This window comes from Mesoplodon densirostris, chromosome X (genome assembly GCF_025265405.1).
Source record: "Mesoplodon densirostris isolate mMesDen1 chromosome X, mMesDen1 primary haplotype, whole genome shotgun sequence".
Lineage (NCBI taxonomy): Eukaryota > Metazoa > Chordata > Mammalia > Artiodactyla > Ziphiidae > Mesoplodon > Mesoplodon densirostris.
The window spans coordinates 121,601,554-121,889,911 of NC_082681.1; the positions used below are offsets into that span (position 1 = coordinate 121,601,554).

Here is a 288,358-nt window from a genome sequence, read left to right on the forward strand (position 1 = left end):
ATGTCGTGACAGGGCTACAGATGCCCTAGAAGATACAAAAGAGGGAGAGAATTGCAGGACAATTATTTGTACTTTGAATTTAGATAGAATTAAGAATGCCACCTGTCCTTGTGTAAGCAAATCTTATTCAAAAGGAAAACTTTAAAATGTCTGTCACATATTTGTTCTAAGCTAGTTCCCCAATGTGGAAAGTTTTCCCAAGACTTCTGTTTGATCTGAGATTGTAGCATTCTGATAGTTGTCTCTGTGATAAATGAATTTCTTTTTAATTTAGATGAAACTGTGTTGCTTCTTTGACTTCTCATTCTTGGTGAAAGTGTACTTCCCAAGGTTATGTCTGCATTATGCCAAAATTCCTAGATAACTCCCTTAGTTTAAAAAATTAAAGGGAAGAAGTCAGATGAATTATTTCTGTCATCATGTAAGTTCTTTAAAACTTAGTGAAGATATGGGCTTCCCTGGTGGCGCAGTGGTTGAGAGTCCACCTGCCAATGCAGGGGACACGGGTTCGTGCCCCGGTCCAGGAAGATCCCACATGCCGCGGAGCCGCTGGGCCCATGAGCCATGGCTGCTGGGCCTGCGCGTCCGGAGCCTGTGCTCCGCAACGGGAGAGGCCACAGCAGTGAGAGGCCCGCCTAAGCAAAAAAAAAAAAAAAAAAAAACCTTAGTGAAGATAAAGGAATTAGAGAGTCTGAAATTTTAACCTAGTTGCTTTTTATGACAGTATAGACAAACGATTGACTATGATAGAAGAATGTCATATAAAAACATATTTTAGTCCTCCAAATATGCTAAAAACTGAGCATGGGCTTAATGCTATTTAAAGGTGGTGTTTATGCTTTACAAAGGATTACAATTTGACTGTGAGTCATGATTATTCCATTGAAAAAAGATACTGTTTTACTTGAGTATTGTTTGACAATATAAAAAATTTTAAACAGATCCTTTTTTTCCAAAACATCTCTGAAACTAATCATATTTATTAATATCTGCTTCCCGCAAAACAGTTTTTACTCAACAGAGTTTATAAATAGTTCACCTGTGGTTAAATTATCAAATAACAAGGCTTTTCCACCTATGCTGAAAGAAAGAAAATAAGCCTTTACATTGTAATCCTTGGTTATCATTGGGCTGAAGTTCCCTCTGATTTGGGGGGATATGTAATGAAATGATGTAATTTCTGAGACTTAAAGCCCTAAAATCTTTGCTGATGAAGTTCAGAAACATATACAGATCAGTTCAGCGTTTGAAACCAAATTTTTGTCTAATGTCCACGTGTTAGAGCTTGTGAAATTGAGTGGTTTCCTGTTTTGCGTATGATAGATTCATAGTCGTATTGTTCAAGTTGTTCATCGTCATTTTCTCCTTTCGTGTCCCACCAAGGTTCCACCTGCCCAAGTCCACAGCTGTGCTTCTGCATCAATTATTTCGTGAAACATTTTTGTTTCTTTTTCCCAGGCATCTAGTGAAATTATTATTTCATCCCGTACATCATGACACCATGCGCTGATTATTTTTGCTGCGAGAGTGACGCCCAGAGACGTGCCTCGGAGTACATGCAGCCCAACTGGGACACCATCCTGGGTCCACTGTGTGTGCCCCTGGTGGACAGCTTTACTAGCCGCCTCAAGGACATCCATGTGACCTCATGGTAATTCCCATCAACCGTCAACAACGCTGGGAGCTTTGCCAAAATTTCCCTTTCACATCCATGGAGGTGACGTAACTTCAAGAGACCTTAGTGCCCAGAGAGTGGGGAACCCAGACCAATTATTTTGAAGTCATCCTGGAATCCAGTGTTCCTTACTGGCTCACTGAGTTGGGCCGTTGAGGTGTAACCGAAAGAGAATAAAACTGGAGTTGAGGTCAGGGTTGAGCTTGTGTTTGGCTCCAACTCCCTGTGTGACCTTGACAAATAACTTTTCTGTAGCTGTTTTCTCATCTAGAAAATAAGGAACTTAAGTCACTGATTTTCTTTCATGCTCTTTCAACTCTGAGATTCTGTGTTTCAAGGTCATTTCTGAACGTGATTTCCTCCCTACTACCAATCAGCTGTTAAGGTTGTTAAAATGCGTCAGCAAAGTCATTCCAACCATAAGTCCTTGTGCTGTAAAAGTCGGGATGTACTTAGTCAAGCTGAAGGCATCCTGACCTCGGCGTGTCCTGTGACGTGTTCTTGGTAGATTTATGTCGGAGAAGGTGTGGAGTAGTGATTCAAGAGTTGACAGGTTTGGGTTTGAATCCTAGATCAGGCGATTCTTCACAGTGTAGCCTTGGAACAGTTAGCTCACCTCTTTCAGCCTCAGTGCTCAAGAAACCAGTCCTTAAAACATCCCTGTTCTAAAACTTGAAGGCAGAAAAATTCTTCTTCTTAACCAAAGGATCCAGTTTTGGGGTTTCTTTCTTGCCTGTGGCCAATTTAAAGAATTTATTCCTGAAAGTTACGTCTCTAGAAGGATTTGTCCTTCCAAAACAAATGAAAATCCGAAGCACTGGCAGAACTGACTTAAAATGAGATGTAAGGGACCACACGTCCCTGTGGCTTGCACTGTGACTCCCCGAACTGTGGAGCGTTACTACTGTAGGGTTGGTGTGAGGTGCACACTTGTTAACAGTCTGTTCTCTTTTTCTGTCCTGTCACCTCTTCTCTGGACACAGAGTTTCTGCTACAGATTGTAATGGGAAAAGAAGACTGGAAACCCAGACATATGTGACCACATGCCAACATAGAAAGCAAATGGGAGACCTTTTGCAGCACATCCCTGGAAAGCCTCTTTCAGTCCCTCCTTGCTAACTATTGTCTTATTGCACAGTGAACGTTTTAGTGAAGCTCAGGGAGAGAACTCTCTCAGTATCATCTTTTCAGGTCTGACAAGCAAGTAGGCTAGCTTGAGTCTGCTAGATGAGCAAGGTCTTTGCAAGAAGTAGATTCAAGTTTGTTTCTCATTCACTTCATGTATGTTTCAGTAGGAAAACAACTCGTTTGATTTGGTTTAATTTCAGAGAACTTGAAATACCTGTTAGTTGATTCCACTCCTTGAACTACCGGATACCTGGCAAGGGTTAATGAGAGGGTAAATGGGGCTTATGGTTTAAAACATCTGTAACAGGGATGGCAGATAAATTTTCAGCTCAAGTGCCAACTTTGATAGATTGATGAAGGCTACCCAGAGCCCTGTGCGGAAAAGGGGTTTGAAGCTATTTCTCTTTTTTTTAAATCTTTTTAAAAATTTATTTATTTATTTATTTTCGGCTGCATTGGGTCTTTGTTGCTGTGCACGGGCTTTCTCTTGTCACGGCGAGAGGGGGCTACTCTTCATTGTGGTGTGCGGGCTTCTCATTGCAGTGGCTTCTCTTGTTGTGGAGCACGGGCTCTAGGCACACAGGCTTCAGTAGTTGTGGTGCGTGGGCTCAGTAGTTGTGGCGGGCAGGCTTAGTTGCTCCGCGGCGTGTGGGATCTTCCAAGACCAGGGCTCGAACCCGTGTCGCCTGCATTGGCAGGTGGATTCTTAACCACTGCGCCACCAGGGAAGTCCCTGAAGCCATTTCTGAGTCCACATTGATTAGCAACATCTTCCCTGGTTACCAGAGGCAGAAATGGCTGCATGTTTATTACATACATGATGTCTCCAAGCCGTAATTAATTCAGTGTTTTGTTCATTTACTTACAAGTTACCATTCTTATTAGGTTTCTTAGTTTATTAAAACTATTTTTCAGAATTACCCTTGAAAACAAGTCTAAACTAAAGTATAAATTTTTTACTTGTCAGGCTGAACTAATAATACTTTAATAACTTTGATGCCTTTATAGTCCAACAAATGGACAATGGCTGTCACCCAACTTAATGACTCATTTGATTAATCATAGAATTTTAAACATTAGTAGAATCTGCTAATTTGCTCATCATTGTGGTAATAAGCAATAGACAAACAAGGAAATAAAAATTAAAGCAATGCACTGATAATTTTATCAGAGCACTTTCTGTGGGACATCACTTAATTCCTGAAATGTTCATTGAGATCTTATTATAAGCATTGGACCAGGCTGTGTACAGTAAACACTTTTTTTGACATAGTTTTATAACTATTAAAAGTGACATTTGTTATTCTTAGGTGTTGTTTTTCATTCTCTGAAGAGTTTACTTACTGAACCTATTCTTTTTAATAAACAACCTAATTTTACTGTCTACAGTTAAAACATTTGAGTTGCTTAATGGGTTGACAGTATTACAGCTTGGCAATGCCCAGTCTCCATAAAAAAAAAATTACTTGGAGAGTAGACAACATATTTAAGTCAATCTATGGTCATTGTAAGTTGGCCTCTGTATACCAAATTTGGTCATTTTTAAAGATTTTAAACCAAATACCAGATACTAGCATTGGTTCTTTGAGGGGCTATGGTGAGACATTCCAGTGTGGATTTAAACTGCTCGAAATGTTGTCATACATCCCTATTATTATCTAGACGTCCACATGAAGGAAGTTTTACGTCTTATATTTGCTTACAGAAAAGCACTCTGGGGCTTCCCTGGTGGCGCAGTGGTTGAGAGTCCACCTGCCGATGCAGGGGACACGGGTTCGTGTCCCGGTCCGGGAGGATCCCACATGCCGCGGAGCGGCTGGCCCGTGAGCCATGGCTGCTGAGCCTGCGCGTCCGGAGCCTGTGCTCCGCGGCGGGAGAGGCCACAACAGTGAGAGGCTCACACACGGCAAAAAAAAAAAAAAAAAGAAAGAAAAGAAAAGCACTCTGGCTGTCAAAAATGACAAGGGGAGTATGGGGTAAAAGGCCGAGGTTGCCCATAAGCATCCAGGCACAGCTTCTTGGATTGCTCGTGGACACATTCAGGTTCTGGCTCTCGACCAGCTGCAGAAAGATTTGTGATTACTAGCTTGGGACACCTGATAGATACATTTTAAAGAAGTTCTCATTTTACTCTGTTTCATGGCTTTGGAGTTTTGTTCAGCTTTGTGAAAATCTCTTAATCATGGGGGAAATTACTATTCAAATAAGGTACTTTCTTGTCTTTGTGTTTGAAAATATCAGAGAGAGGGGGATGGGCTGGGGTGGGTAGCAAGTCTTGTGGGTCATCCAGATACATATGGGGTCAAGTTTGAAAATATTTTCAAGGTCATAATGAACTGATATTTCTTTGTTACTGTTTAGTGGTGAGTTTTTGCAGAATGTCACTCACAAGTAGGACGTGTCTCCTGTTTGCTGATGCAGGGAGTCTGAGGTCTGGGCGAGGCCCCCACGTGTTAGCCTAAGTCCTGTCAACGAGAACCAAGTTTGTTTGAGCTGCTAAGGGCAACACAGTCCTGGATGCACATGGATGCGACTGGAGGTTTTCTTGTTTTCCTCTCCAGTGCTTATTACAAAGAAACCTTGTTAAATGACATCCGGAGAGCCAGAGGGAAATACCAGGGTGATGCACTGGCGAAGGAGCTGGCTCGCATGAAGCTCCGCACGGACAGTACCGACGTTCCGATCTCAGACATCGTCATTAATTTACTGCTGTCCTGTCGTGATATCCAGGTACGAAATATGCTTGTCTGAGGCTATCACACTTCTTCCTTGACACGAGGAATTTCTCATATGAAGCACTCTTACACTAGGTGTACGGTTAGGTAACTGTTTTACAGACAAAATAGGGATGTGGCTAGGTCATAGGTCACCTCGCATATCTGTTGTGGTGGAAGTATGAAGAAGGTTTCGTCATATCAGAAGGCCACTCCAGCAAAATCTCAGAAACAGTACTGCTTAATAAAAGGAATTAGAACTAAACAGTTTATATGCACTTAGTGTTAGGCGTTGTTCCAAGCCCTTTGCAAGTCCTAATTCACTTAATTCTCTTCATAAGCCTATGGGGTGTACACTTGGATTATCTCCATTTTACAAATGAGGAACATGAGGTACAGAGAAGTTAAGTAACTTGCTTAAGGTCACACAGCAGTTGGCAAAGTCACGATTCAAACTGAGGCAACCGGCTCTGTCCTCTTTGCTGTTAACTCCTCTGCTACTTCCTTTAGGCCTTTGTCACTTCCTTCTTTGTTTACCACTACCTATTAGTGAAAGGGAGAGCAGGAGTAGCAGAGGCAAGTCCAGGACCCAGGGAATGCAGGGGTTTATTCTAAGACAAGTGACAGAGGCTTCTGGAGAGTTCTTGAGACAGGGTTTGTAGAATATGGTACCGTGGAGGAAATCAGTCGTTTCCTCCCTCCAAGTTTAATGCTGTGGAGCCATTTCTAAGGATGTCTTGTCTTACTTTCCTTTGGAGGAACACAGGGCAATGTACATAACCTGCAGAATTCTACAAAGCCATATTGGAGGTTGTTGGCCACGGGTCTTTAAATCTGAACGAGAGAGTGTTTATGACCTGAACCAAGAACGGAGTCAACCACTTAAGGAACTCATGCCCCCTGGTGATAAACAGATGCATCTAATTGATTTTAATAGCAGGTGCTATTAGGAATTACGATGATGAAATTAAGCCCCATGGAACAAGAGAATGGGAGTGACCTTTTTTGAAGTTTTTCTTCTGTTGAGCTGCTGGCTTCTTTCTGCCCTTGCTTTCACGCATCTCTCCTCTTTATAACCTTCCATTGGTGGGACTCTTCGGGCTCAAGGGTGAGCCGGAAGCTTCTTGCAATACTCTGCCTTCCCTATCCCTGGGTAGCAGCACTGAGGTGTAAAGCCACAAAACAGACCTGAGATTTCAGTGGGAAGTCCTCATCTGCTAACTGTGGCTGGCTGTCAGCGAGTTGGCCCAAAAGGATTGTAAGCCCGGCTGAAAGGGTAGCAGATGGTCCTGCTCGGAGGGGACACAGCTCAGACAAACACGGTAGCAATTTCTCCCTGGGTAATTATGCAGTTTAGAGCTGTGCTTCTCAAGCGGGGGACATGTGGCAGTATCTGGAGACATACTTGGTTGTCACAGCTCGAGGAGGGAGGGGGAAGTGCTCCTGGCATCTAGTGGGTCAAGGCCACGGATGCCGCTTAACATCCCGCGATACACAGCACAGCCCCCACCGTAAAGAATGATCCAGCCCCCAAATGTCAGGAGTACCAAGGTTGAGAAATTCTGGTTTAGATGAATGTGATTGTTTCTGACAAAAAAGGAAGGATTGGCATGTTTCCCCCCCTTTACGTGGCAAATAACTCTAAGATTTCCTCCATGTTTATGTCCTGTTCATTTTAACCCACAGCCCTGCTGGTGTTAACTCTCCTACCCTCAAAACGTGGTAGCTTTTCCTGGCTGCTGGGCTCATTTGTTTTCTTTTATCGTCTTTGAATCTAACTTCCTTTCCCTGGTCCTTTTGTGACCTCTGATAGCAGGGATTCTTTCTCTGTCTTCTCTCTCATCCACCTTATTTTTAATCTCATTGCTATTCTTTTAAGGGCTTTAACGTCACTAAATGCTGCCTGTAGGGAAAGGCTTCTGTTTAAATGCTGAGGCGGTCTCAGGTTCGTAACTGTTCAAAAAAACCTGCAAAGAGCTGTGTTTCCTGTCTTTCTCACCTTGGGACCTCTTGCCAACAGGACTATGATGCAATGGTGAAGCTGGTAGAAACACTGGAAATGCTGCCGACGTGTGATTTGGCTGACCAGCATAACATTAAATTCCACTATGTGTTTGCACTGAATAGGTAAGAGTGATAATGTGCGTATAGAGTTTTGAAACATGCCAGCTGTTAAATTGTTTCCTTCTTTCATTCAGCCCTCATTGAGGATGAGCCAGATCATGAGCTGAATGCTAAAGTTAAGAAAATGGACATGGCATGATCTTAACCTCCAGGGACTTTGTCTTTGGAACATATATTCTAGCTCCGAGATCACACATGTAACTAAATACTTACAGCTCAGAATTATAAATATCTTAATGAATATCAAAGCATAGTAGAGGGAGGAAGGCACTTTGCTTTGGGGTTTTAAAGAAGCTTCTCCGGGTCTTTGGGGCTGCGTTTTTTTTTTTTCCCCAACATCTTTATTGGAGTATAATTGCTCTACAGTGGTGTGTTAGCTTCTGCTGTATAACAAAGTGAATCAGCCATAGTTACACACATATCCCTATATCCCCTCCCTCTTGCGTCTCCCTCCCACCCTCCCTATCCCACCCCTCTAGGTGGTCACAAAGCACCGAGCTGATCTCCCTGTGCTATGCGGCTGCTTCCCACTAGCTATCTATTTTACGTTTGGTAGTGTATATATGTCCATGCCACTCTCTCACTTCGTCCCAGCTTACCCTTCCCCTCCCCGTGTCCTCAGGTCCAGCCTCCACATCTGCGTCTTTATTCATGTCCTGCCCCTAGGTTCTTCAGAACCTTTTTTTTTTTTAGATTCCATATATATGTGATAGCATACGGTATTTGTTTTTCTCTTTCTGACTTACTTCACTCTGTATGACAGACTCTAGGTCCATCCACCTCACTACAAATAAGTCAATTTCGTTTCCTTTTATGGCTGAGTAATATTCCATTGTATATATGTGCCACATCTTCTTGATCCATTCATCTGTCGATGGACACTTAGGTTGCTTCCATGTCCTGGCTATTGTAAATAGAGCTACAGTGAACATTGTGGTACATGACTCTTTTTGAATTATGCTTTTCTCAGGGTATATGCCCAGTAGTGGGATTGCTGGGTCGTATGGTAGTTCTATTTTTAGTTTTTTAAGGAACCTCCATACTGTTCTCCATAGTGGCTGTATCAGTTTACATCCCACCAACAGTGCAAGAGGGTTCCCTTTTCTCCACACCCTCTCCAGCATTTATTGTTTGTAGACTTTTTGATAATGGCCATTCTGACCCGTGTGAGGTGATACCTTATTGTAGTTTTGATTTGCATTTCTCTAATGATCAGTGATGTTGAACATCCTTTCATGTGCTTGTTGGCAATCTGTATATCTTCTCTGGAGAAATGTCTGTTTAGGTCTTCTGTCCATTTTGGGATTGGGTGGTTTGTTTTTTTGATATTGAGCTGCATGAGCTGCTTGTATGTTTCGGAGATTAATCCTTTGTCTGTTGCTTCATTTGCAACAATTTTCTCCCATTCTGAGGGCTGTCTTTTTGTCTTGTTTCTGGTGTCCTATGCTGTGCAAAAGCTTTGAAGTTTCATTAGTTCCCATTTGTTTATTTTTGTTTTTATTTCCCTTTCTCTAGGAGGTGGGTCAAAAAGGGTCTTGCTGTGATTTATGTCATAGAGTGTTCTGCCTATGTTTTCCTCTAAGAGTTTTATAGTGTCCAGTCTTACATTTAGGTGTTTAATCCGTTTTTTGTTGTTTGTTTTTTGTTTTGTGGTACGCGGGCCTCTCACTGTTGTGGCCTCTCCTGTTGCGGAGCACAGGCTCCGGACGCACAGGCCCAGCGGCCATGGCTCACCGGCCCACTCGTTCCGCGGCATGTGGGATCTTCCCGGACCGGGGCATGAACCCGCATCCCCTGCATGGGCAGGCGGACTCTCAACCACTGCGCCACCAGGGAAGCCCCCTTTAATCCGTTTTGAGTTTATTTTTGTGGATGGTGTTAGTAAGTGTTCTAATTTCATTCTTTTACATGTAACTGTCCAGTTTTCCCAACACCACTTAATGAAGACGCTGTCTTTTCTCCATTGTATATTCTTGCCTCCTTTGTCAAAGATAAGGTGACCATATGTGCGTGGGTTTATCTCTGGGCTTTCTGTCCTCTTCCATTGACCTATATTTCTGTTTTTGTGCCAGTATCATACTGTCTTGATTACTGTAGCTTTGTAGTATAGTATATAGTATAGTATATTCCTCCAGCTCCAGTTTTCCTTCTCAACATTGCTTTGGCTATTCGGGGTCTTACGTGTTTCCATACAAATTGTGAAATTTTTTGTTCTAGTTCTGTGAAAAATGCCATTGGTAGTTTGATAGGGATTGCATTGAATCTGTAGATTGCTTTGGGTAGTAAAGTCATTTTCACAATGTTGGTAATTCCAATCCAAGAACATGGTATATCTCTCCATCTGTTTATATCATCTTTAATTTCTTTCATCATTGTCTTATAATTTTCTCCCTATAGGTCTTTTGTCTCCTTACATAGGTTTATTCCTAGGTATTTTATTTTTTGCAATGGTAAATGGGAGTGTTTCCTTAATTTCTGTTTCAGATTTTTCATCATTAGTGTATAGAATGCAAGAAATTTCTGTGCATTAATTTTTTTCCTGCTAGTCTACCAAATTCATTGATTAGCTCTGGTAGTTTTCTGGTAGCATCTTTAGGATTCTCTATGTATCATCATGTCATCTGCAAAGAGTGACAGTTTTACTTCTTCTTTTCCGATTTGGATTCCTTTTATTTCTTTTTCTTCTCTGATTGCTGTGGCCAAAACTTCCAAAACTATGTTGAATAAGAGTGGTGAGAGTGGGCAACCTTGTCTTGTTCCTGATCTCAGTGGAAATGGTTTCAGTTTTTCACCATTGAGAACGATGTTGGCTGTGGGTTTGTCATATATGGCCTTTATTATGTTGAAGTAATTTCCCTCTGTGCCTACTTTCTGGAGTGCCTTATCATATGTGGGTGTTGAATTTTGTCAAAAGCTTTTTCTGCATCTATTGAGGTGATCATATGGTTTTTCTCCTCCAGTTTGTTAACATCGTTTATCACATTGATGGATTTGCATATATTGAAGAATCCTTGCATTCCTGGGATAAACCCCACTTGATTATGGTGTATGATCCTTTTAATGTGCTGTTGGAATCTTGGTTGTAGGTTTTTCCCTTTCATCACTTTAAGAATGTTCTGCCACTCCCTTATGGCTTTCAGAGTTTCTGCTGAAAGATCAGCTGTTAACATTATGGGGATTCCCTTGTATGTTATTTGTTGCTTTTCCCTTGCTGCTTTTTTTTCTTGCAGTATGCGGGCCTCTCACTGTTGTGGCCTCTCCCGTTGCGGAGCACAGGCTCCGGACACGCAGGCTCAGCAGCCATGGCTCACGGGCCCAGCCACTCCATGGCATGTGGGATTTTCCCGGACTGGGGCATGAACCCGTGTCCCCTGCATCAGCAGGCGGACTCTCAACCACTGTGCCACCAGGGAAGCCCCTCCCTTGCTGCTTTTAATATTTTTTCTTTTTATTTAATTATTATTATTATTATTATTATTTAAAATTTATTTTTGGCTGCGTTGGGTCTTCATTACTGCATGCAGGCTTTCTCTAGTTGTGGTGAGTGGGGGCTACACTTCGTTGCTGTGCACAGGTTTCTGATTGTTGTGGCTTCTCTTGTTCTGGAGCGTGGGCTCTAAGCACGCGGGCTTCAGTAGTTGCAGCACACTGGCTCAGTAGTTGTGGCTCACGGGGTCTAGAGCACAGGCTCAGTAGTTGTGGCACACGGGGGTTAGTTGCTCCACGGCATGTGTGATCTTCCTGGACCAGTGCTTGAACCCGTGTCCCCTGCATTGGCAGGCAGATTCTTAACCACTACACCACCAGGGAAGTCCTATATTTAATTTTTGATAGTTGATTAATGTGTGTCTTGGCGTGTTTCTCCTTGAATTTATCCTGTATGGGACTCTCTGTGCTTCCTGGACTTGATTGACTGTTTCCTTTCCCATATTAAGGAAGTTTTCAAGTATAATCTCTTCAAATATTTTCTCAGACCCTTTCTTTTTCTTTTCTTTTCCTGGGACCCCTATAATTCGAATGTTGGTGAGTTTCATGTTGTCCCAGAGGTCTCTGAGACTGTCCTCAATTCTTTTCATTCTTTTCTCTTTATTCTGCTCTGCAGTAGGTATGTCCACTATTTTATCTTCCAGGTCACTTATCCGTTCTTCTGCCTTAGTTATTCTGCTATTGATCCCTTCTAGAGAATTTTTAATTTCATTTATTGTGTTGTTCATCATTGTTTGTTTGCTCTTTAGTTCTTCTAGATTCTTGTTAAATGTTTCTTGGATTTTTTCCATTCTCTTTCCAAGATTTTGGATCATCTTTACTGTCATTACTGTGAATTCTTTTTCAGATAGACTACCTATTTCCTTTTCATTTGTTAGGTCTGGTGGGTTTTTACCTTGCTCCTTCATCTGCTGTGTATTTCTCTGTCTTCTTGTTCTGTGTAACTTACTGTGTTTGGGGTCTCCTTTTCGCAGGCTGCAGATTAGTAGTTCCCGTTGTTTTTGGTGTCTGCCCCCAGTGGGTAAGGTTGGTTCAGTGGGTTGTGTAGGCTTCCTGGTGGAGGGGACTAGTGCCTGTGTTCTGGTGGATGAGGTTGGATCTTGTCTTTCTGGTGGGCATGACTACATCCGGTGGTGTGTTTTGGGGTGTCTGTGAACTTATTATGATTTTAGGCAGCCTCTCTGCTAATGGGTGGGGTTGTGTTCCTGTCTTGCTAGTTGTTTGGCATGGGGTGTCCAGCACTGGAGCTTGCTGGTCATTGAGTGGAGCTGGGTCTTAGGGTTGAGACGGAGATCTCTGAGAGAGCTCTTGCCAATTGATATTACACGGGGCCAGGAGGTCTCTGGTGGTCCAGTGTCCTGAACTCGGCTGTCCCACCTCAGCGGCTCAGGCCTGCCAGCCGGCTGAAGCACCGAGACCCTGTCGGCCACACGGCTGGAGAACATGGGCTCTGAGTTGGGTGTCAGCCACTGCCCTGTTGTAGCTCTGTCTCAGCTGTCTCCAGAGGTCACCCAGATACACTGGGTTATTCCAGCGTTCCTCAGAGCTTGCACATGCTGGTCTGGGACTTGTAGATGTCCTCCTGATACTCTTCATTGAAATACCTTGCATTCATGGTGGTGAGAGATATGCTAATAGTGTTGGTTCTCTTCAGTTCAGGGACTGGGACAGTCTGGGCCTTCATGTGGCCACGTCAGGAGCAGCTGGCCAACGGTCCCAGTGTGATAACATGTCAGATTCCAAGAAGGCTTTCTGCAGTGCCCGAGCAGTAGTCCCAAGCATCTGCTTTGCTCAGCTGCAGCACTCTGACCAGGGAACTCGTTGGGACCCTCAAACAATGATTTCTGCTGGCCCTAGAGCCTGACTTGCCCACCCAGGCAAGGAGCTGAGGAGAGCATCTCCCAGCCCCATCTCACCAGAGGAGCGGACACCTGGGTGGGGCTGGGTTGGGGTTTTTTTAAATTAATTAATTTATTTGATTTTTTTAATTTTTGGCTGTGCTGGGTCTTCGTTGCTGTGCGCGGGCTTTCTCTAGTTGCAGTGAACGGGGGCCACTCTTGGCTTCTCCTGTTGCAGAGCACAGGCTCGGGGCGCACGGGCTTCAGTAGTTGTGGCTTGTGGGCTCTAGGCGCACATGCTCAGTAGTTGTGGCACACAGGCTTAGTTGCTCCGCGGCATGTGGGATCTTCCCGGGCCAGGGATCGAACCCGTGTCCCCTGCATAGGCAGGCGGACTCTTAACCACTGTGCCACCAGGGAAGCCCTGGGGCTGGGTTTTTATGATTTAGTAAAAAATTGCCTCATGGGCGGGATAGAGTGTGGGATGTGAGTGGTGAAAAGGCCATTCCACTTGGCCAGAAGTGTGAGCAGATAGTTCTTCATGTGCATTTTGCCTTCTGGGAACATCCAGAACATGAGATGTAGGTGAAGTAAATGTCTGCAGTGAGCAGAGTGTGGAGGGTGGGACTGTGTCGTGAAAGGACCTTGTGTACACAAATAAGGAGCTGAGAGTGTCTTGTAGGCTGGGTGGGTGGGGGCAGGTTTAACAACAGGATTAACGTTGTATGATGGGGAAAGAGGGTGCTGTCTTTATGTAGTAGTATAATCTGAACTTCGGAGTACAAATTACTGGGCTAGGTAGAGTATGTGAGACTTGGAAATTCCTGCCTGGAGACCATGAGCCTCAAAAGCTTATTGCTAGGGGTGTCAGCTGAGATGCTGTAGTAAAGAGCCCCCAAATGCAGTGATTTAAATCAGATTGAAATTTCTCTTTTACATAGCAGTCTAGAGGTGAGTGGGCCAGGCTAGTGGCATAGTACTGCCCCAGGAGTTGTTCAGGGACCTAGCTTCTGACCATTTTGTAGCTCTTTCATTCCCAGGAGTGTTGTCCTCTTCTAGTTGAAGCTAGGTCACTGCTACTCTGTGTTCCAGCCTAATGAAAGGGGCAAAGAGTGGAAGCCCAGGGCAAGCAGTTTCCTTTAAAGCAAGTAAAATTTGCACATGCCACTTCCACTGACATTCTATCGGTGAGAACATAGTCACATGATCCCTATCTAGGTGTAAGGGAAGCTGGGAAATGTAGTCGCTAGCTGGGTGGCCATGTGCCCATTCAGACTCAGCTACTGTGGATTTGGAGGATAGCTAGGAGTCTGACACATCCAATTTCACAAAATCCGAGCTGCCTAAATGTCTTAGTCCTACAGTCACTCTTCCTCCCCAGTAAGATACAGGAAGAGGGGTGGCATTAGGTGAACATGGTGAGAACCACGCCCAAATGCACTTCCCACTGGGCCTGTCCTCTGCTGGGGCCAGGAATTGGTCGTGTTTGAATCACATGGCAAAAAACTCTGCGAGGATATTCAAACATGGCTTGAGAACCAAAGAGTTCTGACATCTTATCAACCTTCCATGGCCAACATCTTCCTCAGGGAATGAATATAGTGAGGGTCGATGGTAACCCGAGTTAGAGGACTTTTGGGTCTGATTTCTCAGAGGCTTTTCTTTGCTTCAGCAGCTGGGTTAAGCTATAGATTGTGGACCTGCCACTGACAGCACCTGCCTGACAGCAGCAACAGGGAAACCCATGGCTTCAGGATTCTTGTAATGCATATGAGGCTACATCTCTCTTTTATATTAAAGTATGTAAAATGCACAGGCAGTGAAATGCGTAGATCTTTATACAAATTGATGAGTTTTAACAGATACACACATGTAAACAACACCCCTATCAAAATATACAACGTTTCCACCACCCCCCAGAAAGTACCTTTGTGCCCCTTTGCAGGTAGTCCCCACCCCTCCATAGGCAGCCATTATTCATATATTGTAACCTCTGTCTCCATAGATGAGTTTTTCCTGTCCTTCAACTTCGTATAAATGGAATCACACAGTACGTACTCTTTTGTGTCTGGCTTCCTTCACTCAGCATTGTGTTTGTGAGATTCGTCCATGCTGTTGGATGTGTCACTAGTTCATTCTTTCTCCTTGCTGTGGAATATTTCGTTGTGTGGATATGCCACAAGTGATTTATCCATTTTACTGCTGATAGACCTGTAGGTTGTTTCCAGTTTGGGGATACTAGGAACAGTCCTGCTGTGAGCATTCTTGTGCATGATTTTTGCACACATATGGACACATTTCTGTTGGGTACATAGCACGTGCTTGTGTCCTGCTGTACTAGATACCGGCAAATAGTGGTAGTCGGGATTTGGATTCCTTTTGGCAGAGGGGCTTCATGGTCTCTATGAAAATGTGCCTTCTCTCTCCCCAGCAGTCTTTAAACTCAGCATCCCAAGGCGGGGAACATTGGGAAGGGCATCTACCTTAAGCCTGAAAAAAAAAAAAGTTTTGTACCTCTCTTCCCCCAGAGTAGTGGGTTCTGCTTTTATTTATACTTAAATTATACTTGATCGATCCTTGACTGAACAAGAATTAATGACTTATCACTGGTGAAGTTTCTGGAAGAATGCCTGGCACACTTTAAGTGCTATTTTAAAAAATGGTTCATTAAATTAAAACTAAGAGGGCCTTTTAAAGTGCTCACCACCAAGTCTTTTCCAGGACCAAGCAGAGGTAATGGTTGTCAAGCAGAATGAAATAATCTGATTACCATCCACTCAAAGTAATGAAAGAATAAAACATGTTTTGAAATGGAAAATCAGTATCTAAGAGAACCGGGTGTGGCAGGATGAAGTGATTCCTGGAGGATATATGTTTCCCATTTGGAAGCAGAATGGCTGGGATTGCTTGCCAGACAGCCACCTTTCTGATGACGGGTCTTTTCCTTCTAGTCTGATGGCTCCCAATTAGACAGTGGTTCTCTTCACTGCCAGGAGAACAGTCACCACAAATATGTATATTGAAGCTGGCCTCCTCAGTGCCAGGAACTTCATTTTTCCAGCCAACGAGGGATTTTCTGTAGAATTGCAATATTTGCTTCATTTATACATGCAATCTGATCCCGAATTTCACATCTTTGCTTTAGGTATAATTTGGCCAGCTGTCAGCAGAGTTACAGTAGGATTTCGCATTAGGTACAGTTTTGAGAAAGTTTATGGAGATACCGTGTTTCTGTAAAGGGGAATATAGTGATGGGCAAATAATGAATTTTCCTGCATTACAGTTGACCATTAACTCTTAGGAAGTGGAACAAATGACGGCCATCAGTGTTACTAAAAGTTGACAGGAATGAATGATTTGACCCTTCCTGTATTAGGCAAGGGCTCCCTGTATTAGGAAAGCTGCCTTGAGTCGGCATCTTTGCCCGATAGCTTCCCTTTCACTGCCTTAGAAGCCCATTCAAAGCTACTTCAAGTTTCCACTGAGCCGTTAAATTGCTTGCCTCCCAATGGCGTGGAACCTTTATGAACAGTTTTTATTTGCTGTTACTTTTACAGACAGGATATTATTAGATATGCTAATGCAGCCAGAAGATCCTGACCAGGGATCCAGGCAGCAGGCAGAGGCATGGCCTAGAAGAAGAATAACAGAATCAAAGTCCTGGGTTTAAAAACAACAAAACTCACCTGTCTCAAAGCAGGACTGTACTCATATTCTCCTCCCTGCATCTTTGGGTCCAGACTGCCAGCCCTGGCAAAATTGAACTCATTGAATTACTCAGCAAGTGGAAGGGAAAGTGAATGTGTGACACGTTTATTGGAATATGATGTGTCTCTCTGTAAGTGAGTTAAGGGGAGTGATGGAGAGAGGAAGATACTCTGTGGGCCCTAGAAACGTGTGTGGGCGGGAATATTAGATGAAAGTTACTGAATCCAGCCCACACCAAAGGGTCTGCAGGCTTGTTACAGAACCTACAGCAGTCAGCTCATCCTTGGCCTCTGGGCTGCCCAGCCAGGTCATTGCTCAGGTGGAGGGACGGTGAGAGCTTGTTGTCTCTGCAGTAACCGCCAGCCTCCTTTTTTTTGGTTTCTTTTGTTCATATTCACTGTGTGATCTCACCATATGTTTATCTAAATAGCCATTTTTTATTACATGTTTGTAAAGAGTAGGAAAATGATGACATCACCCTACTTTTTTTCTATTTTTTTTAAATTGAAATATAGTTGGTTTACAATGTTGTGTCAGTTTCAGGTGTACAGCAAAGTGATTTTATATATATATATATATATATACACACACACACATATATGTGTATATATATATATAAATATACATGTATATATGTATATGTATATACATATATATATTCTTTTTCAGATTCTTTTCCACTATGGGTTATTATAAAATATTGAGTATAGTTCCCTGTGCTATTCAGTAGGTCCTTGTTGTTTATCTGTTTTATATATAGTACTGTTAATCTGTTAATCCCAAACTCCTAATTTATCCCTCCCCACCTTTTCCCTGTGGTAACCATAAATTAGTTTTCTGTGTCTGTGGGTCTGTTTGTGTTTTGTAAATAAGTTCATTTGTATCACTTTTTTAGATTCCACATAGAAGCAGTATAATGTGATACTTGTCTTTGTCTGGTTTACATAGCCTTACTTTTTATAGTTCATTTCCCTTCAGCTACCTAAAACCATGTTGCAAAAGAAGGATACATATTTGTGGTGATTGTTTTCCTGGCAGTGAGGAGAACCACAAAATCTGTGAATTTACAAGGAATCATGTAGTCCAGCGGTCCCCACCCTTTTTGGCACCAGGGACCGGTTTCATGGAAGACAGTTTTTCCATGGACCAGGGAGGCGGTGGGGAAGGGGGATGGTTCAGGCGGTAATGCGAGCGATGGGGAGCGATGGGGAGCGGGAGATGAAGCTCCACGCACTCGTCCACCGCTCACCTCCTGCTGTGCGGCCCAGTTCCTAACAGGCCACGGACCGGTATCGGTCCACGGCCTGGGGGTTGGGGACCCCTGATGTAGTCTAAATCCTTTATTTTAGAGAGGGGGAAGAAAGAAAGGCAAAGGCCCAAAATAAAATAGCTGGTCATTAAGAGTTCTGGGACCAGAAGTCCCCAGTGTTAGCACAGTGCTGTACATACACTAATTTAATCATATCACGGCATAATCAATGAAACTCTTCCCAGAAAGCTTTAGCTTATATTTTGTTTGCCCGATGGGCAACTAAAATAAGCCATGGGCCTCTTGGCATTGTAGGGCCATTACTGTTATATGTCCTACTTTTTCATGTATGTTGAGAGCATCAGACAATAGCTGAATATTGAAGCCACTTTCATAATAAGTACTTTTTATACCAAAAGACCAGTTGCTTTTTTTTTTTAATGAGAAGTGGACCATCTTATTATCTTCTGAGCAGTGGCCTGGCCAATAATACATATTTTCCTTTTGAAACATATTTATCCAAAGAACTTACCACTTCCATCTGTCCTCCTTCCTCCCTGCTGGCCTCTTTGAGCCTATGTTATCTACCTTTTCTGTCCAATTCCTGCTTCAGTTCCCTTTCTTTTGTCCTTCCTTCATTTACTGACTTATTTGTGTGTCAGTGGAAGGGCTTTGTGCTAAAGCAGGAGAGAGTTCGTTAGGGGTGACTCAAGTTAACACATGATTTCAAAATGTAATCACGTGTGTATGTATTACATACTTGAACTTATACAGACAGGTGAACTTGTTCTCTTCATATTAATCATGCTGCAGTGCTTTGCCTTGGACAATGCTGCCGTTATTCAGAATATCATTGTATCATTGGGGGGGGATTTTTTTCCTTCAGAATTGCTTTAAGAGTCATCTAACACGGTATATAGGAAATCAGTGTCATTACTGTGGGCTTAAAAGGCAAACAGACTTGGGTTTGAATTCCAGCTCCTATACTTAAGTCTTATGGCCATGGTCAAGCCACTAAATCTCCTGAAGCCACCTTCCTCATATGTAAAATGGGATACTAACATCTACCTTGCAGTAAGCTTTCCAGGGAGTAATCCTGGCATGAAGCAGGTGTTTGGCTGTGACTAAGGCTGTGACTATTTCTGTGTAGCTTGGTTACCCGTATTTTTACCAAGTTTAAGAGAAAACTTTTGACCATTTCCAAATATCAAAACTACTAGGAAAATAGAGATTTGCCACCAAGGAAGATAGTTTAGAGGAAGTAATTTCATAAAGCAATGTTGATAAAAGTGCTGTTAGCATGAAAACATCGCTGGGATAAGTAATGGTCCTCTGAGGTGACGATTTTGAATGAGACAAGGTTTGTTTGAGTGTAGATATTTGTAGGAAAAAGAATAGTGTTTAGTAAAATTCAGAGTTGATTACTTTATAACAGGTTTTTCAACTTTGCACTAGTGCAACTAGAGCTGCGTAATTCTCTGTTTGGGAGCCCATCTTATATATTGTAGGAAGTTTAGCAACTTCCCAGTCTTTCCGCCCTAGGTGCCAGTAGCAACCCGACCCCAAGTTGTGACAACCAGAAGTGTCTACAGACACTGCCAGGTGTCCCCTAGGGACAAAATCAGCCTTGCATGAGACTACTGCTTTATAGGAAGTCATTCTGGTTGTGAAAAGAGCATATGCTTTGATGTTTGAATCACTTACCAGCAATATGATGTTGACAAGGTAATTAAACTCCTTAAGCCTGAGTTTGCTCATCTGTAAACCAGGTTGGAGATCCCTATGGTGTGGATTAAATGAGATACACCACATGCAGGTGGCCTGCACAGCCCCTGGCAGCTAGATGGCTGTTAACAAAAGTTCAGTTCCTTCTTCATTTATCCCCTCCTTTCACTTCTTAATTCAAATGGGGAGGTTACCTAGTGTGATATAAAAAGATTACAGAATCTCTATCAAAATTCTGTGCATTTTCCACAGAAATAGAAAAAAAATCCTAAAATTCGTGTAGAACCGCACAAGACCCCCAAATAGCCAAAGCAATCTTGAGAAAGAAGAACAAAGCTGTATCATACTTCCTGATTTCAAACTATATGTATTACAAAGCTATAGTAACCAAAATGATATGATACTGGCAAAATGATACAGACACATAGACCAGTGGTACAGAATAGAGAGCCCAGAGATAAGTCCACGTACGTACAGTAAACTAATCTTTGACAGGGCACCAGGAATACATAATGGAGAAAAGATAGTCTTTTCAATAAATGGTGTTGGCAAAACTGGATATTCACATGCAAAAGAATAAAATTGGACCCTGTCTTACACCATGTGCAAAAATTAACTTGAAATAGATTATAGACTTATATCTAAGACCTTAAACCATAAAACTTCTAGAAGAAAACATAGGGAAAAACTCACTGACATTGTCTTTGACACTGATTTTTTTTGGCTGTGACATCAAAAGCACAGGCAACAAAAGCAACATAAACAATAAAAGCAAAATAAACAGTTGGGACTACATCAGATTCAGATGCTTCTGTACAGCAAAAGAACCATCAACAAAATGAAAAGGCAGCCTACTGAGTGGGAGAAAATATTTGCAAATCAGATATGTGATAAGCAGTTCATATCCAAAATATATAAAGAACTCACAGAGTTAAGTGTTGGTGAGAGTGTGGAGAAAGGGGAACACTTGTACACTGTTTGTGGGAATGTAAATTGGTTCAACCATTATGAAAAACAGTGTGGAGGTTTTTCAAAAAATTAAAAATAGAACTACCATGTGGTCCAGCAACCCCACTTCTGGGTATATATCCAAAGGAAATGAAATCAGTATCTCGCAGAGATATCTGCACTCCCCTGTTCATTGCAGCATTATTCACAATAGCCAAGGTATGGAGACAGCCAAAGTGTCGGTCAACAGATGGCTAAAGAAAATGTGGCGTGTGTGTGTGTGTGTGTGTGTGCAATGAAATATTATTCAGCTGTAAAGAAGAAGGATATCCTGCCATTTGCAAAAACATGGATGTACCTGGAGGACATTATGCCAAGTAAAATAAGCCAGACACAGGAAGACATATATTGTATGATCTCATTTATATGCAGAATCTAAAATTTTCAAGCTTATAGAACCAGATTGTAGAATGGGAGTTGCCAGGGGCTGGTGGATAGGGAAAAATGGGGAGATGTTGGTCAAAGGGTACAAACTTTAGTTATAAGATGAATGAGTTCTGGGAATGTAATGTACAGCATGGTGACTATACAGTTGGTAATACTGTATTGTATACTTGAAATTTGCTAAGAGAGTAGATCTTAAGTGTTCCCACCACACAAAAAAGTAACCATGTGAGATGATGGATGTGTTAACTAACTTAATTGTGGTCATCATTTCACAATGCATACATATATCAGATCATCACATCGTAACCCCTGGAGTGGGGGAAGATTGCAGAGGAGTCAACATAGCAAATGTGAGGTGACTTACTGGCTTAGTCTGTAGAAATTATGGCTATTTAAAGTAAATAAGAAAAACTACTCATAATTTAGCCAAAAAGTTGCCCATAGATCTTTTTTCAAAATGCTATTGGAGTATAGTTGATGTACGACGTCGTGTTAGTTTCAGGTGTGCAGCACAGTGATTCCGTTATACATATACATACATTCATCCTTTTTCAGATTCTTATATAGGTTATCACAGAATATTGAGTAGAATTCCCTGTCCTATACAGTAGGTCCCTATTGGTTATCTATTTTATATATAGTAGTGTGTGTATGTTAATCGCAAACTCCTAATTTATCCCTCCCCCTGCATTTTGTTTTCGAAATCTGAGTCTGTTTTTGTTTTCTTTTTTGGCTGAGTAATATTCCATTGTGTATATGTTGCCCATAGCTCTTAGCTGACTAGGAGTTGGTTGTCTAGAGAGCACTTAACTTTGGAATGGTTTGAGAAATATTTCAAAACGATTCTGCTGTTTACAGCCCACAAAACCATGGACTGAACCACTGTGGAAGAAATGAGGTTAATGGGAATTAAGGAGATGGTTTTAAGAATTAAATAAGAGTATCGTAAGTAAAAAAAAAACTTATCACAGTTCCTGGGACATAGGAGATGCTGGATAAATGTTAATTGCCCTTCTGTTTCCCAGCAGAGAATCCCAGCCACTAGTGTTGTGTCATCTTCAGTGATGGTATTTGGGGAAGGCTTCTTGGGAAGAGCTAGGATCTGAAAAGCCATTTTGGTGTAACACGTGGAACTTAGTGACTGACTTCTCAGTTCTGCTGGGTAGAAGTCCCTTGACGGGGAAGCCTGGCCCTGCCTTGCCTCCCGTCCTGCTCCTCCTAGTTCACTGCCCTAGACCCATCCTCACCTGCCTTCCGCTCTTAAGAGCAGCAGACTGTTCTCCCCTGTGCGTGTTTGCACAAGCTGTTTCCTCGGTCTGGAATGCTCATTGTTACCTAACTGAGTCTGTGTATCCTTCAGGGTCTTGTTTGTTTGCTTATTGACCTTTATCTTTTATTTATTTTTTACATTTATTGTCTTCTTTCTAATTTTACAGGCAATACATGTGCATTGCAGACAACTAGAAATACATAAAAGCATAAAGAATAGCAATCGCCCGTAATCCCCACCCCCCAGAGATAACCTCCATTAGCATTTTGATGCGTTTCCACCCAGTGTCTACATGTTTTTTAAATTTAAGTATAACTGACCTACAACACTGTTAGTTTCAGGTGCACAACATAGTGATTCAATATTTCTATATGTTACAAAATGATCACCATGATAAATCTAGTTACCATCTGTCACCGTACAAAGATATTACATAGTTATTGACTCTTCCCCATGCTATACATTTCATCCCCATGACTCGTTTATTTTGGAACTGGAAGTTTGTACCTCTTAATCTCCCTCACCTATTTCACTCATCCCCTCCCCACTGGAAACCACCTGTTTGTTCTCTGTATCTGTGAGTCTATATCTGTTTGGTTATGTTTGTTGATTTGTTTTCTTAGATTCCACATACAAGTGAAATCATACAGTATTTGTCTTTCTCTGGCTTATTTTACTTATCATAATACCCTCTAGGTCTATCCATGTTGTCCCAAATGGTACTTCAAGGTCTAGTTTAAATGTCCCTTTCTGAGAGAGGTTGATATTGCAAAGAATACCAAATCTAAAAACGATGCTATTATTCATTCTCACAGCACTTGATCTTTTCCTTTGTAGCACTCACTTTTCTGTGTTTACATGTTTAATATTTACCATTCCCTCCCCCTAGATTGTAAGCCAGAGGGGAGCAGGGGCCATGGTATACTAGGCCATTGTCTACCCCATGCCACATAGTAGGTGCTCAATAAGTTTTATTGAGTGGTTGAAAGAATAAATGACTAAATGATCACAGCTGTGGCATGTAGTTGGAGGAGATCCATATAATGAGGTACCTGGGTGCTACAGTTAAGGGTTTGGTAGTAGAAAGCAGATCTACTGTATTTTTTCTCTGATGCGTAAAAACAAAGACAACTAAATCATACATATTCAGTGTATACAGATAAATATAAAAACACAATTACTGGTAATACCACCATTCAAAGATAACCATTGAAGTAAGGCAGGGCCAAAGCAGGGAATTCAGAAAACTGTAGGGCTGCATACCCTAGGTCAGCGTCAGTGGTGATGGAAGTCTTCCTAGTGGGGGATCCCAGGTGTCTGTTAAGCAAGTTTCGATGCAGACTCAGTGGGGAGTTGATCTTTCTCACTGAGGAAACCCGTGCCTTCTTAGTGTTGTTGACTTGGTATTAGTCAGGGTAGGGTAACTGCTATAACAAATGGCATCACAATTTCAGCGACTTAACATTAAGTTTTTTTTCCACTTATGCAGCGTTCCAAGGTGGGTGTATCCTCATTGGGCAGTCTCTTCTTTAGGTGACCGCTTGATAATCTAGTCTCTTTCCATCTTCACGTTCTTCCCTCTCTTAGTTCCTGAGATCTCCTTTCAGACAAACAACAAGAAAGACTGTGGTGAATTGCCAGGGGTGTTTTGTGTGTTTTGTAACAGCTTTATTGAGATATAATTCACATACCATACAATTCACCCATTTAAAGTGTACAAATGTACAAGTCAGTGGTTTTTAATATATTCTCAAAGTTGTATAACCATCACAATAATCAATTTTAGAGCATTTCCATCATCCCTGCCCCCAAAACCGTGAACCTATTACCAGCCACCCCTCCCCACCATTTTCTACTAACCTCTCTCCCCAGCCCTAAAAAGCCACTAATCTATTTTGGCAATCCATTAGCAGTGGCTCCCTATTCCCCCACCTCACTCCCTAGCCCTAGGAAACCACTCATCTATTTTCTGCCTCTGGGTTTGCCTATTTCGGACACTTCATATAAATGGAATCATATAATATGTGATCTGTTGTGACTGGCTTCTTTCACTTAGCAAAATGTTTTCAAGGTTCATCCATGTTGTAGCATGTGTCAGTACTTCTTCCCTTTTTATGGCTGACTAATATTCCATTGTCCCGATAGACCACATTTTATTTATTCATTCATCAGTTGATGGACATTTGGGTTGTTACCACTTTTTGACTGTACCAGGGAGATTTGTATGAGTCTGGTCAGGAAGTGATGTTTGTTACTCCTTAGCACATTTCATTGACCAAAATCCAGTCTCATGGCCCAACCTACCTGCAATGGAAGTTGGGAAATGTGCTCTGGCTGAGTGCCCAGGGGAAGGAAAAGTAGATGGGGTTCAGTGAACACATCCTAGTCTCTACTACAACTTGCAAATAAGGAATAGAGTTTAACTGGCTCCATCTTGTGGAGACCCCTGGGAGCGTATCAGAGAGCAGAACCAAAGTTCGGGCAGGAACACTCTTTGGCTCCTCTTGCCTTTGTGAGAATGGGAAAGCCAGCCTGAGAAATGCCCAGCTCCACATCAGGGCCTGCCAGCCCACACTGTAGAGCGTAATCTTCACAGATACCATTCTGTGGTCCCAGGAAACTGAGAAAGGTTGGGATCGTGGGAACAAGGGTGGGATGATTTAATAGTGGTTCTGCCCTGATACATAACTAGGTCCTATTTGTAGGGCATGAAAACAACCATTCTGGTTCATATGTTTCTCTGGCTCTGGGCATTGCTCACACTAAAACACAGATTGCCTCTAACCATTCCTTCTCCTTATGTAAATATGAGGCATCTGGCTGGAGTAGGGCACCTCCTTTCTTGCAGCAAGTGTGTATCTGTCAATATCCAATCAGGAAACAGAAACTACTCTAAGTATTTAAAATAGAGGAAATATAATACAGGAAACTGGTTACACAAGTGATGGAAGAGCTGTGAAGGCAAACAGGGAACTGAGGCGGCTCAGAAATTAGCATCAGCAGGAAGCAGCTACCATGAATCCCTTGGCTGGAGGGACACAGGAGAGAGGTGATCTTACCAGAACCCAGGGGCCAGGATCACCTGGAACTATTGCGAGTCAGCATGTTGGGAGCTAGGTGTAAAGAAGAGATGCAGCTGGTTGCTAAAACCACCATACAAAACACAAGAAGAGGGTGAAAGTGCCCTGGCTTCCTCCCCTCCTCCAGCTACTCGTCCACCAGTGCCTCCCACTGGCTGCTCATTGCTGGTAATCAGCTGACCTGGGAGCCTGGGAAGCAGCCTAGAGGAGTCAGCACCCCTGTGATGCAGAGCAGAGCCGGGGAAAGAGGAGTGTATCTCAGGGCAAACAGACCAGTGATCGGCCTGCAGGACACAACTTTCAGAAACACTACTCAATTTTTATGTATTTTTTAATACAAATTTATTTTTTTTTATTTATTTTTGGCTGCATTGGGTCTTTGTTGCTGCGCCTGTGCTTTCTGTAATTGCGGCGAGTGGGGGCCACTCTTCGCGCAGCGCGCAGACTTTGCAGGCTTCTCATTGCAGTGGTTTCTCTTGTTGTGGAGCACGGGCTCTAGGCGCACGGGCTTCAGTAGTTGTGGCTCATGGGCTCTAGAGCGCAGGCTCAGTAGTTGTGGCACTTGGGCTTAGTTGCTCCGCGGCATGTGGGATCTTCCCAGCCCAGGGCTTGAACCCATGTCCCCTGCATTGGCATGTGGACTCTCAACCACTGTGCCACCAGGGAAGGCCCTCTATGTATCTTTAAGTCAACTTTATTAAGGTATAACTTATTGATACATACAATAAAATGCACCCATTTGAAGTGCGCAATTTTATGACTTTGGCCAAATAGATACACCCAAGTTACGCCACCACAATCAAGATACAGAATGTTTTATCTCCAGAAGTTCTCTTTTGCCCTTTCTTAGTCACTTTCCCTCACCACCCAGCCCCATTTGGATAATTTCGATTGTCCTGTATTTCAGTTCACTGATCCTTTCTTTTGTAGTGTCCACATCTGATGTTATGCCCACTCAGTGATTTTTTTTTGTATTTTTGACTTTTTCCGTTCTAGGACTTCTTTTCATTTGTTTTTTGAGAGTTTCCATTTCTCTTACAAAATACACATACACATACGTTATATTTATAGAAACAATATATTTACAATAGTTTTAAAGTTCTTGTCTGCTAAATTCAGTAATAGTCATTTCTGAATCTGGTTCTTCTGATTGTTTTATATTGATCATGGGCCACATTTTCTTGCCTCTATGCATATCTCAAAATTTTACTGTATTCTGGACATTTTATCTACAAGAACAGTGGAGACTAAAGTACAATTTCAATTTGTTTTGTTTGTTATCCTGAATATCTGAGCCCTTTCTTAGGTCTGGCAATGAGCATGTATGACTGATTTTTTTCATATTTCTCCTGAAGGATAGATAGCTGGGTTGGGAATGGACCCTCCTTTTTTCTTTTTTTTAAACATCCTTATTGGAGTATAATTGCTTTACGGTGGTGTGTTAGTTTCTGCTTTATAACAAAGTGAATCAGTTATACATATATCATATGTCCCCATATCTCTTCCCTCTTGTGCCTCCCTCCCTCCCACCCTCCCTATCCCACCCCTCTCCAGCCCTCTTCATTTCATTTATTTGTTTTCATTTATTTCTGATCTGATCTTTATGGTTTCTTTCCTTCTGCTAACTTTGGGGTTTGAAGTGGGTCTCTTGTAGACAGCATATATACGGGTCTTGTTTTTGTATCCATTCAGCCAGTCTGTGTCTTTTGGTGGGAGCATTTAATCCATTTACATTTAAGGTAATTTTGATATGTATGTTCCTATTCCCATTTTCTTAATTGTTTTGGGTTTGTTATTATAGGTCTTTTCGTTCTCTTGTGTTTCTTGCCTAGAGAAGATCCTTTAGCATTTGTTGTAAAGCTGGTTTGGTGGTGCTGAACTCTCTCCACTTTTGCTTGTCTGTAAAGGTTTTAATTTCTCCATCAAATCTGAATGAGATAGATCCTTGCTGGGTAGAGTAATCTTGGTTGTAGGTTTTTCTCCTTCATCACTTTAAATATGTCCTGCCAGTCCCTTCTGGCTTGCAGAGTTTCTGCTGAAAGATCAGCTGTTAACCTGATGGGGATTCCCTTGTGTGTTATTTGTTGTTTTTCCCTTGGTGCTTTTAATATGTTTTCTTTGTATTTAATTTTTGACAGATTGATTAATATGTGTCTTGGCATGTTTCTCCTTGGATTTATCCTGTGTGGGACTCTGTGCTTCCTGGACTTGATTAACTATTTCCTTTCCCATATTAGGGAAGTTTTCAACTATATTCTCTTCAAATACTTTCTCAGTCCCTTTCTTTTTCTCTTCTTCTTCTGGAACCCCTATAATTCGAATGTTGGTGTGTTTAATGTTGTCCCAGAGGTCTCTGAGATGGTCTTCAATTCTTTTCATTCTTTTTTCTTTATTCTGTTCTGCAATAGTTATTTCCACTCTTTTATCTTCCAGGTCACTTATCCGTTCTTCTGCCTCAGTTATTCTGTTATTGATCCCTTCTAGAGAATTTTTAATTTCATTTATTGTGTTGTTCATCACTGTTTGTCTGCTGTTTAGATCTTCTAGGTCCTTGTTAAACGTTTCCTTTATTTTCTCCATTCTATTTCCAAGATTTTGAATCATCTTTACTATCATTATTCTGAATTCTTTTTCAGGTAAGCTGCCTATTTCCTCTTCATTTGTTAGGTCTGATGGGTTTTTGCCTTGCTCCTTCATCTGCCGTGTGTTTCTCTGTCTTCTCATTTTGCTTAATTTACTGTGTTTGGGGTCTCCTTTTTGCAGCCTTCAGGTTCATAGTTCCCGTTGTTTTTGGTGTCTGTCCCCAGTGGCTAAGGTTGGTTCAGTGGGTTGTGTAGGCTTCCTGGTGGAGGGGACTATTGCCTGTGTTCTGGTGGATGAGTCTGGATCTTGTCTTTCTGCTGGGTGGATCCACGTCTGGTGGTGTGTTTTGGGGTGTCTGTGGACTTATTATGATTTTTGGCAGCCTCTCTGCTAATAGATGGGGTTGTTTTCCTGTCTTGCTAGTTGTTTGGCATAGGGTGTCCAGCACTGTAGCTTGCTGGTCGTTGAGTGAAGCTGGGTGTTGGTGTTGAGATGGAGATCTCTGGGAGATTTTCGCCGTTTGATATCACGTGAAGCTGGGAGGTCTCTTGTGGACCCGTGTCCTGAAGTTGGCTCTCCCACCTCAGTGGCAGAGCCCTGACACTTGCCTGGAGCACCAAGAGCCTGTCCTCCACACGGCTCAGAATAAAAGGGAGAAAAAAAAGAAAGAAAGAAGAAGATAAAATAAAATAAAGTTATTAAAATAAAATATAATTATTAAGAAAAAAAGTTTAAGTGAAAAAAAAAGACAGAACCCTAGGACAAATGGTAAAAGCAAAGCTATACTGACAACATCACACACAGAAGCATACACATACACACTCACAAAAAGAGAAAAAGGGAAAAAATATATATATATCGTTGCTCCCAAAGTCCACCTCCTCAATTTGGGATGAATCGTTGTCTATTCAGGTATTCCACAGATGCAGGGTACATCAAGTTGATTATGGAGCTTTAATCCACTGCTCCTGAGGCTGCTGGGAGAGGTTTCCCTTTCTCTTCTTTGTTCGCACAGCTCCCTGGGTTCAGCTTTGGATTTGGACCCGCCTCTGCGTGTAGGTCGCCTGAGGGCGTCTGTTCTTCTTCGCTCAGACAGGACGGGCTTAAAGGAGCCGCTGATTTGGGGGCTCTGGCTCACTCAGGCCGGGGGGAGGGAGGGGTGCAGATGCAGGGCAAGCCTGCGGCTGCAGAGGGCAGCATGATGTTGCACCAGCCTGAGGCGCGCCGTGCGTTCTCCCGGGGAAGTTGTCCCTGGATCACGGGACCCTGGCAGTGGCGGGCTGCACGGGCTGCACAGGCTCCTGGGAGGGGAGGTGTGGACAGTGACCTGTGCTCGCACACAGGCTTCTTGGTGGCGGCAGCAGCAGCCTTAGCATCTCATGCCCGTCTCTGGGGCCCGCGCTCTTAGCTGCGGCTTGCGCCCGTCTCTGGAGCTCTTTTAAGCAGCGCTCTTAATCCCCTCTCCTCGTGCACCAGGAAACAAAGAGGGAAGAAAAAGTCTCTTGCCTCTTCGGAGCTCCAGACTTTTCCCGGACTCCCTCCCGGCCACCCGTGGCGCACTAGCCCCCCTGCAGGCTGTGTTCACGCCGCCAGCCCCAGTCCTCTCCCTGCGCTCCGACCGAAGCTCGAGCCTCAACTCCCAGCCCCACCCGCCCGCCCCAGTGGGTGAGCAGACGAGCCTCTTGGGCTGGTGAGTGCCGGTCGGCACCGATCCTCTGTGCGGGCATCTCTCCACTTTGCCCCCCACACCCCGGTGGCTGCGCTCTCCTCCGTGGCCCCGAAGCTTCCCCCCTCCGCCACCTGCAGTCTCCGCCCGCGAAGGGGCTTCCTAGTGTGTGGTAACCTTTCCTCCTTCACAGCTCCCTCCCACTGGTGCAGGTCCCGTCCCTATTCTTTTGTCTCTGTTTATTCTTTTTTCTTTTGCCCTACCCAGGTACGTGGGGAGTTTCTTGCCTTTTGGGAGGTCTGGGGTCTTCTGCCAGCGTTCAGTAGGTGTTCTGTAGGAGTTGTTCCACGTGTAGATGTATTTCTGGTGTATCTGTGGGGAGGAAGGTGACTCCGCAGTCTTGAAGGTCCTCCTGGGCCCTCCTTTTAGTTGGACTTAGTTTACTTGTGATTAGCCCAAACCCCAAACCTCTTGCCCCTCTGCTGCCTTTTTGATCCTGTCAGTGTTTGAGCAGAGAAGGTTTTTGCTGATATTTCTGAAATCTTTAGATTCAGTTTTTGCAAGGCCCCAAATCTGAGTTCTGTGACAATTTTTGTGGTGTCCTTCTACTTTTTTTTTTTTTTTTTTTTTGCTATACGCGGGCCTCTCACTGTTGTGGCCCCTCCCGTTGCAGAGCACAGGCTCCGTATGCGCAGGCTCAGCGGCCATGGCTCACGGGCCCAGCCGCTCTGCGGCATGTGGGATCTTCCCGGACCGGGGCACGAACCCTTGTCCCCTGCATCGGCAGGCGGACTCTCAACCACTGCGCCACCAGGGAAGCCCTATCCTTCTACTTTTGAGCCTTTCCTTCACTGTGGCTTCTTTGGCAAAATTCAGGGGGTGGGTGTGAGGCAAGAGAATTATTACACTAAGTGATCTGTGTTTGCTTGGGGACCCTTCCAGATCCCATTCTGTCCCATCAACCCATAATACTGTTCAAAACTTGGCTGATTTTCTCCTTGTCCTTGTGAAGTTTCTCTATGAAGGGCTCTCTCTTCCATTCATCAGTACCTAGACAAGGCACCCAAATATGGAAGCTATTGCGGCTCTCTGCTCACCTCTGAAAGGTTCATTTTTCTCTAGAATTCATTTAATCAAGGAAGTTCTTCCTTCCATTCAGTATAATTTTTGTATTGTCTGGATTTTTATTGTTACCAGAGGAGCTGAAGGCCTTTCACATTCTTCTACATCCTAATTGGAAGCGGAAGTCTCTTAAAAGGTTTTTGATGGGCAACCTAAGAAACAGTTTGTTCTAGGAAGGACACTGGTCTAATGAGACCTTTTGCTTGTTAATTCTTAGGGCTGGCTTAGAAGAAAGGTTTCTTTGGAACTCTGTCTCCCACCCTGTGAACTTTCTCTCGTAGACACACAGTATAGAAAAGGTGGATAGGCAGACAGGATGGTTAGTGACAAATCAGTGCTCTGGCAAACCTGTAGCTCACAGTAACCTTGTGAGGTAAGCAAAGTCAAACCTACGTTCCAAGTGAAGAACTGGGGCACAGAAAGGGCAAGTCACTTGCTCCAAATCCAGGTGGGTAGCACCTGTGTGAAAATAACCAGAACCTAGCCTTATGTGACTCCCAGTCCGGTATTCTGTTTTTACTCTGTGCATTTTATTGTGTAAATAATATATGAATGTTTATATATTCTTGTGAAAAATCGAAGAAAAAGACATTTGAAGTAGTTGTGCCTTGTAACTCTAATCTCTGATCCCACTCATATTCCAGAAATAACCTCTCTTGTCAGTTTGGTGTATGTCCTTTCAGACAATTTTGTATGTGTTTACATACTATTAAACTATGTCATACTGCAGGGTTTTTCAAATACAAGACCATACAGGATACGTTCTGTTATTTTCTTTGTTCACTTAGGAATCAGTGCTTGGATATCTTTCCATGTCAGTACATTTAGTCCTGCTCCGTTTGTCATTCATTTAATAGACTTTTTTTTTTTTTGAGCAGATCCGGTTCTAAGCACTGGGGCACAGCAGAAAACAGACCAAACAACAAAATCCTTCCATCTTGGAGCTTATATTCTCAAATGGGGAGAGAGAATTTAAAAATAAGTAAAATGATTAAAACAGGTTAGGGTGATAAGGAAGGCTAGTGGGACAGGGAGATTGCGATTATAAGTTGAATGCTCAGAGAAGACCTCACTTACTAGAGAGTAACTTGGAGAAAAAATCCAAAAGAGATGAGGGAAAATACCGTGTAAACATGTGGGCAAAGAGCATTCCAGGTAGAGGGATGAGCACGTGAAACATCAGAGTGGCTTGTGCAGCTGGAGCAGAGTAGCTGATGGTGGGGGGAGAGGGCGGGTGTTAAGAGGTGAGGTTGGAGAAATGACTGGAAACCGGATCTTGTAGAACCTTGAACCTTGTAGGGCATTATAAGAGAATTGGCATTTGCTCTGAGATGGGAGCCACTGGAGGGAATTTTTTTTGAGATGTAATTGGCATATAATATTTAATATTAGTTTCAGGTGTACAGCATAATGATTCATTATATGTATATATTGTAATTCTAGTTAGTATACATCACCTCACATAGTTGAAAAAATTTTTTCTTATGAGAACTTTTAAGATCTCTCAGCAATTTGCAAATATACAAATACAGTATTATTAATTATAATCATCGTGCTGTACATTACATCCCCAAGACTTATTTATTTTATAATTGGAAGTTTGTACTCTTGACCCACTTCACCCATATTGCCCACCTCCCACCCCCTCCCTCTGGCACACCAGTCTTTTCTTTATACCTGTGAATTCAGTTTTTTTGTTTTTAGCTTCCACATACAAGTGAGATTATACAGTGTTTTCCTTTCTCTATCTGGCTTACTTCACTTAGCATAATGCCCTCAACATGTCCATCCATGTTGTTGCAAATGACAAGATTCCTTTCTTTTTTATAGCTGAATAATAGTTCATTGTGAACATGTGTGTGTGTGTATACACACACACACACACACACACACACACTGCATTTTCTTTATCCAGTTTATCTGTCTATGGACACTTAGGTTTTTCCATGTCTTGGCTATTGTAAATAATGCTGCAGTGAACATGGGGGTGTGGATATCTTTTTGAATTAGTATTTTTGTTTCCTTTGGATAAATGCCCAGAAGTGGAATTGTTGGATCATAGAGTAGTTCTATTTTTAATTATGGGGGGAACCTCCATACTGTTTTCCATAATGGCTGTACCAATTTATATTCCCACCAACAGTGCACAAGATTTCCCTTTTCTCCACAACCTCATTAACACTTGTTATCTCTTATGTTTTTGATGATAGCCATTCTAACAGGTGTGAGGTAATATCTCATTGTTTTTGCATTTCCCTGATGACTCATGATGTTGAGCATCTTTTCACGTACCTGTTAGCTATCTGCATGCCTTCTTTGGAAAAATGTTAGATCCTCTGCCCATTTTTAAATCAGACTTTGAGGTTCTTTTTTTTTTTGCTATTGAGTTGTATGGGTTCTCTGTATATTTGGGATGTTAACCTCTTATCAGATATATGATTTGTATGGAGAGTTTTGAGAGACATGTTGTGACTTAGAGTTTAGCAGGATCACTTGGACTGCTGTGTTGAAAACAGATCATAGAAGGGCAAGGGTGGATGCAGAAAATGGTGGTGACTTGGACCAGGGTGGTCCTTGTGGATTTCATGAGGAACAGGCCAGTTTTGGATATGGTTTAAAATAAAAGCCAACACGTTTTGTTGATTGAACAAAGGGTGTTAGCGGAATGAAGCATGACTCCAAAGTTTTTGGCATGAATAATAGGAAGAATGGATTGGCCATTATTAATAAGATGGAAAAGACTGTGAGAAGAATAGGTTTGACGGGACAGTCAAGAGTTTCATTTTGGACATGTTAAGTTTGAGGTATTAGACATGCAAGCGAGATGCCAAGAAGGCAATGGATATGTAAGTCTGGAGTTTAGGGGAGCACTCTAGGCTGCAGATAGAAATGTGGGTGTCATCAGAATATAGATGGTTTGAAAAATCATGATACTTGGATGATATCACCAAGGGATCTGATGTAGTTTCTCATGAAGAGGAAAAGTCCAAGCATTGTGCCTAGGGACACTCCAATGTTGAAAGATCAGAGAGGTGACTAGGAACCAGAAAATTAGACTGAAGTAGAAGGAAAATCAGGAAAGTATGGTATCCTGCAAGCCGAATAAAGAAGGTGGTCCAAGGAGGATGGAGTGCCTAACTGTCGAATATGCTGTTGGTAGGTCAGAGAAGAGAAGGGCTGAGAATTGATCAGTGGTTTTAGCAGTGATGCAGACCTACTGAATCAGAATGTCCAGGATTAGACACTGATGCCTGAATCCCATCTCCAGAGATTAATTTAATTGGTCTGAGGTACAGCCTGGACACCCAAGGTTTTTGAAACTCCCCAGGTCATTCTAATACGCAGGCAAGGTTGAGACCCCACTGTCTTAGTTAACGTCCTCTCTTAAATTGTGAAATGCCCTTATTATCAGAAACGGATGTGACTGGAGTGATGACACACAGGACTATTTATCTATAGGCTTGTTCTTGGATACTTTGGGATCTGAAAATTATAAGCAGATTTGAAAACTGATTATTAACCACTAAAGGGATTAGCTGTTTAGCACCTGTCTCAAAATGGCTTTTAAGCTGAAAATCCCTTTGCTTTTCACTCTTTGCAAATGTTTGATTTTTTGTTTTGTTTATTCTCAGAAGACCTTTTATTTTGAGTAACAAGGGTACGTTTCAAGTTAATGAAAAAATTCAAGGGAAATCTTGATGTAATTGGTCTAAAGAAAACCAACCAAACAAACCTGAACTCAGATCAATAATTAAGCATTTAAAAGAGTTAAGTACATCCTTTCAGAATCCTGAATATTTCACACCTCAAAAGTTGGCTCATAACAGGTATAGAAATTTTGTACCTCATTAAAGTTTTAATCTTTTTCATTTTCTCGCCACAGACTCTAGAAATTATTTAAATGCTTTAGTAAATTTGAGTTGAGTTGGTAGCTGTTGGCTTTTAAAAATTAAAGAATATCATGGGTGAGCTGTTTATCAACAGGTCTTGTTCATAGGCTGGTAAGGTTGGATTCTGTGGCCAAAGAGCGGAAGGATCCAATGTATTAGAACAAGGCCAAGGTAGAAAATAGAAGAAGTCTGAGTTGAAATAGAGGCTTAATTATTGCAGGCTTCCAGAAGGATGCCAAGTGTCTGGATTAGCCCTTCTCAGCCCAGGTTGGGTTCTGCAAGAGAATTAAGCCTTAATGCCCTAAGGCCTTCATTGTATCAATTGAATGAGCTCTCTTATTCATCCTTAATGGGGCTGGCTGTGTACCATCCTTGGGAGAATGGAGAAAATAGTCACTCAAATAATCAAATAATTTTCTCTAGGGCTTAATTCTCTAGCAGGACCCCAGTTGAGAAAGGCTGTTTTAGGTACTAATCTGTCTTCTTGGATGACGTAGTAGTCTTTTCAGGTACAGGTCCTCAGGAAAGAAAGCAAAAAAGAGCCTGATGTAAAATTGCCAAGAAATTTAAAAGAATAATCCCTTTATTAGAATAGTTATTAGTAAAATAAACACAAGAACACCTTGTACAAATCTCAACAAAGATTTTTTGAACAATTTAATGTGTATCCTTCCAGACTTTTGTCTCTGCACATAAACTTATATGGAAATAGAGTTTAGTGCAAAGAGTGGGATCATGCTATTCATTTAGTTCAGCAGTTTTTTTTCCCATGAACTGTTATGGACGTTCTTCTATATAATTACATACAGATTTGCCTCTTTGCAAGGGTTGCATGATATTCCATAGTTTGGTTGTTACAAAATATATTTTACCACTCTTATGTTAATGGACATTTGGATCATCTCCAGTTTTTCAGTTATGAACAATGCCATGATAAACATTTGTTCAAAAATTCTTGAGTGTGTATGTGTGTGTGTCTGTGTGTATATAATTATTTCTATATTATAGATTCCAGAAGTAGAATTGAGCTGAGTCAGGATGAGTACCTTTTCCTTTTTTATTATATAAATTTCAAATACATTCAAAAGTAAGGAATAATATAACAAACCCCCGTTTATCCCATATCCACTTCAGTAATTATCATCACAAGCCAGTTTTGTTTCCTGCTCACTCGCACACACTCCCTCTACTGCAACACTGGGTTAATTATGAAACAAAGACATGCCATTTCAACTCTAGATATTTCAGTATGTGTCCCTAAAGGTTAAGGACTTTTATAAAACATAATCATGATTATGTTATCATACCTAAAAATTGACAATAATTCCTTAATATCAGTGTTCAAATTTTCCAAGTTGTGTCTGTCTCTCTCTTTTTTTTTTTTTTTTTTTACAGTGGGTTAGTTTGACATGATCCAGACAAAGTCTACACATTGCGTTGGTTGATATGACTCTTAAGTCATATCAACTCTTCTCCTTCTCTTATTTTTTTTTTTTGTTTTTGTTTTTGTTTTTGTTTTTGCGGTACGCGGGCCTCTCACTGTTGTGGCCTCTCCCGTTGCGGAGCACAGGCTCCGGACACACAGGCTCCGCGGCCATGGCTCGCGGGCCCAGCCGCTCCGCGGCATGTGGGATCCTCCGGGATCGGGGCACGAACCCGTGTCCCCTGCATCGGCAGGCGGACTCTCAACCACTGCGCCACCAGGGAGGCCCTCCTTCTCTTATTTTTTCTTTTCCTTATTATTTATTTGTTAGAGAAGCCATTTGTCCTGTAGAATTTCCAAATTTCTGGATTTTGCTGATCATATCCCTGTGGTGTAATTTAGTAAATCCCTTCCCCCACTAATCCCCATAAGTTGGTAGTTAAATCTGGAGGCTTATTTCAGATTCTGGTTTGATTTTTTTAATTTAATTTTTATTTTATATTGGAGTATAGTTGATTTACAATATTGTGTTAGTTTCAGGTGTACAGCAAAGTGATTCAGTTATACATACACATATATCCATTCTTTTTCAGATTCTTTTCCCATATAGGTTACTACAGAATATTGAGCAGAGTTCCCTGTGCTATACAGTAGGTCCTTGTTGGTTATCTATCTTATATATAGTAGTGTGTGTTTGTTAATCCCAAATGCTTATTTATCCCTCCCTGCCTCACGTTTCCCCTTTGGTAACCATAAGGTTGATTTCAAGATCTGTAAGTCTGTTTCTGTTTTGTAAATAAGTTCGTTTGTATCATTTTTTATAATTAGATTCCACATATGAGCAATATCATATATTTGTCTTTCTCTGTCTGACTTACTTCACTTAGTATGATAATCTCTAGGTCCATCCATGTTGCTGCAAATGGCATTATTTCTTTTTCTGGCTGAGTAATATTCCATCATATATATGTACTACATCTTCTTTATCCATTCCTCTGTCAGTGGACATTTAGGTAGCTTCCACATCTTGGCTATTGTAAATAGTGCTGCAATGAACATTGGGGTGCATGTATCTTTTTGAATTACGGCTTTCTCCGGATATATGCCCAGGAGTGGGATTCCAGGATCATAGGATAACTCTATTTTTAGTTTTTTAAGGAACCTTCATACTGTTCTCCATAGTGGCTGTACCAATTTACATTCCCACCAACAGTGTAAGAGGGTTCCCTTTTCTCCACACCCTCTTCAGCATTTATTGTTTGTAGACTTCTTGATGACGGCCATTCTGACGCGTGTGAGGTGATACGTCATTGTAGTTTTTATTTGCATTTGTCTAATAATTAGTGATGTTGAGCATCTTTTCATGTGCTTTTTGGCCATCCATATGTCTTTGGAGAAATATCTATTTAGATTGGTTTGATTTTTTTAAAAAAATACTTAATAGTTGATTGTGTACTTTATCTGTTTTTTCTCTTTTTGTGATGTTAGTGGCCCTTGCGATCATTGCCTAGATCCGTTATTTCATTAGGGGTTGTAAAATAGTGATATTTGAATTTTATAATTAATTCCTGAGTTATTAGCACAAATACTTTATAAAGAGAAATTTTTACTCATCAGTGACTTGGTTACCCTGGTGTACAGTTTGTATGGGAAAAGGAAGCTATATGCTTAATTTTACCTTGATCAGTTTTCAAAAACAATGAATTCGTTTGTTAGCATCCTCCAAGAGTGACTAGTGAGGTTTTATAAGATCATTATGAACTCATAATTCTAGTGATCGTTGATGTGTTTCAATGCTTTATAGTTATTGTTCTTCTTAACGCTCTAATTGTCCCCTCTTTGGCCAAAAACTGCTTCCGGTTGGCTCCTGAGTCTTTGATATGAGTTTAGTAGCTTCTTTGCTTCTTTGTGTGTTAAGATGTTCCAGGATCATCTTAGACATATCTGGAATCAATGATTCTTTCAAGGAGTCCTGGTTTCTTTAGTGAGAGATAATGTTTACAGACCCCAGTCAGGGCTTGGAGGTTCTCATTGCTACTGAGTTGGTCATTACTTTGGGCCTTTTTGGTAAACAGTGCTGGGGAAACCACCTCATGGATTCATACTGATATCCCAATTCAAATTGAGGACTATAGGATGTTTACTTCTGTGATTTTGTATTTGTATCTCTTATGCTGAAAAATCTGATTCCTCATGATATTAATTTAACATCATTGTTTGTTGTATTCTATACTGTAAATATAAATATTCAAAATACCAGTTTTCAAAATACCAGTATTAGTGTTTTCAAAATACCAGTATTAGTATTATCACTAACAGTATGATTACTGGAAACTTTTTAAGATTTCTTTGCATTTATATTTTTGTCCTTAGGTTATATCCTCTTAGGAAAATACAGTCGAATTGCTGTGTTTTTAAGCCATGTGATAAATTAGTTTCTCTCTTTTGTGGGTAAAGCCATCAACCGGATGCACAGGTTCATTTGTTTTGTTTTGTCCCAGCTGCAAATTCAGACGGTATGTTCATTGGCAAACAGTGTCTTTAGGCAACATTTTAAAAATTATTTCGTTTTCTTTTATAATTATGTAAAAATCTTATGTATCAATAGTTTCAAAGTCAAATTCCAAGAAGTGTGACCTCTATCTGTCCCTGTCCCCTTCATCATGTTTTTTCCCTCCACCTATCAGTAGCCATTTTTGTTACCTTTTGTTTTATCTTCCATTTTGAAAAAATGAAAGCAGATGCATATATTTATTCACATCCCCCCCTTTTCTTAATAAAAAGGTAGCATTCTCTGCACAGTGTTCAACATCTTGCTTTCTTGTCTTAACAGGATATTCTGGAGATCTCTCCACAGCAGTATTACATAGATGTTGTTTCATTTCTTTTTATAATGTTTAATATTTTATATTATAATATGAATATGAATATCATTAGCCATAGTTGATTTAATCAGTCCTCACTTCTGATGGACCTGTGCTTCCAAACCTTCACGGGAACACTGTTAATATTTCACAGCCGCAAACTCAAGTTATTTTGTGGCAAAAAATTATTTTAATAACTGTCTAAGGAATCCATTTCCTGTACATAAAATGAAAATTTTACCATATAATGGAATAATAAAGAAGACTGTGATTTATGAATATATAAATAATTTTTTATTCCGATGGGTATAACAGGAATTACTAAATTACTAGAGTCCATCCCTGTTTGAAGATGGCAAGGCATTTCAGGTCAAGAAATGCCAGGATACATTTCTAAATTCATCTTGTCTTTCTGAATTTGGGGACCTGCCGCTTTTCCAAAAGAACCTTGTGTCAAACTGTCTTATCCTCATGATTCAGGCTTAGCTTCTGAAATCCTTACTCTCCCATCCAACGACAGGAGGCCGCCATATTATTTTGTTTCTGTCTTTCCAAATACATTGATCTGCATATGCTTTCATCTACAGTCTAGGTCTAATTTAAAGAGGAAGGATCAGGTAGGACAGAGTATGATTGAATGAGACTTACTGGTGTGGATCTTAAGCAGTTCTTTCATTTGAATATGAAAAATGAAATATAATTTAGGTTTTTTTTCCTGCTAAAGCACCAGCCTTTCATAGAATGAATGCATATATACTCCCGTGTCTTGATTCAGACATTTGTCATCTTATCACACGAATCTTTCAGAAGAAACAGCACAGGCGATCATGAGAAGGCTCTGCAGGTCATGCTCCAGGTTCTGCAGAGCTGTGACCACCCGGCCCCCGACATGTTCTGCCTCTGCAGGAGGATGTACAAGGACATCTTCTTGGATTTGGACTGCAAAGATGATGCCAGCTGAGACAATGCCATTGAGTGGTAAACCCTCAGCCCTAGTCAGTAGCATGTGCATCTTTGCAAAGAATAGAATTGCACAGGCTAAGGATCCAGGTCTTTTCCCTACATATGTGTGTCTGCCTGTTTGCTGGCAGTGAAAAAAATGCCATAAATGTGGTCTGGGAATTTCCAGATCCCTTTTTCCAAAAGGAAACCGTTAGAAACAGGCTTTTCTACTGATGACATTCTTTCCACAAGTTAACTCATTTATAGGGGCGAGGAGGCTCAGCACACTCCTTCCCATCTACTCCTTCCAGAACCTTGTTCCACCATCGTCATAGCATTATCTTCTCAGTGAGCTGTTCATTACTTACTCATTCATTTATTCAACAAATGTTTATTGAGGGTTTACTGCATGCCAGAAACTTTCTAGATGGTGGGGATAAAGGTACAGCAGATACGAATCCATGCCCTCATGGACCTTGCATTGCTGGTAAAGAAAGTCAGACAAACAAATACAGTAAAATATATAGGATGTCAGCTGATGGTGAGGGGGAAAAGTTAATCAGGGACGAGGGAAAGGAGGATTGGGAGTTGTCTGCAGTTTTGTATAGGATGGTCAGTGACGGTGAATAAAGATGTAAAGGTGATGAGGGAATGAGCCTTGCAGATAACTGTGTTCCAGAAGGAGGGGATAACAAGGGCAAAGACCCTGAGGAGGAAGCATGCTGAGCATGCTCAAGGATGGTGAGGCAGGAGCAAGGGGGAGAGTGGCAGGAAATGGGAGAGAAGAAGACCCTTTTACTCTGAGTGAGATGATACAGTGCTGGAATATTCTGAGCAGAGGAGTGACAAGATCTGACATGCATTTTAACCAGAGTACCCTCACTGTTATGAATACATTTTAGGGGGTGTGTCAGCTATCATTTGCTGCATAACAAGCATCTTCTGGGAATTCCCTGGTGGTCCAGTGGTTAGGACTCTGCGCTCTCACTACCGAAGCCCTGGGTTCAATCCCTGGTCAGGGAACTAAGATCCTGCAAGCCGCACGGCTTGGCAAAAAAAACAAAAAAACAAACCAAAAAAACCCCCCAAGCATCTCCAAAACTTAGTGGCTTAAAACAATGATTTATGATTTCTCATGATTTTATGGATTGCCCAGGCAGTTCCTCTGGTGGTTCCACTCCTTAAGTGCTGAGCTTACTCCTAAAGTTGTAGTCATCTGGAGAATCAGCAGGGCTGGAAGGTCCAAAATGGCCTCATACACACTTGACAGCTGGTGCTGGCTATTGGTGGTGAGCCTCCATTCTCTAACGGGTAGTTCTAATCCTGGTAGACCAGCTCTCTTACATGGTGGGCAGCATTCTCAGAGAGTGGATGTGGAAGCCAGAAAGCCTCTTAAGGCTCAGGAACTCACACAAGGTCAGTTCTGCCACATGTTCTTGGTCAGAGCAAATCACGTGGTCAGCCCAGATTCAAAGGGGTGGAGAAATAGACTCCAACCTGTGGGTGGGAGACGTGGCAAAGGCGTGTGCATAGTGGGATGGGAGGGCTTTGTGGTTATTAAATAATCTATCACATGGGTGAGGGCAAAAGCAGGGAACAGTTAGGAGACTATTGCAGAAATTCAGAGAAGAGCTCATGGGGACTTGAACCAGGGTAGTAGCAATGAAAATGATGAGGTGTCAGAACCTGGACATATTTTAAAGGTAGAGCCAACAGCCTACACCATCCCTTTCCATCACAAGAGCTCTTGGTATCGCTGCTGCAGTCTCATTTAATTCTAACTGCTTCCTCTCCCCCTCTCCCGCCTCCTCTTTGTTTTCCTTCCATACACGTAGGACTTTGTCCTCTTCCCTCTTCTCTCCATCTACACTTTTCCCTGGTGATCCCAGTCACTCCCACACCTTGGAACCTTTAGTTGATCTCCATTCCACCCTCTGTCCTAAGCTTTGGCCCCACATCACCCCTCTCTTTGCCCACCTGTTCTACCTCAAGATGGTGCTGGTATTTAAGACTCAACATGTCTAAGGCTGAAGTCGTTTCCTCCTCTCCACAAGGGATGGCTTCCATTGTCTTGCTTTCTTACAACCATTCTTTAGCCTTCTAGGCCTGCACTTTTGGTTAATGTTTGATAACTTTCACTCACTTATCTCCCCATACAGTCAGTTCCCAATTCCAGTCCTTCTGTGAGTCTTCCCTCACTCCCTACCCATCCTTTCCCATCACCACCACTCCAAATCGGCGCCATTTTTTTTTTAACTCTCTTGCCAGGAATGTTCTAACGGTATCCCAAGTAGGCTCTCTGCTTGGTGTCTCTAAAATCTGTCCTTCATAGATTGACAGCTTACTCCTCCTAAAGCTCAAAGATCCAAAATGGCTCTCCACTCCTTATTATATAAAACTTCAAACCCTTAGATCACCATTCTAGGTGCTTTGCAGACTTTCTCCAACCTGCCCCTAGCCCTGTTTCCCACTATCTGATACATGTCCAAGTAAATTGAAGTTCCTTAGGAGCTGCCCAAACTCCCATCTCTTCTCCTGCCATTTTCTGTGCTGGGGGTTCCCTTTCTAAATCACTACTGTTACAATTCTATCCATCTTCATGCCACATCTCAAGCCTTTCTGTCTTCTGTGAGTCCCTCTAGACTTGGATTTGTGTGGTTTTAGGTTACCACACTCATGAAAAATTAGTATTTTGACTAATTGTGTGTAGATATTATCACTTCCATCATGGTATAGGTTCTTAGAGGGCGGGGACCTTGTTTTATTCTTAGTTAATCCCCAGTAGCACCTGTGCACTGTATGCTCAAGAGAAGTCACTCAGGGTGTTTAAGGGAAGGGAAAGGAAGGGAAATTAAAGTCTGGTACAGCCAAAATAGGGAACTGTGTTCCCACCATCGTGGCCAAGAATTCAACCTCCAGGTCAGGAAATTACTTCCAGTGGCTCCTTCAAGGAAGCCAGAGGAGCCTTCTGCATGCACTTGAGAAGGTCGTGGCAGTGGATACAGGAGCAAATAAAGCGTAGTCTTCTGGTCAGGGCATGATGGCTCCGGTGAGACCGTGAGGGTCACCTTGCTCTCAGATAGAGATGTGCAACACGCAGCTCAGAGAGGCAGGGGCTGGTCCAAGGTCGCAGGGCTGGTCAGACACAAACCTGGGACTGCAGTCCCGACTCTGAGTTCAAGACTTGTCTGTCCCCAAGCTGGGCCTGTTTCATTTGTGAATAAGAAGCACAGAGAAGTCACCCTCTCCGCCCTCTCCCTAGATAACTTTTCATAGTAAAAGAAAAATCAAATACAGTAGGATATGGAATTTAAAATCCCCAAGACATACCTGTGGTAGTGGGGGAGAGATTTCAATTTTATTGGAATTCTGTTGACTAGGGTTGGAATGACTTTCTTGATATCCTCTAGTCCGTCTGAGAGTACTTGTATCATGCCCCAAAGCTCATAAAATCAGATTTTAACTGATTTTATGATTTATGGTCAGATTTAACTGATAAGTTCTCCCTTCCACAATTTAATGTTTTGTTGGTGTTTGATCCTCCTGTTGTCACACGACTGATAAAATCAGACCTGGTGTACAAAAAGAAATTTTTATGTCATTACTTCATTGATCAAATTCTTTTTTTCCTGATCATGAGGTTCATACTTACTCATGGAAGAGAAAGAAAATTTTTATGCGCAGAAAAAAGAATAAATAAGAGAACTAAAAATGGCATGGTTAACCTTTTGGTATAAAAGTGGTATTCGCAGTTTTGGATCTTGTTCTTTATCCTAATGTAATAGATCCCTGCCCCTTCTCTCACTTAATTATTTTTTAAATAAATTTATTTATTTTATTTTTGGCTGCATTGGGTCTTCGTTGCACGTGGGCTTTCTCTAGTTGTGGCAAGCGGGGGCTACTCTTCGTTGCGGTGTGCGGGCTTCTCACTGCGGCGGCTTCTCTTGTTGCGGAGCATGGGTTCTAGGCATGTGGGCTTCAGTAGTTGTGGTGCGCGGGCTTCAGTAGTTGTGGCTCACGGCCTCTAGAGCACAGGCTCAGTAGTTGTGGCGCACGGGCTTAGTTGCTCCGTGGCATGTGGGATCTTCCCAGACCAGGGCTCGAACCTGTGTCCTCTGTATTGGCAGGTGGATTCTTAACCATTGCGGCACCAGGGAACCCCCCTGCTCTCACTTTATATGCCACTGCTCTTTGCGATCCAGGATTTTGGCAGTACTGCTTCATTACATGAAAAAATAATTCCATTTCATGATATAAGCAAACAGACTGCCTGCAGAGAAAAAGCCTATACCTGTTGTGATTTCCATGAAATAAAAAATGCTCAATGTGCAAATGGAGTATAACTTTAAAAATGATATGTGGACATCAAATTGTGTTCTACTTTTGGGAGTTGAATTATAATAGGTTTTAAATTTCTTTTGTACCCTTTAATATAGTTTCGTTACTTTATACAATGATCATGGCTTTTATTTTAAAACTCTAAACCCTCTGAAGAAAGATTTTAAAACTCTCTAGTGTTATTTACTGTGTTGCTATTATGACATTTTAAAAAATATTTATGTATGTATTTATTTACTTTGGCTGTGCTGTATCTTCGTTGTGGCACGCGGGATCTTTAGTTGTGGGATGCGGGCTTCTTAGTTGCAGCATGCGGGATCTAGTTCCCCAACCAAGGATCAAACCCGGGCCCCCTGCATTGGGAGCGCGGAGTCTTACCCACTAGACCACCAGGGAAGTCCCTATTATGACATTTTTAAGAAGCTATCTGACTGCTACATGTGGCTGTTAGTAAGCATGGGCGGCTGGAGGAGAGCTGTAAAACAATAAATTAGAGTAGTAAACATTTTCATGAGAAGATTGGTTTGTGCTAGTATTTGCACTTTTTCCCTCTACCATAATAAAATGATATAATAGGAATTTGGTGGTTCTTTAATTACAGGTATTGCGAAGGGTTTGAGCTCCAGCCATCTCTTTATTCAGGAATCAACCTTGCAGTTTTGCTGATAGTTGCTGGACAGCAATTTGAAACTTCCATGGAGCTAAGGAAAATAGGTAAAGCTGTTTATGACTGCAGATGTTGATATGCTTTGGTAACACAAGTTCAGCATTAAAAATTATGTCCAAATAACCGACATTATATTTCAAAAGGAACAGTTACTGTGTGATGGCACACCTCAGGCAGTAGCCTGAGTAAAATGCCCATTTTCTCCTCTAAAGGCTTTTACGTAATATGGTGGAAACTGGGAAGACTTTGCATAACTTTATCTAAAAGTCAAATTCTTAAGGTGTCCGGCTGAACAGTGTGTTGGGAAGAAAAGGGAGCTTGGAGAAAATGAACAATTACTGTGATGTGGGTCAGTTCTTCAACGTCAGCATGTTGGCCAGTGATGTTGGGAAAGCTGTCCAGGCAGCAGAGAAGTTGTTCAAACTGAAACCTCCAGTCTGGTGAGTCAGGTCTATGTGTTTTCATCACCCATGTCAATATTTGATCTTGTTCTGAAAGGTTTCCCCCAGGAGGAAAAGGTGTGAATGCCAAAAATAATAACAATTGCTATGTTTTTCCTTCTGACTTCTTCATTAGAGCAAAGTTAGGGCAGAAAGAGCAACTCTTGAGGCCTCGCTTGGTTTTATGTGACAGGAGGGAAAGACAGACAGACAGACAGACACCCACACACAGAATGTATCCCTACGTGCTATGTCTCCAAGACAAAACTCTCAGCCCTATTAATCTTTTCAGGCCACGTAGGTCCTCAAGAGCAGAACGTTCTTGGGTATCAGTACATATTGTGCATTTGTGAGAAAGCAGTTAGTAAAGCTAAAAGTACACCAAGAAAATGATTTGCATCACAAATGAAAACTGGAACTAAAACACCAATTATAGATATGGTCAAGAAAATGGTGGCCCAGCAGTGGCCCTGGGTCAGAACATTATACAGCCATTAAAATGTACAAGAAATAATACTTAGAGACATGGAAATGTGTTCATGGTTTATCATTGAATAAGAAAAGCCAGAGGCAGGGTATATTTTTCTATATCAGTGCTCAGACTTTGACATTATCAGAATCACCTGTGTTGATTAAAACACAGATTGCTGGGCCTAACCCTTCGGATTTCTGGTTCAAAGGGTCTAGGGTGGGGCCTGAGAATTTGCATTTAGAAATTACAAGCTGACACTAGTCTGGGGACCACACTTTGAGAACTACTGTTTTATATGGACTCATTTTAATTAAAAGCCTCTGTTTCATATGTGACTCAGAGGAGGGTCTGGGTGGGTTGGGCAATAGCTGACTTCCCAATAGACATTAAGCTCCACTAGAGTTGTGGTTATATTATTGATTGCTATAGTTTCATAATAGATTCTCAGTAGATATTTGTATAATGAAAAAAATGAGTCATGGATTTGCTCCAACGTCTTGATAGTGGCTGTGTCAGGGAGGAGGCAGATTAAGAAGTTTGTAATCTGCTTTTTTAACTCTATTTTCTGATTTGTCTAAAATGCATTTGGATTACTTACATAATTTAAAATTTTTTACTTTTAACGATCCATATTCGTCTGTCCCCTTCTATTTCTCAGCTCAGTGGGCCAGTCTGGACTGTCAGGGGTAGGAATCTCAGCGTTCATATCTAGTTTGACTATATTTCTTTCCCATCTGGAGGACTTTAATTTGACCCTGAAACCCTATTAACCTCTTGAAAGTTTTCTGAGGCTGAGAGAACAGAGGCAGGCTGAGCTTCCAGCCCTCCTGGAGTGGCTGCTGTTTGCAGAATTCTAATTTGAAGGTGCATTGTTGCATCTGAGCCAGACAGAGCTGACTCTGGAGAGGAGACCTGAGGCTTGAATACATTCCTACTACATCAGAACCTGCACTGACTTACAGTGTTGGTACCTATTGTTGTGGGTTCAAGACCACCCTGAGGTTCACAATTTGCCAGAAGAACTCACAGAACTCAGAAAAGCTATTCTACTCATGGTTATGGTTCATTGCAGTAAGAGTATATAGATTAAAAGCAGCAAAGGCAAAAGGCACATAGGGCAGAACTCAGGAGAGACCAGGCATAAGCTTCCAGTTGTCCTCTCCCAGTGGAGTCATGGACAGTGCTTAATTCTCCCAGCAATGATATGTGACAACATGTACAAATTATTGTCAACCAGGGAAGCTCACCAAGCCTTGGTGTCCAGGGTTCTTATTGGGGGTCAGTTATGTAGGCAGGAAGCACCCATGTAGCTGACCTTAGTCACTGAGTCCCCAGCCTCTCTGGAGATCACACTGATACAGCATGACCCAAGGTCCCCACCATGAATCATACTGTTAGCATAAACTAACTGGCCTGGCACAAGGCCCCAGGTAGACTCTTATCAGGCAGGATATCCCAAGGGCTTAGAAGTGATCTCTCAGAAGCCAGTCAAGGGCCAGACCTTTCTTTGGAATGTATACTTGGACAACCCAGTCCTGCTGAATTAATCCTTTACTACACAGTACCCAAGCAAGCCAGTCAGAGCCTAGCTGATCTGCCTTCCCAGGATAGCTCCAGACTTTATCCTTAAAGGGCAAAATAATACTCTGATACTATCAGCAGAAGCACCTCCCCACCAAACCCCATTCACTACCAGAGAGGATGTGACCACCACTGCCTGGCAACTATGTTTTCAAAGAGTTCAGTTTGCCTAAAGATAGTAAAGGTGTGGTGAGATTGAAGACCTTATAAATTCAAAATCTACCAGGTCAGATCTAATTTTTTTTTGAAAGAAAGTACATTGAGTTTAATATTAGTGATTGCCAGAGGTCAAAGAGGGGATGGGTATGGGAAGGAAGTTGGCATGGCTATAGAAGGGAAACATGAGGGATCCTTGTGGATGGAAATATTTTCTCTCTTGACTGTATCAATGTCAGTATCCTGATTGTGATATTATTCTAGAATTTTACATGATGTTACCATTGGGATAAACCAAGGGCGCATGGGATCTCTCTGTATTGTTTCTTATAACTATGTAAATCTATAATTACCTCAAAATAAAAAGGGTAGTTAGAAAAGAAGAAGACACTGAGTTTGAAATTTTTTCATTTTGCAGTGGCTTTGAACTTCCAACCACTTGCTCTTGTTAATTCAGATAGCAAATGCTTGCCAGTCTGTGCTTTGAACAGTGTACCAAAACTGAGGTTTAGCCCAGTGTTGGTAAAAGCCATGTTGTATGTTTCTTGGACAAGCTTATTTTGCCCCCTTTGGGTTTCTTTTAATTAAGTATGTGGCTGCCAAATTATTAAGAAGCACTTGCTACACACTACGAATTTAAGAAATAAGGCTTTTGGGAAACTTCTTTTAAAGGGAGGAGAATTGAATTCCGTTTCTTTGGGAATCTAATTTATTGGTGCTCATGATTTTTCCAGGTACCTGCGATCATTAGTTCAGAACTTGTTATTAATTCAGCGCTTCAAGAAACCCATTATTGAACATTGACCCAGGCAAGAACGGCTGAACTTCTGGTTAGATATAATTTTTGAGGCAACAACTGAAGTTACTACTAATGGACTCAGATTTCCAGTAAGAGATGCTAAATGCATTTTTTAAGATAAAAAAAAAGAAGAGAAACTGGGGTTGGTACTATCTAATTATTGAATACTCTGAAAGGAAGAAACCCTTAGAGTAATTGAAAAGGTTAAGAGATCCATCAATCTTATGTAGGATCAGCCAGCGAGAGATCAACTCACTAGAAAAAGCTGGTTATATCCTCTAAAATAGTGGTTCTCAACTAGGAGTGATTTTTGTCCCCCAGACGCCATTTGGCAACATCTGGAGACATTTTGGTTGTCACAACTGTGGGAAAGGTGTTGCTACTGGCACCTAGTGGGGTGGAGGCCAAGGATGCCACTAAACCTCCCACAATGCACAGGACAGTTTCCTGCCCCCAACACAGAATTATCCAGCCCAAAATGTCCATAGTGCTGAGGAGGAGAAACTTGGTTCCACAACAATGCAACACTAATAGTAAAATTTTCAAATTCACAGCTGTTTCCTGTTGAGCTTTGGTTTGCCTCCAATGCCACTGATTACTTTTTAAAACTTTATTGAAAAGCAAAATCGCTTTTAGCTTTTCATTGAGTTTTTGTTTCAATTTTATGATCATCTTATAAGGAGTCATGAATAAGACATCTAAGCATCCCAGAAACTGGGATAACTTCAGATAATTGTGTTTCGTGTTTATGTCATAAGATTTTGTGAACATTCAGTGTTCAGAATTTCATGAAACATCGAATAAAAGATTACGTTGTTTGAAATGATTATGATAATGATTTTGTGCCTGGGTAATACGTTTTTAAATCTTCTTTGAATTATGAAATATTTCAAACCTACTGAAAGGTACCAAAAACATAATGGAACGGACCCTCATGTAATCTCTACCCCAGTTTAGCAATAAACATGTTGCTTTATTTGCTTTGGAAATTCATTCTCTCTCTATCTCTCTCCCCCCTTTTTTTACCCCGTTCCTCTTCATCTCTCCATCCTTCTCTCCTTCCTTCCTTCCCTCCCTCTCCCCCAGCAAAATAAAATATGACTGATGGACTGTCACCTCACTCTTCATCCTCTTGCATGTTTTGCAGACTTGGGTACCTACCTGTGGATCCTCAAGTTTACTTCCTAATTTCTCTCAAAAACTGTAGCCTTCCTCTTTCTTCTCTGTGACTTCCTCAGGCAAGCCTTTCTTGGCCCCTCTGTCTAAAGAAGTGTCCTCCACCCCTTCCTCACCATTATTCTGCCTTATTTTCTTCAGAGGTCTGTATGTTATCTTATTGCATATCCTTATCTGTTAGTTACACTATCTGCCCCATCAGAGCATAGACTTCCCATAGGGAAGGGATTGTGGGCCGCCGTATCCACCAGTCCTAGAGCAGGGTTGCTGCATAGTAGGTACACGTAGAGGATCTGTGGAGTCCAGAGCTTCCCACTTCCTCACTGGGCAAGATAACCTATGTGGCATGTTCCCACACATTACAGAAATCTCTTCTTTTAGGTTCCGGTGATAGAACCAACCGAAGTCTACCAGCCTTCGTATGTCTCTATAAACAGTGAAGCTGAGGAGAGGACAGTTTCTCTGTGGCACGTCTCACCCATGGAAATGGTAAGAAAACAATCATAAACAGCTCTCTCTTTATTCTGTATTATTTAATGAAAAATTCAGTTTTCAAGTAGGAGAGTCAACTATATTGTAGTACTTGAAAGAACAGGCACCCATGCCTAACTTCTGAGTTACAGGAGTATATGAGGGAGTGTAATCACAGATGGAGGAAAGGAAGCAGGGTTTTCCAAATATATATATTTGTATTATATGTATAGCTATGTGTGTATATATACATGTGTGTGTATATATATGTATTTATATACGAATGAATATAAACTTGTGGGAAAAAATGAGTTAAACCATGAAGGAAGTGGATAAGGAATAAAGTGAAAGTCCCTCCAAATCCCCCAAACTTGGTATGTATTCCCATCACCAATGATTTGATGGATGTCCATCTATACCTTTCTCTAAGCTCAGTTATATATGTATAATGTGTGTATACATATATCCATTATATATATAATATACATATATATAGGGGGAAGAAGCATATGTGAGATCATATGGTGAGATTTGTTATTTTGCAACTTACTCTTTTTAAATGATCCATACATCATGGACAGTTTTTCATATAGCACACACTGATCCACCCGATTTTTAAAACGTGATATTCCCTATATTCCCATATCATGGTGGTGCATTTCCGGGTATGGATGAGCCATAATTTATTTCACCACTTTCCTGCTAATGCACATTTAGGTTTCAGTTTTGCATTCTAGCTGATGGTAAATACGCCAGGGCACATCCTGGTGGTTACACCATACCATGCGCGTGTAGATGTTTCAGGATGGGCTTCCCTGGTGGTGCAGTGGTTGGGGGTCCGCCTGCCAATGCAGGGGGCGCGGGTTCGTGCCCCAGTCTGGGAAGATCCCACATGCCGCGGCGCGGCTAGGCCCGTGAGCCACGGCCGCTGGGCCTGCGCGTCTGGAGCCTGTGCTCCGCGGCAGGAGGGGCCGCAGCGGTGGGAGGCCCACATACCGCAAAAAAATAAACAAACAAAAAGACTACATATGTTTAAAATTCGATAGCTATTGTCAGATTCGTACTATTCTGATTTATACTCACACCAGCAATATAGGAGTGGAAACATTTTCATTGCCCATTAAAGATATTACACAAATGCTGGGCCAGGCCTCATGTTTTGTGGTAACAGCTATATTTTCATCTGTATTTGTCTAAAGTACTTCATCAGATTTTTTCTTTAATAAAATATTTTGTAGTAATAAAAAGAGGTAGCACCTTTGACAAGTACATTAGACAGATCTATTTGCTATGTCTGTGTTTTCATGGAGTAGGGGGAGAATTCTGCCATCAACTTGGCAAAGAAGGATTTTTTCCACCTGGAAACAAGAGTGTGAGCAATTATGTCTTAATCAGGTAAAAATAAGCAATATCTTCAAAAATAAAATACAACATCAGAGAATAAGGAGAGGCTCAGAATCATATTGGAAACTCTTTATCAGAAATAGTCATGATACAACAACTTTCCATTGTTCAATGGGTATAAAGTTTCAGTTATGCTAGATAAATAAGTCATAGCTGCTGTACAGCACAGCGCCTATAGTTAACAATATGGGATTGTGCACTTCACATTTGTCAAGAGGGTAAATATCATATTTGTTCTTACCACACACACAAATAAAAACAAAACCCAAGGGACACAAGGACACTTTGGGAGGTGTTGGATATATCTATTACCTTGATTGTGGTGATGGTATCACAAATGTTGGCATATGTCCAAACTCATCAAATTATGCACATTAAATAGGTGCAGTTCTTTGTATATCAATTATACTTCAATAAAGGTACATATGAAAAATATATAGTCATGAATGATATTTCAAGTTGCCTTAGTCTGCTTGAGCTGCTGTAACAGAATACCACAGACTGGGTGGCTTAAACCAGTGGTCCCCAACGTTTTTGGCACCGGGGACCAGTTTTGTGGAAGACAGTTTTTCCACAGACCTGGGGGGTGGGGGTGATGATTCAGGCGATAATGTGAGCGATGGGGAGCAGCAGATGAAGCTTCGCTCGCTCACCCACCCGCCCGCCCTCCGCTCATCTCCTGCTGTGCAGCTAGATTCCTAACAGGCTGCAGACCGGTACTGGTCCGCAGACCGGTACTGGTCCGCAGCCCAGGGTTTGGGGACCCCTAGCTCAAACAACAGAAATTTATTTCTCACAGTTCTGGAGGCTGGAAAGTCTGAGATCAGGGTGCCAGCATGGTCAGGTTCTGGTGAGAACCCTCTTCCTGGTTTGCAGATGGTGGTCTTCTTGCCCTGTTCTCACATAATGGAAAGAGAGATAGAGAACACTCTCCTGTCTCTTCTTACATAGGGCACTAATCCCATCACAAGGGCTCCACCCTGGTGACCTAATCACCTCTCAAAGGCCACCATCTCCAAATACCATCACACTGGGGGTTAGGACTCCAACATATGAATTTGTGGAGACACAAACATTAAGTCTATAACACAAATGTAAGCTAGTAACCTTGTCTAGTATTTAACAGCGAAGCAACCTTCTCCTCATTGATAAGAGAGTCAGTAGCCATTAGTGAAAATGAGCTGCCATAATGTGCTGGGGTATTTTTCCTGCACTGTGTGCTTTAAATATTTGAGCAAAAGAGAAGGAGCTAGAATAAGATACATACATGGTGTTCATACAGATACATCTCATTTGAAGAATGCATGTATCTTCTGTTAAATTTGCCTCTTTGTTTTTTTTTAACCTTTTATTTAAGTATAACAGACACAGAAAAGTGCATAACTCATAAATGTACAATTTGATGCATGTTTTATTAAGTGAACACACCTAAGTAACCAGTGCAACCCAGGGAAGGGAACATTAGTAGGCCCCCACCCCCCAAAGCCCTACTTATGTTCCCCCCTACAGGTACCACTGCCATGAAGCACCCTGTCCTCACTGTTGGGATTCTTGTACTAGAGGCCAACCTTGCTTACATGCTTCGTGTCATTGATGCCACTGTGATGCAAGAGAATTTTCAAAATTCTGATCTGTAACCTCCCTATTCCATTGATAGAGGTAACAAAACACCTCATTTTTAATTTTTTTTTTAAATTGATCTATGTCATCTCATTTTTTTCATATTTCTTTTTTTATAAATTTATTTGGCTGTGTTGGGTCTTCGTTTCTGCGCAAGGGCTTTCTCTCGTTGCGGCGAGCCGGGGCCACTCCTCATTGCAGTGCATGGGCCTCTCACTATCTCGGCCTCTCTCGTTGCGGAGCACAGGCTCCAGACGCGCAGGCTCAGTAGTTGTGGCTCACAGGCCCAGTTGCTCCGCAGCATGTGGGATCTTCCCAGACCAGGGCTCGAACCTGTGTCCCCTGCATTGGCAGGCACAGTCTCAACCACTGCACCACCAGGGAAGCCCCATCATTTTTTAATTTTTATTGGGGTATAGTTGATTTACAGTGTTGTGTTAGTTTCAGGTGTACAGCAAAGTGAATCTGTTATACATATATCCACTCTTTTAGATTCTTTTCCATATAGGCTATTATAAAGTATTGAGTAGAGTTCCTTGTGCTATATAGTAGGTCCTTATTAGTTATCTACTTTATATATAGTAGTGGCTATATGTCAATCCCAATCTCCCAATTTATCCCTCCCCCCCCTTATCCCCCGGTAACCATAAGTTTATTTTTTACATCTGTAACTCTATTTCTGTTTTGTAGATAAGTTCATTTGTAGCCTTTTTTTTTTAGATTCCACATGAAGCAATATCATATGCTATTTGTCTTTCTGTGTCTGACCTACTGCACTCAATATGACAATCTCTAGGTCCATCCATGTGGCTGCAAATGGCATTATTTCATTCTTTTTTATGGTTGAGAAATATTGCATTGTATATATATATGTACCACATCTCCTTTATCTATTCATCTGTCGATGGGCATTTAGGTTGCTTCCATGTCCTGGCTATTGTAAATAGTGCTGCAATGAACATTGCGGTGCATGTGTCTTTTTGAATTATGGTTTTCTCTGGGTATATGCCCAGTAGTGGGATTTCTGGGTCGTATGGTAGTTCTATTTTTAGTTTTTTAAGGAACCTCCATACTGTTCTCCATAGTGGCTGTATCAATTTACATTCCCACCAACAGTGCAAGAGGGTTCCCTTTTCTCCACACCCTCTCCAGCATTTATTGCTTGTAGATTTTTTGATGATGGCCATTCTGACTGGTGTGAACACCTCATATTTTGACAAATAGTTGTGGAAAAAACTAATCCTATTAAAGTGACTCTTCATACTTTTAGAGCAAAATGGTTTTGTTCTCATGGAATTCTACAAACCTATAATGTTTGCAGGTCTTTAATGGGAATTTCCATCGGTACATATAGTATCTCACTAGTTGTAAATGTGTTACTTTGTTTGTATATAGTCTGTAATAAGAAATAGAAAGCACTATATAAGCAGCAAATGCTATCTTTCCTTGACTGAGGAAATGTTTTGCACAGTGCTTGGTAGTTGCCAGAGCAAATGTCTGAGAGAAATATAAATTGCCTTTTTTTCTTTGAGAGGAAGGCTTTGCTTTTGCCTTCATTTACATTTTTTAAATTGTGCAGGTTGTGGAAGCAAGCAGATTAGCCTGGAGTGAAATGATAACTTCTCTGCACAGACTTGCAGTTCTTCCCGGTGGGCTGTGGTGGTGGGAAGCAATCACACAGGCACACGTTCACCTGCAGACAGCACCGCTGTAACATTAGATTAAGGTCTGCTTCATCAGCCGGGGATTCAGAAACGTACGCTGGTCAGTGTTTAACCACCAGCTCTCCAGGGGATATGGGAGCAGAGGGCCGATTTGTAGTGTTTACTGATTTCTGTGGTGTCAATACTCCCGTCATGGCCAGTTTCACGCAGCCAACATCAGGTCACCGAGCACAGGGTTAGGAAGAGACGTGCACAACTGGCCTCCCAAGCTGGTGCGAGCTCGCCCAGCACAGCGATGCGGGGAGGCTGCACAGAGCAGGCGCAAATGCAGTGTTTCTCCCTCAGCTTCTCGTGGGTCCCAAAGTCACCAACAGGTGCACTGTGGCCACCATTGCTATCCATACGGGTAGGGCTGCTGGTTTTGGAAAGCTCTTTGGGAGGTGCCTTTTATGCTTATATTAGCGACTGGAACATCTCACACAAAAAGTCTGTGCTTTTAACAACAACCAAAAAAAAAAGTCTATGCTTTTAACACAAAAATCCCCCCTCCCTGAAAGTCCGCATCCTGGGGGTAGGAGGGCAGAGGCTGAGTCAGCACCTAGGGGATCCTGAAGGAGTCCCCTCCCTCTGAGTTCCCGGCCCATTTCTCCAGAGCCCACCCCGGCTCTGCTGCCAATGCACTGTTACTGGGGGCTCCTGGCACTGCGGAAAGCTAAAATCTTCAATCTGTTTCCTCATCATGATTTGGTGAAATATCCCCTCTCAGGAAAGATTAGAATGCTGCCTTACAGGAGGCTCGGGACAGGAGGAGAACAGTCATAGCTTTCCTGATTGACCCGCCAGGACACCACCAGATAGCTCATGAAAAACTCCCCTTGCAGGCACAAGAGAGCACGGACTTCACGGTTCCATTTGTGTAATATTCCAGAACAGGCAACACTCTCCACAGTGGGACAAGTCAGAATAGCAGTTGCCTTTGGGTCGACAGGAGTGACTGGGAACAGGGGATCTGAGGGAATCTTCTGGGCTGCTGCTAATGTTCTGTCTCTTGGTTTAGATGCTGGTTACAGTGGCTATTCATGTTGTGGAAATTTATTGAGATGATCACTGTACCCTTTTCTGAATGTATGCCGTATTTCAGCTTAAAAGTTTAGTAATAATTTAAAAAACACTTGTAGTGGCCCTGTTGATATTCCCCAATCGTTATTGGATCCTGTGACTTTCCAGATAAAACTCAGTCTTTTATTAAGTGTCAAGCCCCTACGTAACCCTGCCCTCCTTCTCCTCTCCCTCCCCGACCCTCAGCCCCAGCCAGACCTTCATCTGTCACCTCACAGTCCCCTGAGCTGGCCCTGCAGGAGTTTACACCTGCACTTCTGTTCTCATCCTTCCCCCTCCCTGGAATTCATTCTTCCAATTACCCAAGTCCTAACTTTGGCGAAGGTGTCTCTAACCACCCTTTCCCTCCTTCCGTCCTTCCACTGAACGTCTGTTGGCTACCCAGTTGTCTGTATCATGTGCAAAGTACATCCTATCGCTTATTTATCCATTTTCCAAAGTGTCTCCCCAACTGCTCTGCAAGCGCATGCACGACTTCTATATTTTTATATCTGTAGGACCTATGAAGCAGGAACCCCCCACCCAGTGCCTATTGATTATGATGTAAAGGGAAAGCGGAGGGGAGCTCCATGTGGTTTACTTCCTTTTTTTAAAATTTAATTTTATTAATTTTTTGGCCGCACCACGCAGCATGTAGGATCTTAGTTCCCTGACCAAGGGTCAAACCCGTGCCCCCTGCAGTGGAAGTGCAGAGTCTTAACCACTGGACCGCCAGGGGAGTCCTTCCGTGTGGTTTACTTCTTAACCAGTAAATCTTCCTCCCAAATCAAGAAGTTCCCTAAAGCTACCCTAGAGTAAACCTACCGTCCGGGAATACTTTGAAAACTTGTGTGGTTGAGCTTTCTACATACATACAGCCTCTTGCAGGCTCTCTCGAATCTGCCCTCATTCATATTTCTGTACCTGAATCCAAAGCAGACTCCCGTTCTCCACCACTGCCCTCTTTCAGTGACTTGGAACACATCCCTCCTCTGAAATACGCTCAGTCTTTCTGTAAAGATGGGTCTGATGTGATAGCTTTCATGTTTTCATCCACTTTCATCTTTCACAGCTCTCAGTGATCCTCACACAGGGGGGAGGCTTAAAGTCCTGATGATGGCCTCCAAAGGCCTGCATGATTTCCTTAACCTACTCTCGCACTCCCCCTTCACTCACTCCACTCCCATCTCACTCCCCTCCTTGCTGGTCCCCAAACATGCAAAGCACACTGCTGCCTCAGGGCCTTTGCACTTGCTGTTTCCTCTGCCTGGAACTGGTCCCCCAGTTATCTGCATGGCTCACTCCCTCACCCCCTTTAGCTTTCTGCTTGAAAACTCAAGACTTCCTGCCCCACCTTAATGCTCTTTGCTGTGTTATTTGTGTTCATAGCACTTTTCACCCTCCACCATACTCTTCACTTACTATTTGATTTATTACCTATCTCCCCTCACTCGATTGTAAGCCCCACGAGGGCAGGGGTTTTGTCATTTTCTGTCATGTCCCTGCTGGTACGTTGCCTAGTGCATAATAGGTGTTTCATCAACATGTCTGGATGGATCTTCTCCCACTGGGAACCATCCTCCCAGCTGTGCCTGTTGCCATTGCTCCAGGATGGCAGGAAACCTGTCACCCGATCGCTTGTGACTGTTCTCCTGAGCCATATGCTCAGTCATTTGGCTCTCACACTTCTCTGGGAGGCTTAGCTGGTCATTTATGGCATTCCTCAGGCTAACCTAATGTATTTGCTTATTTAAAATTATTCTCTGTTGTTGTAATGTATTGGTATTGTAGCCTATGGCCCTTCTAAAACTGGGAATTCAGACACTCCTTCTGAGGCTTAGCTTTGTTCATAGTTTAAGGGCAGGGGATGGTGGTGGAGGGAGAGGACAGAGTTATATATGTATTTTTTAAGTGCGTCTTGTACAGATTGAAATCCCAGTTAGTCTTTGTATTAGTCATGGTGGGCTAGATGCTAAAACAAACATCCCCCAAATATCAGTTTATCTATGATGATGAAAGTTCATCTATGCCTCATGTCATGTCCAGGTTGGCAGGGTCCAAACTCCATCTGGTAGTGGATGGGGAAAGAGAATGTAGAGGAGAGGATAGCTGTGGAGGTTTCTAATGAGCCAAGCCCACAGGTGGAGCACATCACTCTTGTTCACATCCCATTGGTCAGAACTCCATCAGCTGGCCCCAGCTAACTGCTCAGGAGGCTGGGAAATGTAGTCTAGTTATGTGCCCAGGAAGAAAAAGAAATAAACATTGGTGAACACTGACTGGTGTCTGGCCACATTCTTGCCTCTCTAAACGTTTTTGTGGGTCATTCAAGTTGGGTAGGCTGTTCCCAAACTCATCTTAGAGTTTTCCTGATATGTTGACAGAAGATGAAAGGCTGCTCACTGTGTATGTACTGTATGCCTATTGTTTCTATTTCAAATTTAGATCATTTGTTCTAAACTGGATTAGAGATACAAATGAATTTTTACAATAGATTAGAAGATGTTTCTGGTGTTCCAAGTTATGCAAAGTATCTTGCTTTAACTGCTAACTTCTACTGAAAGTAAAAAATAGCAGAAGCAATTGACCATAGAATGAAACCAAAAATGATTCTTTGCATGGAAAACATCAAACTACTTACTTCTGTCCTTGATTCCTGCAGAAACAAATTCATGAATGGAATTTTACAGCCTCTTCCATTAGAGGAATAAGGTAAGAACATAAGAGAAAATGTAATTATTGTTTTAGTACAAATAATGATGTTGTTTTTATCACTTTGTTTCTACTTACTTGTAATATGTGGTGTTCTCATTTTTAACAGAATCCAAAACAGACTATTTTCTCTCTTGTTGCCCTGCCCGAGCTTGTTCATCATGTGCTGCTAGTAAGGCTTCTTGGCTTTTTATAGCAGAGTAGTTGTTTTTGTATCCAACAGACGAAACTCTCGTCTCAAACTTTTTTTTTTTTGCGGTACGCGGGCCTCTCACTGTTGTGGCCTCTCCCATTGCGGAGCACAGGCTCCGGACACGCAGGCTCAGCGGCCATGGCTCACGGGCCCGGCCGCTCCGTGGCATGTGGGATCTTACCGGACCGGGGCACGAATCCGTGTCCCCTGCATTGGCAGGTGGACTCTCAACCACTGCGCCACCAGGGAAGCCCCCTCAAACTTTTTTAAAACAAGAAGTTATGTGTGTAGAAAGAGAAAATGTTTCTCCTTTGAGCCAATGATGTTCATGTGCTCAGGGACCCCCAGAACTGAAACTGGGAGTTACTTGGTAATGATACTTGGCTGGGATCTCCTGGGCAGAGTAATGGAGCCAAGGGCATTGTTCTTGGCAGGTGAGTAAGGTGGTGTATTCCCAGGAGAGGTCTGCCACTTGCTATTTGGTTTAGGAGCGCTGACCATTTGGGCCTGAATTGTGTGGCTGCTCTCTGAGTCCAATCCTGCCAGCACACCCAAGGGTGGGAGGAACTCTGCAGTAGATCTGAGTTCTAACCCCTCTTTTGCTGTTTGACCTTGAGCAAATCATTCAACCTCTCTAGGTCTCAGTATCTTCATAGTTTCCAACATATTAAGGGCTTGGACTAGAACTCTATGTCTTTTCTCTGATTCTCAGACCACAGGCCAATGAATGAATCCCTATTACCCCCAGATGCAGCATGATCCTTTTCTAGACACATCAGTGTTTGAATTGGAGTAATGTTTACATCACTTTTAAAGGGAGAGAAATTATTTAAGAACAGACTAGCATATTTGAATAATACTGCTCAAAAAATATAAGATAATTCAAAAGGTGTTAAACATTTTCAAACATGTACTACCCAGAAACTAAGTTGTATGATAACATGTAGTCAAGAACCTTCTGTTTGTACCTTCTCATAGAGATACCTCTTGCTGCCATTTTAGCCATCAACAGGGATGTGCAAAGGGCCTGGGGTGAATCAGACCCTGGAACCAATGTGACATGAAGAGCATGTGTTGAACATTCCCAAGGCTATCCAACTAACCGTGGTGGTTCCTTTAAAGATTGGTTTTGAAAAGTTACTCATGTATAAGCTAGTTTTAATTCATTTTAAATCACCCTGTACGGTTGCTGTTTCAACTCGTAATTTGTCATGTAATCCATAACATGTAAGGAATGGTCAAAGAAACTATAATCTCAGGAAGAGACGACTTAGAAAGGGCAAGGTAAAGTGGCTTCATTTGTTTGAAGGGCTAATCATAGAATTTAGCCTTTTGCATAGTGCCACGTGGCAAAATGAGGGCCATTGCGTAGGCTTTGGCACAGTGCAGGTAAAGAACTTTGTAGCAGTGAAATCCATCAGGAGATGGAATATGATGATTTTCTGTCACTGGATATTTCAGGCAAACTGAATATTGCCTGTTCAAGGAGCTGTAGAGTCAGATCCAGGCCTTTGGTGGGGATGGACCAGATAACATTTAAAGGCCTTTCTTCAGCTAAAATGCCATGTTTATTTCCACTTCCCTTGTGTGGCCACAAATACTGTGTCCTAATATTTTTCAAGTCTAGAAATTCCTTTGATATCACAATAAATTATTTCGCAAATACCTTTTTAATGACCTTATAAACTCTTGAAGACAGAAACCATATTTTATTCCCATTCCTGTTGCCCATATGCTTTGCTTAACATTGAATATATAGTAAGTTCTTGATACATATTAAAGTCTATTGATGAATACAAACTCAAACATCAGCAAGATAAATGCCCCTCCTATTTAAATTTCATAGAGAAATATAAGTCACTTTGGTGGGCAGGGGGGTATTTGTTAAAACATTAATGAAACTTTCAAATTTGTAAAATGGAAGAAAAGCTGTTCCTAGATTTTTCTCAAAAAAATTAAATTGATATCAAAATTTATATATAATAGGCATTCTTATGTTTTGAAATTTTGCAGCATATCCAAGTTTGATGAACGGTGTTGTTTTCTTTACGTCCATGATAATTCTGATGACTTTCAAATCTACTTTTCCACTGAAGACCAGTGCAGTAGGTGAGTTTTAATCTGATTCAGGTATTTTCAGTCTAATTATGGTGAATCACTTTTAAAGGGTCTTTGTTGTGAAAAATATTTATTTGCTATACTGCTTTTCCTGAAGTTTTAACTTATGGAAAATAATTTTTCCAGCTTTATTGAGATATATAACTCATACACCATGCAATTTGCTCATTTTAAAGTATAGAATTCAATCTTTTTGTTTTTAGTATATTCACAGTTTTGCAGCCATCACCACAATGTAATTTTAGATTATTTTCATCACTCCCAAAAGAAACACAGTATCCATTAACAGTCACTCCCCATTTTCTCTCAACCTAACCCCACCCCCAACAATCCCAGTCCTCTGCAACCACTGAATCTACTTTCTGTCTTTACGAATTTGCCTATTCTTGACATTTCATATATATAGAATCATACAATATATGGTCTTTTGTGACTCACTTCCTCCATTTATCATAATGTTTTCAAGTGTCATCCATGTTGTAACATGTATCAGAATTTCATTCCTTTTTGTGGCTGAATAATATTCCATTGTATGGATATATTGGATTTGTCCATCATTTGAAAGGCACTTGGTTTGTTTTCACTTTCTGGCTATTGTGAATAATGCTGCCATAAACATTCACATGCAAGTTTTTGTGTGAACTTATGTTTTAATTTCTCTTGGAGCCAAATTACTGGGTCTTATGATAGTTCTTTATTTAACTTTGAGGAACGGCCAGACTGTTTTCCCAATTTACATTCCCATCAGCAATGTATGAGGGTTCCAGTTTCTCCACGTCCTTGCAACACTTGTTACTGTCTATCCTTTTGATTGTAGTCATCCTAGTGGGTGTTAGGTGGAATCTCATTGTGGTTGTGTTTTGCATTTCCCTAATGACTAAAGATACTGAGGATCTTTTCATGATCTTATTGGCCATTTATGTATCTTCTTTGGAGAACCATCTACACAAATCCTTTGCCCAATTACAACATTTTTTTAACTTTTTATTTTGGAAAATATTCAGACCTACAAGAAAGTTCACCCAGAACTCCCTACTGTTAACCATTTACCACATTTGTTTTACATTCTCTCTATATGCAGATGATTATTTTGTTCTGAACTGTTGAAGAGTAAGTTGTAGACATAATGCTACGTTATCTCTCGGTACTTCATTACGTGTTTCCCTAAATACAAGAACATTCACTTATGCAATCACAGTACCGTTATCTAATCAGGAAACTAAGATTGATATGGTTCTATAATTTACAAACCTTAGCCAAATTTTAGTTATTGTCCCACTAATGTCCTTTACAGTGAAACAAAAGATATTTTTTCTCTGGTTCCTGATCTAAACCAGGATTACATATTAACATTTAGCTGTCACGTCTGTATAGCCCCCTTTTATCTGGAACATTTCTTCATCAGTCTTTGTCTTTCTTGACTTAATGCCTTCAAAGAGTACAGGCAGTTTATCTTGTATAATCCTTCAATTTGGGTTGGTTTGCTGTTCCCTCATGATTATATTAGTGTTATGCATTTGGGGTAGGAATACCACAGAAGTGATGCCCTGTCCTCAGTACATCACATTGGGAGATATAAAATATCTTTGTCCCATTACTGGTGATATTAACTTGGCTCACCTGGTGAAAGTGATGTTTGCCAAGTTTCTCCGAACTTTGCCCATTTTTAATTGGGTTATTGGTATTTGTGTTAATAAGTTTTAAGAGTTCTTTATATATTCTGGATACAAGGCCCTTGTCAGATGTGTGATTTGCAAGTGCTTCCTCCCATTCTGTGGGTTATCTTTTTACTCTGTTGATGGTATCATTTACAGCACGGAAGTTTTAAATTTTGTGGCGGTCCAGTTTATCTGTTTTTCCTTTTGTCACTTGTGCTTTTGAAGTCATATCTAAGAAGGCTTTGCCTAACCCAAGGTTTTCTCTGGTGTTATTTTCTTCAAAGAGTTTTATAGTTTTAGCTCTTATATTTAGGTCTCTGATCCATTTTGAGTTTTTTTTTTTTAATGGTCTGAGGTAGGGGGTCCAACTTCATTCTTCTGCATGTGGATATGTGGTTGTCTCAGCACCATTTGTTGAAAAGACTAGTTCTTCTCCCATTGAATGGTCTTGGCACTTTTTTAGAAAATCAGTTGACCATAAATGTAAGCATTTATTTCTGGACTTTCACTTCTATTCCGTTGATCTATATGTCTATCCTTTATGCTATTAACCACATTTTCTTGATAACTGTAGTATTGTACTAAGCTGTAAAATCAGGAAATGTGAGTCTTCCAACTTGGTTCTTGTTTTTCATAATTGTTTTGACTATTGCAGGTGCTTCCATGTCCATGTGAATCTTAGGATCAGCTAGTCAATTTCTTCAAAAAAGGCCGCTAGGGTTTTGGCAGGGATTGCTTTGTATATGCAGATCAATTTGAGAGGCTTTGCCATCCTAACCATATTAAGTCTTCCATCCCATGAGCATAGCATATCTTTCTATTTGTTTAGGTCTTCTTTAACGTCTTTCAACAATTTTTGGAGTTTCAGTGTACAAGTCTTATACTTTTTTGTTAAATATATATGTATTTTATTCTTTTTGGTGCTATTCTAAGTGGAGTTGTTTTCTTAATTTCATTTTCAGATGGTTCATTGCTGGTGTATAGAAATACACTCGATTTTTGTATATTGATCCTGCAAACTGGCACTCATTTATTAGTTCTAATTGTTTTTATTGAATGCCTTGGGATGTTCTGTATACAAGATCATGTCATCTGCAGATAGAGATAGTTATAGTTCTTCCTTTCCAAACTGGATGTCTTTCTTTCTTTTTCTTGCCTAATTTTCCTGACTAGACTGCAGTATAATGTTGAGTAGAAGTGGCGAGAGCAGACATCCTTGTCTTGTTCCTGATCTTAGGAGGAAAGCATCTAGTCTTACACCATTAAGCATGATGTTACTGGTAGGTTTTTCATAGATAACCTTTATCAGGTTGAGGAAGATTCCTTTATTCGTAGTTTGTTGAGAGAGTTTGTGTCATGTAATTTGAGAACATTTTAATTCAGTGCGTCTCAGACAATCATTATCACAATGTATTTAGAAATCAGACTAAATATCAGACCAGAGCACCCTTGGGTCACAATCTTCAATTTTAGAGTTGGAAAATGCTGCCAAATATCAAGCAGAACATCCCTTTACTACAAAGCTTACCTTCTGACTCTCGTTCTCTCCTCAGTGCCTTTTCTTGTCATACATTTAAATAATTGTTTAGTTGAGGTGTAATATACAGACAAGTGTGTTAAGTATATCAGCACCCCAGAAGGTGCCTTGTGCCCCTTCCCAGTCATTAAACCCGCTCCTAATGTAACTATTTTGATTTCTGTCACCAGTGGTTAGTTTTGCCTGTTCTTAAACTTCAAATAAATAGACTCATAAAGTATGTACTCTTTTATTTCTCACTTGTTTCTTTTAAAATAATATCTATGAGATTCAGCCATGTTGTATTAGTTCATTCTTTTTTTCACCGTGTAGTGTTCCATTGTGTGAATATATATGACAATTTATCTGTTCTATCAAACATTTGAATTGTTTCCAGTTTGGGGCCATTATGAATAAAACTGCTATGAACACTCTTGTGCATGCCTTTTGGTGAACATATTCATTGATTTCTGCACTGTATGTACCTAGGAATGGAGTTACTAGGTTATGGGATAGGTTTATATTCAGCTTTGGTTGATACCAAGGTAGATGTATCAATTTACACTTCCACCAGCAACATATGAGAGTTCCAGTTGCTCCACATTCTGAACAACAATTGATACTGTCTTTTAAATTTTAGTTATTCTGTTGCATGCATACCACATGTCTCCTAAGAAGCCTGACTGTTGTGTCCCAGCTTTCAAAAATTAGAAGAAGCAGAGGTGGGATGGGTTAGAGAAAAGAACATTCTAGTGTTTTTTGGAAATTATCTTAAAGTATGCAATATTCTTCCCTGCTACCTTAAGAGAGAATACTGAATACAAATCTTCTGAGTCAAGTCATTTGTATGCAAATAAACAACTACACAAGTCTAGGGAGTGGCTGATGTGGCCCAGCAGCATTTGTGAGAAAGATTTATGGGTTATAGTTGATATTAAGCTTAGTCTGTGTCAACAGAACGATGAGGTCGTCTTACACATTTCCTTCTCACCTCTCTCCTTATACAAGACCTTATTTCTCACTAAGAGCTAGAGTGCTGGCAACTTAGGAGGTGATGGTCCCACTATCCTTAGCACTAATTCAATCACCCCTGGAGCACTGGTCCTGGGACCAGACTTGAAGAATAATACAGGGACACCTTTGAAGAATTACAAGTTAGTGAAGTGACTCATAAACAAGTCCTGGGGGAAACGTTGAGGGAACAAGAAGGAAAGACCTATAGGGATATAATAAAATTATGTACATTTCTAATGGGCAGTTATGTAGAAAGGGACTAATTCTAAGCAGTCTACGGATGAGACCCACATAAAAGAAGTCTCAAGTTCAATATAAGTGAAGCATTTCTCATTGAGTTCACCAAAGAATGAGCTGCCTTGTGAGGTAATGAGTTCTCTGTCACTGGGGGTGTTCACGCATCAATTAGCCAGCCAGTTGGTGGTGATATTGTATAGAGGGGATTCAAGTATCATATGGGTATTTGAACTAGATTAGATAACCAGTACACTACCATGTCAAATCAAGGAGTGGAGTGATTGTTCCATAACTTGTAAAAGCTTGGTTTATTTAATCACAGTTTAATGTAGTCAGGCCAAGTTAGAGGAAAGGAATAGGAGTGATCATAATTAGCGGCAACTTTGTGACGTTTGGTATTCTAGGTTTTGCTCTTTGGTCAAAGAGATGATAACCAATGGAGTGGGCAGTACAGTGGAGCTGGAGGGAGAGGCCGATGGGGATACCTTAGAGGTGAGTCACAGAAGACCTAGAACATGGAAAAAGTTATTTATTGTGTCTTTGATGCTTAAAGAAAATGTCCCATTTTTTTGTGAAAGTTCTTTATGTGTATATTTTAAAATACTCATTAATGAACGAGCTAGCCATCAGTATTCATGACTGTCAGTGATTAAATTTAATGCATCTCTATAGAAAAACCTCATTACTTTGGCATCCTATCAACCATAATGTGTAAGAAAAATTTGACATGGACTAGACTAAGATTCCCTTTTGTGTACAACTGATGGAAAAGCTTTTTCTATGCTAATTAATGATGTTTGTGAAACTACAAGAGACATAGTTGGGCAAATAGAAGCAGACTTTTTCATTTATGCCTAAAATGACTTTAGTTAGATCTACTTGCATATAGTATATTAAATATGATAATATGAAGAAATTAATATTAATTTCTTAATATTAAGAAAGGGTCATCATAAGCTCTTTTGGACAGCACAGTGGTAGTCCACAGATAACTACACCACCACGCATGTGTTCAAATCTTGCACAGTTATTATGACTTGCCACTAATTCAGGTCCTTGTAGTTTAGTGAGATTTTACTATACTTTCAAGTGGGCTGAAATTAATTCTTTGAGATTTCTTACAGAAAATATCAAAGGGATTCATTTTAATAATTGAGTCAGGTGCTCGAATGCTTAGCTTAGAATCAAAGTTTGTTGTAGAAACAAACTGAGTGATGCACTTTGAAGGTAACAGAGAAAGGTGGGAGATAAAAGCCTGTTATGAAGCAGGTGGGTGTCTGGTTAAATCAGACAGTGATGAGACCCACTAGTAACCTTAATTGTCGTGAGCATCCCTAGAAGTGGATGGGAAGGGACACGTCCACATGCATATGTGTTCTGTGCACTTCTGTAAGCAGGTATAGGGGGCATAGAAAATAACAGGAAGAATCCCTTGCTGCCTCTGCTTTAAATAAATATTACTCAGTCTAGAGTTACATTTGTTTTAATCATTGAGAAGAACCAACTGGAATGCAGCTGTACAATTTTTGATGATAAGATTGGGGGAATAAAAGAGCAATACTCATTACAGGTGGAGTTTTGCAGTATGTGTTTAATGCTAGATCTGTACCTCTAAAAGCAGGAGCGGGGCAGCATGTGTACTTTCTATTAAGACAATTTGAGTTTTATTTACCTTCAGTTCTTTTCTGGGCTATAGAAAGTGGTTGCTTTCCTGGCAAGTTGATAAGGGATCATGTAAGAGGGCACCTATTTGGGGTACTTGACATGCTTAGAAGCAGTTTTAAATTGCAGCATCAAAGTGAGGGGAGTTCTCCAAAAGGTGAGCCCACTAAGTTACATATGAGCCGTATTTTTAAATTTCTTGCATTCTATTTCATAAAATCATGTTATGAATATATGAGTAACGGACAACTCTACCCCTTAAAAGCAATTATTTAATGAAAAGTATATAACCCAAGAAATGTGACCTGCCTGGTACTCAAATAATGTTATTTATAAATTTTTTTTAAATTGCAGGACAGGGCTTCCCTGGTGGCGCAGTGATTGAGAGTCCGCCTGCCGATGCAGGGGACACGGGTTTGTGCCCCGGTCTGGGAAGATCCCACATGCCGTGGAGTGGCTGGGCCCGTGAGCCATGGCCGCTGAGCCTGCGCGTCCGGAGCCTGTGCTCCGCAGCGGGAGAGGCCACAACAGTGAGAGGCCCGCGTACCGCAAAAAAAAAAAAAAAAAAAAAAAAAAAATTGCAGGACAATGTTTGGGCTTTTATGGGGTTTCTCCACCACAAGTTGTGTGCTTTTTTATCTTGTTGCTTTTCCTTAGTATGAGTATGACCACGATGCGGATGGTGAGAGAGTGGTGCTGGGGAAGGGCACGTGTGGGATCGTGTATGCCGGCAGAGATCTGAGCAATCAAGTGCGAATAGCCATCGAAGAAGTTCCAGAGAGAGACAGCAGGCAGGTCAGGGCGGGCCTCCGCCTTCTGCAGTTGCCACCTCCATAGCCCAACTCCCGTGCCCGCTGCTGATGGTGCGTAATGAAAGCATGATGTCATCAAAAAAATTTGTAATTCTCTTCTAATAAGGGTGCTCTGCATATTATAAATAGATGGAGAAAATGGAACAACTTCACTTAGAGGCATGTGGATTGCAGAGTCACATTTTAAAAGAAGACTGTAGTTTTATTTCCACCCGTCAGGAGGAAATAAAGTTCTACATTTTTACATAGGTATTTGTTTGCACATATTTTAAAATATGACTCAGTGCTTTAATTCGCATTGTAACAATTTGAAATGGCTATTATTTATTCAGATGTATCCTTACAGAAAATTAAATGTGGTTTAAAAAATTTTATTTTTTTGCTATACAGACTATTTTATTAATACCCTACCCTTCAACCTCACCCATAGATTTGGGACTATTGTTTTTTAAACCACAAGTACTACCAATTTATTTCTCCTACACTTCTTAAGAGTCTAACTAAAGGTTTATTCCTTTTTGAATTCATACCCCTCCTAATTCTAAACAAGAACGTGTTGACTGTCAAGTGTTTTTGTAGAGAAGCTACATATACAGTAATGGCCACAGTATAAGAAATAATAGCTCCGTGCTCCACCGGTGTGCTCAGACCACATCTGCAGCGTTGCCTTCAGTGCTGGACACTGATGGCTGTGTGCAAACAGCCCTCCATCCAGGTGGTCAGTGAATTATTAAGGATGGATTACAAGTGATTTGTAGCAGCTGTAAGACCCTTTGTCATTTATTCATTCATTCATTCGCTTGTTCATCTATTCATTTTTAATGGGATTGTGTGTTACGATATTTGAATTATAAAGCGGGGTCTGAAATGAACTCATCCAACTTCTTCCAAGGCTAAGAAGGTTAAATGACTTCTCCGAGGACATGAAGAAACAAGACTAGGATCCAGTCTCTTGAATTCCTCTTCCAGTATTCTGTCTCTTATTCTCATGATGGATAAGGCGTTGCAGTTGTTTGTTGGGGGAAAATTGCTAGCTTGAATCACCTCCTTCAGTTGGTTGTGTTAGTCGTTTCAGCTCTTCAATGCTGATGGTCGTTCCTGGGATTTTAGAGCTGGAAGAGACCTTAGAGACTATTTTGTCCCATTCCCTAAATTTACAGGCTGAAGTTAGGATATTGGGTACCTTCTCTGTGCCAGATTCTGGGCTGGCACTGGAGACTGAAAGGAGAGTAGGATACTGTCCTAATGTTAGGGTGTGCCCAGTTTGGTAGAGCAAAGTGACAAGTGCCATAATACAGGGGTTCACAGAGTGTTTGTAGAGCATAGGAGTGGAATGAATTGCTCTCCTTGGTTGAGTTGTGGCAAGTTTGAGAAAATAAATCATCTTTGAGCTGGCCTTTGAGGGATGAGTAGGAGTTCGTCTGGCAGAAAAGGAGGCCAGAGCATTCTATGCTGAGGGGAAGCAGAGCTGTTAAGCACAGAGTGTACTGAGAAAAGAAAAAATTGTCTGTTGTGACTCGACTATAGGATGTAGGGCAGTGGTGGGGGGCGGCTCTTGAGATGAGGCAAACATTTTTAAAGATGTAGTCTGTCCTGAGTTTGAAAGTCCTTGTGTGCCATGTTAAACAATGTGGTCTTTATGTGGACTTTAGGTTGGGAAGTGATGTGATGGGGTGTGTGTTTTAGGAAGGGGAAATATGGTGGCCAGGGGAGAATAGACTGAAGAGGCCAGAGGCTGAGGCTGGGAGGTCCATTAGGTGGCTGTTGCTGTAGTCTGGAATGAGTCTGTGGAATGAGACTAAAAGGCAGCTGAGGACAGAACCTTCTGGAACAGCTCCCTTCATGGGGGAGCAGAGGAAGAGAGGCTGTTGAGAGAGACAAAGGATGGTTGGAGAGTTCAAGCCCTATAAATAGCCATAGTAACAGCAGCAGCCATTCACTGGGCACTTGCCACACACCAGGCACTCCACTGGGTGCCTGAGAAACTTGACACACTTTGGCCCCTGGCAGCCCTGAGTGCTTCGTATTATTATCCCCTGTTCTACAGATGGGAAGCTGAATAGTCTCATGGGAGCCAAGGGAGAGAACATTCCCACAAAGAAGGGATGGCCAGCAGCAGGGCAAGTACTGGTGAGGTGCGATATATGGACCCCAAGTTCCAGGGATTTGGCAGGTGACATTGGCTTTGTTTTTCTCACCAGTTACTCTCAGCCTCTGCATGAGGAGATCGCCCTGCACAAGAACCTCAAGCACCGCAATATTGTTCAGTACCTGGGCTCTGTTTCCGAGGACGGCTACATTAAGATATTTATGGAGCAGGTGCCTGGGGGTGAGTAGTCACTGGTCTTCTGGTCTCATACCCTGAAAATCACTGATGAAAATATAATATGAACATCGCTATTCATCCTGCCGTTAAAAAATGACAGACATTTTAGGTGTGGGAGACCATTTGTTTCCCAGAGGAGTTGGACACAGATTTTCCGGTGTCACATAAACAGTCTATTCCTGGTCTGGTAATTCAATCATCAAATATTCATTGAGGATCTGCTGAGTGCCAGCTGCTGGGCCGAGCACTAGAGACATAGAGATGAATAAAGCATAGTCTCTGGCCTTGAGGCCTTCACAATTTAGGAGTTGAAGTATGCTTTGGAGAAGAGGAAACGGAGGTTTTTTTAAATGACGTTGCAAAATAACAGGTTGACAGGGAAATCGAACACCAGTGCTTTATCTACAAGATCCCCAAAGGCAGACAGTAGAGTGCGAGGGTAGGAGTTCCTCAGACCTGGAGCCAGCCATCTAGTTTGGTTTTTGTTTGTTTGTTTGTTTTTAATATTTATTTATTTATTTGGCTGTGCTGGGTCTTAGTTGCGGCAGGCAGGCTCCTTAGTTGTGGCATGCAAACTCTTAGTTGAGGCATGCATGTGGAATCTAGTTCCCTGACCAGAGATCAAACCCGGGCCCCCTGCATTGGGAGCGCAGAGTCTTAACCACTGTGCCACCAGGGAAGACCCCGGCCACCTAGTTTGAGTTGGCCCCTCCATCTGCAAGCTTTGTGACCTCAGTTTTCTGACTGAATAAATGAATTTTAAAAATGGATTATTAATAAGTACTATCATAGTTGGAATAGTAATAATTATTGGAGTCATAATGACACTATCTCAGTGGCTTGTTGGATGGGGTAAGTGAGATAATGTTTGTAAAGCTCTCAAAACGGTGCCAGGCAGAGAGCAAGAAGTCAGTAAGTGCTCATTTTAAGAAAATAATGATAAAATTAATAGTAATCTGAATGCAAATATAAAAACTTTAGTTAGAAATCTGTATTCATTCATTCTTTCAATTCATAGTTACTAAGAGCCTGCCATTACATTAAAAACCTAACTGTATGTCTTAAGAGCAAGGCAATGGGCTAGATTTTGAGGGTTACATTTATGATGCTGTACAGTTTCTTCTTCCCTCAGATTGCTCATAGTCTAGCAGAAAATACTGATTTGTGTTCCAGACGTGAGGTCTTGAGGATGACCACAGAGTTGGAGATAGATGTGCACCTCCCCTCTTACAGATGGGGAAACTGAGGCATAGCAAGGTCCCATAGCACTGTGTAAGGGCGACTAGCTGATGCTGAGGGCCTGGACAATAATCTCTGAAACACAGGGTCAGAAGGCAGTGAAGGGAGATTTTCTTCTGGCCCCAAAGTTCAACGTTTAATAGTGTAATTGGAGTCGGGGTGGGGGGTGGTGTTAAGACCGTCCTGCCCCTGGGACCTGGCATTAGGAGCTTCTCACAGTGAGGACAGAGAGCCCCAACCTCCTCCAGTTCGGGTCCCTGTCTCCCTTAAGGGCCCCTCACTCTGCTCCTGCCCACCTCTGATTTCAGGGTGAGGTATAAAACGTGGCTTTGACCCAAGCCCAATGGCTGAGACGCTTGTGCAGCATGTGCAGCGTCAGGCCAGCCCTTCAGAGTTCAGAGAGCACTGTTGCGCTCTCTTCCTGATTCTGTGCAGGTGAACAGAGCTAAGCCCAAAGGTGGCCTGGCTGAGTTTCGGGGGTCACAAGGGGTTCCTTTCCACCCTACACCTCTGGTCGGGCTGATGTGCTGGTTCACGCCCCGTCCCTTCTCTGGCTGCGCTGCTTGCGCATCTGGGAAACAGGCAACAGAGAGGGAGGAAAGATGTTGCATTTAGCCCAGATACAGTGATGTGGGCGCGAGTGCTTACGTTAGGTTAGAAATGTCACTTCACTTTATTTCCCTGAACCCCTATAATTGACTCTTCATCGCCCTGATGAGTTTTTTTTTTTTTTTTTTTTTTTACTGTGTCCATTTCCAGGAAGCCTTTCGGCTCTTTTGCGATCAAAATGGGGGCCGATGAAGGAGCCCACCATCAAGTTCTACACCAAGCAAATCCTGGAAGGCCTCAAGTATCTCCACGAAAGCCAGATTGTGCACAGAGACATAAAGGTACTTGCTTGTCTGAGCCAATGAGATTTTACTTTGCATCTCAGATCACATGAGCTGCTGGAGTGTCTGCAGGTGGACCAGCTCACGGAGGGGAGAGGATTGAGCAGAGTCTAGGCTTCCTAGAGACACATGACCATTTCTTAAGGTCCAAGTCTGTTTTACATTAGTTTGTTTCAATCTGTCTTTAAGCATTTGATGTTCTTCCTTTTCTGAAGGGTGATAGCATCCTGGTGAATACCTATAGCAGAGTGGTGAGTATCTCTGATTTCCGCACCTCTGAACGTCTTGCAGGAATGAATCCATGTACAGAGACTTTTGCTGGTAAGCAGACAGAGCTTGGCGTGGGGTCGCCATCCTGGAGTTAGGCTTGCTGCAACTGCAGTCCTTTGGAAGTTACTCACCAAGCACCTGTGTGCACAGTGGACAACTGGTAGTTGAAGTGGACGGTGTATTGTCCCCAACTTCAAAGTGTTTGGACTCTGTCATAATGATGCACTTAGCTATTTGTGGCAACGAGATTGCCTTACTTTCTTCCTTGTCTTCCAAGGTTGAGTAGGTGTTGTGCTCTGCTTGAGGTTTTCTGAGGGTTTCTAACCAGTCAGCAAGATGGCAGCATCTCTTCTAAGTTAGTAGCACCTTATTCAGAATCGTGGGGAATTCTGAATAACAGCATCCCTCAGACAACTTATTAGAACATCTTATTGGTCTTTTATAAAAATAGCCTGTTGCTTTAGGGAATTCTGGTACCTCATGCTTCCATATGATTATGTTTCCAAGAGAGGCTGATTCTTTTAGGGTATTCTAAGATGGGTTTGGTATTCTAAGTGGGTTTGAGCAATTGAATTTTCTTTTCCATGTGTCAGTGACAGAATCATTTATGTTTTGAGAGGGACTGGATTCAAAGAGTGGAATAAAATTGCCAGCTAGCTTTCCATGTACACGACCAATGAGTAGAATGATGCTCAAAAGCCACCTATGGCTTTTTGTAATTCCCATTTAAAAGCAAAACAGAAACTTTGATCCTTGGAGAGAAGTACTGATTTTGATTAAGTAAAGGTTTGTGCTCCCCCTAGGGTGTAATGAAAGCATCACAAAGATCTTGCTTGATGGAATTATGGAACAGCGCTTATAATATTATAGCTCCGATGTAAGTTATAAAAGACAGATGATTGTTTTCTATCCCTGTAACACCAAACTATAGAGTGGACAGACTTGCCTTTAGTTTTGGTGAATAATGTCTCAGCTTTGAAAGACTTTGCTTCAACAAGAGAGTTGTTGTTATGTCAGCCACTGGACGCCCACAGTAGAGACTCGTTCTCTATCTAAAGAGAACTTTTATGAATCAGAAATGACTTCTCAGTTGTAACACCAGAGGAGACACGTGCACCTCAAAATGGGGAACTATTACACCAAGGACCCCACCGGAATCTCCCAAAGAGTGTATTGAATTTTCATTCATTGTTTCTGATATAAATGTATATATCTCAACATGTATGTGTCAGTGAGTATGTCTGTATGACTGGCATATTTTTTTACTAGCCTAATTAAAAATGACTTCTGTCCTCTTTGGAAGCTACCAATTAGCTTAGCAATATGTAGCAAGAGGGGCTCTGATACGGCAAGGAGTTATTTCAAGACATAAAACCCCCAACAATTTATCTCATAATTACCATCCCCAAGGAGAAAAAAAAATCATAAAGAAAACGCATGTATAATTCATCATTGCGTATCACATTTTCCCAAGTAATTGGCTTGAGGAGGCATGAATTTTGCATTGCAAACTAATGCAGGGGTGTTTGGGGGATAATAAAGAAGGGGTGTCATTTGGGGTAGGAAATTCCCCTGCATATAATTACTCTTTGCAAAACAGAGCGGTTCTGTAAAGAAATCTCAGCTGCTGGTGCCACACTCCGATTGGGTGCGGGTGGACACAGTGGGGCATTTCCACGCAAATGCCCAGAGGCTTTTGGAGCCTGGAAGGAGAGGCAAAGGCTTCAGACAACTTCCTGGCCCGAAGTCCTCCCCTCCTGTGTTCCTCTGAAGGCTTTTCACCATCGGTGTAAACCAGCTAGAACAGGAGGGAGGGCCGTTGTGGCCAGGGTCAGCCCCCTTTGCTTTTGGTTTTGCAGCAGCTTTATTGAGGTTTAACTCACATATCGTAACATGTACCCATTTAAAGTGCACATTTCAATGGTTTCTGGTAAATTTTCCAAGTTGTGCAGCTATCGCCGCCATCCAATTTTGACCATTTCTGTCACCCCCAAAAGGTGCCACCTTGCAGTCAACCCCCATGCCCGCCCCCAGCCCCAGGCAACCACCGACCTACTCTCTGTATAGATATTCCTGCTCTGGAGATTTCTTATAAACGGAATGATACAGTACGTGGTCCCTTGTATCCAGCTTCCTACACTTCACATAAGCTTTTCGAGGTTCACCTGTGCTATATATAGTGTGTATCACTACTTCATTCCTTTTCTGGCTGAATAGTATTCCATTGTATGGATAGACCACATTTTGTTTATCCATCTACCAGTTAATGGTCATTTGGATTGTTTCCCCTTTTTGGCTATAGTGAATGATACTGCCGTGAACATTAACATACAAGCCTCTGTGTGGAGATATGTTTCCATCCCTCTCCAGTAGATACCAGGAATGGAACTCGGGACAGGAACTCTGTTCTGATCTGTGGCTGTGAACAGCCTTGGTTCAAATTCTGGCTCAACCACTTGCTAGCTGTGTGACCTTGGGCATGTCACTTAAGCTCTCTGTGTCTCCATTTCTTCATAAGTATATGAAACAGAGATGCTCATAATACCCACTTCAGAGGGTTTTTATGTGGATTAAATGAGTTAATATTGATGAAGTGCTTTAACCAGCACCTGGCTCATAGCAAGTGCAAGTGAAGTCTGCATTAGTGAACTAAATACTAATTTGCACTTAGAAGTCACTGGTCATTCGAGCTGGCAGGAGCCTTTGAGAGAATCGAGTTTATGTGCATAACAACATGTTGAGCCTGTCGGACTCAAAAGGTGTAATTTTTATTTTTATTTTTGTCTCCCACGCCTGCTCAGGGCAATGGTCCTTTCCCATGACTCTTCCAGCCACACTTAGAAAACAAAGAGATTTTTTAAAAATTTTATCAATCCCTATTTCTTTTTTTAAAATTTTTATTGGATTATAGTTGCTTTACAATGTTGCATTCGTTTGTACTGTACCGCACGGTGAATCAGCTATATATATACATATATCCCCTCTTTTTTAGATTTCCTTCCCGTTTAGGTCACCACAGAGCAGTGAATAGAGTTCCCTGTGCTATACAGTAGATTCTCATTAGTTATCTATTTTATACATAGTATCAATAGTGTATATATGTCAATCTCAATCTCCCAATTCATCCAACCCCGCCCCTTTCCCCCTTGGTGTCATTACATTTGTTCTCTATGTCTGTGTCTCTATTTCTGCTTTGTAAGTAAGATCGTCTATACCAATTTTTTCAGATTCCTCATATATGCTTTAATATATGATATTCCTTTTTCTCTTGCTGACCTACTTCACTCTGTATGACAGTCTCTGGCTCCATCCATGTCTCTGCAAATGGCACAGTTTTGTTCCTTCTTATGGCTGAGTAATACTCCATTGTATATATGTGCCAAATCTTCTTTATCCATTCCTCCGTCAGTGGACATTTAGGTTGCTTCCATGACCTGGCTACCGTAAATAGTGCTGCAGTGAATATTGGGGTGCATGTGTCTTTTTGAATTATGGTTTTCTCTGGGTATATGCCTAGTAGTGGAATTGCTGGGTCATATGGTAGTTCTATTTTTAGTTTTTTAAGGAACCTCCATACTGTTCTCCATAGTGGCTGTATCATTTTACATTCCTACCAACAGTGAAAAGGGTTCCGTTTTCTCCACACCCTCTCCAGCATTTATTGTTTGTAGATTTTTTGATGATGGCCATTCTGACCGGTGTGAGGTGATACCTCATTGTAGTTTTGATTTGCATTTCTCTAATGATTAGTGATGTTGAGCATCCTTTCATGGTTTGTTGGCCATCTGTATGTCATCTTTGGAGAAACAAAGAGAAAGTCTTAATGGCACTTTGAGAAGCAAATGAAGTCTGAATGCAGTCATTGAAAGGGTTCCGGCTGATATACAGGCGTGCCTTGTTTAATTGCGCTTTGCTTTGTTGTGCTTCGCAGATACTGCATTTTTTTTTTTTTTACAAATTGGTTTGTGGCAATCCTGCGTTATTAGATGATGGTGAGCATCTTTTTAGCAATAAAGTATTATTTATTTAGTTGTACCAGCTCTTAGTTGTGGCAGGCGGGCTCCCTCGTTGCAGCTCACGGGCTCCTTAGTTGTGGCTCATCAGCTCAGTTGTGGCTTGCCAGCTCCTTCGGTGTAGCATGCAGACTCCTTAGTTGTGGCATGCGAATTCTTAGTTGCGGCATGCACGTGAGATCTAGTTCCCTGACTAGGGATCGAACCCAGGCCCCCTGCATTGGAAACACAGAGTCTTATCCACTGCACCACCAGGGAAGTCCCTAGAAATACAGTATTATTTAATTTAGTTCTGTATGTTGTTTTTTTAGGTATAATGCTACTGCACACTTAATAGACTACAATAGAGTGTGAACATAACTTTTACATGCACTAGGAAACCAGAAAACTCCTGACTCATTTTATTGCCATATTCGCTTTATTGTGGTGGTCTAGAACCGAACCTGCAGTATCTCCGGGCTCTGCCTGTACTCATCCACACGCTCGTCCTCATTTAAAGGGCGGACTCCTCTCCCCGTCCCCGCTGGTCAGGGTGTCGGTCTTTGTTCCCTCCCTCACCTCTTTCCCCACTCACCAGATGTGGACAGGAGAGGAGAGGGGCAGAAAGTTGTCACTTGACTAACACTGTTCTAAGCTGGCTTCCTGTGCTCTGGGTCTGGCTGATGGTTGCTATTAACTCTTTGCTGCCGGACCCATCTAAATATAACTCCCGTGTCCGGGACAGGGGCCCCTCCTTTAGCTGACTACACCTTGCTTCCTCACCCTGATCTCCTACCCTGCACATTATAACTACCCCTCCATCTTTTTCTACTGAGGGAACCAGGCCTGGAAGGCTGTCTTTGGGCAGGATTCCCTTTAAAAAAGACCCTATGGTGTAGTGGTGAAGAATCCTCCTGCCAGTGCAGGGGACACGGGTTCGAGCCCTCGTCTGGGAAGATCCTACATGCCACGGAGCAACTAAGCCCGTGTGCCACAACTACTGAGCCCGCGTGCCACAACTACTGAAGCCTGCGCACCTGGAGCCTGTGCTCTGCAACAAGACAAGCCACCGCAATGAGAAGCCCGCACACCTCAACTAAGAGTATTCCCCGCTCGCCGCAACTAGAGAAAGCCTGCACGCAGCAACAGAGACCCAACACAGCCAAAAATAAATAGATAGATAGATAGACAGACAGACAGACAGACAGACAGGCAGACCGACCCTAAAGCAGGGAACTCTCTGGTGGTCCAGTGGTTAGGACTCTGCACTTTCACTGCCAAGGGCCCGGGTTCAATCCCTGGTTGGAGAACTAAGATCCGCAAGCCGCATGGCAAAAAACCCCAAAAAACAAAAAAAAGCCTAAAGCAATATTTCTACAACGGGTTTTGCATCTGGTGTCCCTTTTTTACCCGCTGTCAAGAGGGTGTGGTGATATTCACAGACCATATGGTCCCCACTCTGCTGCTGTCAGCTGCTTTTGCTCCCATGGGAACCAGTCCTCTGTGCAGCTTCTTTGCAGGGGACACATACATATGGAGCTCTGAGTGGGCCCAGTGAGGAGCCCTCACAGGCTCTGGGTTGGGAGAAAGTGGTGGCCCCTCCCTCCAGACCCATCCCTTGGGCAGGGCAACTGGGGTGACCCTGGGGGCATGGGAAGCTGCACCTTACTTCTCTTTTTGCTACTTTATTAATATTAAATTTTGAAACTTTGGGCTCTAACACTGTCTCAAGGGGACTGTAGAAGGTGCAAACATGTGTGGCCTCCTTTCAAATGCACTTATCCTGGGTGGATGTTGAGTTGCTTGAGTCGCCATGGGCCCACACCTTCTGGAGACAGCTCATCCCCAACACCTGTAATGAGAGAGGGTACACCTCCCAGCGCAGGCTCTGCTCTCTCACCCCTTTTAACCCTTGATCTGGGTGGAGGCCTCTGGGCTAGGGGCCCACGGCTTGTGTAACCAGTTATCTGAGACTGCCGTAGAAACATGCATCTGTGGTCCCTCTCTCACCCCTTGTCTTGGTATCCAGATCATATCTTGGCCCCTCAGTCAAAACTCCTAAATTATCATCCCGTGTCATGTCTTTTCTTTGCTGATAATTTGAAAATCCTTCTTGGGCCGTTGTCCAGGAGCCCCCAATGGATTTCATGTCCCAAGGGGACTGGGTTGATGCCTGTGGGTCTCCTGATCACCTTGTCCTGAACTCTGCACCACTGCACCCATGTAGATACCTGAGGGACCATAGGAAACCCCTAAGAGAGCCAGATTTAAGGCAAGCAACATTTCCAGGATTTATCCATTCATTTGCTCCCCCACCCCCATGGCATCTTCACTTGGTTTTCTCCACAGAAGCCAGTCTTTGGTACAGCTGATGTACACCCACAGAGTGCACACTGCCCCAGGGTGGTCCCTTGACTCTTGGAAATAGTTGTGGGGATCTATTTCTCTTTGTTGGCTGTTTGCTGTGACTGGATGGTTTCCCTATGAATACAGTAATAAATAAAATGGAGCACCCAGTTTTCTATTACTGCCCTGGGCCTAATATGGAAAGAAAGTTATATGGAAAGAAGTCACATTATGGCTTTGGAAATTCTTGCATCAGCTGCTCTTAATCAGGCAGCTTTTCTTCAGTTGCGCTTCTCCTGGATCCATTACTTAGATCAGGAATGTCATGGTGTGTAGCTCCAAATTTGAAGACAGAAGCCCTGGGCTTTAGCTTGAACAAATTCCCTAGCTTCTCTGAGCCTCGGTTTCCCCATATGTAAAATGGGAACAACAGTACATCATACCTCTTCTGCCCATCCTTATGGAGTTGTGAGAGTCAGATGGACAGTGCTACATGGAGCTGCTGTGTAAGCCATTGAGTGCCAATTGAAAGTCACATGTTGTGGCCAGAAGCCTCCAAGATGGCCCCCAGTGATCCTCACCTCCTGGTATTCACAGCCTTGTTTGTATTCCCTTCCTGTTGAACACTGCCTGGACTTAGTGACCTGCTTCTAATGAATAGATTAGGACAGAGTGGTGGTGTGTGACCTGGAGGCTAGGTCAGAAAAGGCAGTGTGGCTTTCCTCTTGCTTTCTCTTGGATTACACACTCTGGGGGAAGCCATATTTTAAGCAGCCTTATGGAGAATCCCATGTGGTGAGAAAACAAAGGCTCTTCCCAACCCCCATGTGAGCTTGGAAGTGAATCCTCCAGCCCCAGTCTAGCCTTCAGATGACTGCAGCCCCAGCCAACACCTTGGCTGCAGTCTAATGAAAGACCCTGGGCCAGATCTACCCAGCCCAGCTGTTACATAACCAGCCCTACATTCCAATCATTAGAAACTGTGTGAGATCATAACTGTTGTTTTAAACTGCTAACATTTGGGGTAATTTATTAGTTTTTTTTCCTAGCATGCAATAAGTTACTTTATTTTTTTTATTGGAGTAGTTTATTTACAATGTTGTGTTAGTTCCATCTGTACAGCAAAGTGAATCAGTTATACATATATCCACTCTTTTTTTAGATTCTTTTCCCATATAGGCCATTACAGAGTACCGAGTAGAGTTCCCTGTGCTGTACAGGAGGTCCTTATTAGTTATCTGTTTTATATATAGTAGTGTGTATATGTCAATCCCAATCTCCCAAATTATTCCTCTCCCCCTTACCTCCTGGTAACCATAAGTTTTTTTTCTACATCTGTGACTCTACTTCTGTTTTGGTTCATTTGTACCCTTATTTTAGATTCCACATATAAGCAATATCATATGATATTTGTCTTTGTCTGACTTAACTTCACTCAGTATGACAATCTCTACGTCCATCCATGTTGCTGCAAATGGCATTATTTCGTTCTTTTTTATGGCTGAGTAATATTCCATTGTATATATGTGCCAAATCTTTATCCATTCCTCTGTTGATGGACATTTAGGTTACTTCCATGTCCTGGCTATTGTAAATAGTGCTGCAGTGAACATTGGGGTGCATGTATCTTTTCAAATTATGGTTTTCTCTGGGTATATGCCCTGGAATGGGATTGCTGGGTCATACGGTAGTTCTATTTTTAGTTTTTTAAGGAACCTCCATACTGTTCTGTATAGTGGCTGTATCAATGTACATTCCTACTAACAGTGAAAAGGGTTCCCCTTTCTCCACACCCTCTACAGCATTTATTGTTTGTAGACTTCTTGATGATGGCCATTCTGACTGGTGTGAGGTGATACCTCATTGTAGTTTTGATTTGCATTTCTCTAATGATTAGTGATGTTGAGCATCTTTTCATGTGTTTGTTGGCCATCTGTATGTCTTTTTTGGAGAAATGTCTATTTAGATCTTCTGCCCATTTTTTGATTGGGTTATTTGTTTTTTTGATATTGAGCTGCATGAGCTGTTCGTATATTTTGGAGATTAATCCCTTGTTGGTCGCTTCATTTGCAAATATTTTCTCCCATTCTGAGGGTTGTCTTTTTGTTTTGTTTATGGTTTCCTTTGCTGAGCAAAAGCTTTTAAGTTTAGTTAGACCCCATTTGTTTATTTTTGTTTTTATTTTCATTACTCTAGGATATGGGTCAAAAAAGATCTTGTTGCGATTTATGTCAAAGAGTGTTCTGCCTATGTTTTCCTCTAAGAGTTTTATTGTGTCTGACCTTATGTTTAAGTCTTTAATACATTTTGAGGGTTTTTTTGTGGATGGTGTTAGGGAGTGTTCTAATTTCATTCTTTTACATGTAGTTGTCCAGTTTTCCCAGCACCACTTATTGAAGAGACTGTCTTCTCTCCATTGTGTATTCTTGCCTCCTTTGTCATAGATTAGGTGACCATAGGTGTGTGAGTTTATCTCTGGACTTTCTATCCTGTTCCATTGGTCTGTATTTCTGTTTTTGTGCCAGTACCATACTGTTTTGATTACTGTAGCTTTGTAGTATAGTGTCAAGTCAGGGAGCCTGATTCCTCCAGCTCCATTTTTCTTTGGGGTAATTTATTATATAGCAGTAAATAACTAATACGGATGTCATTGCTAAGGCCCTACCTTTAGAAAGAGTGATGTTCACTATGGTTCCATATAAAGAAAATCTCCAAATTTAGCATTAAGCAGACTAATCCTCCAATTGTGAAACAGTTGTACTAAGGACAGTTATTCAGTCAGGGTCAATAAGCCATTGCAATTTGGTTTAGTGCTATTTTCTACTGCTGCATAACTTTCTAAGTTTATTTTCTTGCTCTTTTAAGAACTAACTTTTAGCCATTATATTAGTCAGGATCCAGACAGGAAAATTGAAATCACCCCAGTTATTTTTACAGAGAGAATTTAGTTGAAAGAACTGTTGCCTGGGACTTGAGTTATCAGAAAGCAGCCTACATCCCTAGGGCCTGAGGGAGCAAAGGGGAGGGTGGGATTCAAACCTTTCAGTGGGGGGTGCCACTGGGCTGGAGCACGTAACTCTGAGGGGGCAAGATGAGGCTGGTTCTGGAAGTATGGGGGGACAGAAAAGCTGGTAGTGAGCCAAGCACTGCCACTGGAACCAACTGAGGGTCCAAAGTGACGCTTGCTAACTAACCTCTCCTTCCTGTCGCTTGTGCACAGGCATGCTCTCTTCCCCCACCCCCTCCCAACCCACCAGGGAGCAGCAGGCAAAGCAGAAGTGTGGTTTGCACAGTGCCAGACCCAGCGTAGCAGAGCTGAGAGATAACAGCTTAATAAACAGCACAGTGTCACGTCTTTCCTAAGTTAATGAATTATGGGTTAGTTAGAAGGCACATTCCCTGCCAAGGCCTCTCTCTCTGTTCACTGTAGTAGGCGCCTGTAGGGGATGTGGTGTCACTGAAAGTTCCCTTCCCGGGGCTCTGAGATTTCCTGACACTGCAACAAGTGCTATGAGCCTCCATCTTGCTCAACCCTGCAGCCAACTGAACACTTCCCCACCAGGCTTTCAGCTCGGGAGATCAAAGCCATCATTTTTGCCCTGCTGATTTCTTGCACTCACTGATACAACCTAATGTATATTTAACTTTAAATTAGGAAGAATGAAATAAAATTAAAAATTTTTTTTAATTTAAATTCATTTCTTCAGTGTCACCAGCCACATTTCAAGAGCCCAACGGTCCTATGTGGCTAGTGGCTACCATACTGAACTGCACAGAATAGAACATTTCCATTATTGCAGAACATCCTATTGGTCAGAGCTGTCCTAGAGCCTTTAAAATGCTCATAGGAGAGAAACAAGCTGAAAAGACATTGGATGTTCAGGAGGAGGAGGATGTAGTAGGTAGCATCTCCAAGCTTATTTTAACCAATGAGCCCTTTATTTTCATTGATCAAGACTCAGGAAACCTACTTTGGTTTTGTGATCTTGAGGCAGAGACTGGGATTTCTCTGTGCATCAGTGTTCTCTCTTCACACCCTGGCCAATATCATTTCTGAGTTCGCTGTTTATTATAAACCTCTTTGCCAGCACATAGCATCTGCTGCTGTTGCTTCCACATTCCCCTTGCCTCTGGAGTAGTTTCAAGGAAAACCAGACATTTTACTCTTAGCGCCCTTGATTGACCTCCCTGCCCCATCTCTCCAACAACCCCTTCCCCTCCCTGATCACCACCTTCCCTGTGGCAGCCCCTGGTGGCTCATGATCCACAGGAGAAAGTCCAAAGCCAGAGCCTTCAGAACACACGGCGCTCCCGGGTCCACTCTATACTTCACACCCGCGGGCTTTGGGTCAAGCTCTTCACCTCGCCCAAAAGTTCTCCTGTTCCTTTGTCCACCTCTTCGAGCCTCATGGCAGGAGTCTACTTCACTGGCAGCCCAGCCACCACCCGTTTGGATTGGCCACCATGTTCATGGCAAGGTCATGCTTTGCCCTGCCTGCTCCTGGCCAATGACTGAGCATGGTGAGGGTACTAGAACCAGTGTGGCGCTCTTCCAGTGCGCAGCTTTGGGTCAGGGCCTCCCCGGCGGCCTGGCCAAAGCTGTCTCAGACGTGCTCTGCCATCGAGACGCTTCCTTCCCGCTCCTTTCGCGGGGGTCAGACCCGCACTGCACTCTGACAGCTCTCCCTGCCCCGCCTGCTCCACCCCCTTTATCCGTCCTGCCCCGTCTCCCAGTAAATCTCTTGTATGTCTAATTCTGACTTGGTATTATTTCTCAGAGACCCAAACAGACACAGCTAGAGCTTCGCCTGACTCAAGCCAGGCAGAATCAAGCACTGTTCCATCCATGTTCTCAACGCCTTCTGTGTATACCTGTTGGAGCACTTACTACATTCACCATCACCACTGCCACCCTCCTCGTCACCACGTCTCCTCCACTAGGCAGCGTCTAAAGGTCAGGTACCACATTTCTTACATTCTGGTCCCCCTGTATCTGCCATGCACTAATGTGTGTTGATTGAATTAGATTGGGCCCATTTATCCTTCGAGGGTCTGAGTGATCCTCTGTCAACGTTGACTAGTGTTAAAGAAAGGCATGTTGCATGTCTCTGGTCAAAGAAGAGATGCAGTGACATCATTTACGCATGAGACCAGCCCCCGTATATCATTAATGCGAGAGTTAAAGTTCACACACTCGTTTACTAATGGTCCACTTAGTTTTTAAACAATATGGTACCCACCGTCTTTGTTGTATTTTTTCCCAATAGGCACTCTGCAGTACATGGCGCCCGAGATTATTGATCGAGGACCTCGTGGGTACGGTGCCCCGGCTGATATCTGGGCCCTGGGCTGCACCATCATCGAGATGGCTACCAGCAGGCCTCCGTTCCGTGAGCTCGGTGAACCGCAGGCAGCAATGTTCAAAGTAAGACATGTTGGATGATTTAGGTTGCTGGTGTTGGAGAGAGATAATTCAAATCAAAAATCTCCCAATCCAGAAACCTCTCCACAAAGGTGGAAGAGAAAGCAAACAGGTTGTTTTGTTTTGTTTTATTTTTGAATAAGCGTAAAATCAGAATGTGATGTGCGTCACAGGCCCGAGAGAGTGGAGCGCTAAGAGGCTGGAAAGCGGAACTCAGCCTTTCCTCTAGCCAAGCAGGTGCAACCCTTTATATCCATGTTCTGAAGAGAAATGCTAACTAGTCCTCAGGTGCAAGGACTAGACAGCACCACTGGCCACAGGAGTTCACCCGAGGTTCCCCTGACGACTGGGGTGACCATTGGTGTTAGCTAATTGGCTTTACCCAAAGGAAAGGTCAACTTGTCAAACCTTTAGGACGGGAGGTCGTTCTGGAGCAAGAGACTCCACTGAAGTTAGGCTCCTGCTTTCCCACAGAAACCCGGAAATCGGAGCGCTACCTTCCTCGGTGGTGGCATTTCAAAGAGATGGCTCCCAGGTCCTTGAGAAAGACATTTCTGGCAAGAGGCTTATTTGGCTTTTAAAAAGATTTACATACATCTCGAAGAGCGACACAGAACTTAGAATGACAGGTTTTCTAAAGTGAATGCTCTAAGATAGGTGGGGGGGTGTCTCTTTCTTTCTTTCCAACTGAGGGAGTTAAGCTTCTTAGTTAACCTGTACGTGCTCTTACGCTGGGTAAGGCTCAAGGGCCGCGTTGGGTGAGTGTCTTTGGAGGACAGGTTTCTGTCTAGATCTGGAGAGGAGGAACTTTGGGTATCACGCTGTCTCCTTTGTCCTGCTAAAAGCCTTCCCAGAGCTGACAGGAAGGGTGACCCGTGTGTTGAGGCCCACATGGTACTGACTGGCCCCATGGGTGGGGCTTTACGCTGGACATGCTCCCTTGGGAAGGGACATGCTTGCTTGCGAGCCCAAGGGAAGCTGATGCGAGGACAGCCAGTGTGTCCAAGGTCAGGTCTGCGGCTTCTGGCTCCGTGGACGCTTGGAGAAGTTGAAGAGCAGCTGTAGCCTTCAGAGGTTGTTACCAGCACTGACCTTCCCCAGAGCACTTTTGTTTGCCCCAAAGATAAGAAGGAAGAGAGCAGGGTCCCAGAAGGCTAGATGGCCACTGCTTACGGATGACAAGGTCGCAGTGCGTGGAAGCAGCCCGATGGAACGTGATTCCAGAGGCCTTTCTTCCTGCTTCTCTACCAAGCCTGGTGGCCTCGCAGGCCTGTCAGCCCCACAGCCTCACCGCCTGCATCCTTGCTAGGCCCTCTGGCTCAGTCTCTTCGGCAGAAGGAACTCAAAGGCCCGAGTGCAGGGCTCTGCCCATGAGCTGGGTGCAGCCTGCTCAGCGGGTTCTGAACGCCCTGTGCTGTGATGCCTTGGTGCACTCCTCAGCCCAGCCCCTGCAGAAGGTCCTCTGAGCTTCCCACCCTCCCAGCAGCTTTCAGGTAGCCCTAAAGCCAAGATCTCAAGTCGATGAGTGTCTCCTGGCACCTGCAATCCAAACAAGACCCTGAACACCGTGGCTGGCAGGCAGCAGTGACCTTCCAGCCTTTCCATGTCTGTCCAGGATGGAGCCACCTGGGGCTGGCAAAGATCTTCCTGCAGCTTCAGTTACAGGCCTCGGAATAAATACCAGCTGGTGGGCTTCCCTGGTAGCACAATGGTTAAGAAGCTGCCTGCCAATGCAGGGGACCCGGGTTCGAGCCCTGGTCCGGGAGGATCCCACATGCTGCGGAGCAACTAAGCTCGTGCGCCACAACTACTGAGCCTGCGCTCTAGAGCCCACGTGCCTAGAGCCCGTGCTCCGCAACAAGAGAAGCCACTGCAGTGAGAAGCCCGCACACCGCAACGAAGGGTAGCCCCCGCTCGCCGCAACTAGAGGAAGCCTGCGCGCAGCAACGAAGACCCAACCCAGCCAAAAATAAATACATTTATTTAAAAATAATAATAACGTAGTGCCCATGTTTGCTCTTCTCGAGAGGCGGGGGAGAAGCTGCTCCCTTCCTCTCTGAGTTCTTGTCCTGAGTTTTTGTCTCTGGACCGCCCTAGTGGCCTTATGTCCCCACCCCTCCAGCGAGGGGTGCCAGCTGGAATGTGCCCTGCATTTCAGATCTTGTGGGTTGAATTCTATCCAGTGTTTAGTGTTCTCAAAATCCAAAACTCGTTTTTTGAAAATGTTGTGTTGTGGTAAGAACACAACATGAGATTTACCCTCTTAACAGTATTGTTGACTCAGGGTCCAGCACTGTACAGCAGATCCGCTAGAAATTATTCATCTGTTTAAGTGCCATGCGTGCCCAGTGGGTAGTAATGCCCCATTTCCCCCTCCCCTCCATGCCAAACTCTCCATCCTGCCCATGAGGAGCAGCGTGTCAGAAGCGGTTGGTGCGCCCCTGGTGCAGGGACTTCAGGCTGTGAAGTCCGAGGCTGGTGGTTTGCTCTCGGCAGCGCCCCGGTCTCACTGAGGGGGCAGGGGAGGCCGCGCCAGCCCCATGGTTGCCGAGGAGCTGGGAATGGGGTGCATCTGGAGGACAGAATGGCTTCCACTCCTGGCTCATTGGGTGGGCTTGGAAACGATGAGGAGAAGACTGAACGTTAAAGATGACAACTCCTCAGATGAATGGAGAGCCGTCCCCGATGGGAACAGTCACGCAGGATGGATGAGCGGGACTCGTGGAAGCATCCCCGTGTCACAGTGAGATGTGACGACTCAGCCGGAACTCCTGCTCCCCCACAGGGCGCAGGGACAAGAGAGCCTGCAGCAGGACGGTGACGAGCTGGCCAGCAGTGGAGCTGAAGCAGAAATTGCAGCAGGAGCCTGAACAGGAAAGGGCAGCGCAGCCTCCAGGTTTGCTCTGCCTGTGGTTTACAGCTGGAGGTTGGAGATTTGGACTGTGAACGCGTAGAGGCTGAGAGGCTGGGGCGCGATGCTCTCGGAGGGCCTTTCACACGTGGCCCTTTATCCTGGGCATCCTCCCTGCATAGTGATCACGGAGCTCCAAGAGGACTAGAGCAGAAACCCCAAGGCCTCTTAAGGCCTAGGCTCTGAAACCCCCACCAGTATCACTTCCCCCACAATCTACTGGGCAAAGCAAAGTCCCCAGAGGCCAGCCGGGGCTAGGACATGGATACCAGTCATTGAGGCCATTGTTGGAATCCATCATCAGCCCCTCCTAGGATGGCAGATACAGGAGCTTTGTGTGGAAGGTATGTACACATGGATTTGCCCGAGACCACACTGTCCCATCGGTCACCTCTGCCTTCAATGCAGGTAGGGATGTTTAAGATTCACCCTGAGATTCCGGAAACCCTTTCAGCGGAAGCTAAAGCCTTCATTTGATCCTGTTTTGAACCTGACCCCCACAAATGTGTCACCGCTGCTGGGCTGCTCCAAGAGGGTTTCTTAAGGCAGGTGAACAAGGGCAAGAGGAACCAAATTGCTTTCAAGTCGGCAGGTGAGGCCTGCTGGGATGGCAGGGGTGACGGCTCTCCCAAGTGCTGAGCTTCCCACATGGTGCCCGTCTTTGTGAAGAGCGGTGGGGCTGGCGCATTAGGTGTGGGACGCAGAGACACGGGGAGCCCATAGGTGACAGCAATGTACCCTCACATACCCAATGCTCCGTTAAAGCCTTTCCTTTGGGATTGTGCCGGGGAGGGAGGTGGGAGGTACCCTGGCTGGGGTTTTGTGTCTTCCCCAGGTGCAGAGCCTGGCCTGTCACCCTGTGCTGCTCCCGACCTTGATTAAAGGGTGTCTGTCCTGCAGGCCGCCGAAGCAAGCAGCCCCTTCTGGGGCAGTAGGTCCTACCGGGCGGTGACATGAGTGGCCCCGCTGTGGACGGGGTCGGGAGCTGGGACAGGGTGCCTCAGCATCTTGCACCCAGAGAGCGACTCGCTGTCTCAGCGTGTCCAAAGGGCTGGTTAGAAATGCAGAGTCTCGGGCCCATCCCAGACCCGCTGAAGCAGAACCTCCATCTCCCCAGGATCCCTGGGTGATCGCTTTCACCCCCAGTTAGAGCAGCGCGGGCTTAGGCCCCTGGGTGGGTCACGTGGCCCAAGGGGCTGCCTGGGGCTCACCCTCCCCACCCCCAGCTGCCCCGCACAGAGGGTCCCAGGGGCGCCACGCTGCCCCTGCCCCTGGCGGGGGAGCTGCTGGGTGGCAGCAGCGGCGAGCATGGCTCGCTCTCCCCGGACCCCGATGCCCAGCCCGAGGTGCTCTTCCAGAAATCGCAGCCGCCCACGCACCGGCTCAGACACCTGCTCAGGTACGGCCGCCCCGCACTCAGGGGACAGAGTCCCTCCCAGGTGTAAACCAGATGGCCGCGAGGGGCTTTCGCTTCCTTCCTGCACGATCAGCAGGGCAGCCGGGGCGGCCACTGACAGTGAGAGAGAGGAGGGCAGTGAGGTCACTGTCCCTTCCCCTCTTTTCCTCTTCCTCCCCTCCCCCTCATTGCTTCCCCTTCCCTCCTGTTTCCTCCTCCTCCCGTCACCCCTTATTCTCTCCCTCTTACCCCCCTCCTTCCCCCTCCCTCCCTTCCCCGTCTTTGCCCTCGCCCCCAACACTGGTGCATCGTCCTGAGGGTGGGGCTGCGGCGGAGCCACCTCTTAGCCCCTCCCCCACGGTGTCCCTGGGAGGCGGGGGATTGTCGCCTGCGTTTGTCCGCAGTGTTCCTGATGAGAGCTCGGCCTCAGAGGGCCAGAGCGCAGCCTCTTCCCTGGAGGACAGGGACCTGGGCCTCTTCCCGCTGCGCAAGGACAGCGAGCGCCGTGCCATCCTCTACAGAATCCTCTGGGAGGAGCAGAACCAGGTGGCTTCCAACCTGCAGGAGTGCGTGGCTCAGGTACAGGCCAAGTGCGGGAGTTGCAATCCCACCCCCTCTGCCCAAGGCCAGGTCCCAGAAGAGGTCCAAATGGGACTGGTGTTCCTGCTACCCTAGAACATTTGCACAGTTACAATAACCACCCTAAGTATTTCCCAACGCCCTCCCCTTTTCCAACAAAACAAAAGAAAATACACACACACACACACACACACACAAAAGACTCCACTGAAGCCTGAATTCGCATTTGCGGAACCACACACTGCGGTGAAACCAGGCACTGACGGGGCAGTGCTGCCTCCTGGTGGAGAACAAGCCAAATGGCAGCACAAAGCCCAGTTAACCCCCTGCGGCACCAGTTGCCCTCAGAAGCTGGGAGAACAGTCGCGTTAGGAAGAAAGGTTACGGGTGGAAATATTTGAGTTTTAACTCATTTTGGATGGGAAAAGTTCCTTCTAGCAAGAGGCCACTGCCCACTATGAACTGTGCCTTGTGACAAGGCTTGTTGGGGGTGGAGGGTGGTTTACAAGGGATTAAACAGGATGGCAGACCATTCCTTGAGAGGCTTAGTTCTGTTGTTTGCGGGCCAGAGAGGAGAGGGGGCCACATAACCCTCTAACAGGAAGGATATGGAGGAAATTCCAGGACCAGAGACCGTGTCTCACCTGGGAAATCCCCAGTTCCATTAGCAAATGGACAGTCTGGTTGATTAGTTGCCCACAGTACTTCTTGGATTTTCCCTCCCTCTCTCTGAATTACTCAGTGACTGATTTTTTTGGGGGGTGGGGGTTTGGTGATCAGAGTTCGGAAGAGTTGCATCTCTCAGTCGGCCACATCAAGCAAATAATTGCGATCCTGAGAGATTTCATCCACTGCTCGGAGCACAGGGTGATGGCATCCACGATATCAAAGCTAAAGGTGGTGGGAGGGAGACGCAAAAGGGAGGGGATATGGGAACATATGTATATGTATAACTGATTAAATTTGTAAAAAAAAAAAAAAGCTAAAGGTGGACCTGGACTTTGACAGCTCGTCCAACAAACAGATTCATCTGGTACTCTTTGGATTTCAGGATGCTGTAAGTGCTCCATTTGGCCTTAGAGAACATGCCAGAAGGTAGGAAGCCCACTGAAGTGGCTCACAGCCAAGACCGTGGAGTTCGATTACCATCATCTCCCGTAGTCTCCATTTCTTCTCACCTGTTTACGCCTGAATCCCGAGTGTCAGCAGTTTTCTAAACACTGAATATGTGTGTACAAGTGACTGGTCTGATTGCCTTATGGCCACGGAGAGCAGGAGTACAGGATTTGGGAACGAGTGGCATCTGCCAGCTGGGTAGGTGTGGGGTTTAAGCTTATGTGTCTGCCCAAACAGGTGTGAGTTGCTCCAGGCCCAAGATCATGTCTGGTTTAGCTTTGTGTCTCAAGTCCCCAACACAGAGCTTGAGGTTTCATAGATGCCTCATAAATGTTCGTTGAATAAACAATGAAGAGGCCCATGCGGTAGCTCCGATCTCTGTACCTGTCCCCTAGACCCCCATGTGACTTGGAGTCAGCTTAAAGGAAGACTCAGTCCAGAAGAAACATAAGTCAGGTAGAAACTCAGGGCAGCATGGTTAACCCTTTATCTCAGAGTAGAAGCAAATTCGAATTAGTAAGAACTATTTCTTAAAAGTACAGTGGACCAGAAATCTGGATTTTTGTGATTTGTAGGTAAATAAAATTTTGAGGAACCACTTAATTAGGCCCCACTGGATGTTTGTGATGGACAACATCATCCGTCGAGCGGTGCAGGCTGCAGTCACCATCCTCATCCCAGGTAAGGGCCCTCTTTTCGGTCAAGGTCAACTTCAGGTGGCTATGGAAAAGGTCAGACAGGTCCTCTGTATTCACCAGTTGTTGCTTTCCCTTTCCCATCTTGGGTATGTATGTCCCTGCAATTAAGTAAATGATGTTACGGACCCCTTTAGGGCCAAGATTCTGGGATTCTCAGAACATCTCCTGGTGATGTATTTTTACATGCCCCCAGGCATAACTGAGGAGCACGCACCGCAGGTAGACTAAACTCAGGATCTCAAAGGAGCACGAAGCCTGATGGCCTGGATCCTAGTGCGTCATCTTGTGTGCTCAGCAACGCCTCCTAGTTGGTTGACGATTTAACGGCTCAGTCTCCTCTCTCAGAATCATCATGTGGCAGCTACAGAAATCTTTGGCTTTTATAGGCTCTATTTTTGAAATGTTAGAGCAGCTTAATACCCAAGTTGATTCTCCTTCCGCGGTGCCTTCTCCCTAGGAAGGGAGGCTATGCAGCGCTTTGGTTAACACTGCCACTTCCTCTCATTACTTTGCTCCCTCCCTGTCATCCTCTGCCTGCTCCCCTGAATGCACTCTGCCCAGGCTCAGCTTCTGGGAGTGGCTTGTTAAACCCCAGGACTTCATTATTCCCCAGTCCAAGCAGGAAAGTGTTTGTAGTAAAAACACGGGCCTGGGTGGAAGCCCGCTTGTCCCTTTTTAAAACTGCCCTTGGCTAACTAACACTTTGAAGTCTTTTTCCTTATCTGTGAAGTGGTGGGGACCATCTTTTCACTGTAGAGCTAAGTGAAATAGTCTCCCCTCCGTTTTATAAAGTCAGCAGTACCCTGATGGAACGTCGCGTTGGCCTGGCCGGCCTCTGAACAGCCACGTTTGCTGGCCCGGGACATAAGCTACACCAAGCCCTGGCCTTGTTGAACCGTGGTCCTTTTCTTCCGTGATTCCGCAGAGCTCCAAGCCCACTTTGAGGCTGCCTCAGAGACCGAAGGAGTGGATAAGGACATGGATGAGGCGGAAGAGGACTGTGTTTCGGCAGACCCACGCGGGAGCGAGGCGCAGGCGGCGTGTGGGTGGAGCGGGCCCGTTTCAACAGTTGCCCAGGAGGCCCAGCCCCAGCAGCTCCACCAGCAGCATTTGAGCCTCCAGCTGAGCAAGCTCAGGCAGGAGACCAACAGGTGGGCAGGGGTGGGACAAATGACCCGGACCAGCCGGTCAACTCAGTGGTCGAGTGCCTCACCCAGGTCTCAGAAAAGCATCTTTACCCCCAAGGAACCGCACAAGGAGATATCCTCAGCTTCAACTGGGGGACTAGAAGGATGCCTCCGTTTTAATGCTAGGAGTCAGAGACGTAGAGTGCCTTGCCACAAGCCGTACTAAAGGCAGCATATCTTGGAGTTTTCTCTTTACGGAGATGGGTTCCCTGACATGGTGTGTGGGTCCAGCAACTTGGGGGGACATCTGCGGCCCGCCCCTGCCGAAGTAGCTGAGTTGGGGGCCAGTTAGCACTGTGTCGATGGACAGGTATCCCATAACCCTGACCCCAAGGAAGTCTGCCCTGTCCTCTTTGAATCTCTCGTGTTTTGCCATGATCCCTAGGCAGGAATTAGTGAATAGCCTTCCCAGACAGCGGACCCTGGCACTGCCGTGAGGTTCCCACAAGAGTTGGGCTCTTTTGTTTATTTCCAGGCACATAGTAGGTATTCAAAAAATATTTGTTAAATGAACAAAAAGATTCCCATTTGCGCTGGGGAACCACGTCGTCAGTGGGCTTAGCAAACTAGTCAGTACTGGTTCCAAATGATGCCTTGTTGCCCAGTGGTCATTGGGAATGCTAAAATTGAACGGGGACAAACGGTGTCAGGCGTACCTATTTTGGAAGAAAAGTTGTATACACCCCTGGGGATCTCTGAAGTTTAATTTTAGGCAGATCTGATCATTTCTTTTTAGAAAGGCCCAGAGTTTTAATTAAGTGGTAGTGGTGGCAAAACTTTAAGTTTTGAAAAAACGACGCATGTGAAAGTTGATAGTAGTGCTTAGCACCTTTAAACATGTGTTTCTGGTAAGGTTTATAATCACCAAATTCATACAATGTTATATATGGGTTCAAAGGTTATTCCTTTCCAGGGTCAATCTTGTTATCTTCCATCTCAGTAGAATTAGTAATAAGACAGCAGCCAGCACCTGACTACGAATGGCTGACAGACAGCTCCTACAGACACGCCTGCCCCTGTAGGACAGAGATGCCTTAGCTGCTGTTGGACACAGCAGGAAGGCACCTTTTGCCCTGAGTGATACGAGGGTAGCACATCTGTCCTGAGTAGTGTCTGTGAGACCAAGCCCCGTGCAGCGTTTAGCACAGCCTTGGGTAAGTGTTCCCAGTAGCGTCCCTCCCACCTTCCAAGCAGTGTCTTTCCTGCAATTCCTCCTTCCCCATAGCTGTTCCAACAGCAGCAGGGCTTCTATCTCCTTGGCTTACTCTCCGGTGAGGAGGGAAGGGCCTGACCACTAGTTTCAGCGACTTGACCTGACTTAGGGGAGACAAGTTGGCCGAGTTCTACTGATCACCATGAGGTTATCTTTTGGTTCATGATACATTCTGAGGCAAAATATACCCACGCCCTGAGTGTTGGTCTTTGTTTACAAGGGGAGGAAGCACAAGAAAGGTGCCCATGTACAGGCTGAAACCTGATCACACAACTTTGAAGAAACTAGACTGACCATTGGGATTGTGCCATTTTATTTTTAAACCTCTGTTCAACAAATGTTTGAATTGAATGGTATTAGGCTCTCTCTGGAGGATGGCTTTGTTTTTTAAACCAGACTTTTGGAACACCTAGTTTAAAAAGAGAGTTGGGGGCCTCCCTGGTGGCGCAGTGGTTAAGAGTCCGCCTGCCGATGCAGGGGATACGGGTTCGTGCCCCGGTCTGGGAGGATCCCATATGCCGCGGAGCGGCTGGGCCCGTGAGCCATGGCCGCTGGGCCTGCGCGTCCGGAGCCTGTGCTCCGCAACGGGAGAGGCCACAGCAGTGAGAGGCCCGCATACCGCAAAAAGAAAAAAAAAAAAAAAAAAAAAAGAGAGTTGGAACACCTAGTTTAAAAAGAGAGTACCAGAATCTTCTACGGCAAACCCCAGAACAGAAAACTCAAGAATTGTATCACCTGCAGTTACAATTCAAATCTAATGGTGAGTGATTTTCCACTTGCTCTAACTTATGTGTGTGTGAGACCATTCAAAATCTGGCTAGTATTCTAGTCAGCCTTGCAACAGTTGAGATTATTCTCGATCAGACCAGTAAGTACTCCAGTAGATTCCGGAATACTGGTCAATAATAAAAAGGAACTACCGGTACATTCAAAACCAGATGAATCGCAAATGCATTATGCAAGTGAGAGAAGCCAGATTCAAAAGGCTACGTATTATGATTCCATAAATGTAGAACATTTATAGAATATTAAAGGCAAAACTACAGGGACAGAAAATAGAACGGGGGGGGGGGACTGATGATAAAAGGCCACGAGAATGTTCTGGCATGATAGAAATCTATCTTGATTGTGGTGGTGGCTACTTGACTCTGCGTGTCAAAGTTTTTAGCACTGCATACCTAAAAAGGGTGGTTTACGGCATAAATTATACCTCAGTCAACCAGCCTTATGCATTTGGTGCCCAAAAGGGGTACAGCTGCCTCTTGGAATGTGGAATGGATAAGCTGTGAGGCCAAATCTCATAAAACCTGTTTCCCCATTTGAATTCCAGTGCAGTTAGGGATATGATTCCTTAGAAAAGGCATTTTAAAGATGGGAATACACATTTAAAGTAGGAGATAATTAGTTTGAAGTTTGATATATTAAAGGTATCACAGGTAAGGAACATTTTTAATCTCTGGAAAGTGACTCCAAGGACTATGGACTGTTGCACAGTGTGTAGCAGAGCAGCTGAGCCAGGTTTAATCCATTTCCCTTTCACATCACCTTCTGGAATACTTTATTTCATCCAACTTGTTACTTGAAGAGTTTTGCTATTACACATCAGTATACAACATAAATTTCTAATCATTACAGAGAATACAGAGAACTCAGCGTCCCCTCCTCAGTCTTATGGGCAGAGAACAGATAAAGAGCTTGTCGACTGGTTGGTTGCAACTGCAAGGAGCAGATACGAAAACAATTGAAAAGGTAAACTTACAACCCAACAAACCATTCCTGTGCTATCATTACAGAGCTGCTTAGCTCTAAATGTATTTGATCTTTGTTTCAGATTCTTGAGGAAGGTTATACACTTTCTGATATTCTTAATGATATCACTAAGGAAGACCTAAGGTACCTCAGACTACGGTAAGAATAGCCTCAAAACACTTTCTGGAACAGAAAATGACTTTTTTGGTGTAATTAGGCTTTTAAGTAAAGCAGTAGAAAACAAAGTGCTGGTAACTTTCCCCCCTTCATTAGCGTTAACTCCCTTTTCTATGGCTCAGTCAGAAAAAAAACTACCAACCTCACTCCAAACTCCGGAGTTTTTCAAGGTTAAAGTTGGGGAAAAGCTGAGAGGGGGCAGAAGCTAAAGGCCCAGTAGAAAAAGTCAAGAGACGGGCCTGGCTGGGAGTGGAGTGAAGAGAGAGACGAGATGCCAGTGGGCTACACCCAAACCCTTCTTTCTTTAACTTGCACCCTGCCTTCTCATCCCCACGTCATCTTAAATAGCCTGCTCTGCACAGATGCAGCAGCATTCCTGTACAGTCCCTCTCAGGCCATGCCCCGCTCCTACTAAGGCAACATATTCCTATTTTAGTCAAGTTTTCAAGTTAGGGACTGCATTTTTAAGACTAGCCAAGTCTGGAAGGATATACTATAGCTTTTGCCATAAGGGCTCCTAAAGAAGTATTCTGCCGTGTTGCTTTGAAGTTGTCTTCTCTTACGACTCTCTAAAGAAGACTCCTGTTTGTTTCGTAGTGCTGGTCTCCTCTGCAGGCTCTGGACTGCAGACTCCCAGTACAGAAGACAGGCTCAGGGGGCCCCGGCAACCCAAGATGAGGCTTAATCAATCAGCTAAGCCAGGGGACGGAGGGAGCAAAGAGCAGACAACATACACACGAATTCTGCTGCACTTACACAAGGAAAACACCACTCGTTCAATGAACAATTTAAGAAACTGAAGTTCTGAAGAATTATGGAAAAAATTTTAACCTTTTATTTACCAACATGTTTTCAAGGTGAGTAGAACTTGTATGTATTGTGAAAACTGATTGTAAAACCTGGTCTTGACATCCCAGAGTATTAGGGAATCCTTAAAAATGAATTTTTTTTTTTTTTTTGGGCGGTACGCAGGCCTCTCCCGTTGCGGAGCACAGGCTCCGTGGCCATGGCTCAGAGGCCCAGCCGCTCCGCGGCATGTGGGATCTTCCTGGACTGGGGCATGAACCCGTGTCCCCTGCATCGGCAGGCGGACTCTCAACCATAGCACCACCAGGGAAGCCCTTAAAAATGAATTTTAATTTATGGAAAGGTGAAACAACAGGTGTTGAAAGTAACAAAAAGGCTGGGAATCACTGTTTTAGATTATACATTCCATACATTACTATTAACTGGAATTGCACTTAAAATTCAAGAAAGATAAAATTGCTGAGAAAACCATAATTCAAAAAGAGACATGTACCAAAATGCTCACTGCAGCTCCATTCACAATAGCGCAGAGATGGAAACAACCTAAGTGTCCATCATCGGATGAATGGATAAAGAAGATGTGGCACATATATACAATGGAGTATTACTCAGCCATAAAAAGAAACGAAACTGAGCTATTTGTAATGAGGTGGATAGACCTAGAGTCCGTCATACAGGGTGAAGTAACTCAGAAAGAGAAAAACAAATACCATATGCTAACACATATATATGGAATTGAAGGAAAAAAATGTCATGAAGAACCTAGGGGTAAAACGGGAATAAAGACACAGACCGACTTGAGGATATGGGGAGGGGGGAAGGGTAAGCTGTGACAAAGCGAGAGAGAGGCATGGACATATATACACTACCAAACGTAAGGTAGATAGATAGTGGGAAGCAGCCGCAGAGCACAGGGAGATCAGCTCGGTGCTTTGTGACCGCCTGGAGGGTGGGAGGGAGGGAGACGCAAGAAGGAAAGGATGGGGGAACAGATGTATACGTATGACTGATTCACTTTGTTATAACGCAGAAACTAATTTTTTTAAAAAAGATAAAATTGACAAGAATATGCCTTGTATTTAGTGTTTGATATGAATGTAAATAGAAAACTATTAAGAAAATAGCTTCACATTTATACTGCATGTATAAATGGAGAAAACTAAGTTATTTGGCTTTAAAATGAAGTCGTCTTATTTAAAAATCGAATTGTCCCTCCACCCCTGCCTGGTTATAATAAATATTGTGTTTTATTAAGGAGAGAAATGATGGTTCAGTGTGAACAGGCTTCAGCACCGACATGCACACGAATGGGGGCGTGTGTGCACACCAGGTAAGCTGCTGGGCACTGGGAGGGACAGGACCATGATCTCGCCCCACAAAAAGGTGGCAGAGTTGGACAGGCATATAAGGAATTGTTTTCCTTTTAGTAACTAAGAAAGTATTTGTTAAACTAGTAATACAACTAAACCAAATAGAACTATTTTAAAGAAGTAATTTGAAGGAGGGTTAAGCAAACTCTTATTACCTATTTTCAACCTACATAACTAAATAACCTTTATAAGATCCATACTATCCTTAAGCTGTAACATTAAAACACATTATATCTTTTAATGCAACACTGTACAAACCACATGCAATTACACTATCTATCTATCTACATCTACACTTTCTTTCTATGGGTTTTCTTCCTCCTTAACACAGTTGAGAACCCAAAGCATTCCTTACAGTTGCTGCTGAATAGCCCACTGAAGGTGTAACCATCTCGCATTAGCTGATGGACTTATACTTGATCCACTGGTTTGCACCCCGGACTTCAAAAGGCAGATCACTGCAGTAGATGTGATAGCCGAGTTCTTCCAAAGGTGGTTCAGGATCAGCTGTAGCAAACTGGGCAGCATCCTCAATTTCTTTCCTCACTTCAACATCAATTTCCTAAAAATTAATCAGATTACAGTTCAAGAGATGTTTTGAATAGACAGCAGCTTAGGTACCAATTTGTTCTACTGGGAACCTGTTGCTAGTTGTTAACTCTTCTACTAGTACTGGAAGTATACCTATTATTATTGAAAATGTCATTTTAAAAATGACACAACGATCCACGAAGGAGGATTCTGGAGGACAGATACCAACATTTAAGACATATACCCTGGCGAGGGAACATTTATGAATTAAAAATCTACAGTATATTTTTAGGAAAGAAGAACTGTGATGGTGGAGTTTAATGTCCCGTGAAAAATATTGCGTTGGCCAAAAAGTTCGTTCGGGTATGGCCAAACCAATACAATATGTACTTTCCCATTTACTTACCTAGTTTATTACCTAGGAGTGGCAGCTTCTTGTGTAGAGAAAAACTGCTCAAAAAGGAGAGCCAACCTTCAAAGGCAGACTTTTAAACCATCAAGAGTCACTGTACCTTTAGTTCTTCAACACTGGCAAGATTGCTGTTCACCATCCTATCCTTGAGAAGCATGATAGGGTCACTCTTACTTCTAACTTCCTGAATTTCTTCTCGTGTACGGTAACTAGAGGGAGGGAAACAGAGTTACAAGTAGATAAGAACAGTGCCGGCACAGCAAAGACAGCCTGGGAAACACAGCAGTCTGTTTCTGAGATGAAGGAGCACGTCAGTACTTATGTCACCGTGGGAAGGGCAGAATTACATACTTTCAAAATACAAGAACTCATCCTACCATTCTGTAAGGAAGAGCTGCTCTGTCTTTATAGAAAACTCTACAATGGCAATTCACCTGGCTTCTCTGGCATTCTGACAACAGGGGCCAAGTTTCTATTTGCTGCTTTGATCTAGAGGTAGGGCGTGAAGGTAGTGGTGGAGGCAGGGGGGATGGTTTTCTGTGGTGACAGCTCTAACCTTTGAGGCAGCAGAAGGCTAAGCACGGAAAACATGTGCCTTTTGCCTTTCTCCCTTAAGACCGCAGAGCAGTGTGGCTGGCAAAAACCTGGAGAGGTGGTTTTCCAATTCTTGATTGTACAATTGACCCTTGCCCTACAGCATTTGAAATAACACTAAAAGCAAAGAAAGGCTCTACCATGTTTTTAAGAACAGAATTACACCAAGTGCTTTCTTCCATGTAAGTTGCTCTTCGTATCATTTTCCCTTAGACCTTCATTCTACACTCAAAGACTTATTACGGCTTACTTTGACTAAATCTACTCTTAATTATGCCACACTCCGGGACTGCAGCATTACCTGCCAGCGTTACCAGGTGACAAAACTCCTTTTTTTTTTTTTTGACTGATTTATTTCAACATATGGAATATCCCATGTGCTACTACTTGGTCTTGCTCCATACCAGCCAGAAGAGGAATATGCCATGAGAGAATCTGGGGTAATGCCTACAAAAGGTAAATGCCCCCAAGTACACTACTCTACCATCAGTCCTGTATTATGCAACAATTCCTCTCTACAGTTGTTTTCTTCTTGGTGCTCATGCTAACTAGCATGTACACACACTAGATAACTAGGAATTTTCAGAATGCTTTCTATATTGGAACCAATTTATTGGAAGACATGGCTTACAGGCTCAGACTAACTACTAAATCAATGCATGAGGCCAACTGGTGTCTGGCTTCAAAAGCAAACAAACACTGAAATGCTTTGCTTTTTCATCCAGGTAGCACCATTCAAAGCCCATCCACTAACGACACCACACTCAGTTTTCCCATGACCATACCTGACTCCAGGATCACTCATGCTGTGTCCATGGTAACGGTAAGTCTGCAGCTCCATCAGTATGGGCCCCTAAAACAGAACCCAGTGGAGGTTAGGTGAAACAACGGCCACAGCCTCAAAGGTACGTCCTTTCAGGATCAAATACCTTCATCAGATCTGAGTTGTTAAGAATTTCTTCTTAGTTGACTCTCTCTTCTCATTTCTATTACCTATTTATTGTATGTTTCATCCTCCTTATTTTTAACAGGTACTTATTAATAAAAGCCACCCCCCGCAGCATATTTTGAATCAAAAAGGCGGACAATTCTTTATGTAATGTGACTGGGTTCTATTTTACCAGAATTGCATTTGATACATAATTCTTTAAGCACAGCATAGATTTAATGAAGAAAAGCCTAATCTTCAGGGTCAATATGCTAGTCTTTCCACCCCCACCCCCCCAGTCACAGGAGAAATCATCTATAAGCATTCTGCTCAAGGCTAGAGAAAAACATTAACATAAACCTTAACAACATAAGATGAAAGGCAAACCTCTAGTCCTCTCATCCTTCTCCACTTCCCAGCACACATGAAGAGAGGCTGGATAGGTGAATTTCTATGACACCCATTTCATGCAGTGTTTCGTAGGGGACAGCAACCAATCCTGCTTGACAGAGATGTGGGGCTAGTGTGTAACAAAGGGGACAGGTGCTGATCCTGCGACTGGGAGATCCCGGCTACCACGAGGTAGCTTGCTCAGGCTATACCAGCCCCCTTTCATTTTTTTTTATTTTTTTATTTTTTTTGCGGTACGCGGGCCTCTCACTGTTGTGGCCTCTCCCGTTGCAGAGCACAGCCTCTGGATGCGCAGGCTCAGTGGCCATGGCACACGGGCTTAGTCGCTCCGCGGCATGTGGGATCTTCCCAGACCGGGGCACGAACCCGTGTCCCCTGCATCGGCAGGCGGACTCTCAACCACTGCACCACCAGGGAAGCCCCAGCCCCCTTTTAGAAGACAACTTTGAACAGAGGGGATGGGGTGGATCTAGGATCCTTGGGCAGTTTGGTGTAGTAGTTAAAAGAGGGCGGGGGATGGAATCCAAGTGCTTGGGTTTCAGTTCTGGCTGTACTGTATGGTAGCTACATACCTCAGTTTCCTCATCTACAAAACAGTAATTAACCCAGCTCAGAGTTGTGCCGATCAAAAAAAGGTAATACCTAAGTGCTTAGCACATTGCCTGACAGATCATCTCTCAGTAACTGTCACCTATTGATTGTTCATCATCCCGTAGCCATTTGGAAGCACGGCTGGTTAGGCTAAGGGGATGGTGATTTTAAAGGAGTTTTTCCAGACCCTCCCCTAATTCCAAGATCAGGCTTTGGTCAGGCTGAGAAAGTCAACACACTACAAACTACTGATCCTGTTTCCACATACTGTTGGACGCCACATATTCTTTCAGGAACTGGGAGAGAGGGGGATGATACCCGCCACCCAGGGCATGGACCCCTAGTCTCAGAGTCCTGATACAGACCACTGAACCCACTGCCACCAACCTGCCATCTCCATCTCAGTCATCTCATTTTTTTCTTTTTCAACCGTTCTACAGCTCCCTCCCCTCTTCATTCACCCTCTCTTCCATTTTCATCCCTGCCAGCCAAATCTTATTTGCACTACTGCCCAAACACGTACGTGGGGGAAGTCACTGAAACGTACCTCAGGGGCCTGCTTTCTGGGCTGTGGAACACTGATTTAGGGAGAAGAACATCTTTCCACCAGCTCAGGTGGCATGTAAGCCTCTTTTTAGGCCAATCTCACTGTTCCCTTCTCCCTCCACTGCTATAACTGGAAGGGTCAAGATTCTTAGGACTGAAACAGCAAGACTAAGACTACATAATTTAAACATATTATTTAATTTATAGAAGACAAACTTATACTGGATGCCTATATTGCAAAGTTCTGTGCAGGGCACTGCAGGAGTCCCCAGTCTGTTCACTCAAGGGGCTTACGATTGATGGGGTGGTGGGAGTTAGAAGCACATAATTAAGCAAACCAAAAGGCAAAACAGATTGTCACAATGAAGACAGAGGCAGAATGCTGAGGGAGCACTGGAAGGGAAGATTTACCCCAAATGGGGCTAACATGGAATGTTTCCCAAGACGGGAGCTATCAAGACCATGTTATTTACAAAGGGACCCGATTCGCTTAACTGGACCCTGCTTCTATCTTTTACACCTCAATTAGCAGCTACTGCTAAATTGCTACAACAGACACAGGGGGCATTCTTTTAACTTTAAGACAGATAAATGTCATTAGAAATCTCCAGCCTAGAGGCCTACAAGAAAAATCTTACCTTTCCAGATCTACAATAGGCAGCTGCGAATCTTGTGGCCTCCCGGACACACAGGATATCCATTCCATCTACCTATTAATAAAATGGGAAAGATTAAACACAACATTGTAAATTAACTATACTTGAATAAAATTTTTTTTCTTTCTTTTGCAGTACGAGGGCCTCTCACTGTTGTGGCCTCTCCCGCTGCGGAGCGCAGGCTCTGGACACGCAGGCTCAGTGGCCATGGCTCACGGGCCCAGGCGCTCCGCGGCATGTGGGATCTTCCCGGACCGGGGCACGAACCTGCGTCCCCTGCATTGGCAGGCAGACTCCCAAGCACTGCGCCACCAGGGAAGCCCTCAATAAAATTTTAAAAATAAAAAGGGGCAGAGCATAAATCCAACTGCCCAAAACCATTTTCATCTTACATGACCTGTTCATCCACTAAGAAAACAGAACTCTTTGATCTCTCTCAGATTTTCAAGGGCACCCAGGCATCAGGCCCTGAGGGTGTAGCTCCAGCTCTACAACAGGTGTCCTTACCCTCAGCCCAGGAATGAAGTCGCCTCTCTTGTAGTAATCAGTGCTGGCTGCTGCTCTCTCCACAGATGTTCCCATCCCATAGCGGTTATTCTCACAGATGAAAATACAAGGCAATTTCCACAAAGCTGCCATATTGTAAGCTTCGAATATCTGACCCTGGAAGTATGTATAAAAGTTCAAGTGGTTTCATTTTGCTGTTTTTCTCTAGACTTCATCATCCACAACAGCTGCTGCTCTACCCAGCAGAGAAAGCTTTCATAGGATGAAACGCCTCACCCACAACTAAGCTTCTGAAGCAAAGGAGTGTGTGCACTGGCCGGGGGGGGAGGGCGGGCGGGCACGGCACAGCAAACCCATCACCTCTTTTGCCGCTAAGGAAGTGACAAACCAAGTACTACTACTTGCTTCTGTAGGGCCAAGGCAGCAGCGGAGAACACAACGGGAAAAGATCGACATGTAAGAATGGACTACAGCTGCCTAGTTTTGTGCTTCATTATAAATTCTATGGGACCCTCTGGATAACCAGAGTGAACCAGTGTCTGAGAATCAGCATCCAGAGCAGGGCCTCGCAGGGTGTCAGCCACGGACTGCTGATTACTCAGACCACGAGAGAAGAGCAAAAAGAGTCAGGGCTCAGAAACTATGAGGGGTCTGACAGTGCCTTGGCATTCAGGAGAATGAATCTGTACATTACAGTACTGGTTTAAGAACTGGTTTGCCAAGGATTAAAATGTACATTAAAATGTACACCTATATACAGTGCTCATGAAACAATGCCGGGAGGTAAACCTCTAATGTGGCCACGAAACCAAAGTTTAGCTTGCCATGTAAATGGCCATTTTAACTAGTAAGCAATATACTACTTCGCCACAAACTGAACTATGAATGTTCAACACTTTGGACATAAAACTATAATCATTATTGGAAAGTTAAGAGACACATACTCACCTGATTAGCAGCGCCATCACCATACAAAGTCAAACAGATTTCATCTTTTCCGTTATACTTACAGGCCAGAGCAATCCCAGCTCCCAGGGGCACCTAGTATTAAGTAAGGACAACCAAGAAAGGAACCACAGATTTCTGTGAGGGAAGAAGTTAATGCTCTGAATGTTAACTCTGACCAGAATGTGAGATAGAAGCGACACTGTCCGTACCCCAACCCTGTCTCTGCTTACCCTACCCCTAATATTGTAAACAAACTGGCAAAGTAACACAAATAACTACTATCGTAGTCAACCATTTAGCAATAACATTTATGCATTCAGAGATTCAACTGCTAATCCTAAAAGGCCAAAAAAAGAAACCAAGGATTTAAAAAAATACCAAAAACAAACAAAATAACCCAGATGCTAGAACCTTAATATATTAGAAAGTAAACCGAACAATCTAGATATGATCTTCTGCTGTTACTTGTTCATTATCTACTAACTGATGAGAACAAGGAGGACGGCATAACCACAGAAGCTGGCTTTAGATTCAAACTAGGCCCTTAAGATCCTGACCACCTGCTTCTCCTGGCCTGGTACCAGCCAGCACTGTCTCCAGCAGGGAGAGAGGTGTGCCCGAGAGGATGTGACAAAGCACTTAAAGACCAACTAAACGGCAAAGGTATAGTTCTACTGCTAGAGGCTCTTGCTTACTTATAAAACATAACAAATACCTCACAGGAAACATTTTAAATCACTGTCCAAATCTATGTATTAAATGATCAAATGATAGAGTATGAAGCAAGAGGTCATTGAAAGCACACCGTGCCCCCCAAGTACTGAAGTACTTCAGAGGGAAGTTCTCGGGGGTACAAAACATTGCACAGATGTGGGCCAGGGCCAAATCCAGAACATCATACAATCCTAGTCCTCAACTACCTGAGCTCCCACGATGCCATTGCCCCCGTAGAAGTTCTTGGCGTACATATGCATTGATCCTCCTTTTCCTTTAGCACAACCTCCTCTTCGTCCTAGAAGTGGCACCACACAAACATGACACATCAAAAACCAAATATATAAAACAAACAAAAACACACCCTGAGTATTTATGTAGAGGCTCAACCATTAGAACTCAGAAACCGATTCAACTACATAAGCACCCTGGCCCTTTTATAATGAAGGTCAGACCAGTCCCATGTCCTTGACCTTTCCAACTTTTTCAGCTCTCTAATCACTGAGTTTTCTTCAGATGTTAGTATGGTACCCTAGACTTTTTTTTTTTTGTCCCGTTACAAACACCTGATTTCTCCTACACTGGTATAAGATTCAAGGGGGACAAGGGGACTGCTGAGAAGATACCTAGAATTTAATTTCTACCCAATGAAATACTTACAGTCAATTTACTTTCTCTGCTACATTTCTATTGGCATGCTTGAGTGATAAACACTATTCTGATTTTATAGAGATGACCTTTTACCTGAGAGGCCAGATAACCTCAAAAATGGTCAGTTTACCCAAAAGCACAATAGAGGTACCAGAGCACCAAAAGGGAGAGGTTTTTTTGATTTCCCCTTTTTGTAAATTAATAGCAAACCTGTAAGCTCTGCGAGAATTGCTCGGACAGAAAGCCCACGAGTAAACGTAAAGCCATGAGCCCGATACGCTGTGATCAGATGGTCTGTGGGGTTTATGCCGGCCTCCAGGCCCACACAACAAGCTTCCTGCATTCAAAGAAGAAGCGGCAGTGAGTCAGTACAGTACACATCTCTCTAGTTAAAAGGTTCCCTAGACTATTATGAAACATTTGGCCCAGTAGAGCTCTTCATTAATAACAAGTACCTCTATTTTTCACCAGAAACAGAACAGAGGGTAAGGCCCAAGCCAGAGCCATAAACTGGCAATCCACAGATACGTTGTTTCTTTTAAGCCTGTATGGTGATTTGTAAAAATCCTGAATCAAATGTGAACATTAAAATATTGGGGAATTTCACATGAAAATGGAGACGTCTGTCTTCTCTCGAAGACATCAGCAACAGGAAGCATTAGCCCCATATTTCCACATGGCACCAACTGGCTGGACGACCAGCCAGTTATGACTACCCCTGCGGGTGGGGCCTGTCTGCTCCACTTCACCACTAGTCCCTGTCACCATTCTCGATTCTTCATATAGCTGGCAGCCTTCACTCATGTATTCTACCTAACTGGTCCCTGGTAGGCATCTGATTTTGTAAACCTTGGCCTAAACCTACAAAACAAAAAACAAAACAAAAACCCTTCGCCCAAAAGTATACTCAGTACAGGTGATCATAATGCTGTAATGGCACAGGAAGTCAGCAATATGATACATGAGTAAATTCTTTAGCATAAGCTTCCTAGCAGGTCTCAGCATTCTCATTTTTATTCTAAAATACCAGCCTCAAATCCTTCAGGCAGATAAAGCAGGGTAAAAGCCAATAAACGCACACCATACTTCAATTCCTAAGTAACACAGCTTGATTACAAAACTACCACCCACCTGACCATCACACAGGTGACAGAAACCACGAATAATTTTCTGTTTATATAGCTGATCTGCTTTTAACTCCATTCGACGAACAGTCTGCATCATTCTGTAGTATTTGAGCCCATCCTCCCTGGTGAGCACCGTAGTGACAGGAGGGCCCTCTTCCAGCCGGTGAAGATCACATTTCTGAAATGGAATCAGACAGTTATCTCTGTCACTACAATGTAAACACAGCCAACCCATTCTAAGATCTAACTTGAAATATTTAAATCGAAAACCAGCAAATACTGAACTTGAAAACCAGCACACGAGCACATCAGAAATGCTGCATACTGCTTCTGATTCCTTCATAAAACTGTGCAATGAGATGGGGTTTTGGAGGAAGGAAATCTTTCTAAGATGACTTTCACTGAAAACCCCTAGAAGTCAACTGAGTTATAGGTTGAAAGACAAACTTTCAAAGAAGCATTCTAAGAATCTTCTTATTCAAACATGTTACCAAATCACATTTTAAGTCTTAGAGTAGTTCTTTAATTTTTTTAGCTTCCTCTCCTGCTCCAAACTACCAAAAACCTGCTACATAAAAGGAGTAAATTCTAATTTTGGCTAACTTCTCTGAATCTTCGATTCTAGAACATTTGGAATAAAATGGTGAAAAGCATGAATATCAAAATGCTCTACTGCAAAGGTAAAACGATATATCAAAGTGTACCTGTGGAAAAAAATTTAACACGAAGCAAAACACCTCTTACCTTAATTTCAAATGTAGCATCATTTGCAAAATTACGGGATGCCACCAGCACTCTGCTTGCCTTGAAAAATCAAAATATACAAGTATATTAGTGCTTTTTACTGTCGGTTATTTTTGAGTTATTATTCTTATTAATCAGTTATCAGGATGCAGTCCTAGAACTCTAAGAGCCCTAACACATTCATGGGCTTATCTTCCATTCTGTTCACTGTGTTGGGATCTTGTCCTCCAAAATGAATCCATGCTTTGGCCAATGAAACATGATTGTACCCCCATCTAAAGGCAAACTGCAGAAACCCGTCTATTTAGTCCCTTTGTTTTCAAAGAAATTACAGTGAAAATATAATGAAGTTAATGGCCAAACTGAAGAGACTAGATAATCTGTGGGGTATGTTTATGCTATTCTTAGTCATAACCACATACGTTGAGCAAGCTAATGCTTTACTTTCAGAATTATTCTTCAAAGAAAACTAGGATTCAACTCCTATTTCAGGCAATTCACTTCTCTATGAAACGGTACTATAAGAAAAATATTTTAAACTACACAAAGCATGAGACAGACACCTTAGTGAGAAATGTACAAAAGAAAAGATACTTAGCACTCCCTGACTTAAAAAAACAAAAGATTTGAGGGATGTTTTATGATTTGAACAGCACCAGAAGGAAGATGTTCTCTACAACTCCCTTCCTTTTTTTTTTTTTTTTGGAAATAATAAATGCTTCTCAAGAGGGCAGACAGCAAAAGCAAGAACAACTACAATCCTGCAGCCTGTGGAACAAAAACCACATTCACAGAAAGAAAAGGTGACAAGGTAGAGGGCTATGTACCAGATGAAGGAACAACATAAAACCCCAGAAAAACAACTAAATGAAGTGGAGATAGGCAACCTTCCAGAAAAAGAATTCAGAATAATGATAGTGAAGATGATCCAGGACCTCGGAAAAAGAATGGAGGCAAAGATTGAGAAGATGCAAGAAACGTTTAACAAAGACCTAGAAAAATAACAGAACAAACAAACAGATGAACAATACAATAACTGAAATGAAGACTACACTAGAAAGAATCAATAGCAGAATGAGTGAGACAGAAGAACGGATAAGTGACCTGGAAGACAGCATGGTGGAATTCACTGCTGCGGAACAGAATAAAGAAAAAAAAATGAAAATAAATGAAGACAGCCTAAGAGACCTCTGGGGCAACATTAAATGCAACAACATTCACATTATAGGGGTCCCAGAAGAAGAAGAGAGAGTGAAAGGACCAGAGAAAATATTTGAAGAGATTATAGTTGAAAACCTCCTTAACATGGGAAAGGAAATAGCCACCCAAGTCCAGGAAGCGCAGAGTCTCATACAGGATAAACCCAAGGAGAAACACGCCAAGACACATAGTAATCAAATTGGAAAAAATTAAACACAAAAATTATTGAAAGCAGCAAGGGAAAAACGACAAATAACATACAAGGGAACTCCCATAAGGTTAACAGCTGATTTCTCAGCAGAAACTCTACAAGCCAGAAAGGAGTGGCATGATACACTTAAAGTAATGAAAGGGAAGAACCTACAACCAAGATTACTCTACCTAGCAAGGATCTCATTCAGATTCGATGGAGAAATCAAAAGCTTTACAGACAAGCAAAAGCTAAGAGAATTCAGCACCACCAAACAAGCTCTACAACAAATGCTAAAGGAACTTCTCTAACTGGGAAACACAAGAGAAGAAAAGGACCTACAAAAACAAACCCAAAACAATTAAGAAAACGGTCATAGGAACATACAGATCAATAATTACCTTAAATGTGAATGGATTAAATGCTCCAACCAAAAGACACAGGCTTGCTGGATGGATTCAAAAACAAGACCCATATATATGCCGTCTACAGGAGACTCACTTCACACATAGGGACACATACAGACTGAAAGTGAGAGGATGGAAAAAGATATTCCATGCAAATGGAAATCAAAAGAAAGCTGGAGTAGCAATACTCGTATCAGATAAAATAGACTTTAAAATAATATTACAAGAAACAAGGAAGGACACTACATAATGATCAAGGGATCAATCCAAGAAAAAGATATAACAATTATAAATATACATGCACCCAACATAGGAGCACCTCAATACATAAGGCAACTGCTCACAGCTATAAAAGAGGAAATCGACAGTAACACAATCATAGTGGGGGACTTTAACACCTCAATGGACAGATCATCCTAAATGAAAATAAAGAAGGAAACAGAAGCTTTAAATGAAACAATAGACCAGATAGATTTAATTGATATTTATAGGACATTCCATCCCAAGACAGCAGATTACACTTTCTTCTCAAGTGCACACGGAACATTCTCCAGGATAAATCACATCTTGGGTCACAAATCAAGCTTCAGTAAATTTAAGAAAATTGAAATCATATCAAGCATCTTTTCTGACCACAACGCTATGAGATTAGAAATGAATTACAGGGAAAAAAACGTAAAAAACACAAACACATGGAGGCTAAACAAGACGTTACTAAATAACCAAGAGATCACTGAAGAAATCAAAGAGGAAATCTAAAAATACCTAGAGACAAATGACAATGAAAACACGGCGATCCAAAACCTATGGGATGCAACAAAAGCAGTTCTAAAAGGGAAGTTTGTAGCTATACAAGCCTACCTCAAGAAACAAAAATCTCAAATAAACAATCTAACCTTACATCTAAAGGAACTAGAGAAAGAAGAACAAACAAAACCCAAAGTGAGCAGAAGGAAAGAAATCATTAAGATCAGAGCAGAAATAAATGAAATAGAGACAAAGAAAACAATAGCACAGATCAATAAAACTAAAAGCTGGTTCTCTGAGAGGATAAACAACATTGATAAACCATTAGCCAGACTCATCAAGAAAAAGAGGGAGAGGACTCAAATCAATAAAATTAGAAATGAAAAAGGAGAAGTTACAACAGACACTGCAGAAATACAAAGCATCCTAAGAGACTACTACAAGCAACTCTATGCCAATAAAATGGACAACCTGGAAGAAATGGACAAATTCTTAGAAAGGTATAACCTTCCAAGACTGAACCAGGAAGGAATAGAAAATATGAACAGACCAATCACAAGTAATGAAATGGAAACTGTGATTAAAAATCTTCCAACAAACAAAAGTCCAGGACCAGATGGCTTTACAGGCGAATTCTGTCAAACATTCAGAGAACAGCTAACACCCATCCTTCTCAAACTCTTCGAAAACATTGCAGAGGAAGGAACACTCCCAAACTCCTTCTATGAGGCCACCATCACCCTGATATCAAAACCAGACAAAGATACTACAAAAAAAGAAAATTACAGACCAATATCACTGATGAATATAGATGCAAAAATCCTCAACAAAATACTAGCAAACAGAATCCAACAACACATTAAAAGGATCATACACCATGATCAAGTGGGATTTATCCCAGGAATGCAAGGATTCTTCAATATACACAAATCAATCAATGTGATACACCATATTAACAAATTGAAGAAGAAAAACAATATGATCATCTCAATAGATGCAGAAAAAGCTTTTGACAAAATTCAACACCCATCTATGATAAAAATATCTCTCCAGAAAGTGGGCATAGAAGTAACCTACCTCAACATAATAAAGGCCATATACAACAAACCCCCAGCAAACATCATTCTCAATGGTGAGAAACTGAAAGCATTTCCTCTAAGATCAGGAACAAGACAAGGATGTCCACTCTCACCACCATTATTCAACATAGTTTTGGAAGTCCTAGACACAGCAATCAGAGAAGAGAAAGAAAACGAATACAAATTGGAAAAGAAGAAGTAAAACTGTCACTGTCTGCAGATGACATGATACTATACATAGAGAATCCTAAAGATGCTACCAGAAAACTACTGGAGCTAATCAATGAATTTGGTAAAGTTGCAGGATACAAAATTAATGCACAGCAATCTCTTGCATTCCTATACACTAATGATGAAAAATATGAAAGAGAAATTAAGGAAACACTCCCATTTACCATTGCAACAAAAGGAAGAAAATACCTAGGAATAAACCTACCTAGGGAGACAAAAGACCTGTATGCAGAAAACTATAAGACAATGATGAAAGAAATTAAGGATGACACCAACAGATGGAGAGATATACCACGTTCTTGGATTGGAAGAATCAATATTGTGAAAATGACTACACTACCCAAAGCAAGCTACAGATTCAATGCAATTCCTATCAAATTACCAATGGCATTTCTTACAGAGCTAGAACAAAAAATCTTAAAATTTGTATGGAGACACTAAAGACCCCAAACAGCTAAAGCAGTCTTGAGGAAAAAAAACGGAGCTTGAGGCATCAAATTCCCTGACTTCACACTATACTACAAAGCTACAGTAATCAAGACAATATGGTACTGGCACAAAAACAGAAACATAGATCAATGGAACAAGATAGAAAGCCCAGAGATAAACCCACGCACCTATGGTCAACTAATCTATGACAAAGGAGGCAAGGATATACAATGGAGAAAAGACAGTCTCTTCAATAAGTGATGCTGGGAAAACTGGACTGCTACATGTAAAAGAATGAAATCAGAACACTCCCTAACACCATACACAAAAATAAAGTCAAAATGGATTCGAGACCTAAATGTAAGACCAGACACTATAAAACTCTTAGAGGAAAACATAGGAAGAACACTCTCTGACATAAATCACAGCAAGATCTTTTTTGATCCACCTCCTAGAGTAATGGAAATAAAAACAAAAATAAACAAATGGGACCTAATGAAACTTCCAAGCTTTTGCACAGCCAAGAAAACCATAAACAAGACGAAAAGACAACCCTCAGAATGGGAGAAAATATTTGCAAATGAATCAACAGACAAAGGATTAATCTCCAAAATATATAAAAAGTTCACGCAGCTCAATATTAAAGAAACAAACAACCCAATCCAAAAATGGGCAGAAGACCTAAACAGACATTTCTCTAAAGAAGACATACAGATGGCCAAGAAGCACACGAAAAGCTGCTCAACATCACTAATTATTAGAGAAATGCAAATCAAAACTACAATGAGATATCACCTCACACCAGTTAGAATGGGCATCATCAGAAAATCTACAAACAACAAATGCTGGAGAGGATGTGGAGAGAAGGGAACCCTCTTGCACTGTTGGTGGGAATGTAAATTGATACAGCCACTATGGAGAACAGTATGGAGGATCCTTAAAAAACTAAAAATAGGGCTCCCCTGGCGGCACAGTGGTTGAGAGTCCGCCTGCCGATGCAGGGGATACGGGTTCATGCCCCGGTCCGGGAAGATCCCACATGCCGCAGAGCGGCTGGGCCCGTGAGCCATTGCTGCTGAGCCTGCGCGTCTGGAGCCTGTGCTCTGCAACGGGAGAGGCCACAACAGTGAGAGGCCCACGTACTGCGCAAAAAAAAAAAAAAAAAAAACTAAAAATAGAATTACCATATGATCCAGCAATCCCACTACTGGGCATATACCCAGAGGAAACCATAATTCAAAAACACACATGCACCCCAGTGTTCATTGCAGCACTATTTACAATAGCCAGGTCATGGAAGCAACCTAAATGCCCATCAACAGACGAATGGATAAAGAAGTTGTGGTACATATATACAATGGAATATCACTCAGCCATAAAAAGGAACGAAACTGGGTCATTTGTTGAGACGTGGATGGATCTAGAGACTGTCATACAGAGTGAAGTAAGTCAGAAAGAGAAAAACAAATATCGTATATTAACGCATATATGTGGAACCTAGAAAAATGGTACAGATGAACTGGTTTGCAGGGCAGAAGTTGAGACACAGATGTAGAGAACAAACGTATGAACACCAAGGGGGGAAAGCCACAGTGGGGTGGGGATGGTGGTGTGATGAATTGGGAGATTGGGATTCACATGTATACACTGATGTGTATAAAACTGATGACTAATAAGAACCTGCTGTATAAAAAAAATAAAATTAAAAAATTAAAAAAAATGCTTCTCATTTATTACTGGGAAAAAACCAGATTAGCCAGCTGTTTTTTCAGTGGGTGAAATTCTGACAAAAATGCCTCTTTCTGAGGTTGATCTGTTGTTAGATCAAGCAAGGTGACCTATGTGCAACTTGGACCATTGCCTGGGCTCAAAACAGGTCTCGGAGCTGGTGTCATTGACTCATGCCATTTGGTGTGCAGATTAGTGGCATCTGTGTTTTAACCTCAATTCCTATTGCTACAGAATTCCTATTCTGAGGCTTAGAAGGGCAGGCCTCTGACTGCACTGTTGCCATCTGAGTTGAGGGGGTGGGACCTGCAATGAGTTTTCAGTGAAGCTTTCTCTCTGTGCTGATGAGATTCATGCTACCTGAGTTGCCCAAAGCCATAGAGCACTTAACTGTTGGGGCTGGGGTACAAACCCAGCAAATCTGGCTCCAAGGTCTGTGTCACCTCACCTTAAGCACCTCACCCCCACGAGCTGCCTCCTCAAACCCACACGGCCGCCGAAGAGTCCCAGTGCTCCCTTCCTTTTTTTTTTGGCCACGCCGCACAGCATGTGGGATCTTAGTTCCCCCACCAGGGATCAAACCTGTGCCCCCTGCATTGGAAGCACAGAGTCTTAACCATTGAACCGCCAGGGAAATCCCCAGTGCTCCCTTGTTGATGTTCAGGTGGCTGTCACTGCTTGGTGGGGAGGGAGCGGGTAAAAAGCTGCCAGAAATGTTTCCTTTTCACTCTGCTCACAGCAACAGTACTCTGTGTGATGGCTAAGGTCCCGGTTAGACCACAAACATTTAATCAGTTAGGAGGACTGTACTACTTTAGCCACATTCTGCCACGTCACACATATGTAAACCAATATGACTTCTTCTCATGCAGACTTGAAGAACGTTCTTCAGATCCCACAAAAAGTACTTTTGATATGTTCATACAGCGTGTTACCTTACCATCCAACTTGTAGCAATGGACTTGATCTTGGTGAGAAGGGGTAAGGTTGATCTGCTAAGTGTACAAGCCAATAGGCAGAAAGCTATTACCTAGTGATCTCTTCACCCATCAATATACCATTATCCAATAAAGCCAACAAAAACCATGACATTGCTGGAGAAAAAAAGTTGAAATGCTAGAGACAAATGCTTCAGTTAAGTTAAAGATTGAGAGAGTCCAATACATCTAAGAATAAGTGAAGAAAATTGAGAAATTTGGGAAGAAGTAAAGTTGACAAGTATGAGGTGACAAACAAAAGGTTATGTTTGGCAATCATGAAATGGATATGTTATTTATTATTATTTTTTTTTGCGGTACGCAGGCCTCTCACTGTTGTGGCCTCTCCCATTGCAGAGCACAGACTCCAGACGCGCAGGCTCAGCGGCCATGGCTCACGGGCTCAGCCACTCCGCGGCATGTGGGATCTTACCAGACCAGGGCACGAACCCGTGTCCCCTGCATCAGCAGGCGGACTCTCAACCACTGTGCCACCAGGGCAGCCCGGATATGTTATTTTTGATAGTTAGTTTGTTTTGTGGGGCTAGAAATATATATCTTGTCTTGCAAAATAAATTTCCAGATACAACTACAGAAAGTGCATTTTGGAGACTGAAAACTAACGACCAAACCAGTCAAGCAACAGTAACCGAGAAAAGGAAAAATTCTCTTTCTCCATCCTAAATTCCCAGCAAGAAAGAATGACAGTTCTACATAATAAAGAGCAAGAAGGTAAGGTCAAAGATTTTGACTGTCAGAAAGCTACTTAGATACTTTCTCCCATTTCATTACTGTGAATCTCAAAAATAGTAAGATTCACTGATATAATGGGTGAAAGGAGCCACATTAAGCGAAAGTTAAGTTAAAAGTCATATCAGAAGTGTGAGGGAGGGCCTTTCTCACCTTCTGAGATGGCCCACACTCTGTCGAGTGTGTTTCTCTCTAAATAAATCCACTTCTTGCCTATCACTTTGTTTCTCACTGAATTCTTTCTGCGATGAGACATCAAGAACCTGAGCTTCGGGGCTTCCCTGGTGGCGCAGTGGTTAGGAATCTGCCTGCCAGTGCAGGGGACACGGGTTCGAGCCTGGTCCGGGAAGATCCCACATGCCGCAAGAAACTAAACCCATGTGCCACAACTACTGAGCCTGTGCTCTAGAGACCACGAGCCACAACTACTGAGCCCGTGTGCCACAGCTACTGAAGCCCACGCACCTAGAGCCCATGCTCCACAACCAGAGAAGCCACCGCAGTGAGAAGCCCGTGCACCACAACGAAGAGTAGCCCCTGCTCGCTGCAACTGGAGAAAGCCCACGTGCAGCAACGAAGACCCAACGCAGCCAAAAATAATAAACAAATAAAATAAATAAATAAAAATAAAACAAAACAAAGAAAGGAATGTGAGGGAGATTCAGATCAAGATGGTGGAGGATTAGGACGTGGAGCTCACCTTCTCCCACAAATATCAATATACCAAAAATACATCTACGTGTGGAACGGTTCTCACAGAATATCTACTGAGCTCTGGCAGAAGACCTCAGACACCTAAGAGGGCAAGAAAATCTCCACATAACTGGGTAGGACAAAAGAAAAAAGAAAAAAAAAGAGAGAAGGCAATCAGGACGGGACCTGCGCCCCTGGGAGGGAGCTGTGAAAAAGAAAAGGTTTCCACACCCTGAGAAGTCCCCTCACTGGTGGAGATATCACCCAGGACAGAGGTGGAGCTTTGGAACATTGGAGTTGAGTGCAGCAACTGGTTTGCGGAAAGCAAAGCGGAGAGAGACCTACACAGATGGTTGGTACCACGACCTTGCACTCCCCAGCTTGAGACGCTCCTCCACTGGGCTGGGCAAGGGCTGGGTGCTGAGGTTTGGGCTTCGGAGGTCTGGGGAGAGGGAGAGGACTGGAGTTGGCTACGTGCAGACAGCCTGAGGGGGCTGGAGTGTGGTGCACCATACCTGAGGGAATACCGGAAGAAGCTCGGGCCCGCCAGAAAGGCAAGGGGCCATTGTTGGGGGATGCATGAAGAGAGAGGTGGGACCGCCACAGGAGCTTCTTTCTCCGTGCACTCTCAGGCAGCAGGGCACCACCTACACGAGCTCCGGGGGGCGGACTAGAGCCGCCACTGCCATCTCGGACTCCAGAGGCGGATGCAGACCACTGCAGCTGCCAAGGGTCCCGTGACTGGGCACCAACCACTGCCCCCACCCTCCCCAGGAGCACGCGCGGGCCACGCACCTGCACATTCCCTATCAAGGGGATAACGACCAGCACACGCAGAGGAAAGAGACGGCAAGAATCCAAACCAAAAACAGCCCTCATGCCAAAAAAATATTAAACCCACACAAACTACGCAGGGAGGCACCTGCATATAAGTAGCCCTCCAAGACTACAGTAGATAACTGTTTCTCCTAAATTCAGAGAGTCAGAAAAATATAAGCAAAATGAAGAAGCAGAGGAACCACTGTCAGTTAAAAGACCAAGAAAATTCCCCTGAAGGAACAAACAATGAAACAGGCCTTTTCAGTCTAGTAGATACCGAGTTCAAACAGGAGATAATGAAAACACTGAAGGACTTAAGAAAGGCTATCGACAGAAATGCAGAGTACTGTAAAAAAAAAACAAAAAAAACACTAGAAACTAGAAAGAGGAGCCAAGGGCCTCCCTGGTGGCGCAGTGGTTAAGAGTCCGCCTGCCGATGCAGGGGATACGGGTTCGTGCCCCGGTCTGGGAGGATCCCATATGCCGCGGAGCGGCTGGGCCCGTGAGCCATGGCCGCTGGGCCTGCGCATCCGGAGCCTGTGCTCTGCAACGGGAGAGGCCACAACAGTGAGAGGCCCGCATACCGCAAAAGAAAAAGAAAAAAAAAAAAAAAAAAAAAAAGAAAGAGGAGCCAAGAAAAATTAGAAACTTCATTTGCTGAGACGAAAGCTGAGCTAAAAGCAATGAATAGCAGAATGAATAATGCAGAAGAATAAGTGACCTCGAAAGTAGAATAGTGGAAATTACCCAATCAAAACAGCAGACAGAAAGGCTAATGAAAAAAAATGAAAGCAATATAAGAGACCTATGGGATAATATAAAGTGTGCCAATCTACGCATAATAGGGATTCCAGAAGAAGAAAGAGAAAAGGAGACTGAAAATGTACTTGAACTAATTATGACTGAAAACTTCCCAAGCCTAAAGAAGGAAGCAGATATCCAGAAACAGGAAGCACAGAGGGTCCCAACAAGATGAACCAAACAGACCTACACCAAGACATGTTATAATAAAATGGCAAAAGTTAAAGAGAGGATTTTAAAGGCAGCAAGTGAAAAACAAAGTGTTAGTTACAAGGGAATCCCCATAAGGCTATCGGCTGATTTCTCTACAGAAATGCTGCAGGCCAGAAGGGAGTGGAAAAATATATTCAAGTCTTGAAAGGGAAAAATCTGCAACCTAGAATATGCTACCCAGCAAGATGATCATTTAGAATAGGAGAAGAAATAAAGAATTTCTCAGACACGCAAAAACTAAAAGAATTCAGCAATACTAAACCTACCCTAAAAGAAACAAAGTTCTTCTCTATACAGAAAAGAAGATATAGGAAGGAGAAAATCACAATTGGAAAGTAAATCACTTAAATTAGCCACTATACAGATCAAAACAAAAACAAAAAAACCTATTTGTGAAAGTGATGATAAACACAAGGAACAGCAAAAGGATAAACATGAAGATGTAATCAAAAGGATATCAAAATCATAAGATGTGGGGAAGGAAAGTGACAACATGTAGATTCGTTTTTTTAGAATGCATTTGAGCCTATATGACTACCAGTCTAAAGCAAACAGATACAGGAAGGGGTTCACATACTTGAAAAACAGGGCAACTGCAAGTCAAAAACATACAAGAGATTCACAAAAACCAGAAAGAAAACACAAGCATAAAATAAAAGGAAATCCTCAAACCATAAAAAGGAACAAAGAAGAAACACAGAATAAACTGGAAAACAAGGTTTAAAATGGCAATAAATACATATGTATCAATAATTACCTTAAATGTCAGTAATGCTCCAATCAAAAGACACAGAGTGGCAGACTGGATTAAAAAAAAAAAAACCAAGAGCAGGCTTCCCTGATGGCGCAGTGGTTGAGAGTCCGCCTGCCAATGCAGGGGACACGGGTTCGTGCCCCGGTCCGGGAAGATCCCACATGCCGCGGAGCAGCTGGGCCCGTGAGCCATGGCCGCTGAGCCTGAGTGTCCGGAGCCTGTGCTCCACAGCGGGAGAGGCCACAACAGTGAGAGGCCCGTGTACCGAAAAAAAAAAAAAAAAACAAAACCAAGAGCCTAAAATATGCTGCCTACAAGAGACCCACTTCAGGGCAAAGGACACACAAAGATTGAAAGTGAGGGAATGCAAACGGAAATGACAAGAAAGCGGGGGTTGCAATACTCATATCAGACAAAATAGACTTTAAAACAAATAGCATAAAGAAAGATAAAGAACACTATATAAAGATAAAAGGATCAACACAAGAAGAGGATTTTACACCCGCCAACATATATGAACCTAATATAGAAGCACCCAAATACATAAAACAAATACTAACAGACATAAAGGGAGAAATTTACCGGAATACAGTACAAGTAGGAGACTTTAACACCCCACTCACATCAATGGACAGATCTTCCATACAGAGAATCAATTAGGCAACAGAGATCCTAAATGATAATAACAATGCTTAACACAGGTAGCACCTACTATGTACCAGGCGCTACCGGGAAAAGTTTACATATTTGTCACTCGTTTAAGCCTCACCGTCTCTCATCCTCATTAAAAAAAAAAAAAAAAAAAAAAACACAACCCACGGGGTAAGTACTCTCATCTCCATTTTAGAGATGAGGAAACTGAGCACGGGGATCTTTAAGAAAAAACAAAAACCTCTTACTCAAGGTCACAGGGCTAGTAACTGGTGAAACTGAAGTGTGAATGGAGCCACTCTGTCTCGGAATTCCCGGTCAAGAGGAAGATTTAAAATGAGTGGGCTGGGAAGAGGCGGTCAACTGGAGACTCGAGGAAGCCCAAGGCCCCCTTTTCTGTCTGAGGTAAACGAACGGGCCCTTCCAGAGCGCACCAACCAGGCCAGCACCGGGAGACGCGCCTGACCTCCACGCGGACCTTATAAAGCTCCCCCTCCCGCAGGCGGCGCCTCGCGGCCAGGAGCGGAGCGCAGGACATGGAGGCAGGACAAAGGCCCGCGGCTCCATGAGGCCCGGCCCACTCAGCCCGCTCGTCCTGCCCTCTGGCGTCCTCCGGCCTCGGGCCCACTCGCGCCCCACCCAGGCTCACTCACGCCACCTCACCGGCTTCTGGGCGACGCCCGACAACACGCGGGCGAGCATCTTCCTCATGGAGTGCGGGCAGTGGCGGCAGCGGCGGCTCCCTACGACCCAAGCAGCGCGGCCCAGGTGCCTCCAAGTCTCCTTCAGGCTCCCGTAGCAGACGCTACCACTCACGCCAGCACGATGCGACGGAGACGTCATGCGCCTCGCCGGACCGCGGGCCAACCAGAACGGCTCCCAGGGCGTGCCCCGCCTACCTGAGAGAGCCCATTGTGTGTCAGAGCCAGAGGGCGAGGCTGAGGGATCCTTCCGTCACCAAGCAGCCGGCAGGTGAGGCGCCGGAGACCTGAGGGCGCCTGCGTGGGAAAGTGAGGCCACACCTCTAGGCCCCGCGGGAGAAAGACCTTCTTGGATTTTGCACCCCAGCTGAGCCACGCACGATCGTGCAAGGCCAATCCTACTGAGCGTCCAGCCCTGCCGGTGCTGCAACTTTGCAGCCTTTGCTCAATACACAAGATGGTGAAGATTAATATGCCTGGTGGAGGCCAAAAGACAGAACACCTGGTTTCTATAAATGGTTCTGCTGCTAACTTGTCTTTTAGAGATCATGTGACAGTTGTAAGTCTTCCCTATCTACTGTGAGCTAGGATTTGATGAAATAAAATTCATATTTTAAGGCAAGACAAGAAAAATTTAAACAAATTGTTTCTTCTCTGCCCGTTTAGGCCTCCTGCCTCCCCTCTCGTGTGCATTGTGCACCTGCATTTATGCATTAACCTGAACTCCCTAATGGCAGAAATACCTGCTCAACCATAAACATCAATTTTTCTTTTTCTAGCGCCAGCCATGTAACCCCTTTGAAGATAACATTCCTTTCTCAATCCTGTAAGGGATCACAATGACCCACCACTCACCTTGGATGTGCATACATCTTTGGTGAATTTTATGTACAATGCCAATATATCATTTCCCTTAAAGATAGCAACGGGGGGCCTCCCTGGTGGCGCAGTGGTTGAGAGTCCGCCTGCCGATGCAGGGGATACGGGTTCGTGCCCCGGTCTGGGAGGATCCCATATGCCGCGGAGCGGCTGGGCCCGTGAGCCATGGCCGCTGGGCCTGCGCATCCGGAGCCTGTGCTCCGCAACGGGAGAGGCCACAACAGTGAGAGGCCCACATAACGCAAAAAGGAAAAAAAAAAAAAAAAAAGATAGCGACGGGTACAGAACAGACCAGGTCACATGACCTGGGGAGATACGGGGCCACATCTAATGGAAGTTCTTAGCTTAAACACTTACATATGACCTTATTAATGTCACTAGCTATATTGTTTATATCCTATTTTACAAAATGATTGTTTCTTGCATTACCAGATGTGTGACTGAGCCTGTGATAAAAATAACAACGACTACGTAACTTGAAATGATTCACCAAATACTGATATATAGTTCTCTTAAGATCAATGATGGTAATAGCGTAACTCTAGCTATGGGAAGAAGCAACAAGAGGGAACCATTTCCGAGACCATAACAGACCAGTAAGACAGGCGGTCCAGAGGCTTTGGGCTACTGTCAACAGGGCCTAATCCACTAATAGCACATGGAGGGTCCTATCAATGAAATCCTGACCTTACCTGGGAATGAGCATTCCTAGTGTTGTGGGCCAAATTGGTCATGAAATGCCTCCCAAACGTTGGTCTAAATTAAGACCAAAAGGGAAGGGTTTGTAAAATAAAGAATGTTTCCCACCATCCAGTTCTACAAGCATCAAGCTGTGAGCCGCTGCAGTCACCGACCTAAAATATACCCTAAAAGGAATTCAGGGTGAAGAACAGGGTGAGGCATTTTGTGCTCTGGGAAAACTGGCAGAACTGGCCCTCAGGTAGTTAGATATTTTCAGGAGAAAATTTTATGAACCCAGTTTCTTGCATCTTCCCATACTTGGAAAAGCACTAAAACCATTAACTAAGATATCTCTTCCCTCATGAACAGCAGTAACCTTCTACCAAGATGCGTGTTTGATTGCACGTGCCCCTTCTCTAAAATCACGGACATACTGTCCTCCCTGCCCCCTTACCTCTGCAGAACAGTTCTGAGATCTCTGAGAGGCTGTCTCCCAGGTTATAATCCTCAGGTTGGCTCAAATGAAATTTTCCATTTCTTTCTTAGGTTGACTATTAATTTTTTCCTCATTATAAAATAAATGTCATGGGGATTTAATATACAGCATATTTGAAAGTTGCTAAAAGAATAGATCTCTTAAAAAGTTGTTATCACGGGAAAAAATGTGTAATTATGTATAGTCATGGATGTTAACTAGACTTATTGTGATAATTTCACAATATCTACAAATATTGAATCATTATGTTGTACACCTGAAACTAATATAGTATGTCAATTATACCTCAATAAAAAAAGATCCATTTCATTTCTTAAAGGAAAATAAACTTTGACAGTGTCTATAATAATGTAAAAAAAAAAAGAAAGAAAGAAAGAAAAGAAGAGAGGAGGGTTTCAGAGCTTGGGGAGAACTGGAGATGAGGGACTCCTCTCTCCAGCACTCCGGCCTGGCCAGTTTATGACCAGCTTCTCTGGGTGAAGCCGGAGGATTTAGATTAGGGATCTTGAAATATGCCTTTTGACCTTTCCTTTACAAAGCACCCTAAAAATTCTCAATCAAGCTGAACTTTAGAGCAAACCATGGTCCTTACCATGCCTTGGGCTTTCTTGGTGGGAGCCATCCCCCCAGTGGATGACTTAGAAAAATCATATATACAGGTCATAAAAGTCAATGAATATTTGAGTGTTTTTGATGTGCTAGGCTCCATGCTGTGGGAAGGATTTTTTTTTTTTTTTTTGGCTGTGCTGTGTGGCTTGTGGAATCTTAGTTCCCTGAACAGGGATCAAACCCAGGCCCTCAGCAGGAAAAGCGCAGAGTCCTAACCACTGGACCACCAGGGAATTCCCTGTTGGAAGGATTATGGCTAGGGGCTCTTCTGACTTCAGAGCCACAGAAACGTTTTCCATAACCATAACACAAAATGGAATACAAATGGAGACAAAATGCAACAAATGAATTTAACCATATATGAAGTTGTTGACCTAACCCCACAGAGAATGACCTGAACAACACAGTAATAAAGCCAGAAAAAAAGAACTGCTCAAAAAAGGCTTAAATTGTTTTCAGTTATCAGTGTCATTGTTATTGGAGACCACACACACACCCGCGCCGATAAAATGAATATATAATTGTGTTGATGTCATTAGGAACCAAGATTTTCAACGTAAAACAAAAGAGACACAAATATAAAATGAAAGTAAAAGAAGCTTAGTGGTAGTGATTTTGAATTGGAAATAACAGTATAAACTCATGACTATTTTCCCCATAAAAAATATACATCTTAACTCTCTCCACTGGAAAGACCTAGAAGCAAAGAGCCACCCAATAGTAATTACTCTGAAAACTGGTAAAGGGAAAGAATTGAGGATTTATCCTCCCTCTCCTATACAGACTGAATTTCAAGGTAAACCAATAGCTGATCGGGGAAAGTTTTTTTTTTACTTTTTATTTTATATTGGAGTATAGCCGATTAACAATGTTGTGATAGTTTCAGATGCACAGCAAAGGGACTCGGCTATACATATGCATGTATCCATTCTCCCCCAAACTCCCCTCCCATCCAGGCTGCCACATAACATTGAGCAGAGTCCCCTGTGCTATATAGTAGGTCCACTGGTTATCCATTTTAAATACAGCAGTGTGTGCATGTCAATCCCAAACTCCCTGACTATCCCTTCTCCCCATCCTTCCCCCCACCCAGAAAGTTCCTTATAGAAAAGTTTTCACTAATTAAGAAGGAATCCTAGAGTTTTAATATCCCCATCTTGCAACCCTCAAGGAGATGATGGATCTAGCCATTGGGGAACTTTATAAAATAGGATCAAATTGAGAACATCTGGTCAACCAGCAGCCCACACTCCTGCCCCAAGAGAAGCTCAGGTGCCTCCTCACCTGAAGCATGTCCTTGCCTCCTATCACACTGGAATCCCATCAAGCCTTCAGGCTTCCTACCAGCTTACAGGATGGAATCTGTAAAATCAAAAAATGCAAGAAGTATTACGCAAGAGGTGGCCTAGTGTCTTTAAAAAGCAAATGGCAAGATAAAAGAAAAAATAAGTGGATGCAGGAATTGTCACATGTTACGAGACTTATCAGCCAAATGCAACCTGTGGATCCCGGCTGCATTCCAAAAAAAGCAACTGGAAAAAAACATTGTCAGACAACTTGGACAATTTCAACACTGACTGGATGTAATGATATTAAAGAATTGCTTAGGTATGCCAATGTTATTAAAGTAATTTTACAAAGAGTCACAGATACACACTCAAGTTTTTACAGTTGAGATGATATGATGCTTGGGAGTAGCTTTAAAATAATCCAGTGACAGTGGTGGCCACACTGGCGGAAACAAGATGGACCACGAGCTGATAATTGTTTAACCTGGTGGTGCCTGAACAGGGGCTCCTTGGACTCTTCTCTCTACTCTTGCAGATGTTTGAAAATTTCTCATTACAAAAAGAGCAGTATAGATGCCAGACATCAGGGATTACATGGTGAACAATTCTCTCTGGTGGTTTTAAGAAAATCCACGTTTCACCTTTTGGTATTTGCTACAGGGCATAGAAGCTACAGAAGGGCTTGCTTATGTCAGGCCATTGCAAACATTTATGAATACTCATTCATTTCACAATACATACTGAGCACCTGTAAACCAGACACTGGAGTTGTAGGTGACAGGCATATGATGGCTGTCATGGAGTTAGGGTCTGGGGGAGAAGGGGATGGATATTGAATGGATAAACTACACACATAGTGCACACTTCCATTATAAAGAGTGTGATGGAGGACTGGCGGTGATCCGGAAAGACTGAGGAAAAGCCTTTCAGATGTGATCTGCTAACCGAGCTGCACCGAGTAACCAGCTGAGCTGAGGCAGGAAGAGGGCATGCCCGGCGCAGTCCCAGGTCAAAGGTGCTTTTGAGAAATGGAAACAAGATTGACAGTAGATCATCCTGCTCCTTTTAGGCTCACTGAGCATTTTCGACGTTTATCCTAAGAACAGTGAGAAGCCAAAGAAGGATTTTAACTTTAGCTTTGCATTTTGTACATATGGAAGATAAGATGTACCTACCCATGACAGGACCCCAAGGGAAATTCATTGAAAGAGGTGCCATAGTGTTTTCTTGGAAGCATGGGTTTCCTGAAACACGGTAAGATGTGTGAATAATGGTGGGTATGATCATTTCATTCTAATAGCCAATGTAGAAATGTAAAAAAAAAAAAAAAAAAGTATTCTAAGCTCTTCCCTACTGAAATGTGGGTGTGCTCAAGGTGAAGAGAATTTAAGCATGAAATGCTGGGACCACCAGATCTGCAGTTCAACTATGGTGCTGCCTTTGACCTATTCTGCATTGCCTGACAAGAGTAGGGCAAACCTTTTCTTCCATCTGTGGCTGCGTCACCCTGGGTTGGCTTTCACGAAAACAGAGACTGCATCACATGGCACACTCTTCTAAGTCTGGCCTTGTTCTCCCATCACGCAGACCATGGCTGATTAGTGTGGCCTTAAGTTATTGTCAGTCATTTCCTGCGGCTGATTTCTAAACAGAAGCAGCCTTTGGAAACCTAATAATAGGCTTGTGGAGAGGCAGCATAGCATCTGGACTCTGGAATCTGTCTGCTCTCAAATCCTGACTCAACCACTTACTAGCTGTGTGACCTGGGGCAAGTTGCCTAATCTCTCAGTGCCTGGACATGCTCATCTTTAAAAAGAATGGAATGACATGGGCTTCCCTGGTGGCGCAGTGGTTGAGAGTCCGCCTGCCGATGCAGGGGACACGGGTTCGTGCCCCAGTCCGGGAAGATCCCACATGCCACGGAGCGGCTGGGCCCGTGAGCCATGGCCGTTGGGCCTGCGCTCCGCAATGGGAGAGGCCACAACAGTGAGAGGCCCGCGTACCACAAAAAAAAAAAAGAATGAAATGACAATATTCATCTCATTGGGCTGTTATGAAGCTTATATAGATTCATATTTGTCAAGCACTCAGAATAGTGCCTGACCTATAACAAGCACTATTACTAGAATTTCGTTGGTGTGCAAATCTTCGAACTTCTTGGTGCCTCACTGTCCTCATTAGTAAAGCAACTTCTACAAACTTCTATTTTCCAGGTCCACTTTGAGAATGAATCAGTTGGGTACTTAGCAGGTTTAAGAGGTGACTGCTATCTTTATAGTCAATAGTTAACTACTGTTTACGGCCACCAACAAGAGCTACTACATAAACAAAAAGAACCTCTGTCAGTGTAGTACTTAGCCAAAGGTCATTAATTGAACAACGCGGCTAAACAAAGGCAGATGTCCAATGGCAAGTGGGATCGGGGTATTCAGCGGCCTTTGAACTCATCCTGCAGCTCAAAGCTTCTTACTGGGTCAGGTTCTCCACTCATGAAAATCCACCAGGCCTCAAATGAGATCTAATTAAACTTAAAAGCTTTTGCACAGCAAAGGAAACCATAAACAAAATGAAAAAACAACCCACAGAATGGGAGGCAATATTTGCTAATGAAGCAACTGACAAGGGATTAATCTCCAAAATACAAACAGCTCATGCAGCTCAAATTTTAAAAAAAACAAACAACGCAATCAAAAAATGGGCAGGGGACTTCCCTGGCGGTCCAGTGGTTAAGACTTCGCCTTCCAATGCAGGGGGTGAGGGGTCTGATCCCTGGCCAGGGAGCTAAGATCCCACATGACTTGCAGCCAAAAAACAAAAACATAAAACAGAAGCAATACTGTAACAAACTAAATTAAGACTTTAAAAATGGTCCTCATCAAAAAAATCTTTTAAAAAAATGGGTAAAAGATCTAAGTAGACACTTCTCCAAAGAAGACATACAGATGGCCAAGAGGCGCACGAAAAAATGCTCAACACCACTTATTATTAGAGAAATGCAAATCAAAACTACAATGAGGGCTTCCCTGGTGGCGCAGTGGGTGAGAGTCTGCCTGCCAACGCAGGGGACACGGGTTCGTGCCCCGGTCCAGGAGGATCCCACATGCTGTGGAGCGTCTGGGCCCGTGAGCCATGGCCGCTGAGCCTGCGTGTCCACAGCCTGTGCTCCACAACAGGAGAGGCCACAGCAGTGAGAGGCCCACGTACCGCAAAAAATAAAAAAATTAAAAAAATTAAAAATCTACAAACAACAAATGGTGGAGAGGGTGTGGAGAAAAGGGAACCCTGCTGCACTGTTGGTGGGAATGTAAATTGGTGCAGCCACTATGGAGAACAGTATGGAGGTTCCTTAAAAAACTAAAAGTAGAACTACCATATGATCCAGCAATCCCACTCTAGGGCATATACCCTGAGAAAACCATAATTCGAAAAGATACATGCACCCCAGTGTTCACTGCAATATAATTTACAATAGCCAGGACATGGAAGCAACCTAAGTGTCCATCGACAGAAGAATGGATAAAGAAGATGTGGTACATACACACAATGGAATATTTCTCAACCATAAAAAAGAACGAAATAATGCCATTTGCAGCCACATGGAGGGACCTAGAGATTCTCATACTCAGTGAAGTAAGTCAGACAGAGAAAGACAAAGAGCATATGATATCGCCTATATGTGGAATCTAAAACCATGGTACAAATGAACCTATTTACAAAACAGAAATTGAGTCACAGATGTACAAAACAAACTTATGGTTATCAAGGGGGGAAGGGGGGATAAATTGGGAGACTGAGATCGACATACACTACCATATATAAAATAGATAACTAATAAGAACCTACTGTAGGGCCTCCCTGGTGGCGCAAGTGGTTGAGAGTCCGCCTGCCGATGCAGGGGATACGGGTTCGTGCCCCGGTCTGGGAGGATTCCATATGCCGCGGAGCGGCTGGGCCTGTGAGCCATGGCCGCTGAGCCTGCGCGTCCGGAGCCTGCGCGTCCGGAGCCTGTGCTCCGCAACGGGGGAGGCCACAACAGTGAGAGGCCCGCATACTGCAAAAAAAAAAAAAAAAAAGAACCTACTGTATAGCACACGGAACTCTACTCAATACTCTGTAATGGCCTATATGGGAAATAATCTAAAAAAGGGTGGATATATGTATAACTGATTCACTATGCTGTACAGCAGAAACTAACCGAACACTGTAAATCAACTATACTCCAATAATAAAAATTAATTTAAAAAAAATCCACCAGGCCTCGCCAACTGTCTGCACAACTGGCTGAACCGTCGATAAAGCTTGCCAATCTTAAGAAACTTGACAACCTTTAAGAAACGAACATCGGGGCCTCCCTGGTGGCGCAGTGGTTGGGAGTCCGCCTGCCGATGCAGGGGATACGGGTTCGTGCCCCGGTCTGGGAGGATCCCATATGCTGCGGAGCGGCTGGGCCCGTGAGCCATGGCCACTGGGCCTGCGCATCCGGAGCATGTGCTCCGCAACGGGAGAGGCCACAACAGTGAGAGGCCCACATACCGCAAAAAAAAAAAGAAAAAAAAAAAAGAAACGAACATCGGGATTTACCAAACACAAGGGAGGGGCAATTAGGGACTTTACCAAATAGCTATAATAGGATTCTTTCTTAAAGTAGTTTCTCATCATTTTATACTAGCATTTTTCTTATGACAAAAGAAATGTGTTCCATGTAGAAATTCTGGAAAGTACAGAAAAATCAAAATCAAAAAGATAAAAATATTCTACCACCGTACAAGGCCACACAAAGTGCTGTGTCAGTATATCACCCCTCAGCAATATCCTTTTGCTACACATTTACACATTTAAAAAATTTATAGGAATGAGGTCAGAAGGTACCTAATAGTTTGTAACCCCTTCCCACGGGTGAGTAAATATTTTTAACAACCTGATTTTTAATTCCTAATATTCCACTGTAGCTATAATTTATTCCACTAATCCGTCATTGTTGCACAATTAGATGCTTTTCCATGTTTACAACCATAAACTATGCTTCAGTATATTTGTAGCTATCACCTCATCCAAATTATTATCTTTAGGACAAATTTCTCGAGGTGCAATTGCTGGGTCCAACAATATGCAAACATTTCAGGGATGTGATTCATAATTCTCTTGGCCCCTTAGGAAGCGTTAAATCCATTTTCAGGAATCCCCCTGGGGCCCAAAGAGAACATTATATCTATTTTTAAAAAGCATTTCCAGATGTTTAAATATTTTGTTGACTCCAAGGGTGGTGGTAGAGGGGCTAAAAAGTGAGACTTGGACAAAAACTGAATGCCGGGGGCTTCCCTGGTGGCGCAGTGGTTGAGAGTCCGCCTGCCGATGCAGGGGACACGGGTTCGTGCCCCGGTCCGGGAAGATCCCACATGCCGCGGAGCGGCTGGGCCCGTGAGCCATGGCCGCTGAGCCTGCGCGACCGAGGCCTGTGCTCCGCAACGGGTGAGGCCACAACAGTGAGAGGCCCGCGTACCGCAAAAAAAAAAAAAAACGTGAATGCCGTTTCCCTGACAAGCTGACTGCCAACAGAGCGTGTGCGCACCCTTGCCCGAGCGGGCCCCCAGGTCACTGCATCTGCCACATGGCTATGGTCCTTGGCCCATCCTGAGCCCAGATGTGCCTTCCTTACTCTCTCCTCTCTTGCCTTTGCTCCTCCCTTCCCAGTGATTCTCAATGGGAGCCGAGCTCATCCCTATGGCTGACCATGGGCACGTCTGCGGCTGGGGGTTGGTTGTCACAATGATGCGGGGGAGTACCCTTGAACTTAGATTCCCGACACCCTGTGCGATGGAAACATTTTCTATTTCTCACATGACTTTCAAATGTTCCTCTGGACATTTATGTAGGTGAAATCCTGCATCTAAAACCTGTATATAATATCTGGACCTAGATCCTACCTCCATGCTACAGAGAAATAAAAAACAGCTTTTGAATGCATCTTCCAGGAATACATAGGTATTTAGTAAGTAAACGGAGGAAAGACTGTGTCAATAATTTCTCTGGTGCCAGGTTTTTCAAGCCTTGTTTACAACTACAGAAAACTTGTATCGCCAGTGGCAATGCTGCTAGTGGTATTCAAGTGAGTGATTTAACACTCCACTCCAGTCCACACCCGCAGCTGCCACAGTCACAGTGTTCCTACGTTCAGCTGCAAGCACCCAACCACTTCACTGTGGCTCTAATGTAGTCGTCCAAGCATACATCTTAGTTTGTAACACATTACTTTGCTTTCATTTCTTTGTTATGTTATAGTCTTTAAAAAGGCTAAAAATTATGTGTGTACTTAGGTACTATTATCTATGAATTGCATTTCAGGATTTTAAAGAGTGTGTTTAAAACTTTGTTATAAAAAGCTGGCACTGTAAAAGAATGAAATTAGAACATTACCTGACACCATACACAAAGGTAAACTCCAAATGGATTACAGACTTAAATGTAAGACCAAACACTATAAAAAACTCATAGAGGAAAACATAGGAGGAACACTCTTTGACATAAACCACAGCAAGATCTTTTTTGACCCACCTCCTAGAGTAACGGAAATAAAATCAAAAATCAATAAACGGGACTTAATTAAACTTCAAAGCTTTTGCACAGCAAAGGAAACCATAAACAAGACAAAAACACAACCCTCAGAAAGGGAGAAAATATTTGCAAATGAAACAACAGACAAAGGATTCATCTCCACAATATACAAACAGCTCATGGAGCTAGCTCAGTATCAAAAAAACAGACAATCCAGTTAAAAAATGGGCGGAAGACCTAAATAGACATTTCACCAAGGAACACATACAGATGGCCAAGAGGCACATGAAAAGATGCTCAACGTCACTAATTATTAGACACATGCAAATCAAAACTACAAGGAGGCATCACCTCACACCGGTCAGAATGGTCATCATCAAAAAATCTACAAACAATAAATGCTGGAGAGGGTGTGGAGAAAAGGGAACCCTCTTGCACTGTTGGTGGGAATGTAAATTGGTACAGCCACTATGGGGAACAGTATGGAGGTTCCTTAAAAAACTAAAAATAGAACTACCATATGACCCAGCAATCCCTGAGATAGATCCTGAGAGAACCATAATTCAAAAAGAGTCATGTACCACAATGTTCACTGCAGCACTATTTACAATAGTCAGGATACGGAAGCAACCTAAGTGTGCATCAACAGATGAATGGATAAAGAAGATATGGCACATATATACAAGGGAATATTACTCAGCCATAAAAAGAAACGAAATTGAGTTATTTGTAGTGAGGTGGATGGACCTAGAGTCTGTCATATAGAGTGAAGTAAGTCAGAAAGAGAAAAACAAATACCATATGCTAACGCATATATATGGAATCAAAAAAAAAAAGAGAAATGGTACTGATGAACCTAGTTGCAGGGCAGGAATAAAGATGGAGACATAGAGAATGGACTTGAGGACACGGGGTGGTAGGGGGAAGCTGGGGCGAAGTGAGAGTAGCATCCACATATATACACTACGGAATGTAAAATAGCCAGTGGGAAGCAGCCGCATAGCACAGGGAGATCAGCTCAGTGCTTTGTGAAGACCTAGAGGCGAGGGATAGGGAGAACGGGAGGGAGGCTCAAGAGGGAGGGGATATGGGGACATATGTATGCATACGGCTGATTCACCTTGGTGTACAACAGAAACACAGTATTGTGAAGCAATTATACTCCAATAAAGATCTACTAAAAAAAAAAAAAAAAGCTGGCATTGGGCTGTGATAGGCAACTTGCTGGCGACCCCTAGTGGCGCCCCCCAGCATTGCTTCACAGCCGGCGGCTCTCTGGTTTAAAAGCTTGTTGGCTCCAAAATGTGGTAACGAAATAACCCCTTCCTCCCCCAACCCCCCAGACTCAACCTGGACTGGTTCCCGTTAGTGTGCTGGTGCCTGAGCAGGGGGGATGGAACGGAAAGCGGGGGCGGGGGGGGGGCGGTCAGAGGCAAGGGAAAGAACGCCAGCCCCATGTATCTCTTCATACCTAGAAAATTTAAGCATGTCACATCCCACTATTTTTTATGTCTTACCTGCTGGCGTCTCCCCGCTTTTCCCCTCCATTAATGGCAGGGTCCCAGTGTGTACTTGCGACCCATGCTTTTCTCAAACCAGTGCTTCTCCCATTTAGCGCGCGCCAACCTCCCTCGCGGGCTCCTTGCAAAGGACTGGGTGGTCCCGCCCCCCCGCGTTTCACATCCGGGTCTCCTGGGCCGGGCCGACCTTGCCTCTCCCAAGAGCTCCCAGGTGTTGCTGATGCGGCTTGATAAGGGAGCAGCTCAAACTCTGCTTTAAATCCTGTGCCTGAGCAGTCAGCTTTGCAAAGTTTCCAAAGTGCCTGGATTTAAAGGAATTTTGCACTTTTCTAAAGGCAACAGAGCGCAGTGGAGGACTACCTCATAGAAGGGTCCCTGGGAATCCTTTCCTGGAGGCGGGCGGGGAACGGAATCAGCTGTGCTGACTCGCCACGGCGACGCAAGTTTTCCCGCATCTCAGCATTTCCCCCAAATGAGCCTCCATGCCTTACATAAAATATTTCACTGGGAAAAAGCTGTTTGGCAGCTTCGAGGCCTCTGCTCTAAAAGAAGAGTGTCTTTTCAGAGAGAAGAACTCGAGTCTCAAAGGGCCACAGTACTTTTGTTCTCATCATTTCTCTTGGGCTCGTTACTAGTAATCATTTTGAAAATTAAATCCTCCTGGGCTTTCTGGGAAATGAATAAACAACAGAGAAAGGGAAAGAAAAAGAAAGTGGAGGGAAGATAAGAAAAAAAGGGAGAGAGAGAGAAGTGGGGGGCAGAGGCGCCCGGGTTGGGAGCTCTGGCTGGCAAGGGGAGAAAGTGGTGACTTCTCTGGAGAGAAGAATATTGAAAGAGGGGCAAGTGAGAGGAACTGGAGAAAGCAGCGGGCAACAAGATTTCCCTCCCCGCAAGAGGATGCTATCCGCCTAGTGGGCAGGGCGTGCTTCCCAACCGTGATGTGCACGTGGCTCCCCTGGTGGCTGCAGCACCCGAGTCTGCAGAGGCAGGTGCGGTGGCCCCCAGGCTGGCCCAGTGGCGCCACCTGCTGGCAGCCACACTCTCGAGCTCTGCTCCCGCACACTGGCCCAGGGTTGGTCTGTATGACGGTCCGCACACAGCGGAAGCCGTGATCTGTCACTGCAGAGACTGGGTCATAAAGGCACTAGACTTTTTCCCGTCAGTTGGGTCACAGTGGCTCTGGGAGAAGCCGGCTGCCGCAGGCGAGCAGCCCTGTGGGGAGGCCCACGTGGAGCCCGCAGCCAAGCCAGGGAGCTGGGAACGGCTCCTCCCGTCTCAGATGACTGCAGCCCAGCCCACAGTCTCACCAGAGACCCTGAGCCCCCAACCCCCGGCTCAGCTGCTTCTGGATTCCTAAGCCACAGAAACTGGGAAGTAATAAACGTTTGGTGTGTTGAGCCACCAAGTTTTGTACAGAAACAGGACAGATGTCTGCTACAGTGAGAAGAGATTGGGAACATGGCACCCCAGTGAGCGAGGAGAGGTCCCCCTGACTTGCCCGCCCTCCCCCTCAGCAGCTTGGCAACCTGTGTTTTATATCTCCGCCGGGCATCATTTAGGGTCAGGACCATGATTCCCGTGGCCTAAACTGCACATTTCCGGGCACTCTACGACAGAGACGTGATTACCACACTTTTCATGTCGCACCACAGGGAGAAAACAGTGCTACTTATGCAGCTCGGTGGAATCAATGGGCCAGGTGGCTCTTACACCAACCTGGGCCTCCGCGGGACTTCCAGCCTCCACTGAAGGCAAGCAGATTGGTATCTTGGCATCCCTGTAGCTCATCTGTGGCACCCCATTGGGTGTTCTGTGCTGGATGATCTTTAGAGGACTTTGCAAGTCTTTCTCACCCCAGGTTCCTCATCTGGACCACAGAACACAGAAGATGATGGGAGTGACTATCTTCCCCATTCTGCCACAGACAGTACATGACTCCTATTCTCGGAGTATAAGAGAGAAGTTAACTCATTACATACAATGGATGCTTTGGGATATCAGGGTTTAATCCTCACTGAGGCCAAGAAAGGCTGGAGGGTAACTGCAATTGCAAATGCGTCCTAGCATTTTCTGAAAGAATGGAATCATGACATTTTAGAGCTGGAGGTAGCTTTAGTAATGGCTAGTTCAGGTTTCTTGTTCGCAAATGAACAAAGTAAAGCCCAGAGAGGTTAAGTAATTTGTCTGACATCACACAGCTAGTTGGTGGCAGAGCTGAGACCAGAACTCAGAATTCCTGACTTTTAGCCTAAAATCCCACATGTTAGACTTTTAATAAAGAGCAAGCGAATAAATGCATGAAGAAAACCTCAGGTTTCCTGGATTTATACTGTCTGCAACTTACTTTCACAGAATTCTGCATAAATGAAGTGCTCTAAATGTGTCTGTAAATTAACTTTAGTCTTCTCTACCGGAGGGGCAGTCAGTTAACCTGTGAAGCACCCTAATCAGGGAGCCACACTGCAGGTTAGCTCATTAACATTCGAAGGACCCTGATAAGGATTCCATGTTTTAGGGGACCTGCAAATATCCTATCTCCATCTGCACCAGAGCTTAATCATTCACCTAAGAAGCGTAAGGGATACTTTTTAATTGGTGAGATGAGTGGTGTTCAAAACATGTGATTAGCTAAAATGATGATGAGGGACCCACCCCTTGCATGACCGGAGGATAAGCGTCTGACAAGCCAGAGGGCTAACACCTTTGGACGAGCGGTCCCGTGTTCGCCTCTTACGGAGACTCTGTCGTCTCATTGGCTCTGCCATGGATCAACACGTCAGGAAGGAGCTTGTTAGAGTGCCTAAAAAACAGAGCAGGCCCTTGCCTGCTTCTAGGAACAGGCTGTAGGGCAGGATTTGTGCCTGCATATGAATAAATGATTTTGACAGACCTCTGTCTGCAGCTTCTTTCATTGTAATATAATAGTGAAGTTGTGGAGAAGGAAATTGACAAACTGTCTTCCTACTTCACTTGTGGGAAGCTGCCACATTTATCCTAACAAACTGGCAATGCTGAAGGCCTGAATTCATTCATTCATCCAACAGATATGTAGGGAGAGCCTATTCTATTAGGATTGGGGGATACAGAAAACAAACAGAATTCATCTCACATTGTAAAGTGGCTTAGATAAGTTTGCAAAAACTGGTATCAAAAGCAACTGGTAGGGCTTCCCTGGTGACGCAGTGGTTGGGAGCCCGCCTGCCGATGCGGGGGACGCGGGTTCGTGTCCCGGTCCGGGAGGATCCCACATGCTGTGGAGCGGCTGGGCCCGTGAGCCATGGCCGCTGGGCCTGCGCGTCTGGAGCCTGTGCTCCGCAACGGGAGAGGCCACAGCAGTGAGAGGCCCGCGTACCGCAAAAAAAAAAAAAAAAAAAAAAAATCTACAAACAATAAATGGTGGAGAGGGTGTGGAGAAAAGGGAACCATGCTGCACTGTTGGTGGGAATGTAAATTGGTGCAGCCACTATGGAGAACAGTATGGAGGTTCCTTAAAAAACTAAAAGTAGAGCTACCACATGATCCAGCAATCCCACTCTAGGGCATATACCCTGAGAAAACCATAATTCGAAAAGATACATGCACCCCAGTGTTCACTGCAATATAATTTACAATAGCCAGGACATGGAAGCAACCTAAGTGTCCATCGACAGAAGAATGGATAAAGAAGATGTGGTACATATACACAATGGAATATTTCTCAACCATAAAAAAGAACGAAATAATGCCATTTGCAGCCACATGGAGGGACCTAGAGATTCTCATACTCAGTGAAGTAAGTCAGACAGAGAAAGACAAATAGCATATGATATCGCCTATATGTGGAATCTAAAACCATGGTACAAATGAACCTATTTACAAAACAGAAATAGAGTCACAGATGTACAAAACAAACTGACGGTTATCAAGGGGGGAGGGGGGGGATAAATTGGGAGACTGAGATCGACATACATACACAACCATATATAAAATAGATAACTAATAAGGACCTACTGTATAGCACACGGAACTCTACTCAATACTCTGTAATGGCCTATATGGGAAAATAACCTAAAAAAGAGTGGATATATGTATAACTGATTCACTAAGCTGTACAGCAGAAACGAATCCAACATTGTAAATCAACTATACTCCAATAATAAAAATTAATTTTAAAAAATCCACCAGGCCTCGCCAACTGTCTGCACAACTGGCTGAACCGTCGATAAAGCTTGCCAATCTTAAGAAACTGGCCAATCTTTAAGAAACGAACGTCGGGATTTACCAAACACAAGGGAGGGGCAATTAGGGACTTTACCAAATAGCTATAATAGGATTCTTTCTTAAAGTAGTTTCTCATCATTTTATACTAGCATTTTTCTTATGACAAAAGAAATGTGTTCCATGTAGAAATTCTGGAAAGTACAGAAAAATCAAAATCAAAAAGATAAAAATATTCTACCACCGTACAAGGCCACACAAAGTGCTGTGTCAGTATATCACCCCTCAGCAATATCCTTTTGCTACACATTTACACATTTAAAAAATTTATAGGAATGAGGTCAGAAGGTACCTAATAGTTTGTAACCCCTTCCCACGGGTGAGTAAATATTTTTAACAACCTGATTTTTAATTCCTAATATTCCACTGTAGCTATAATTTATTCCACTAATCCGTCATTGTTGCACAATTAGATGCTTTTCCATGTTTACAACCATAAACTATGCTTCAGTATATTTGTAGCTATCACCTCATCCAAATTATTATCTTTAGGACAAATTTCTCGAGGTGCAATTGCTGGGTCCAACAATATGCAAACATTTCAGGGATGTGATTCATAATTCTCTTGGCCCCTTAGGAAGCGTTAAATCCATTTTCAGGAATCCCCCTGGGGCCCAAAGAGAACATTATATCTATTTTTAAAAAGCATTTCCAGATGTTTAAATATTTTGTTGACTCCAAGGGTGGTGGTAGAGGGGCTAAAAAGTGAGACTTGGACAAAAACTGAATGCCGGGGGCTTCCCTGGTGGCGCAGTGGTTGAGAGTCCGCCTGCCGATGCAGGGGACACGGGTTCGTGCCCCGGTCCGGGAAGATCCCACATGCCGCGGAGCGGCTGGGCCCGTGAGCCATGGCCGCTGAGCCTGCGCGACCGAGGCCTGTGCTCCGCAACGGGTGAGGCCACAACAGTGAGAGGCCCGCGTACCGCAAAAAAAAAAAAAACGTGAATGCCGTTTCCCTGACAAGCTGACTGCCAACAGAGCGTGTGCGCACCCTTGCCCGAGCGGGCCCCCAGGTCACTGCATCTGCCACATGGCTATGGTCCTTGGCCCATCCTGAGCCCAGATGTGCCTTCCTTACTCTCTCCTCTCTTGCCTTTGCTCCTCCCTTCCCAGTGATTCTCAATGGGAGCCGAGCTCATCCCTATGGCTGACCATGGGCACGTCTGCGGCTGGGGGTTGGTTGTCACAATGATGCGGGGGAGTACCCTTGAACTTAGATTCCCGACACCCTGTGCGATGGAAACATTTTCTATTTCTCACATGACTTTCAAATGTTCCTCTGGACATTTATGTAGGTGAAATCCTGCATCTAAAACCTGTATATAATATCTGGACCTAGATCCTACCTCCATGCTACAGAGAAATAAAAAACAGCTTTTGAATGCATCTTCCAGGAATACATAGGTATTTAGTAAGTAAACGGAGGAAAGACTGTGTCAATAATTTCTCTGGTGCCAGGTTTTTCAAGCCTTGTTTACAACTACAGAAAACTCGTATCGCCAGTGGCAATGCTGCTAGTGGTATTCAAGTGAGTGATTTAACACTCCACTCCAGTCCACACCCGCAGCTGCCACAGTCACAGTGATCCTACGTTCAGCTGCAAGCACCCAACCACTTCACTGTGGCTCTAATGTAGTCGTCCAAGCATACATCTTAGTTTGTAACACATTACTTTGCTTTCATTTCTTTGTTATGTTATAGTCTTTAAAAAGGCTAAAAATTATGTGTGTACTTAGGTACTATTATCTATGAATTGCATTTCAGGATTTTAAAGAGTGTGTTTAAAACTTTGTTATAAAAAGCTGGCACTGTAAAAGAATGAAATTAGAACATTACCTGACACCATACACAAAGGTAAACTCCAAATGGATTACAGACTTAAATGTAAGACCAAACACTATAAAAAACTCATAGAGGAAAACATAGGAGGAACACTCTTTGACATAAACCACAGCAAGATCTTTTTTGACCCACCTCCTAGAGTAACGGAAATAAAATCAAAAATCAATAAACGGGACTTAATTAAACTTCAAAGCTTTTGCACAGCAAAGGAAACCATAAACAAGACAAAAACACAACCCTCAGAAAGGGAGAAAATATTTGCAAATGAAACAACAGACAAAGGATTCATCTCCACAATATACAAACAGCTCATGGAGCTAGCTCAGTATCAAAAAAACAGACAATCCAGTTAAAAAATGGGCGGAAGACCTAAATAGACATTTCACCAAGGAACACATACAGATGGCCAAGAGGCACATGAAAAGATGCTCAACGTCACTAATTATTAGACACATGCAAATCAAAACTACAAGGAGGCATCACCTCACACCGGTCAGAATGGTCATCATCAAAAAATCTACAAACAATAAATGCTGGAGAGGGTGTGGAGAAAAGGGAACCCGCTTGCACTGTTGGTGGGAATGTAAATTGGTACAGCCACTATGGGGAACAGTATGGAGGTTCCTTAAAAAACTAAAAATAGAACTACCATATGACCCAGCAATCCCTGAGATAGATCCTGAGAGAACCATAATTCAAAAAGAGTCATGTACCACAATGTTCACTGCAGCACTATTTACAATAGTCAGGATACGGAAGCAACCTAAGTGTGCATCAACAGATGAATGGATAAAGAAGATATGGCACATATATACAAGGGAATATTACTCAGCCATAAAAAGAAACGAAATTGAGTTATTTGTAGTGAGGTGGATGGACCTAGAGTCTGTCATATAGAGTGAAGTAAGTCAGAAAGAGAAAAACAAATACCATATGCTAACGCATATATATGGAATCAAAAAAAAAAGAGAAATGGTACTGATGAACCTAGTTGCAGGGCAGGAATAAAGATGGAGACATAGAGAATGGACTTGAGGACACGGGGTGGTAGGGGGAAGCTGGGGCGAAGTGAGAGTAGCATCCACATACATACACTACGGAATGTAAAATAGCCAGTGGGAAGCAGCCGCATAGCACAGGGAGATCAGCTCAGTGCTTTGTGAAGACCTAGAGGCGAGGGATAGGGAGAACGGGAGGGAGGCTCAAGAGGGAGGGGATATGGGGACATATGTATGCATACGGCTGATTCACCTTGGTGTACAACAGAAACACAGTATTGTGAAGCAATTATACTCCAATAAAGATCTACTAAAAAAAAAAAAAAAAGCTGGCATTGGGCTGTGATAGGCAACTTGCTGGCGACCCCTAGTGGCGCCCCCCCAGCATTGCTTCACAGCCGGCGGCTCTCTGGTTTAAAAGCTTGTTGGCTCCAAAATGTGGTAACGAAATAACCCCTTCCTCCCCCAAGCCCCCAGACTCAACCTGGACGGGTTCCCGTTAGTGTGCTGGTGCCTGAGCAGGGGGGATGGAACGGAAAGCGGGGGCGGGGGGGGGGCGGTCAGAGGCAAGGGAAAGAACGCCAGCCCCATGTATCTCTTCATACCTAGAAAATTTAAGCATGTCACATCCCACTATTTTTTATGTCTTACCTGCTGGCGTCTCCCCGCTTTTCCCCTCCATTAATGGCAGGGTCCCAGTGTGTACTTGCGACCCATGCTTTTCTCAAACCAGTGCTTCTCCCATTTAGCGCGCGCCAACCTCCCTCGCGGGCTCCTTGCAAAGGACTGGGTGGTCCCGCCCCCCCCCGCGTTTCACATCCGGGTCTCCTGGGCCGGGCCGACTTCGCCTCTCCCAAGAGCTCCCAGGTGTTGCTGATGCGGCTTGATAAGGGCGCAGCTCAAACTCTGCTTTAAATCCTGTGCCTGAGCAGTCAGCTTTGCCAAGTTTCCAAAGTGCCTGGATTTAAAGGAATTTTGCACTTTTCTAAGGCAACAGAGCGCAGTGGAGGACTACCTCATAGAAGGGTCCCTGGGAATCCTTTCCTGGAGGCGGGCGGGGAACGGAATCAGCTGTGCTGACTCGCCAGGGCGACGCAAGTTTTCCCGCATCTCAGCATTTCCCCCAAATGAGCCTCCATGCCTTACATAAAATATTTCACTGGGAAAAAGCTGTTTGGCAGCTTCGAGGCCTCTGCTCTAAAAGAAGAGTGTCTTTTCAGAGAGAAGAACTCGAGTCTCAAAGGGCCACAGTACTTTTGTTCTCATCATTTCTCTTGGGCTCGTTACTAGTAATCATTTTGAAAATTAAATCCTCCTGGGCTTTCTGGGAAATGAATAAACAACAGAGAAAGGGAAAGAAAAAGAAAGTGGAGGGAAGATAAGAAAAAAAGGGAGAGAGAGAGAAGTGGGGGGCAGAGGCACCCGGGTTGGGAGCTCTGGCTGGCAAGGGGAGAAAGTGGTGACTTCTCTGGAGAGAAGAATATTGAAAGAGGGGCAAGTGAGAGGAACTGGAGAAAGCAGCGGGCAACAAGATTTCCCTCCCCGCAAGAGGATGCTATCCGCCTAGTGGGCAGGGCGTGCTTCCCAACCGTGATGTGCACGTGGCTCCCCTGGTGGCTGCAGCACCCGAGTCTGCAGAGGCAGGTGCGGTGGCCCCCAGGCTGGCCCAGTGGCGCCACCTGCTGGCAGCCACACTCTCGAGCTCTGCTCCCGCACACTGGCCCAGGGTTGGTCTGTATGACGGTCCGCACACAGCGGAAGCCGTGATCTGTCACTGCAGAGACTGGGTCATAAAGGCACTAGACTTTTTCCCGTCAGTTGGGTCACAGTGGCTCTGGGAGAAGCCGGCTGCCGCAGGCGAGCAGCCCTGTGGGGAGGCCCACGTGGAGCCCGCAGCCAAGCCAGGGAGCTGGGAACGGCTCCTCCCGTCTCAGATGACTGCAGCCCAGCCCACAGTCTCACCAGAGACCCTGAGCCCCCAACCCCCGGCTCAGCTGCTTCTGGATTCCTAAGCCACAGAAACTGGGAAGTAATAAACGTTTGGTGTGTTGAGCCACCAAGTTTTGTACAGAAACAGGACAGATGTCTGCTACAGTGAGAAGAGATTGGGAACATGGCACCCCAGTGAGCGAGGAGAGGTCCCCCTGACTTGCCCGCCCTCCCCCTCAGCAGCTTGGCAACCTGTGTTTTATATCTCCGCCGGGCATCATTTAGGGTCAGGACCATGATTCCCGTGGCCTAAACTGCACATTTCCGGGCACTCTACGACAGAGACGTGATTACCACACTTTTCATGTCGCACCACAGGGAGAAAACAGTGCTACTTATGCAGCTCGGTGGAATCAATGGGCCAGGTGGCTCTTACACCAACCTGGGCCTCCGCGGGACTTCCAGCCTCCACTGAAGGCAAGCAGATTGGTATCTTGGCATCCCTGTAGCTCATCTGTGGCACCCCATTGGGTGTTCTGTGCTGGATGATCTTTAGAGGACTTTGCAAGTCTTTCTCACCCCAGGTTCCTCATCTGGACCACAGAACACAGAAGATGATGGGAGTGACTATCTTCCCCATTCTGCCACAGACAGTACATGACTCCTATTCTCGGAGTATAAGAGAGAAGTTAACTCATTACATACAATGGATGCTTTGGGATATCAGGGTTTAATCCTCACTGAGGCCAAGAAAGGCTGGAGGGTAACTGCAATTGCAAATGCGTCCTAGCATTTTCTGAAAGAATGGAATCATGACATTTTAGAGCTGGAGGTAGCTTTAGTAATGGCTAGTTCAGGTTTCTTGTTCGCAAATGAACAAAGTAAAGCCCAGAGAGGTTAAGTAATTTGTCTGACATCACACAGCTAGTTGGTGGCAGAGCTGAGACCAGAACTCAGAATTCCTGACTTTTAGCCTAAAATCCCACATGTTAGACTTTTAATAAAGAGCAAGCGAATAAATGCATGAAGAAAACCTCAGGTTTCCTGGATTTATACTGTCTGCAACTTACTTTCACAGAATTCTGCATAAATGAAGTGCTCTAAATGTGTCTGTAAATTAACTTTAGTCTTCTCTACCGGAGGGGCAGTCAGTTAACCTGTGAAGCACCCTAATCAGGGAGCCACACTGCAGGTTAGCTCATTAACATTCGAAGGACCCTGATAAGGATTCCATGTTTTAGGGGACCTGCAAATATCCTATCTCCATCTGCACCAGAGCTTAATCATTCACCTAAGAAGCGTAAGGGATACTTTTTAATTGGTGAGATGAGTGGTGTTCAAAACATGTGATTAGCTAAAATGATGATGAGGGACCCACCCCTTGCATGACCGGAGGATAAGCGTCTGACAAGCCAGAGGGCTAACACCTTTGGACGAGCGGTCCCGTGTTCGCCTCTTACGGAGACTCTGTCGTCTCATTGGCTCTGCCATGGATCAACACGTCAGGAAGGAGCTTGTTAGAGTGCCTAAAAAACAGAGCAGGCCCTTGCCTGCTTCTAGGAACAGGCTGTAGGGCAGGATTTGTGCCTGCATATGAATAAATGATTTTGACAGACCTCTGTCTGCAGCTTCTTTCATTGTAATATAATAGTGAAGTTGTGGAGAAGGAAATTGACAAACTGTCTTCCTACTTCACTTGTGGGAAGCTGCCACATTTATCCTAACAAACTGGCAATGCTGAAGGCCTGAATTCATTCATTCATCCAACAGATATGTAGGGAGAGCCTATTCTATTAGGATTGGGGGATACAGAAAACAAACAGAATTCATCTCACATTGTAAAGTGGCTTAGATAAGTTTGCAAAAACTGGTATCAAAAGCAACTGGTAGGGCTTCCCTGGTGACGCAGTGGTTGGGAGCCCGCCTGCCGATGCGGGGGACGCGGGTTCGTGTCCCGGTCCGGGAGGATCCCACATGCTGTGGAGCGGCTGGGCCCGTGAGCCATGGCCGCTGGGCCTGCGCGTCTGGAGCCTGTGCTCCGCAACGGGAGAGGCCACAGCAGTGAGAGGCCCGCGTACCGCAAAAAAAAAAAAAAAAAAAAAAAAAAAAAAAAAAATCTACAAACAATAAATGGTGGAGAGGGTGTGGAGAAAAGGGAACCATGCTGCACTGTTGGTGGGAATGTAAATTGGTGCAGCCACTATGGAGAACAGTATGGAGGTTCCTTAAAAAACTAAAAGTAGAGCTACCACATGATCCAGCAATCCCACTCTAGGGCATATACCCTGAGAAAACCATAATTCGAAAAGATACATGCACCCCAGTGTTCACTGCAATATAATTTACAATAGCCAGGACATGGAAGCAACCTAAGTGTCCATCGACAGAAGAATGGATAAAGAAGATGTGGTACATATACACAATGGAATATTTCTCAACCATAAAAAAGAACGAAATAATGCCATTTGCAGCCACATGGAGGGACCTAGAGATTCTCATACTCAGTGAAGTAAGTCAGACAGAGAAAGACAAATAGCATATGATATCGCCTATATGTGGAATCTAAAACCATGGTACAAATGAACCTATTTACAAAACAGAAATAGAGTCACAGATGTACAAAACAAACTGACGGTTATCAAGGGGGGAGGGGGGGGATAAATTGGGAGACTGAGATCGACATACATACACAACCATATATAAAATAGATAACTAATAAGGACCTACTGTATAGCACACGGAACTCTACTCAATACTCTGTAATGGCCTATATGGGAAAATAACCTAAAAAAGAGTGGATATATGTATAACTGATTCACTAAGCTGTACAGCAGAAACGAATCCAACATTGTAAATCAACTATACTCCAATAATAAAAATTAATTTTAAAAAATCCACCAGGCCTCGCCAACTGTCTGCACAACTGGCTGAACCGTCGATAAAGCTTGCCAATCTTAAGAAACTGGCCAATCTTTAAGAAACGAACGTCGGGATTTACCAAACACAAGGGAGGGGCAATTAGGGACTTTACCAAATAGCTATAATAGGATTCTTTCTTAAAGTAGTTTCTCATCATTTTATACTAGCATTTTTCTTATGACAAAAGAAATGTGTTCCATGTAGAAATTCTGGAAAGTACAGAAAAATCAAAATCAAAAAGATAAAAATATTCTACCACCGTACAAGGCCACACAAAGTGCTGTGTCAGTATATCACCCCTCAGCAATATCCTTTTGCTACACATTTACACATTTAAAAAATTTATAGGAATGAGGTCAGAAGGTACCTAATAGTTTGTAACCCCTTCCCACGGGTGAGTAAATATTTTTAACAACCTGATTTTTAATTCCTAATATTCCACTGTAGCTATAATTTATTCCACTAATCCATCATTGTTGCACAATTAGATGCTTTTCCATGTTTACAACCATAAACTATGCTTCAGTATATTTGTAGCTATCACCTCATCCAAATTATTATCTTTAGGACAAATTTCTCGAGGTGCAATTGCTGGGTCCAACAATATGCAAACATTTCAGGGATGTGATTCATAATTCTCTTGGCCCCTTAGGAAGCGTTAAATCCATTTTCAGGAATCCCCCTGGGGCCCAAAGAGAACATTATATCTATTTTTAAAAAGCATTTCCAGATGTTTAAATATTTTGTTGACTCCAAGGGTGGTGGTAGAGGGGCTAAAAAGTGAGACTTGGACAAAAACTGAATGCCGGGGGCTTCCCTGGTGGCGCAGTGGTTGAGAGTCCGCCTGCCGATGCAGGGGACACGGGTTCGTGCCCCGGTCCGGGAAGATCCCACATGCCGCGGAGCGGCTGGGCCCGTGAGCCATGGCCGCTGAGCCTGCGCGACCGAGGCCTGTGCTCCGCAACGGGTGAGGCCACAACAGTGAGAGGCCCGCGTACCGCAAAAAAAAAAAAAAACGTGAATGCCGTTTCCCTGACAAGCTGACTGCCAACAGAGCGTGTGCGCACCCTTGCCCGAGCGGGCCCCCAGGTCACTGCATCTGCCACATGGCTATGGTCCTTGGCCCATCCTGAGCCCAGATGTGCCTTCCTTACTCTCTCCTCTCTTGCCTTTGCTCCTCCCTTCCCAGTGATTCTCAATGGGAGCCGAGCTCATCCCTATGGCTGACCATGGGCACGTCTGCGGCTGGGGGTTGGTTGTCACAATGATGCGGGGGAGTACCCTTGAACTTAGATTCCCGACACCCTGTGCGATGGAAACATTTTCTATTTCTCACATGACTTTCAAATGTTCCTCTGGACATTTATGTAGGTGAAATCCTGCATCTAAAACCTGTATATAATATCTGGACCTAGATCCTACCTCCATGCTACAGAGAAATAAAAAACAGCTTTTGAATGCATCTTCCAGGAATACATAGGTATTTAGTAAGTAAACGGAGGAAAGACTGTGTCAATAATTTCTCTGGTGCCAGGTTTTTCAAGCCTTGTTTACAACTACAGAAAACTCGTATCGCCAGTGGCAATGCTGCTAGTGGTATTCAAGTGAGTGATTTAACACTCCACTCCAGTCCACACCCGCAGCTGCCACAGTCACAGTGTTCCTACGTTCAGCTGCAAGCACCCAACCACTTCACTGTGGCTCTAATGTAGTCGTCCAAGCATACATCTTAGTTTGTAACACATTACTTTGCTTTCATTTCTTTGTTATGTTATAGTCTTTAAAAAGGCTAAAAATTATGTGTGTACTTAGGTACTATTATCTATGAATTGCATTTCAGGATTTTAAAGAGTGTGTTTAAAACTTTGTTATAAAAAGCTGGCACTGTAAAAGAATGAAATTAGAACATTACCTGACACCATACACAAAGGTAAACTCCAAATGGATTACAGACTTAAATGTAAGACCAAACACTATAAAAAACTCATAGAGGAAAACATAGGAGGAACACTCTTTGACATAAACCACAGCAAGATCTTTTTTGACCCACCTCCTAGAGTAACGGAAATAAAATCAAAAATCAATAAACGGGACTTAATTAAACTTCAAAGCTTTTGCACAGCAAAGGAAACCATAAACAAGACAAAAACACAACCCTCAGAAAGGGAGAAAATATTTGCAAATGAAACAACAGACAAAGGATTCATCTCCACAATATACAAACAGCTCATGGAGCTAGCTCAGTATCAAAAAAACAGACAATCCAGTTAAAAAATGGGCGGAAGACCTAAATAGACATTTCACCAAGGAACACATACAGATGGCCAAGAGGCACATGAAAAGATGCTCAACGTCACTAATTATTAGACACATGCAAATCAAAACTACAAGGAGGCATCACCTCACACCGGTCAGAATGGTCATCATCAAAAAATCTACAAACAATAAATGCTGGAGAGGGTGTGGAGAAAAGGGAACCCGCTTGCACTGTTGGTGGGAATGTAAATTGGTACAGCCACTATGGGGAACAGTATGGAGGTTCCTTAAAAAACTAAAAATAGAACTACCATATGACCCAGCAATCCCTGAGATAGATCCTGAGAGAACCATAATTCAAAAAGAGTCATGTACCACAATGTTCACTGCAGCACTATTTACAATAGTCAGGATACGGAAGCAACCTAAGTGTGCATCAACAGATGAATGGATAAAGAAGATATGGCACATATATACAAGGGAATATTACTCAGCCATAAAAAGAAACGAAATTGAGTTATTTGTAGTGAGGTGGATGGACCTAGAGTCTGTCATATAGAGTGAAGTAAGTCAGAAAGAGAAAAACAAATACCATATGCTAACGCATATATATGGAATCAAAAAAAAAAGAGAAATGGTACTGATGAACCTAGTTGCAGGGCAGGAATAAAGATGGAGACATAGAGAATGGACTTGAGGACACGGGGTGGTAGGGGGAAGCTGGGGCGAAGTGAGAGTAGCATCCACATACATACACTACGGAATGTAAAATAGCCAGTGGGAAGCAGCCGCATAGCACAGGGAGATCAGCTCAGTGCTTTGTGAAGACCTAGAGGCGAGGGATAGGGAGAACGGGAGGGAGGCTCAAGAGGGAGGGGATATGGGGACATATGTATGCATACGGCTGATTCACCTTGGTGTACAACAGAAACACAGTATTGTGAAGCAATTATACTCCAATAAAGATCTACTAAAAAAAAAAAAAAAGCTGGCATTGGGCTGTGATAGGCAACTTGCTGGCGACCCCTAGTGGCGCCCCCCCAGCATTGCTTCACAGCCGGCGGCTCTCTGGTTTAAAAGCTTGTTGGCTCCAAAATGTGGTAACGAAATAACCCCTTCCTCCCCCAAGCCCCCAGACTCAACCTGGACGGGTTCCCGTTAGTGTGCTGGTGCCTGAGCAGGGGGGATGGAACGGAAAGCGGGGGCGGGGGGGGGGGGGGGCGGTCAGAGGCAAGGGAAAGAACGCCAGCCCCATGTATCTCTTCATACCTAGAAAATTTAAGCATGTCACATCCCACTATTTTTTATGTCTTACCTGCTGGCGTCTCCCCGCTTTTCCCCTCCATTAATGGCAGGGTCCCAGTGTGTACTTGCGACCCATGCTTTTCTCAAACCAGTGCTTCTCCCATTTAGCGCGCGCCAACCTCCCTCGCGGGCTCCTTGCAAAGGACTGGGTGGTCCCGCCCCCCCCCCCCCCGCGTTTCACATCCGGGTCTCCTGGGCCGGGCCGACTTCGCCTCTCCCAAGAGCTCCCAGGTGTTGCTGATGCGGCTTGATAAGGGCGCAGCTCAAACTCTGCTTTAAATCCTGTGCCTGAGCAGTCAGCTTTGCCAAGTTTCCAAAGTGCCTGGATTTAAAGGAATTTTGCACTTTTCTAAGGCAACAGAGCGCAGTGGAGGACTACCTCATAGAAGGGTCCCTGGGAATCCTTTCCTGGAGGCGGGCGGGGAACGGAATCAGCTGTGCTGACTCGCCAGGGCGACGCAAGTTTTCCCGCATCTCAGCATTTCCCCCAAATGAGCCTCCATGCCTTACATAAAATATTTCACTGGGAAAAAGCTGTTTGGCAGCTTCGAGGCCTCTGCTCTAAAAGAAGAGTGTCTTTTCAGAGAGAAGAACTCGAGTCTCAAAGGGCCACAGTACTTTTGTTCTCATCATTTCTCTTGGGCTCGTTACTAGTAATCATTTTGAAAATTAAATCCTCCTGGGCTTTCTGGGAAATGAATAAACAACAGAGAAAGGGAAAGAAAAAGAAAGTGGAGGGAAGATAAGAAAAAAAGGGAGAGAGAGAGAAGTGGGGGGCAGAGGCACCCGGGTTGGGAGCTCTGGCTGGCAAGGGGAGAAAGTGGTGACTTCTCTGGAGAGAAGAATATTGAAAGAGGGGCAAGTGAGAGGAACTGGAGAAAGCAGCGGGCAACAAGATTTCCCTCCCCGCAAGAGGATGCTATCCGCCTAGTGGGCAGGGCGTGCTTCCCAACCGTGATGTGCACGTGGCTCCCCTGGTGGCTGCAGCACCCGAGTCTGCAGAGGCAGGTGCGGTGGCCCCCAGGCTGGCCCAGTGGCGCCACCTGCTGGCAGCCACACTCTCGAGCTCTGCTCCCGCACACTGGCCCAGGGTTGGTCTGTATGACGGTCCGCACACAGCGGAAGCCGTGATCTGTCACTGCAGAGACTGGGTCATAAAGGCACTAGACTTTTTCCCGTCAGTTGGGTCACAGTGGCTCTGGGAGAAGCCGGCTGCCGCAGGCGAGCAGCCCTGTGGGGAGGCCCACGTGGAGCCCGCAGCCAAGCCAGGGAGCTGGGAACGGCTCCTCCCGTCTCAGATGACTGCAGCCCAGCCCACAGTCTCACCAGAGACCCTGAGCCCCCAACCCCCGGCTCAGCTGCTTCTGGATTCCTAAGCCACAGAAACTGGGAAGTAATAAACGTTTGGTGTGTTGAGCCACCAAGTTTTGTACAGAAACAGGACAGATGTCTGCTACAGTGAGAAGAGATTGGGAACATGGCACCCCAGTGAGCGAGGAGAGGTCCCCCTGACTTGCCCGCCCTCCCCCTCAGCAGCTTGGCAACCTGTGTTTTATATCTCCGCCGGGCATCATTTAGGGTCAGGACCATGATTCCCGTGGCCTAAACTGCACATTTCCGGGCACTCTACGACAGAGACGTGATTACCACACTTTTCATGTCGCACCACAGGGAGAAAACAGTGCTACTTATGCAGCTCGGTGGAATCAATGGGCCAGGTGGCTCTTACACCAACCTGGGCCTCCGCGGGACTTCCAGCCTCCACTGAAGGCAAGCAGATTGGTATCTTGGCATCCCTGTAGCTCATCTGTGGCACCCCATTGGGTGTTCTGTGCTGGATGATCTTTAGAGGACTTTGCAAGTCTTTCTCACCCCAGGTTCCTCATCTGGACCACAGAACACAGAAGATGATGGGAGTGACTATCTTCCCCATTCTGCCACAGACAGTACATGACTCCTATTCTCGGAGTATAAGAGAGAAGTTAACTCATTACATACAATGGATGCTTTGGGATATCAGGGTTTAATCCTCACTGAGGCCAAGAAAGGCTGGAGGGTAACTGCAATTGCAAATGCGTCCTAGCATTTTCTGAAAGAATGGAATCATGACATTTTAGAGCTGGAGGTAGCTTTAGTAATGGCTAGTTCAGGTTTCTTGTTCGCAAATGAACAAAGTAAAGCCCAGAGAGGTTAAGTAATTTGTCTGACATCACACAGCTAGTTGGTGGCAGAGCTGAGACCAGAACTCAGAATTCCTGACTTTTAGCCTAAAATCCCACATGTTAGACTTTTAATAAAGAGCAAGCGAATAAATGCATGAAGAAAACCTCAGGTTTCCTGGATTTATACTGTCTGCAACTTACTTTCACAGAATTCTGCATAAATGAAGTGCTCTAAATGTGTCTGTAAATTAACTTTAGTCTTCTCTACCGGAGGGGCAGTCAGTTAACCTGTGAAGCACCCTAATCAGGGAGCCACACTGCAGGTTAGCTCATTAACATTCGAAGGACCCTGATAAGGATTCCATGTTTTAGGGGACCTGCAAATATCCTATCTCCATCTGCACCAGAGCTTAATCATTCACCTAAGAAGCGTAAGGGATACTTTTTAATTGGTGAGATGAGTGGTGTTCAAAACATGTGATTAGCTAAAATGATGATGAGGGACCCACCCCTTGCATGACCGGAGGATAAGCGTCTGACAAGCCAGAGGGCTAACACCTTTGGACGAGCGGTCCCGTGTTCGCCTCTTACGGAGACTCTGTCGTCTCATTGGCTCTGCCATGGATCAACACGTCAGGAAGGAGCTTGTTAGAGTGCCTAAAAAACAGAGCAGGCCCTTGCCTGCTTCTAGGAACAGGCTGTAGGGCAGGATTTGTGCCTGCATATGAATAAATGATTTTGACAGACCTCTGTCTGCAGCTTCTTTCATTGTAATATAATAGTGAAGTTGTGGAGAAGGAAATTGACAAACTGTCTTCCTACTTCACTTGTGGGAAGCTGCCACATTTATCCTAACAAACTGGCAATGCTGAAGGCCTGAATTCATTCATTCATCCAACAGATATGTAGGGAGAGCCTATTCTATTAGGATTGGGGGATACAGAAAACAAACAGAATTCATCTCACATTGTAAAGTGGCTTAGATAAGTTTGCAAAAACTGGTATCAAAAGCAACTGGTAGGGCTTCCCTGGTGACGCAGTGGTTGGGAGCCCGCCTGCCGATGCGGGGGACGCGGGTTCGTGTCCCGGTCCGGGAGGATCCCACATGCTGTGGAGCGGCTGGGCCCGTGAGCCATGGCCGCTGGGCCTGCGCGTCTGGAGCCTGTGCTCCGCAACGGGAGAGGCCACAGCAGTGAGAGGCCCGCGTACCGAAAAAAAAAAAAAAAAAAAAAAAAAAAAAAAAAAATCTACAAACAATAAATGGTGGAGAGGGTGTGGAGAAAAGGGAACCATGCTGCACTGTTGGTGGGAATGTAAATTGGTGCAGCCACTATGGAGAACAGTATGGAGGTTCCTTAAAAAACTAAAAGTAGAGCTACCACATGATCCAGCAATCCCACTCTAGGGCATATACCCTGAGAAAACCATAATTCGAAAAGATACATGCACCCCAGTGTTCACTGCAATATAATTTACAATAGCCAGGACATGGAAGCAACCTAAGTGTCCATCGACAGAAGAATGGATAAAGAAGATGTGGTACATATACACAATGGAATATTTCTCAACCATAAAAAAGAACGAAATAATGCCATTTGCAGCCACATGGAGGGACCTAGAGATTCTCATACTCAGTGAAGTAAGTCAGACAGAGAAAGACAAATAGCATATGATATCGCCTATATGTGGAATCTAAAACCATGGTACAAATGAACCTATTTACAAAACAGAAATAGAGTCACAGATGTACAAAACAAACTGACGGTTATCAAGGGGGGAGGGGGGGGATAAATTGGGAGACTGAGATCGACATACATACACAACCATATATAAAATAGATAACTAATAAGGACCTACTGTATAGCACACGGAACTCTACTCAATACTCTGTAATGGCCTATATGGGAAAATAACCTAAAAAAGAGTGGATATATGTATAACTGATTCACTAAGCTGTACAGCAGAAACGAATCCAACATTGTAAATCAACTATACTCCAATAATAAAAATTAATTTTAAAAAATCCACCAGGCCTCGCCAACTGTCTGCACAACTGGCTGAACCGTCGATAAAGCTTGCCAATCTTAAGAAACTGGCCAATCTTTAAGAAACGAACGTCGGGATTTACCAAACACAAGGGAGGGGCAATTAGGGACTTTACCAAATAGCTATAATAGGATTCTTTCTTAAAGTAGTTTCTCATCATTTTATACTAGCATTTTTCTTATGACAAAAGAAATGTGTTCCATGTAGAAATTCTGGAAAGTACAGAAAAATCAAAATCAAAAAGATAAAAATATTCTACCACCGTACAAGGCCACACAAAGTGCTGTGTCAGTATATCACCCCTCAGCAATATCCTTTTGCTACACATTTACACATTTAAAAAATTTATAGGAATGAGGTCAGAAGGTACCTAATAGTTTGTAACCCCTTCCCACGGGTGAGTAAATATTTTTAACAACCTGATTTTTAATTCCTAATATTCCACTGTAGCTATAATTTATTCCACTAATCCGTCATTGTTGCACAATTAGATGCTTTTCCATGTTTACAACCATAAACTATGCTTCAGTATATTTGTAGCTATCACCTCATCCAAATTATTATCTTTAGGACAAATTTCTCGAGGTGCAATTGCTGGGTCCAACAATATGCAAACATTTCAGGGATGTGATTCATAATTCTCTTGGCCCCTTAGGAAGCGTTAAATCCATTTTCAGGAATCCCCCTGGGGCCCAAAGAGAACATTATATCTATTTTTAAAAAGCATTTCCAGATGTTTAAATATTTTGTTGACTCCAAGGGTGGTGGTAGAGGGGCTAAAAAGTGAGACTTGGACAAAAACTGAATGCCGGGGGCTTCCCTGGTGGCGCAGTGGTTGAGAGTCCGCCTGCCGATGCAGGGGACACGGGTTCGTGCCCCGGTCCGGGAAGATCCCACATGCCGCGGAGCGGCTGGGCCCGTGAGCCATGGCCGCTGAGCCTGCGCGACCGAGGCCTGTGCTCCGCAACGGGTGAGGCCACAACAGTGAGAGGCCCGCGTACCGCAAAAAAAAAAAAAAACGTGAATGCCGTTTCCCTGACAAGCTGACTGCCAACAGAGCGTGTGCGCACCCTTGCCCGAGCGGGCCCCCAGGTCACTGCATCTGCCACATGGCTATGGTCCTTGGCCCATCCTGAGCCCAGATGTGCCTTCCTTACTCTCTCCTCTCTTGCCTTTGCTCCTCCCTTCCCAGTGATTCTCAATGGGAGCCGAGCTCATCCCTATGGCTGACCATGGGCACGTCTGCGGCTGGGGGTTGGTTGTCACAATGATGCGGGGGAGTACCCTTGAACTTAGATTCCCGACACCCTGTGCGATGGAAACATTTTCTATTTCTCACATGACTTTCAAATGTTCCTCTGGACATTTATGTAGGTGAAATCCTGCATCTAAAACCTGTATATAATATCTGGACCTAGATCCTACCTCCATGCTACAGAGAAATAAAAAACAGCTTTTGAATGCATCTTCCAGGAATACATAGGTATTTAGTAAGTAAACGGAGGAAAGACTGTGTCAATAATTTCTCTGGTGCCAGGTTTTTCAAGCCTTGTTTACAACTACAGAAAACTCGTATCGCCAGTGGCAATGCTGCTAGTGGTATTCAAGTGAGTGATTTAACACTCCACTCCAGTCCACACCCGCAGCTGCCACAGTCACAGTGTTCCTACGTTCAGCTGCAAGCACCCAACCACTTCACTGTGGCTCTAATGTAGTCGTCCAAGCATACATCTTAGTTTGTAACACATTACTTTGCTTTCATTTCTTTGTTATGTTATAGTCTTTAAAAAGGCTAAAAATTATGTGTGTACTTAGGTACTATTATCTATGAATTGCATTTCAGGATTTTAAAGAGTGTGTTTAAAACTTTGTTATAAAAAGCTGGCACTGTAAAAGAATGAAATTAGAACATTACCTGACACCATACACAAAGGTAAACTCCAAATGGATTACAGACTTAAATGTAAGACCAAACACTATAAAAAACTCATAGAGGAAAACATAGGAGGAACACTCTTTGACATAAACCACAGCAAGATCTTTTTTGACCCACCTCCTAGAGTAACGGAAATAAAATCAAAAATCAATAAACGGGACTTAATTAAACTTCAAAGCTTTTGCACAGCAAAGGAAACCATAAACAAGACAAAAACACAACCCTCAGAAAGGGAGAAAATATTTGCAAATGAAACAACAGACAAAGGATTCATCTCCACAATATACAAACAGCTCATGGAGCTAGCTCAGTATCAAAAAAACAGACAATCCAGTTAAAAAATGGGCGGAAGACCTAAATAGACATTTCACCAAGGAACACATACAGATGGCCAAGAGGCACATGAAAAGATGCTCAACGTCACTAATTATTAGACACATGCAAATCAAAACTACAAGGAGGCATCACCTCACACCGGTCAGAATGGTCATCATCAAAAAATCTACAAACAATAAATGCTGGAGAGGGTGTGGAGAAAAGGGAACCCGCTTGCACTGTTGGTGGGAATGTAAATTGGTACAGCCACTATGGGGAACAGTATGGAGGTTCCTTAAAAAACTAAAAATAGAACTACCATATGACCCAGCAATCCCTGAGATAGATCCTGAGAGAACCATAATTCAAAAAGAGTCATGTACCACAATGTTCACTGCAGCACTATTTACAATAGTCAGGATACGGAAGCAACCTAAGTGTGCATCAACAGATGAATGGATAAAGAAGATATGGCACATATATACAAGGGAATATTACTCAGCCATAAAAAGAAACGAAATTGAGTTATTTGTAGTGAGGTGGATGGACCTAGAGTCTGTCATATAGAGTGAAGTAAGTCAGAAAGAGAAAAACAAATACCATATGCTAACGCATATATATGGAATCAAAAAAAAAAAGAGAAATGGTACTGATGAACCTAGTTGCAGGGCAGGAATAAAGATGGAGACATAGAGAATGGACTTGAGGACACGGGGTGGTAGGGGGAAGCTGGGGCGAAGTGAGAGTAGCATCCACATATATACACTACGGAATGTAAAATAGCCAGTGGGAAGCAGCCGCATAGCACAGGGAGATCAGCTCAGTGCTTTGTGAAGACCTAGAGGCGAGGGATAGGGAGAACGGGAGGGAGGCTCAAGAGGGAGGGGATATGGGGACATATGTATGCATACGGCTGATTCACCTTGGTGTACAACAGAAACACAGTATTGTGAAGCAATTATACTCCAATAAAGATCTACTAAAAAAAAAAAAAAAAGCTGGCATTGGGCTGTGATAGGCAACTTGCTGGCGACCCCTAGTGGCGCCCCCCAGCATTGCTTCACAGCCGGCGGCTCTCTGGTTTAAAAGCTTGTTGGCTCCAAAATGTGGTAACGAAATAACCCCTTCCTCCCCCAACCCCCCAGACTCAACCTGGACTGGTTCCCGTTAGTGTGCTGGTGCCTGAGCAGGGGGGATGGAACGGAAAGCGGGGGCGGGGGGGGGCGGTCAGAGGCAAGGGAAAGAACGCCAGCCCCATGTATCTCTTCATACCTAGAAAATTTAAGCATGTCACATCCCACTATTTTTTATGTCTTACCTGCTGGCGTCTCCCCGCTTTTCCCCTCCATTAATGGCAGGGTCCCAGTGTGTACTTGCGACCCATGCTTTTCTCAAACCAGTGCTTCTCCCATTTAGCGCGCGCCAACCTCCCTCGCGGGCTCCTTGCAAAGGACTGGGTGGTCCCGCCCCCCCGCGTTTCACATCCGGGTCTCCTGGGCCGGGCCGACCTTGCCTCTCCCAAGAGCTCCCAGGTGTTGCTGATGCGGCTTGATAAGGGAGCAGCTCAAACTCTGCTTTAAATCCTGTGCCTGAGCAGTCAGCTTTGCAAAGTTTCCAAAGTGCCTGGATTTAAAGGAATTTTGCACTTTTCTAAAGGCAACAGAGCGCAGTGGAGGACTACCTCATAGAAGGGTCCCTGGGAATCCTTTCCTGGAGGCGGGCGGGGAACGGAATCAGCTGTGCTGACTCGCCACGGCGACGCAAGTTTTCCCGCATCTCAGCATTTCCCCCAAATGAGCCTCCATGCCTTACATAAAATATTTCACTGGGAAAAAGCTGTTTGGCAGCTTCGAGGCCTCTGCTCTAAAAGAAGAGTGTCTTTTCAGAGAGAAGAACTCGAGTCTCAAAGGGCCACAGTACTTTTGTTCTCATCATTTCTCTTGGGCTCGTTACTAGTAATCATTTTGAAAATTAAATCCTCCTGGGCTTTCTGGGAAATGAATAAACAACAGAGAAAGGGAAAGAAAAAGAAAGTGGAGGGAAGATAAGAAAAAAAGGGAGAGAGAGAGAAGTGGGGGGCAGAGGCGCCCGGGTTGGGAGCTCTGGCTGGCAAGGGGAGAAAGTGGTGACTTCTCTGGAGAGAAGAATATTGAAAGAGGGGCAAGTGAGAGGAACTGGAGAAAGCAGCGGGCAACAAGATTTCCCTCCCCGCAAGAGGATGCTATCCGCCTAGTGGGCAGGGCGTGCTTCCCAACCGTGATGTGCACGTGGCTCCCCTGGTGGCTGCAGCACCCGAGTCTGCAGAGGCAGGTGCGGTGGCCCCCAGGCTGGCCCAGTGGCGCCACCTGCTGGCAGCCACACTCTCGAGCTCTGCTCCCGCACACTGGCCCAGGGTTGGTCTGTATGACGGTCCGCACACAGCGGAAGCCGTGATCTGTCACTGCAGAGACTGGGTCATAAAGGCACTAGACTTTTTCCCGTCAGTTGGGTCACAGTGGCTCTGGGAGAAGCCGGCTGCCGCAGGCGAGCAGCCCTGTGGGGAGGCCCACGTGGAGCCCGCAGCCAAGCCAGGGAGCTGGGAACAGCTCCTCCCGTCTCAGATGACTGCAGCCCAGCCCACAGTCTCACCAGAGACCCTGAGCCCCCAACCCCCGGCTCAGCTGCTTCTGGATTCCTAAGCCACAGAAACTGGGAAGTAATAAACGTTTGGTGTGTTGAGCCACCAAGTTTTGTACAGAAACAGGACAGATGTCTGCTACAGTGAGAAGAGATTGGGAACATGGCACCCCAGTGAGCGAGGAGAGGTCCCCCTGACTTGCCCGCCCTCCCCCTCAGCAGCTTGGCAACCTGTGTTTTATATCTCCGCCGGGCATCATTTAGGGTCAGGACCATGATTCCCGTGGCCTAAACTGCACATTTCCGGGCACTCTACGACAGAGACGTGATTACCACACTTTTCATGTCGCACCACAGGGAGAAAACAGTGCTACTTATGCAGCTCGGTGGAATCAATGGGCCAGGTGGCTCTTACACCAACCTGGGCCTCCGCGGGACTTCCAGCCTCCACTGAAGGCAAGCAGATTGGTATCTTGGCATCCCTGTAGCTCATCTGTGGCACCCCATTGGGTGTTCTGTGCTGGATGATCTTTAGAGGACTTTGCAAGTCTTTCTCACCCCAGGTTCCTCATCTGGACCACAGAACACAGAAGATGATGGGAGTGACTATCTTCCCCATTCTGCCACAGACAGTACATGACTCCTATTCTCGGAGTATAAGAGAGAAGTTAACTCATTACATACAATGGATGCTTTGGGATATCAGGGTTTAATCCTCACTGAGGCCAAGAAAGGCTGGAGGGTAACTGCAATTGCAAATGCGTCCTAGCATTTTCTGAAAGAATGGAATCATGACATTTTAGAGCTGGAGGTAGCTTTAGTAATGGCTAGTTCAGGTTTCTTGTTCGCAAATGAACAAAGTAAAGCCCAGAGAGGTTAAGTAATTTGTCTGACATCACACAGCTAGTTGGTGGCAGAGCTGAGACCAGAACTCAGAATTCCTGACTTTTAGCCTAAAATCCCACATGTTAGACTTTTAATAAAGAGCAAGCGAATAAATGCATGAAGAAAACCTCAGGTTTCCTGGATTTATACTGTCTGCAACTTACTTTCACAGAATTCTGCATAAATGAAGTGCTCTAAATGTGTCTGTAAATTAACTTTAGTCTTCTCTACCGGAGGGGCAGTCAGTTAACCTGTGAAGCACCCTAATCAGGGAGCCACACTGCAGGTTAGCTCATTAACATTCGAAGGACCCTGATAAGGATTCCATGTTTTAGGGGACCTGCAAATATCCTATCTCCATCTGCACCAGAGCTTAATCATTCACCTAAGAAGCGTAAGGGATACTTTTTAATTGGTGAGATGAGTGGTGTTCAAAACATGTGATTAGCTAAAATGATGATGAGGGACCCACCCCTTGCATGACCGGAGGATAAGCGTCTGACAAGCCAGAGGGCTAACACCTTTGGACGAGCGGTCCCGTGTTCGCCTCTTACGGAGACTCTGTCGTCTCATTGGCTCTGCCATGGATCAACACGTCAGGAAGGAGCTTGTTAGAGTGCCTAAAAAACAGAGCAGGCCCTTGCCTGCTTCTAGGAACAGGCTGTAGGGCAGGATTTGTGCCTGCATATGAATAAATGATTTTGACAGACCTCTGTCTGCAGCTTCTTTCATTGTAATATAATAGTGAAGTTGTGGAGAAGGAAATTGACAAACTGTCTTCCTACTTCACTTGTGGGAAGCTGCCACATTTATCCTAACAAACTGGCAATGCTGAAGGCCTGAATTCATTCATTCATCCAACAGATATGTAGGGAGAGCCTATTCTATTAGGATTGGGGGATACAGAAAACAAACAGAATTCATCTCACATTGTAAAGTGGCTTAGATAAGTTTGCAAAAACTGGTATCAAAAGCAACTGGTAGGGCTTCCCTGGTGACGCAGTGGTTGGGAGCCCGCCTGCCGATGCGGGGGACGCGGGTTCGTGTCCCGGTCCGGGAGGATCCCACATGCTGTGGAGCGGCTGGGCCCGTGAGCCATGGCCGCTGGGCCTGCGCGTCTGGAGCCTGTGCTCCGCAACGGGAGAGGCCACAGCAGTGAGAGGCCCGCGTACCGCAAAAAAAAAAAAAAAAAAAAAAAAAAAAAAAAAAATCTACAAACAATAAATGGTGGAGAGGGTGTGGAGAAAAGGGAACCATGCTGCACTGTTGGTGGGAATGTAAATTGGTGCAGCCACTATGGAGAACAGTATGGAGGTTCCTTAAAAAACTAAAAGTAGAGCTACCACATGATCCAGCAATCCCACTCTAGGGCATATACCCTGAGAAAACCATAATTCGAAAAGATACATGCACCCCAGTGTTCACTGCAATATAATTTACAATAGCCAGGACATGGAAGCAACCTAAGTGTCCATCGACAGAAGAATGGATAAAGAAGATGTGGTACATATACACAATGGAATATTTCTCAACCATAAAAAAGAACGAAATAATGCCATTTGCAGCCACATGGAGGGACCTAGAGATTCTCATACTCAGTGAAGTAAGTCAGACAGAGAAAGACAAATAGCATATGATATCGCCTATATGTGGAATCTAAAACCATGGTACAAATGAACCTATTTACAAAACAGAAATAGAGTCACAGATGTACAAAACAAACTGACGGTTATCAAGGGGGGAGGGGGGGGATAAATTGGGAGACTGAGATCGACATACATACACAACCATATATAAAATAGATAACTAATAAGGACCTACTGTATAGCACACGGAACTCTACTCAATACTCTGTAATGGCCTATATGGGAAAATAACCTAAAAAAGAGTGGATATATGTATAACTGATTCACTAAGCTGTACAGCAGAAACGAATCCAACATTGTAAATCAACTATACTCCAATAATAAAAATTAATTTTAAAAAATCCACCAGGCCTCGCCAACTGTCTGCACAACTGGCTGAACCGTCGATAAAGCTTGCCAATCTTAAGAAACTGGCCAATCTTTAAGAAACGAACGTCGGGATTTACCAAACACAAGGGAGGGGCAATTAGGGACTTTACCAAATAGCTATAATAGGATTCTTTCTTAAAGTAGTTTCTCATCATTTTATACTAGCATTTTTCTTATGACAAAAGAAATGTGTTCCATGTAGAAATTCTGGAAAGTACAGAAAAATCAAAATCAAAAAGATAAAAATATTCTACCACCGTACAAGGCCACACAAAGTGCTGTGTCAGTATATCACCCCTCAGCAATATCCTTTTGCTACACATTTACACATTTAAAAAATTTATAGGAATGAGGTCAGAAGGTACCTAATAGTTTGTAACCCCTTCCCACGGGTGAGTAAATATTTTTAACAACCTGATTTTTAATTCCTAATATTCCACTGTAGCTATAATTTATTCCACTAATCCGTCATTGTTGCACAATTAGATGCTTTTCCATGTTTACAACCATAAACTATGCTTCAGTATATTTGTAGCTATCACCTCATCCAAATTATTATCTTTAGGACAAATTTCTCGAGGTGCAATTGCTGGGTCCAACAATATGCAAACATTTCAGGGATGTGATTCATAATTCTCTTGGCCCCTTAGGAAGCGTTAAATCCATTTTCAGGAATCCCCCTGGGGCCCAAAGAGAACATTATATCTATTTTTAAAAAGCATTTCCAGATGTTTAAATATTTTGTTGACTCCAAGGGTGGTGGTAGAGGGGCTAAAAAGTGAGACTTGGACAAAAACTGAATGCCGGGGGCTTCCCTGGTGGCGCAGTGGTTGAGAGTCCGCCTGCCGATGCAGGGGACACGGGTTCGTGCCCCGGTCCGGGAAGATCCCACATGCCGCGGAGCGGCTGGGCCCGTGAGCCATGGCCGCTGAGCCTGCGCGACCGAGGCCTGTGCTCCGCAACGGGTGAGGCCACAACAGTGAGAGGCCCGCGTACCGCAAAAAAAAAAAAAACGTGAATGCCGTTTCCCTGACAAGCTGACTGCCAACAGAGCGTGTGCGCACCCTTGCCCGAGCGGGCCCCCAGGTCACTGCATCTGCCACATGGCTATGGTCCTTGGCCCATCCTGAGCCCAGATGTGCCTTCCTTACTCTCTCCTCTCTTGCCTTTGCTCCTCCCTTCCCAGTGATTCTCAATGGGAGCCGAGCTCATCCCTATGGCTGACCATGGGCACGTCTGCGGCTGGGGGTTGGTTGTCACAATGATGCGGGGGAGTACCCTTGAACTTAGATTCCCGACACCCTGTGCGATGGAAACATTTTCTATTTCTCACATGACTTTCAAATGTTCCTCTGGACATTTATGTAGGTGAAATCCTGCATCTAAAACCTGTATATAATATCTGGACCTAGATCCTACCTCCATGCTACAGAGAAATAAAAAACAGCTTTTGAATGCATCTTCCAGGAATACATAGGTATTTAGTAAGTAAACGGAGGAAAGACTGTGTCAATAATTTCTCTGGTGCCAGGTTTTTCAAGCCTTGTTTACAACTACAGAAAACTCGTATCGCCAGTGGCAATGCTGCTAGTGGTATTCAAGTGAGTGATTTAACACTCCACTCCAGTCCACACCCGCAGCTGCCACAGTCACAGTGATCCTACGTTCAGCTGCAAGCACCCAACCACTTCACTGTGGCTCTAATGTAGTCGTCCAAGCATACATCTTAGTTTGTAACACATTACTTTGCTTTCATTTCTTTGTTATGTTATAGTCTTTAAAAAGGCTAAAAATTATGTGTGTACTTAGGTACTATTATCTATGAATTGCATTTCAGGATTTTAAAGAGTGTGTTTAAAACTTTGTTATAAAAAGCTGGCACTGTAAAAGAATGAAATTAGAACATTACCTGACACCATACACAAAGGTAAACTCCAAATGGATTACAGACTTAAATGTAAGACCAAACACTATAAAAAACTCATAGAGGAAAACATAGGAGGAACACTCTTTGACATAAACCACAGCAAGATCTTTTTTGACCCACCTCCTAGAGTAACGGAAATAAAATCAAAAATCAATAAACGGGACTTAATTAAACTTCAAAGCTTTTGCACAGCAAAGGAAACCATAAACAAGACAAAAACACAACCCTCAGAAAGGGAGAAAATATTTGCAAATGAAACAACAGACAAAGGATTCATCTCCACAATATACAAACAGCTCATGGAGCTAGCTCAGTATCAAAAAAACAGACAATCCAGTTAAAAAATGGGCGGAAGACCTAAATAGACATTTCACCAAGGAACACATACAGATGGCCAAGAGGCACATGAAAAGATGCTCAACGTCACTAATTATTAGACACATGCAAATCAAAACTACAAGGAGGCATCACCTCACACCGGTCAGAATGGTCATCATCAAAAAATCTACAAACAATAAATGCTGGAGAGGGTGTGGAGAAAAGGGAACCCGCTTGCACTGTTGGTGGGAATGTAAATTGGTACAGCCACTATGGGGAACAGTATGGAGGTTCCTTAAAAAACTAAAAATAGAACTACCATATGACCCAGCAATCCCTGAGATAGATCCTGAGAGAACCATAATTCAAAAAGAGTCATGTACCACAATGTTCACTGCAGCACTATTTACAATAGTCAGGATACGGAAGCAACCTAAGTGTGCATCAACAGATGAATGGATAAAGAAGATATGGCACATATATACAAGGGAATATTACTCAGCCATAAAAAGAAACGAAATTGAGTTATTTGTAGTGAGGTGGATGGACCTAGAGTCTGTCATATAGAGTGAAGTAAGTCAGAAAGAGAAAAACAAATACCATATGCTAACGCATATATATGGAATCAAAAAAAAAAGAGAAATGGTACTGATGAACCTAGTTGCAGGGCAGGAATAAAGATGGAGACATAGAGAATGGACTTGAGGACACGGGGTGGTAGGGGGAAGCTGGGGCGAAGTGAGAGTAGCATCCACATACATACACTACGGAATGTAAAATAGCCAGTGGGAAGCAGCCGCATAGCACAGGGAGATCAGCTCAGTGCTTTGTGAAGACCTAGAGGCGAGGGATAGGGAGAACGGGAGGGAGGCTCAAGAGGGAGGGGATATGGGGACATATGTATGCATACGGCTGATTCACCTTGGTGTACAACAGAAACACAGTATTGTGAAGCAATTATACTCCAATAAAGATCTACTAAAAAAAAAAAAAAAAGCTGGCATTGGGCTGTGATAGGCAACTTGCTGGCGACCCCTAGTGGCGCCCCCCCAGCATTGCTTCACAGCCGGCGGCTCTCTGGTTTAAAAGCTTGTTGGCTCCAAAATGTGGTAACGAAATAACCCCTTCCTCCCCCAAGCCCCCAGACTCAACCTGGACGGGTTCCCGTTAGTGTGCTGGTGCCTGAGCAGGGGGGATGGAACGGAAAGCGGGGGCGGGGGGGGGGCGGTCAGAGGCAAGGGAAAGAACGCCAGCCCCATGTATCTCTTCATACCTAGAAAATTTAAGCATGTCACATCCCACTATTTTTTATGTCTTACCTGCTGGCGTCTCCCCGCTTTTCCCCTCCATTAATGGCAGGGTCCCAGTGTGTACTTGCGACCCATGCTTTTCTCAAACCAGTGCTTCTCCCATTTAGCGCGCGCCAACCTCCCTCGCGGGCTCCTTGCAAAGGACTGGGTGGTCCCGCCCCCCCCCGCGTTTCACATCCGGGTCTCCTGGGCCGGGCCGACTTCGCCTCTCCCAAGAGCTCCCAGGTGTTGCTGATGCGGCTTGATAAGGGCGCAGCTCAAACTCTGCTTTAAATCCTGTGCCTGAGCAGTCAGCTTTGCCAAGTTTCCAAAGTGCCTGGATTTAAAGGAATTTTGCACTTTTCTAAGGCAACAGAGCGCAGTGGAGGACTACCTCATAGAAGGGTCCCTGGGAATCCTTTCCTGGAGGCGGGCGGGGAACGGAATCAGCTGTGCTGACTCGCCAGGGCGACGCAAGTTTTCCCGCATCTCAGCATTTCCCCCAAATGAGCCTCCATGCCTTACATAAAATATTTCACTGGGAAAAAGCTGTTTGGCAGCTTCGAGGCCTCTGCTCTAAAAGAAGAGTGTCTTTTCAGAGAGAAGAACTCGAGTCTCAAAGGGCCACAGTACTTTTGTTCTCATCATTTCTCTTGGGCTCGTTACTAGTAATCATTTTGAAAATTAAATCCTCCTGGGCTTTCTGGGAAATGAATAAACAACAGAGAAAGGGAAAGAAAAAGAAAGTGGAGGGAAGATAAGAAAAAAAGGGAGAGAGAGAGAAGTGGGGGGCAGAGGCACCCGGGTTGGGAGCTCTGGCTGGCAAGGGGAGAAAGTGGTGACTTCTCTGGAGAGAAGAATATTGAAAGAGGGGCAAGTGAGAGGAACTGGAGAAAGCAGCGGGCAACAAGATTTCCCTCCCCGCAAGAGGATGCTATCCGCCTAGTGGGCAGGGCGTGCTTCCCAACCGTGATGTGCACGTGGCTCCCCTGGTGGCTGCAGCACCCGAGTCTGCAGAGGCAGGTGCGGTGGCCCCCAGGCTGGCCCAGTGGCGCCACCTGCTGGCAGCCACACTCTCGAGCTCTGCTCCCGCACACTGGCCCAGGGTTGGTCTGTATGACGGTCCGCACACAGCGGAAGCCGTGATCTGTCACTGCAGAGACTGGGTCATAAAGGCACTAGACTTTTTCCCGTCAGTTGGGTCACAGTGGCTCTGGGAGAAGCCGGCTGCCGCAGGCGAGCAGCCCTGTGGGGAGGCCCACGTGGAGCCCGCAGCCAAGCCAGGGAGCTGGGAACGGCTCCTCCCGTCTCAGATGACTGCAGCCCAGCCCACAGTCTCACCAGAGACCCTGAGCCCCCAACCCCCGGCTCAGCTGCTTCTGGATTCCTAAGCCACAGAAACTGGGAAGTAATAAACGTTTGGTGTGTTGAGCCACCAAGTTTTGTACAGAAACAGGACAGATGTCTGCTACAGTGAGAAGAGATTGGGAACATGGCACCCCAGTGAGCGAGGAGAGGTCCCCCTGACTTGCCCGCCCTCCCCCTCAGCAGCTTGGCAACCTGTGTTTTATATCTCCGCCGGGCATCATTTAGGGTCAGGACCATGATTCCCGTGGCCTAAACTGCACATTTCCAGGCACTCTACGACAGAGACGTGATTACCACACTTTTCATGTCGCACCACAGGGAGAAAACAGTGCTACTTATGCAGCTCGGTGGAATCAATGGGCCAGGTGGCTCTTACACCAACCTGGGCCTCCGCGGGACTTCCAGCCTCCACTGAAGGCAAGCAGATTGGTATCTTGGCATCCCTGTAGCTCATCTGTGGCACCCCATTGGGTGTTCTGTGCTGGATGATCTTTAGAGGACTTTGCAAGTCTTTCTCACCCCAGGTTCCTCATCTGGACCACAGAACACAGAAGATGATGGGAGTGACTATCTTCCCCATTCTGCCACAGACAGTACATGACTCCTATTCTCGGAGTATAAGAGAGAAGTTAACTCATTACATACAATGGATGCTTTGGGATATCAGGGTTTAATCCTCACTGAGGCCAAGAAAGGCTGGAGGGTAACTGCAATTGCAAATGCGTCCTAGCATTTTCTGAAAGAATGGAATCATGACATTTTAGAGCTGGAGGTAGCTTTAGTAATGGCTAGTTCAGGTTTCTTGTTCGCAAATGAACAAAGTAAAGCCCAGAGAGGTTAAGTAATTTGTCTGACATCACACAGCTAGTTGGTGGCAGAGCTGAGACCAGAACTCAGAATTCCTGACTTTTAGCCTAAAATCCCACATGTTAGACTTTTAATAAAGAGCAAGCGAATAAATGCATGAAGAAAACCTCAGGTTTCCTGGATTTATACTGTCTGCAACTTACTTTCACAGAATTCTGCATAAATGAAGTGCTCTAAATGTGTCTGTAAATTAACTTTAGTCTTCTCTACCGGAGGGGCAGTCAGTTAACCTGTGAAGCACCCTAATCAGGGAGCCACACTGCAGGTTAGCTCATTAACATTCGAAGGACCCTGATAAGGATTCCATGTTTTAGGGGACCTGCAAATATCCTATCTCCATCTGCACCAGAGCTTAATCATTCACCTAAGAAGTGTAAGGGATACTTTTTAATTGGTGAGATGAGTGGTGTTCAAAACATGTGATTAGCTAAAATGATGATGAGGGACCCACCCCTTGCATGACCGGAGGATAAGCGTCTGACAAGCCAGAGGGCTAACACCTTTGGACGAGCGGTCCCGTGTTCGCCTCTTACGGAGACTCTGTCGTCTCATTGGCTCTGCCATGGATCAACACGTCAGGAAGGAGCTTGTTAGAGTGCCTAAAAAACAGAGCAGGCCCTTGCCTGCTTCTAGGAACAGGCTGTAGGGCAGGATTTGTGCCTGCATATGAATAAATGATTTTGACAGACCTCTGTCTGCAGCTTCTTTCATTGTAATATAATAGTGAAGTTGTGGAGAAGGAAATTGACAAACTGTCTTCCTACTTCACTTGTGGGAAGCTGCCACATTTATCCTAACAAACTGGCAATGCTGAAGGCCTGAATTCATTCATTCATCCAACAGATATGTAGGGAGAGCCTATTCTATTAGGATTGGGGGATACAGAAAACAAACAGAATTCATCTCACATTGTAAAGTGGCTTAGATAAGTTTGCAAAAACTGGTATCAAAAGCAACTGGTAGGGCTTCCCTGGTGACGCAGTGGTTGGGAGCCCGCCTGCCGATGCGGGGGACGCGGGTTCGTGTCCCGGTCCGGGAGGATCCCACATGCTGTGGAGCGGCTGGGCCCGTGAGCCATGGCCGCTGGGCCTGCGCGTCTGGAGCCTGTGCTCCGCAACGGGAGAGGCCACAGCAGTGAGAGGCCCGCGTACCGCAAAAAAAAAAAAAAAAAAAAAAAAAAAAAAAAAAATCTACAAACAATAAATGGTGGAGAGGGTGTGGAGAAAAGGGAACCATGCTGCACTGTTGGTGGGAATGTAAATTGGTGCAGCCACTATGGAGAACAGTATGGAGGTTCCTTAAAAAACTAAAAGTAGAGCTACCACATGATCCAGCAATCCCACTCTAGGGCATATACCCTGAGAAAACCATAATTCGAAAAGATACATGCACCCCAGTGTTCACTGCAATATAATTTACAATAGCCAGGACATGGAAGCAACCTAAGTGTCCATCGACAGAAGAATGGATAAAGAAGATGTGGTACACATACACAATGGAATATTTCTCAACCATAAAAAAGAACGAAATAATGCCATTTGCAGCCACATGGAGGGACCTAGAGATTCTCATACTCAGTGAAGTAAGTCAGACAGAGAAAGACAAATAGCATATGATATCGCCTATATGTGGAATCTAAAACCATGGTACAAATGAACCTATTTACAAAACAGAAATAGAGTCACAGATGTACAAAACAAACTGACGGTTATCAAGGGGGGAGGGGGGGGATAAATTGGGAGACTGAGATCGACATACATACACAACCATATATAAAATAGATAACTAATAAGGACCTACTGTATAGCACACGGAACTCTACTCAATACTCTGTAATGGCCTATATGGGAAAATAACCTAAAAAAGAGTGGATATATGTATAACTGATTCACTAAGCTGTACAGCAGAAACGAATCCAACATTGTAAATCAACTATACTCCAATAATAAAAATTAATTTTAAAAAATCCACCAGGCCTCGCCAACTGTCTGCACAACTGGCTGAACCGTCGATAAAGCTTGCCAATCTTAAGAAACTGGCCAATCTTTAAGAAACGAACGTCGGGATTTACCAAACACAAGGGAGGGGCAATTAGGGACTTTACCAAATAGCTATAATAGGATTCTTTCTTAAAGTAGTTTCTCATCATTTTATACTAGCATTTTTCTTATGACAAAAGAAATGTGTTCCATGTAGAAATTCTGGAAAGTACAGAAAAATCAAAATCAAAAAGATAAAAATATTCTACCACCGTACAAGGCCACACAAAGTGCTGTGTCAGTATATCACCCCTCAGCAATATCCTTTTGCTACACATTTACACATTTAAAAAATTTATAGGAATGAGGTCAGAAGGTACCTAATAGTTTGTAACCCCTTCCCACGGGTGAGTAAATATTTTTAACAACCTGATTTTTAATTCCTAATATTCCACTGTAGCTATAATTTATTCCACTAATCCGTCATTGTTGCACAATTAGATGCTTTTCCATGTTTACAACCATAAACTATGCTTCAGTATATTTGTAGCTATCACCTCATCCAAATTATTATCTTTAGGACAAATTTCTCGAGGTGCAATTGCTGGGTCCAACAATATGCAAACATTTCAGGGATGTGATTCATAATTCTCTTGGCCCCTTAGGAAGCGTTAAATCCATTTTCAGGAATCCCCCTGGGGCCCAAAGAGAACATTATATCTATTTTTAAAAAGCATTTCCAGATGTTTAAATATTTTGTTGACTCCAAGGGTGGTGGTAGAGGGGCTAAAAAGTGAGACTTGGACAAAAACTGAATGCCGGGGGCTTCCCTGGTGGCGCAGTGGTTGAGAGTCCGCCTGCCGATGCAGGGGACACGGGTTCGTGCCCCGGTCCGGGAAGATCCCACATGCCGCGGAGCGGCTGGGCCCGTGAGCCATGGCCGCTGAGCCTGCGCGACCGAGGCCTGTGCTCCGCAACGGGTGAGGCCACAACAGTGAGAGGCCCGCGTACCGCAAAAAAAAAAAAAAACGTGAATGCCGTTTCCCTGACAAGCTGACTGCCAACAGAGCGTGTGCGCACCCTTGCCCGAGCGGGCCCCCAGGTCACTGCATCTGCCACATGGCTATGGTCCTTGGCCCATCCTGAGCCCAGATGTGCCTTCCTTACTCTCTCCTCTCTTGCCTTTGCTCCTCCCTTCCCAGTGATTCTCAATGGGAGCCGAGCTCATCCCTATGGCTGACCATGGGCACGTCTGCGGCTGGGGGTTGGTTGTCACAATGATGCGGGGGAGTACCCTTGAACTTAGATTCCCGACACCCTGTGCGATGGAAACATTTTCTATTTCTCACATGACTTTCAAATGTTCCTCTGGACATTTATGTAGGTGAAATCCTGCATCTAAAACCTGTATATAATATCTGGACCTAGATCCTACCTCCATGCTACAGAGAAATAAAAAACAGCTTTTGAATGCATCTTCCAGGAATACATAGGTATTTAGTAAGTAAACGGAGGAAAGACTGTGTCAATAATTTCTCTGGTGCCAGGTTTTTCAAGCCTTGTTTACAACTACAGAAAACTCGTATCGCCAGTGGCAATGCTGCTAGTGGTATTCAAGTGAGTGATTTAACACTCCACTCCAGTCCACACCCGCAGCTGCCACAGTCACAGTGTTCCTACGTTCAGCTGCAAGCACCCAACCACTTCACTGTGGCTCTAATGTAGTCGTCCAAGCATACATCTTAGTTTGTAACACATTACTTTGCTTTCATTTCTTTGTTATGTTATAGTCTTTAAAAAGGCTAAAAATTATGTGTGTACTTAGGTACTATTATCTATGAATTGCATTTCAGGATTTTAAAGAGTGTGTTTAAAACTTTGTTATAAAAAGCTGGCACTGTAAAAGAATGAAATTAGAACATTACCTGACACCATACACAAAGGTAAACTCCAAATGGATTACAGACTTAAATGTAAGACCAAACACTATAAAAAACTCATAGAGGAAAACATAGGAGGAACACTCTTTGACATAAACCACAGCAAGATCTTTTTTGACCCACCTCCTAGAGTAACGGAAATAAAATCAAAAATCAATAAACGGGACTTAATTAAACTTCAAAGCTTTTGCACAGCAAAGGAAACCATAAACAAGACAAAAACACAACCCTCAGAAAGGGAGAAAATATTTGCAAATGAAACAACAGACAAAGGATTCATCTCCACAATATACAAACAGCTCATGGAGCTAGCTCAGTATCAAAAAAACAGACAATCCAGTTAAAAAATGGGCGGAAGACCTAAATAGACATTTCACCAAGGAACACATACAGATGGCCAAGAGGCACATGAAAAGATGCTCAACGTCACTAATTATTAGACACATGCAAATCAAAACTACAAGGAGGCATCACCTCACACCGGTCAGAATGGTCATCATCAAAAAATCTACAAACAATAAATGCTGGAGAGGGTGTGGAGAAAAGGGAACCCTCTTGCACTGTTGGTGGGAATGTAAATTGGTACAGCCACTATGGGGAACAGTATGGAGGTTCCTTAAAAAACTAAAAATAGAACTACCATATGACCCAGCAATCCCTGAGATAGATCCTGAGAGAACCATAATTCAAAAAGAGTCATGTACCACAATGTTCACTGCAGCACTATTTACAATAGTCAGGATACGGAAGCAACCTAAGTGTGCATCAACAGATGAATGGATAAAGAAGATATGGCACATATATACAAGGGAATATTACTCAGCCATAAAAAGAAACGAAATTGAGTTATTTGTAGTGAGGTGGATGGACCTAGAGTCTGTCATATAGAGTGAAGTAAGTCAGAAAGAGAAAAACAAATACCATATGCTAACGCATATATATGGAATCAAAAAAAAAAGAGAAATGGTACTGATGAACCTAGTTGCAGGGCAGGAATAAAGATGGAGACATAGAGAATGGACTTGAGGACACGGGGTGGTAGGGGGAAGCTGGGGCGAAGTGAGAGTAGCATCCACATACATACACTACGGAATGTAAAATAGCCAGTGGGAAGCAGCCGCATAGCACAGGGAGATCAGCTCAGTGCTTTGTGAAGACCTAGAGGCGAGGGATAGGGAGAACAGGAGGGAGGCTCAAGAGGGAGGGGATATGGGGACATATGTATGCATACGGCTGATTCACCTTGGTGTACAACAGAAACACAGTATTGTGAAGCAATTATACTCCAATAAAGATCTACTAAAAAAAAAAAAAAGCTGGCATTGGGCTGTGATAGGCAACTTGCTGGCGACCCCTAGTGGCGCCCCCCAGCATTGCTTCACAGCCGGCGGCTCTCTGGTTTAAAAGCTTGTTGGCTCCAAAATGTGGTAACGAAATAACCCCTTCCTCCCCCAAGCCCCCAGACTCAACCTGGACGGGTTCCCGTTAGTGTGCTGGTGCCTGAGCAGGGGGGATGGAACGGAAAGCGGGGGCGGGGGGGGGGCGGTCAGAGGCAAGGGAAAGAACGCCAGCCCCATGTATCTCTTCATACCTAGAAAATTTAAGCATGTCACATCCCACTATTTTTTATGTCTTACCTGCTGGCGTCTCCCCGCTTTTCCCCTCCATTAATGGCAGGGTCCCAGTGTGTACTTGCGACCCATGCTTTTCTCAAACCAGTGCTTCTCCCATTTAGCGCGCGCCAACCTCCCTCGCGGGCTCCTTGCAAAGGACTGGGTGGTCCCGCCCCCCCCCCCGCGTTTCACATCCGGGTCTCCTGGGCCGGGCCGACTTCGCCTCTCCCAAGAGCTCCCAGGTGTTGCTGATGCGGCTTGATAAGGGCGCAGCTCAAACTCTGCTTTAAATCCTGTGCCTGAGCAGTCAGCTTTGCCAAGTTTCCAAAGTGCCTGGATTTAAAGGAATTTTGCACTTTTCTAAGGCAACAGAGCGCAGTGGAGGACTACCTCATAGAAGGGTCCCTGGGAATCCTTTCCTGGAGGCGGGCGGGGAACGGAATCAGCTGTGCTGACTCGCCACGGCGACGCAAGTTTTCCCGCATCTCAGCATTTCCCCCAAATGAGCCTCCATGCCTTACATAAAATATTTCACTGGGAAAAAGCTGTTTGGCAGCTTCGAGGCCTCTGCTCTAAAAGAAGAGTGTCTTTTCAGAGAGAAGAACTCGAGTCTCAAAGGGCCACAGTACTTTTGTTCTCATCATTTCTCTTGGGCTCGTTACTAGTAATCATTTTGAAAATTAAATCCTCCTGGGCTTTCTGGGAAATGAATAAACAACAGAGAAAGGGAAAGAAAAAGAAAGTGGAGGGAAGATAAGAAAAAAAGGGAGAGAGAGAGAAGTGGGGGGCAGAGGCACCCGGGTTGGGAGCTCTGGCTGGCAAGGGGAGAAAGTGGTGACTTCTCTGGAGAGAAGAATATTGAAAGAGGGGCAAGTGAGAGGAACTGGAGAAAGCAGCGGGCAACAAGATTTCCCTCCCCGCAAGAGGATGCTATCCGCCTAGTGGGCAGGGCGTGCTTCCCAACCGTGATGTGCACGTGGCTCCCCTGGTGGCTGCAGCACCCGAGTCTGCAGAGGCAGGTGCGGTGGCCCCCAGGCTGGCCCAGTGGCGCCACCTGCTGGCAGCCACACTCTCGAGCTCTGCTCCCGCACACTGGCCCAGGGTTGGTCTGTATGACGGTCCGCACACAGCGGAAGCCGTGATCTGTCACTGCAGAGACTGGGTCATAAAGGCACTAGACTTTTTCCCGTCAGTTGGGTCACAGTGGCTCTGGGAGAAGCCGGCTGCCGCAGGCGAGCAGCCCTGTGGGGAGGCCCACGTGGAGCCCGCAGCCAAGCCAGGGAGCTGGGAACGGCTCCTCCCGTCTCAGATGACTGCAGCCCAGCCCACAGTCTCACCAGAGACCCTGAGCCCCCAACCCCCGGCTCAGCTGCTTCTGGATTCCTAAGCCACAGAAACTGGGAAGTAATAAACGTTTGGTGTGTTGAGCCACCAAGTTTTGTACAGAAACAGGACAGATGTCTGCTACAGTGAGAAGAGATTGGGAACATGGCACCCCAGTGAGCGAGGAGAGGTCCCCCTGACTTGCCCGCCCTCCCCCTCAGCAGCTTGGCAACCTGTGTTTTATATCTCCGCCGGGCATCATTTAGGGTCAGGACCATGATTCCCGTGGCCTAAGCTGCACATTTCCGAGCACTCTACGACAGAGACGTGATTACCACACTTTTCATGTCGCACCACAGGGAGAAAACAGTGCTACTTATGCAGCTCGGTGGAATCAATGGGCCAGGTGGCTCTTACACCAACCTGGGCCTCCGCGGGACTTCCAGCCTCCACTGAAGGCAAGCAGATTGGTATCTTGGCATCCCTGTAGCTCATCTGTGGCACCCCATTGGGTGTTCTGTGCTGGATGATCTTTAGAGGACTTTGCAAGTCTTTCTCACCCCAGGTTCCTCATCTGGACCACAGAACACAGAAGATGATGGGAGTGACTATCTTCCCCATTCTGCCACAGACAGTACATGACTCCTATTCTCGGAGTATAAGAGAGAAGTTAACTCATTACATACAATGGATGCTTTGGGATATCAGGGTTTAATCCTCACTGAGGCCAAGAAAGGCTGGAGGGTAACTGCAATTGCAAATGCGTCCTAGCATTTTCTGAAAGAATGGAATCATGACATTTTAGAGCTGGAGGTAGCTTTAGTAATGGCTAGTTCAGGTTTCTTGTTCGCAAATGAACAAAGTAAAGCCCAGAGAGGTTAAGTAATTTGTCTGACATCACACAGCTAGTTGGTGGCAGAGCTGAGACCAGAACTCAGAATTCCTGACTTTTAGCCTAAAATCCCACATGTTAGACTTTTAATAAAGAGCAAGCGAATAAATGCATGAAGAAAACCTCAGGTTTCCTGGATTTATACTGTCTGCAACTTACTTTCACAGAATTCTGCATAAATGAAGTGCTCTAAATGTGTCTGTAAATTAACTTTAGTCTTCTCTACCGGAGGGGCAGTCAGTTAACCTGTGAAGCACCCTAATCAGGGAGCCACACTGCAGGTTAGCTCATTAACATTCGAAGGACCCTGATAAGGATTCCATGTTTTAGGGGACCTGCAAATATCCTATCTCCATCTGCACCAGAGCTTAATCATTCACCTAAGAAGTGTAAGGGATACTTTTTAATTGGTGAGATGAGTGGTGTTCAAAACATGTGATTAGCTAAAATGATGATGAGGGCCCCACCCTGTGCATGAACGGAGGATAAGCGTCTGACAAGCCAGAGGGCTAACACCTTTGGACGAGCGGTCCCGTGTTCGCCTCTTACGGAGACTCTGTCGTCTCATTGGCTCTGCCATGGATCAACACGTCAGGAAGGAGCTTGTTAGAGTGCCTAAAAAACAGAGCAGGCCCTTGCCTGCTTCTAGGAACAGGCTGTAGGGCAGGGTTTGTGCCTGCAATATGAATAAATGATTTTGACCAATTTCTGTCTGCAGCTTTTTTCATTGTAATATTATAGTGAAGTTATTGGAGTGGAGATAACTATAGTTATCTAAAAAGTTTCTAAAGTTTCTAAAATAGTGGAGAAGGAAATTGACAAACTGTCTTACTACTTCATTTGCGGGAATCTGCCACATTTATCCTAACAACCTGGCAATGCTGAAGGCCTAAATTCATTCATTCATCCAACAGATATGTAGGGAGAACCTATTCTATTAGTATTCGGGGATACAGAAAACAAGCAGAATTCATCCCACATTGTAAAGTGGCTTAGATAAGTTTGCAAAAACTGGTATCAAAAGCAACTGGTAGAGCTTCCCTGGTGGCGCAGTGGTTGGGAGTCCTCCTGCTGATGCAGGGGACACGGGTTCGTGCCCCAGTCCAGGAAGATTCCACATGCCGCGGTGCGGCTAGGCCCGTGAACCATGGCTGCTGGGCCTTTGCGTCCAGAGCCTGTGCTCCGCGGCGGGTGAGGCCACAGCGGTGAGAGGCCTGCGTACTGCAAAAAAAAAAAAAAAAAAAAAGCAACTGGTAGATTTAGTCAACAGGTATCCTGAGTTCTTTGGAAAGACTCAGGAGAGCAAAGGTTTCCAATCCCTACATATCTTCAGAACTGAAACAGTTCTAGAAATTATACAGGAAAAAAAATCCCAGTTATGTGTGAAACTAACATTTAAGGAGTGGGTATTTCAGTGGTTCTCAAAGTGAAGTCCCAGATAAATAGCATCAACATAAACTGGGAAACTTATTAGAAATGCAAATCCCCACACCCTATCCCAAACCTCCTGAATAAGAATAAGAATGGGGACATGAAATTTTTGTTTTAAAAAGTTCTCCAGGTGATTCGGATGCCAAGTTGGAGGACCACTGCTGTACTTTGTAACAAAGAACAAATTCCACTAGGTAGCACTCTTTCTCAAGAATATAAAAACTTTTTTTTTCCTGCAGCTGCTGGATAATCCTGCCAGGTAACACTTTAACATGAGAAATGGAAAACATATCTGTTCTGCAACTGCAGGAAAATTCTACTGGGTGGCACCCTAACTTCAGCAATAAAACTGTTTTGCAATTACATGGTATTTCCACCAGATGGCGTTCTGGTGTGCCACCTGGTGGAATTATTATGTAAGTGCAGAACACGTATTTGTTTTTTCCCTATTACAGGTTTCCCCCGTTATCTGAAGGTAAAGTTCCTATGAAACATTTTGTAAGCAGAAATGGGGAAAAGCAAAGACAATCCCCGCTTTCCAAAAGTTAGAGTTATGCCACTTTAACAAAAGACCAACATTAGTACAGTCAGTAATGCCTTTTTTTTTTTTTGTAAAAGCAAAAATCCTCTTCAGGTTTCTTTTGCTTAGTGAAAATTAGGTACTAATGTAGGTCTTTCATAAAAGCAAAGTGGTGTAAGAATAACTTTCAGAAAGCGGAAGATACCTGCAGTAAGAAAAACATGTTCTGCAATTGCACGATAATTCCACTCGGTGGCACTCTGTCCTGAGAAATATGAAAAATTTATCTGCAATTGCAGGAAAATTCCATCCAGTGACATTCTAACCAGAAAAATAATAAGAACATATCTGTGTGCAATTACATGAAAACTCCACCTGCTGACACTCTTAACTGAGTAATAAGAAAAGTATATTCTCTGCAAATACATGATAAAACGACGGGATGAAGCTTTAACATGAAAATAAAAATTCATTCTGCAATTACATAAAAATTCCACACGATGGCACCCTAACATAAGAAATAGGAAAAAAAATGGCGTTGTGATTCCAGACATTTTCCAGTAGATGGCACTGTAACACAAGAAATAGATAAAATTGGCTTTTGGTGAATGGATTTGTCTTTTAAGCAAAAAAGATTGTGACATAGGTGACAATAAACATAGGACTTATTTACTTAGTAAATTAAAGTGTAAATAAAAATTTAGTACATATCTTTTCAAGTGCTTTGGGCATATATTAATTATAGTGCTTGTTTTTTATTTATTTATTTATTATTATTATTTTTTTTTTAGGTAAGCGGGCCTCTCACTGTTGTGGTCTCTCCCGTTGCGGAGCACAGGCTCCAGACGCGTAGGCTCAGCGGCCATGGCTCACGGGCCCAGCCACTCCGCGGCATGTGGGATCTTCCCAGACTGGGGCACGAACCTGTGTCCCCTGCATCAGCAGGCAGACTCCCAACCACTGCGCCACCAGGGAAGCCCTAGTGCTTGTTTTTTAATTACTTGTTTGTACCTTCTTCCCACCGTTAGTAGGTCCTCAAGGGCAGAGACCAAATATCTAACTTTACTACCTTTCCAGCCTCTCCTACAGTAGCTGATGCGTAATAGGAATTCAATAAATATTTATTAAATGAAAGACTGAATAAAACTGAGAGGCCAGGCAACAAGGAGGGAAGAAAGCATAAATAGAATAAAAATCTAGATTCTTTGAGCTCTATTCCCAGGGCTTCTGTATCCTGCAGTTGGACAGGTAGGGTGAAATATAGAAGAAAATGTAATTGAGAGAGAAATGACAGTGATGTTCATTTTAATGCCTTCCAAGGGTGAGAGTTTCTTTTAAGTTAGTGAATTTAAAGAGAAGAAAAATCAGCAAAGATTACTTAGAAGGATAAAATTCAGTGAGAAAACTATTTTTATTTTTAAATAGACTAACAGCCTACCAAAATGGTTTTGATTGAGTTTTCAATAGCTGTCCCAACTACTTCAGTCATGTAAATGCTCTAGAAGTTGGTTTGTGAATTAAGTGTTGGCGTTATTCACCCAGAGGAGCTTGGGAAAGCTTCCCGTTAGGGTCCCCTCAGGATTCATCCGCCCGAGAGCAGTTCCTGCTCTGCCCCAAGTCTGTGCCGGATCAGCAGCCACGGGAAGAAGAGGTCAGGGCCTTCCAATGTGCCGATCAGACACAGGAGTCCAGAGTGGCCTCAGGAAATGTGGCCATATTTGCCTTCCTGCCCTCCTGCCTACTCTTTCAGGCCTTAATGACGGACGGCTTCCTCCTCTCAGCTCCCCTCACCCCATCCAAACCTGCTCACACAGCCGTCACCGGCACCGGCAGGACTTTCAGTGCCACAACCCTAAGGGTCTTTCTAACCCAGAACAAATCTTCTGTCCCGTCTGACTTTTTTTTTTTTTTAATAAATTTATTTATTTATTTATTTATTTATGGCTGTGTTGGGTCTTCATTTCTGTGTGAGGGCTTTCTCTAGTTGCGGCAAGCGGGGGCCACTCTTCATCGCGGTGCGCGGGCCTCTCGCTGTCGCGCCCTCTCTTGTTGCGGAGCACAGGCTCCAGACGCGCAGGCTCAGTAGTCGTGGCGCACAGGCTTAGTTGCTCCGCGGCATGTGGGATCTTCCCAGACCAGGGCTTGAACTCGTGTCCCCTGCATTGGCAGGCAGGTTCTTAACCACTGCACCACCAGGGAAGCCCCCATCTGACTTCTGACAGCCCTGAAGTTCACGGTCACACTGCTCCTTAGGGCCCAGTCCCCATCACTGCCTTCTGCTTTGCCTTTTGGAAGGGAATTTGCATTTTGTCCTGAACTAAACACCTAAACCCAAAAGACATCGCAAATGGTGGACTTTCAGGCATCAGCCATCGAATAGGGATTCTTCAAGAAAGAATATGAGGATCTCCCCCAAAGCCGGCCGTGTTTTGGCCTCTGCTCTGTGCTGCTTCCACAGCCAGCAGCTCCTGGCGCCACTTGGCTCTGAGTCCCAAGGAAGTTACAAAATGCCCTACCTCCTGGCTGTTAGCCTATTTGAAAATAAAAATGGGTTTACAAGGCCCTGGCATGCTTGCTGTCTGTCATTAGTCACTGCTTCATTCCCTGGAGCTTCAGCTTCAAGCAGCCCAAGCTCTTTGCCTAGCCCCCAGCTCCACACTCGGGCCTCTGCTCGCCCATAGCTGGTTCAGTGCACCGGGGCTGCCAGGCCCACACAGGCTGCCAACTCTTCTCCCGAATCTCCTTCCAAATCCAAGCGCTTCACCTCCGCCCCTCCAACCTGGTTGGGCTCACCTGGATTCCTGTGGAGGTCAAACAACAGAGCTCCCAGGGCTCCTCTCGCCCTGCTCTGGTTCATTCCCAGCTGGGGCTCAAGGGGATCTTCCCCAAGCAGAAACCAGACCTTGTCCCTCCCCCACTTCCCACCCTCCAGCACGTTCCCAATTAAAGTGCAACCCAAACTTCCCGTGAAGACCTCCAAAGGAGTCACCTGACCTGGCCTCCCACTCCCCCCATTTCCCTCACCTTCTGTTTGCTCTAGTCCAGCTGCTTCCCTTTCTGTCCCTCAAATACTCCAACTCATTCCCAGCTCAGGGCTTTGGAGGCGGGCTTTCGCCAATCTAGGCCCAGATCTCTGCACACATGCCACCACCTCTGCACTCCGCTCAGATAGGCTGCACCAGGTAAAGGCACCCCCCTCTCCCTGCCACCCAGCGACTCTCTTCCACAGGATCTAGTTCTCTTCCCAGAATTAACTTGTTGGCATAGGTGTGCCCGTGTTTATCATCTTCCCCCCTCCCTAGAATGGGGGATCCCTCCAGGGTCGGCATCTTGAGCATCGTGTTCCCCTCTGTATCCTCAGAGCCTTAGAACAGTGCTTGACACACAGTAGGTGCTCAATGAGCATGTCTTGATGGAATCTTCTCCACTCAGGCTAACTCATAACTATCATAAACCCCTTGGGGAACTTTCTTGTATTGTTGCATCTGTGACCATACGTAGAGTCACAGTTAATCACGGAACATAATGGTACTTAGGAAGTCTTTGATATAGAACATTTCAGGGGGCTCTGTTTATCTCACGTTCTTCGTCCAGTGTCAGGACAGATGGGAAACGAACATCCCATGAGGCTGGCAAAACTTCAACTTTTTAGAGTCTAAACTTCTTAGAAACTGAACAGATGATGCCTTGGAACCTCTTATTTGCTGTTATTTTACACATTTGAGGAAGTGGCCCCATCTTCTGGAAGAAATATTACTTTAGGTTAAATGTTGACATGACATTGGTTTCTTCAAAATGAAAAAAAAAAACATGCAAATCTGAAACAACTTTTGAATAATCTTATTTCACTTCGTGGTCATTAACTACTATCATTGTTTTCTGATCTGAGATTCTCTTAGACCAGTGGTTCTCAACCAGGAACACTTCTGCTCCCAGGAAACACTTGGCAATTTCTGGAGATAACTTTTGGTTGTCACAGGACAGTACCCACAACAATGATTCAGCCCAAAATGTCAACAGTGCTGAGACTGCAAAATGCTGTCTTAGACTCTGTAAGACAGCACATGTTATTTATAGAAACTTTGGAAAATATAGATAGACTCAGAGACAAGAAACTGCTAGCAGCTATTAATCCTTTGGTGTTTTAGCTTTCTAGGATTTGTTTCCTGTGCACATATATTATTATTAACAAAAATTGTATGTACTGGATATATTGTTTTGTAACTCTTTTTAAATTGTGCCTCACGAACCATGTCCTTGTTGTTAAGTGTTATTCTACAACGTGGTTTGTTTTTTTTTTAAGATGTTGGGGGGGCCTCCCTGGTGGCGCAAGTGGTTGAGAGTCCGCCTGCCGATGCAGGGGATACGGGTTCGTGCCCCGGTCTGGGAGGATCCCATATGCCGTGGAGCGGCTGGGCCCGTGAGCCATGGCCGCTGAGCCTGCGCGTCCGGAGCCTGCGCGTCCGGAGCCTGTGCTCCGCAACGGGGGAGGCCACAACAGTGAGAGGCCCGCATACTGCAAAAAAAAAAAAAAAAAAAAAGATGTTGGGGGTAGGAGTTTATTAATTAATTTATTTATTTTTGGCTGTGTTGGGTCCTCGTTTCTGTGCAAGGGCTTTCTCTAGTTGTGGCAAGCGGGGGCCACTCTTCATCGCGGTACGTGGGCCTCTCACTATCGCGGCCTCTCTTGTTGCGGAGCACAGGCTCCAGACGCGCAGGCTCAGTAGTTGTGGCTCAAGGGCCTAGTTGCTCCACAGCATGGGGGATCCTCCCAGACCAGGGCTCGAACCCGTGTCCCCTGCATTGGCAGGCAGATTCTCAACCACTGCGCCACCAGGGAAGCCCTACAACGTGGTTTTTAATGACTGCATAGTATTTTGTTGTATGGGTATACCATTATTTATTTATTCACTTCCCCACCATAGGACCTTTACATCTTCTCATTTTATCTATTATTTTCAATGCTTTGATGAGAGATGAACATTTTGGTGTCTAAGTTTCTGTCCAACTATAACTTTCAAAAGACGTATTCTTAGAAGTTGGAATGCTAGATCAAAAGTTGTATTTCAAGGCTTTAACGTTTACTTTTATTTTATTTTTGGCCATGCCACGTGACTTGCGGGATCTTAGTTCCCCAACCAGGGATGGAACCCGGGTCCTGGCAGGGAAAGGCGGAGTCCTAACCATTGGACCGCCAGGGAATTCCAATGTCTACTTTTAAAAACTAGTAACTACAGGGCTTCTCTGGTAGCACAGTGGTTAAGAATCCGCCTGCCAATACAGGGGACACAGGTTTGAGTCCTGGTCTGGGAAAATCCCACGTGCTGAGGACCAACTAAGCCCATGCGCCACAACTACTGAGCCCATGTGCCACAACTGTTGAAGCCCGTGTGCCTAGAGCCCGTGCTCTGCAACAAGAGAAGCCACGTCAATGAGAAGCCCATGCACCACAACCAAGAGTAGCCCCCGCTTGACGCAACTAAAGAAAGCCCGCAAACAGCAACGAAGACCTCATGCAGCCATAAATAAATAAATAAATTTATTATTATTATTTATTATTTATTTTAAAAACCCCAGTAATTCCTTAGTTTTAAAAAAAAAAGTAGTAACTACATGGTGAGCTCTTTACGCTTGGGGAAATATTTACACTCCTTGGTATCGCCCACTGTAACTGGCTGTCTTAGGTGGGGCTCCCTCAGAAGTTGATCTGAGAATAAGATTCAAGTGCAAGTCATTTATTTGGGAGAAGCACCAGTCAGGCAGTGAGGAGGTGAGACAGGGAATGGAGAGAAGCCAATGCAAGAGTAGGCTACCTCTGTGGACAACTGGGCCTTCACACCCCTGAGAAGCTCTAGAAGAAAGTATGGGGCGCACCTCAGAGTCGTCCCACCTGAGGGGGAAGAAGCTGGGGAATTGACCCTCCCACTCTCATTCATTCATCATGGCCCAGGGCTGCTCCTGGGACAACTCAGTGCCACTCTGGCCTTCCTTGCACACAGGCTGGGTGTGCTCCCATGGCAGGAGAAAGCCCCTGAAGGAGAGTGACAGGCACTTGCAGGAAGAAGTCATCAGTGTGCAAGGGGATGGTGAGTGCCGAAGATATTACTGTTGGTGCACTGACAGTGTCAGCCACACTGGGCCTGTAATGAACACACAGTAGAGGCCCACCGAGTATTTTTCAAACAAACTAATGTCACTAATGTTTAGTGATTAACTGATTCCATGTACGCACATAGAGGCAACAATGCAAGAAAATTCCCCAAGGAGTTTGTGATAGTTACAATTTTAGCCTGAGTGAAGAAGAGTCATACCATTTTAGAGTAGGAGGTGAGCTCCAGAAAGATCCCAGTCAAGCTTTGCACTTCACAAATGAAACAGGTCCATCCAATGACAGACTCCATGTGCCTGTGTGCAGGAGAAAGGGTCTGATCATTCCAATAATTGACAAGTAACTAAGCATTCAGCTCTGGACCTTGGGATGCATTTTCTGTCCCCCAGGCATTCCAAACTCCCATCTGTCTCAGAGGGACAGAACTTCTGAACTTTGCACTTGCTGTTTCCTTCTGCATGGAACGGTCTCCCCTAGATCTCTGCACAGATACCTTCTTCTCTCGGCTCCAACGTCACTTCCTCATCCAAGCCACGCTGGCCTATGGTTATCACAATCGACAAGCTTAGGGAGATACCACCAAATGGTCAAAGCCCATGAAAGGCACTGACACCCAGAGACTGGACAGCAAACACAAATAAAGGGTTGTAAAATGTATAGGAAATGAGCAGGTGGTTTGAGCAGAAGGAGATGAAGAATCGAGTCCCAGTAGATGCGTGTTCATTGCGGTGCTGATTAGTAGTTTCCACTCTCTGCTTTCTCCATCCTTCCCCATTCTGTGACCAAGGAGGTTGACCTGCATGCATTACATCCATATACCTCCTTGCTCTCTGGCTTCCTCTTGGGTCCAACCAGTGGACGACACTAGCAAGAGATGGGGGCTGAGTGGGGTCAGTGTTAAGTACTCCCTGCGGAATTCCTCCCTGTGGAATTCTGTAATGCTTTCCCAATCCTTTTTTTTTTTTTCTTTTTTTTCTGGCTGCACCACGTGGCATGTGGGATCTTAGCTCCCCGAACAGGGATCAAATCCATGCCCCCTGCAGTGGAAGCATGGACTCTTAACCACTGGACCACCAGGGCCCCCAATCCTTTATGAATAAACCCTTCATTAAACATGTCTTGACTTACCCAGTTTGCATGTTGTTTTCTGCCGGGATCTTGACTGAGAAAATAATTTAGTATATTTAAGACTCAGACATTTAACTCAACACCTGTTTATTTCAGAGGCTTTTCCACAGTCATCTGAAATGATGTTATGCAAAGACACCTGTCTGGTTCTCTTTTTCCCTTTCTTGAAGGTCATGTTTTCTCAACCCTTTCTCATGTTTGTGAACTTTAAAAAACTCCACCTGGGTTGATTTCCTCATTGTGGCTCCTGACTCCAGAGGGGTCTGACATTGAGTGTCCTATCAGAACACCTTCCTGCCCTCTGCCTTTTGGGCTACAGAGAATGGGAATCATTTGAGCTTTCTGAATGCCAGGAAGGTGGGCATGGGAGACTGTAAATCTTCAGACAAACTGCAGTTGTGAAATGTCAGTAGCTCCTACTTTCAAAAACCTAGCAATGGGGCCTCCCTGGTGGCGCGGGTGGTTGAGAGTCCGCCTGCCGATGCAGGGGATGCGGGTTCGTGCCCCGGTCTGGGAGGATCCCATGTGCCGCGGAGCGGCTGGGCCCGTGAGCCATGGCCGCTGAGCCTGCGCGTCCGGAGCCTGCGCGTCCGGAGCCTGTGCTCCGCAGCGGGGGAGGCCACAACAGTGAGAGGCCCGCATACCGCAAAAAAAAAAAAAACAAAACCTAGCAATGGGGGTGGGATGAATTGGGAGATTGGGATTGACATATATACACTATTGATTCTATGTATAAAGTATATAACTAATGAGAACCTATGGTATCGCACAAGGAACTTAATGCACTATGGTGATATAAATGGGAAGGAAATCCAAAAAAGAGGGGATATATGTATATATATAACTGATTCACTTTGCTGTACAGTAGAAACTAACACAACATTGTAAAGCAACTATACTCCAATAAAAATTATTCAAAAAAACAAACCTAGCGAGGACCTTCAGCTGACAGCCTGTTAATGTCCGAGGATGTTAGGTGTAGGGAGTGTTCTGTAAGAAAGCCTGGGATTGTCTCCTCCTAGCCCTTCTTCCTTATTTCTATCGTCCACCCCCCAAGAAGAGTCGTTGTTGATGGAACATGGTATTTCAATTCATACAAAGTAGGCTTTGGGAGATGGTCAATATTAGAAAAATAAAAGATTGATGTGGCCCATTGAAGCTCTACTCTAAGAAACTGAAAGCCTTCCTTTCATGACCTGCCATCACAGAGCAGGATGGAGTGGGCAGGAGTTTTTGGACCCTAAGGATCTGACGGTGCTTCTCCAGATGGCTCTGGTACCCCCAGATGTATAGAGTACATAATTGTCCCTCCACAGTGGGCATACTTAGGATTATGTGTTTTTTTGTTTTTGTTTTTAGGATTGAGTTCTTCATTAACATTGCAGCTCAAGAAGTTATTTTATTCATACAATAAACATTACTGATCACTTACAATATGCTGGACACTAGAGACAGAATAGTGAACATGACACAGACCCTGCCTTTGACAAGCTGCTCACAGCTCAGTGGAGAGACAAGCATAAATAAATAACTACCCAGAGAGGTACAAGGAAACCCAGCTGAGGGACTGAATTCTGCCTGAGGTGCTTGGGAGAAGGCTTGCTGAGGAAGTGACAATTGTACTAGATATGAAAGGAGCCATAGAAATTCAGCAGGTAGGGAGGAGAGAAAAGACTATTCCTGTAAGAGGGACCAGCATTTGCAAAGGCACACTGAAGACTGACAAAGCATGGAGTGTTCAAAGACCAGTCCTCTGTAGCTGCAGTGGAGGGGTCTTGGGTAGGAGCAGGGGCGGAGTAGGATAACCCAAGAAATAATGAAAAATGTGGGGTTTTTTGTTTTGTTGTTGTTGGGTTTTTTTTTTGCGTTATGCGGGCCTCTCACTGCTGTGGCCTCTCCCGCCGCGGAGCACAGGCTCTGGACACGCAGGCTCAGCAGCCATGGCTCACGGGCCCAGCCGCTCCGCGGCATGTGGGATCTTCCCGGACCGGGGCACAAACCCGTGTCCCCTGCATCGGCGGGCAGACTCTCAACCACTGCGCCACCAGGGAAGCCCAAAAAATGTGTTTTTAAACTTCCACATGAGAAATTTTTGGGGGGAGGAACATGCTTTTCTGTTAATATCTAATTTTATTACACTGAAGCAGACCTTTTTTCCATGCACATTTGTATTTTAAATATAAAATAGATTTAGCTACAGTAATCACTACAGTATGGTACTGGCACAAAAACAGACATATAGATCAAAGGAACAGGAGAGAAAGCCCAGAGATAAACCCACGCACTTACGGTCAATTAATCTATGACAAAGGAGGCAAGAATATACAATGGAGAGAAATAGTCTCTTCAGCAAGTGGTGTTGGGAAAGCTGGACAGCTATGTGTAGAAGAATGAAATTAGAACATTCTCTAACACCACACACAAAACCTCAAAATGGATGAAAGACCTAAATGTAAGATCAGATACTATAAAACTCTTAGAGGAAAACATAGGCAGAACACTCTTTGACAGAAATCGCTGCAATGTTTTCTGGCATTCATCTTCTAGAATAATGGAAATAAAAACAAAAATAAACAAACGGGACCTAATTAAACTTAAAAGCTTTTGCACAGCAAAGGAAACCATAAAGAAAACGAAATGACAACCTACAGAATGGGAGGAGATACTTGCAAATGATGGGATTGACAAGGGCTTAATCTCCAAAATATACAAACAGCTCATACAGCTCAATATCAAAAAAACAAACAACCCAAGCAAAAACATGGACAGAAGATCTAAATAGACATTTCTCCAAAGAAGACATACAGATGGCCAAAAGGCACATGAAAAGATGCTCAACCTTGCTAGTTATTAGAGAAATGCAACTCAAAACTACAATGAGGTATCACCTCACACCGGTCAGAATGGCCATCATCAAAAAAGACCAATAATAAATGGTGGAGAGGGTGTGGAGAAAAGGGAACCAACTTGCACTGTTGGTGGGAATGTAAATTGGTGCAGCCACTATGGAGAGCAGTATGGAGGTTCCTTAAAAAGCTAAAAATAGAGCAAACCTATGATCCTGCAATCCCACTCCTGGGCATATATTGGGAGAAAACCATAATTTGAAAAGATACACACACCCCAACATTCACTGCAGCACTATTTACAATAGCCAGGACATGAAAGCAACCTAAATGTCCATTGACAGATGAATGGATAAAGAAGATGTGGTATATATACGCAATGGAATATTACTCAGCCATTAAAAAGAATGAAATAATGCCATTTGCAGCAACATGGATGGACCTAGAGATTATCATACTAAGTGAAGTAAGTCAGAAGGAGAAGGACAAACATATGATATCACTTATATGTGGAATCTAAAAAAATGATACAAATGAACCTATTTACAAAACAGAAATACACTCAGACATCGAAAACAAATTTATGGTTACCAAAGGGGAAGTGGCAGAGGGATAAATTAGGAGTTTGGGATTAAAATATACACACTACTATATATAAAATAGATAACCAACAAGGACCTACTGTATAGCACAGGGAACTAAACTCAGTATCTTGTAATAACCTATAATGGAAGAGAATATTAAAAATATATATATATATATATGAATAACTTTGCTATACATCTGAAACTAATACAACATTGTAAATCAAATATATTTCGATAAAAATTTTTTTAAAAGTCCAAGGAGCCACAAGACAATAGAAAGATGATGAGGTCAGGAACCAGAAGGCCTGAGCTCCAGCCTCTTTCTCATATTTGGTAGCCATGCAACCCAGGAGTAATTATCTCACTCCTCAGCTTCAAGATTTTTTTGTGTGTTTTAGGAGAATATGTTTGGTCACTTCATTTGCCTTCTAAATGTCCTTTCAAGGAGAAATGCCTTTAACTATGTTCTTAATTCCATGGAATACACAGTCTTTTTTGGAGTGATTAGATTATTTAGCATTAGATCACAGTCATGGCGATCTAGGTAATCAAAGGAGGTTGAATAAAATCATTCATAGCAATCAGAGGCTGCAATTTTAAGTGAACAAATATTCTAACAAATGTAACTTCCTATAATAAACATTGACAGTTCCAAGTCTACAAGTCAACAGTCTTGGGAACCACTAAAGCAAACTTTTCAAGGCTTTAGAAAACTTATTGGATTTTGTTGTTCTTTTCTTTTTAAGGGCAATGTTATGAAATCAACAAACAGGACAAGTATGGATTAACTGAATTTTTATGGTAACTGGTATAAAAACTATCTGCTTGCAGCTATCTAAATAAAGGCTGATTGTCAGTTCAGGGCTTTGCTTAACCCTTTATCAGATACATGATTTGCAAATATTTTCTCCCATTCCTGCAGTGGGTCTTTGTTGCTGCAGGCAGGCTTTCTCTAGTTGTGGAGAGCGGGGGCTACTCTTCTTGTGGTGCGCAGGCTTCTCATTGGGTGGCTTCTCTTGTTATGGAGCACGGGCTCTAGGCACGCAGGCTTCAGTAGTTGTGGCACCCGGGCTCAGTAGTTGTGGCTCGTGGGCTCTAGAGCACAGGCTCAGTAGTTGTGGCACTCGGGCTCAGTAGTTGTGGCGCACGGGCTTAGTTGCTCCGCGGCATGTGGGATCTTCCCAGAGCAGGGCTCGAACCCGTGTCCCCTGCATTGGCAGGCGGATTCTTAACCACTGTGCCACCAGGGAAGCCCGTTGCCTTTGCCTTTAGTGTCAGATGCTTAAAACCATTACCAAGACCAATGCCAAGGAGCTTACCCCCCACGTTTTCCTCTAGGAGTTTTATGGTTTCAGGTCTTACATCCAAGTTTGTAATCCATTTTGAGTTGATTTTTGTGTGCGGTGTAAGAAAGGAGTCCAGTTTCATTCTTTTGCATGTGGCTGTCCAGGTTTCCCAACACCGTTTATTGAACAGACTATACTTTCTCCATTGTATATTCTTGACTCCTTTGTCATAAATTAATTGTGAACACTTTTGGGGAGATAATTTAAATATAGTAAAGTGCTCAAATCATAAAAGCACAGTTAGATGGATTTGTACACACCTGCCACTGAAATCAAGATCTAGAATGTTTCCGGCATCCCTGAAGGCTCCCTTATACTCCTTTCCAGTCAATACCACCCTCCCAGAAGTAACCACTGTTCTGATTTCTGTCACCATAGATTAGTATTGCCTGTTCTTGAACATCATATAAGTGGAATCATATAGTATGTGTTCTTTCTTATCTGGCTTCTTTCATTCGGTTCAATATCTATGACATTCACCCCATGTTGTTGCATGTTCTCTGCTTCTAAGTTTGATTTGACCTTGATTAAAATTAAAATCCTTTCAGGCTTACATTAACTTGGTTACTTATCTGCAAAATGGAATATATGACAGCCATGTCTTAGGGTTTGGGGGAGAATTAAATTTATAGACAGCGGTTATCCATACTAGTTTTGTGATTTGATAATAAGAGATAATAAATATAATTGGAAACAGTACAGTAGCAGGATCAAAGCTTATGTGATTCTCTGAACAGAAAGCAAATGTTATCTTGGGGAAACCTTCCCATTCGGTTACTGGACATGTCCTTTGCTTATCATGTTGCCCCTTTTACTGAGAGAAAAGGCCCTTCGCATCAGTTACCCACCCAGCATGCCATTGAGTCAAATGGAGACTATCACTAATGCTCAGTCAGCTCAACAGGATGACATTACTTTCAATGGATTGCCGTGATCTGTGTGGTTTGTATCTCCTGGAAGGGTAGGCTCCCCAAAGCCCCATTCATGCATCTGAGTCCACCCCACCAAGCCTTGTGAAGGCCAAACTCAATCTGAGTGATGTCCTTGGTTTCTGTCTTTGGACCTCCTCTCCAGCTGGAGGCAGAAGGATCCTCAGCTGCCAAGGAGAGCTCCATCCTGACCACACTTCTGAGACGTCAAGGAGCTTAAGCAGCTCCAGAAAGAATCTGCGATTAATTATGTTTCGCAAATTGCCTTTGGGGGGATCAGCTCTTTTCAGGCCCTGGATGAGGCGCAGTGTGTGACTTTGACAGGCTTACCTAAGTTACATGTCCATGGGAGGAGTGGAGAACACCAGTGTCATTTGGAAGCACCCCACTCTTTGTAGGAGAGGAGGGCATAACCAGCCAGGACATTTAGCAGTAGAGTCTCACCCTCCTGGGCACATTAGCTCTTCTTTTAGTCATCTGCAGTGTGGAGAGTTTGGCGGCCTATTGAAAGGGATAGAATTAATGATTTTCTTGTGCTCTCTTGGGCTGGGATAGTCTTCTTACATTTCTGTTACACCACAGAGTATCATCTTCCTTTAATAACTCACAGGCCCGGGTTTCCCTGGTGGCACAGTGGTTGGGAGTCCGCCTGCCGATGCAGGGGACACGGGTTTATGCCCCGGTCCGGGAAGATCCCACTTGCCACAGAGCGGCTGGGCCCGTGAGCCGTGGCTGCTGGGCCTGCGTGTCCAGAGCCTGTGCTCCGCAACGGGAGAGGCCGCAGCGGTGAGAGGCCCGCGTACTGCAAAAAAAAAAAAAAAAAATCACAGGCCCTATTCTGCAAGCTGGGAGTTAAAAGTGGGAACTGCTACCAGCAATGGACTGGCCTTATGGGTAATGAATAGACACCTCCAAGCATGATGGAGGGGCTAAAAGCCTAGGCCCTGGAGTCAGGCTGGTGGGGTTCAGCTGGCTCCACTGGTTAGTTGCTGTGTAACCCGAGGCAAGTAGTCATTAAATCCTCTAAACTTCAGTTTCCCTATTTGTAAAATAGGAATGATTTTACCTAAATCATAGAGGTGTTGTGAGGACAAAATGAGATAGTCATTATAACGTGCTTAGCATAGCTTCTGTTTTAATACATGCTACTTAATGTAATCGGAATGACTCTCAGTTCAAAAATTCAAATATAAAAACATCATTTTATTATTTACTTCAATTCAGTTTTGGACACCCGGGGTGGAGAGAAATTTGACCTCAATTATTGAGGCTTCTCTAGGCTGTGCAATTGCTTCATGGTCATCAGCCATTGTCCTGTACTGGACAGGGTCCTAGCTCCCTTTCAAGTTCAGCAGTTCTGGAGCTGCCAAGACACACTTGGGTCATGGAGCCCCTGTTCCTGGGATTCAGTGTCCCTGAGTGTACCAAGGGCTTGCAATTTTCCTGAGTCATCAACAAATGCAGCAAGGATCAGGAGGCTGCAGACTCTTCCCCTCCCTCAAGGATTTATCATAGAATATTCTAAGGTATTCTATGAAAACTACATCTGTGCCCAGCAAAGCAAGTGCTTCTATTAAGTTCACTAGACTATGCTTTTTTTTTTTTTTGGCCTCACCGCATGGCATGTGGGACCTTAGTTCCTGGACCAGGGATGGAACCCGTGTCCCCTGCATTGGAAGCATGGAGTCTTAACCACTGGACCGCCAGGGAGGTCCCATAGACTATGCTAACTTAATCAGAGAAAGGCTATTTTGCTTATGTGGTGGCAAAATGAAGCAATGAATAAATCTGTTAGGGGTGCAATTTTGTCATTTTCTTCTGCACTGTCCAAGATGACTGTGGTTTAATGGGGTGTGCACAACAGAAGGCACAACTTGATTTTACCTAAAAGACATATTTTTTCTTGAATTTTTAAAGATTTTTTTAATTTAGAAAAAAATTTTCATTTCTCCAGAAAAGTTGCAAGAACAGTACAACAGATCCTTATACACCATTCACCTACATTTGTTACCGAGTCCCAGCTCGCTCTGCTCGCCGCACGACAGGCTAATAAATCGGGAGATGAGGTATTGAGGCAAGGAATATGACTTTATTCAGAAAGCCGGCAGAGGGAGAAGATGGCGGACTAGCGTCCCCGGAAAAACCATCTTATGGGGTCTGCACGCCAGTTTCTTTTATAGAACAGAGAGGGGGAGGAGGTGAGGAAGTAAAGTAAAAAGGCCATAAGTCTTGCAATATCTCCTGGAATGGCCAACCTCGGGGTGGGGATGTGTTAATTTCTTCTTTTTGCAGCCATTCACAGGTGGGCAGGGTCAGGATGCTTCCCTGAACAAAGGCACTTTGGTTTAACATTCAGGCAGAGGGACAGGGTTCCCTGAGGCAGCCATTACGTATAGACAGTATCCTTTTAGTGAACAAAAGCAATGGGAAACGAAGGTTAAAGTAAAAGAAACAGATCCAACATGTAGTCAGATTTTGTTCTTCCCCTAACATATTCACGTTTTGTTAACATTTTGACACACCTGTGCTCGCTCTAGATATATAGATATAGATATATAGATAGATACATAGATATGAGTTTTAAAGAACCATCTGAGGGTAAGTTGTAGATATGCTGTTGACCAGTTGATGACCTTTCACCCTGAGTACTTCCACATGCACTTCTTATAAACTTTCTTATAAAACTACAATGATCAAAATCAAGAAATTTAAAAGTAGTGGATACAATATTATTCTCTACATATAGTCTGTATTCAAATTTCACTAAAATTAAAACAAACTTATGGTTGCCAGGGATGGGGGGAGGGATAAATTGGGAGATTGGGATTGACATATACACACTAGTATGTATAAAGTAGATAATAAGGACCTACTGTATAGCATGGGGAACTCTATTCAATACTCTGTAATGACCTATATGGGTAAAGAATCTAAAAAAGAGTGGATATATGTATATGTATATGTGTAACTGATTCACTTTGTTGTACACCTGAAACTAACACAACATTGTAAATCAACTATACGCCAATAAAAATTACAGGAAAAAATTTTCACTAAAATTGTTCCAATGTCCCTTATAGCATTTTTTTCTTCCCAGGATCCAATCCAGGACGACTTGCTGCATTTAGTTATCATATAGTAATCAGCACTTATGAACACCACTAAAAAGCATTAGATTAGGAGTCAGAAGCATTGGGTCTAAATGACCTTTTAACCTCTCTAAGCTCCCGATCTTTCATGTGGTAATGAAGATGAACACCCCTGCCTGCCTGCCAAGGTTGTTGCAACGATCAAATGAGGTTCCCTATTCTTTGTGAATGGCAAAGCACTGTGCAAATATGCAGGACTGTTCCATACACCCGTTTTCAGCTAGTTTCCTAGGGCTTAATTGCAAAAAGTTACTTTCCTGAAGGGATGGAAAGGGGTGAGGCAGACTCAGGAAAATGGTGTGGACAGCTGAACCCGGCACAGGTCAGAGCATGACACCAAAGTCACTTCCGGGCTTTAGCGGACTTCATACTCCTCAGATGATGATTCTTTCTATTTTTTTAGTAGGAAAGGTCTCTTAAAGCTCTAAAAATCTGTGATTCTATTTTTGTAGTCTTTTTTTCTTCAAAACTTGAGATGTAACTTCCACATAGTCAAGTGCACAGATCTGAGTCCATAGCTTGAATTTTATGGGTGTACACCCATAACACCTCCACCCAGATCAACAGAAAGAACACTTCTGTTACCCTAAAAGGCTCCCTCATGCCCCTTCTCAGTATCTCTCACCCTCACATTAAGATTAACTGCTATCCTAACACTTTGTCATATATTTGTCTATCTGCCCTTCAACGTCGTGCAAATGGAATCAGGTGCTTTTTCGTGTCTGCCATTTATTTCTCAACATTCTTGGCTAGATTCATCCATATTATTGTGTGTAAGAGTAGTCCATTCTTTTCCTGATGGCTGTGTAGTATTCCATTTTGCGCATGTTGCAATACTTATCCATTTTACTACTGATGGACACTTGTGTTGTTTCCAGCTTGGGGCTATTGTGAATAACGATGCCACGAATACTTTGTGCTTGTCTTCTGGTGGATGTAAGAACTCATTGCTGTTGGTTAGATACTAGGAGTGCTCAGTCATAGAGTGTACATAGATTCTGCTTTTCCATGGTGGTTTTACCTGTTTACACTCTCACCAACAGTGTGAGAGAGGTGAGAGTGTCCTTCCGTATCTTTAGCATCACTTAGTATGTCAGCCTTCCTTTTATGCTTTAGCCATTTTGGTGGATATGTAGTGATGTCTCATTGAGCTCTCTCTGCATTTCTGGCACAGATCTGAGGTGCACAGTGACTAGGTCATGGCTGCTGTGTCAGGGCCAGCCTTAGGCAGCTGCTTCTGTAAAGAAGTGACTAGATGAGCACAAGGAAGGCTTCTCAGACACAGGCTAGGTGACTCCACAAAAGTCATTCTCATAAGAGGATAACTTTTTTCTCCTGGTGACATTTGTGTAATCTGTGGCCACCTGGCATCTTTTGAACACCCACCTAATGTTTGGAAAACTTCCTCCATGGATGCTGACTCTTTAAAGATTGAAATCATACATTTGCTTTCCCAAAGTTCAGCGACTTTCCCCCGACCAGATGCACCTGGATAAGACTTGGATCTGAAAGCCAATAATGTGTAGGAGCAGGTGATATGAGGAACCCAATTTCTGGCACCTTCTTTGGAGGCAGCAGTGGCTGAATTTTGGGCATCCAGTCCCCACTGCCATCTGTGGGAGCTGCAGCGTCTGTCTGAGAAGTAGCCTGCTCTTGGCTGCAGCACACCACTGGTGGTTTGGGCAATGTTCCTAGTTCCCCCACCCCCCAGAGGTATGAACTTCTTAAATATGCCTTAAATTTTTTTCTTTATTTGGAAATCATTTTAAACTTGGAGAAATGTTCAATGTACATTTCTTAAGAAAAAGAATATTCTCTTAAATAACCATAGTACAGTTATCAACATCAGGAAATTTAATGTTGATACAGTATTTTTATTTAATTTACCATTTGCGTTTCAGTTTTGTCAGTTGACCCAATAATGTCTTTTATAGCATTTTTCACCTCTAGTACAGGATGCAGTCTATGGTCAGGCATTGCATTTAGTTGTTGTTTAGGTTGTTTCCATTTAAAGAAAATTAGGCATTTCTTTGTGAATACCAACACTCATTGCTATACAAACATGCTGTGGTGTAACCTCCCATTTTTTTTCACTCCATGATACATTATGTCAACTTGCCACGTCAATAAAACTGTCCAAACATAATATTTAATGGTTGCCTAGAAATGTATAATTTCACCAATCACTTGTTGATTGCTGTTTTTAGGTTGTTTCCATTGAAAGAAAATTATAATCAGCTTTATAATAGTGATTACTGGATATTTACTCATGTTTAGAGAAAATCCTCCATTGACTGAAGTGTGTGATCCCCCTCACCCCCCACCCCCACCCCACCCCTGCCAACTTCTATTGTCTGCACCTGAGGGAATCCACCTTCTGAACTCAGGCATTGATGTTTTCTGTTTCCTTACAGTGGCAGTGGTGCAGAAGAAATAAAATGTCTCTAGGGCTGATGTCGAAAATCCCAAACTTAAAATGACTGCAAATGTCATAGCACTTGATCCCAGAGGCCAAGAGTCATCATCTGCTGACATTTGAAGGGACAACAGAAGGAGTCTAGTCTAAGTGTTTTTAATTAAGGTACGTACATTATTTTTTTAGACATAATGCTATTGTACACTTAATAGACTACAGTAGTGTATACATAACTTTTATATGCACTGGGAAACTAAAAATTTCATGTGACTCGCTTTACTGTGATCTTTGCTTTACTGTGGTGGTCCGGAACTGAACCTGCAATATCTCCATGGTCTCTCTATATTTGTTAGTTCCAATTCTTTTAAAATGGAAGGTGTTGAAGTTGGGTAAACTTGGCTTCTTGCTTTACACATAATACGATAGTTGTAAAGTTCAAATATGCATATCAAATAAATGCTTTACTTATGAATGGGTACTAATGAGTTATCGAGGTATAACCATCACAAAATAAGTACCTTTATAAATGTAAGTGTAAACTAAAGGGTGATTCATACACCCCTCCCCATTGTTCTTCTCTATTGTGTTTTGATGATACAAACACTAGTTCCCCATATCCATTTTCTCTGTGAGATTTACTTACTTGCTATGTGGAAAGACTGATGTATTTAAATTAGCTTATAAATCATGCCCTGTAAAACTGTCTTAGTAGCTGGCAAGAAACCACATTGTCACTGATATTTCTAAATAGTGAAGATGCTTTGGGAGACACTTTTCAAATTTAGATGGGTATATGAAATGGAATTCTCCTGTTCTCTAGGGTTTCACAGTTTTGCAGTGCTACTGATTTGAAATGGCAGCTTTTCCAGAAGACAGTGTGACTTTGCGTGCTTGTCACACACACACACAAAAAAGCCAAAACAAAACAAAAACAAAAGAACCCCCAGAAGCTTACACGAAGTTTGCTCACATGCTAATGATGCCTGCACTTTTCTAAGAAGCAGATGGACAGTGAAAGCATTAGTCTTGGCTTTGTTGTCTACCCAGCCCCAACTCTTAGCGTTGACCAGCCCGCTTCTCACTCGGAAAGGCTCACTCCCCAAATCCTATCCTGGAAGCACCCTAGGACTATTGTTGACCTCCAGTGCAAAATGAAATGTTTGCTTTATACAAGATCACAACATGGAGTTTAAGTGGTTGCGAACACTCAAGTGAGGAGAAAACAGATTGGCAGATGATTTCCCTGCAGATTTGTGTAGAAATCAGAACAATGCAAAAGGCAGGGAATGGAATGGTGATTGTAGAGGTGGGTCTACTTCTGGATGGTTCAGCAATGGAACCCTTTGGAGGAGACTAGAGAGCTTTGAAAAGGTCCATCACGCTTTTAAGGCAGCTGATCTCAACCCCAGGGGATATAGAGGAATTACTGGGGAGAACTTTCAAATGACAACTTTGCCCACTCCAAGGGCTTCTGATGTTCCTTGTGATGGCAGTGCAGGCTGGGTATCTTCTGTTTGCTCCCCAGATCCATCCTCCATCCACCCCGGCCCTGCTCTATGCCCGTGTGGACTACATCACCAGGCTCCCTCGCCCTCCCTTTTCTGGTTGGCTTCAGCCAAAGGGAGGTAGCGGCGGGAAGTTGGAGGGCGGGGGAGAGTGAGGTTGGGGGATTTATTCTCCAGGTCAACCTGGCTTGCTGATTTGTGTGGTGGAAGAAACAGCTCCCACAAGATGGCTGCTCCCACTGCCCATCTCTGGGCTCTGATTACTGCTCTCTTCATGGCCCTTCCTGCGTGAGGAGTGGTACCGGCTTCCTGCTGTTACTTGCCCTGCCGTATTGAGCTCTCCTTTGGGATTTCCCTAAACCCTGACCGTATCTCTGCAAATGGTCCCTTCCTTAAACTCTCCTCAACTCCTAATTGAGTGTGCCTCCTGTTTCCAGCTGGGACCTTGTTGGTGTGGAGAGTGGGTGAGCTGTTTTGTGGGTCTGTGTGGGGTAAAGAGCTCTCCAGGTGATTCTAATTCACATTTGCTTCCCTGCCTGCCTTTCTCCACCCCCCACCCCTTGAGAATAGCAATGAAGCCCCAAGTCATGAAAAAGCAGTGGGTAGAAGAAAAAGAGGGAATGGAGCAAAGAGAGGAGCAGATATTAGAGCAAAGAGAATGCCCGGAAGACCACCATTTTCCTTTCACTTTAGGGTCTGTGGAAATCCTGATGAGTCTGGAAGCAAGTACTGGACAGCAAAGACCCAACTTGCTAATTTGCAAAACCAACTTGGATATGGCCACTCATTAGACTACTGCATATTCTGCCTTAAAAAAGAAAACAGTACCCAGGAAACATTACTCTCCTTTTCCCCTCGCTGACTATTTCAACTAATAAGCCTGTGCATTAGTCACTTTGCTAATGAGTAGTCTTACCCTGGCCCTCAGTGAACTAGGCCAGAGTGGGGCCCTGCAAACTCTTGGAAAACCTCATGAAAAATGTTGTTCTTGTTGACCCAGCAGAGAGGTGAGATGTGCCAGGGGCCTATGTTTATATATTGTAGTTATATTTGGAAATTTAATTGTTTTTCTCAAAATCTCAATTGAGAAAAGTTAAGGATTTTATAATAATAGAATCAAAATAGCACATTCCAAGACCTAATGTGTTCTCACCTTTCATTGGCCTCTAAGATTTTCATAGTCCAGAAAAGCAAGCAAGAGAAAAACTATTTCACCAGGTCCTCTACATCAGTGGTCTCAACCAGGGGTGACTGTGCCCCCCCGGGGGACACTTGGCAATGTCTAAAGACATTTTTGATTATTACCACTGGAGTGAGGAATCTACTGGCATCTAGTGGAGAGAGACCAGGGATACTGCTAAACACCCCACAGTGCACAGGACAACCTCCCCAACAAGGAATGATCCACCCCCAAATGTCAATAGTGCCAAGGTTGAGAAGCCCTTCTCTGCATTAAAATTTCAGCTCTGTTAGCAAGGAAATTAGCGCTAAATAATCTTCATAACTTTGCAATTTAAAAACCACACTCCAGGGACTTCCCTGGTGGCGCAGTGGTTAAGAATCGGCCTGCCAATGCAGGGGACATGGGTTTGATCCCTGGTCTGGGAAGATCCCACGTGCCGCAGAGCAACTAAGCCTGTGAGCCACAACTACTGAGCCTGCACTCTAGAGCCCACGAGGCACAACTACTGAAGCCCACATGCCACAACTACTGAAGCCCGAGCACCTAGAGCCCGTGCTCCACAGCAAGAGAAGCCACCACGATGAGAAGCCCATGCACCACAACAAAGAGTAGCCCCCGCTCGCCGCAACTAGAGAAAAGCCCACGCACAGCAACGAAGACTCAACGCAGCGAAAAATATAATAAATAGACAAATAAATAAATAAATAAATAAATTAAATAAAAACCACACTCCAGGGACTTCCCTGGTGGTCCAGCGGCTAAGACTCTGTGCTCTCAATGCGGGAGGCTCAGGTTCAATCCCTGGTCAGGGAACTAGATCCTGCATACTGCAACTAAAGATCCCGCATGCCACAACGAAGATTGAAGATCCCGCGTGCCGCAACTAAGACATGGCGCAGCAAAGTAAATACATAAGTAAATATTTTTAAAAATAATAATAAAATAAAATGAAAACCACACTCCAATGAAGTTAGGTACCCCTAGTTTACCAATATCATATAAATCACTCATTAAATATTGCCTTGGGATTTCCCTAGTGGCGCAATGGTTAAGAATCTGCCTGCCAACGCAGGGGACACAGGTTCAATCCCTGGTCCGGGAAGATCCCACATGCCGCAGAGCAACCAAGCCCGTGCACAACTACTGAACCTGTGCTCTAGAGCCTACGAGCCACAACTATTGAGCCCATGTGCCACAACTTCTGAAGCCTGCGTGCCTCGAGCCCGTGCTACGCAACAAGAGAAGCCACCGCAATGAGAAGCCCGTGCACAGCAATGAAGAGTAGCCCCCGCTCACCGCAACTAGAGAAAGCTTGCGCGCAGCAAGGAAGACCCAACACAGCCAAAAATTAAGTAACTAATTAATTTAAAAAAACAAAACAAAGTAAAAAAGCAGCCTGGCTTATAGTAAAATAATCACATTTTTAAAATATATATATTATTGCCTTAGAGTTTGTGGTGTTTTGAAAATGGCAAGTTTATTGCATTTTTATGTTTACAACCAACATTTTTCAAAATAGAAACCAGGCTAGTTGGTCGGATGGAATAAAATCATTTTGGAGCACATGGAGTCTTTTTTTAAAATTGCTTCTCTAATCAAAAGCATTTTCTCTTCAGATTGTGGTTCTAACTAAAGAGATGCCCAGCTCCAAAGAAAGTGGTCTGAGGTTCAGAGTGCAGACCAAGGAGAGGGTAGTAGAACTAGCATCTTAACCATTAGCAACTGCAAAGAAGAGATGAGAATCTAGTGCTAGGTGGGAAGGATTTTACCAGACACAAAGGTATCAGATGTCCTATCTCCTTTCCACCCAAAATAGTTCTGGCTTGAACATGAGGTCCTCAAGGTGTCCTCGAGTAAGGAGGAAAAAATCTGTTTTGGGAATTGACTACTGTTAGCCACCCCCAACAATTGAGGTTTGCTGGTAAAAGAAGAGGCCAAGGGTGTCTTACACTGTTTGTCACTAAGGGACATGGTGTGCTTGTTTTAAAAAAAAACAAAGGGGGCTTCCTGGGTGGCGCAGTGGTTGAGCGTCCGCCTGCCGATGCAGGGGACGCGGGTTCGTGCCCCGGTACGGGGGGATCCCACATGCCGCGGAGTGGCTGGGCCCGTGGGCCATGGCCTCTGGGCCTGCACGTCCCGCAGCGGGAGAGGCCTCAGAGGTGGGAGGCCCGCGTACCGCAAAAAAAAAAAAAAAAAAAAAAAACAAAGAAAAAAAACCTTTTGTTAAACCTTACTCTGTGCTGGGGAAGCAGGTTCAGAAAGAGTCAAAGAGCTATTAAAGAAGCTAAAAGCCTTTTATGGCAAAGAAAAATCAGCCTGTAAAATTAATTAATTAATTTTAATTAATTAAAATTAATGAAGAAGCTGGAAGAGCATAGACAAAAATTCTGAAAGGATGGAGATAGAGAAACTATTTTAAGGTCAGTCTCCAAGAAGATGGAGAAAACAAATGGGGCCAGGTGGAAGGAAATGCCAACCTCTCCAAATTAATTATCCAGAGGAAGGACCACGTTTCTTGGAAAAACTGACCTATGCAAATTTGCAGCTCCAAATACCCTTCTTCTGAGTCTATTAGAAGAATCAGCTCAAGGACCTCAGCAATTCTGGAGTTTGAAGAGCACTTGAGAGTATGTTGAAATTTCTGCTCTTCAAAGGAACATTCCTAGAAGCAGAAATTGGTCTGCTCAGGCTGACAACACTAAAATGATGAAGGGCTCAGATAGGCTCAGACGGCAGGAATGTAACAAGGTTGTTCAAGTGATGGATAAATAGCAGATGAAACTCATGGCCAAAGTTGTGCAACATGGCTTTGTGGACCACCCAAGCCCAGCTCCCTGCCATGTGAGGGTACAGGGAAGGGTGTGGCTGTCATAGCTAACCCCTACTATACAGCCCGTCAGAAGCGGGCTATCCTACTGATACTTTAAGAACATTCTCAGTTTTGAGCCCATGAGGTCCTATTAGAAGATGGTGGTGAATTGGGCCCAACAGAGCTAATAATAATAGTGGATAATAAGTATCTACAAATGCTAACAATCTCTACTTTTTGAAAATAAACCAGTCAGTGGTTTATCCTAATCAAAGAGATAACAAAACGTGGGGATTAAAATAGCAGGAAGTATTGAAGTAGCATTTGAAAGCAACAGACTAGATCAAGTAGGAAAATGAATTTAATATGGTAGCAACTAATCGAAGGATTAGCAAGAAAGTAAAGATGGTCATGCCCCAATGGGAATAAAGCTAATGACAATATCTGACATTTATTCACCTCTTATTCTGTGCCAGAAATTGCTAGAGGATTTTATTCACATTATTGTACTGAATCTTCCTCATGGCTCTATCAAGTAGATACCATTACCCCCATTTCGTAGATGAGAATCTGAGATGCAAAGACGAAGTAAGTGCCCAGGTTCACATAACTACAAAGCAGCAGAGCTGGGATATGAATCCACGTCTGTCTGACTCCAAAGTCCAAGCTGTTAAACACTATATTCTATTGGCATAAACTTCTGGCCCTCTGGTGGAGTAGGATGCCTGGGGAACAGCGGAAGTTTCATCATTTGGGTTTTTAGACTGAACAAAATATTAGTATGTGTGTCATAGGAAGTAATCTCTAACGGCTCAGGGGTGGGTTAAAATTATATCTGCAACTTCCATTTTTGAATGTTAAGGACTCTTAATCCCCTGCACTAGTCATTTAGTGTATTCCATTGAAGTTTTCACAGCCCTTCACACACACTTTCTCAACTGATCCTCACTGAAACCTTGTGAGGTAGGCAGGTCACATATTACTATGCCTCTTCTCAAAGATGTGACGGGCAGTCCCATCAGAAATGAAGCATTGCCAAGTTACTTATCATCACAAATATGTAGGAAGAGGAGGAAATGTGATTCCAAAAAAAGTTTCTTATTTCAACCCTGAGCAGTTCATAGAAGTTTATAATTTATTTCCATAACTGTGTGCTTGCTTCCTTTTCAACAAGGCTTTGACTCACTCGGAGGAATGTATTCCATTACAAGTCCGCTGGCTTCAGGCTTTATGCAGAACCAGTTGGTTGCCATGACAACCTGGATTAACAAAACACAAACCATGAACTTTTTCAATACCAGTCACTCACTCACTTCTAACAGTCCACTTCAGAACTGTGGAAGCTGATGGTGTTTCTGAAGGAGTATATTTTCATATCTTCATCCAGAAGGGGTTCTCTTAGTTTGAAAATAATCTCAAGACATCTGCTTTGGGTTCAAGGGAAACTTGGACATAGGGCTTTTTGTCTCTGTGGCTAGAGTGTTTAGAGAGCAGTGTCTTCAGCCATGTCACTTTATTCTTTAAAAACTTGCATTTCTCGGGCTTCCCTGGTGGTGCAGTGGTTGAGAGTCCGCCTGCCGATGCAGGGGACGCGGGTTCGTGCCCCGGTCCGGGAAGATCCCACATGCCGCAGAGCAGCTGGGCCCGTGAGCTATGGCTGCTGGGCCTGCGCGTCCGGAGCCTGTGCTCCACAACAGGAGAGGCCACAACAGTGAGAGGCCCGCGTACAGCAAAAAACAAAACAAACAAACAAAAAACCTTGCATTTCTCATACCAAATAACTTATAGTGCTGGTTGAAGCAAAAAAAAAAAAAAAAAAAAAAGTAATAATATATTGAAGTTTACTAATAGCACAACCCTTACAGCATTTATTACTTAAGTGCCTAACGCTTATCAGAAGATGGTTTATTCACTATACAAAAATGCTATAGGATAATATGTTTGACTTTTGAAAAATGAGATAATTTCTAAGATACCATAAAACCTCACTGGCTACAAGTAAATGAGAAATTGGAGGAAAGAAAGGCAGGGAAATTTAATTTGAAATGGTTTTTCTAAATTGTGGCAAGCCTGTTTTTCTTTGCTCAGCATCCATCCCCAAACCCTCTGACAACAATCTGACTCTCCTTGGGTAACCACCCTGTACCCCACCCTCAGCCCTGTAATTCAGATACAGCTGACCCCACTCCAGTACCAACCAGGGATGGACATGTGACACAAGCCTGGCCAGTGAGAGTAATGCACCCAATTGAATATGGGGATTGGCTTAAGGAAAGGCACATGACCAAAGTCTGGCCAATCTGAGCCAATACAATTCAGTTCCATGGTCTTTGTTGGAGTTCTTGGGATGGAGGGGTGTTCTGCTGGGGTTGCTGAACAGTTGTATGAAAGCCTAGAGCTACTGGCAGCTATCTTGCTACCATAAGGAGACAGTCACCTGAGAATGGAGTCTACTTAGAGGGAAAACAGAGAGAGGCGGAAAGAGCAAGACCAATTTCTGATGACATCGTTTGAGTCCCTAAATCAAGCCTTGCCTGAAGTCAGCCTCTGGACTTTTCAGTTATTTGACCAATAAATTCCTTTTCTCCTTAACTTTAGTTTAATTGGATTTCTTATTTGCAACTGAAAAGGTCCTGATTAATAGAGAAAAAGATCTATATTATTATTTTCTTATGAATTTATTTATTTATTTATTTATTTTTGGCTGCGTTGGGTCTTTGTTGCTGCACGCGGGCTTCAGTAGCTGTGGCTCGTGGGCTCTAGAGCACACACCCGCTAGTTGTGGTGCACGGGCTTAGTTGCTCTGCAGCATGTGGGATCTTCCCAGACCAGGGCTCAAACCCATGTCCCCTGCATTGGCAGGCGGATTCTTAAACACTGTGCCACCAGGGTAGTCCAAGATCTATATTATTTTAAATACATGCAATAATTAAACATAAGCTAGAAAGTAGAAGAGATCCTCAGGGACCCTGTTTCGGTGATTAGATAATTATGGCATCTGAGAAGCCTAATTAATTCCCTTGTAGTCAATCCCTTGGGGGAAGTTTATTTGCTTAAATCTTTTAGAGATCTTATTTATGATTTTAATTTGTGCTCCTGAGAAATAGTTTCCTCAGAAAGGATACATTTTCACTCCCATCTTAACCAAAACACATCAATGGGATTTTATTATAGAAGGCTCATTATATCTTTCTCAGCCTGACGAATAACTGGACATGCTGATATCCCAATCATGGACAATCCTGACCTTCCAAAAGAAAAACCGAAAACATAATATTTTTTACTCTTCAGCTTCAAGGTATTATTGCATTTAATAAACTTTTGGTCCATAAATCATTGCATAGTTGTTTTAAATTATAAAACATTTGGAGGCCCAAGCAAAAAAGACCTGGAGGGCTTCCCTGGTGACGCAGTGGTTGAGAGTCCGCCTGCCAATGCAGGGGACACGGGTTCGTGCCCCGGTCCAGGAGGATCCCACATGCCGCGGAGCGGCTGGGCCTGTGAGCCATGGCCGCTGAGCCTGCGTGTCCGGAGCCTGTGCTCCGCAACGGGAGAGGCCACAGCGGTGAGAGGCCCGCGTATCGCAAAAAAAAAAAACAAAAAAAACAAAGACCTGGACAACATTGTGATTATTATCTTGTTTTTCTTTAAACATCTTCAGGAAATTTACAAACTTTCCTATTCATTACCATCCCTCTTAGGGGGTTAATATATTTACTTTAGTAGATTCTCTAGAGTATTAATATGACACTAAATGTTACATTATGACAGGGATTCTCAACCCTGCCTGCCAATTAGAATCACCTGGGGAGCTTTTCAAAAATACTAAATGCCATGGCCTAACCCTAGACCAACTGAACTAGAATTTTTTGGAGTAGGATCCTGGCATCTGTGTTTTTAAAAATCTCCCCAGGGCTTCCCTGGTGGCACAGTGGTTGAGAATCTGCCTGCTAATGCAGGGGACACGGGTTCGAGCCCTGGTCTGGGAGGATCCCACATGCCGCGGAGCAACTAGGCCCGTGAGCCACAACTACTGAGCCTGCGCGTCTGGAGCCCGTGCTCCGCAACAAGAGAGGCCACGATAGTGAGAGGCCCGCGCACCGCGATGAAGAGTGGCCCCCACTTGCCACAACTAGAGAAAGCCCTTACACAGAAACGAAGACCCAACACAGCAAAAATTAATTAATTAATTAATTAACTCCTACCCCCCCCAAAAAATCTCCCCAGGTGATTTTAATGTCCAGCCAGAGCTAAGAAGAACTGCATTATTAAAAATATTGACTAGAATTCTACGATTTGTTTCAGTAAGAAATCATTTAATAAGGAATCATTTTAAAACGCCCTTAATGCCTGAAAATGAAATTTTGAAAAAATTATATATGTGTATATACACACACATGCACACACACTCACACATACATGAAATACATTATATATTTGAGCAACTCCCTTATGTTCTTCAGTACATTGAAACACCTCTCAAGAAACCTGATCCTTTGAAGTCTCCTTTCAAAGGAGTGTATAAGAGGCCAGCTATTTGCCATGTGTTGGAACATCAGTCTTTCTTCAAAGTGAATTATTTCTATTATTATCCTCAAATATTGTCTATTTGAAATTGTGTAGTTCTACAATTGTTTCTTTGTTAACTTTCCTCAAGAGTGCTTACTTACTGTTTTTCCAACTCTAGTTAGTAGTGTCTGTACTTAGAGGAAGACTTATGGCTACTGTCTAAGATGCTATTATCTTCTTCTTGCTTCTAAATAATACATGAAACGTAAAAAGACCCAAAGAAACTTTTAGTGAGAGAGAGCTAGAGTAAGTTGGCAGGATGAAACCAATCACAGAATCTCTTTCCCTTAATATGAACAAAAAGGGATTTTTTCAAAATAGCAAAAATTTACCAACAGCAATCAATCATAGAAGAAAAGAGGTATTACCTGCTGTCCAAAAAAAACAGGAAAAAAGGGGCCTCCCTGGTGGCGCAGTGGTTGAGAGTCCGCCTGCCAATGCGGGGGATACGGGTTCGTGCCCCGGTCTGGGAGGATCCCATATGCCGCGGAGCGGCTGGGCCCGTGAGCCATGGCCGCTGGGCCTGCGCGTCCGGAGCCTGTGCTCCGCAACGGGGGAGGCCACAACAGTGAGAGGCCCGCATACCGCAAAAAAAAAAAAAAAAAAAAACAGGAAAAGAAAAAAATGGTGGTCAGAGGAAGAAGTGGATAATTGGGGCTCTTATTCTGGCTCAGTGATGTACTGGAGCAAGTTCACAGTGGCTTACGAGAACTGATAGCTCAATTTTCAGGGACTTTTTTCAAGCCAGGTATTAAACAGAGCAAATATTAAAAATTAAATAATATGGGACTTCCCTGGTGGCACAGTGGTTAAGAATCTGCCTGCTAATGCAGGGAATACGGGTTCGAGCCCTGGTCCAGGAAGATCCCACATGCTGCGGAGCAACTAAGCCCATGTGCCACAACTACTGAGCCTGTGCTCTAGAGCCCGTGAGCCACAACTACTGAGCCCATGTGCCACAACTACTGAAGCCCGCACACCTAGAGCCCGTGCTCCACAACAAGAGAAGCCACCTCAATGAGAAGCCCATGCACCACAACGAAGAGTAGCCCCCACTCGCCGCAACTAGAGAAAGCCTGCAGGCAGCAACAAAGACCCAAAGCAGTCAAAAATAAATAAATAAATAAATGCTTAAAAATTTTTTTAATTAAAAAAATGATATAATGATATAAACTTACAATTAAGTAAATTATATTTAAAACAAAGTTCACAAATACTCAAAAACATCACTTCCTAATTATTTTACTTCATTTTATTATCACTTATGCTCTTGAGGGTATTTGCATCTATCGTATCTTTTATATATGGTGGAAATACTGTATAATGTGCTATGCTATACAATGCTATGTGTTCCAATTCCACATTCAGTAATGTCATATTGGTAGCTTGAAACTGGCTATGGTGGGAGTATTTATACTATGGAAATTGGAATACACTATACATCAGGGATTTTTATTTCTGAGAGCCAGTTGCCAAACATTTACCACCACACCACTGCTCTTAACCTCACTCCCACCTCCACTGACAATCACCTGAAGTGGTACAGGGGGAGAATACAGTGATCGACAAAAACCCAAATTCTCATCAGTAACTCTCAGTTTAGACAGAAGTGAATTGATGAAGAAAGTAAGAAACCCTAGGAAAAATCAACAGAAAGACCTGTGTTTCATCAGAGACAAAAAGAAAAAAAAATCTTGAGTGTGCCATTTACTATGGATTCATACAAAATTGGGGGCATAATTGCACAGGGAGATCAGCTCGGTGCTTTGTGACCACCTAGAGGGGTGGGATAGGGAGGGTGGGAGGGAGACACAAGAGGGAGGGGATATGGGGATATATGTATATGTATAGCTGATTCACTTTGTTATACAGCAGAAACTAACACAACATTGTAAAGCAATTATACTCCAATAAAGATGTTAAAAAAAAATTGGGGGCATAATTCCAAGCCTAAGGATACAACATGTTAAAAATTGGTTATGTCTCCAAGCATAAGGTCTGAACTCCTAGTGCAGAACACAGAAGAAATTATTTAAAGAGAATTCCCCCAACAAAGGGAGCACCTAACTCCAGCTGAACCATCTACCTCTACCCCATGACCTTATCATCAGTATAGAGAAAAGTATATAGAATACCATATTTAGACCTCAAACTCGAGCTGTATGAGGAAGATAAATGACTTTTAGGTTAGTTAGAAGAGGATAAAAATTCACTCATACATGTCAAAGAAAACAGAAGGTCCAGACAGCTGGCAACACTGAGAATGAGAAAATGAAAATAAGACAAAAAACCAAGATGAAACGCTAAAACAGCAGATGTGGCTAAAAAGGGAGATGTCAAAGTTAAGGAAACAATTTGAGGACCAGAACAATATTATTAGAGGTTGAATAAATTAATTAGAAACAACAAGAACTGACACAAGGTGAAATATCAAATTATTGACAGAGAAAAATCTTGAAGATATACAGTTAGAATAGAGGAAAGATACATGTTAAAATTTTAGAATATTAGTAACTAAATAGGATTGGGTAAAACCTCAACTATGAGGTCAGAAGTAACATCACAAATGAGGGTCAGATTGACATCAGATGGATGTGACACCCTGAGAAGGACACAACACGTATAGTATCCTGGATGAGAAGGTATAACTGTAATCTAAGGAACATTCTATTAAAAAAAAGAAAAAGGTCTGTATTCTTTTAAAATGTCAACATCTTAAGAGACAAATGCTGAGGACTGATCCATATTAGAGGGGACTAAATAAAATGGCAGCTGCTATGGTCTGAATATGTGTGTCCCTTCAAATTCATATGTTGAAAACCTAATGCCCAGGGTGATGGTATTAGGAAGTAGGGCTTCTGGGAGACAATTAAGTCATGAAGGCAAAGCCCTCATGCCTAGGATTAGTGCGCTTATAAAGCAGGCTACAGACAGCCAGTTTGTCCCTTTCACCATGTGAGGACACATGCAACAAACAGAAAGGTAGATCATTTTGGTCCCATCAAAACTGGACTTTTGTTTTTCAAAAAACAGCATCAAGACAGTGAAAAGACAACCCACAAAATAGGAAAAAAATTTTGCAAGTTATATATCTGATAAGAGATTTGCATCTAGAATATATAAAGAACTCTTACAACTCAATGATAAAAAATAACCCAATTAAAAATGGGTAAAGGATCTGAACAGACATCTCTCCAAAGAATATATACAAATGGCCAATAAGCACATGAAAAGATGCTCGACATCGTTAGCTTTCAAGGAAATGCAAATCAAAACCTCAATAAGATACCACTTCACACCTATGAGGATGGCTATAACCAAAAAGTCAGATCTTAACAAGTTCTTTGAGGATATGGTGCAATTGGAACTTTCATATACTTCTGGTGGGAATGTAAAATGGAGTTGCTGCTTTAGAAATCAGTTTGACAATTCCTCAAAAGGTCACACATAGTGTTCCCATAGGACCCAGAAATTCTACTCCTGCGTATGTACCAAGAGAAATAAAAACATCTGTCCACACAGAAACTTGTATATCAATGTTTACAGGAGCATTACTCATAATAGCTAAAGAGTGGAAACAACCGTGACTTCCCTGGTGGTGCAGTGGTGAAGAATCTGCCTGCCAATGCAGGGGACACAGGTTTGAGCCCTGGTCCTGGAAGACCCCACATGCCACAGAGCAACTAAGCCCGTGTGCCACAACTACTGAGCCTGCCCTCTAGAGCCCACAAGCCACAACTACTGAGCCCATGTCCCACAACTACTGAAGCCCATGAACCTAGAGCCCATGCTCCGCAACAAGAGAAGCCACTGCAATGAGAAGCCCACAAACAGCAACAGAGACCCAACGCAGGCAAAAATAAATAAATAAATGTATTGAAGAAAAAAAAAGAGTGGAAACTACCCAAATGTCCATCAACTGACGAATAAAGTGTGGTAAATCCATAGAAGGGAATATTATCTGACGATAAAAATGAAATGAAGTATCAATATGCGCTACAACCTTGAAACATCATGCTAACTGAAGAAGCCAGTCATCAAAAGGCCACACGTAGTAGGATTCCATTTACATAAAATGTTCGAAACAGGCAACTCTATAGAGACAGAAAGTAGATTAATGGTTGCATAGGGCTGAGAGAAAATGGGGAGTGACTGCTAATGCTACAGGGTTTCCTTTTGGGGTGATGAAAATGTTCCAAAATTGTTTGTGGTGTTGGTTGCACAACTGTGAATATACCAAAAGCCACTGAATTGTACAGTTTAAATGGATGAATTGTATGGTATGTGAATTGTATCTCAATAAAACTGTTATTAAAAAGTGTTTGAACAAAGGGGAGAAATAGGATAGAAAATAGCGTAAGAAAAAACTTTTGCTCTATTTCTATATATAACAGATCACCCCACCTTAGTGCTAACAATATAAGGAATGGCAATTCACTCCCACAGTTATTTGCTCAGCAAGATATTTATTGAGGTACTATGTACCAGGTCTGGGCTGAGAGCTGAGGATAGTGAACAAGACAGGCATGGTCACCACACTCAGTACTTTGAGTGCGCTAACACACAAGATAACTAATCACACAATTGAGTAAATGCCCTAGGAGAAAAATTCAGATAGTAGGAAAGGGTATAGTGGAGAACCCCAATCTAATCTGGGAAGGGAGGGAGGCTACTCTGAGGAAGTGATGTTTGAGTTAAGCTTTTGAGGATTATTAAGAATAAACTAGATGAAGACTGGGTGTGGGACTTCCATGGCGGTCCAGTGGCTAAGACTCCACACTTCCACTGCAGGGGCTGGGGTTGGATCCCTGGTCCAGCAACTAGGATCCCACCTGCCGTGGGGCATGGACAAAAACAAAACAAAAAACCAAGACTGGGTGTGAGGTAGAGAAGATTCCAAACAGAGGGAACTGGGCCTCTTCTGGCAAAAGGAACCAGAGGACAGAGGACAGCGAGAAGTGGGAGCAGCATGGAATGTGCTGGAGGGGCTGGCAGACCCTGAGGGCTTCGGAAGCTAGGTTAGAAATTTTTTTTTAAAATAAATTTATTTATTTTATTTATTTATTGTTTTTGGCTGCGTTGGGTCTTCATTGTTGTGTGCTGGCTTTTCTCTGGTTGCGGCGAGTGGGGGCTACTCTTCGTTGCGGTGCGCGGGCCTCCCATTGCGGTGGCTTCTCTTGTTGTGGAACACCGGCTCTAGGTGCACAGGTTTCAGTAGTTGTGGCTCACGGGCTCCAGAGCACAGGCTCAGTAGTTGTGGCTCACGGGCTTAGTTGCTCCGCGGCATGTGGGATCCTCCCGGACCAGGGCTCGAACCCATGTCCCCTGCGCCGGCAGACAGACTCTCAACCACTGCACCACCAGGGAAGCCCTAGGTTAGAAATTTGATCCTTATTTCAAAGACCATGAAAAGCCGTTGACAGATTTTAAGGAGAATTTTCTCAATTCATGCCTCCACTGTGCTTTGCTGTCAAATTTCCCCAACAATGAAACTACCTGATTATGTCAGTGGAGATGATGTGGCTCCCCCTCTTCTTACCAAATTTCCTAGTGCATGGTTCTCAGGTTTTGGTCCCTGGGAAACAGTGTATGCAATTCCCAGATGGAGAAGGGTGGGGAGCATGTACAGAGGAGCCCTGAAGAAATCAAGCTGGACCACATGAGCTTTGGTAAGCTCAGCAACATCAGTAACATAATGATCCATAAGGACACACTAGCCTTCTGTAAACTTTGGATGTGTGTCAGAGGATGAGATCACTTCCTATGACTCTAGGGTCTTGTTATTTACAGCTGCAATGCTAAAATTGGCACCATAGGTACTTTATGAAATACGGGTGGAGTAGCCCCTGGCCTCTGTAATATATTGCCTCCGCTATGAGCTGGTATTCTCAACTGACTACAGGTGAAAAGAGATAGAAAATAAATTATCTTACAATTCTCAGTGTTTTCATTGACTTAGCATCTGCTGGAAAATTTGTTCTGAGAATAGCATCAAGGAACGGATCTGCATAGTAGGCAACGGCCAACTAAGGCCTCTGAGATGGTTTCTCTGTTGGCCAAGGGGCACTTTGCCAAAGTTCTCAAGGCTATGGGATTGCCTTGACAACACTAAGTACAACAAAACACTGAAGTTCTTTAAATTTACCGTTAAGTCCCAAGTTATAGTTGCTCTTAATTCTGTATCTTTGGAATATATGTTCCCTGGCTGATTTATTTTAACTTTTTTTTCTTGGCTATGGTGGGGGATGCCTTCTATGTTGTTAACAGCAACTCAAGGCATTTTTTGATTCTCCTTGCTCTTGACCTTCCCTTCTTTTTTCCTTGTCCTCTTTTACTATGATCCTCTTTGCTTCTTGATCTCTTTCTTTTGAGTGACCTGCTAGAATTTTGAGCTGGTTCCACTTGGATAAGGTGAATTCATCATGATCAACCACCAAACAATATGCTTTATTAAAAATCATTCAGTTTGGGCTTCCCTGGTGACACAGTGGTTGAGAGTCCGCTTGCCGATGCAGGGGACACGGGTTCGTGCCCCGGTCTGGGAAGATCCCACATGCCGTGAAGCGGCTGGGCCCGTGAGCCATGGCCGCTGAGCCTGCGCATCCGGAGCCTGTGCTTCACAAATGGGAGAGGCCACAGCAGTGAGAGGCCCGTGTACCGCAAAAAAAAAAAAAAAAAAAAAAAAAAAAAAAAAAAAATCATTCAGTTCCACTATGCGCGAGGTATACACTCTGACCTCAAGGCAGCATTGTGACTCTACTCGGCACCCTACTTTCTTCCTTGGCTTTTCTGATACTCATTTCTATTGTTTTTCTTTTGTCATGGTCACAGACACCTCAATATTCATTCAAACCAAAATATGATTAGTCTAAGCCAATCATGGTGGTTCTATTCTCTTTAACAACGAATGTTTTCTTTGAGAACTTCTGCAGCCTTTTCCCCTCCTGCCTGAGGAGGAAGCCAACACTGTTCTGGACAAGTTACAGAGAAGTGAAGTTGGAGCCCTAATGTACTATGCTTGGAGTCCATGCTAGTTCTTAAGTTCCTGTTACATGACATAATTAGGTTCCTTATTGTTTAAGCTGATGTGAGCAAGCATATTCTGTTGGTTGCATTTAAAAACATGCTTCCTGATGTTCCCTCTTAGTTCTCTGGCCTCCACTTCTTAGGCTCCTTCATTAGTTTTTCTTGTTTCCATCTTAGGGTTTTGTGCTTGGTCCTCTTTTCTTGCTTTCCAATCTCCAGGAGTGAGCTCATCCATTCCTTTTGCTTCAACTACCATCGACATGCTGATGGCTTCTAGATCTAAAATTTCCAGCTTAACCTCTTTCTCAAGCTCCACATTTGTATTTTCTGCTGCCTGGGGTCAAGAATGGTATCAACCTTGACTGCGGTTCACAATCACTGTAGAACTTTAAAAATATACAGGTTTCCATGCCCTTCCCAGAGAATTCTGATCCACTAGGTTTAGGGCAAGCCCAGTGCTGTTCACTAGAACTTTCTGAGATGTTGGAAGTGTTCTATATATGCACTGTCCAATACAGTAGCCACTGGCCACAGGTATCTATTGAGTGCCTGAAATGACTCAAGAACAGAATATTTACTTTTAATTTTTTTTTTTTTTTTTTTTGGCTGTACGCGGGCCTCTCACTGTTGTGGCCTCTCCCGCTGCGGAGCACAGGCTCCAGACACGCAGGCTCAGTGGCCATGGCTCACGGGCCTATCCGCTATGTGGCACATGGGATCCTTCCAGACCGGGGCACGAACCCGTGCCCCCCGCATCGGCAAGCAGACCCCCAACCACTGCGCCACCAGGGAAGCCCCAGAATTTTTATTTTTAATTTTAATTAATTTAAATAGCCACATGTGCTAGTGGCTACCATAATGAACCCTTGCAAGCCCTACTTGATTACATCTGGGACTCTTCATGAACTTAAACAGAAGATAACTACTCTATTAGATACCACTTCTACTCTACAGACAAACCCTTTGTGATTTAAACCATGGCCCACAGGAAGAGATATATTTTACATAATGACCCAGGACATAGCTGCAGATACACACGTGCACACACACTGGCATATACATATATACCTACTTAGGTAAAACTTACTACTTGTGAGGAACTATGCTGCTTTCCATCCTATTCTAGCCTATCAAAAAACTGCTGGTCATGACCCACCAAATTAATTTCATGACCCACGAATGCATCAGGCCCCACAATTTGGCAAACGCTACCCCACGGAGCTATCTTGTCACATGGGGTGCTTGTCCCTCTACTCTAGGCATTGAAGTCTTTGCCAGGTGCCACTGCTGCTCAGCCAGGCTTATCAGAGCTCCTGTGGTTCCAGAGCTGTGGTCCAATGAAGGGGAGAATGCCCGTCTCCCCTTTGTGTTTCAGTCTGTTAGAAGGCTTCCAAAGCATGCAGCTGATATCTGAATCCTTTAAAGCTTCTTACTGAAGCAACTCTTCTGGCTTCTATTTATGGCCTTCCAGCTCCTGAAGCTGTGAGTTTCCACTGGGAGTCTGCAGGTAAGGAAATCTGAATGACAGACATCATGTTGTACTCAGGATTGCTTCCCATCCTTTGGCTCTTGGACCAAGGTTTCCCACTGGCTCAAGTTCTTTGTGTCCAAGATTGGGTTCTCTCTCAGGAGGCTCCTTAGCCAGCATGCATCAGGCGTCTGGTGGGCCTGACTCCCACTTCAACCAGCATGCAGAAATTTCCTCCTACTCAAAGACCTTGATAGACATTATTTCAAAAAAAAAGGTGTGCTGCGGGACCATGGTTGGATTCATTCTGCATAGGGCTGAGGGAGCCTCAGAAAGTGATAGAGGGGAGAAGAGACCGAGGAGGTAACAGGTGAATTCATCTCAAAGGATAAGTAGGAGCTTGTAGGAAGAGAGGGACTTGCTAGGATGTCTTTTCCAAATCAAGTCAGTAATTTTCTTCCTCTGCTCCCACAGCACTTTGTTCATACCCCCATTATAGACTTGTCACACTTTAGAGTGGTTGTTACTGTCTGGACTTTGAGGTCTTTGGGTACAAAGTTCATGTTCTCTTCATCTTTGTGTCCTTACCCACTAATGTCATGCTTTTCCTATTGTAGAGAGAAAAAGCCACTGAAAGAAGAGACAGAGTGTATTAGGTATAATAGGTGAGTGTGAAGATCGAAGTGGACTCCCATGAGGGAAGGGGATACTGCCGGTAGTTGCTTTCAGGGGCTCCACGCCAGCCCCAGGCCCTCTTCTGTTTAACTCCTCTAGAGAGAAGAGACAGCTGGGTCCTTCTGGTAGGTTTGAGATCATCGAGGCCAATCTTAGAAGCAGCCCAGGATTCCTGTTCAAATGCTGAGTCTTTGCCTCTAGCTGTGAGGTAGACCCAACCTCTGGAGAGACGAGCAACCAACCATGTCCTTTGAACCCAAGAAGTTCAGCAGCCAGGCTCCATCACCTGCATGCGGAGCCCAGCATGACCTTGGTATATTACATCCTGCTCCCAATCCAGATCCAAACCCCAATCAGGTGTGAAGACAAGGAATTGAAGCATTTCAGGTCTGAACTGGCCTTTGAGATTGTCTGGTAAGGTCTCCCTGACTGAACTTTCATGAGAATCTGACTTCAGCCTAAAGCAGTCCTTCAGTGCTTCCTCTTTCTTCTCCAGGATTTCCATGGGAATCAGTCATGAAGAAATGAATGATGTTCTGCTTCCTGCAGGTGTTCATGTTCTCACCTCTTAGTAATATCTACTGGGAGTACTGGAAGCAAGGAAACCCAGGAGGAGGAGGTATGGTTAGAGCTGATGCTATATTTAGGGGCTGAATCTGAGGTCTGAAGGCGCTTCTGGAGGCCACTGGAGACCCTTGTCTATGCAGCTCACCCCATGCACAAAGGATCTGAAGGACACCATGGCCACGGGTTGCTGAGGTCCTGTGGGCAGTTGGAAGCCCGAGCACAGGTTGGAGGAGCGTGGAAGACAAGCTTTGGCCCTGAGACTGACTCTGGAAGAGCACACAGTAGACTCAGTCCTGCTTCTGCTTTACTTCATTCCTCAAAAATTCTGCAGCTAATCTTGGACATTTGGAAGTAGATAAATCTAGGGGGGAACAGGAACATTGGCCTCTCAGCCCAACAGCGTTTGTCTTTGCAGCTGCACTGCCCTCATAGCACAGGTGTACAGAGCATGATTAAATGATCCCAGAAAGCTGACTACCCGGGGTGTGGTGCTCATTCTTTCACTCTGATGCAATTATCTTGGGGTGTGTGTACTCTGTGCCTCACTCCCCTTTTTTCTTCCCTGCCCCTAGATTCTGGGTTTCAGACTCTGGTTTCGCTATAAAAAACAGACACAAGGAGACAGGTTTCATGCTGCTGTTGTTGATGTGCTTTTAGAAGCACTAACTCCAGTTCCTTTTAGATGTCTGCCCAAAAAGCAGGAAGAAAGGCAGGACAAACTTTTGAAAAATCTTTCAGCACCTTCATTGATCCAAATTTTAGTGTGATTTGGCAGGCGACGCAGGGTAACGTGTTCCAGCATTTGAACTTGTGCATAATTGCCAGATTGGCTATTGTTTGACTTGTACAATTATTAATGAAATGTGGCGGGGAAAATGGGTGGTAACTGGGAAGCCTGCGGCAATGTCTAGACACGGGGGTGGGGGTTGGGAGGTGGAGTTCCAAAGGAGACGACGCAGAATTTCCTTGACTTTGGTTTTTCTCCAACTCAGTATTTCTGTCTTGGCAAGAACAACACGTGGGCCAAGATATTGACAGGAGAGAGATAGGGTTTTGGTTAAAATGGAAAATCAAGTTTTAGCCTATATGCCAGAGACATCTCTCACTTAAGTGTGTTAACAGAAAAGATGCAGGGACCTCCCTGGTGGTCCAGGGGTTAAGACTTCGCCTTTCAATGCAGTGGGTGCGGGTTTGATCCCTGGTTGGGGAGATAAGATCCCACATGCCTCGTGGCCAAAAAACCAAAACATAAAACAGAAGCAATATTGTAACAAATTCAATAAAGACTTTAAAAATGGTCCACATCAAAAAAAAATCTTAAAAAAATACATTTAAGATGCAATCACTCAGGCTGTATGATAAACACACACATGTGCAAAAGTACACACTGACATTTAGGTTTTCAAGAGCTACCACCATGTCAATCCAGCCAGGAGAGGGATACTCAGGGTAATTCGGTATGTGGAGGTAGATTTTTGTTTCAGGAGAGCTTGGGAAAGTCATGGTGCTTTTGTAACCTTGCGTCAGGGTCACATCAGGGTGGGTGTCGTGGCAGCAGGGTTATAGGATAAATCTGCCCACTGACTCATGAGAATTGGGAGGAGGGACAATATATGGGATTATGAAGTAATTTTTATACTTAATGTCTCGGTGTCTTCACTGCCCAGCAAATTCCCTTCCCAGCCCACAGTGGGGAGAAGAAAGCTAAGAGAGGGAGTTAGACAAACACAGAAGGGTTTTGGCTGAGACCCCATAGGCAAAAATAAAAAAGAAACCACTTATGTTGTGTTTAGTTGCTTTTGTAAGTATAGATGTATAAATTATGTATTATAATACTCTATATAATGGATAATTATGTACATACACGCATTTGCATATACTTTGTCTCATTCCCATAAATGTAAATTAAAATTTGAAGCGGCTGGATAGAATGATTTTTATGCATGTTGGGGAAGTCTTTCCCTTTGATTTTATTCAAAGCAAGGCAAGCATCTGCCCTCCCTAGTCTCTCAAACCACCAGGACCCTCCTTACAGATAGACCCTCGTTGGAAGCAAGCACACAAGCTTCAATTCTCAAAGAGGAGGCTTACGGCAGTGTGGAATAGGAAGCACAGCTCGATCTTTCCCCCACCCTGACCTGGCCAAATCCTCAGAATTATTTCACTGCTTTATGTCCATAGGTAGCATGGCTCTGGGACACGAGAGTAATATTTTTTTTTTTTTTTGGCGGTACGCGGGCCTCTCACTGCTGTGGCCTCTCCCGTTGCAGAGCACAGGCTCCGGACGCGCAGGCTCAGCGGCCATGGCGCACAGGCCCAGCCGCTCCGCGGCACGTGGGATCTTCCCGGACCGGGGCACGAACCCGTGTCCCCTGAATCGGCAGGCGGACTCTCAACCACTGCACCACCAGGGAAGCCCGAGAGTAATTTTTGATTAGTGTCCCTGAGGAAGAAGCCAGGGGCAGGTGCTGTTGTCTAGGATGGGCAGATGTCACAGAGAATAACCCTGGGCAGTTGGGAAAGTACAGGCAGCAGGAGTAGCTTAGGGAGCCTGAAATAGAAGAGGGAGGTATGGGGATCAAAAAGGGCTGGGGGTGAGGGGAGAAACGGAGCGACAGTATTTTAGGGCTAGAAGAAACCTTTGAGACTATTTTAGCCCAGTCCATATTACAGATGAGGAAACTGAGGCTCTGAGAGATTAACTGATTTGTCCAAAGTCATGAGGTATGTAGCAACAGATCTGAAATTAGAATTCGGATTTCCTGTCTCAAGCCTGGTAGACTTCCTACTGTGATGAAATATTAAATACACTAAAACCACAATAAGCTAATATTGAGTTAATTTGTGATTTGAAGGAACTGTTGTTTCTCAACCAACTAAATGCCCTTTTGTTCTTCATTAAGAAATTAGATAATTCTGAATCCTTACCATTCCATATTTCTCTTATAGATCCTGCATTTTAAGGCAGCTTTGTTGTAATCATGCCAAATATTGCAGGCAGATAATGAATTTACTAGATTATTTAAAATCATTTCATTACACACTGCTTTGTTTTACAGGATCACATTTAAACTTTTTTTTTTTTTTAAGCACCAGAATCACTCTGTGATTTTGGTAGGCAAACTTCAAAACACCAGAAAAAATTCTGTTTCTAGTATTTCCAGCTAAGACTTGAAAAGCCTAGGGACTGCTAACTGTATGAAAAAGTCAGGTGGTTCTCTCAAGGCTTCCAATATAGTTTTGGCATTTGTCATAATTTAAGTCTTGTTTGGACTGTATGGAATCTCATGATGTTTTTTTCGCTGCTAGGAAGGTGTGATTTGCTAATCACTCAAGCATTATACAAGTAACAGCTTGTTTCCTGCTGGCTAGCAAATTGGTCAGACCTGACTCATTCTTTCAGAACTGCCAGTTTCCAAATCCAAACTTTGGTAATGATTCTATTTGATCTTTATCTTCATCTATAAAGAGCTGTTCTCTGTGCTTTTAACTGCGAGGTACCTGTTGCTTGGAACACAGGGCTTAGGACCCTTTATTTCCCCTATCAAGACTTCTTATGAGTAACCAGGAAATGCAGGGCAGAAAATTTTAACAACCAAAATTTTCATTTCTAAAATATCTAATTTACTCTTGTGTTCTGCTTTCTATTTGGTCTCATTTGCTTGAAGTCTTTCAGATTAGAAAGTCCTATTCTCTTGCACTGACATGCAATAATCATTTTTAAAATTGTGTGTGTGTATCTTTTCTGTCATTTCAACAGCTTTGAGGATGGAAGGGGGGAGGCTGGCATGTAGGTTCAGCCTACCATCTTGGTCCAATCACTGGATCACTGTAAGTCGGATATAAAATCATTTTCTTGAATAATGATCTTGTCAGGTCCAGAAACTGGAACTGAGCTGATCTGATACACACCATGCTAGAGTCTGCGGCCTTTACTTGCAGGATCAAAGGACCCATTTCTGGGTACTTGACCCTTCTAACAAGGTAGACACAGTGACAGTGATCTCCAACTAAGACTTCCAAAAACAACTGCTAGTTAGCCCTACTAGAAACCTTTATAGAAATAATCTTGCAGGGCAGTGAATGGCCGTATCTGTCATGCCATCCACTTCTGTCATGGATATGAGAGGGAAATGGGACTGGAAACAAAAATCCCCATGTGGAGCTAGGTCTAGTTCATGGTGATCCTGAAAAATCACATGTGGTCCAGGGTTATACCAGGATTCTGGATTACATAACCTTAACCTTCAATAATAACCATACAGGAGCTAATTTTATATTTAAAAATAGATGTGATTTTGCATGAAATATATGGTATGAAGTTGCCCTATTCCTCTTCTTTTTTCTTCTCACCACCTCCCCCACCACCACCCCGACAAACCTTGGTGGATTCGACTGACAGCAAGTTGAAAGGTCCTTAACTGTCGTATAGAAATGCAACTGATTTTTGTGTGTTGACTTTGTATCCTGCTACTTTGTTCAATTCATTTATTACCTCAGGTTTGTGTGTGTGTGTGTGTGTGTGTGTGTGTGGAATCTTTAGTGTTTTCTACATATTAGATATTATCTGATAAGAGATAATTTTACTTCTTCCATTCCAATTTGGATGCCTTTTATTTCTTTTTCTTGCCTAACTGCTCTGGCTAGAACGTCCAGTACTATGTTGAATAGAAGTGGTGAAAGCGGGCATTCTTGTCTTGTTTCTAATCTTAGAGGAAAAGCTTTGAGTCTTTCATCATTGAGTATGGTGTATGATGTAGGTTTTTCATACATGGCTTTTGTTATGTAGTTTCCTTCTATGCCTAGTTTGTTGAATATTTTTATCATGAAAAATGTTGAAATTTGTCAATTGCTTTTTCTGCATCAATTGAAATAATCATGTGGTTTTTTCTTCCTTCATTCTATTAATGTGGTGTATTACATTAATCAGTTTCTGTATGTTGAAGCATTTCTTGCATTCCAGGAATAAATCCCACCTGGTCTTGGTGTATAATCCTTTTAATATGCTGCTCTCTTCAGTTTGCTAGTATCTGGTTGAGGATTTTTGCATCAGTGTTCATAAGGGATACTGGCCTGTAGTTTTCTTTTCCTGTAGCGGCTTTCTCTGGCTTTAGTATCAGGGTAATGCCAGCCTCACAGAATGAGCTAGGAAGTGTGTGCTCCTCTTCAATTTTTTGGAAAAGTTTGAGAAGGATTGGTATTAGTTCTTCTTTAAATGTTTGGTAGAATTCACCAGTGATGCCATCAGGTCCAGGGCTTTTCTTTGTCAGGAGATTTTTTTATTACTTATTCAATCTCCTTACTAGTTATATGTCTATTCAGATTTTCTAGTTCCTGGTGATTTAGTCTTGGTAGGTTTTTTGTTTCTAGGAATTTATCCATTTCTTCTACATTATCAAATTTATTGGCATTTGATTGTTCACAGTAATTATAATCGTTTTTATTTCTGTAGAATCAGTAGTACATGTCCACATTTTCATTTCCAGTTTTAGTAATCTGAATCTTTTTTCTTAGTCCGTCTATCTAAATGTTTGTCAATTTTGTTGGTCTTTACAAAGAACCAACTTTTGGTTTCATTGATTTTCTCTATTGTTTTTCTATTCTCTATTTCATTTTTCTCTGCTCTAATCTTCATTATGTCTTTCCTTCTGCTGGCTTTGGATTTAGTTTGTTCTTTTTCTTTTTCTAGTTCTTTAAATTGTAAAGCTAGTTGTTGATTTGATATCTTCTTATTTTTTCAGTATATGTGCTGCTGAAGTGAGCACAAAATCTTATTTTTTAATGTAAGCATTTATAATTAAATTACCCCTTAGCAGTGTTTTTGCTGCATTCTATTAATTATGGTATGTTGTGTGTTTGTTTTCATTTGTGTCTAAGTATTTTCTAATTTCCCTTGTGATTTCTTCTGTCTTCCACTGGTTGTTTAAGAGTGTGTTTAATATCAACAAACTTGTGAGTTTTCAAGTTTTACTTCTGTTACTGATTTCTAACTTCATCCCACTGTAGCTGGGGAAGATACTTCATACGATATCTATTTTAAAAAATCTATTGAAACGTAATTTTTTTTTTAGGAAAATTTTTTTTTTTTTTTTGGTCTGTGTTGGGTCTTTTTTGCTGCGCATGGGCGTTCTCTAGTTGTGGCAAGCAGGGGCTACTCTTTGTTGTGGTGCGCGGGCTTCTCATTGTGGTGGCTTCTCTTGTTGCGGCGCACAGGCTCTAGGGCACGCAGGCTTCAGTAGTTGCGGCACGTGGGCTCAGTAGTTGTGGCTTGCGGGCTCTAGAGAGCAGGCTCAGTGGTTGTGGTGCACGGGCTTAGTTGCTCCGCAGCATCTGGGATCTTCCCCGACCAGGGCTTGAACCCGTGTCCCCTCCATTGGCAGGCTGATTCTTAACCACTGTGCCACCAAGGAAGTCCGAAACATAACTTGTGTCTTAACATATGGTCTATCCTTGAAAATATGCCATGTTGGGCTTCCGTGGTGGCGCAGTGGTTGAGAGTCCGCCTGCCGATGCAGGGGACACGGGTTCGTGCCCCGATCCCGGAAGATCCCACATGCCGCGGAGCGGCTGGGCCCGCGAGCCATGGCCGCGGAGCCTGTGTGTCCGGAGCCTGTGCTCCGCAACGGGAAAGGCCACAGCAGTGAGAGGCCCGCGTACAGCAAAAAAAAAAAAAAAAAAAAAAAAAAAAAAAGAAAATATGCCATGTTCATTGGGAAAGAATGTGTATGCTGCTGTTGTTGGGTACAATGTTCCATGTGTCTTTATTTATTTATTTATTTTTGGCTGCACTGGGTCTTCGTCGCTGCGTGCAGGCTCTCTCTAGTCGTGGCGAGCAAGGGCTACTCTTTGTTGTGGTGCATGGGCTTCTCATTGCAGTGGCTTCTCTGTTGCGGAGCACGGGCTCTAGGCGCACGGGCTCTAGAGTGCAGGCTCAGTAGTTGTGGCACATGGGCTTAGTTGCTCCGCGACATGTGGGATCTTTCTGGACCAGGGCTCAAACCTGTGCCCCCTGCATTGGCAGGTGGATTCTTAACCACTGCGCCAACAGGGAAGCCCCAATATGTGTCTTTTAGATCTAGTTGGTTTATTGTGTTCTTTACGTCCTCTGTTCCCTTATTCACCATCTGTCTGGTTGTTCTGTCCATTATTGAGAGTGGGGTATTGAAGTCCCCAACTATTACTGTAGAACTGTCTATTTCTCCCTTCAATTCTGTCAGCTTTTGCTTCATATATTTTGTTGATCTGTCATCAGGTGTGTAAGTGTTTATAATTATTATATCTTCTTCCTGTATTGAAACTTTTATTAATATATAATGTCCTTCTTTGTCTCTTGTAAACTTTGATTTAAATTCTGTTTTATCAGATATTGGTATAGCCACCCTTGCTCTCCTTTGGTTACTATTTCCATGAAAGATTTTTTTCCATCCTTTCACTTTCAAGTTGTGGTTTGGGATTTAAAGTGAGTCTCTTGTAAACAGTGTATAGTTGGATCATGTGTTTTTATCCATTCTGCCAATCTCTATCTTTTGATTGGAGAGTTTGATCTATTGACATTTAAGTAATTACTGATAAAGAGGGACTGACTTCTATCATTTTGCTACTTGTTTTCTATATGCCTTATAGATTTTTCATCCCTCATTTCCTGCATTGCTGTCTTCTTTTGTGTTTAGTCAATTTTTTTTGGTAGTGAAATGCTTAAATTCCGTTCTCATTTTCTTTTGTGTATATTCTATAGGTACTTTTCATACTTACTACAGGAATAGCATGTAACATCCTAAAGTTATAACACTCTAATTTGAACTTATACCAGCTTCACTTCAATAGCATTAAAAAAACTCTGCTCCTTTACAGCTGTTTCCACCCCTTTTTGTTGTTGATGTCACAAAATTACATGTTTATACATTGTGTGCCCCAAAACATAAATTAATAATTCTTTTAAATGAATTACTTTCTTAAATTATGTAGAAAACAAAATTTGGAGTTACAAACCAAAGTACAATAATACTAATTTTTAGACCAATAGTTGTTTTTTCTTAAACGTATTAGTCTCTTAAATCATGTTAAAAAAAAGTGGAGTTACAAACTACTGTTACAATAATACTAGATTTTATAATTGCCCATGTATTTTTCTTTATTGAGATCTTTATTTCTTCATACAGCTTTTAGTTACTATACAGTGTCCTTTCATTTCACCCTGCCGGACTCCCTTGAGTATTTCTTGCAGGGCAAGTCTAGTAGTAACAAACTCCCTCAGCTTTTGCTTACATGGAAATGTCTTAATTTCTCCCCTACTTTTGAAGGAAAGCTTTGCCAGATATAGGATTCTTTTTTTTTTTTTTTTTTTTTTTGCTGTACGCGGGCCTCTCACTGCTGTGGCCTCTCCCGTTGCGGAGCACAGGCTCCGGACACACAGGCCCCGCGGCCATGGCTCGCGGGCCCAGCCGCTCCGCGGCATGTGGGATCCTCCGGGATCGGGGCACGAACCCGTGTCCCCTGCATTGGCAGGCGGACTCTCAACCACTGCGCCACCAGGGAGGCCCAGATATAGGATTCTTGGTTGACAGCTTTTTCTTTCAGCGTTTTGAATATATTGGCCTACTGCCTTCTAGCCTCCAAAGTTTCTGATGCGATACCTGCTTATAATCTTATTGAGGATCCCTTGTATGTGATAAGTCACTTCTCTCTTGTTGCTTTCAAAATTCTTCCTTCATCTTTTAAAAGTTTGGTTCTAATGAGCCTTGGTGTGGGTCTCTTTAAGTTCATTTTACTTGGAATTTCTTGAACTTCTTGGATATTTATAATCATGTAGTACATCAAATTTGGGAAGTTTTCAGCAATATGGGACAGTAAGGTATTAAGGGCCAATTGAGTGGTAAAGGGTGGTTTGACAAGCTTTCCAGATGTGGGACTTCAGCTGGACTCTGAAGGAAGGATAGAATTTAGGAAAGCATCAAGATGGCGATGAATTCTAGGCAGAAGTGAGGATGAAACCTGATAGGGAAGTAGTGTTTATTATGTATGATGTGTCAGTCACATCAGCCATCTCATTTAATATTCAAAATAGAGTATTAAAATATCAAAATAGTGGTAGACAATAGTACTCTTATTTTAGAGATAAGAAAATTGATGTTAGGGAAGATTGAGAGACCTGCCCAAGATTACAGACATGGCTAATGAGTGGATAACATGGCTAATTAGTAACTGAGTATGGAATGATAACTTAATTCATGCTCTTTCTGCTTCTACCCTGCCAAGGATAATGGCATGAGCAAAATTTGGAGGTGAGAATCAGTAAGTCACTCTGGAGTCATCAACTAAATAGGGTTGGCTAGACCAAAGTGCAAGCGTAGAAAAGCAGTAGGAGATAAAGGTTAGATAACTTTGGGTCAGATTATAAAAACCTTCAAATAGCAGGCTTCAAGTTTAGACTTCCTTTTATGGACAAAAGAGAAGTACTGGCAGCTGAGAGTAAAGAATTTTTAATTTCTTTCCAAAAGGTATCATATAAATATGGAATGACAGTAAAAAGTAAATTCCTTGAAATCACAAATGTCTTTTTGCACTAATTTAAAGAGCCAAGGGTCATATCTGCGTAGTCAACAAGTACAGTGATAACAGATTCTATTCACCAACAGCCTTTCATCTTCTGTTTATCTCTTAAGAAAACCTAAATCCATTTTTCTTTGCCTGAACACTTCATTTTTTTGTCTCCCAAAGAGCAACTTCTGTTTTCTGGATTATTCTTGTTCTATCCTTCGTTTTTGCTTTCTAAAATGAACATCTGGAATTTTCCTGGATTGTTATATTCTTGAAATAAAATTTTATTAAAAGATTTGTTGTGGTTCAAAGGAAAATTTATTATTTTGTTTGGTGCGCTTTCAAGTTGGTGGAACACTTACCGTTGTCATATGTAAATTTAGCATTTCAATCCCAATTTACACCCTTCAACTGACAAATATAATCTTGTTGGGACAAATAAAATTCGTCAGGCATTTATGTAGAAATACTTTCTTTACTATAGTAGTAAATTGGATGGGTATTACCATCATTTTCAAGATAAACTACTGGGAAAACTATTAGTCCACTTAGAAATGAAAATTCCTTAAAAGTTCCATCTGCCATTAAAATGCCTGAAATGCTTACTCTTGAAAGGGCCTGATAAGAAATGTCACAGAACTGCGTTCGATTCCTGGAATTACCTAGTATTTCAGGGGGAAGTCTGTTTATTTTATGTTAAGGGTCTCACACAGAGCCTGGTACACAGCAAAACCCCAAAATTAATTCCCACCTTTTCCCCTATGGGGATTAAAGACTCGTTTTAAGGTCCAAATGTGTCCTAGCAGGTTATATTTTGGGGTGGTTCTTTTTCTGATTATAAAAATTGAGATATAATTTACATATAATAAAATACATAGTTTGTAAGTGCATAGCTAGATGAGTTTTTTCCTATTATATTCACCCATGTAGCCACCACCCAGCAAAAGATATAGAAAATTTATCTTACCTCACTTTCTTATGCCTATAACCATAGATTAGTTTTGCCTAGTCTAGGACTTCATAGAAATAGAATTGTTCAATATGTACTCTTGTGTCCATTTGTTTTCCACTCAGCATAATGTAATATTCGCCCATGTTATGAATACTGAGTAGTATTTTATCGTACAGATGTACCTCAATTTGTTTATCCATTCTCCTGTTGAAAAACACATGGCTGTTTCAAGTTTTGGCCATTATGATTAAGGCTGCTATGATCATTCTTGTACAAATCTTTCTGGGAACATATGTTTTTTCATTTCTCTTGAATAAATATCTAGCAGTGGAATTGCTGAGTCAAAAGACACATGTGTGTTAAAATTTATTGAAACTGTCAGTTTTCCAAATTGTTTTATCATTCTATACTCCCACTAGCAGCTTATGAGAGTTCTAATTGCTATACAGCCTTGTCAACACTTAGAATTGTCAGTCATTTTCATTTTAGCCGTTCTAAGGGGTTTCTAGCAGGTTTTGACACAAAAGGTATCTACGTGCTGTGGGGAAAGCAAAAATATGTTTTCCAGCTGGTACCCAAGTTCTCTAAAAGAAGGAAATGTCTTTGTTTGAGAAAGGCCTTTGATAAGCTTATGCAGGTGGCAGGGAAGCCCTGAAGCCATAGGTTGGAAGGAAGCACTAAAGAGATGATAAATTGGCCTATATAAGAATGGAATAAGGGCTTCCCTGGTGGTGCAGTGGTTAAGAATCCTCCTGCCAATGCAGGAGACATGCGTTCGAGCCCTGGTCGAGGAAGATCCCACATGCGGTGGACCAACTAAGCCCGTGCACTGCAACTACTGAGCCTGCACTCTAGAGCCTGTGAGCCACAACTGCTGAGCCCGTGCACTGCAACTACTGAAGCCCATGCACCTAGAGCCCGTGCTCCGCAATGAGAAGCCTGCGCACCGCAACGAAGAGTAGCCACCGCTCACCACAACCAGAGAAAGCCCGTGCACAGCAACAAAGACCCAATGCAGCATAAATAAATAAATAAATAAATAAATAAATAAATAAGTAAGTAAGTAAGTAAGTAAGTAAGTAAGTAAGTTTAGAGGGGGGAAAAAAAGAATGGAACAAGAATTCGGGAGTATAATGAGAACAATTCTGACATCTTCAGGAGAGATTTAAGGAAATGTAGCCTATCTCTCTCCGACTCAGCCTGTCACCATGGCTGCTAGTTTAGCCTCAACTTTATGTCCTATTTCTGGTAACTGGCCTTCTGCCAATGCCTAAGACCCACTCCCCCATTCCCTGCAGTTATGGGACCTGTACATGTTGTGTGTAATTTATTTTTTAACTCAATACTATACCTTAAATCATTTTACCAAATTCTTTTAAAATATAATTTTTATTGGGTAGATGTATCACATGATATGAACATGTTATAATGTATTTAACTGTTTTGGGATGGACTGGGTTTTTTTGATATTATAAACAATCTGTGATGAACCTCTTTGTACAAAAGTATACATTTTTCCATGCCTTGCTGATGGTTTTACTAGAATAAATTTCAAGAAATGGAATACCTGGATCAAAGATGATGCATAGGGCTTCCCTGGTGGCACGGTGGTTGGGAGTCCACCTGCCGATGCGGGGGACACAGGTTCGTGCCCCGGTCCGGGAGGATCCCACATGCCGCGGAGCGGCTGGGCCCGTGAGTCATGGCCACTGAGCCTGCACATCCGGAGCCTGTGCTCCACAACGGGAGAGGCCACAACAGTGAGAGGCCCGCATACTGCAAAAACAAAAACAAACAAACAAAAAAGATGATGCATAGTTTTAAGGCTTTTAACACACTGTTGCCAAAAAGCAGAGAGGCTATTATAGTTTCCATCAGAAGTGTCTGGGGCTCATTTCGTGTTCTCACTACCAATGGGTATTATCATTAAAAATGTTTTTCTTTTGAGAGTTGCATACTTCTAAATTCATGTGTCACCTAAGAGAAACAAGACTTAAGTTATGGTTATGAAATGATAGTGGTGAATATGAAGAAGGAACAAATACAATGTTCACAGCATGGAAATGACATCCTTTTATGCCTGTGGCCAGTTCTTCCAAGGGCTTAAATTTTGGAATCTGGTTGAATTACATACATTCCTTGGACATAAGATAACTTTTGATTATATTTTATAAATCTATTTTGATAAACAAATCATCAAAACCATTGATGCTGATTTAAATAGCTAGGTGAAGCAGTCAACAGCCACTTTATCCATTCATGCCCTGTCCTCATTTTATTGCTAGTATAAGCAGATTTTTAAAAATGTAATTAGACAGTAGCCTATCTCCAAGTTCACTGGAGATCCTGAAATTGCTTTCAAAGACCTTTCACTTACTAAAAATTGGTCATCATCTTTCGCTTAGTTTGGCTGGCTGAGGAATTTTGGCTAGCTGCCACAGGAAATATTCACATTGTGGAAAGAATCTGAAGGAAAAAAGGAAAAGAAGTTACAGTTAATCGTGGGGTACATGAGTCAGCTTCACTTTAAGGATTTACTCTGAAGTGGAGAATTCAAAAAACATGGGAAGCCCTAGGGATGAGGAAGGAGAAAGCTATTAGTAGTTGGAATAATTTTCTTCAAAGAAAAAAATTCCTTTCTATATGAACTGCCATGAAAACCATCTGAATGTTGAAATTGTTTGCATTTGAGAATGATCTCTTCATTCCAGCTGCTGTTCGGGATAAAAACAAAATAGGTGTGCATCTGGAGCAGCTCGGAGGGCTTCAGATTTTGATATTCAGGCAGATCACAGAAAAATGACTCAGATGCAATGTCAATATTTCTCCTGAGATTATGGAAGTTCTCCATGAGGGAATGATTTATTTTCACTTAATGCTACAAGTGAGTATGTTAGTGGTCGGGGCATCAAAATGGGATTTAGGATTCCTTTCTTACTGGGGGAGGTAGTCAAGAAGATGTGACCGGTGGTTGACCCTCCAGCTGGATCTGGGCAACTGGAAGCTCCTCACTCCCTCCCCTGCCCTTGGAATGTGTGTTCCACTTGCCTTCCCTGCTCCCAGAAGCTGCCCCAAGGATACAGCCTTGAGATAGCCATGTGGTAATGAGACCATCTGGATTGTGTATGTGACTAAATCCAGTTAAGTCCTCTATAAACTTAATATTCTGGTGGGCAGCTGTGGAGATCTACTTGTCTTGTGACTGCCCAAGACAAGCCTTGTAGGTAAGTTCCCTTGCTTAAACTTGCCACCTACCAATCTGGAGCGGGCTGCCTCTCTTAGGTCTCTCCTTGCCCTCTGTGTCTGGGGCCAGTTTGCAAGCCAACATTTCTCTGGTTTGCCATTAGTTTGTTTTTTTGTTTTTTGGTTTTTTTGGTAGCCTTGGGCAACAAATTTTGCCCGTTTTTTCAGGTCCTGTAAAATGCTAAGACACAAATAATTGAGATGCCAATGAGATTTTTACAAACACCTTACTGGCAGAGGACATGTATTATGCACCAAAATAGCTGAAACTTTGTTTATTGAAAACATCTCATGATTGACTCTCAAAATGAGAACAATAATTCTCCTGTTATATTTGAACAAGCTTTATCCTATATCCTGGCTAAACCAATTTAATGTCATTTCTTAAGTCTATAAAAGCTGCTGCATTTATTGAATGGCCTTCTGACATCTATTTTTAACATATGATGAACGCTGTACTTGGCAAGCCTTCAGCAGTGTCCCCAGTGAATGATCTGCCAGAGTAATTTGAGAGTAGATATTTTGAGGTATTATCACCCTGAGAAGGTTTTAATGAACTAGGTGCTTATGTATAGTGCTATTTTAAGGCCCTCTGAATGTTGCTTTATTTTTTTTTAATTTATTTATTTTGGGCTGCGTTGGGTCTTCGTTGTCGTACGTGGGCTTCCTCTAGTTGCAGAGAGCGGGGGCTACTCTTCGTTGTGGTGCGTGGGCTTCTCATTGAGGTGGCTTCTCTTTGTTGCGGAGCAGGGGCTCTAGAGCGCAGGCTCAGTAGTTGTGGCGCCCGGGCTTAGTTGCTCCGCGGCATGTGGGATCTTCCCAGACCAGGGATTGAACCCATGTCCCCTGCATTGGCAGGCGGATTCTTAACCACTTGCACCACCACGGGAGTCCTGAATGTTGCTTTGGACTTCATAATTAGGACCCAATTATAATGCTGTAGTGGGGGCAGAACCAAAATTGGCCTTGCAGGGAAATTAGGCCATAGCATGCTTTCTCCAAGTGGTTATTGTGTTCAAAGGGACAGGGTTCGACTCAAAGTAGAATCCCATTGTTCTGCAGAAATAGCAATAAATTATAGGCTAGGCATTGTGCTGGTTGCTTCCCATTTAATCTCATTTAATATGCACAGTATCCTGTAAGGTAAGTGTTATTATTCCCATTTGATCCATGGGGAAATTGATGCCACAAAAAAGGAAAGTAATTGATTCAAGGTCTCATAAGTGCTGCAGCAGGGATGTGAATCACTGTACTCCAGAGTCCATGCTCTCAGTTGTGTCCCATGCTGCTTCCCCAGTGTGCTCTGATACACACTGATGCACACACAGTCCTCTGTATCACAGTGAACTAGCTGTCCTGTTTTTAAAACTGGAAGTGTTACTCTTCCTCTGCTGATGTACCCTCATCCTTGCCAATGACATGAGCCAACTGCCAAGAATGAGCAAAAACCTAACCAGAGTGTGATTAGTCGATGGGTTATTTCCTATTAGGCCCTGTGATAGAGAAAACAGTGACTCCCCCAAAGATGTCCATGTTCTAATTCCCAGAATCTGTAAATACATTATGTTACATGGCAAAAGAGACTTAAGATTGAGATGGAATTAAGGTAGCTTAATCAGCAGACCTTAAAATGAGATTATTTTAGATTATCCAGGAGGGCTCAATGTAATCACAAGGATCCTTAAATGGGGAAGAGAGAAGTTTTAGAGTGATGTGATGTGAGAAAGACTGACAGCCATTGCTAGCTTTGAAGATGGAGGAAGGGGCCATGAGCCAAGGAATGCCAGCAGCCTGAAGAAACTGGAAAAGGCAAGGAAAAGGACACTCCTGTAGAGACTCCAGAGGAACACAGCCCTCCTACTACCTCGATGTTAGCCCAGAGATACCCATTTCAGACTTCTGACCTCCAGAACTGTAATATAATAAATCTGTATTGTTTTAAGTCATTATGTTTGTGGTAATTTGTTACAGTGGTGATAGGAAACTAATACAGGCCCATTATTGATAAAGTTTATCAGGGGTCAGTGAATAATGGCCTGCAGGTCAAACCTGGCCTGCCACCTGTTTTTGTAAATCAAGTTTTATTGGAACCCAGCCACACCCATTAGTTCACGTATTGTCCAAGGCTGCTATACTGGCAGAGTTGAGTGGCTGCAGCTGAGACCACTGGGCCTTCAGAGCCCAAACTATTTATAGAAAGAGACCCCTGATGTACAGTATAGTTATAGATAAAACACTATAACTGGATGCAAATTAGGTGTAAAAAATGTACAAAATTTCTTTGAGAAAAATAACAAATCCTCCTATACCTTTTTTTTGGTTAGTAGTCTAAAATTTCTCTTGAACAGAAAATGTAGCAAAATTCCAGTTAATAGAAGGCCCTCATCAGTTTCATGCTAGTGAGCTGAAATCCCAATGTGTATCACACTATAGAAAGGTCAAACTGCATGAATGCGAAGTGAAGGAATAAAACATTTTATGAGGGAGGACATTTATGTTGTTGAGGTAGGCAAGAATTTAACTTTAATTCTTCTCCTTCCTGTCAAAGAAAAAAAAAAAAACAGAATCATTTCCAGCCTAAAAAAAGGTTGTTTTTCTTCTTAAATCCCTTCTTCCTGCTCTCAGCTGGGAAACTCCTCTTGGATTGGCAGCATGTGCAGTCCAAGAGGCCGCCAGGCCAGTGCTCTCTGCACTGTCCAGCGTCAGCCTGCTACTCCCACCTAGCCTCAGAGGGGCTACTTCCTGTTTGGGTCAACTCCCTTCTCAATGGGTGACAGAGGGAGACACTGCTAGAATACTGTCATCCACTTGAACTTGATTATAAAGTAGCATTACCATTCATGTTTGGCAACTGTTCTTTTATTGTAATGTTAGAATATTCTTTTGGCAAGTGTTTCATTTCTACTAAATGCCCCCTTTTTAGCAACTTTAGCCTCTTTAGAACTTTTGTTATGAATGTTTGTGAAAATCTATTTTTTCTAAATTTTTAATCTTTTTGTCATGGAAAACATCAACCATTTATAAAAGTAGACAAAACATTATAATGAACCCCTTCACTTGTTGCACTCACTTCAACAATTAATGGTTCCTGGCCAGTCTTGTTTCATCCTTCACACCCACCTACTTCCTCTTCACCTAAATTTCTGAAGCAAATCCAAAATATAATATTGTTATATTTTATAATATAATATTTGTTTCATTTATGAATAGTTACTCATAAATATTCCAGTATGTATCTCAGAAAGATAAGAACTCTTTCAAAAATATAATCATGATACCATTATCACTTCTTAAAAATGTTTAACACTAATTCCTTATCAAATGTCCAGTCAATATTCAAGGAATTCTTTTTTTTTTTAATTATCCTACCTTGGACACTTTGAGCAGTCTGTGATTTTCATTTCCTCCCTGAGGCAGGCTGTGATAGAAGTGGTAAGTGCAGAATTAGCATGTATTCACACACACCATCATAAACACCCCCCCACACACAAACAAACCCTCCTGTACCCCAAAGCAGCTAACCTTCCTCATTTCTGGAATTAAGATCCCAAAGGGGGCAAAGAGGATGAGGGGGGAACAGGGCCATTGTACCTTCCTTTAACTCTGACCAACTGTAGGCAGATCAAATACTGAGGATTCCTTTTGCTTCCTTCTTAACTTTCTTCATTTCATACCCAGGCAGTTCTTTTTATTTATTTATTTATTTTTTGGGCTGCCCTGTGAGGCTTACAGGATCTTAGTTCCTGGACCAGGGATTGAACCCGTGCCCTCGGCAGTGAAAGCACGAAGTCCCAACCACTGGACCACCAGGGAATTCCACATACCCAGGTAGTTCTATGGCGTCTGTAGAAGTCCTCCCTACTCACATGCTAGTTTCTCTCATAAAACTCAAAACATACTTCCAACATTTTGAAATCCTTTATTGTCCATCCCTGGAGATAAATGACACACTGTCACTTGCCCAATCAGCAGTGTGAACAAAGGTGTATAGGGTGAGGCTTTGTCTATCACCCATGTTTCTGAGGGGACTCACAGACTTTTGCATTCAGCATTTAAGAAATGTGTGTGGTGACTGAGGTAGACAATGGATTTTCTCACAAATGGAAACAATAATGATCCAAATTTCCTTTTTTTATTTTCAGTTCTCTCTTGCTGAAGAAAGTCTGTTCTTTCCATTTAGGCCAGCCTAGTGGATACCTAGGTCTGTCCTGCTTTCATGAGCCAGGGATGGAGTTGGTAAGGGGAGGAGGCAGGAAAGGTGTATGTGTGTCTGTGTGTTTGGCATTGCCCAAAGCATTGCTTTAAGCCTGTCATGGCTCATGTTTTAAAAAAACAAACAACAAAAAAAAACAGCTTCATTGAGATATAATTCCCATACCATACAATTCACCCATTTAAAGTGTACAGTTCAATGTTTTTTAGTATATTCACAGAATTGTGCAACCATCACCACAATCTAATTTTAGACCATTTTCTTCTCCTCCAAAAGAAACTACACACCCATTAGTGGTCACTCCCCATCTCCCTTCACCCCCCATCCCGTGGTCTAGGCAACCACTAATCTTTCTGTCTCTATACATTTGCCCATTCTGGACATTTCATGATTGATACTTTATTTTTTAAGGTTCAACTTTTAGGTGCTCTTTGGAAATTGGGGACACAGACTTTCCTTTCATGGCTAACATACAGCCTTTACCACCCAATATCTAAACTGAAGCACGAAAAGGAAACTCAGAAAGGGTAATGCTAATTGTATTTCCAGAAATACAATATGTTCAATAGAAGCTGTTAGGTTTTCGGTGTTTTTTTTTTTTTTTTTGCGGTACGCGGGTCTCTCACTGTTGTGGCCTCTCCCGCTGCGGAGCGCAGGCCCTGGACGCGCAGGCTCAGCGGCCATGGCTCACGGGGCCAGCCGCTCCGCAGCATGTGGGATCTTCCCAGACCGGGGCACGAACCCGTGTCCCATGCATCGGCAGGCGGACTCCCAACCACTGCGCCACCAGGGAAGCCCAGCTGTTAGGTTTTTTTTCCTTCAAAATTGTCCTAACAAATTTCTAACTAAACAAGGAACCAGTGTATTCTTTCTTGCAGATCTGGGTCTGCATGGCAGGTTCTTCCTTCAGCTCCCCCAAACTGAGTAGTGTTTTTCAGGACTTTCATGGAATTCAAACACAAAGACAAATGAAACAACATTCTCATGCAAGCATATCTTTTTTAACATTTGAAAGAATGGATTAAAAAGAATAATCAAATTATTAAAGCATAACATAAAAACAGGCCAAAAGATAATCAAGTCATTTGGAAATGGATGGAAGCAAACATTAACCACAGATAATGGGTCTGCTGACTTGTGTGGGTTGCTGTTGTTGTTGTTTTTTAACATCTTTATTGGAGTATAATTGCTTTACAATGGTGTGTTAGTTTCTGCTTTATAACAAAGTGAATCAGTTATACATATACATATGTCCCCATATCTCTTCCCTCTTGCGTCTCCCTCTTGTGTGCGTTTTTAATTTCTCCTTTCTTTAAAAAAACCCTGTCATGAATCTTTCTATTCATTCACTGCTGTTTTCCTCTCTAATAGTTTTGTGCAGTGCCCCCAGAATATTCAACAAGGGAGGCATACAAATTAAATTGTCAGTATCCTTAAAGAGTTTTGAAGCATTTAACCATTTCCCAAAAGACCCGAAAAAAAGGCTTCGGGACCATAGATAAATAACTCAATAATTTCCAAAAACAAATTTGCCATTGGTCTTCTTAGTAAGATGGATTCCACACCAGAGCTCATCAACATATTGTGACTTAGGAACATATTCTCTGAAAAGGAGGCGGGGATGATGCCTCACGCTTGGCTCTATTTATAAAAATCACTTGGAGGGTTTGGAGTTTCAATCTTCGCAGTTTGAGATGTGAAGAGCAAAACAAAAATCACACCCCCAAACACCTCACTATTATTTGTTTTAAATGACTTTAGCTAGCTTAACACTAGAGCCTAATTCTTTGGGTTTGAGTTGATAGCTAAAACAACACCCATTGAGAATGTTAGTACAAACACAGATAAATAAAGGCTGTTAAAGAGACAAGTGTTACCGTCCCATGTTTTGTTGCATTACTCAGTTTAAACTGAAAATAGTGTTGGGGTTTTTTTTTTCTCCTGAAGGAAGGAAACTTTTTTCTGTTCCTGGGCTTCATAGTTATTTCCTCTCTTCCACTGTTGGAGCCTGACAGAGCCAACCCTTACATCAGAGGCATCTGTTTGCACTAGGAAACTTTTGGTAAAATACGACTGGCCCTATAAGGTTATTCCAAGGAGCTTTGGGTTACTCAGTAAGTTTTAAAAAGCTATATTTTGAACATTTGAAGGACAAGTGTTACGGGAATATGCTCTGTCTGTGAATGGGAGTGAGATGAGGAAGGGTTCTGTCTGCTCGGGGACGGGGGGCAGTATGAGGGACAGGAGCTTGAGTTCACAGACCATCAGAGACTTTCTCTGGCCACTCTTCAGGCTCTTTGGATCCTTTCAATTTTGGTTAATTAGCACAAACATCCCCCATGGTTAGGGGCAGGGAGCTGTATTGTTAATACAAAATTATTGAGTTCGGAAACATGCAACAGATAAAGATTTCAACCAACAGTCCTTAATTGATGCGAAAATTTCTTCTGACTCCTGCCATCCTGAATCACTGTAGGACTTAGTTCTAGGACTCCCTACTGAACCAAGGAGAATACTCCTCTTCCTTTAGCCCTGGCCATCTTTCAATATACAGGGGGACCGTCTGTGGGGCTGCTTCTGTATGATACTAGTGGATGAAGAATTTGCAACTGCTTCACTAGTGAGATGCAGGAAGAGAAATCTTAGATCCCATTTCCCTGAGAGAAGTATTCTACTGAGCTCTCATGTGATAAAGTAAAAAAATTCAATGCCAGGTTGTCCTAGGGGAGATATGTTTTCTCCTGTAAAGTCCAGGAGGAAAGCCTTCACAGCTGCAATTCCCTCACTTATTCAATAAATATTTACTGAGCTCTTTTCATGTGCCAGGAGCTATTCTGGGTTTTCAGAATACAGAAATGAAGAAGACCAACAAAAATCTCCACCTTCATTGAGCTCCTATTCTAATGAGGAGAAAGGATACAGATTAAGAAATGTTGATGGGGGCTTCCCTGGTGGCGCAGTGGTTGAGAGTCCGCCTGCAGATGCAGGGGACGTGGGTTCGTGCCCCGGTCCGGGAGGATCCCACATGCCGCGGAGCGGCTGGGCCCGTGAGCCATGGCCGCTGAGCCTGCGCGTCCGGAGCCTGTGCTCCGCAATGGGAGAGGCCACAGCAGTGAGAGGCCCGCGTACCGCAAAAAAAAAAAAAAAAAGAAAGAAAGAAATGTTGATGGTTGTCCACCAAAAATCCATTTTCCACCTGTCCCTCGGAAAATGGGATGCTAAGCTATATTTCCCAGTTTCCCTTAGAGTTCGGTGTGGTCATGTGACTAAGTTCTCACTGATGAAATGTGAGTGGCAGTGACTTACGCTACTTCTTAAATTGGGCTTTGAAACTTTGGCTGTGCCTCCTTCACGTTCTCTTCCCCTTTTCAGCCAGCAGGGACCCAAACCTGGTAGTACCCCAGCTTCAATCATGCATATGAGAAAAGTGCTGTAGGAGGTGGCAGAGCAACACAGTGGGAGGATCCCAGATCCCTGACTGACTGGAGCAGAGATACTCCACCAGTGTAGACTGTTCATTTCTATTTTCTTCAAGCCATGGTACTCTGGGGTTTCTTGCTTAGAGTCATTTGACAATACCCTAACTAATATAATAAACAAATAAATATGTAAAACATGATAATGCCATACAGGATAAATGCAATGGAGAAAAATAAAAGCATAATGAGAATAGAGAAGAAAGGAGTTGCCATCTATTGAATTGGGGAAGATTCTGTGAAGATCAGGTTTGGGGGAAGAGCAAGGGTTAATTTGGGGGTATATTAATTTTGAGGATGCCTCGTAGACATCCAAATAGAGATGCCAGGTAGGAACAGATGGATATGTAAACCTAGAATGAAGGAGGAAATGCATCTGCACACAGATAATATAAAGCTATAAATTGGATGAGATCACCAGGGAAGGGAGGGAGGGTAAACAGAGAAGTGCTGTAAGAAGAGAGACCTGGAGCCTTCCAACATTTACAGTTTGGGCAGTTGAAGAGGAATCAGCAGGGGTAACCAAGAAAAAGCCCTCAGTGAAGTAGGAGGAAAGCCAAGAGAGTATGGCATCCTGGAAGCTTCGTGAACAAAGTATTTCAAGATTATTCACCGACAGGCACTGAGGGACAGAAAGGGAGCACAACTCTGAGAACCAAAAAGCCCAGGGTGCTATTGCCATCATTTATCAATTATGAGACCTTAAGTACGTCTCTTAATAAAATTGAGGCCCAGGGGCTTCCCTGGTGGCACAGTGGTTAAGAATCCGCCTGCCAATGCAGGGGACACAGGTTCGAGCCCTGGTCCGGGAAGATCCCACATGCCATGGAGCAACTAAGCCCGTGCACCACAACTACTGAGCCTGTGAGCCACAACTACTGAGCCCGTGCACCACAACTACTGAAGCCTGCGTGCCTGGAGCCCATGCTCTGCAGTAAGAGAAGCCACTGCAATGAGAAGCCTGCATACCGCAACGAAGAGTAGCCCCCGCTCGCCGCAACCACAGAAAGCCCACATGAGGCAACGAAGACCCAATGCAGCCAAAATAAATTAATTAATTTAAAAAAATTGAGGCCCAGAGAGTTTATCGGTGTAAGGGGACAGCTAAACTCAATGACCCAAAAGCTTCCTCTAAGGGACTTCCCTGGAGGTTCAGTGGTTAGGACTCTGCGCTTTCACTGCTGGAGGCGCAGGGCCACCGGAAAAAAAAAAAAAAAAGGCTTCCTCTAAGCCATAAAATTTGGGAAGAAAAGAAGCAAAAGTGAAAACTTCAGTATGACTTAGTTTTTTATTCCTTAGCTAGACTCTAAGTGTTTCGAGGGTAGGGAAACAAGTCCTATATACCTGCATCCCCACATCCCGCACAGGCTAGAGGGTCTCATGGCAGATATACAGTAGATACAAGTATCTGATAACTCCACGTGAAACTCTTCAGCCTCATCTTTGTCTGAATACTGAGGATTATAAATGCAACCGACAGAAGAAATAGAGCCAGGTTCCCACGAGAACAGAGTCCAGGAGGACACGATATGTGAGCTCCATGCACAGTGCACAAACACCGTCCATGTCTTGCCACCTTCTCTTGAGGCAAATCTTTCAGTTAAACCTTGAAACCACTCAAAGATGTGTCTCAACTTTTTCTCCTTTTCTTTCTCAGGTACATTTCCATCCCTGGAGATGCTCAAGAGGAAAGCAAAGCAGGCAACCGGAAGGGAAAGGATCATGAAGCAAAAGTACAAATAGAGCCATGAACTTCCAAGTGACTTACTGGGGAAAAGTTGTCTCTATCAGTTCTTTAATGGGGAATGTGCAAACATCCTGTTCAGAAGTTATTTCTGATTGGCTTTGGCTATCATATTCCACAGATCCTTAAACTGATCGAACCAAGGTTTTGAAGTTGCTTGCTTGTTCTTTTGGAGTCTCTTTTGGTTTGTATCATACCACATGACAGCTTTTAGGAACACTGTAGAATACTGTATCTCCATTTTTTCTCCCAGCAATTCTATGGTATAAATAGGGTGATTTTATAATGTGAAATGCCAATGAAATTTGGGAACCTGAGGCCTTAATTTTTTAAAGATTATCACTAAATATTACATTGGTTTAATCTCTAAATCCTCAGCATAATTTTTGCTCAGCTATTTCCTTCTCAAATATAATAAATGAGATTTCAGGAATGCAGGCTATGAAATAATGTTAATAACAGTGTTTTCACAATAAGCACCAACCTAAATGATTTCCCAATAGCTTGTTGTTGAAAGATAATCACAACAGAGTAGTTTCCCTAAAAAAAGCTGCAGAATTTTTGTTTGTTGAAATTTTGTTGTTGAAATTAAAAGTCCACCAATAGACCATTAAGTAATCATATTTAGTGGCCTCTTGTATTTTAACAGTTGTTTAAACTCAGGATAAACACAGAATGACTTGTGCAATTGCCTGTTTTGGACAACCTTGGAAAACTTGAGTAGTCTTTTCAGGAATAATGTTATGAGACTATCTTGTTTTCTCTTAACAACTCAGAATTATTTCATTTTGTGCTATTAATATATTTGCAATCTGGATGGACACTGCAATGACTCTTGAGTAACTATATATATGAGGAAATCTGAGACGTCTTATTGATCTAAACCCAGTAATTGATTTAGAACTTCTTTTTCTTTTGGTGTCTTGTTCTCTTTCCATTTCTTGCCCCTTTTAGTCTTCATTTACCTGGAGATGTGAACTCAAGAGGTGTTCACACAGCCTGCATTTTTAGTGACTGTAACAACTGCTTTCACAGTATGGCAGTGCCTCAAAAAACTAAAGATAGAGTTGCCATATAATCCAGCAATCCCACTCCTGGGCATATATCTGGACAGAACTACAACAAAAAGACACATGCACCCCAATGTTCACAGCAGCACTATTCACAAGAGCCAAGACATGGAAACAACCTGAATGTCCATCGACAAATGAATGGATAAAGAAGATGTGGTACATATATACAATGGAATACTACTCAGCCATAAAAAAAGAATGAAATAATGTCATTTGCAGCAAAATGGATGAACCTGGAGATTATCATATTAAGTGAAGTAAGTCAGAATGAGACAAATACCATATGATATCACTTACATGTGGAATCTAAAATATGACACAAATGAACTTATCCACGAAACAGAAAATGGACTCAAGGACATAGAGAACAGACTTCTGGTTGCCAAGGGGGCGGGCAGTTGGGGAGGGATGGATTGGGAGTTTGGGATTAGCAGATGCCAACTATTATATATATTATATATATATTATATATAGATAGATAGATAGATATTATATATAGAATGGATAAACAACAAGGTCCTACTGTATAGCACAGGGAACTATAGTCAATATCCTGTGATAAACCATAATGGAAAAGAAAATTAAAAAGAATGTATATATATGTATAACTGAATCACTTTGCTGTACAGCAGAAATTAACAGAACATTATAAATCAACTATACTTCAAAAAAAAAAACATAGAAAACAAAACAGGGCTTCCCTGGTGACCCAGTGGTTAAGAATCCACCTGCCAGTGCAGGGGACATGGGTTCGAGCCCTGGTCCGGGAAGATTCCACATGCCCCGGAGCAACTAAGCCAGTGAGCCACAACTACTGAACCTGTGCTCTAGAGCCCGCGAGCCACAACTACTGAGCCTGTGTGTCACAACTACTGAAGCCCACGTGCCTAGAGCCCATGCTCCGCAATGAGAAGCCACCGCAATGAGAAGCCCACACACCGCAATGAAGAGTAGCCCCTGCTCGCTGCAACTAGAGAAAGCTGCGCACAGCAACAAAGATCCAACACAGCCAAAAATAAATAATAAATAAATTTTTAAATTTAAAAAAAACTAAATTTCCCTTAAAAAAAATAAACAGATGGAAAAAAAAACTGTTTTCACTGCCTTTTGAAGCTAAAAAGTACAGCCACTATGTGATAAGTTGTTTCCTCTTGATATTAGAAATAAAGCAGTTTAAAGAGCAAGGGAACTTTTCTAACAGGTCTCAAAGACTTGTATAGATAGAAACACTTTTGTCTTTTCCTTGCATCCTCTTCTTGGTGCTATGAAACAAGCTCTTTGCTATTGCTTTGTAAGACAGCATGCCAGTTTGCTTTTTACCTGCCAATACCAGAAAATCTAACTAGGAACAGCTTAAACCAGCACTTCTCAAATTTTAACGTGGCTAGGAATCACCAGGGGCTCTTTTTCAAATGCAGCTTCTGATCCATTAGGTCTGGAGCATTTCTAACAAGCTCCCAAGCATGCTGATGCTACTGGTAATCGTACTGCATCTTGAGTAGCAGGGGCTTAAACAGAAAAAACCTTTATTACCTCATGCAACAAGTCCATAGGAAGGACATTCTAGGGTTAGTTCATTCAGAAATTTAATGATGTCATCAAGAACCCAGGTTTTTTCTCTTTCCCCTCTGCCATCCTCAGCATGTTGGCATTGGTCCACGTTTGCCCCCTAATGGTTGCAAGATAGCTGCAGCAGGACCTACTATCACCTATTCACCCAGCCAAAGACAGAGGCAGAAAGACCAGTTTCTCCTTATGTATCTCTTTGAGTTTCCCAGAAGACTTTGCACTCTACCCCCAGAAGACTTTCCCTTATGTCCAACTGACCAGAATTGTGTGTCACAAATTTGTTCCCAAACCAATCACCAGTGATTGCCTTTGACTACTCAAGATTCATCCTCTGAGGCTAGGAAGTGTCCTGACCTTCCTTGAAACACATAGCTTGAACAAAATCAGAGTTCTATTTGTTATAGAGAAAGGAGGTAACAGGGCTGTTGGGTAGGCAGCCAAGAGTGTCTGCCACAGGCAATGTCCAAGGCTGGACTTCTAATTTACACGGGCACTGCTTGGTTTTTTTAAGAAAGAATTCAAAGCTCACTCTAACAAATACCACTGCAATGAAAAAATCTCCATGACCATATGTCTAATCTTCGGCCAATGGATAACACATTCTAAACAATATTAAATGCAACAAGTACGGCCAACTCTAGTGAAACTAACGAAGTTGACTGCTTATTTTTAGCATATTTGTTCTCTGTTTTGATGGCTTCCTATCTTAGTTTGGGCTGGTATAACACAGTACCATAGAAACTGGGTGGCTTACAACAGAAATGTATTTCTCACAGTTCTGGAGGCTAGGAGGTCTGAGATTAGGGTGCCAGCATTGTCGGGTTCTGGTGAGAACCCTCTTCCTGCTTTACAGATGGCTGCCTTCTTGCTGTGTCCTCACACAGCGGAGAGCAGAGAAAAGAAGCAAGTTCCCTCATGTCTCTTATAAGGGCACTAAGCCCATTTGTGAAGGCTCAACTCTCATGACTTAATCACTTCCCAAAGGCCCTAGCTCCTAAAACCATCCCATTGGGGTTTAGAATTTCAACATATGAATTTGGGGGGTGGGGACACAAACATTCAATCTATAGCTTTCCCCATCAACCCATTCTCAGGTCCAGGAATCCAGCACCTACACACGGCCTTTCTGATTTTTTCAGGGGCCTCTTTTCAGCCATCTACATTTCTCTGGGCCAAGTTTCAACCTCTGGACAATGTGGCAGAGGAGAGCTCACCCCTTAGGGCACTAACTAATGGCTTCTAACGGATTCATATTCTACCTTTCCAAGGCAATGTCCACATTGTAACACAGGCCTTTCACAGCATAATAATCCCTAGTCTTGAGGACTGGCCTGGTTCACGAGGGAGGGTAGCCTAGTAGAACCTGGAGATGAACGTAGTAGGACTTTATCATTTCAAAAGGAGACTATTTATAAAAATCAAAAATTATTGATCTCTAGATCTCATAATCTTAGCTTTCAAAGGACCAAATAAGAAAAAATAAGTCTTGCAAATAGCTACTAAGAGACTGAAATAAGAGAGTAGAAAGAAAAGAATGTACCATTTATGTGTTCTTGCCATAGGGAGTAGCACCAGCCCTCTTTCTCCATCTAGAAACTCCTTCCTCCTGTGACTTTCACTGATGCATGCACCCATTCTATTCATTCAAACACATACTGAATTTCTACTACATGACCAAAATAAATCATTCTTCATTTTATCCTAAAAGCCCTGCTGCTAAGTGAAAAGTTATTAAATAAAAAAATGTTTCCATTAATTTCAATGGAAAAAATCATGATACACCTAACCCAACCTGAGATACTGAAACAACTTTTTTTTTTTTTTTGCGGTACGCGGGCCCCTCACTGTTGTGGCCTCTCCCGTTGCGGAGCACAGGCTCCGGACGCGCAGGCTCAGCGGCCATGGCTCACGGGCCCAGCCGCTCCGCGGCATGTGGGATCTTCCTGGACCGGGACACGAACCTGTGTCCCCTGCATCGGCAGGTGGACTCTCAACCACTGCGCCACCAGGGAAGCCCTGAAACAACTTTTTGTAGATAGAAAAATAGATCAATTGGACAGTGAAAACATGTCTCTATGTGTAATAAACAACAATTTTAAAGCAAATGACTTTGAATTCGTAATATAAGAAAGGAAGAGAGAAGAGTAGTTGGTGAGTGATACTGGTGGAGGGCGTGTGAGGGAGTCATTCTTTGGAAGGTGTGGAGAGTTGTGACTGACTTTCAGACAGACATGCCATATTGGAGTCAGATGTGCATATTGTTAATTTTCACTTACTTAAGACTTGAACACAGAAGACACTTCTGACATGGATGGCTTTGGCATAACCATAGAAGAAGTAGAATCTCTAGGTTGAAGGAGGAGGAAGTAGACGTTCATTTGTCTTCTCATATTTCAACAATGGCAGTCCAAAATCAGATGGATTCTCCATCCACTGTATAAGATGTTTCAAGTTTCTCAAATATCTCTTGAAAACTTAACAGGACGTAATGTAATTTCTTAGAACATACAACTAATCTTTTTTTTGGAGTATAGTTGATTTACTATGTTGTATTAGTTTCAGGTGTACAGCAAAGTGAATCAGTTATCCATATACATACATCCACTCTGTTTTTTTTTTTTAGATTCTTTTCCCACATAGGCCATTACAGAGTATTGAGTAGAGTTCCCTTTGCTATAGCAGGTTCTTATCAGTTATCTATTTTATATATAGTACTGTGTGTATACGTCAGTCCCAATCTCCCAATTTATCCCTCCCCCCCATCCCCTGGTAACATACAACTGATTTTCATCTTTTCATGATTTGTGAAAATCATACACGGTAGAAATGAGTTCTGCCTCTTCATCCAACATTCACTATTTGCAGTTGGTTACCAAGTTAGCTTGCTAGATTATAGTGTCTGCATTGTGTCTTTCATTGTTTCCCACTTTGCATGCCCCTGGGCACTAGATTAGTCCAGGTCTCCTTCTTGGCTCAGGTGAATTCCTCATCCTCCCTTCTAAAAGGCCTCCCTGCGGGCCTCCCTGGTGGCGCAAGTGGTTGAGAGTCCGCCTGCCGATGCAGGGGATACGGGTTCGTGCCCCGGTCTGGGAGGATCCCATATGCCGCGGAGCGGCTGGGCCCGTGAGCCATGGCCGCTGAGCCTGCGCGTCCAGAGCCTGTGCTCCGCAGCGGGGGAGGCCACAACAGTGAGAGGCCCGCATACCGCAAAAAAAATAAAAATAAAAAATAAAAGGCCTCCCTGGGCTTCCCTGGTGGCGCAGTGGTTGAGAGTCCGCCTGCCGATGCAGGGGACACGGGTTCGTGCCCCAGTCCGGGAAGATCCCACATGCCGCGGAGCACCTGGGCCCGTGAGCCATGGCCGCTGAGCCTGCGCGTCTGGAGCCTGTGCTCCGCAACAAGAGAAGCCACCTCAATGAGAAGCCCGCGTGCACCACAACGAAGAGTAGCCCCTGCTTGCTGCAACTAGAGAAAGCCCACGTGCAGCAACGAAGACCCAACGCAGCCGAAAGTAAATAAATTAAATAAATAATTTTTTTTTTAAGAGTCAACTGTAATGTTATATATCAATTATACCTCAACAAAAAATAAGGAGTAAGGGCTGTGGAGCCAGATTGCCTGTGTTCATATTCTTCGTCTACAGCTTCCTAGCTTGTGTGATCTCAAAAAATTAATCTTTCTGTGCTTCAATTTTCCTCACCTATATAATGGGAAGATAGTACCTACTTTGAGAGTTGCTGTAAGATTTGAGTTTAAATACAAAGTCCTCAGAACAGTACATGGCACACAGTAAGCTCTCGATAAGTGTGCTATTTTCGCTTCCCTTTCCCCCACTAGCTATCCTTATGCTGCTCAGAATTATCTTCCTAAATCACCTTAATAACTGCTACCATGTACTGAGTATCTACTATGTGCCAGATACCGTACTAGGCACTTTATACACAAGACCCATTTAGTCATTACTCATTATCCCGAGTTTAGAGATGAAACTCAAACTCAGAGGACCCTGGGATTGGGACATGCAGTTCTTCAAAGTGACAGCATGCCCCTACTTGACAAAAGAAGCCAAGAAAGAGGCTTTTCTCCATGCTTGGCCAGAATTCTAAAGGAGGAGAAGCGTCAGGGCACAGATGGGGCTGGGCCAGGAGCAGCAACATGTATCAACGAGACAAAAGTGCGAGAGGGGGGTAAGATTCCGGGCCAGGAGACAGCAGAGGCGACTCTCCCACCTGGAAACTCGCCCTCTGGAGCTCAGCTCAGTTCCCGCTCCGTGGGCGGGCGTGCTGGCTTCGAGCGCAGGGCGGGGACAGGGCTGTGCCCCCTAAAACAAGGCCCCAGCCCCTCTTTCCACCTCTCCTCTTGCTGCTTTCCTGCCTCTGGCATGCACTGCAGCCGGAAGGAATTACTGCCTGACACTGTCTCCTCCAGGGAGCTTTTACTGATGAAAAAAGAACTCTCTCCTCATTTGCTCCCACGTCCACATTGATCTGTGCTTCTCTCACAGCGCTTTCCTTGCTCTACTTTTTGGTGGCGCTCTTTGTGTCTTTGCCTCACCCTTTCTTACAAACCAGTGACCTCCTGGAGTCATGGCCTGGTTCACCGCTGTATCCCCTGCCATGCCCACCCAGCACCTGCCAGAACCCCCAGTATGAATGCATGGCGTTATCCCCTTCCCCATTCTCCTCTTTCGGGGTCTCTGCTCTGTGGCAGAGGCTGTATATTATGGGGGTTAAAAATGCAGGCTCCAGAGTTCTGTGTTTGAATCTCAGTTCTTCCACCTCTCGGCTGTGGCTTTGGACAACTCACTGACCCTCTCTGCACCTCCACACTCTCATCTGTGAAATGGGATTGTGTGTGCGAGTAAATGAGTTTGCAAACGTAAAGGATTTACAACAGTGACTAGTTCTCAATACACCCTAGTGACAGTTACATGGAATCTTACTTTTTGAAATCTAGTTCAATTTCAGTTCACCTAACAAAAGGAAAGCACAAGCAGGGAGTTTACATGTGTTCGGCGCTTGCTACACATCCTGTTGGGTTGATTTGGGGGTTCATGTTGGCAGCAAGCCTAACAGGTAGACTGATTTTTCAAACACCTCACTGAAGGTCACCAAATGTAAAAAACCATTGATAAGGATGCTAACAAACTCATTTAGACTTTCTACATCCCATAACATTGCAAATAGAAGTGTGTAAGCCCCATTTTCATTTATCAGTGGTTTGTGGTGAAGGTTGAAGTGGACTCAACCAGCAGAAGCACTTGGAGGCTCCGATAATTCTGCCTTTCCCTCCCCTTTCACTTTCTGGACATGGATTTGGGTTTCTTTCCTCAAGTGACCTGGGTAGTGAATAGACTGTCCCAAGAGCATGAGGCAATTCTGTTCATGGTGTTCCCTGCTGCTCTTTTTCTAGGAAATCCACCTGTGTTCTAAGAAGATGATTACATTCACCTCTGCCCTCAAGCAAGTCATTGAAAAGCTGAGCTAAGGCCAAAGCTTCTCCAAAACAGTTTTGTAGAGATTCAGATGCATAAAATACTCAACTTCTAAGTACCAAAGAGTCTTAGAAAAGATTGATGGACAAGTTGCCCATCTAATGTAATTCACTTCATGTGCAGGCATATTTATATCATAGCAATGTCTCATTTATCTGACTTCTCAGGGAATGAGGACACTCACAGACCATAATTTCTGAAAACTACTGGAGCTAGTTCCTTTGGGTGCCCAAATCTTTTCTTTTTTTAAAAAAAAAAATGAAATGATTTCGAAGTGTGATCTACACTGCTGCTTTCTTTAAAAGAGAATATGGAAAATGATTTCATCCAGGGGGTCATCATTTCCAGCCTCTCCTCACCGTGACTCAGCCTGAGCGCAGCTTCTTCCCCGCAGAGCAGGCTCTGCTTCCATCCTCCTCTGTCCCAGGTGGAGGTGCCACCAACCACACAGCCCCTCAGAGAACCAGCCTCCACAGCGCCATCTCTCGCACCCCAACCCTGCTGAGTCAGCCCTCAAACCCTGTTGATTTTGTCACCTATTTCTCTCCTTCACTTCAATCTCTATTCCCACTGCCCCATTTCTGGAGCTCACCACCCCCTCTACCTGGACTGCTGGCAAAGCCGCATCTCCACTCTGCATTCACTGATGGTCCATGTGAAATACTCACCTGCTAATGTCATGTTGTTGTTTGAAAATCTTTCAATGGCTTCCAGTGGCCTGAAGGATAAAGCCCAAGCTTGACAAAAGAGCATACGACACCCTCAGTGACACAGCCTCCGAGTTTCAAACTTTTCCCTCTAACCTTCCCTTCGTCTCTGATTAAGTTCTTGCACACAGGAGCCTCCAGGCCTTGCTCCTCCTGACTCCTGGACCTGGAATACCTTTCCTCCTTCTCTTTGCCACCTCAGTTCCAACTCTCCCTTTAGGCTGAGGCTCAAGTCCCCTCTTTCAGAAAGACCTCCTTCCCTGCCCATGCTTGTTGGCTGAGATGGATGCTCCTCCTTTGAGGTCCCATAGTGTCCTGTGCATATGATGGGGTCAAGGTGAAGCCCATGCTTAATTTGATCGCGTGATGATATAGCTCAGTCCACTCACATTTTCCTCTCCCTGCTTTCTCTCCCAGCGGCCTCTCACCAAGGCCATCTTTGGGCACATTATCAGTTGCCTCCTAACTCCCATGACATTTTGGGTAGCAGCTTCTAATCTGCAGTGGCCTGGTGAAATGGATAATCAGGCTTATCAGGAATTGTAGATCCAAAAAAAAGTCAAGAGTGGTTAGGTCGGAATATTGGCATCATGGGTGATATATTTTTCTTTCTACTTTTCATTTTTAAACCATATTTCCTCTAATGAGTATGCACTATACTTATGATAAAGATGTTAAGAATACATACATTTCAGTTAGTAAAGATTTTAATGAAGATCAGTACCTTAGGCTAATTCCTTACAATTTCCAGAGTCTAAGTGTGGTCCCCAGACCAAGACCAGCAGCCTCACCGGGGAGCTTGGTAGAAATGAGAAGTGGGCCCTACCTCAGACTTACTGAATCAGAAACCCTGGGGCTGGGACCCGGCAATTTGCGCTTTAACAAGCCCTGCAGGTGATTCTGACACACACTCAAGTTTAAAAATCACTGGTTTAAGGAACAAAGTACAGAATGTTAACATAGGGTTTGGTGACAACTGCTATTTCAGGTGTTCTGGAGCCTTTTTAGTTGTTGCTTATTTCAAAGTTTAGGGCCCTGTGTTCTAGGGGGTATGGCTTCCAAGGAGCTGCCCTCCGAACCCTCATGGGGATGAGTTGCATCTCTTCTGAAAAGGAAGTGCCTAAACATACTGATTTCACGAAGAGGGAAAATATGAACAAAAAATAACATTTTCTCAAGCTAGGGGTGGGGATGGGGTGGGAGGGACTTTGGGTGGTGTGCAGCTGCACCAAAGCAACAGAGACATTAATGATTTAACAGATGGGGGAGCTTACCTGTCTGAAGCAAGGTCCTAGAGTGACACCCCACTGTGTGCTGTGGACGGCGGGCAGGACATGGCGCCAGGCTTCGCTCCCCAGGAGAGGGGGAGGTTCCCAGTTATAGGGGAAGTGACATCAGGTGGCCTCATTAGTTACCAGGGAAACCAGCCCAGGGGTACGCCCCTCACCGCCCCTTCGATAAGAACAATTACTAGCTGGGGCCTGGGGCAGGTACCTAGGAAGGTCAGTCCTGTGTGTAGGGTGTAGGGGAAGCAGGCCCTGGTCGGGCAGGGATGTACAGAGAGCAAGAGAACAGCCATCTTGAGTGGCCTGACCATACAGGTGGACGAAGGGTTAGTTTCAGATTTCTTTTTAATGATTCCAGTCATGGATATTTGGACATTTAAAAAATCTTGGTCACGGGCTTCCCTGGTGGCGCAGTGGTTGAGAGTCCGCCTGCCGATGCAGGGGACACGGGTTCGTGCCCTGGTCCGGGAGGATCCCACATGCCGCGGAGCAGCTGGGCCCGTGAGCCATGGCCGCTGAGCCTGCGCGTCCGGAGCCTGTGCTCCGCAACGGGAGAGGCCACAGCAGTGAGGGGCCCGCATACCGCAAAAGACAAACAAACAAACAAAAATCTTGGTCAAAGGATTGACCGAAAAGTGCTACTATTGTTAGTGGACCCTGGAAGGGGTCTCCCTTCCTGCAACACTAACAAGACGCAGAGGCCAGGTGTCATTGTGGCACTAACTATGGCTTTGGGATTGAGTATCATAAGGCAGGCGCCACAGAGGAGAAGAAAGTATCTTTTTTTTCTTTCTGTTCCAGGGAGGGCTTGGGAACTGTACTTTGCTTCAAGCTCTGGAATAACTTGTCAAATTTTTATTTCTTTTCACGTAAGTAAATTTTAAATTAAAAACATAATACAAATTCAAAGTAACATGTGCAGACGGATCACAAGGGCATGTAATGAAAAGTAACTCTTCCTTCTATTTTAGAACCCTAGACTTTATCCTCAGAGGTAAACCACTCCTGTTTCTCCTTCTAGGTATATTCTATATATATACAAGTATATATAAGTTCATATGTCCCCTTTTTGCCCCCAAAGTTTGGTTTTTTTCTATATCTAGTAAGTTGTAACATCTAAGATATTTAGAGCCGCCTCAATTTTTTCACAGCTGTGTAGTATTCCATTGTATGAATGGGATTAATTTATTGAACAAGTTTGTTACACTTGAGTTTGGGAGTACCTTCCTTCCTTTTCCAGCCTTTCACCAAGAGAACATTTAAGCCGGGTGGGCTTCAGCTACAGTTAAACAGTCTTTATTTGCTTCCATGTATTGTATATGTTTTCTATCTCCATAATTTCAGATAACCTGGCATTTGGTGAGCAAATAGTTCCAAGGCTTACCTTTCTCCCTGGGGAGGCATTAACCATCCTTGTAAAAAATTTCTGAGTAACAGGGGGTGATGTCAGCAAGATGGCAGAATGGGAGATCTCCCCTACACATATTCCCCCACAGCAACAATAATTTGGCAGCCATCCACCGACAAAAGTGCCTTCATGGCAGCTTTGGGATCCAGGTAGGAGGTTGCAAAACCCTGGTGGAGCCCCAGACTGAGGAGGGCCATTTTGAGAAGGAAGGCCCACGCCACCAGGGCAGACTTGCAGACTGTGGCCCCAGCTACAGACCCAGAAACAGCCCTGTCTCCCTGTGGACTTGGCCACAGTCCTATTTGGCCTTGGTCCTGCCATCAGCACTACCCACTAAGGGACCTGGAAGGAGCCATACAGCCCATGCCTTGGATAACAGGCCCCCCATTCTCAATCCTGGCTGTGGACCCTGAAGCAGCCCCTAGCCCCTCTCAGCCAAGGTTGAGGAGCAGTCCTGCTGGCTCGGGGACCTAGTGGGAGACTGTCCATGCCCTCAGAGGAAGGCCCACTGACCTCAGTCTGTGCATGCTGAAGCAGCCCTGACTCCATTACTACTATTCAAAATAGTGCTAGAAGTCCTAGTCAGAACAATTTAGAAAGGAAAATAAATAAAAGACATCCAAATCAGAAAAGAAGTTAAATTATCTGTTAGCAGATGACATGATCTCATATATGGAAAACCCTAAAGACTCCACCAAAGTGTTAGAAATAAACCTGCACATATATAGTCACTAATCTTTGACAAGAGAGACAAGGATACACGATGGAGAAAGGATAGTCTCTTCAACAAAAGGTGTTGGGAAAACTGGACATTCACATGCAAAAGAAAGAAATTGTACCCCTATCTTACACCATACACAAAAATGAACTTGAACTGGATTAAAGACTTACATATAAAACCTGAAACCATAAAACTCCTAGAGGAAAACTCCTTGACAATGGTCTTGGCAATGATTTTTTCGGATATGACACCAAAAGCACAAGCAAGAGAAGCAAAAGTAGACAAGTGGGGACTACGTCAATCCAAAAAGCTTCTCTACATCAAAGGAAGCAATAAACAAAATGAAAAGGCAACATATGGAACGGGAGAAAATGTTTGCAAACCATATATCTGATAAGGGGTTAATATCCAAAATATATAAGGAACTCATACAACTCAATAGCATAAAAACCAAATAATCTGATTTTAAAATGGTCATGGAACCTGAATAGACATGTTCCCAAACAAGACATACAAATGGCCCTCAGGTATACGAAAAGGTGCTCAACATCACTAATCATCAGGGAAATGCAAATCAAAACCACAGTGAGTTATCACCTGACATCTGCTAGGATTGCTATTATCAAAAAGACAATAGATAAGTGTTGGTGAGGGTATAGAGAAAAGAGTACAATTCCCTTGTACACTGTTGGTGGGAATGTAAGTTAGTACAGGCATTATGGAAAACAATATGATGTTTCCTCAAAAAACTAAAATTAGAACTACCATATAACCCAGTAACCTCACATCTGCATATACATCCAAAGGAAATTTATTCACTACCTTTCAGAGGTATCTGCATTCTCATGTTTATTGCAGCATTATTCACAGTAACCAAGATATGGGAACAACCTAAGTGTCTACTGGTGGATGAATGGATAAAGAAAAGTGGTATACATATACAAAGGAATATTATTCAGCAATGAAAAAGGAAATCCTGCCATTTGTGACAACATGGATAAACCTGGAGGACATTATACTAAGTGAAATAAACCAGACAAATACTGAGAAAGACAAATACTGTATACTCTCACTTATATGTGGAATCTAAAAAAGTCAAACTCGTACAATCAGAGAGTAGAATGATGGTTTCCAGGGCCTGGGGGGTGGTGGGGAAAATGGGAGATGTTGGTCAATGTGTACAAATTTTCAGTTATGAGATGAATAAGTTCTGTGGATCTAATGTATAGCATCATGACTATAGCTAATAATACTGTATCAGGGCTTCCCTGGTGGCGCAGTGGTTGAGAGTCTGCCTGCCGATGCAGGGGACACGGGTTCGTGCCCCGGTCCAGGAAGATCCCATATGCCGCAGAGCGGCTGGGCCCGTGAGCCATGGCCGCTGAGCCTGCACGTCCAGAGCCTGTGCTCCGCAATGGGAGAGGCCACAACAGTGAGAGGCCCACATACCACAAAAAATAAATAAATAAATAAATAAAATAATACTGTATCAGATACCTGAAATTTGATAAGAGAGTAGATCTTAGGTGGTCTCACGACACAAAAAATTGTAACCATGTGAGGTGATGGCTATGTTAATTAGCTTGATTGTGGTAATCATTTCACAATGTATACATATATAAAACCATCACATTGTGCACCTTAAATATACAAAACCTTTTTTTGTCAATGATACCTCAATGAAGCTGGAAAAAAATTTGAGAATGCAGAGACCTCTTTGAGATTAAAAAGATACTGGTCACACAGCAAAACGTGCTGCAGAGGTTAGCGTAGAGAAAAGAAGATAAGTACTGGAGATTTTGTGCAAGTTCCCAGATTTCTTGAAGGCCTTATTTGGAAAAAGAATAGCCCTTGGCATTTTATACTATTTCTTTGAAAAGATGAACAGAACACCCTATAATCATTCCCTCTCAAAGATGTGTTCTATGAATATGTCCCTGGATTAATTATGCCAAATGAGTGGGAATTTGTCATTTTCTTTTGTATTCAATAAATATTCTTTGAATTCCTATTATGTGCCAGATACTGGGGATACACATCACTGAGCAAAATCTCTTGAAGCTTATGTTCTAGCAGAGGCCCTGCATTAGTCTGCTAGGCCTGCCACAACAAAAGACTGGGTGGCTTAAACAACAGAAATTTATTTCTCACAGTGCTAGAAGTTAGAAGTCCAAGATCAAGGGGCCTGCGGTTTGGTTTCTCCTGAGGCCTCTCTCCTTGGCTTGAAGACAGCCACCTTCTTGCTGTGTCCACACATGGCCCTTTCTCTGTGCATTAGCTTCCTTGGTGTCTTTTCCTCTTCTTATAAGGATATCAGTCATATTGGATTAGGGCCGACCCTTAGGACCTCAGTTACCCTTAATTACCAAATGCAGTCACATTCTGAGGTATTGGGGGTTAGGGCACTGACATATGAATTGGGGGGGCATAGTTCAGTCTATAACAGGCCCCAAACTAAAAAGTCTCCTACCTGCTCTAAGTATCACTTCTTAAACTTTAATGTGCAGACGAATGACCTGAGGATCTTGATAAAATATAGATTTTGGGGCTTCCCTGGTGGCACAGTGGTTGAGAGTAAGCCTGCCGATGCAGGGGACACGGGTTCATGCCCCAGTCCGGGAAGATCCCACATGCCGCGAAGCAGCTGGGCCCGTGAGCCATGGCTGCTGAGCCTGCGCGTCCGGAGCCTGTGCTCCGCAACGGGAGAGGCCACAACAGTAAGAGGCCTGCATACCGCAAAAAAAAAAAAAAAAAAATATATATATATATATATATGTATATATATATATATATATATATATAGAGAGAGAGAGAGAGAGAGAGAGATTTTGATTCAATAGGTCTAGGGTGGACCTTGCGACTGCATTTCTAGCAAGCTCCGGGTAATGCTGACACTGCCCATCCATGGAGCACATTTTGGCAAGGCAAAGCCTTCCCCCAAAATAATAATTAAAAAAAAAAAAACTTTGGCCTCTGAACAATTTTACAGAAATAAAGTGAAATTCTTCCCACTGATGTATCATTCCAGATGATAAGAGACTGAGGCCTTTCTAGATGGTCATTTCTGAAAGCTGGACAGATCATATCAACTCCTTGGGGATGTCATTATTCAGCCGCCGGTCAGTCAGCCCTTTCAGTCCTGGATGCCACCCATTAGGGGCATGACTCCCCAGTTAGCAGCACTAGGCAGGGACTTAGGAGGAAGCTTTAGGGGTCACCACCAGCTAGTGCTCCCAAGCTTGTTAGAGCTGGACAATGTCCTAGAGATGACAACAACTGGCTTCCCAGTGCCTTTTGAGAGAGAAAAAAGCTGAGGTGCAGATATGTGAAGTGTCTGAGGTCACACAGCTGGGGCAGAGCTGGGCCTCGGATCGAGGATGGCTGCACATTAGAAATGCCCAGGCCCCACTCCAGACCAATTAAATCAGAATGCCATTTTTTCCCCAAAGTGCCCCATGGTACAAGGCTAATATACCAGTAGTTGAGAACTACTGTCCAAAAGCACTATCAGAATTACCTGGAGGACTGGTGAAATCAAAGACTGCCAGACTCCAACCCCAGAGGATCTGGTGCAGTAGGTCTGGGGTGAGGCCCAAGAATGTGCATTCCTAACAAGCTCCCAAGACATGCTGATGCTGGTGCTGCTCGTCTGTCCTGGAGACTATCCCCGTGGTCAATCCATTCACCCAGTCCCAAAGACAAAGAGCTGTGGTTGCCCCCACTTTTGGTATTTACCCCTCTGCATGCTGTCCTTGACTTTCTCTCATAAGGCTAATTTCCATGATCACTTTTTGTAGATTTTGACCTGATTTTTACCCATTTATAAAACATCCGGGTGTGGGTCAAGGTTAGAAATTGTATTTGCTCTAAGCTCCCCATCCTTCTAGGAAGTGGAAGTGGGATCACCTTGCCTATTCTGAACACGGAATACCAATTCTAAGACTTTCATCAACCCCCTCCAGACACACACATTTTCCTGAGTTGTGTGTGTGTATATGAATCAGAACATGACAATTTCATTTTCCTGAAAATACTCACTGAATTCCAAACTAGTGACTAGGTTCTAGATTATATCAACCCCAAATACTTGAAAGGTCTCCCAGATGTTTGTCAAGCCAAATACAGAGGCATGGCCACCTCACCATGTTCCTCCAGCGGATGTACTTTCCAAACTCAACGAATGGCAAATTTGTATGTGAGGAATCTTTCCCAGCTGCAATTCGAACAGAGAACCTGGGAGTCCAACCAGCAGAGCTTTAGACACTGGAGTTATGGATGGAGATTTGGCTAGGGTAGAGGCAAAGGGCAGGATGACTTTTCCCATCCTTGCTATGATGGCTGTAAGAACCAGAAGATCATGTAAACAGCAGGGGGTTGAAGGGGATTGGCAACCTTCAGAAGAGGGGGGCTGTGGTGGAGAAATGCTCCCAAGCATCGGGAAGAGCCATGGCAGCAGTGACTGGGTCACATGCCAGTGGAAGCTCATTACTCTGTTTTGGTGCAGTGTTAGAACCCCCAGCCCTTGCCTCAGCAGCATGTGTAGGCAGGACATTCTGTCTTTGAGGACTGCAGGCTGGGAAGGACATGGCTTAGGAGCCAGACCCTATTTCAAACCCCCTCCCTGCCACTTACCATTTGTGAACTTGAACATATTCCTACTCTTCTCATCCTTAAAATGGGCATAATATTTACACGTTCGTTGTGAGGGTTTAAACTTAACATGTAAGTCGCACAGAGTACAGTGCCTGGTACATAGTAGGCACTCAGTAAGTGGTACTTTTTATTGCCTCAAAATCAAATGTGGATTGAGGTAGGTACACCAGATATCACTTGCACTTTTTTTTTTTCCCCACCCATTCAGTCTGAAGAACACACATAAATGCAGTGGAAAGAATAAAAATAGAACATCTGGAGACTTGGATTCTAGTTCTAGCTCTGACTCCAGCAGACCACACGACTTTGGCAAATCAATTACTTCTGTTCTCTCATCAGTAAAAGGGGGAAATTGTGCCACACAACCTCCAAGGCGTCTTCCCCTCCAACATTACATATGGATCTGTGAGGCCATCGAAATGGCTCAAAAGCTCAGTGTTTAGTGTCCACCGGTCGTTGAAGCAGCATTTTCCAAACTTACTTGATAAGAATCACCTGGGAAACTTTCCGGGTGATCCAGTGGCTAAGACTCCACACACCTAATGCAGGGGGCCCGGGTTCAATCCCTGGTCAGGGAACTAGATCCCACATGCCACAACTAAGAGTTCGCATGCCACAATGAAGATCCCGCATGCCACAACTAAGACCTGGCGTAGCCAAATAAATAAATATTAAAAAAAAAAAAAAGAGGAGGGAAGAAACCATGAGGAAGATGTAGGACCCAGAAATAAGGAATCCAACACAGGCTAGAAGAGGTGAAGGAGAGTCCTGGCGGCAGCCCTGCTACGGGCCTAGGGAACAAATAATACAGACTGGAGCAATGCCTCCAAGAGAAAATGGAACTGATGCACTATTTAATGTGTTAAACCACACTGAAAGGAATTCTTAAGTTTTCTTAGAGAGTTTAGAGATGAATTGATGAGACATATAAAAAGCAAACAAAAAATAGGTGATAAGTAACTGGGGAAAAACCAAAGTTACATAGGATATAGAATGTGATCATATCTACTATCAACTATGAACAATATTTATATAGTTAAAATAATATAAACACTCAATATTAACTTAACCAAATCTATGCTATAAATATATTGGGGATGGAGGGAAGAAAAAGAATATGTTTAGGGAATTGTCTGAGATAGCTAAATCCTATTCTTCCATAGTAGCTAACTGATAGATAATTCTAAACTTGAAAACTTAAGAAATAGAAGTAATAACATTCTATACAGGAATATATAAAGAATTACCAGAAGAAGCATGTAAAAGATTTGAAAGTAGTTGCTTTTGAGAAGCAGAAAATGGGATTGGGAGTAAGGGGCAGGTGACTGCAGTCTTTTAGTTTAAGACTAGTCATGCCATCATATATATATATATATATTTTTTTTTTTTTTTTTTTTTCCGGTACGCGGGCCTCTCACTGTTGTGGCCTCGCCTCTCCCGTTGCGGAGCACGGGCTCCGGACGCGCAGGCTCAGCGGCCATGGCTCATGGGCCCAGCCGCTCCGCGGCATGTGGGATCTTCCCGGACCAGGGCACGAACCCGTGTCCCCTGCATCGGCAGGCGGACTCCCAACCACTGCGCCACCAGGGAAGCCCACCATCATATTTTTAAAAACAACATATTTATATTAAAAATTAAATTAAAAATAAGTGCTATGTTATTTGGCTTGATAGGATTTTGGATTACCCAGGTGTGTGCATTTGTCAAAACTCAATGAATGTGGGGCTTCCCTGGTGGCACAGTGGTTAAGAATCCTCCTGCCAATGCAGGGGACACGGGTTCGAGCCCTGGTCTGGGAAGATCCCACATGCCGCGGAGCAACTAAGCCCATGCGCCACGACTACTGAGCCTGTGCTCTAGAGCCCACGTGCCACAACTACTGAGCCCGTGTGCCGCAACTACTGAAGCCCGCATGCCTAGAGCCCAAGCTCCGGAATGAGAAGCCACCTCAATGAAAAGCCCATGCACTGCAACAAAGAGTAGCCCCCGCTCGCCACAACTAAAGAAAGCCCGCCTGCAGCAACGAAGACCTAATACAGCCAAAAATTAATTAATTTTTAAAAACTCAATAAATGTATACTTTAAGATGTAATATTTCATTGTATACACATTTTACGTCAAAAGAAAAAATCGATAAACAAATACGAAAATTCTAATTAATGACATGCATACTGATGTCTGTAATTTACTTTGAAATCCTTCAAAAAATAAGATGGATCAATGAATGGATAGAAGGATGGATAAATATGTGATAAAACAAGTACAGGAAAATGTTAATGGTAGACTCTAGGAGGTAGGTATATAGGGGTTCACTGTAAAATTCTTTCACTTTTGCTGTGTGTTTGAAAAGTTTTATAATAAAATTTTGGAACAAATAAAAACAAACCCAGCACTAAAACTCAAGAGAGAATGTTCTGTCTGGAGTACCAGCTAGGTAAACTTTAATCTTAAAATGCCACTTGCTTTCCAGAAGCATTCTGTAGCCATTTGACCCACAGATGACCAATCAAATCAAAGAGGGTAGTGACATGTGAAGATAAGGGCAGTCTGATATTTCTTGTTGTCATTTTTACCAGTTTTCTACGTGGTCTGTATGTGGTTCAACAATGAATATTTATTTTTGTTTTTTTTTGTTTTTTTTGCGGTACGCGGGCCTCTCACTGTTGCGGCCTCTCCCGTTGCGGAGCACAGGCTCTGGATGCACAGGCCCAGCGGCCATGGCTCACGGGCCCAGCCGCTCCGTGGAATGTGGGATCTTCCCGGACTGGGGCACGAACCCGTGTCCCCTGCATCGGCAGGCGGACTCTCAACCACTGCGCCATCAGGGAAGCCCCAACAATGAATATTTAATCTCTCTTAACAAGACTTGTCCTCCAATTATAAATACCCCTGTTGTCACATGCTCATCTATCTCTTAGCTCCAACTGAATTGTAAACTCATCGAAGCCATAGTTTGTAACCTTCAGGGTCACACCCCCAGTGGTTCATCAATACCAATTTTACTCTGATATACCACAGAGGAAAAGTAGCTCTCTGGAATAATAGATTTAGGAATGGGTAAGCCAGCATGTCTGGGGAATAGAATCATACAATTTTCATTACAATGACTCTTAGGGCTTGGATCCAGTCTGGTTGTGAAGAAACTAAGAGTAAGAGAGATTAAGTGACATATCCAGAGTGATATAGCTATTTAGTGTGGTTATCTTTGGGTATTTTCTTCTTTATGCCCATTTAAACTATTAAATAAGTTTATGGAATGTGACACACATATACTTGAATAAACACCCACCTTTTCCCCAAAGAGGCACTTGATTTAAAAGGAACTATGGGACTTAAGAGACTGTTACTGAACCAAACTTGGGTCTGCTTGCCTGACTTGCAACAAAGTCAATATACTGACACTGGGTTGTAGTGAAGGAAAGTACAGCATTTGTCGCAGGGCCAATCAAGGAGAATGGGCAGCTCATGCGCAAAAGATCTGAACTCCCTGATGGATTTCAGGGAAGGGTTTTTAAAGGCAACATTAGGTTTGAGGGTTGTAGGGTGCATGATCAGCTCGTAGACATTCTTCTGATTGGTTGGTGATGAGGTCACTGGGTGGCATTTCCAGAGTTAACATCATCAACCTTCACAGTATTAAAAACAAAAAAAAATCAACCTTCTGGTTCCAACCAGTCTGGGGTCTACTTGCTTGTGGTCAGCAAGCAGTTAAGTTCTTCCACTTGGTGGGGTTTTAGTAACTGCAAAACAACTCAAGGATATGGCTCAGGATATTATCTATAACCCTTAAGGAGGAACTAAAGGTCCTTGACTTTATTTTATGGCTAAACTATTATTATTTTGTCTTGCTTGTTATTTTTTTGTTTCTGCATTTTCTCACTTCTCTGATTCAATTTGCTCTTTGGAATGCAGGGACAGCCTGGGAGGCTAAAGCTTTTTTTTTTTACAAACAAGAGGTAGAGGACATGTTGGGGGGGGGGGGTCTGTCCCCAGGAAGGTCCCACAGAATCCTGCTCAGTTTCAAGACCACTAGGTCCTATCCAGTCTGTTTGTGGGGAGAAGTGGGACCAGGAGAACATAGGTGATAGAAGGCTGCCCCACACTCAATTGACAACTCAATGAAAAGTATCTGTGGTGAAAGTACTGATAAATGCTACATTGTGGGTAAACCTCCAGCATATTATGCTAAGAAGCCAGACAAAAAGGTCACATATTGTATGGTTCCATTTATATGAAATACCCCAAACAGGCAAATTCATAGAGACAGAAAGCAGATTGGTGGTTGCCAGGGGCTGGGGGGAAGGCAAATAAGGAGTAACTGCTTACTGGATATGGGTTTTATTTTGAGGTAATTAAAATGTTTTAGAACTAGATAGAGTTGGAACTAGATAGACATTAGTACATTGTGAATGTACTAAATGTCACTGAATTATTCCCTTCAAAATGGTTAATTTTATGTCATGTAAATTTCACCTCAATAAATAAAACACATGTCTAGTGAGAGAGAAAAAAACAAATGTAGCAAAATGTTAACAATTGGTGGATCTAGGTACAGACCATCAGGAATTCATTGTATGATTCGAGCAACTTTTCTATTAGGTTTAAAATTTTTCAAAAGAAAAAGTTAATAACAATAAAATATCTCTAGAAAACTAAGAAATCATGTAGTGATATTGCAAAATTGAGGCCACCAGTTGCAATCTAAAATTCATACAGTTTCATATCTATCATTTGATCACTGGCTGTCAAAAATAGGAGCAACTCTTACTTCATTGGCCGGTTAAGATTTCTAGCACTGAAAATTACTCTTTAGGAGAGTCATAAACCAACGTTGTTTAACGTGGGAACCTATTAACATGCAAATTTCTGAACATCAGTACCTAAAAACACATTTATTGGGTCCCTCTGTACAGTTGGTATTAAGATGTGGATTAACTGAAGGATCTGAGCTTTTGAAATTACATGTGTATATTCTGGCTTTGTCACCATCAGATGAGTCTCACCAATCTACTGACGGCTAAAAGCTAAAGAATGCAAGCTGACTGAGAGTATCACAGGAGAAACATTAGGGGCACAGGTGATCGCTTTGACCCTTGCACAGAGTGCTCTGAAACTCAAGCAGTAATGTAGTAAAGATAATACCCCATCCTGTAACCTCATAACGACGAGAGAGGATGGCTTGTCTGCCTCCATTGCATAGTGGGTAAGATGGAGTTAATGCCTCCCTGGTTTCTTAGAGGCCCATGACCTAATTCTAAAGTCTCCATTCAACCATGTCTGAGGTCTTAGACAACAGATCAGTCTGTCTACAGACGGTAAGAGGCTACTTGCTTCTCTGACCAAGATGTACACAAAAAAAGTACACAGAGATGCAAAAGGCTGTATCACAATGTGAACATACTTAACACTACTGAAACTGTACACTTAAAAACAGTTAAGATGGTGAACTTAATGTTATGTGTTTTTTACCACAATAATATAAAAAGAGACATAAGACCCAAGTTTTATTTTTCATACAGCAGACCTGAGAATTACTTCCCTTTTTTCTAAAATGAAGGTACACTGCCAGTCTTTAATGCCTGATCTGACTCAACACACTCCAAATGAAATACAATCTGCTCCTACAGAAGAAAAAAAAAAAACCTAGAAAAACACTCAAGCCTCTGCACAAATCTTTGCTGAGTAAGAAAAATGGACATAAGAACAGATTAATGGCAAAAGGACATTAAAAATAGAAAAGAACCATTGATTTGAAGTTGTTACCTCAAGAGATAAGTACCAATAAATACTGGAGAGCAGTGGTCTCCATACATTAGATGATGATGTGAACGAATACATTCTCCTTTAGGGTTGAGATGCAATTTATTGTTTATCTAGACACTGCTTTGGGATTTACCAAATCACTAAAGAGAATGGGAGGTTCAGTTCATAAATATAACTTTCTTAGGATGACAAATACAAGAATTTTCTACTGAAATAACTGAGTTCTTTTTTTTTTGCAAATTTTTGGATTTTCCCAGAATTTTGATCAAGCACATAAAAACAAATCCATGTTCAGTCAACAAGGCGTAATAAGATCTTTAATATTCATGTATGATAAGGAGCTCATCATTGAGATTATAGAGCTGTGATGTCCCATTTGGTAGCCAATATAAACACGTGCCTCTTTAGTTCCCCGACCAGGCATCGAACCCACACCCCCTGCAGTGGAAGCGCGGAGTCTTAACCACTGGACCTCTTAACCACTGGACCACCAGGGAGGTCCCCACGTGCCTCTTGAGCACTTGAGATGAGGCTGCTCTAAGTTGAGATGTGCCCTAAGTGTATTATACACACCAGATTTCAAAGACTTAGTATGAAAAAAAAAAGAATGTAAAATCTCATTAATAATCTTTATATTGATTACATGTTAAAATAATATTTTGGATACATTGGGTTAAATAAAATATATTATTGAAATTAAGCCCACCTCTTTCACTTTTTTAATGTGGCTACTAGAAAACTTAAAATTACATTGTGTTTCGCATATTTCTATTGGACAGCACTATAAAAACCATTTGAATTTTCTATCCCATTTTCTCACTCTTTATATGTGTGTGTTGTATGTAAACCTATACATGTGTAAATATATATTCTGATTATCAAAGTAAGATATGGTCTCTTTTAAAAAGTGGACTATGGGGGACTTCCCTGGCGGTCCAGCGGTTAACACTCCCTGGTCGGGGAACTAAGATCCCACACAACTCGCGGTGCGGCGAAAAAGTAAAAGAAGTAGACTATGTAAAAACCACTAAGAAAGAAATACCGAGATAAACATTCTTCCTTCTTGTAATTAAAATGCCTGTTTAAGCATGACTTTTATGAACACACCACAATTTATATTAAACATTCCACTGGTAAAGGAGTCTACACAAAGTAGCACTGGCACTGATTCAGACAGGCCACTTGAAATTGCTTTTGTTCCTCTGAACTTGTTTCCCGATGGACTTCTCCATTTAGATTAATCTGGTTGGAATAAGAAATGCAAAAATGTAAGCCACTGTACTTGGCCCTACAAATCTCAGAGATGGCTTCGAAATGACTGTTACATGATGAAAAGTGATCTCTGGCTAAGAAATTGCCGAGGATCAGAGAAAAATTACACTGACTGTTGGCATATGGATACAACTGAGTTGAAGAAGCTGGAGTCTTAAATGGCATTGGACTTTGTAAAATGTAGGCTGAGGTGGTTTTTTTTTTTTGAAGGCAGGAATTATGATTTTTAAAAATCAATGATTGGGGCTTCCCTGGTGGCGCAGTGGTTGAGAGTCCGCCTGCCGATGCAGGGGACACGGGTTCATGCCCCGGTCCGGGAGGATCCCACATGCCGCGGAGCGGCTGGGCCCGTGAGCCATGGCCGCTGAGCCTGTGCGTCCAGAGCCTGTGCTCCCCAACTGGAGAGGCCACAGCAGCGAGAGGCCCGCGTACCGCAAAAAAAAAAAAAAAAAAAAAAAAAAAAAAAAAAAAAAATCAATGATTGGGATGAATTGGGAGATTGGGATTGACATATATACACTAATATGTATAAAATAGATAATAAGAACATGCTACATAAAAAAATAAAATTCAAAAAAAATCAATGATTGTCTAGCTTTAATACAATAGTGTAATCTATATAACAGCAGGTTAGAATGGAATTTTCCCACCACAGTTTCAGCTGAGGTGTCTGAACTGCAGATAACAGATACGAGAGTGAGCAGGAGACGAAACCCCAGAAGCAGAAACTACAGGGGAAGTGTTCAAGCTTTGTTTTAAGGCTCTGGGATCTTCAACCAGAACAAGGGCATCATAAGAGGTCAGGGTGTGGGGAGGGGAGGAGATCTGTGAAGAAGTTTCTTTGGAGAGAACTCTTGCTGTGCTTTGAGGGCGGAAGGACCACAACCTCCTTCACTTTTAGCCTTGTGGGGGAGACTTCTGGAGGGCCGCTTGGGAGCTTTGGAAAGTGTTTCCTGCAGAGATATGAAAAGCTGAAGTGGAGGGCTCGGGCCCGGGCATCCAGAGCATCCAAGAAGGGCAGGTCCACTGCTCTGGGGCCCGGTAAGGAGGGGGCTACTGTGTTGGACCAGCTTCAAATCCAGACTTTGTCAAGGGATATAGGAGTATCTCTCGGGGATCAGATGAGGGTCTTGTGGCTCACCTTGAGTCCTGTCTATTGGGCCCCCTAGAGGGAAAAGAGCTTTTTTTTTTTTTTTTTTCCGTACGCGGGCCTCTCACTGTTGTGGCCTCTCCCGTTGCGGAGCACAGGCTCCGGACGCGCAGGCTCAGCGGCCATGGCTCACGGGCCCAGCCGCTCCGCCGCATGTGGGATCTTCCCGGACCCGGGGCATGAACCCGTGTCCCCTGCATCGGCAGGCGGGCTCTCAACCACTGCGCCACCAGGGAAGCCCAAGAGCCTTTTTTTTTTTTTTTTCAGCTTTTTAGTGGAAGAGATTAACCGGATTCCTTCAGCTGTTGTAGAGGCCGATTGTTGCATTCCTTTTTAGCCAAATGATTTGTAAAATCTTTGTCCAAAATCATTCACGTATATGATATAACGTGTATATTGAGCAAGCCTGACTCTTGTAATCTGTTTATTACACTACCATTTTCCCGGTCCCCAAAATTCAAAAGCTCTTCTCTCTCCTTAGGCCCCCCGTCCAGTCAGTCCATCCATGTCTTCCTGTGTATGTTTCTAACTGCCCGATCCTTACTGCACCCATACTCTTCATGGCCTTCTCTCATCTGGCACTGTAGAGTTACCTACAACTCTTTCCCAGATAATCCTTACTTGTCACTCTGCTTCCACCCACCACTCCACCACCCCAATACATCCAACGTCGCACTGCCATGCTCATTTTCTTAACTGCACACCTCTGCTCACGTGGTGTTCCTACTCTAAAACCTTCAATGCAATGGTTTGTAACCCTAGGGGTGAGTAGAAGACAAGTTACCTGGGGAGTAGGGGTGGGGGTGGGAGGGGTGCATTGTGGGAGACTTTAAAACTATACATATGCCTTTCCTAAGACATTCTTCTGCACCCCTCCTCCTCTCCAGGTCTCCCCCCACCTCTAGAGTATTATTACCAATGGGAATATGTTATCTTTGTGACTAGTGGAGATGCAGAATTAACCAAGGCTGTATTAGTTAAAGGTAGCAATGGTTTTGTAACAAATAAACCTTGAATACTCAGTGGATTTATTTCTCACTCTCATCACAGTCTAACAGGAGTGTTCTGCTTGAACAGCCTCCTACATGGCTATCCAGGGGCCCAGACTCCTTCGACCCTGTGGCTCTGTCTTCCTCATGTGTAAGATGAATATAACAACACTATTCTTGTAAAGCACTACTGTAATGATTAATATGTGAATATATGCCTGGTACACAGGAGGATCAGTATTGTTAGGCGTTCCCTAGTGGGTCAGGATAAGTTCTCTTGACAACCTGTCAACTTACCATACAGGGTCAGTTTTGGGCATTTTGAAATGTGACGTTAACCTTTAGAATCTTTTTACCTCACCATTCATTTTTCTCCTCCTACTCCTAGTCTGTCTTATATTCCACTTCCACAGTATGGAGGCTCTTGTTCTCAGTCATCACAGTTGGAAAATCTCCAACGTCTTCATTACCTCCCCCACCCAAAGTTTCCACTTCCTCTTCACTCCCACTCTAACCCCCAAGGGGTGATATTTTAAAAGACTAACATGCTATTCATCTCTAAGTGTTGTATCACAATGAGTGTTTTCTATAGAGACAAATTCCTCAAGATCCAGTAGAAGGAAAAGCCTTCATTGGAGGGATTTCAAGCATGGAAATAGATGAAGGAGGAGATATCTGGGGAGGTAGATCCTTCCAGGTGAGTAGATGCCAGCTCTGCCTTTCATTCTATTTTTCTTCTTTCCTTCCTTTTATGTTATGCCCAGAAGTTAGTATAAGCAGACCCTTTCTAATGATAAAAACACTGTCTTAATTTTGGACCTAATAATATTTCAGAATAAATGCAGGGAATTCCCTGGCGGTCCAGTGGTTAGGACTCAACTCTCTCACTGCCAAAGGCCTGGGTTTGATCCTGGTCGGGGAACTAAAATCCCACAAGCCGCGCAGCACATACATTCATTCATTCATTCATCTGTCCAGTGCTAACCTTGTGGAAGCTTTAAAAGATGGTCACAAGGGCTAACCTGGTGGCGCAGTGGTTGGGAGTCCGCCTGCCGATGCAGGGGACACGGGTTTGTGCCCCGGTCCGGGAAGATCCCACATGCCGCGGAGCAGCTGGGCCTGTGAGCCATGGCCGCTGGGCCTGCGCGTCCGGAGCCTGTGCTCCACAACGGGAGAGGCCACTACAGTGAGAGGCCCGCGTACCGCAAAAAAAAAAAAAAAAAAAAAAAAAAAGATGGTCACAAATTCTCTGACACTCCTCCCATAAACTGGTAGGGTAGGGTCTAATTCTCCCTTTCCACTGTCTTGAATCTGGGCTGGCCTTATTTGGAAGCAACAGAATTTAGGAGAAGTGATGCTATGTGACTTCCAAGGCCTTGTCAGAAGAGGCCTTGTAGCTTCTGGCTAGTTCTCTCTTAATACCTGCTCTCCAGATCTCTCTCTCTCAGAGCCACCATGCTCTGAGAAGCCCAGGTCACATGCAGAGGTCAGGTATAGGTACTCAAGTGGACAGTACTAATTGCAGTCCTAGCTGTTAGTCAGGACTTGTGGCCCAGCCGCCATGGATGTCCAGCCTGGTCAAGATTCTGATGACTGTAGGCACAGTGGACACTTGACTGCAATTGTGTGAGAGATCCCAGAGAGAACTGTATGGCTGAACCTTCCTTAAATGACTGACTCACACAATGGTGAGCAAAATGAAATTTTAATATGTATAAAATAACCCTAAATTTGAGGGTAATTCGTCATGTTTATTTTTCTTATAATCCTACCTTTAAATAAAAAAAAAAAAGCTCAGAAGTTTTGTTTCCAGAAAAAACTAAAAGGCTCCTGGCCCCATAAGATATTACTACCCTTTCAGGATGCTCAACATCTTTACTCATTAGAGAAATGCAAATCAAAACTACAATGAGATATCATCTCACACCAGTCAGAATGGCCATCATCAAAAAATCTAGAAACAATAAATGCTGGAGAGGGTGTGGAAAAAAGGGAACACTCTTGCACTGCTGGTGGGAATGTGAATTGGTACAGCCACTATGGAGAACGGTATGGAGGTTCCTTAAAAAACTACAAATAGAACTACCATATGACCCAGCAATCCCACTACTGGGCATATACCCTGAGAAAACCATAATTCAAAAAGAGACATGTACCAAAATGTTCATAGCAGCCCTATTTACAATAGCCCGGAGATGGAAACAACCTAAGTGTCCATCATCGGATGAATGGATAAAGAAGATGTGGCACATATATACAATGGAATATTACTCAGCCATAAAAAGAAACAAAATTGAGCTATTTGTAATGAGGTGGATGGACCTAGAGTCTGTCATACAGAGTGAAGTAAGTCAGAAAGAGAAAGACAAATACTGTATGCTGACACATATATATGGAATTTAAGAAAAAAAAATGTCATGAAGAATATAGGGGTAAGACGGGAATAAAGACACAGACCTACTAGAGAATGGACTTGAGGATATGGGGAGGGGGAAGGGTAAGCTGTGACAAAGTGAAAGAGCGGCATGGACATATATACACTACCAAACGTAAGGTAGATAGCTAGTGGGAAGCAGCCGCATAGCACAGGGAGATCAGCTCGGTGCTTTGTGACCGCCTGGAGGGGTGGGATAGGGAGGGTGGGAGGGAGACGCAAAAGAGAGGGGATATGGGAACATATGTATATGTATAACTGATTTAATTTGTTATAAAGCAAAAATAAAATAAAATTAAATTAAAAAAAAAAAAAAAGATATTACTACCCTTTCAAAACTTTCTTCCTCAAGAGGAAGAGAAGAGGCAGGTTCCAGCTGATCTTCCAAAATCATAGTCCTTGATTTCAAGCTTTTACCTTCCTTCCAATGTCTCAAAGCAGTGACCAAGAACTAATTCAACACCCTCATATTCTCTCAGAAATCACACTTTGAGGGTAGGAAGGGAACACCTAACTTCAATTGAATAAAATAGTGTTTGAATATCCTAGCAAAACATGCTGCAGGGGAAGCAAAGTGGTGTTTCATTGAGCGACCCACCTAAATTATTACATTTTTTGGACACATTTTGAACACACCTGACCTGTGATGAAGCAGAGTGTGTCCTGCCAGCACAGGAATTTCTCTAAGAAAAAGAATCGTCCAGATTGATGGGATCTAGAAGTTATATATAACAATCATGGGGAAAAAAATGGGAGAAAACATAGCATCTTTTGAAGTTCCATGGTCCACATCATTTACAATCAGCTGCTGAAGTTCCTTCCAAAAAAAAAATTTATTTTATTTTTTATTTTTTTGGCCACACTGCAGGGCTTATGGGATTTTAGTTCCCTGACCAGGGATCAAACCCAGGCCCTTGGCAGTGAGAGTGCAGAGTCCTAACCACGGGACCTGCAGGGAATTCCCCCCAAAAATGTCCTTTATTTTACATTTTTCAAAGTAAATCTGACTCAAAGCAAAGGATATTGACAAATAGAGTTCAATAAAAGAGAAGAACAGAACATGAAACTTAACAGCAGCAGAAATTTTCACGCAGGAAAATCAAATTAAGATAATTTGGCCATGACATCCATTTAAATGTGAGAATTTACAAATTAAGATATGTGAGTCCTCATGTTGCTTCCAGTAGAAAGAGCTTCAGAAATGTAATTTTAACAATTAAAACTATAAAAGTCTTCATGTAATTAATATATATTTATTGTCAGACACTGTACTAGAGATCAGCACAAATTCTGCCCTCAAGAAACAAATAAGTCTAGTGGGGTAAACAGCAAGTTAAAAAAAAAAATTAAATGAGTTTCATGTGTATAAAATCTGTACAACATTCCCAGGCACATAGTAAGTGCCATGTACCTGCAAAGTAAGTGAATAAACATCCATTCATTTATTTATTCAACAAATACTTATTTATCACCTTCTACACAGCAGGCCCCATGCAAGGTGCTGGGGAAAGAGTGGTGAATAAAGAGTGTACATTCAGAGGAGAGGACAGATACTGAACATTCTATAAGCAGGGGCACCCCAGGAGCATTCCTGGGATGCTTGGGAAGCAAGAGCAGGCTACTGGTCCCACGTGGCCAAAGGCTAGGCCAGGCCAGGCCCAGGCTGATGGACTCAGCAGCATGACTGCTGCCCAAATAACAAGAAAAGAAAAGTAGTTTACCCCAAGCCAAAATGGAAATCTAGTATGTAAAGTCAAACTTGGGAGAGGCTTGAAGGCCAGCGAGGCAACCAAGATCTGTTCTCCAAATTCCATACTGGATCAGAAGGAAAGTCCAAGTGCAGAAACAAGCACTGGACTTCATGCATTGGACCACACATGAGGGATGAAGACAACAGTGTAGTTGGAATGGAAGGCTAGGCATAGTGCTCGAGACTCTGGTACTTTGGTGCCAGAAGTAGAGTAGACCACCCATAGCACAAACAGGTCTGGACCAAGATATGTTGGAGCTCAAGGCAGACTAAGAATTACGTGTACTTCTGATGATATCCTTTCAGTATTAATGCAACATTTTCTTAATGGGGGAGCAGAACTGGCACCAAGATAATTTTTTTTTCATCTCTACGAGCGAGACTGATTTATAATTTGATGGTTATAGAAGTAGTCACACGTGGAGGTCTGAGTTAAATGGTACCATATTTCTAATTTCCATTGGGAATGTTATTACCCTTATAGATTGGTGTTCAGAGCATTTATCCACTTGGTCTGCCTTTTACCTTGGCTCTGAGCATGGAGGATCCCAGGATACGGGTGTCTGCTGATTGCCCTGGTGTGAATGGCCAAGGGCTATTGTGTGTGTGTGCATATGTATAAAAGTGTATCTTTGTGTGAGTGTGTGTGTGTCCTTCCTCCTGAACAAGGTGGATTCTGCCAGGTTTCCAAATATGTCCCTATGACGATCATCTAAGTTTTACCATTTGAGAGTTTAGAATTCAACACTTTTTATATGGACTTTTCCCTTTTTCTTCAAACCCCAGAGCTTGGATTTAGGAGTCTGCAAACATGCCTCTGTCCCTTAATGGCTGTAGGACCCTGGGCAGGTTCTTAACCCTATTAAAGGGTAATAGGGTTGATACAGGGATTCAGTAGCCCATTAGATCAGCCCCTATTCCTGATTTTTAAAATGTGGATAATAATATTTAGCTCCTAAGGTTTTTGTGAAGATAAAACAGCATCTTGAGGGAATTCCCTGGCAGTCCAGTAGTTAGGACTCAGAGCTTTCACTGCTGAGGGCCCGGGTTTAATCCCTGGTTGGAAAACTAAGATCCTACAAGCAGCACAACGTGGGCAAAAAACAAAAAGCCCAGCATATTGAAAGCATTGAATGTGATTCCTGGGTTATAGTAAGCACTAAGTAGCAGCTATTATGGCTAGAATTAAAGGTCCTAAGCAAGAGCTATGAACAGCCAGATGTCACCAGAACTAGGGTTTATTCTCATTTCACCTTATGGCTTATCTATAAATAGACAGTTAAAATACTGAATGGGCTGTAGACTTAACTAAACCAACCCACTTAAAATGGTTCATCATTTGCTAATTTACAAGGTACTCAAGAGCTGGTCAGTTCTCTTCCGGACAAAGAGATGGCCTTTCCTCACCTTAAAATAGGCAGAATGATTTTGCGGACCCAAGCTGACCTGGGTAAAAATCCAAGCATTTCTTATTTCTACATAAATTAATAATTCAAAACAAAATTTCAAAATAACAAACTTCTATTTTGCTAAGAGCAAGAGTCTGTTAATGGATGCCTCTAAACTTAGCAAGCATTCCAGATGTCTTACCGGTGGGTTTCTGTTGTCTCCCTCAGAATACACACTTATGGCCAGGCATTGGCAGCATTGGATGTGATCAGATGCAACTAGGCAACAGTCCAGGACCACCTTCTTCCTAGGCTATAGATTCTAACACTCTTATAGTGGACTTTTAATTCATTAATTAGCAATGAAAAGAGAAGGGATAAGAGTGCTATATTCTGACATCAATAGTTTCAAACAGCCTAATGAGACATACTAGGATGCCTTCCAAAATTGATGAGCTCAACCACTGATGGGCGTAACCGAAAAAAACGTTCAGCACAGCTGACCCAACAGTTCTTTCCTGAGCTACCCATGAATCCTGAAACTGAAGCTCATTTGGAGTTTATTTTGTTTTGTTTTTTAATCTGGAATGGGAAATGCCTCTACCTCTCTCAAAGCAGAAAGGTGGTATTTTTTTTCTCCAACCGCCTGACACCTTCGGGTTCCACTCAGCCTTGTCCACGGAAGTGTGCGTTTTGGTTAATTCTTAGATGAGTAACTACACTTCCATTTTAACACTTAAAGGGGCAAAACGGTAAAACAACTGCGCATCACTTTACAAATGTGGTGCCCTTTCTCCTTCTTTTCCTCCTCCACCAAACGCTACTCCAACCTTTGGGGGAGTCTCATGAACACCTCCGTTCTGCTGTCACCCGCCTGTGGGGCAAGACCATTTAAAGCGAGAAAGTTTTGCCTGTGCCTGAATGTTAGCCCATGTGCTCCAGCTGGCTTGGAAGACAGGCGAGGCACATGCACGCTGAAAGCAGGAAGGCAAGAGAGAGCTGGTACAAGCTCCAAAATGTTCTAAATGCAAAACGATGAGATTTAGAACTTCAAGTTTTAGGATCAGGACCAGCAGCAAGAACAACTCCAAATCCTTGCTCCCAGGTCCTACAGCAGGCAGCAACAGGCGGTCCCACAGCCAATAGGAAACAGAAGCAAAATATGTAAGTGTGGGCTGAGAGGGGCTGCTTATACGCTTATGGATATGTAGACTAGTGGGCGCTGCCCCCGTCTCCAGGCCAGTCTGTGGCAAGATGGTGGACATGGCTCCCTTTCCTTTCACTGTAACTATGGAAAATATATTCTGTAGGTTAGGGTGGCTACATAATTTGTCAGGCCTAGTGCAAAATAAAAATGTGGGGCCACTTGTTCAAAAAGCAGGAAAAGAGTGCCGTTAAGGTCCTAAAATATAAAATATTTCCTTGCCTCTGCTCTCTCTCTTTCTTTTCTCCCCCTCTCCCTCTCCCTCCCCTCCCACCCCACCCCACCCCACCCCACTCCACTCCACTTCCCCTTCCTCTCTCTCAGTTCCTTTTTTTTTTTTTTTTTTTTTTTTGCGGTACACGGGCCTCTCACTGTTGTGGCCTCTCCCGCTGCGGAGCACAGGCTCCGGACGCGCAGGCTCAGCAGCCACGGTTCACGGGCCCAGCCGCTCCGCGGCATGTGGGATCTTCCCGGACCGGGGCACGAACCCGTGTCCGCTGCATCGGCAGGCGGACTCTAACCACTGCGCCACCAGGGAAGCCCTCTCAGTTCCTATTTAACGTCACACTGAATCCTCACAGGCACCTGAGGATCCCATTCTGTGATGAGGTGCACGTGGTCTGCTAGCTGCCAGGTTCCCCCTCCCACCAGCCACTGGGCCCCTGTGCAGGGTCCCCGCCCCAGCCAGGAAGTCAATCCCCCTTCCCACAGCCCACCGTCCCAACCCATGGCAGATGGCCAACCCTCAAAGGATTGCAACTTCCATACCTGGATCAGAGATGGGCTAGAGGCTCACACTTGCCAAGTTGTCTCCTGAACCCACCGTGGTGCTGCCAGCCCAGGGTGAGGACAGCCTGGCATGCCCCACTCGAGACTCCGTATGGGGCACATGTCCAACCCAGACCCCCACTGCAACATTCCTGGCACTTGTGTCAGGTAGGACATGAGCCTCGTCCCCCCCAACCCCTATCCTATCCTACCCACACCACTCCACGTCTTCCCCCAGTGCTACCTGGACGCTGCCAGGGTAGAGGGTGGCAGTGCTCACAGGGCAGAGAGCGGAGGCCAGGCAAGGCTGGGGCTCCAGTGGATGGAGGCGAGGGGGCGGTCAAGAACTCATCGGGGCAGGTGAGGAGGTGGCAGGAGGTAGACTCAAGGTGGGCCAGGATGCAAGCCCTCACTCCCCACATGCGCCATGGTCCCATAGGATTAAATAACATCAAGCAGATGTCTCTACTAAAAAACGTCTCATGTCCTTTAATGTGCTAATGGACTACTGAATCCCTGTATCAATCAGGATAGGCTAGGTTATGCTGCAACAAAAATTGACTCCAAAATCTCAGTCGTTTACGTCAACAAATGATGTCACATCAACATTTATGCCCTGTTAAGGACTCTTAGCCCCACACTACTGTTGGGCTGCACCCCACAGGCCTACAAGAGCTGTACTTGCCCAGCCTCAAGACCAAAGAAAGGGTCCAGAATCGGCAACAGAGACATCATGGTTTAGTGGACGGTGGAGCTCACCTGTCTGAAGCAAGGTCCTGGAGCAACACCCCACTGTGTGCGGCGGCCGGCGGGCAGGACGTGGCGGCAGGCTTTCTCCCGGGGCTGGGGGGAGGCGCGCGGTGGCGCCAGGGAATTACCAGTTATTAACACGATTATTTCCAGAGAGTTTACCTACAAGCTCTTTCTTCTCCTTTACTCTTAGAGATCACAGAAGATTAAAGTGCCCGAGAACCCAGGTGGATCATTTACATCCCAAAGGCACGAGAGAAATACCAACCCCTTCTAGAAAGCTAGCTTAACCAATTACAAAAGGCTCACTTTGATACGACAGCAGAGCCATAGGAGGCCACTGTTGTCCAGATCTCTCGGCAGCCCCACTCAGCAAGGACGGCCACCACAGGACCCCCCAAACTAGTGGACGGCCGCCCCGAGATCACCCACACAACTTTCGGGTGCCACGTGGTAGTGGGCGGCCCCCGCGGCTTTCCGTTCCCCGTCCCGACATCGCGGGGCTCACGGGAGTTTCCTCGGTCTCCTGGCCGCTCTGCCCGCGGTTAGGCTGCACCCCGCAGGCCTACGAGGCCGGCGCTTGACCAGCTTTAAGACCGAAGAAAGGGCCCGGCGGGGTCAGCAACAGAGACATCATGCTTTAACGGATGGGGGAGCTTACCTGTCTGAAGCAAGGTCCTGGAGCGACACCCCACCGTGTACGGCGGCCCGCGGGCAGAACAAGGCGGCAGCCTTCGCTCCTGGGCTGGGGGCGGGGGGAGGGGGGAGGAATTACCAATTATTCAGGAATTGACCTCAGGTGGGCTCATTAGTTACCAGGGAAACCAGTAGAGGGGCACGCCCCTCACCGCCCCTTGATAAGTTATTAGCTGGGGCCTGGGGCAGGTACGTAGGAGGGTCAGTCCTGTGAGTAGGGTGTAGGTGAAGCAGGTCTTGGTCGGGCAGGGGTGTACAGAGAGCAAGAGAACAGCCATCTTGGGACTTCCCTGGCCGTCCAGGGGTTAGGACTCCGCACTTCCAATGCAGGGGGCACGGGTTCTATCCCTGGTGAGGGAACTAAGATCCCACATGCCGCGCGGCACAGCCAAAAAAAACAGAGAGAGAGAGAGAGAAGTAACAGCTATCTTGAGTGGCCTGACCATACAACTACCCCTAAGAAATCCCTCTGATGTCCCTGGGACTTCACAGCGCAAGTGTCTTACAGGTATTCAAGAAAATACTTGCCCACGTTCTTCTAAGCTGTCCTTATTAAGTACCTAGTTCTGATAGTTGCCAGGTAGCCACCTATTTTGCTTCTATGAACTGCCATTCTCCATTAGTGCCCACTCTAAGGCCCTATGGTGCCAATGCTATGTGATGGTCTCTGGCAGAGTAGGGCTGGAGAGCATAACCCCTTTTTTTTTTAACTTTATCTTGAGTAATTTTTTTTTTCATATTTCATCTCCTCTGCATAGTAATCACATAACCCCTTCTTGGGCCCAACCTCTGATGAATGGAGCCCCTTCAGCCATTAGGCCCTGACCCTTCCCTTTCTGGGGTCTCAGAGCTCTCATCAGATCAGACACAGGGCAGACACCAGACCAAGAATTTGTCTTCCCTCACCCCTCTCTCCAGGGGTCTTTCCTCCTCTTTTTGCCCCCAAGTGAAAACACCTCAAATCAACTCAGGTAAGACCAGGATGGCAGGTACCTGTAGCCTGGTGGTTCTGCTGACACTGACTCTTGGCTGGGGACTCAGCTAGGACACCTTGCTTCAGGAGGACCTGTTACCGAAACTCACGTCACGGCATGACAGGCCAGTGAATGGAGAGATGAGTTGCTCGGGCAAAGAATAGTGAGTTTATTCCAGAAAGCCATTAGACTGAGAAGATGATGGACTGGAGTCTCAAAGAACCACCTTCCGCAAGTTGGAATTCAGGCTTCTTTTATACTGAAAGGGGAGGTGGTAAAATCCTGGTTCTGGCCAGACTCCAGAGGGTATGTGTTAATTTCTTTCTTCCTGCGGCCATTCCCAGGTGGGCCTGGTCAGGATGTTTACTGTGATCTGAGCAAAGGTATTTTAGCTTAATGCTCATTACCTGGGGGGCAGGGTTCCCAGAGATGGGCCATTATGCATAATTTAAGCTTATAGGAAACACCCCTTTAGTGATTAACTAAAGAGGTTCTTCCCAATTACAGATGCGTCATGACCCCTGGTATCTCCTTAGTAAATCGAGTCTGCAGAAATGATGGGAAAGGGAAGCCACAGCTCTGTTGTCTTAAGGGCATTGAAAAGGCTTTGAAAGTTGGTGACTGTTCTCACTTCCAACCCTAGGACACAACCGGAATGAGGTGGTGAGCAATGTCCCCAAGCAGTAGTTCAGAAGGGAATGAAGGCCTTTTTACAATATTTAAATATCCAGACCCATCTACAGGGAAGTCTTTGAAATTCTTCCCACCACAGAAGCCATGTTGGAATTCTGAGCTTCAGTCCCACTAAGCCCTTGTGGGAAAGAAAGACTTCAGGTGAGTAGTGATGAGTCTATAATGGAGAGGGAGGGAAGGAGTGGGAGCGGTGATGGGGAGAATGAGGAGAGAATAAATCTGATTCTGAAAATAGCTGGAGATTTAAAATGGAGCTGGAGGACTTCCCTGGTGGTGCAGTGGTTAAGAATCCACCTGCCAACGCAGGGGACACAGGTTCGAGCCCTGATCCGGGAAGATCCCACATGCCGCGGAGCAACTAAGCCCGTGCACCACAACTACTGAGCCCACATGCCACAACTACTGAAGGCAGTGTACTCTAGGGCCCATGCTCGGCACAAAAGAAGCCACTGCAATGAGAGGCCCGCGCACCGCAGTGGAGGGTAGCTCCTGCTCACCACAAACAGAGAAAGCCCGCGCACAGCAACAAAGACCCAACGCAGCCAAAATATAAATTAAAAAAAAAACCAAATAGAATGCAAGTGGAAATCAGACCTGGAAGCAAATTCACTAAATGATTGATGAGTGAATTCAGTAATTAAATTAACCTAGTTCCTTTAAATATGATTTTACCCCTGAGAATAATCAGCAGAATTATAAGAAAAGTATTTGCCAAAGTTATCTCATATTTAATTATCCATAATTCTGTGCCATGCACAGAGGAAGAGAAAGAAAACCTGGTAAGGTGGCCAGACTCATGGGCTAGGACAAGGAGGGGAATCATTGTCTTGCCTGATAACAGAAGTGAATTTTGTGGCTGTTTTGATTGTAAGTTTTGATCTAGATTCAAAAGTTCTTCCCTGTGAAACTTACCGGAAAGAACTTGGCTGAAGGCATCTGTAGTGATGAAAGTTTTTAATAGGCATGCTTCTTAAAGCAAACAGAAGTTAGTGCTTTCCCTGGCAAAGCATTGCCTTTGTGACAGTTAATGAAGTCTTTGTCTCTCAAAGGCGGAAGGGGGATAAATGGGGCATTGTGGATTGGGCTGTACCTCTCAAATATGTAAGGGGCGGCTGATGATTTGATTCCACAGGTGTGCAGGGATAGTGAGAATTCTTATGGTGAGCCGCTCCCACCCGCTCCCATTGAGTCCCTGCTAAGAGGGACTGCCCTTTGGCAGAATGTCATGTGGAGTCAGTCACTTCATACCCTAGACCTCAGTTTCCTCATTCTTGAAGATTTCTACAAAAGAAACCTATTTTCACACCCCTGGAAGTGGGTGCTCCAGGAGATGCAAAGGGCGTGAGCCAGGGACCCATTGTTCTGATGGCTCCTACCAAACCATACTTTGATACAACTCTCATTAGTCACCCTGCCTTTGAACTCCTGTCTGGAGGCGAGCAGACTGAACCTGTTCCATATACCTGACTGAGTTGATCATTTTCTCTTATTATTGTTATGTCATCAGGTTGGCATTTGTGATAAGAAGTAGGAAAGCAGGGGAGAACTAGAGAGAGCAGAAACTTACTCTTTGATTGCCTGGAATGACTATTTTCCGTGAATATGCACTGTTTATTTTAAAATATTTAACGAAATCTCCTAACTCTAGGTAATATTTGATCACAGATAGTACCCTTTCAAACTTTTGATTGATATATAGTATACATACAGAAAAGTGCATATAACCTAAATGTACGGCTCACTGAACTTTAAAAACTTAAACACGAGCTGTGGCCAGTACCCAGATCAATAAAGAGGACTTGGGACTTCCCTGGAGGTTCAGTAGTTAGGACTCCATGCTTCCACTGCAGGGGACACGGGTTCAATCCCTGGTCAGGGAACTAAGATCCTGAAAGCCCTGTGGCTCGAATAACTAAAGAGGACTGTACCCACAACCCCAGAAGGCCCCTCCCCCAAATACTCATTCCAGACACAACTTCTCCCCCTAATGGTAACCAATAGCCTGACCCCTAATAGCAGACATTCTTTTTCCCTGCCTTTGAACTTTATATAAATACAATCATACAGCCTGTGCTCTTTTTTCCTGACTCCTTTCAGTCAGCATTATGTTTGTGAGAGCCTTCCTTATTACTCTGTGTAGTTATAGATTGTTTATTCTCACTGCTGCGTAGCAGTATAAATACACCAGAATTTATTCACTGTTGATGGACATTTGGGTAGTTTCCAGTTCAGTGTTATTACAAGTAGTGCTGTTATAAACATTCAAATTCATGTCCTTTCATCAACACAAGTATGGACTGTTTTGGGGTATGTACCCAGGAATTACTAGGTCATAGGGTAAGCATATGTTCAGCCTTAGCAGATACTGTCAATTTGTTTGTAGTTGTACCAGTTTGCACTTCCACTAGCAGTGATGAGACTACTGGTTACTCTACATCCTCTCCTAAAATGTACTCCACCAATCCCCTACCTACTAGGGGGTGTGGTGTAGTCTAGTGGCTAAGAATCCAGATTCTGGAACTAGACTTTCTGGGTTCAGATTCCAGCTTTATCACTTAATAAGTGTGTGAACTTAGGCACCTTACTTAACTTTTCTGGGCCTCAGTTTTTTCATCTGTAAAATGGGAATAATAAATCATCTACCTCATAGAGTTAAGGATTATATGAGTTTATGCATGTAGAACACTAAGAGTGCCTGGCACATAGAAAATACTCCATAGTATGGAGGTTCCTTAAAAAACTAAAAATAGAATTACCATATGACCCAGCAATCCCACTACTGGACATATACCCAGAGAAAACCATAATTCAAAAAGACACATGCACCCCAATGTTCATTGCAGCACTATTTACAATAGCCAGGTCATGGAATCAACCTAAATGCCCATCAACAGATGAATGGATAAAGAAGATGTGGTACATATATACAATGGAATATTACTCAGCCATAAAAAGGAACAAAATTGGGTCGTTTGTAGAGACGTGGATGGATCTAGAGACTGTCATACTGAGTGAAGTAAGTCAGAAAGAAAAAAACAAATATTGTATATTAACACATATATGTGGAACCTAGAAAAATGGTACAGATGAACCCGTTTGCAGGGCAGAAATAGAGACACAGGTGTAGAGAACAAACCTATGGACACCAAGAGAGGAAAGGGGCGGGGGGGGTGGTTGGGAGATTGGGATTGACATATATACACTAATATGTATAAAATAGATAACTAATAAGAAACTGCTGTATAAAAAGACAAATAAAATTTAAAAAAAAGAAAATACTCCATAAATCTTAGATATTTTCATTCAAATGCATTGAAATCCGTTGCCACCAGTGCAGTAATGGAGTTGTGTGTCTTACTGTAAAAGAAATAGAAAGTTTCCCACATAACCTGGGAGGTAATCAGATAAGTGCCACAAGGGGTCTCTGTATGCAGGAGCAAGTTAGCATACCCGTCTCAATCTGGGGCTATGCAAATCACAGCTAATCCTTGGGAACTTGAATGTGCAAATTAAACCAGAATGTCAGTGCTCCACAATGTTCATAGGAGAGTGTGAACCACATATAGAATCAATACAAATGACAGTCTGTGCTTTTATTTATTTATTTGGCTAGTGAAGCCACTGACATCTCTCCTATTGTTAGCCGATAACAGTGAATTCCTTAACAAACTCTATAGACTTTTACAGTCTAACCCTTGTCAAACACCACCTTAGGAATTGACATAGATATGGATTTCAGTAAATAAATATACATTCAGTAAATATTCAATGGAGGAAAGAGAAATGGTAAAGAATGATGATAGGGGAGTGGGTAGCTAGTTCAAAGACAAAGCTGACGGCTCACTCCAGTCTCCAGGTGTGAGCCATTGAATGGATTTGGTTTTTAATGTTAATTATCAGCAAAGGGACTTCCATGGTGGTTCAGTGGTTAAGACTCCGAGCTTCCACTTCAGGGGACTCCGGTTCCATCCCTGGTCAGGGAACTAAGATCCAGCATGCTGTGCCGTGCTGCCAAAAAAAAAAAAAAAAAAAATCAGTAAATACATTTCCTGTGTCCCATCTTCTAGCTTAGTGGGATTCAGCTCTGGCTGCCAATTAGAATCACCTGGGGAACTTTAAAAAATACGAATTCCCTGCCCGCCCCCAGCAAAAAAACACATGCCCAACCTCTCACCCAGAAATACTGATTCAGTTTGTCAGCAGGGCCCAGATTTTTTTTTTTTCTTAAGTTCTCCAAGTGATTTTAATGTGCAGCCAGAGTTGGAAAATATCATTCCTTCTGCGTGTGGATAGCAACAATAGTGGTGGTGCTTTCTGAGTGGTTGTCTCCTGCAGCGGTCTCACAGGGAGGATCCTGAGTAGTTTCTATGGAGTCTGTCTGCTTTGGTCAAGAAAAGCTCCAAACACTGGCTCAACTGGTTTTTATCTGGTACATTTTCTCTCATACCTATAACCTCAGAATATTCCAGTCTATTTTAAGTCTTCCTGTGGTTTCTAAAGCACAATACTTTCCGAACTGAAGACTTAGCCATTTGAAATCTCATGGGCTATGATTCAATCTAGAGCAGAACTAAACAGAACAAAGTACCCCAATTAGTAGTTGGACATTTTCTTATTGATGAAAAAAGATACATGAAAGAGCATTGAACTGTAAAGCCCTTCATAAAAGAGTGAAATTATTTTTTATGTTGTTGTTGCTATCACTGGTGGTATAAACTGCAGGAAGATAGGAAAAAGCCATGGAATAATCATTGCATTTGGACATGTGAATGTGAATTTCTGACTCATCCACTTGTTAGTTGTGAGTCCTTGCCCTCTCTGGGCAGATGTTTCATGAAAGATGGAAGCATTAGCAGATCTCAGCAGGAAATTTTGTAGATTAAAGGAACTAATGTGCTTGGCAAGGAGTGAGTCCTGAGCAAATGGCAGTTACCTTCCTGTATTAGTCAGTTAAGGCTATGATGCTGCTGCATAGGAAACACTCCCACCCTCAAATCTTCGTGGCTTACTAAAACATCATTTGTGTTCTCACTCATGTGTCTATGGGTCACTTAGGGCAGCTCTGCTTAAGGGTGTGAATCAGATTGAGATCTCTTCCTTATGTGTCTCATTCTGCAATCAGCAGCTTCCTGGGGCATGCACTTCTCATGGTGGATGACAAGTACAAGAAGAGCCTGGCAGAAATTTGCAGTGCCTTTTAATATCTCAGCTCAGAACACATTCACGATCACTTCTGCCCATTTTCCCTTGGCCAGAGCATGTCATATGGCCAAGCTCACGGTCAGTGGGACAGAGGAGCATAATCTGCCTCGTGAAGCTATGGCAGAGTAAAGGGAATAGAAGGAAGGATTGTAAACAAACAATACATTCTACCACACTTACCTTCCCTTCTGCAGGGTGCCAACAGAAGAAAGATGGGTAAGGAGGGAGGAAATAAATAGTTAGCTCCCATAGGAACTCTGCCTTGTGCCTCATTTGTAAGTGCTTGTCTAGCCTCCTTTGTAGAGCTGGTCTAGCATTCATGCAGGTAGAGAAAAGCCATTCTGTGGGTGTGGCAGCATTCTGGCTCCTTCCCCACCTTCAGGTGTTTGTGATGAAGGATAAACTTCTCAGAGGCAATCTAGAATTCACCAGAAGCTGTCTCAAATTCTGCTTGCATCAACACATCTAAATTTATTTAGAAAGATAAACAGAAGCAGAAGCTGGTGAAATTCAGCAAAACAGATTACACTATATACCAGTTGTCAAAATAACCAGGTCTTGGTCTAAATTCAACCCCTTCTCTTTACCGCTTCCACATCTTTTTAATGTATGGGCACTGTCTTTTAGGATTTGCTCTAAATGATGTAATCTCTTCTCCAATATATAATGGTGGTAGGCTAAGTGCCCTTCATTTGAATTCTAACATTTCATTTGCATTTCAAAACTGGGTGAATAGGCAGCTCCACCTCTATTACCCAACCAGAGGATTCTGGCCAAATGTGCAGTGTGGTTATAGAGAGTTACCAGATATGCCCTTGCATGTTCACTAATTTCAGGAGGATTTTAGTGAATAAATCAAAGGTGTTTGTCATAACTGAGATAATTCAGAATGTATTTCAAGATATCAAACTATATGAAAGTCATCTCCCTAAAGATCTTTGTTGAAGGATATTTAGTAACAGCTGTGCAAGCAGAGGATGGCAGGCAGGGCTTTGCAGTGTTCATTGTTAGAATCTCAAAAGAGCTACAGAACTGCCCTTCTCCAGGACCACCAACATCAGAATCACCTAGGGCTGTTTGTTAAAAATGCAGATTCACAGGCAAACCCCCCAGACTTAATGCATTGGAATCTCTGGGTGCAGGACCCAAGAATTTCCACTTTTATGTACACCAAGGCTTTTGTATAACCTCAAATGTAGACAGAGGTCCTTCCTGCACATCTTTGATTCCAAGTAACAGTTATGGAAAATGTGAGGTTTTTATAACACCAAATTAATCACTCTCACTGATAAACGCAGTCAAAGGATCTTTCTTGTTATTATTACTGAAGTTTTGTTGGGTTTTTTTTGTGGTACGCGGGCCTCTCACTGCTGTGGCCTCTCCCGTTGCGGAGCACAGGCTCCGGACGCGCAGGCTCAGCGGCCATGGCTCACGGGCCCAGCCGCTCCGCGGCACGTGGGATCCTCCCGGACCGGGGCACGAACCCGTGTCCCCTGCATCAGCAGGCAAACTCCCAACCACTGCACCACCAGGGAAGCCCACTGAAGGTTTTTTAAAGACTAAATTTGTTGAAACTTGCAACAAGGATGCTAATGTAATAAGATTTTTTTTTGCCTTTTTTTAACATAATTTGAATATTTGAAACCATATTTTTCATTAAGACCTCTATTTCGATAATAACCATTTTCCTCCCATTTTCTCAAATGCCAATGGCCTACAAAATGTGTATAAACACTGTTGGATGAAAGATGAAATTTAAGAGACACAGGAGGTTTTATTTGTGTTTTAAATTTAGCACATTTTTTCCCTAGTGGATAAACTGCCTTTTTATGGTGTTTTAGGTAAAAGAACTACCTACAGTGAAGGTAGTGTAACCACCTAAATGAGAATTATCTTTCATCTTCCACTTAGTGCATTTTAATATTTTTATCTGTGTGCATGGGATAATAAAAATCATTAACTACTTCAATAAATGAATTAAACAAAAGGACAATTTTGAGAGCTGAAATATAGAAAACATCAACTAAGAACAAGTTGGACTCCTCCCTCCCTTTTCTACCTTCCTTTACCTCCTGTTTATTACATGTAAGTTTCAAAGCCTTCATCTTAATGGCTTCCTGCTTCCAACTGTGTGGAAGATGAATTTGAAGAATTTGGAAGATTCTGAAACCTTTTCTTAGTGTAATCACTGAACACAAAGATGCAAAAAGATGTGGGAACATCTGTGTCCCAGATTAAGAATGTCACAGCTATATTTGAAAAAAATCTCTTCCATTATCTCACCTTTAATCCAATTAGCAAACACATGTCATTCTAAAAGATTCTGGTAACCATTGCTCAGAGGGGGAACAATCCAGAAAAGAATTGCAAAAAGGATATTTTCAGCACCATGAAATTTAAGGACTAACAACTATGGTAGGAAAGATAATGATAAAGCTCATGCATTTAAGGCTTTTATGTACTTGGGCTCAGAGTTTTTTCACTTTATTTTGTGACAAGTAAAAAAATTTTTGAGTGACAAGGAAAAAATGTTACCTCCAAAGTGATTTCAAGGGAGAAAGGATTTCCCTGTGAAAATAACAAGATCTTCCCTGACCAACAGCGCTGCAATGTCAAGGGTTCAAATGCATTCATGGAGCATTTATTTCTATTTTGAACTTACCTAACTATTTGCCTCAATATATCCTGCAGCATTTTTGAGAGAGGTCAAGGGTTTAAGAGGCCCTGGGGTTTAAGCTAACATTTCTTTGTTCACAAACAGATCTCATGTCAAAGGTTGAGTGTGCTATAGCTGAACATAAAATGGCCCCATCTCTTCAGCTGCCTGGTGGTTTTACTCACAGTATCCAACAAATTGGGATATTATTACAGTGCTCCTGCACTAAGGGTCTCATTGTAACCTGACTTTTAGTAGCTATTCATACTCAAAAAATGAAATGAATATCAATGGAATGACATTGGAACATTCAGATAGGCAACCAACTCTGCTTTTGCTGTAATCATTTCTTGTTTTTTGTTTTTGTTTTTTTTAATTTTGGCTGCATTGGGTCTTTGTTGCTGCGTGCCGGCTTTCTCTAGTTGCGGCGAGCGGGGGCTACTTTTCCTTGCGGTACGCGGGCTTCTCATTGCGGGTGGCTTCTCTTGTTACGGAGCACAGGCACTAGGCACGTGGGCTTCAGTAGTTGTGCCTCATGGGCTCTAGAGCGCAGGCTCAGTAGTTGTGGCGCACGGGCTTAGTTGCTCCACGGCATGTGGGATCTTCCTGGACCAGAGCTCGAACCCGTGTCTCCTGCATTGGCAGACAGATTCTTAACCACTGCGCCACCAGGGAAGTCCCCATTTCTTGGTTTTGGTTCACATCTATTCATAACGAAACTTTGGATTTCTCCGCCAGAGTCTTTTTTTTTTTTTTGCGGTATGCGGGCTTCTCACTGTTGTGGCCTGTCCCGTTGTGGAGCGCAGGCTCAGCGGCCATGGCTCACGGGCCTAGCCGCTCTGCGGCATGTGAGATCCTCCTGGACCGGGGCACGAACCCGTGTCCCCTGCATCGGCAGGCGGACTCTCAACCACTGCGCCACCAAGGAAGCCCTCCGCCAGAGTCTTCATGCCTGTTTCTAAAACAAATCCTCTACCTTCAAATTGGCCTACGTGGATATTTTGTGTAATTGAAGAGTGAAAGATTTTTACCCCAGTTTATTCATTTTTGTAAAGGCCGCTGCCTAAAGGACTCTGGACTTGTGTGTATAATTATGACTAGAATAAATAGGGCACAATTCTTAGCTCATGTGATATGCTCTCAATCAATATTTGTTGAATGAATATAAAAAAGAAAAATAGTGGCTTTAGACTGGACTATGGCAGCCAATTTGTGCACACGCACACACACACACACTTTTATGGCCATTGTGGGGATGAACGAGAGAATTTTTTAAGATGTAAAGCTTAGTTCTAAATAGGGATGCCTCAGCTGACATTTGATTATTATGAAACCCCCCATGGCTCTCTGAATCTGTACTGGAGCATCTCTCTCCGTCCTTGCAGTGAACTGCAGACAACTTGATCTCTCCAGTGTAGATTGCCAAACCTTTGAGGGCAGAAACCTTGTCTTATATCATCTTTGAAGTTCTCGGTGTACCTAATTCAGGGCAGTGGACCGAATACATACTTGCATATTGGTTGACCTGTACCACACAGGGTTTTAGAAAACCAGAAACTAAAAATAAAATCCAGGGTTGTAATATATTAGTAGTTTATAGCAATTATTATTGTGTATGTGTTTTTTCAGTGCAAGGAATTCAACTTTTCAAAGCGTTTTTATCACTTATGTTCTCATGGGTGGGAGGGTGGGTAGAGACCACTCCATTTGCTATCATCTGATGTTATGGGTACATGTGATTGCCTTGTCATACCACCAAACTATTGGATTGACTTAATGCAGACAATTGACAAGTTGTTTTTAGAATTACCTGGACAGAACCTGGTAGTTAGTTATGTTGTGATGATCCATGTTGGACATTTTGCAGTTAATTGTGTTGAATGGAATTAAAAATAATAGATAACTTTTTTTTTAAAGGGCTTCAAATGCTTGGCTTTTATTTATTTATTTATTTTTGGCTGTGTTGCGTCTTCATTTCTGTGCGAGGGCTTTCTCTAGTTGTGGCAAGCGGGGGCCACTCTTCATCACGGTGCGCGGGCCTCTCACTATCGTGGCCTCTCTTGTTGCGGAGCACAGGCTCCAGATGCGCAGGCTCAGTAGTTGTGGTTCACGGGCCTAGTTGCTCCGCGGCACGTGGGATCTTCCCAGACCAGGGCTCGAACCCATGCCCCCTGAATTAGCAGGCAGATTCTCAACCACTGCGCCACCAGGGAAGCCCAATAGGTAACTTTTATTGAGCATTTTTACTGAGCCAGTTGTATTCCTTCGAGCTCCTCATAGAGAAGGAACTTTTTTTAATTTTATTTATTTTTTTAAAGAGAGTGTATCATTTTTCTTTTTTTTAATTTATTATTTATTTTTGGCTGTGTTGGTTCTTTGTTGCTACGTGCAGGCTTTCTCTATTTGCAGTGAGCGGGGGCTACTCTTCGTTGTGGTGCGTGGGCTTCTCATTGTGGTGGCTTCTCTTGTTGCGGAGCACAGGCTCTAGGTGTGGGGGCTTCAGTAGTTGTGGCACGCAGGCTCAGTAGTTGTGGCTCACGAGCTCTAGAGCGCAGGCTCAGTACTTGTGGCGCACGGGCTTAGTTGCTCCGTAGCATGTGGCATCTTCCCAGACCATGGCTTTGGAGTTAGCATTGCCAGGCGGATTCTTAACCACCGCGCCACCAGGGAAGCCCGAGAAGGAACTTTTATTATCCCCATTTTTCAGATGAGGAAACTGAGGTAAAGCAACTTAAGTCATCTGAAGTTAAGGTCAGATAGTTAATGATGAAGGAGCTAGGGTTTGATCCCTGGCAATGTGGTTCCTGAGGCTCCTCTGTCTAGGGTAAGGTAGCAGAAAGGTAGCTACTACCTTTTTTTTTTTTTTTAAGTAAGGGAAGTAGTCAACCATGAAATTACAACTCAAAGAATAATAGAGTAATGAAAAAATTAAATGTTCTAGACCTGCCAAGACGTTGGAGTAACTTAGATAGAAATTATGAAATTGTATTATTTTTGTCCTGGGTATTTGCTCAGCAAGATCCTGGCAAACAAATCCCGTTCAAGGGAGAGATTCAGTGGGAATCATTTGCTTTTCGCTCTCTGCAGATCCTACATTCTTCAAGGAAGACCTAAAAGGGAACATATTCTGTGAAATTAAATAGTGTGTCTCAAACAGAGTGTGGCCAGTCCTCTGAAATTGCCTGAAACTCTCCAGTGAGAGGCAAAGGGAATTTTACTCTAGCCTGCTGTTCTTCTGACAGCTGATGCGCCATCCCCTGTCTCTCTTATGTAGCTAGTTTGCTTCTTGAAGCTAGGCGGAGCATCCTTAAAGAAATGGGCGTCCTCTGTCTGTGTATTTTAAATTATTAGTAGTATGGGAAGCTTTGTGGAGTCTGTAGGTCGTGGGCCAATTAGGAGAGACAGACAGAGACAGAGAGAGAGAGACCGGCCGGGGCGGGGGGAGAAACACGGAGACAGAGAGACATGGAGAAAGAGGTGAAATGACACTGAAAGTCCTTGAGAATGTATGACTTTAGAAAGCCTTTTAAAAACCAGTCACAAATTCAATATGATTAATACCTTAAAGTAGCTTGTAGAGTGTTTCCTGAGCAGAATTGGAGGTCACTTCAAACGAAGAAAATAAACCACAGCTAATGTGCTGACGTTTTAAAGAGAAAAGGCAATTGCTAAAAATGTCCATCCAATTTCCATTACTTACTACAGTCATTAGAAACAAGGAATGTGTTTATCGATCTAAAGTGGTTCAAACAGTATTTTCTTTGTTCAAACCGATTTAGCTGGAAGGAAATTCAAGAGTTTGCCTTGTGCCAGAGATAGAAAGAGAAAGAGAGAGAGAGATTCTTTACGTAAAAAGCTGTTGTTTTTCAATCCTAGGGCCGCTCACCTAAGAAGAAGAACTGGGTTTCTATTAAAGCAAAGCAGTTTTTGCCCTTAATTGGTTTAGCTCTAAGCCCTTGAGACTCAGAGTAGCTTTGGAATTAGCAATATCAGTATAATCTGGGCATACATTAGAAATGTAGACTCTTCAGCCCCACTGCAGTCCTAACTGAATCAGAATCTCGTTTTTAACAAGATGTTTCATGATTCATATGTACATTAATGTTTGAGAAGTACTAGTGTAGGCCAACATGAATGGTTATTTAAACATTTGATAGAAAAGAGAGCTGGTTAAGAGAAGGAGAAAATACTACCCAATAAAAGCACCTTTCTCCATAGATGTACTGGTGTTAATAAACTTGCTCCTATCCACTAATGAAGTGAAAATTTAATAGGTCCTATGACCACATGGCCCAACATATGAGCACCAAAGCAGAGTCTAAATTTGTTAAGTGATATCCAAAATGCCAACTAGAAGCAGACTTCAAAGGACAAATCTTAATCTAATTATTACACAGAAATGATTTAAAAGCATTTTGTTTGTGGCTAAGGTTACCAGCCACACAGAACTGGCCAAGGTAGTACAAAACTCTAAGGACTAAGATTGATTTGATCTTGGAGGTGTAGAGTTTAGGGAAATTCAGCTAGAGTTTCTGCTGGCCTCGGTGAAGATACCATCTGATGTGAAACATCTGGGCCAGGTTTGGCAGCCACCATGCAAAACTGTTTTTAGGGAAAGTCTGTGAAAATGTTCATACCCACAGCATAATTGGGAACATTTCCTTTCAGTCATCTTTGTTTGTTTGTTATCAAGTTTTATTCAAATGATCTGTAAGAGGAAAATTGTTTTTTCCACTTTACCATGTATACTGACCACGAACATTTAATTGCTTCTTCTTGAAGCTTTATCTGGAACTGGCATGAAGAGACTCATCACAGAGTGAAGTTGCGCAGCCACTGGCTGAGGCTGCAGAAGTAATGGGCTAAAAATAGACAAAAGGCCCATATCTGTAACCCATCAAATGGCCATATAGGCTTACCAGCTAGAAAATATTCACGTGAGACCACTTTTGCCTCTAGCTAACTCAGCCAAAATCTCTGTTTAGCAAACTCACTAACAAGCAAAAAGCATTTAGTTTTTCTTACTTTGATTTTTTTCATGAGAAAGTGTGTGTATTTTAGAACCAAGAAACAAATTTTTTTTTCTTTCCCTGAAGCAAATCCACATTTCATTCTTTGGCAAACACCGATCACTTTCACTCAGAAATTCCTGATTATAGCGATACTTTGCTTGTTTTTACAGGTCATCTTAGACCAAGCGTTTAAATAAAATGGATTATCAGAGTCAATAGTTCTTTTTCTTTAATGCTCAAACTGGTATCTAGCTTTGCTGGGTTGGTGAAGATGGGCTTGAGAAATACAAACTAAACTTTTATTCTAGTCAAGGAACAATCTTGTGCTTCAAAGACACGAACCAAAAACTGCCTCAAAGCAATTCATCTGAACCTACCTGGAATCTTTGCAGTGCAAATGTCGTTGTTATCACTCTCCATGTACCTGCTGGAATGTCCTTTGCATTGGAAGAAAAAAGAGGTCATAGTGTTACCATGTTTGCAGAACCATAAGAGAAAAGTTGATAAACAATTTATAACCACTTTCACAGCAAAGAACACATTTGTCTGAGCACTTGGAGGCTGCTATTTGCACAGTCAGTTAACAATTCACAAGGTGTGGTAGGTAGCCACCAGGATGGTCCTCAGTGATCCCGTGATATTGTGTAATCCTTTTCCCTGGAATGGGGTCTGGACTTAGTAGTGACTTGCTTCTAATGCATAGAATAAGGCCCAGGTGACAGTGATTGGAGACTCAGTCATAGAAGGCAGTGTGGCCTCTCGCATCATCATCATCTGTTCTGGGGCAAGCCAGCTGCCTTGTGTGAGCAGCCCTATGAAGAGGCCCACATGATAAGGAACTGAAGCCTCTGGCCAACAACATTGTGAGTATTTTTGGAAGAGGATCCTCTAGCCTCATCAGGCTTTGAATGGCTGTAATCCCAGCTGACACCTCGATTGCAACCTTGTGAGACAGGTCCAACCAGCCAAGCTGTTTCCTGATTCTTCACTCGCAGAAACTGTGAAATAAGAAATGTTTATTGTTTTAAGATGCTAACGTTTGGCGTAATTTGCTACACAGCAATGGCTTACTAACACACAGGGGGTATTATGCTTCTAGATTTATCCCCTCATTTATTCAACAGGTATTTACTGAGAAACTACCACATGCCAAGCACTGCCTAAGCAGAGGTTAATCATCTACCAAACATAAGAAACATATGTTAAGGAACCCCTCATTTCTGGGCACTATATACATAGCATACAGAAAAGGATTTTACCCTTGGAAATTTGTGTTTGTGGTGGGTATCTTTGGAAATACAATCTCCCACCTAGAGTTACTACTATAAATTTGCTATTTATATATTAATGGCTCGATAAATATTTATAGATTGAATACTTCTCTGTGAATTGTGCCTACCTGTGTACTTTGAAATTGGAGGTGATGCTACAAACTTGTGTCCCTGCTATGGACTGAATGTGTCCCCCTCAAAATTCATGTATTGAAACCTAACTCCCAAGGTGATGGTATTAGGAGGTGGGGCCTTTGGGAGGTGATTAGGTCATGATGGTAGAGCCCTCATGAATGGGATTGGTGCCCTTATAAAAGTGACCCCAGAGAGCTCCCTCACTTCTTCTGTCATGCGAGGACAGTTGGGCCAGGATAATCTTTCTAGCCTGCCATATATATATCAAATACCAGTCATTTCACCAATGCAAAATTATTTCTAACGTATTTATTAACAAATCCTCTGGGTATAGATTTAAATAATGACCTCTGTAGTGCTTAAATCACTCTGGAATATGGATTCAAATGCTAACTAACCACCTCTAAGGATTAGATTAAAGTTCATTTATACACGTTTACCCATTTACATCACAGTTTATACCATACACACAATATATGGGCAAGCATTGTCTAATCCCAACTTTTTGGGTACAAGCTGCCCCAGTGAGCCACCATTCTCTTCTATGCAGTGGGCAAGGTCTGCCCTGGTCCAGGAATGCTGGGTGGGTGGGTCAGTCTAATTCTGATTGGGAAGCTCTCTTGTTAGCAGATATAAGCTACGTTCTCCAATATCTGCTATATCAGGGATAAAGTTAATATTTTTGTCTCTACCTGCCAACTTCTTTGTTTTATTTTATAAGTAATTCAGATTTCAGGTCGGGGAGAGTTATCTATTGGGCCCTTTCAAACACCCCAACTCCAAACTGGCATGCTCCTTGCCCTTCTGAGAAGTCTTCCAAGGACCCTCCTGATAGATCTCTGAACTCTTGCCTATTGACCTTCTCCCACTTACACCCCACTTCCAAACAGGCTTTGACTCCACGTCGCTGCATCCCCAGCATCTAACACACAACCTGGTACATGGTAGGTGCTCAGTGAATGTTTGTTTAATGAATGAGTCATTGTTAGCAGGACATGCTCTTTGAGGGGCTTTTTAGGACTGTTGGTCAATGGCCGTGACCTCATTAACAACCTGCTTGAAATAATTGAGATAACCAACCTCAGATGACTCAGGCAAATGCAAAGAATTTCCTAGAAACAATGTCTCTTACGACTTTAAGCTTTATTGATTTAACATATGTTGCTATATTTGTCTTTTCCATTATTCACTGAAAGTAGCAACTGTATATATGTACATATATATATATTCATTTCAATTAATGCTGGTTTATCCAGAGGTTAATCTAACAAATTAATTGATTACCTGTGTTTTGGGGTCATCTTATGGCCTAGTAGGGATTCTATTAAAAAATGCAAAAGAAACAACAAGGTCCTACCATATAGCACAGGGAGCGATATTTGATATCCTGTGATAAACCATAATGGAAAAGAATATAAAAAAAAGAATGTCTGTATGTGTATAACTGAGTCACTTTGCTGTACAGCAGAGATTGGCACAGCATTGTAAATCAACTATACTTCAATTTAAAAAAATTAGAGGGCCTCCCTGGTGGCGCAGTGGTTCAGAGTCCGCCTGCCGATGCAGGGGATACGGGTTCGTGCCCCAGTCCGGGAGGATCCCATATGCCACGGAGCGGCTGGGCCCGTGAGCCATGGCCGCTGAGCCTGCGCATCCGGAGCCTGTGCTCCGCAACAGGAGAGGCCACAACAGTGAGAGGCCCGCGTACTGCAAAAAAAAAAAAAAAAAAAAAAAAAAATTAGAAAGAAAATTAAGGGAGACTTCCCTGGTGGTCCCGTGGT

General features: G+C 43.5%; 2 protein-coding genes and 1 long non-coding RNA gene across 3 annotated transcripts; 2 read left to right on the forward strand and 1 right to left on the reverse strand.

Moving 5' to 3' along the window:
• Positions 1-1,478: 1,478 nt before the first annotated feature.
• MAP3K15 (mitogen-activated protein kinase kinase kinase 15) lies at positions 1,479-95,018 on the forward strand (the record flags this gene model as incomplete). The annotated part of the gene is given in 24 exon segments (XM_060086559.1): positions 1,479-1,651; positions 5,365-5,533; positions 7,538-7,644; positions 39,748-39,918; positions 44,822-44,934; positions 45,168-45,327; positions 48,271-48,424; positions 49,893-50,000; positions 58,431-58,480; positions 60,687-60,782; positions 65,621-65,708; positions 67,536-67,669; positions 69,892-70,019; positions 72,015-72,145; positions 72,361-72,466; positions 84,021-84,178; positions 87,495-87,678; positions 88,326-88,485; positions 88,887-89,061; positions 89,842-89,958; positions 90,050-90,118; positions 90,753-90,858; positions 91,801-92,026; positions 94,911-95,018. Coding segments are annotated over 24 exon segments (3,138 nt in total), but the record flags the coding sequence as incomplete, so codon positions are not given.
• On the reverse strand, positions 94,804-131,265 carry PDHA1 (pyruvate dehydrogenase E1 subunit alpha 1). The gene is made up of 12 exons (XM_060087910.1): positions 131,132-131,265; positions 123,058-123,135; positions 106,739-106,798; positions 105,999-106,172; positions 105,078-105,204; positions 104,423-104,514; positions 103,503-103,595; positions 102,555-102,710; positions 102,030-102,101; positions 99,701-99,768; positions 98,422-98,530; positions 94,804-97,940 (listed from the first exon to the last, which is right to left on the reverse strand). Exons 2-12 carry the CDS (start codon positions 123,064-123,066, stop codon positions 97,776-97,778), a joined length of 1,125 nt encoding a protein of 374 aa, XP_059943893.1. The 5' UTR covers positions 123,067-123,135; positions 131,132-131,265; the 3' UTR covers positions 94,804-97,775.
• Positions 95,111-99,732, forward strand: LOC132482601 (uncharacterized). Its single transcript, XR_009530928.1, has 5 exons — positions 95,111-95,183; positions 95,799-96,058; positions 97,264-97,338; positions 99,129-99,232; positions 99,641-99,732. It is a non-coding gene; the product is annotated as an uncharacterized LOC132482601 (long non-coding RNA).
• Positions 131,266-288,358: the final 157,093 nt, after the last annotated feature.

Bases quoted from the DNA above. Each gene is read 5' to 3' on its own strand.
- PDHA1 (XM_060087910.1), bottom strand. The intron at 105,205-105,998 runs GTGGGTGGTAGT...CTTTGAATGCAG, and splicing joins GTCACCTGTGTGATGGTCAG to GAAGCTTGTTGTGTGGGCCT. The intron at 102,711-103,502 runs GTGAGTATGTGT...ACATACTTCCAG, and splicing joins GTGATGGCGCTGCTAATCAG to GGTCAGATATTCGAAGCTTA.